The sequence below is a fragment of the Mytilus galloprovincialis genome, chromosome 8 (assembly GCF_965363235.1).
Source record: "Mytilus galloprovincialis chromosome 8, xbMytGall1.hap1.1, whole genome shotgun sequence".
NCBI lineage: Eukaryota > Metazoa > Mollusca > Bivalvia > Mytilida > Mytilidae > Mytilus > Mytilus galloprovincialis.
This window is the reverse complement of record NC_134845.1, coordinates 40616308-40904665: the sequence shown is the minus strand read 5'-3', so window position 1 is coordinate 40904665 and position 288358 is coordinate 40616308. Positions and strand designations below refer to the sequence as shown.

The 288358-nt window shown below is 31.6% G+C and overlaps 5 protein-coding genes and 1 long non-coding RNA gene across 18 annotated transcripts; 2 read left to right on the top strand and 4 right to left on the bottom strand.

The window, feature by feature from the left end:
- Positions 1 to 95119: 95119 nt before the first annotated feature.
- LOC143043285 (uncharacterized) lies at positions 95120 to 101868 on the bottom strand. Of its 2 annotated transcripts, none has more exons than XM_076215668.1 (3): positions 101652 to 101868; positions 96614 to 97344; positions 95120 to 95568 (listed from the first exon to the last, which is right to left on the bottom strand). In XM_076215668.1, the coding sequence occupies exons 2-3, from the start codon at positions 97266 to 97268 to the stop codon at positions 95159 to 95161; spliced, it is 1065 nt and encodes a 354-aa protein (XP_076071783.1). In that variant the 5' UTR covers positions 97269 to 97344; positions 101652 to 101868; the 3' UTR covers positions 95120 to 95158. The 2 variants fall into 2 exon arrangements, with proteins under 2 accessions (XP_076071783.1, XP_076071784.1); XM_076215669.1 differs by lacking the exon at positions 101652 to 101868 and adding an exon at positions 98319 to 98394.
- A 7004-nt stretch (positions 101869 to 108872) lies between these two features.
- Positions 108873 to 179557, bottom strand: LOC143041934 (kelch-like protein 5). Of its 10 annotated transcripts, none has more exons than XM_076214085.1 (11): positions 179495 to 179557; positions 173353 to 173474; positions 138176 to 138498; positions 124175 to 124371; positions 121170 to 121382; positions 117323 to 117512; positions 116438 to 116662; positions 115707 to 115869; positions 114904 to 115116; positions 114182 to 114353; positions 108873 to 112206 (listed from the first exon to the last, which is right to left on the bottom strand). In XM_076214085.1, exons 3-11 carry the CDS (start codon positions 138447 to 138449, stop codon positions 112147 to 112149), a joined length of 1707 nt encoding a protein of 568 aa, XP_076070200.1. In that variant the 5' UTR covers positions 138450 to 138498; positions 173353 to 173474; positions 179495 to 179557; the 3' UTR covers positions 108873 to 112146. The 10 variants fall into 10 exon arrangements, with proteins under 10 accessions (XP_076070200.1, XP_076070201.1, XP_076070195.1 ...); XM_076214086.1 differs by lacking the exon at positions 179495 to 179557 and adding an exon at positions 179455 to 179474; XM_076214080.1 differs by lacking the exons at positions 173353 to 173474; positions 179495 to 179557 and adding an exon at positions 163712 to 164259.
- A 220-nt stretch (positions 179558 to 179777) lies between these two features.
- Positions 179778 to 194792, top strand: LOC143041935 (ER membrane protein complex subunit 6-like). Its single transcript, XM_076214091.1, has 5 exons — positions 179778 to 179930; positions 188128 to 188291; positions 188707 to 188799; positions 189975 to 189994; positions 194328 to 194792. The coding sequence occupies exons 1-5, from the start codon at positions 179879 to 179881 to the stop codon at positions 194356 to 194358; spliced, it is 360 nt and encodes a 119-aa protein (XP_076070206.1). The 5' UTR covers positions 179778 to 179878; the 3' UTR covers positions 194359 to 194792.
- Positions 194793 to 200398: 5606 nt separating this feature from the next.
- On the bottom strand, positions 200399 to 209938 carry LOC143041933 (uncharacterized). 2 transcript variants are annotated; one of them, XM_076214078.1, is made up of 6 exons: positions 209763 to 209938; positions 209431 to 209574; positions 206658 to 206934; positions 205814 to 206142; positions 204470 to 204690; positions 200399 to 202512 (listed from the first exon to the last, which is right to left on the bottom strand). In XM_076214078.1, the coding sequence occupies exons 2-6, from the start codon at positions 209486 to 209488 to the stop codon at positions 202270 to 202272; spliced, it is 1128 nt and encodes a 375-aa protein (XP_076070193.1). In that variant the 5' UTR covers positions 209489 to 209574; positions 209763 to 209938; the 3' UTR covers positions 200399 to 202269. The 2 variants fall into 2 exon arrangements, with proteins under 2 accessions (XP_076070193.1, XP_076070194.1); XM_076214079.1 differs by lacking the exon at positions 209431 to 209574.
- A 2064-nt stretch (positions 209939 to 212002) lies between these two features.
- LOC143041931 (uncharacterized) lies at positions 212003 to 243998 on the top strand. Of its 2 annotated transcripts, XR_012967839.1 has the most exons (22): positions 212003 to 212225; positions 214087 to 214163; positions 214822 to 215048; positions 215756 to 215918; positions 217792 to 218145; positions 218443 to 218676; positions 219292 to 219606; positions 221246 to 221509; positions 222291 to 222449; positions 224711 to 225261; positions 226968 to 227003; positions 227456 to 227512; positions 228136 to 229018; positions 229679 to 230694; positions 231621 to 232031; positions 232459 to 232552; positions 234245 to 234436; positions 235640 to 235956; positions 237010 to 237174; positions 238119 to 238323; positions 239272 to 242141; positions 243771 to 243998. It is a non-coding gene; the product is annotated as an uncharacterized LOC143041931 (long non-coding RNA). The 2 variants fall into 2 exon arrangements; XR_012967840.1 differs by lacking the exon at positions 226968 to 227003.
- A 6603-nt stretch (positions 243999 to 250601) lies between these two features.
- Positions 250602 to 263878, bottom strand: LOC143043284 (uncharacterized). Its single transcript, XM_076215667.1, has 8 exons — positions 263786 to 263878; positions 260310 to 260377; positions 259169 to 259294; positions 258409 to 258521; positions 257014 to 257098; positions 254615 to 254710; positions 252216 to 252340; positions 250602 to 250693 (listed from the first exon to the last, which is right to left on the bottom strand). The coding sequence occupies exons 2-8, from the start codon at positions 260371 to 260373 to the stop codon at positions 250679 to 250681; spliced, it is 624 nt and encodes a 207-aa protein (XP_076071782.1). The 5' UTR covers positions 260374 to 260377; positions 263786 to 263878; the 3' UTR covers positions 250602 to 250678.
- Positions 263879 to 288358: the final 24480 nt, after the last annotated feature.

The window sequence follows — 288358 nt, the reverse complement described above, 5'->3', positions numbered from 1 at the left end:
TACAGTGAGGATATATCTTATTTCCACAACAGCTAATAAAATAATAATTGGTTAAAATCAGATATATGTAAAGTTTATTCATGTGTATATTTATGTATTTGAGAAGACGTTACTGCAGTGTAAGTTGATTCCATTTGTCATTTATGAACAATAAAATATGTTTAACTAAAACTAAAATTTTGAAACTATAAACAAACAACATTCATACAAGGAGGAGGTTTTATCTATCTATAACACCAGGTTTAAACTACATTTATTTTTAAAAATGCCTGTACGAAGTCAAGAATATGCCAGGTTATTTTCATTTGTTCCTTTGGTTGTTTACCTTTGATTTTATCATGGTTATGGTATTTCACCTTTTTGGATTCACCTTGAAGTTTGGTATTTGTGTTATACTATTTGCACAGAACTATCGTGTGTTGATTACAAAGAGTAATTATTTGAAAAAAAATGAACTATTCTCATAATTAAATCATAACGTTTAGAATTGCTTATATATAGAACATTTGACCAGCTGATGTCACTGCATTTCGTTTATTCCATTATTTGTTTTATGTCAGAGTGTATCTGGAATATGTCAGACTTTATGACAACATATATAAGAAGGTGTGATCTGGGTGCTAATGAAACTTAAGGTACAATTTGTACAAGGAATCCAATAAAGGTCAAAGTACGGTCTCCAACACGAAGTCTTAGCTCAAGCGAGCAGTAATTTATAAAGGGCCCCAAAAATTATCAGCGTAAAACCATTTAAACTGGAAAACAAACGATCTTATCTTCATAAAAACCGTTAGATCTGAAATTTTACTAGTTTTTAAATGGACAGTACTGTCAAATTCATTTGAGTCTAGACGCCATCTTATTATTTATCGAGTTGACCTCTATAGTCATCCGATGACCATACAAGCGATGTAAACATAAATATAGATATAAATAGATTAAGCAAGCACGTGCTGTTGAATTATTCTAGGTCTAGTTAATTTCATATTAAAAATAAAAGATAAAATATAAATGTTTATCATCGTTTTAACCTGTATTCGAATGTTAATTTGTGGATCGAATCAGTCAATCAAATGATTTACCTTTGTTTCACTTTCAATGTTGACATTCTCTCCCTGTAAATAACTTTACACATACTATTCACGTGTTATCCATCTCAAGCTAAGGGGTTAAATTAAATTTCATATGAATACGGATTCAATGAGGTCGAATTATTCACTTGCAAGTGAATAAGTCATAGTCAATGTTTTTTTTTGTTGCTTATTCAGACAAAATGAAACCTTATTGGCTACTAAAAAGGAAGTATTATTTCACTATTTGTATATCATTACTGATTGAGCCAAACAAATAATATATTAGGTTTTTCATATATCTCGTAGCTAGTATCCCTTTAATGTTTGAATTACTCGAGAAATATTTCAGAACTTTTAAGTTCTGGTACTGTATAAACAAACAAAAAACACATGCAATTCAAAAATCTTTTTTTAAATGAAATAATTTTTAAGAATATTAGTTTTATAGCTATATATCATAGTATATACAATTATTGGTTTTATAATGTTTTTGCATTACACTTTCCGGAAGCTTTAATAAAAATAATCATTTATTTATTAAAGCTGATTTGTAAGAAAAACAAGGAAGCACGAACAACGAAGCTACGATTATTTTGGTCATAATCAATAAGGATTGTATAACATATGACTCATTATATATAAATATGAAGATCTTATCACCCTCCCTACAATGACAAATATAACGTCTGACGATGTAATCGATACTTCCTAGGCAGGTATTTAAAATATACACATAGTTTTGTTTATTGAGATTATGTTTAGGATGATTTAAAGTGGGTTTTACGAACGACATAAATGTGATAAGGCCTTGGGTATTTAACATTTTTAACTAATAACCGGTGCATTCATGTAGATATCCATTCTGCCATTTTGAATGTTAGATAGTCATTTTGGCGACCATTAACTATTACTGTGTAGACAAACATTAAATAAGGTAAGTCGGTTCATTGTTTTTTTTTTTTTTTTTTTATCTTTGATGATATAAAATATTTAATGGTTTTACGTGTAACTTTACCTGCATATTATTATATTATTCCATCAAAGAGTGGTTTGTACGTAGCTATGTTTTGAAATAATGCATCGGTGTAATTCATCTTCAGAAATAAAAAAAACCATAAATAGAAAAAAACAATACAGTGCACTCAAATGAATGAGTAACATGTATATACAGGATTGATTAGTATTTTCTAGCTTAAATAAAAATAAATGATAAATAAAAACTTCCTTTCGGCGACTTGAATTAATACAACAGTTGTGTACTGTTGTAAATCGTAAATCATTGAGAAGAGGCAGGTTAAAACAAAACCCAGAGGATATTGCATGAACTACAAGAGGAGCAAAATCGGTTACGTCGACAGGGTAATCGTCTTCTGCTATACATTCACCATCTGGCATCCCATTTCACACACGGTTAAAATGTCATAATCAGGAATAGGTGACAATCGAACAAATTACAGATGCATCTAAATACAGTCAAACCTACTATAAAGGTCACCACTTTAACAGAAAACCTGTCTTGTCGGATTACTATCTCCACATCCAAAGAAGTAACAAATATGCCTTCTGGTATTTAATACAAAGAACACCTATCTTATAAGGGTATACACTTTCGGGATGAAGTTCGAAATATTTACGGACGCCATCATAAGTTTGTTGACCGTTATAAAATATTTGTGTCCCAGATAACCGCGGATATAATCCACTTGTCGTCACCGCAATCTCGTCCTCTTTTCATTGATTGTGACAAGGCCAAACGAAAAAGTATGTGTGTTTACTGTACCCCTACCTACCCTTATTTTTATCCCCTACCCTAAAAGTTTTTGAAACCTTTTTTTTGATTAAGGACTTGTAAAGTCACAATTTTGCTCCAATAGACTCAAATGAAAATAAAAATTAAGAATAAAAAAAAAATCCCTAACGACCTACCATATTTTTTTCAGCATATGACAGTTAACAAACATTTTTGTTTGTTTGGCCCGACACTGAATTTGACTAATCACTAGATTTATACTTGCATTAGTAAGATGACATTTGTCACAAGTAGAGCAGGAACTGCGTATCATCCAGAGTAACTAATTAAATTTTTAATGGGTTCGTATTGCTTACTCGTATGTTCTCGATAACCTATATATACTCTATTTTATAGTTGACTGAATCGAATTTAAAGAATCACATCAGTAAACAAATTAAGAAATAATTCTGTCATGCCATGCTCTATGCCCATTTTAACATGGGTAGGCATTATATTTGTTAATATCTTAATACCGAGCGTTAGCGAGATACTAAATGATTACAAATATAATGCCTACCCATGTTAAAATGAGCAAAGAGCATGGCATGATAGAATTATTTCGATTCTAATAGGAATATTTTGAACTTTTGTACTTCGAAGCAGACCTAAAGTAGACGCTCGAAATGTCGTCATTTTGATTTCATGAACAAAAACGTTATGGAAAAATCAATAGTTTATCAATAAAAAAAGAACAGAAACATTTAAACTTACTTTTAGAATCTTTTTATTTAATTTCCTAGCGAGCAACACCAACACAAATGTCCATGTTGATCTCTGGCTTTGTTCAAAATTCATCTGACGTTGCAATTTCAACTGTGACGTCAATTACGTGCAGTCCATGTTCTATTTGAATTAGAACATGGCTTTGTACCCAAAGCTAAAGAAGAACGTCATATTAGAAAATGAAATAATGATTGAAAGATTGTATATGCCCTAATTACTTATTGTTTAGTCATTTGAGATCTATTCAGATTTGTCTTTTCTTCGCGTTCGTATTTTGAAATTGCGTTGTTTGTTTTTCTTCAACTTATGAGTTTTGAATGTCTCATTGGTATCTTTATACATAGGTTTCAATTTATCTCAGACTGCTAAAATATGTGTCGCTATTGAGTTGAGACATCCAATTTGAGATGCAGACCGTAAATAACGTTTGCAGTCGTTCTAAACTGTCTTCATAAATCCATTGGAATAGTTTTAGTGAAAGGACCATACTCATGCTAATGTAGTCTGTGCATCGCGAACAGAAGACAAATAAGAAAATGTAATATGACTGCCAACGAGACAAATATTTATCAAATGTCGTATAAAAACTAACCGACACAGATAAATCTGCTTCATATTTAGACCTTGTTCTCGAAATGACTACTGATGGTAGGTTGAATACCAAAATGTATGACAAACGCGATGATTTTAATGTTCCTATAGTCAACTTTTCATTTCTGTGTAGCAACATCCCAGCGGCACCAGTATATGGAGTTAAGTGTCTCAATCGATACGTTACTCTAGAGCTAGCTCAAAGTACGTTGATTTTGTTGAACGAGGAATACTACTTTCTCAAAAGTTGCTAAGACAGGGATATGAATCAAACAAATTAAGGTCATCACTCAAGAAATTTTACGGTCGCCATCATGAGCTGATTGGCCATTATGACAAAAGTGTGTCAGAAATCATATCTGATATTCTTCCTCAGTCATAATTACCTTCCATCATTACCGAACGGAACAAATAAATAACACGACGGGTGCCGTTTACGGTACAGGAAATGCTTACCAATCTGGAGCACCTGATTTCACTCCCGGATTTTAGTGGAGTTCGTGTTGTTTCTTATTATTATTTATAACTGTTGATGTAAATGTCCTTTGGTTTTGTGAGTCTTTGTTTACTTCTTTGTTTTGATTGTTATTGTCTTATTGATGACAAATTGTTAGTTGTTTTTGAAAAGTCGAAATCAACACGTTTGTCATAAATTTAGTTTGAAGTCATGTCAATATTTAGGAAAAACTCAAGATATGAAGCAGACCTTCTACTTTCGGCAGTAACTATTATCTCACGCAAACTAGGATATATGAAATGTTACCACTCATTGAAATGTAGATGAATGGATGACATGACAACATCAATATCTTTGAGAGTAAAATTCAAGATATCAGCTATATATTTTTTTGTTTATGATTTATCTCTGGATGGTTTCTGTATCAAATATGATTCATATGCTTACAAAAATAAGTCATCTAGTAGTGGGGCACTATAAGTACGTTTTGTAATACTGACTTTCTGCTGAAATATTAATCCACTTAAGGTAGCACAATACAAAGATTTTTCATTCCCAATCAGACATCTTTAAGCTGATGTAATTCCACTCATCTTTCTTTAAATTTTATAAATGAGGTACCAAAAGAAAGAAGACGGATTAATTTTTCAAATTGTGATAATTTCATTATGACATAATTATTACACAATTAATTGTTATGTAATTAGTTGCCATATTGTAATGTCCATACTTGAATGAATTTAGCTTCTTTGTTATTTATAGCATCCCAAAATATTTTATAGATTCTTGCACAACACAGTTTGACCTCCAAAACTGTGTCTCAGATTTTTCCTATTGTATTTCATTCTCTCATAAATCTTAAATGAAGTTTGCAACATCAATTCATAAGAGACCACTAAATTCAATTCGGTATAAAATTTGTTCTATTGATGTTTTTGGAAATCTGAGACCATTTTTGGAGGTCAAGCTGTGTTGTACAAGAATCTATAAAATATTTTGGGATGCTATGAAGAACAAAGACGCTAAATTCATTCAAGTGTGGACATCACAATATAACAACTAATTACATAATAATTATTTATGTAATAATTATGGCATAATGAAATTATCACAATTTGAAAGATTAATCTTTCTTCTTTCTTTTGGTACCTCATCTATAAAATATAAAGAAGGATGAAATGAATTACATCAGTTTAAAGTTGTCTGATTGGGAGTGAAAAAATCTTTGTATTGTGCTACCTTAACTCAAAACGATTTATAAAGCGTCAACCATTTTGATGATATCTTCGTCGGTGTATTTGTTTTGAAAACAAGATTAAGTGTGGGGTCTTTACAAAGTAAAAATTTTTATTACCTAAAACATAGAAATTGTATTCATGCTCCCAATTTTATTGAAAAATGAATTTTTCCGCGTTAAACTATTTATAGCAGTAAAATGTTTGTATTAACGGTTTATAAATAAGGTATTGTCCAATCAGGATTTGTTTGTAATCAAAATTGATTACAGATAAAAGGTATTCATGTAAATGTATCTCACTTTCTAGCCGTCCTTTAAAGCGTACACATCGAAATTACTTTTTTGATAATAGATTAAATATCGCAAAGCTGTGGGCGTAGTGTATATGTTTTATTTTTATTAATGTTCAATTTTGAAGTGTTATACAGATTATAAGTGCATAATTTGATTGGGTATGCAATTTCATTACATGTATCAACACAAGTTGTTCTCGTGTTGTACCTATGGGACCGTCTGTCGAAAGATATTTTTGCTAGAGAACACAGGCTTCCAGAACTGTTATGGCCATCAAATACAATACGGTTTTATCTCCGGTTTTTCCTTTCTTGAGTTAGTTGTAAATAATCAGTTATTAATAAATGTATGGATGTTAACTCAAACAATGTTTATCATATTTATTATATGTTGTATATCTAAAATAAAATTCGGCGTTCAGCGTACTTGACGGGCTAGTCGGCAAAATTAATATTGGTGTAGGTCTGTCAGTATTTAAATGAGTAAACACTGCTTCATTCTAACAGTTGTACTATTTCATCAACTAATTGATATTTGGGTTAGTGAAAAATAATAATCGGAAAGGAAAAGGCGTTCTCACAAAACAACAATGAATGCAGATAATCCAGTATCTACCACAAATGTTCAGACCTGAAATCAAATAAAAAATATATGGTATAATTTCCAATGACACAATCATGACAAAGAGAGCAATGATGTACTTGTATGAAATTATAAGTCACCTTATGGTCTTATAACAATAATTTTACAACGGCCTAATTTGTATACCAAACAATCAACATACATATTAGTGGTGGTAGTTTGTCTAGCAAAATATTGCGTTTATTTTTATCATTATGTTAACATTTTAAACATTCTAATATTTTCATACTAAATATTGTTTTAAAATTAATTACATTAATAGGCAATCTATATACTTATATATATGTGTAGGACTCTAAAGTGCGATGGAACTCTAAAGTGCGATGGTCACGCTAAAGTGCGATGGTCTACGCTAAAGTACGATGGTGTCTCGCGCTAAAGTGCGTTAGTTGTTTGTTCGCTAAAGTACGATGGTATATCACGCTAAAGTGTGATGGTCCAAAGGATAAGATTCAAAGTATTAAAACATCGAGGTTTAAAAAGTCTTTTTGCAAAAGCTATTATGCTGTATTATGCTAAGGTATATCATATGTGATAGGCTTTACAATTTACCGGTAGGCGTAGTAATTGTTTCTAAATTAACAAGTCCGACCAAGTAATAATTTGCTATAAAGGTAATTTATGTTTTGCTAATATTATATTTCATGTAAAATGATTTTTTTTTTAAATTCGGAGCGTATTGAATATTTGAATAATTGGTGTAGATTGCCGTTCACTCTAATGTTACATACAGCCTACCTCCTATTACATTTGTTTGAAAATTAAAAATCCCTAATTAGTTCATTGTCGGAATATGTACATAAGCTTAAATCTAAATACAAGAGAAATTCAATGTTCGCCGAGCTTTCTCCTTTTGCATATTTTTCTACAATATACAGTACGAACTTATGTTTTAGAAGACAATTTATAGTTAACGCATGAAAACATGTATCTCTATTATACCAACGTTACTTTTCATTAAAATCGACGGCATTTTAACGGGGATCACAAAGTAAACTGCCACATAAACAATGATTCGAATGTATCCGTTCGCTTCAAATAGAAGCAGGACAATTATGCGTATACAGTTTTGTATTTATATAGTAAAATGGTCGATTGTAGGATACAAGTCCTTTTTCCAGCACTCGAAAAAAAAACATTGTGATTCAGCCGACAAAGAACGGTTAAATTCAATCAATTACTAGTAAGTCATGAACATATGGTGTAAAAATTGTTAATAAAATATTCCTAATATATTTACCGGTATGCTCATTTTTAGTTTGTCACAGTATAAACAACTGTTAACGTCATTATCGAACTACGTTTTTACGTCTATATTTTCCCGAACCATCGCACTTTAGCGTATGGAACCACGTACTTTAGCGTAGACCATCGCACTTTAGCGTGACCATCGTACTTTAGCGTCCCCATCGCACTTTAGAGTCCTACATATATATATATATATATATATATATAAACGAGTCTAAATTGAAAACTACGTTCAAACCTATGATTGCGTTGTATAAAAACTGCAATTTTTATACGGGTGCATGTAAAACAAATTTCGTTGTAGAAGGGTATAAATACAGCACAAACAACATTTTCCAAAAGACCAAAAAAGTGAAAAAATATGTTTTAACAAAAACGCCTTTGGCTAACAGGTTGAACAACTGATGTTCTTAAACCCTGCTGACTGACATTGACGATTGCCAAATAAATTGATTACAAGGTGCAACCAAATACCAAGTATAAAACTTGCGGCAAAGTACGTAAACTACAACATGAGGTGCTATTTGTTTTACACCACATCCGGATATCGACAATTAATGTCTCTTCGGTGATGTTAGGAATCGAAAAGTATTTGGAAGGCCATTAAATTCATCTCTATTTGGGATAGACGCTTCAAAATAGGATGAATGAATTTAAATAAATAAAATTAAATTCTACGTCCACACTAGTATAAATATGAATAGAATTAAATTTCATAATGGCCGTAAATTCATTTTATTTTGTACATGTTTTCTCCAACCGGTTTAAATTGTGGTAATAGTAAAAATGATATGGAGAACCATATAAATTTGAATCGGAAGAGATTTTAACTATTACGTACTCTTTTACATGCGCATTGTGAAATTTAATTTATGTAATTAAAACAGTAATGGGTGCCAAAAATATTATATTGGCCAAACAGGAAACACATTACGGAGGAGATTTACAATTCACCGTCAACAAATCCGACACCCAGAAACTAGGATGATTAACGTTAGTGAACACCTGGATTTATGAGCTACCATTAAATTACCAAAATTCTATGTTTTCCCATTCTACCAATGTGACGACCAATTCACTGAAGAAATGAGAATAAATAAAGAAAATGAATGTGTTCATCCAAAAGGGTAAACCAAGCTTGAATAGACAAGACGCTACTTTTGTAAAGGTTGCATCCCTTTTGTGTATTGTTACGGACTTATTATCGTGACGTTACGTTACCGTTAGTTGCATTCATGATCATTCATGATTATAACAAAGATGTGAAAACGGTTGGAGAAAAAATGTAGAAAATTAATTTTATTTACATATGTCTATATACATATACTTATCCCTAAGTGCTTATACTATAAATTGAATCCAAATCCAAATCTTAAGATTGTTAAACCATGATTTAATAGTATTTTTTACCCTAGAATATCAATAGGAGTCGAGACTACAGATAGATGTGTGTGTGTTCTTTACAAAAAGTCATTTTCCAATTCCAATACTAATTGAATAAGTCCTATGTATAAAATCATTCAAATTATAAGGACATATTGTTATTCTAAACTGTTTCCCGAAATTGATCGCCCTGAAGATCATAACAAAATATTATATTAAAATCAATAACGTTAATAAAGGTTTTGCTTTTGTAAATATTGTTGAAAATTTAATGATCAAATTCCTGGATATTTCGATAATACCGAACTTCCTCTTATTTGTTATGTTTTCAAAAAATCTATACGATAATATTTGTGTAATTATAGCCAAGTGTAAAGATGTAAATACTTGTGACAATATATTAACGTCATATAATTGCAGTAAATCCGAATACATTTATGGCCCTAGTTCCCATGTTATAATATGAGACAAAGACATCAATTGCGACCGAGAGTTGAAATCCTTCCCAAGTAAAGAACCTATTTATCGTCCCCGTCAATTATTGGAATAAGCGTCGTAATATAATCCACGACTCACTCCTAACTTAATGCTTGAAATTGATAAAACGAGAAAAAGATGACAAGAAATATTTGGACTCTTTTTTTAATTCAGTAATGAACATAATTGATATACGTATACAATATGTTTAAAGAACATTTTACCATAATTACCCTATTTCTTATATCAAAAACAAACTAAATTTTGTTAACTTAGTTAACGCTGGTTGCCTTCGTCCATGTATGCATGGACTAATAGTTATCAGAAGTACCAGGATTATAATTTTATACGCCAGACGCGCGTTTCGTCTACATAAGACTCATCAGTGACGCTCAGATCAAAAGCCTGTTGTGTTAGTCCATGCAAACATGGACTAAGTCTACGTTAGTTGCCTTAGTTCATGCATGCATGGAGTAAGCTTAGCTCCTTAGTTTTCATGTTTACATAACATGAAAAGGTTTAGTCTTACTATCAAGTGTTTGCAATTTATTTTTTAAGGTAAGTAATAATGCACAATATGTCTTTAAATCATAATAAATAGGTTGAATATGAAAAAATCAAAAAAAAAAAAGATAGTTACATCAAATTAAAAAATAATTGAACTAACATCATGAAATAGGTGGTAAAAAGAAATGGAGGTTTTCTAACATGATATTGATTTCCAGTATATTTAATACCTTGTTAATAGTTCAGCATATGCTTAATTGAATTAAGCATACCCTAACAGATCTGTTAATTAATTGTACTGAACTGACAACACTTATTATTTGCATTCGCATGTAACATAGAAAAATTACAGATAAAAAAACAAAATGAACATTTACCGAATGAATAATGTGTAGGACCTTATGCATCTAGGTCTTTACTATAATTGAGGTAGAAATGTTTTACACATATAAAAAAAATAAAAAAAATGGAAAAGCATGTGGTAATGATTTAATTATAAATAAATATATATATGAAGTGTACATATAATATTAAATGCCTGTTGATGCTAAACGTTTCAATGTTATATTTAGTTCTTGAAATGTAACATAATATTTGCATACTGGAAATATAATACCTTTTAATAAGAATTGAGGAGATCAGCTCGATCCACAAAATGTTAAGCCTATCACTATTCCAAGCTGTTTCGGTAAACTTTTCACCTCAGTGCTCAATTGTAGAGTAAATTAATTTTAGAGATTAATATTGCTGAAAGAAAACCAGTTTGAATTTATAATGTTATTCTACTACCAATAGCATTTTTTTTCTTCATTTGTTATTTGAACTGTTCAAAAATAATTTAAAAAAAACCTGTATTGTGCCTTTATGGATTTATTAAAGGCCTTTGACACTGTTTGGCATGCAGGACTTTGGACCAAATTGATCCAATACTCTGAATTGTAAAAGTATAATACTTTTACAAATGTGTATAGTTATATAAAATTTATAATTGTTTTCAGAATGAAATTTCAGATTTTTTGCCATATAATGTTGGTGTTGTGCAAGGGGGAAATTTATCTCCAATACTTTTTCCTTTATTTGTTAATGATTTAGAAGATTTTCTAAGTGACAAGAACATATATGGTTTGAAAACTCCAGATGAATAAGGAACCGAACTTTGATTTTTATCTTAAACGTTTTGTTACATCATATGCGGATGATACAGTTGTGTTATGAAAGTCCCAAGTTGACTTACAAATCAATATTATATATTATTCAATAGAGGAGAAAGTTTTTGAGGCAAAAAAGCACAAGCAAAAAACGTCATATCTGCTATGTACGACGTTATCAAAAAAGGAAGATTGCACCATCTTTCTACTGAATGTCTTATTGAATTATTTAATAAGATTGTTAAAATCATTTTAATTTGCGGTAATGAAGTCTGGAGTTTTGGTAATAATTCGATAATAGAAAGGGTTCAAATGAAATACTGAAAACATTTGCTTAAGGTTGTGATATAATGAGAAATGGTCAGATATCCTTGGAAATTGATATAAAACTTCGTATAATTAACTAGTGGAGGACAACAATAGAAAACAAGAAAACTTCCTTCAATTATATACCAGAACTCATTGTATAAATATAAAAATGATACTAAATGGTTGGAAAATTTTAAATCCATTCTTGGGTGAATCTGGTTTGTTATTTGTTTGGGACTCACAATATTTTGTAAGTGATAAATGATTATATACTATTGTTAAACAAAATCATGTTGATCAATTTGAACAGAAATGGCATACTGACGTGCTTGAATCGCCGAAAGCTTTAAACTTTCGTATTTATAAAGAAAACTGTGATTTTGAATATTATTTTAAACATTTAAATGATATAACAATTATTACATTATGTAGATTGAGAACAGAAAATCATAGATTTCCTATTAAGACTGGAAGATGAGAAGAGAAAAAAGACAAAACTTAATTTGTAACTTAGTTTATAATGAATTTCATTATATTTTTTATATGCTCTGTATTTAATGATAGTCGTAAATAGTTATTGAGAAAAAGATATACAAATCAACCAAAATCGTTGACATTTCATGAACTGATGAATATTAATTCGAGCTCTGTGATCTGAACATGCATTTCTGTTCGGAGGTCTTTTAATATCAATATCAACTTTTCATTGAGCTTGTACTTTTACATAAATCATTTTGTTGAATATATATACATATATACTTAAAATTGAATTCTGTGTCCACACTAGTAGAAATATAAATAAAATTTCAAAATGCTCTTAAAGTCCTTTAATGTTCTACATTTGTTCTCCAACCGGTTTCACATCTTTGTGATAATCATGGATGATAATGAATGTAACTAACGGTAACGTAACGTCACGATAATAAGCCCGTAACAATACATGAAAGAGACGTAACCCTTACAAAAATATCGTCTTATCTGTTTAGGCTTGGTTTGAACTTTTGTATAAACATATTTTCATTATTGATTTTCATTTCTTCGGTGAATTGGTCGTCACATAAAATAAAATGGGAAAACATAGTATCTAGGTGATTTATTGGTAGCGCATAAATCCAGGTGTTCACTGACGTTAATCATCCTACTTTCTTTATGTCGGATTTGTTGACGGTGAACAGTAATTATTTCCGTAAAGTGTTCCTGTTTGTCTTATATAATCTTTTTTGAACCGATTACATTTAATTAGATACATTACATTTCCCGACGCGCATGTAAAAAAGTTCTCAATAGTTAAAATCTTTCCCGATTAAAATTCATATATCTCTCTTTCCATAACATTTTGACAAATACCACAATTTGAACGTCCGCGTTTTTTTACAAAAGTAATTGTATCATCTTTGTTTAATTTCGTGCTGATGAGTAATTTCTTTAAAGATGTTGACTGTTTTTTACTCTTATTAATTTTCTGTGTAGCAAGGGCTACTTTCATTATTTGATTTTTCATCAAAGTTGGTTCATTTTGATAAATAATGGTATACGCTTCTGTATTTCTAGAGTTGTACGATGAGACGTATGGTAAAACTTGATTCGTATTAATTACCGTGTCTTTCGGTCTTCTTAGTTCTTGAATATTTATAGCCTTTGTACGTTCTTTTCCATTATTGATCAAAATATATAATATATTTTGTTTAAATTGTGTCATTGAAATCGTTATTATTCATTTATGAACCACGAAGCTTTTAGTTAACATTTAGAAATTATTGTTTGTGGAATTGTAGATTGCTTTTATTTTATTTTCACATTAATACAGGCATGTATGTATCTATATAAGTACGTCTGAACCAATGACAAATCTACAACAGATTTATCGATTGGATCACCAGCAGTAATGGTGATACATGGCTGTGTTTAAACGAGTTTATATTATATATAAACAAGTCTAAATTGAAACTACGTTCAAACCTATTTTAACAAAACATATTTGACTAGCAGGTCGAACAACTGATGTTCTTAATCCCTGCTGACTGCCATTGACGATTGTCAAATAAATTGATCACAAGGTGTAACAATATGGATCTTAATATTAATTTAATAACAAGTAGAAAACATTGAACTGGCGGCAAAGATGGTCAACCACAACATGAGGTGCTAGATTTTGTACACCATATCTGGATTTCAACAAATAATGTCTTTTCAGTTATGTTATGGATCGAGAAGGCCATTTAATTTACCTCAATTTAGGATAGACTCTTGAATTTTAAAGAGTCAAAATAGGATGAACGGATCATATAAACAGAAGGGAAAATACAAGCTTAACCAAAAAAATACAAACAAATCTAAATTGAAAACTATGTTGAAACCTATGATTGCGTTGGATAAAAACATATATATACAACCTTTGGAAATTCAGCGTTTTGCCATTTCACATCGCAAATAACTATTTTTATTTGGTATATCTTTGTAATCTTTGCACCGTGTTTGGAAATTTTAAAATTGTACCAGCGTCTGTGGTGTTCTCTTAAATTGTATAAATTTCAAGATTTTGATAGTTTGAATATATTGACATGATTCATTTGACATCGTGCTATTATTGAAGAAGGATATCTGTTATCCGAAATATCTAATATTTGTTCATTTTATAGTTATTTAATGGTGATGTTGTACCCTTTCTGACTTGTTATATATTATATTGTGTAGCTTAGAGAATCATATTACATGATCCATCGCCCTGTAAGATTAATCGTTGACTATTTATTCAGTCGTTTTATATATATAGATATATATGTATAAGTACGTCTAAGTCAGTGACAACTCTACAACAGATTTATCCATCGGATCACCAAAAATGATGGTGATACATGGCTTTGTACATTATGTATATACAACTCGTCTAAACATCAACCCAACAATGTTAGATCTGTAAATTTGCTTTCGCAGAGAGCAAATTTACAGATCTAACATTGTTGGGTTGATGTTTAGACGAGTTGTATATATATATACATACAACTCGTCTAAACATCAACCCAACAAGTTGTATATACATAATGTACACAGCCATGTATCACCATCATTGATGGCGATCCGATGGATAAATCTGTTGTAGAGTAGTCACTGACTCAGACGTACTTATACACACACACATATATATATATATAGAGTCTATAAGAATCTACCAACCAGGAAACTTAATAGGTATTGGATCATCAAAATTGACAATACTACACAAACAGGAAAAATTATATGAATCTGAAAGATTGTGTAACAATACCGATAAATAGATGGAAAACAAAACACTAAAAAGTGTTGAATACCATTGCACAAAGATGGAAAAACTGAACAGATGATATAAATTATACAATAATTGCAAATATCTTGGCTCAACAAATGGCCTTCTTCGGTGACAAAAGTTTTAACAATAATGAGATATAATGTATAAGGTGTAAACATTTTTTTTTTTTTTTGCATTTCTAATCATTTATTTATCTTTTTTTTTTTTTTTTCAACTTTAAATATTTTATTTCACTACTGGTTGTGAACAATGTCCCTTAGCGCTACAACAATGACGCTAAGGTTCCTCCCTGTGTTGTTAATTGCTAATGAAACCAGGGGATTTGATTAGCAAAATATATCTTATATCTTGTGTTAGTTGCATTTTACAAAGTATTCATACGAGCACACAATACATATATATTATTCAGTGATCCTATATATAAACAATCATATATAAGAAAGTAATAAAAAGAAGAACACCAGATAACCGGATTTTTGCCCGTCATTTGTTTTGATTATATAAAACCGAAAGTAGAATGATCAAGAATGTGTAAACATAGATCACTAATAATACAGGTAAGTTTTGGTCGATTGATTTTAATCCAAAATCCTGAATATAATAATATAAAGACTAGACTGTAAATTTAATTATTTCTTTCTATTGATTCCATCTGGATGGAGGACACCCAGTGTTTTTATCCAAAACCTCTCCCGATTTTCAAATATTTGCAATTATTGTATGATTTATATCATCTGTTCAGTTTTTCCATCTTTGTGCAATGATATTCAACACTTTTTAGTGTTTTGTTTTCCATCTATTTATCGGTATTGTTACACAATCTTTCAGACTCATATATATATATATATATATTTCTGCTGCTATCTCACGTATTTTTGTTTTGTATATTAAACCATTATCCAAAATTTGAAATCTTCCATTTCGATACACGTAAATAGCATTTATTTGTCATGTGCATGGAAATGTTTCAATATACATTGTTTGACATAGGTCTATCATTGTCACCTTTGGACATACCGTGGAATGGTCCGGACATGGAAAAGTCACGATTAGACAGGTATGTAAAAGAGAGGCGAAAGATACAAGAGGAATAGTCAAACTAATAGATTGAAAATAAACCGACAATGCCATGGCTAAAAAATAAAAAGACAAACAGACAAATAATAGTACAGAAGACACACCGTAGAAAACTAAAGAATAAGCAAGACGAACCCCACCAAAAACTGGGGTTGATATCAGGTGCTCAAGAAGGGCAAGCTTCTAGGTCTAGACTATAAAAACATTTATATTGAAAAAAAAAAATGAATAAAAATGTTTTTTCTTTACCAAAAATCGGTCCTCATTTCTACTTCGTAGCTTGTAACTGTTTTATACTTTATTTGTGATTTCCAAAATAACATAGAATAAAAAACCTTTATGTCAGAGAGTCGAATCAACAGAAATGAAAATAAATTTTAGGATTATGGGTTTCTATTTCTATCAAATCTTATGTTTGTGGACTATTGTGGACTTTGATAAATGAGACGGCTCCATACTTTTGAATGAGGGTTCAACACGCTTATAGAATAATTGCCGCACTTCTCATAATCACAAGTTGGTTTTATTTTCTTTTAAACAAAAACCAAAGTTGTGATTACGTTTTATAAAAATTGGCAACACAAATTCTATTTAATTATCCCACGGCCATACATAGTTAATCATAGCCGTATTATCACAGTCTTTTGAAATTTTAAGTCATCAATGCTCTTTAACTTTTTACTTATTTGGCTTTCTAATTATTTTGATCTGAGCGTCACTGATGAGTCTTATGTAGACGAACAAAGGCAACAGTAGTAAACCGCTAATCAAAATTCATAAATCGATAGAGAAAAAACAAATCCGGGTTACAAACTAAAACTGAGGGAATCGTATCAAATATAAGAGAACTACGACACAACAGAAACACAACACCGAAATGTAAAACACACAGAAACGAACTATAATGTAACAATGGCCATTTTCCTGACTTGGTACAGGGCATTTTATGAAAAAATGGTAGGTTGAACCTGGTTTTGTGGCATGCCAAACCTCCCGTTTTAATGACAACATTACACGATAGGGCTACAATAAATAAACGTGCATCTGGCGTATTAAATTATAAGCCTAGTACCTTCGATAACCATAAAGTATATTTATCAAAACAACGATAATATTGGTGGATTTTTTTATCGAATAGAAAAATGCATACTCGTAAATAGTTGTCTACAAAACGCAACAGCTGCATTATGATAACGATAATCATATCATTAAGGGTTGGGATATAACATGAATAATCTTTTTTTCCATAATACTGCTATTTTTGACTCTACTGCTATGTCAATTTGCTATCTCACTTGGTATACTATAAAACATTGTGATATAGCATTCAGTTACCTATTTATAGTAGTCTTATATTTTGTTATGAAGATAAAATTTGTATACAAGAAAGACATCTTGATACAACATGGATATACCTTTTATACTGATTTGTCATTTTACTCTTCTATTTGTCTCCCATCATTGTTTTGGCCAAAAATGTTGTTTTTTTTTGCAATAAAATTGAGAATGGAAATAGGGAATGTGTCAAATAAACTCATCATAGATCCCAGGATTGAAATTTTATAGTTACGCCAGGCGCGGGTTTCGTCAAAGAGACAACAACCCGACCATAGAGCAGAAAACATATTTATAAATTTACATATTTCTTGAATTACACTGCATGGAGTGTGATACGAAAAAGAGATACGTTAATTTACTTATTCGTTATTTCAATGATGAATTCCAAAGATTAACACAATGTAAATTTCTTCCATGTCAACGGATTTCTTCAATAATATACAAAACACTCATACATTTTACCTGACAATCTTCTTTTTTTCATTATTTTTTACTTTCCAAATACTACAATAGTCTTAAAATGTCTGATGTTAAAGTTTGACACCGGAAAAAGACATATAACGTCATACTAGAATATGCAAAAGACTGGTTCAACATATCGCGGATTTTTTTATTTTTCACATTGAGAGTGTTGACCATAAGAGAAATAGGTATGACAATTTTAGAATATTGGATATTGCTTGATATTAACTCTCTTTATTAAATTTAAATAGAAATATTGAACTCGCTGAAGGCTAGTTTATTATCATATTGAAATCAAATAAGGCGTGTTGATATCAAGCAATATCCAAATCTCACTCGTTATGAAACCTATAATTACTACAAAGACATCTTGATATAATATGGAGCCACCTTTTCATACGCTCTTATCACCTCAATAAGTTATTCTGACAGATTACTTTATCACAATGATACTTCTTCATACTATAAAGACGTATTGATACAACAGTAATGATTACCAATATATATAAAAAGGTGCAATTTTAGTTTGTTTGTTTAAGTAGAATATAATAAATTCGAGGTGAAAATGGCATCTAAAAAGTTGCTTCCTACTTTTTTTTAAATATGAGAACAGTTCATTACTCTGGAAGGACAAAAAAATCAAAATTTCTCCAAAAAGTATATATACTGTACCATAACACTAACATTCACAACAACAGTGTAAAGTTTGAAGTTTATTTTCATAGTGATAAAAAATATATTTTGAATTTGATAGTTTTTGTTATAAAGAGCACTTATTCATGAAATATTCATATAATTTGCCATGTGCTAGAGGGTTTTAATTTTAATTTAACCCTACTTAAAAAAAAAGAAAATTTGCGCTTTTTCATATTCCTTGGTAAGAACTATTGTTGTATCAATACTTATAGTATAAAGAAGTATCATTGTGCTATATTAATCTGTCAAAATAGCATAGCAAGGTTATACGATAGTATAATAAGGTGGCTCCATATTATATCGAAATGATTGTAAAGTATACGAATTTTTCGAAATAAGATTGTAACATGACAAAATAGTACAGTGAGATGACAAAAAGATCATTAATATATTAAGATGTCTTTATAGTATAAAATGTATTTTGATGATATAGCAATATCACAAAATAGTATAGTGAAATAACAAATCAGTATGGAAAGGTATCTCCATGTTTTAGAAAGATATCTTCATAGTATAAAAATTGTATCTTCATAACAACGTAACAGAATCGTATAAAGGTAACTGCATGTCATATCGGAACGTTTTCATAGTATATAAATATATATAAGTGATATGCAAATTGACAGAGTAGTATAGTCAAATGTCGTAAAATATATTTGCTTCATGTTATATCTCAATCCTTAATAATATTAGTATCGTTATCACAAGGTAGCTGTGTCATTCCATAGTAGTGTGTTTGCACAAATATAATCATTTAAACGAAACATGTTTAAAAAAATTCAACATTCAGATACGGTCAATATAGAAAAAAATATATATCAAGCAGTGTCAAATGTTTAGGACATAACTCGATTAAACCTGAATAAAGCAGCCAACATGTGGACCGTTTCTTTGCGAATTACAATCTTTTGTCCATTTAATCAAGAATGAATTTATACGTTACAAACCACAAATATTATTCATATGGGTTCAAAATCAGGAGTTATGGTATAGAAAGCGAACCTTCCGTCTTTATGTAGCAATAGTTAAGACGCATTTGTATATATATTCTTTCTTTTAAAATGATGTATTACAATAGAAGGAGCGGATCTTACGATTTATCGACAATATCAGACGAAGTATATAGCAACGTATGTGATATAAATGGATATGCAGTGATTATCAACAACTTTGAATTCACCGATCAGAAAAACCTCCAAGGTGGTGCTGAAGATACAATAAGACTGCAAGATACATTTCGTCGTTTAAAGTTTGATGTGAAGATATTTGAAAACCAACCGAAAGATGCTATGATTACCATTTTAAAAGATTGTAAGTACATTCTTTATATTTCCACATAAACCTCACAAAAAATGAACCACACATTAATGATGAAAGAATTATTTAAGTATTAAAATTTTGACCACGAGTTTATGCCTTCTTTTTATCGGTCTGTAGGAACATTTGTTATAAATCAAATTAAAGTAACACTTTATAACCGAAACCGTCCCAAGTCAATTTCTGTATTCTACTTCATAATAGACGTTCAAAACCATTGGTAGGAAATGGATATATACTGTTAATGGAAATACTTTACCTTAGTCTCAGTGAAATTATTCACACCATACCAAAAAACGAAAGCTGTTGGATAACTTGTGTGTTACATTCTGGGGACATTCAACATACTCTTGGGAACCGACGGAGTCTTTTGTCTCGTTGACTTTTTTGTTTATTATTCTAAGGGAGGACCTTATTAGGAAGAATCAGGAGAAGCTTATATTTGAATGTTTTATGTAAATAAGGTCAATGAAGTTATTTTCAATTCGGCGGACAGTCATTGTACAAGGGGATATCACAGCCTATTTTTTACGGTTATGTTGTTGACAGTGCTGGTAAATATTTAGTTATGATTGGTGATAAGATCCTTTGAATAAACTAATGATAAAAGGTTTTTAATTTAACACTGTAATATAATATTGATTTTGATACTAATAAACCAACACATAACTAGATATTATAAATATCGACTATGATTGTTTGTGGTCCTACATTCTGTTGGCATTTAACAAGATAATGTTATTCTCTAGCTGTTTATGGCGTCTTTAAACTAAGCACAAAGGATGAGTACTTGATTGACATTTTAGTCATAACTATTATTAGCTTTGTACTTGATTTTAGTAACTGCTAGTAGTATAGTTTCTTTAATTTTGAATGAATTTATAACAGGAATACATATACGTCTATATATAATTGGTCAAAACAATACTGAATTATATCATAATTAAAATAAAGAGATATAGTATGATCGTCATAAACAACCAAAATTCAATACTTGAATTACTAGCTCCAGACTAGGGAATAGCACATAAAGAATGCTATAGGGTAACAAATATTTGTGCACGCTCAGTCATTCCTTAACCTCTCACAGAGATTGTACAATACAAATACGAACACAATGTATAAATAAGTTGCAAATGGCTTGACTCAATAAACCGGTTCGATAATTATAACATACATATAAGGTATTTATGGTAGAAGTGTGATATCTTATACAGTAAATCGTATTTAATCATTTGAAATGCCGTTATAAATCTACTATTTACTGATGATAACATTGATACCACAAACAATTTTGCAATTGTGTTTTAATGTTTTCGTTTGTTCAAAAGACTTATTAATGCAAGTAACCTTACTTTGTTAATACTTTGTTTCTTTCGATTTTGTTTTTGCTCCGCTTATTAATAGTTAAGAACAAGATTATTGTAATCATTATTGTATCTGTCAATCAATTTAGCGTACATTTAGTTTGTGCAAAGCAAAATTAGCTTACTGATGAGGATTGGTTCTACTTTTTGTCCTTTTTGTTTTCATCAGCTCTTCTTCTTTGTCTCTGGTTTTATACCTTTAAATAGTTTGGCCTTATGAAACATTGAATTCAAGAGGAACGAAAGATATCAGAGGGACGGCCAAACTCACAACTCCATAGCCAAAAAGAAAACAAACATGATAAAGACAGTTATAGGACAAACGCCAAATTTCATCCTAAAATTTAGGAGATATCAAATTGCACAATTTATTGATGTTAATTAACCCATTCAACATATTACAACCTGTTATCAGACTCCCTGCTGGTAGAGATTAGAATCTGAGACTACTACCAGACCACTGACCATAGAGACAAATAGATCAAATCAGAAACAAAATATTAGTGTATATTTCAGAATTTGTAGAACACTCTTGTATAGAAACTTATAGCGTGAAATATGTTCCAGGAATACAACATATGTGTATATAGTATAAATATTTTTAAGAGTTCTTTGTATAAATATATTTGAAAGGATTTTTACAGGAATTAATTGCTAAATTAATAAAGGATTTTGAAAAGGGGATACAACAAGGCACCATTAGGAGTACCTACATTTGAATATGACCCTAATAAAGTCTTGAATTAAAATTATTGGAAAACATTTTTATATAAATATCATTACCGTATTTAGAAAATAATTCTAAATTAAGGTTTGAGAAAGGTTATTGATATTTGTTAACTTAAACCATACACTGTATGATCTATCTTAATATTTATTAACAAAAATATTTCTAATCATTAGCAAAGTACAGGCCTTGAAGGCATAAAACTTTGCTCCGTGCTCGGATCACAAAAATTATGCTCGAAAAAAGAAATCCAGCAATTTGATTGGTTGATTTTTGAGTCTGAGTACAGAAATCATGCTCGAAAGTTTTATGACGGCGAGGCCCGAACAGTTCAAATAAAAACTAGACAAAATGATATCACCGCACTTTACTGTGAAGTAACTGTATTATAACAAAGTCAATGTTGGATTTTTTAAAAAAAGATACTATTGTGTCTGGAAAACACAAATGATACCAGCCACCCCCCCCCCCCCCCCGGATGCACAGTGTTATTTTAAAGTACACAAAGTTGAGCATGGGAGTACATAGGTCTATGGTTCACTGTTCATTTTCAATACATCAAATATAGTTGACCTAATACTTATGGTTTCTATGAATCAGACTTAAACAGGAAAACTAAACATTATCAACTGAATCATGAAAATAAAGTCAGATGAACCAGACATGCACACCTTACAATCAATCTGTTCATTAAATATAGTTCACCTATTGCTTATAGTACATGTATCTAAGAAAAAAAACTTAACCATGAAAACTTAACCAATGAACCAAGAACCAAGAAAAACGTATATAAATCCGTTCCCCATAGATTTGGCCACTTTACTTGCAGGCTTGACAAATAGCAAATTTTAAAACTGGAACTATTAAAAATGTCAAAACTTGTGTTGGATTTTTGACACCGTTTATACTAAGCTTAAAAGAGAAAACATTTTCAAAGTGTGCATGTGGTACAAGAACATTTAATTCGATAAGTTCTCAAGTTTCATTCCAGTTTACAAAAAATATTTTGCAAAATCAGTAATATCATATATTTATATTGTAGATTAAGTTATACGCTTAAATATAAAAAATAAAATACTGAATACAAATACTCTGTTTTCAAATGTTTGCATTGCCAAAATTTGTATCATAAAAAGGGGGGTCTTTTATAGATAAAATTCAAAAGTCATAATATTTGCCACTAGCTGATTCTGATAACAATCTATTTATGTGGAATAGTACTTTGACAGTACATAGTACACATGTGGTCATTTCTGGTCAGTCATCTAAAATATTGTGGTAATCAGAAGCTTTCCTGCTGTGACGACAAATAAACAAGTGTTTGAATAAATGATTTATCAATAATCTGTTAATTGGATAATGTTCTGGCTATTTTGCTGAAGAAACTCAAAATCTGGCGTTTGTCCTATAACTGAAGAGCGCTATTTACTGAAATACAGGCTCTTAATTTAGGATATGTAAAAATGAGAATGGAAATAAGGAATGTGTCAAAGAAACAACAACCCAATCAAAGACCAGAAAACAGACGAAGATCACTAATGGGTCTTAAACACAACGAGAAAATCCTGCACCAGGAGGCAGGCTTCAGCTGGCCCCTAAACAAATGTGAATAAGTTCAGTGAAAATGGACCTCAGACTAAACTCCAAAACAAAATGAACTACATTTGTGTTTGTGCGATATCAACCCCCTTTCCTATACTTTAAGACAATGTAAAATACACAAACACACAGCGATACGCACAGTAAAAGAAGTCCGAATCCTATGTCAGAATAGGAAACAAGATAAATTAAGCAAAATCACAATGCTACATACATTAAAAAAGGACTACTAGCAGTAACTGATATGCCAGCTCCAACCCTCAATTAAATTGATTGAAATAATATGTTTTCATCATATGAGAATTAGACACAATCCCACTTGTTAGGGGTTTAGTATCGTACCATCATAACATATACGAGAAAAACATAACCCGCATCATGCCAACAACTGGTATAAGAATAAATGTGTTAATGCAAAGACCCTATGAGTGAATCAATATTAATAACATGATATACCATCTTTAATGACCTTTAATAACAGTATCGTATATAAATTCCTTCTGAATAAATCTATTTAAGGGTTTGGTAAGCTATAATGGAGAGTTCCGATATTTTTTGTGCTTTGAATAGAATATTACTATAAAAGATTGGATGTGAAATATCTGAACGTATATGTTGTCTGCATGTTGATTTATATTTACGAATGATGTCCTTGTACCAATGATAAATTTTAGTAAATAGCTGGAATAGTTTTTGTGATATCGAAAACCTTAGTGTTATAATTTTTCATTAATACAGAGATTTCTCTCGTTAAACGTTAAAATGAAATACGTTGTTACCTACACGAGCGAATCCTCACCATCAAGAAATTGATAATTAGCAATTTATAGGAAATGAAAAATCAGCTCTTTTATCAGCACATTTAGTATTGATGTTCTCGTAAAAGAAAAAGATATTAAAATCCAAGAAAGGGCAGTGTTCTTCGTTAGTATTAACCTTACTTAAAGTAAGTTCAGCAGGATACATACTGAAGCTGTTATTAAAAAAACCCAATATATCATCCAAATATCTAAAAGTGTTATTGAACTTTTTTTATAAGAAGTTGTATCGATTTGTCTTTAACGATTTTAGTCATAAATTGTAACTCATAACAATAGAGAAACAGGTCTCTCCAATAAGTAGTGCAAAGCTAATTACCATTGGAATTCAGACGATTTTCGAATTCTCCATACAGAACAAAAATCTAGTAAAAATTCAAGGACAGTTATCGTATGCGTATTAAAGCAGGTGTAACTGCCATAGTTCATTTGTTTGCTGTTAATAAAAATTTACCTTAAAATGACATGCGAAATATAGCAGTGGGACAGCCAAACTCATAGATAAGAAAAAACTGACAACTTCATGGCAAACTACTAGTACTCAATACACAACATTTAAAACTAAAGACAAAGGAACACAACCCCACCAACAACTAGGGCTGATCTCAGGTGCTCCGGAAGGGTAAGCAGGGTAAACAGAGTTTGGAGTTATATTTTCGCATTCTTACATTTTTATTTGCCCATTTAATAAGGTATGGGATTTTTTACCCCAAATAAGATTATGAGGCAAATGGGTAAGAGGGTAGAAATCAAATTTAAAAGTTATTAATTCCACTTTGTTTAAAGGCCTTAGTTGAACAATTTATCACCTGTTTTTTTATTGTACCAAGTGTAGTAGTAAATAGCATAGACAGATGAGTGGTGGAACAGTGGCTTAAAGACGAAACAAATCTAGATTTGTTAGGCGTTTTGTGCAGCTTTAAAATGCAGTTCATAACTGGAACTTTCATTGTCATTGTTTTGATTCTGCGTGTAAAGAGGTAGCTTAAAGTTGATGTTTGTAACATAAGTCATTTTCCGGAATTGTAGTCAGTTGGAATGTTGGTGAATTTAATTGTGGTTTTCATTTGCAGATCCGTCAAACAAAATGATATCATTAGCAGCCTTGTCAGCCGGGACAAAAACAAATTCCTTGGCGAGTTTTTTAGCTTATGTTTGGTACGAGAAATAGGGCTGTTATGGTGGTAACATGTTCTTTAAAATGTTTAATACGAATATAAACTATGTACATTACTGAATAAAAAAGAGAAAATCTAGGAATTGTTTGTCAGCTTTTTCTCGTTTTATCCATTTGAGGCGGTAAGTAGGGTATGCGTCGTTAATGATGTCATGACACTCATTATAGTAAATAATAGAAGGGAGACGATATCTAGGTCCTTTACTGAGAAATTGTTTTAACTCTCAGTCATGAAAGATGTTAAAGTAATACATATTTCACTTATTGTCACAAAATTCATTATCGCGGACGCCAAACGTCCGTAGTGATAACTAAGGTAATAACGTTCAGTGAATAGGTTGTTATAAATAAATAGAGATGAACTATCTAATCAACAAGAAGGTTCATACTACATCTGCGGTCGCTGCGTATATTTTGCTATAAAAATGCGGATGTTTTGTACGGTTATTTTTACTTGGTTGATTGTTTTGCTAAGCTGCTGTTTACATAAAAGGTTTACATGTGTGTCCTGTTTCATTAAACATTTTGTACTTACTATCTGTTTTATTGTAGTTGGAGCTGAAGATTATACTAAACATAACATGTTTGCATGTGTATTATCAAGTCATGGTTCAGATCAATCGATTTGTGGATCTGATGGCAAACCTGCTAAGTTGGTTGACTTGATGAAAGATATAATAAATTGCAGATCTTTGAAAGGAAAGCCAAAACTGTTTTTTATCGATGTAAGTAAATTGATTAGAATAGAAGAGTAGACACCTATTCCATCTTCATTATTGATGTTATTAATTGTGACCGAAACCAGTTGATCAAAAAGTGTAAACCATTACTGGTGGTTTGAAGTGATAAAGCCTTTTCTTAATAGAAATACAATAATTTTACAAATAGTTTATTTGACTTGCTTACTAAATACTTCCATCTTCCATAGGGATGTTTTTGGAGAGCAAAGTCGCTTTCTAGTAATAGATTATTCACATTTTTCTATTGATTTATATAATCATACAGTTCAAGTACAATTTTTTTTATGGTTCTAAATGTTAAACCCTGTAGCATTGGTCATGTTGTTTATGCAAGGGTTGTCAGTCTGCTGAACTGTGTTGTTGATTTTTGCTTATATCAAAGTAGATCAAATGGCATTTAATCATGTTCTTCTGCCCTTCAACTCCGAATTTAATTCGGCCTTCCAATTGTTGTCACTCCAGCGCATGCATGTTGACAAAACATCCTTCTGGCATATCCGATTATAAGATTTTATCTATGATCAGTTTTTACAACCCCTGTGTCGATGAAACTGCTGGTAGACAATTTGTTAACACTTTTATGTTGAAATCAAAAGTGAATGATCTACTCGTTTTCTGTGAATTGTATGTTAATAAAATGTTGAATAATCGTAACATTAAGATTTTTCTATCCCTTTATAGCGTCATATCTGGTTTGGCCTATCAGACTTTTTTTAATTGAGCGCCACTAATGAGTTTTATGGGCGTAATGTCGTAATGTGCTTCCTAATTATAAGTCTTGTATCTTTTGTGTGCTTTTGCTGTTTTAGAGAGGTAATTGAAAGATTGAAATTAAAAATTCAACACTTACAGTACAATTGCAGTACGTAAGACAAGTATCAATTGGTCTGTTTCTTTATCAGTGCGTATCTTCTGTTCTGTTATTAAAATTTAACATTTAGATATATTTTGATATCACATATTAGCATTATTGAACAATACATTAAAATTGGCCCTTATTTGTTAAATTCAGCATGACTATAATAATATAATGTAATTTAAAAGGTCAACTCATATTAACTATACATTGAATACGTTTGTCCCGGTTAATAAGTTTATCCATACGGACCCCATATATCTACTTCCTGTCATACGGACTGGTCATACAGACTAGCTGTATCTTTTTCTAGTAATACGGACTTGTCATACGGACCAGTTGTCATTCGGACTGTTTATACAGGCCGGCCATATGTACTGTTTTGAATTTTTCAAAAAGTATTACGAAAGATTCTGTATTGGCCCTGTATGATTCAGGGTCTACTGTATTAGTCTCGTGGTGGCCCATAGGTATCATTGAAGAATCAATAAAGGGACAATACATAATCAGGAAGTTAGTAAGCCTATATTACAAAACATCATAAGAAAGGATTGCAATTAAAAAATGGCTTATAAAGTTTTCGTATCAACATAACGAGGATTGTTTTCTTATTTTGTAGGTTTGTCGTACATTGACAAAGAACTTTCACATCACTAAGCCTAAAGAGGAAGGGGATTATATGATTTGTTTCTCAACTTTAGAAGGTTATTCATTTACTTATTTATTAATTATTGTGCTAAGTAATCTATGTATTTCAGCAAATACTTTATTTTTTATATTGCCTGTTATTTTGTATTCTTCGATCTAAGGTCTAGTGATGCATCCATGTGAACTGCTGTCAAAATATCCAGAAAAATATAACGCAAACTAACTACAGTATCCGTTTTTTTATATTTATAAAAGAAAATGTTTTGAGGTTTCTTTTCTTTTTTTAAATGCATTACAATTCATGATGCTTTCATAAACATATATATTCCCAATTTCTGCCCTGAAACATAGTATGGCGTGTATATAATCCAAAACCTAATTCAGTGAAAGAAAAATTTAAATATATAAAGCATTATGTGTCTAATTCATGCCTACCGAATTGACTCAAATTATCGTCTCAAATTTATTTCATACTAAAAACCAAATGCAAAATAAAGAAAGTCTAGAATAAACAATTTACAATGCACAAGCTTGATAATGTGTATCAGCCTTTTGTGTGTACTTTAGTCTAGATGCAATCTTGTTAACCGTTGAGATGACCTCCGAAGTCTGACGACAGTTATTTCATCTAATATTAACATAAATATACATATAGATGGATAGGAAGCTCGTGCAATTAAATTTTCCTAGGTCTGCCGATATAATATTAAAAGTTAAATGTTTTGTTAATCATGGTTATATCTGTACAAGAATGAGTTGTTGGTGGGTTCTATCAGCCAATCAAATAGTTTACCCTTGTCTCACTTTCAATGTTGACATTCTTCTCCTTTTAAAAACTAAACAAGAATGTTATGCGGGAATTTCTCGCTGCATTGAAGACCTGTTGGTGACATTCTACTGTTTTCTGTTCTATGGTCGGGTTGTTGTCTTTTTGACACATTTCCCATTTCCATTCTCAATTTTAACTCATGCGTAACCAATCTCTGGCTAAGAGGTTAAATTGTAAGTCACCTGACTACAGATTTAATGAGGTCGAATTATTAACTTGCAAATGAACAATTCGTCAGCGATTTTTCTAAGCTTATTTGCACAAAATTGAACCAAACTGGCTGCTTAAAGCAAACTAGTATTTAGTTAGTACTGTTTAAACCCGCTGCATTTGTTTGCACAAGTCCTAAGTCAGGAATCGATGTCCAGTTGTTGTCGTTTGTGTATGTTGTTCATAAGTGTTTCTCTTTTCTTGTTTTTATATAGATTAGACCATTGGTTTTCCCGTTTGAATGGGTTTACACATGTCATTTAGAGGGCCCTGGCTCCGTGTTGAACATTGTGCATTGACCTATTATCGCTTACCTGATAAATTGTGACTTTGATGAAAGAGTTGTCTCATTGGCACTCGTACCACATTTTCTTATATATCTATTTTTTTTTACTTCTTCAATGTCATTAGTGATTGAACAAAAACAAATATGCTTTTTTCAGTTCTCGTAGCGAATGCCCCTTTCAAACCATAGTACTCTGAATACCATCCTTTACGTTAGAAAAATATAACTTACCGATATCTTGATTTGAAATTGATTTTTTTCTAGGATGGCACATTATAGTGTATTTGAACAAAACACTTATCCTACTGATTAAATGCATTCAGTATTAATCAGATAATTTAGATAGTTTGATACTTTGTGTTTATCGTCTAGATTAGTAACTTTCCCATTTTGTCAATATAACGGAACTATAAATAGCTTTCACACATGGGAGAGATTACGCTAGCTATGATACAGGTATAACCAACCATTTTCTTTAAAATATAACCTGTCTGAATACAAGAATATGAGAGTTATTTTCCAAGCAATCTGCTGGATGATGTAGTCGAACATTTGCTTTTGCCATATTTTATGGACTTCCCCTTTTTTTAATTTACATTAATATTGTAGTTCGGTATTTTGTTTTTAATCTTTTTCGGTGATCTTGGATGAGAGTTTTTCTTTTTTAAAACGCAAACCCATAATTAAAGCTGATAAGATAACAGGACATTAATAATTTATCTAATAGTTCTATGAAAAACTACCTTAATATATCTTTCCTTTTTTTGTCTTGAGAAGCTAGGTTCGTTATGTCTTTTCCTTCATATGATATTAAACACAAATCTGCCAGTAGTGGTTTGGTATCCATTTAAATATTGACTGCCTTTTGTCATGTCAATCCACCAGAATCAACAAATTTTTTTTATTAAAGTGGCAGTCAGCAGGGTTTAAGCATATCAGTTGTTCGTCCTGTTAGTCAAATGCGTTTTGTTAAAATATACTATTTCACTCTTTTGGTCTTTTTGGAAAATGTTGTTTGTTCTGTATTTAGACCCTTCTACAACGAAATAAGTTTTACATGCACACGTATAAACATTGCGGTTTTCATCCAACGTAGTTTTCAATTTAGACTTGTTTATATATATATATATATATATATAATATTTATATAAACAAAATATAAAAGCAAATTTAAGGATCTAACATTGTTGGGTTGATGTTTAGACAAGTTGTATATACAGAATGTACACAGCCATATATCACCTTCACTGCTGGTGATCTGATGGATAAATAGGTTGAAGAGTTGTCACTGGTTCAGACGTACTTATAAATATAATTATTTCTGGGACTGTATCTTACAATCATTTGTAGAATCCTTTAATATAGATAATTTAGCTGATCTGTAAAAATATTATCTTCATTTCTTAAATATCATGTACTGTAGTACGACGCTAGATTGAAACTGACGTGGGAAGGTAACACCCTGCCACCGATTGATTCATTTTTTATAAAACCCAGGTGGTTGTGTGCCTAGTGCGCCAGTTACACTGCAGGCGATTTAGTGTCACGATATCTCAGTAGCATGGGTTCGAATCCCGGCGAGGGAAGAACAAAAAATTTGCGAAAACAAATTTACAGATCTAACATTGTTGGGTTGATGTTTAGACGAGTTGTATATACAGAATTTACACAGACATGTATCACCATCACTGCTGGTGATCCGATGGATACACCTGTTGTAGAGTTGTCACTGGTTGAGACGTACTTATAAATATAATTATTTCTGTGACTGTATCTTACATTAAATTGTAGGATCCTTTACCATAGATAATTTAGCTGATTTGTAACAAATAAAATCTGCATGCCTTATATATCATGTACTGTAGTACGACGCTAGATTAAAACTTACGTTGAAAGGTAACACCTGGCCACCGAAAGCTTCATTTTTCATGAAGCCTAGGTGGTCGTGTGGTCTAGCGCACCGGTAACAGTGCAGGCGATTTAGTGTCACGATATCTCAGTAGCATTGGTTCGAATCCCGGCGAGGGAAGAACAAAAAATTTGGGAAACATTCTTGGGTTGATATCAATTATTGCCATGCAAATAAATCATAGTTCTCACATATCGTAACACCTTATGTGCCTGCATTAGCTATTTTATTAAATGCAGACAAGCCATAGCCATTAGTTTGATGCATGCACAGAGTCATGTTTGCATATATTTTTTTATAGATGTTTTGTAATATTCTGTAAACCAACTTATTTTCGCGAGCGATTTATTTTCGTGACTTTCGCGAGAAGAAAAATAGCGTGAATATAAATCGCCGCGAATATGTACAACTTGGATCTTTCCTTATTAAACTTCATCATGTTAATCAGAAAATCGTGAAATTTAATAGCAGCGAAGTGTTCAAGAAAGGGGGAAACGCGAAATAAAGTATCCGCGAAAATAAGTTGGTTTACGGTATTATAAATTGGTATAAACACCTAAATAAGAAATTATGTTGCATGTAAAAGTAGGACAATCTGTAGAGTCATGTTCAAATATGCCTAATAGATCTTTAAAACATTGTTTAATATGTGTTTGCCTCCAACATAAATTCGAATTATATGACATGCATACGACACATATTAAGGGGAAAGCTGGCGGACACGGTGTTCGGCCTTTTTAACAAAATCTCCTCCTTACGAGCCCATAATTTAAAATATTAGACCCGTATCTGTGCATTAAAGGTCAGTCTGCAGGGTTTCAAATCTACATAAAGTAATTTAGTCAAAGGCCAATACAGACATGAATGTTTATAAGCGGGTACATTTTTGTAAGATAGTGTAGACGTGAATAAATCATCCATTGAAAGTTGGTCGATACAGTATATATACATACTGCTCTGTTCGTGTTGACAGCGAAACGTGTAACGAATTTTTAATTAAACAATACGGCCTTCTCTACATACAACTTTCATACTCAATCGTGAATGAAATAATTATCGACGATCCTAGTCCGATATGCGGTTTAAATAGAACAAAAGAATTCGACCTCTTGTGTTTAGAAGGTAGAAAAGTGTAATGAACTTTGTATACGGTTGTCAAGATGTCACAAAAGTTACTTTCCGAAAAGTCATTAAAAATATTTGCATTCAGGTTGTTTTATTTTCAAATGTACAATTGTTCACAATGCAACTTGCAAACAATCGTTTTTGAAACGACCATAAGTCAAGCTGTTACGTCATTTAGGGGGTCTCCTTATAAACTGCTACTTTTTTTTGCCCGACATAGAAAAAATCTGGGAAAAATTACAAAAAACGAGAAATGAATTGTCAACCGTTTAAGACCATTCCCAAAGTGGCACACCTAAATTTTACATTCAGACGCAACTTCAAAGTTGGATGTTATATGACGGGGTTTTGTTAATTAATTTACGCATCGAACACACCCGTCCTATATACAGTGGAGATCACTTCTAACCTCTCATTAGAACTGTCAGAATATTCTGTCATAGAACTGTTCTAACCTGTCCTAGAACAGTTCTAGCTAGAACAGTTCTACCCTAGAACTGTTCTAGGTAGAACTGTCAGGATCAGTTCTAGGTAGAACTGACTAAATCAGTTCTAGGTAGAACTGTCAGGATCAGTTCTAGGGTAGAACTGTCTAAAACTGTTCTAGGTAGAACTGACCAAATCAGTTCTAACAGTAGAGAGGGCCCTCATGGGGTTTTTGATTATGTGATTACTTGGCCGTTTTTTTAATGATTATTTGATTATTAAGCCAAATATTTCATGATTATTTGATTACCTAGGACTGTATTTTTAGTTTATGATTATTTGATTACTAAAGATAAGCAAATATTTAATGATTATTTGATTATATTGGCAAAAAAATGGTGATTATGTGATTACTAGGACCCCCCCATGAGGGGCCTCAGTAGAACTGTCAGCAGAACTGACTAAATCAGTCAGGACTGTAGAACAGTTCTAAATGACGTCACTGCAGAAAGGGCTAGAAGAAAAAATCAGTTCCAATTACTTTACTATATATAATAGCAGATGTTTCTATATTTTTTACTGATCAAAAGTTACATGTACAAATATCGAAGTGGATAGGAGGTTATCCAACTCATCGGAGAAATATTTTTATGAGATTGCAAATGAAACATCATTGTTTACGTTTCTTCGTTCCCCGTTTTTAACAGTCTCTTCGTAAATATAACTCTGCATTTAATTCATGGAATTTTAATCGTAATTTACCTTGTTTGCCTTGGATTTACATTCATGATTTAAGATTCTGTTTTGACAAAAGTTCAAACGAAAATTGTACAATGGATGAAATATGGGATATCATAGTAATGAACACAGTGTTGTTAAACGCAAGAAAACTATGTACATTTGCACTGAGGTCTCATATTTGCATTATCTCGTTGCCAAACTTATCCATAACGATAATGAATAATATCTGGGAGTCTGGAACGTCAGAAAAATATACTCGATCTGAACATGAATGAAATATTTGCCACTGGACGTAAGGCTACAAACAAAACCAATCATTTTCCTTCTTCAAATTATATTAACAGTAAAGTCAGTATACCTTTCCAAGAAGAGAACTTCTCATACATGTACTTTTCATTTTAAAATAAAGTATATGAATCAGTGATGTGAGTGTTGGATGATGCCGTTAAATAGTTTTGTTTCAAAAAAAAACATCATGAACTACTGACTTAAAAAGTCACGTTTTGTGACGGTTCATTATTTAATAATTTAAGTTTGGATGTAACGGGTCTTCTGTCGTTATTGTGTTATCAGCGCCCATAGACATAAGTTAGTCATGTGACCGTCACGTCATCAACGTTTTTTCATGGTTTGGCAAGGTTTAAAATGGAATTTAGAATTAAATTATAAGAAATGACTTATCATTTTTTTCTGTCTATTCGAAATAACATAAAAAATGGTGCACACTATTAAAAAACCCGCTTCGCATTTTTTTACATTAAAAAAAGCAAAATGATCTGTTTTGGCTGATGCAGTCATATATGGTCAGATTTGATTGATGCAGACACATATTTTTGTTACATGAGTCAGTCTGAGGTATGAAAACTACTGATGTTTGTTCAATTTCCAATATTGCAGTTATTTATATATACTACAGTAAAAAAAAATATAACTGAAGTACTGTGCAACTATATAGACTCACATAAAAAAAGCAAATATGGTCAGTTTTGGTTGATGCGGTCAAAAGATTTTATTATACAACTCAGTCTGAAGTATGAAAACTACTGATATTTGTTTACGTTTCAATACTTTGAATAAAAAGAGGATATACTGGCACTATAAATTCATGTGAACAAAATTTTTAGGTTATTGTTTTCCAATGTTGCTGTAACTTGTATATTACAGTCCCTCTTGACCTAAAATTATAACTGAATTACTGTACAGATATATAGATTTGCAGAAAGAAAGAGCAAATAAGGTCAGTTTAGATTGATGCGGTCAAAAGATTTTATTACACGACTCAGTCTGAAGTATGAAAACTACTGATATTTGTTTACGATTCAATACTTTGAATAAATAGAGGACATGCTGGCACTATAAATTCATGCGAACAAAATTTTTAGGTCATTGTTTTCCAATATTGCTGTAACTTGTATATTACAGTCCCTCTTGACCTAAAATTATAACTGAATTGCTGTACAGCTATATAGATTTGCAGAAAGAAAGAGCAAATATGGTCAGTTAGGAATGATGCGGTCAAAAGATTTTATTACACGACTCAGTCTGAAGTATGAAAACTACTGATATTTGTTTACGATTCAATACTTTGAATAAAAAGAGGACATGCTGGCACTATAAATTCATGCGAACAAAAGTTTGAGGTCATTGTTTTCCAATATTGCTATAACTTGTATATATTACAGTCCCTCTTGACCTAAAATTATAACTGAATTACTGTACAGCACCCTTTCTATGGACGATCAATGCATTTGAATGAGGACAATAAATTTTAGTTGGACCCCCCCCCCCTTTTTTTTTAAACTGCTGGATCCGTCACTGGTGGTTTGGGCCGGAATAACGTATTACATTAAGGTCAGATAATTTTGTTATGTAAAACGAGTCATCCTGACTCCCCGAATGACAAATGTAAAATAAATGAAATAATAATGCCCCCCCCCCCCCAATATTAACGGCTTAATTTATGTTCAAAAAATGAAAGAAAAACAAATACTTTATGTAACACATCAACAAAAGAAAATCAATGAATAACAGGCTCCTGACTTGGAACAGTCACATACATGCAGAATATGGCGGGGTTAAAACCGGCAAAATAGCAAAACTCTTTATAATATTAATCGCTATTTTGCCGAAGCCTTTATATTTAGACAAGGAGTTCTTAAATTTAAACCAAATCAATTCTAGCCGTAGAATTTATAAATCAATTTTAGCTGTAGGATTTATAAATCAATTCTAGCCGTAGAATTTATAAATCAATTTTAGCTGTAGGATTTATAAATCAATTCTAGCCGTAGAATTTATAAATCAATTCTGGCCGTAGAATTTGTAATCAATTCTAACCGCAGAACTGTTCTAGAAGTAGAACTGACCAAAGATTTGGTCAGTTCTAGGTAGAACTGTCTAAAACTGTTCTAGGGTAGAACTGTCAGGACCAGTTCTAAGTAGAACTGTCCAAATCAGTTCTAGGTAGAACTGACCAAATCAGTTCTAGCTAGAACAGTTCTAACCTAGAACTGACTAAAAGGTGTCAGGCTGACAGTTCTACGTACTGTCCTAGAACAGTTCTCCTGACAGATTCTGACAGATTTAATGAGAGGTTAGAAGTGATCTCCACTGTATGTAACATCACATGACTTTTAAGTGATTAAAACTAAAAATTTTTAAATAATATTTGCATGCTTGACATGTTTTTTTCTTAAACAATTACAATTACACCGACAGTCATAATTTCTGTATTATTTAAAAAAGTTTTGTTGCACATTATTTTACACTTAGTTATACAGTAACCCGGATTGGTTGACCATTGTGAAGTTGATTTTTTGGGGTAGCATAGATTTATATAGTTGTATTCCTTTTGTTTGTGTTAACCAATTGTTGTTCGGAATTATTTTTTATACATCATTTATTGATCTTGCAATTTCTTGTAATTTAGTTTGCGTCTTATTTCTTGAGTGTCATATTTGGCTATGTTTATGTTCGATCATACAGTATAATAAGTCGGTAGTTGCCCGCGAATGGATTTTTTTTAATTTCTTGTGACTCTTTGCGTCTTATTTGTTGATTGCAGTTGGGTTTTATTTTGTGTCTTAAATTACCCCTCACTCTTTTTTGCAATTTAAATGTTAAATTTTCGTTCCCGTATGTAAATAACCAGCACAAAGACTTTCATTATTATATTCTTTATATACATTTGAAGACTTCCATTGATCGCACTGTTCAAACCAATATTCAGTGGCGGATCCAGAATTTTACATTGGGGGGGGGGGGGGGGGGGGGGGGGGCGCTATGTTTAATCAAACAAATTTGTCCGACTAAAGCCCCCTCCCCCCGCTCCGAATCCGCCTATATTCTTGAAAACACTTACAATCAACCAAGCCGTTGCTAAGACGGTGCTTAAAGAGCAGGAGCTTAGGTTAAAATTGTACTAACTAGACAGTCTTTGATAATCTGTTACAGTTTTGTACAAGAGTTAGTCCTTTGTTTTTTTAATTATAATAAAACGGAACTATTATGATGTTATGGAAAATATCGAGTTTGCTTGATATTGACAAATCAAAAAGTCAAGTCAAATGGTAATGTTTGGGATACTTAAACCTTTGACATATTCTGTAAGTTGAAAAATGAATATACTAAAAACCTTTTTGGGGTGTTAACATTTACGGTTGATTGTCATATTTTATGTAGAATGTACAACCTGTTTCATTTAAAAAAAAATGATGATTCTAAAAAAATAACGAAAATTAAGCATATGCTCTTTTATCTGTTCTTGAACAGGACTCCAATTTCAGAGTTCAGATGATCAAGTTCTTTGAAGAAGGAGAAAAGGGAAACCAATGTTACTGCTATATCATCTCAGAAATTATATAAATTATTACCATCAGTATTACAAGGCTATGAAGGATGCATTCACATCTCTTAGATGTTATGGATACGTTTGACAAATTCTGTATATAAAAAAAGAAGTTCCTTTTGTGGCATAACTTTATTCATATAGATTATTTCTCCAACATATTATCTTTATATATTGCTTTCTTTAGTTCAAATTGGAATCTCAGATAAGCATCTGGTACCCTCTCCTCTCAGTTCCATGCCTCTGGTCGACATGTGTACTTCAGAATTATTCCTGACTGTCAGATGTATAGCAGAACTTCCACATAACTTCTTGATAAAACTGCTGTCTTTATCCCTTTTCGACACTGCAAACAAAAAATCGAACAGGCAATTAAAGAGGGGCCGGGTTGCAACCCCATGTTCCCCGTACAAACGGATCGGAACTAAGATCTCTTTCCAGGATCTGGCACTGGATTTATACATCAGATGCGTCACAAAATATAAACATGTTATTAAATATACTAGAATATGAAATAAAAAAAAATATAAAAATCGAAAATGTTGAATTATCATTTATGCCTACGAAACCACAAGATCCTACTTAATTGACCATGTTTTCAAATCATATCAAATATTTTCATTGGTCTACACTTGTTAGAAAAATGTACTGAATTTATTGTTAGCTAAATTATCAATGTTAGGTTATTGCATATTCTTCAGAGCTGTATCTTGAACTAATGAATTGAAATAGAGAGGATGGGTATACGTACTAAACATTTGTCTGTATTTTCAACATATCTAACAAACATGTGAGAAAAACTAGGTTTAGAATACGAAATATCTCTCTCATTCTGTAAACAGATATTGTAGGATTGTTAAGGTATTTGGTGTTTTTAAAAGACCCTCTTTTTTTGTAATATACACCACAAAAACATTTAGTTAGGATAAAGAACTAATAAACGATAGTCCAATAATGTAAGGCTTCAGAGTTTCATATCATTTACATTCAACATGTTTATCGGATTTTTTTTTACTATCAATGTTGAACCATTAATTTTTATCGGATTTTTTAAAACTACTAATATTGAACCGTTGAACCGTTCAACATTGAAAGTAAACAAAAATCGATAAAAAATGTTGAATGTAAATGATATGAACCTCCGGTCTTATATTAAAGGACAATATATAAGACTTCTGAGTTTCATATTTACATTCAACGGTTTTATCGGATTTTTTTTTTACTATGAACCGTTCAATAACAATAGTAAAAAAAATCCAATATAAAAACGTTTAATATTAGTGATATGCATCTCCGAAGTCTTATATAATAGCACTACGGTAAATAGAATAATTGAAATTCAGTTAATTGAGTGTGAGAGGCTATTTTAATCCACTTTATGAGTGTGTATTATATAATGTTACAATGTAACAAACCTATCAAACACACCGTGAAAAATAACATTATCTCCCCTGGAAATGCTTAAGAACACGACACAAAAAACTGCTACCTTTTTTTGCCCTATATCACATAATTATGAAAACACATTACATAGATAGGGATTACTGTGCTTGTCTACACATTTGAATGGGTAGGTGGCACACCCAGAACGATCGTCTCTAGATTTTTTTTTGAAATTCGTCCCTGCCTTTCCGGGTTCACGTAGCAACACGTTTCTTTTCTTCCCAGCTATTCCTGATTATGAATTAATCTAAAACATGCAATTATCCCAATGCAACAACTATTAAACAACTCACCTATACCAATTGTGATCGTCTAATTCCTAGCTGATTCCTTTAAGCGTGTCTTTCTTGATGACACCCATCGTTGTAGCGTCTACCATTGGAGGTAGCGAAATTACATGATTTGACAGGAGAGCGAAATAAACAAGGGGAGCAATTTTATTGAACCGCATTCCAGACTGGATCCTCGGCAATAGAAGGCTGAAAGAATTTAAAACAAACTTACCTCAAAATATAAGCAACACATTTCTAAATTAACGTGCTTTTGTTAGACTGATGACACTGATGTTTATCATATAACATGTTACCCGATCAGCTGTTCGTGACAAGCTCACAATTGATGTCGACGAAACTTTTTAGCCAATCACGTGTCCAATAGTTAAGAAAATGACTTCAGATTAAGATTGCGATAAAACACCAAAAAGTATTGCCATTTTTTTTTAAACTGCATTAACCTGCTTGCACCTGTACCACAGGATGTTTTCAAAACGGGATGACTCTTATCTTATTAAGATAGCCTTGCATTTCTCTAGGTTGTTTTGATATTCTAGAAGTCTTTCAAAAGCTCACCAAAGGTACCAGATTTATAATTTGATACAATAGACAAGTTTTCAGACGAATCATCAGTAGCACTTCATTTAAAAATTATGAAAGGCAAAATCAATTACTAAGTTAAAGAGCATAGAAAATCAACAATTCCCAAATCGTGCAGTAAAATAAAGCAACGTTAGACAAAAGATAGTGTTAATAGTTATCAAAGGTACCAGGATTATAATTTTGTACGCCAGACGCGCGTTTCGTCTACATAAGACTCATCAGTGACGCTCATATCAAAATATTTATAAAGCCAAAAAAGTACTTAGTTGAAGAGCATTGCTTATCAATTCCAGATTTACAAAACAATGACAATTTCGGCTCTATGGGTATTTAGCTAAATATCCTCACATGGCTGTATCCTTTTTTTTTAGATTTTTTATCAATTTGATAAAGGACTTGAAATGTCGTCTTCATGCTATGATAATTCTATGCATATTCTTCACGTCTTCAACAAGAATAAAAAAAAAAATAGTTACAGTAAAGTGTCCGTCCCAAACAATTCGCCGTTCTTCTAGTTTAAATGATCTCATACATGAATGCTTTATCAGCAATAAGTTTAAGGTTTAAACACAGCTGTCGTATCATATAACTTCCATATTAAATTTTCATTTCAGGAAAGGCCGCTTACATGTTACACCCTTCGGATAAATTTGAAGGATCAATATTCTGCAAAGTTTTATGCGATTGTCTCCGACAATACGGCGATGAGAAGGCTCTGCAAGACATACTACCATTTTTAAAAACTGCAATGAAAAACGTTAAAGAAGGAAAGCAAAAAGTGGAAATATTAGATACCTTAACAAAGAAGTTATGGTTCATACCAGAAAGGTTAGTACAATAGGATTTTAATGTAACATGCTTGCCTGAATTTAAGCCATTCCCCAAATTGGAGGAGGAATATAAAAAGAGGTATACTACAACCTCGTTTTATGGAAGAAATGCAATACATAACAACAAATATCTGATTTAAGTTATATTGGGTGTTATTTCCTGGGCATCCCGTCGGGGCATGTTGCAAAAACACTGTGTATCAATAGTTAACTTAGTAGCATTCACCATACAACAAACACATCTTAAACGTAATATTATGTAGATTGAATTTTCCAAAAAGTAAGAGTTGTTATATATAACTAAGTGTGTTAAAAGAAAGAAATCCTTATAAAAACTAGGTCGGATAATAAAAAGTTTAATAAAAAAACTGAACTTTGAGGCAAATTCAAAACGGAAAGTCACTAATAAAATGGCAAAATCAAAAGCTCAAACACATAAAAAAAATGGACAATAACTTTCATATTCCTGACGTTGTACAGGCATTGATATATAACATAAATATTGACTTTGATAGGACAATTTATGTTTTGGAAATTTTTCAAGAAAACTACGCACTTGAACCCCTTTTTCTATTTTAAATTTCGAATATCATTGAAAAGCAATCATCTCACTTGATTGTAACTAATTCTATCGTTTAATGTTTCTTTAATTTGTTTTCCCCCTTAAATTCATAAAAAAATTACTGATTTTGTTCATTTCAATGTACTTTAACGGAAAAATGAAATCCGTGACGAACAGTTTTTATATTGAAATTTGAAAGTACATTAACCCAGAAGTGTTTCACAAAAGTTTTAAAAAGATCTATCGTCGAACATTTAGACAACCCAGCTACCTTAGAAGCAAGTATAATATCAACCTTAAACGAAGTTTGAATGTCTTGCAAAGTGCTTTTCAAAAATGGTGTGGAATCAAATAAATTTAAATTAAAAGTATAAATGCATAAAGAAGATACCCAAATACAATGAAAGATACCAGGACTATAATTAAGTACGCCAGATTAAGGCGGCAATTAAAGTCATGCGCCTGTAGAAAGACTTAAGTCATCATGAACTAATCGATGGAGAAGAAAAGCAAAAGTTCTTTAAAAACTTCATAAAAAAGATGAAAAGAACAAAAAGGAAAGGGTATTGTTAGATAGATCAGATATTGTTTATACACTATTTGATTTCGAACTTTCTATTTGAGACTTTTAAATTTTAAATTTTGATATATTTTATAAACCTGTGATATACAATACATATATATAATATAGTTGATTTGCTGGCTTAAAAGGTTTCCCTTTAATATATGTATCTCATCACTAAGAACACAAACAGTTTAAACCGTAGTTTGCATCGCAGCCGACTTTTAAATGAAATTTATTGTTTTGTGGTTAAAATCCGAAAGCAGATTAACATTATGAATTAATTATTTTAGACTGTAAAACGCATTTGTTAAAGAGTATTGAAATTGTTAAACGTTATTTTTGTTTCGGCAACCAATTACACTATGGATAATATATTCATATACCATCATGACCATTGTCGTCAAGATTTTGAAGGAAGCTGGCTTGTCAAGTTTTAGATTTGTTGTCAGATTTTCGGAATCCTCTGGTTTTATTCATTTGAATGGCTTTAAAAAATATGCCCGGTGACCCCCATTTTTCTTTTTTGTAAAGCTTGTACATGTATAATGATACGCCATCTGTAAAAGTTTACTTTTTAACAGTTTTTGAGAACGTCATCTTGTCAATGATAATGCTATGAAAAGTAAAGAGAGAACATTTTCCCGCAAAAATTTCAAAGGCTTCTTGAAAACAAGCACGGTGACCTATATATTTTTTTGTTCTTTTGGTTCCTTTATTAATCCCCTATCTATATAAACTAGTGATTTGAAAAGTTGATTACTTTGAAACTGAGAAGCGAACTCCCTTAATATAAAAGTTCATTCCACTGCAGTCGTACGAAATCTCCGTTACAGTTCTAAGGAAGATTATTTGGGTAACACATACTGTGCGCGAGGAAATAATATTATGTTCTTGTATTTTGACTTATTAACATGGCAATGGGTGTTAATGACAGAAATCTCAAAGTTTGAGTCTTTCCAACTATTGAGGAATTGGTGTTAATAATAATAGCTTATCTTCCAACTTTTCATTTTAATTTAAATCTACAATCGTTTTGGAAAAATCATGAAACGTGTATGATTGCCTTTGAGACAATAATGCACCACAGTTCAAATGACGATGATAAAACGCATTTATTGATAACGATTCGGCATTCTTCAATGAGAATAACCCATATGGTAATATTTAAAAAAAAAAGTCCAATCGAGAAAACAAAATGGTTAAATTATACAAAAAACGAAAAACATGCTGTGTCATTTTTGTCATTTTTGTCTCTTGTGGAGAGTTGTCTCATTGGCAATCAAACCACATCTTCTTTTTTTAAATGACAGCTATGAATCAACACACAACCGCTGAATTACAACTTCTTGACATATGTCAGACACAAAAAGAATATGACGGGGTTAAACATGTTTGTGAGCCTTTTACCCTCACTTCGCAAGAAAAAGTGGTTTTAAATCTCAACTTAGGAGCAACCGTGAAAATCAGTGGCAAATGGCATTACCAAATAAATCGAAAAAATCATACATAAAAAAATCTATTGTGAAAGTATGATTTTAAATACAAACAAAATGTGTCCATAGTACACAGATGGCCTACTCTAATTATTATAATCTATATTCAGTGGACCATTCAATCGGGTTCCAAAATCTAATTTAGCATACAAAAATACCTTGACCAAAAACTTTAAAATTGAGTTAGACATACGTACGGACGAACCTACGAACGGACGCATCGACAGAAAAACATAAAGGCATTATACATCAATCTTTTGTTACATTTATAAAATTATTTAGTGTTCAAATGTTTCTGTTGGTAAAATATACTTATTTATTTTCCTTTGTTACATTTTCTGACATCGGACTAGGACTTCTCTTGAACTGAATTTTAATGTGCGTATTCTTATGCGTTTACTTTTCTACATTGGCTAGAGGTATAGGGGGAGGGTTAATATGTCATAAATATGTTTAACCCTGCAGCAATTTTACGCCTGTCCTAAGTGAGGAGCCTCTAGCCTTTGTTAGTCTTGTATGATTTTTAATTTTAGTTTCTTGTGTATAATTCGGAGTTTAGTATGACGTCCATTATCACTGTATTAGTATAAATATCTTTTAAGGGGCCAGCTGAAGGATGCCTCTTGGTGCGGGAGTTTCTCGCTACATTGAAGACCCATTGGTAGCCTTCGGCTGTTGTCTGCTCTATGGTCGGGTTGTTGTCGCTTTGACACATTCCCCATTTCCTTTCTCAATTTTATTATTGATACAAGTTACGTCATCTTGTTGCTGTTAAATATATTTGTCTAGTATATTTATTTGTCGCACTTATTCATTATTATAAGAACATGATTATACGTCAGAAAAACTCATAAGGTATAACATTGCAATTGCCTTCATTTATGAACTCTAATCGAGCTGTTTAAAGTAAAACCACTCAGGTGAGAAAACAGCTCACCTGTGTACTATATAAACATGCGTGTCACCTAAATACTCGCTTTCAATTTTAGCTCGCAGTCGAGATGTTCTGTAAGATTTAATGTTGAAAAAAAATAATATGGCGCAAACTCAATTAAACTCGCCAAGTTTTAGAGGGAAACATACTCCTTCTCGAGATTTGTTAGAAGATTTAGACTGCTTGTCTGATGTTCAATCTCAAGATGAAGTTGAACTGTTTGACGATGGTCAGTTTAGTGACCTTTGTGATATTGAACATACCAATGAGGGTGATGTTTCTAATGCCGATGAGGGCAATATTATATGGGCAATTCAAGTGCCACAAAAGACAAACACAATGCCAAAAAGGGCAAACAAAGTGCCAATAAGGGCAAATTGAGTGCCATTTAGGGCAAAACTCATCCACAATCAGACGATGGGGCATCTGGGTTAGATGGTGACAATGACGAGAGGGCCACACGTAACTGGTTGCCAGATAAAAGAAATCCAGTAGAATCATCTTCTTCCGGTAAACGAAAACATGTGGAGGTGAACACAGATTCTGGTGATGAATCGGAACAGGAGACCAAGAATTCCTCCTCGGATAGTGGGGAAAGTTCAGATAATGACAATCTTTTTGATCCGTCTGAAATTTTGAAGAAAGGTATCAAGGTACCGGGTAAAATTTCAAAATACATCGAGAAATATACCAATCAGGGCTCCACAAAGAACGTAAGGTTAGAAGTCACAAAGAACTGTAACATTCTTATAAGTAAAAAGCTCGCTTCCAAAGAAACGGATAGATATATAAAGAAACTGTTTCGTAAGAAATTTAATCAAACTTTGAATGCCAAGAAAGAACGTTCTATTATTAACTCTGAAAACAGAATTTTATATGCTACTGGTCCCTTAGCAATTTTATGGACAGAAGCAGAGAAAGCTAAGAAACGTGATCGTGGCTTGAATCCAGTAGATGTCATTGACATTGTACAGAGAGCATTAGTTCTGATTGGAAACGCTCACTATGTATACTTAACTGATCGTCGTAGGTCTATGCTTGGTAGAGTATTACCAGAATGTTTAGATTTTTTAACGGATAAAGATGGCAAGAAAGCTCTGTTAAAAAGCTCTAATGATTTATTTGGCCGTAAGTTCAGAAAATTGCTCACCGAAGAAAGCAAGGACAACAGGGAATTGTTTAGCGTACTTCAAACTGTACGCCGTTCCAAAAATAAAGCATCTAGATTTGGAAATGGTAACTTCAGTGGTGGTCATGGAAATGGTGGCCGTGGGAATAACCAGTATTTTCGGCTCGAGCCCCCAAACAACCAGAATCAGCAGTTTGGGGGCCGAGGCAGGGGCAGAGGCAGAGGTCAGTCAAGATCGACACCTAGGATCCCAAGGAAGGGGTTCAATCCCAAGAATTAGGCATACAACAGGTAAAGGTTGAAGAATTATATTTTTTCCCCATTTCAACAGACCGTTTTGCTCATTTTCCTGTAGGGGGAGAACAAAACTTTTTGTCCAGAACTGGGGTTATTTGACATCAGATCCTTGGATCTTATACAGTTCAGGGTCTAAAACTAAAATTCTGTCAAATACCGCCAAGAAAAATTCAGTGCCCAAAACTATTTTTCGACAAAGAGTAAACGGCATTGATCAATCAAGAAATTCTATCATTGTTAGGATGATAAAAATAGATCTGACGGATGCATATTTGACCGTCCCAGTGTTAAAACAACATCAAAAATATGTCCAGTTTCAATGGCAGGGGAAGACCTATCAATTTCAGGTACTTCCCTTTGGAATTTCAGTCGCCCCACTAGTATTCACAAAATTAATGAAAGTCCCAGTAAGTTTTCTAAGACGACTGGGTATACGTCTAGTGGTTTACTTGGACGATATCTTAATATTGAACCAATTAAAAGAGAAATGTCAGTTAGAAGCTCAACTTACAGTAAGGCTTCTTCAAAGTTTAGGATTTCTAATAAACGAAAAGAAATCAGTTTTTGTCCCATCTCAACAAATGCTTTTTGTAGGATTTCTAGTCAACTCGGTAGATATGAGTCTGTCCCTTCCAACCCCAAAAATTCCAAAAATACAAACATTATGCAAGGGGGTAAAAAAATCAGTAAAAATAACAGTGAAAAAACTATCAGAATTAATAGGAAATCTGACAGCTTCAAAACAAGCATTTTTGTCCAGCCCCACTGCATTACAGACATTTACAGGTAGAAAAAAATCAAAGGCTCAACCAGACTCTCAGTTACAATTCAGAACTAGTCCTATCTCAAAAAGCTCAAAAAGAATGGGAGGTCTCTAATTTCCATCCAACCATCTGTAATCATCCAAACAGATGCAAGAAATGTGGGATGGGGAGCAGTAATGAACAAAGTGTCAATAGGGGGTCCTTGGTTACAATCAGAAAAAAGTTTCCATATAAATGACCTAGAATTAATAGCAGTGACTCATGCAGTCAAATCTTTCTTAAAAGACAGACACAATTCACAGGTGTTGATTCAGACGGACAACATAACAACAATGACTTATATCAACAAAATGTGAGGAACTGTGTCCAAAGTTTGCAACAAACTAGCCCTAGAGCTTTGGGCATGGTGTCTCCAGAAAGACATAGTGCTAAAAGCAGATTTCATCCCAGGTCGAGAAAATCTAATTGCAGATTGGGAGTTCAGACATCATTCAGACTCCAGCAATTGGAAACTTCATTCAAAGGTTTTCAATTCTTTAATGAGGCAGACAATGACCTGCAACATAGACCTTTTCGCAGATCGGTCCAACAATCAACTTCAAACATACATAAGCTAGCTTCCCGATCCAGGAGCATTAGCGTTCAATGCTCTCCTACATCCTTGGGCAAGTTTCAAGGTTTACGCCTTCCCCCTTTCTGCTTGATAGCTCAATGTCTGAAAAAAATCAAAGCAGAGAAAACAACTGTAGTTCTGATAACTCCTGCTTGGATGGCACAGCCATGGTATGCAATATTGTTGGAAATGTCAATACAACACCCAATTCTGTTGCCGACATTTCCACGTCTGCTACAGTCGTATCAAGGGGAACCTCACCCAATGATTCAAAACAAATCGCTTCAACTAGTCGGGTGGCTTGTCTCAGGAGATCATATCAAACAATGTCAATATTAGAGGAAGTTTAAAAACTTTTGCTCAGCTCCTTGGGGAAAGGAACTCAGAAATCTTACAATTCGGCTTGGAATAAGTGGGTAAGCTGGTGTTTGGAACGGGCAGTTGATCCCTTTTCAGCACCTCTAACTGCTGTTCTAGACTATTTGGCATGGATGTTCCAAAAGGGTTTTCAATACAGAACAGTTAATGTCCATAGATCTGCAATATCCTTTATTCTTCCTCATATTGATGGTCAACCAGTGGGACAGACACAATTAGTTAAGAAATTAATGAAGGGCATTTTGAGGGAAAATCCACCTTTACCTAAATATCAAGAAATGTGGGACATTGATATTGTTCTGAAGTTTCTCCTTTCTCAGTCTGTTAACCCTGATTTGGATCTTAAAACATTAACCAAGAAATTAACAATTCTTTTAGCTATAGCTGCTCCGAAAAGACCTTCTGAAATTGCTAGACTTGATATAAGATTTATGCAAATAAACAATGAAGGGGCTAAATTTCAGCTCCCAGGTTTATCAAAAACTTAAACCTTAAATTATGTGTAGTTGATTGTTTACAAGCTTATTTAAAACGTTCTGTAGATTTTCGAGAGGTGGATATGTCTAAGCCAAATCCATTACTTATAACTTTAGTTAAGCCACACAAAGGTGCCTCGTCTAATACTATAGCTAATTGGATTAAGGATACTATGAAGTTAGCCGGTATTGATATAGCTAAGTTTAAGGCTCATTTAACCAGAGGGTCCTCAACTAGTAAAGCTAAATGTCAAGGAGTTTCTATATCAGAGATTTTGAAAATAGCTGATTGGTCAAATGCTTTAACTTTCAAAAATTCTATTTCAGACCATTACTAAGGGATAGTTCCAATGATCAGTTTTCAAAGAACCATATCCAATGATCCATATATAATTACATGCTACAAATGGCGGTACAGCCAAACACAACGTTTAATAGATTCATAGGGAGAATAATTGTCAAAATATCAGTGCGACAGGTATAAATTTCAGTTCAAGTTGTGTTTTAATGTTGATGTGGGATGGATCGAAGTAGAACTAACAATAAAAATTATGCAATGGATGTTACTAACGTTGGAAAAGAGCAGACTGTTTCTGATGAACAGAACTTATAAAGGGATAACAGACCTTTTCCATTAAGCAGAATTATATTCTGATCCTGATAAAAAATTTGATTTACATGAAATAACAACTGATGCAAATGAAATAGTGATCATGTCGATAGTGTTGCTACGCAACTCCCAGTCACATCAATGCTCCACCAACAACTAGCGAACCTGAATATATAAGTACATATAAATACGACATTGATATTTCCCAGCCAGTATTGAATGGAGAAAAAAGTTTTTAAAAAATCAAAGAAAAGAGAAAAATAACACAAACCCAAATAACTTCATTTGTATCTGAGCAATTGGAATCGGTATCAACTCATTCAAACTAAATACCAACAGAAACATGGAAAGGTTTCCAGTTACCCAAACACATTTTATGCATGATAACAAGGGTGAAACCACAGTCAAACCCTTTGTCAACCTTATCATATTAATTGATACTCAATGATATTCATCAGTACTGTCAATACAAACAGTTTGCAGAAACTCAATATGAAAAAGAACAAAGGTGCTAACTCATTTAATGATAAACTGTAATTAAGTGATAATTATTTTGTATATGAAACTTGTAAAAAAAAACTCATTCACAGCGTAATTGAACAAGGTGCCACTCTATTTAGCTGTGGTTCAACTCGCTGTACACAAGTTGTATCGTTGGTGATTTACATATTTTATTCCAAACTTGTACTGTCCTCACAACAGTTCCAACGAATCCAGATATGCCCCAAAATGATGCCTCTGCTATCACATAACAAATACCAATATTACTTTTCGATACTGTCAACAGATGGGGCAATATGCGCAATTGATTTTCCATAGGCGGTTATGGTAATGTTTCGTTATGTTACTCTGTACATAGCGTTAACTTGGAAATGTATGAAAACTCGTTTCAAAGCTGAGACATTTTCACATATGTGGTTAAAAATAAAGGTACGAGGAGCGATTAATTTTTACGTCAATAATCATACCCCAAAAATCCTTTCCTGATGCGGATCCTTTTGGTAAATTGTTTTCACAGAATACGTTCTATGAAAATCTAATATTTTAAATTCTTGGCCAACCTACGGGTGCGGGATATTCTCGCTGAGATGAGGACCTACTGGTGGCCTTTAGCTGTTATCCTCTTTTTGGTATGGTTTTTGTCTCGTTGACATATTCCTTATTTCTATTCTAAATTTTATTTACAATTGATAACTCCATAGTTTTTACAAATTAATTCGAAGGTCCACTACTTTGCAAATCAACACAAATGGTTAATCTCGGTCACTTGTCAAAAAAGAAATATGTCCAATATCATTACACAGAATTTTTTTCTGTTTACCCACAACTTTTGAGTTCCGCAATTTGAGGCGCATTAGGGATATTGAGCCATATTGAAATCTATATAGCTCTAATTTTAAGTATAAATAAAGTTGTTTCAGCAGCAATGACCTTTATCGCTATTTTTATTAATTCTGAATACTATGTGTAAGTGTAACTGATTTCTTCCAGTATACCTTCACACGTCACACATATAACTATAACCTTCAATTACAATATACACAATACGTTTAATCATAAAAACAAAACAAAAAATACTTAATTATTTTTACCAGTGGAAATGTGGTATTGTCAACTAAAGAAACCACTCTAGAGTACTGTGAATGTCAGATTTATCATATAACTAACGCGCAACGCAGTGTAAAGTTTTGAAACTTGTCCCTTATATACATATTTCAATTTAAAAAAGCTGTTTTTAATGTTTTTCAATGAAAACCCTTTATCAGTAAGAAATGCACATAAGGTTTCTAAGTAAACATAATGACAATACTCATTTTACGATGTCAGTAAATAACGACCAATTAAAATAATGCAAAGTACAGATTGGAGTGTTACATAACTAACAGTTGCATCATGGTTTAACTCGAAATGTTGAGTCGAAAAAATCATTAAGTAAGCAATCTATATAATTTCAAGACCATAGGAACAGTTTACGTATCAGCTTGTTTTCAACATACTGACAGTAATTTCCATTGCATGAATACCAAAAATAATCAATTTAGAGCTAGACTAATAAAACAAAATGCTTACCAGTAATTCAGAACTTATTAAAATATCTAATTTGACATCTCAGGTTAAACTTGAATTATATGACTGTAACTGAATTAAACAAAAAATCGACTAAGGTTGTGGTACCATTTCATTTGAATATCAACTGTTTTTTTGAAAGAGAAGAAAATCAAACTCTAGAAAGTTTTATCTCAAAAAAGATAATTGCTTCTCCCGTGTAGCTTCACAACCTTCATGTAAACCGTTTTAATGAAGGACAATCAGTAATAGCTTAATAGCTGAATAAGTGAAAAGGTTTGACCCTCCCCTTTTTTCACTGAGAAAAGACTGTCTTGCGATTTGTTACAGTGCATTAACAATATGCTTTCACGCTTTTCTTAAATATTTTTGTCTGTTTATTTTCATATTTTATTGACCAGCTGTTAATAAATGGTAATATATTGGTTTTTAAACACTTGTAATACTGTAACAAATTATACTTATAGTATGATAATAATAAGAAGAATACTTTATTTGAAATGGGTAAATTAAGTTAGTACAATACCGATCTTCCCTGACGCCCTCTGAAGGTTGCATTCCTGTAAATATTGACAATGCAATTTCCAATAGGAACTCCTTTTTGCAATATTTCTATGTATGCAGGTACCAGTCTGAGATATAAATTTACTTAAAATGTTATAGAGATGACTGCTTACATCTGATTTTTGCATAACTTCCAAGCATAGTTATTGTTTTCCATATCACAATCATTAAAATCATAAAATTATAGCATTTACAAGTTAAATTATTTGTTTTATGACCCAGGGGGTAGGCAATTTTCTATGTTTTTGCCCCTGGGGCCTCAAATTTCCTAAATCATTCTGCTGTTTCTAGCAATTTGGAATATTAAGTACATATCCAGGATAAAACACACTATTGTAAGTTGTGTTGAGATATTTTTGTTTTTCTAGCTTGTATTTATTATGCCGTGGTGACAAAAAAGCAGATTTAGGTGTTGCGGCTTACTTTTGGGTTATCGAAAAGACACAAGAAACCCATAAATCTTATTCAGGAAGGATCTATGAGTTTCAATGACTTCGAAGAGTTAATATAAGCACTTCTTAACAATTTAATTTACAAATATGCAAATATTATGAATTAATTGTGTATCCAGGACTTTAACTAAACTATGCATACTGTAAACTGTGAATTTATGCTGAGTCATCATATGTAAGGCCCAGGATTCTATCAATCTTCATTAAATATTTTTAAACATCTTATTTGAGTTAATTTCTTTAAATCTGTGAAATAAAGCAAATTTGGTTAAATTCATAAAGTTCCCCTTTTTCACCCTATATAGGTTGCATTTCTGTAAATATTGACAATGCAATTTCCCATAGGAACTCCTTTTACGGCTAATACTTTACCACTTTTACTATGAAGTTTTGAAAAAAATCTTATCCTAGAATTGAAAGTTCATATGCACCACAATTTTTTTCATCCATCCATCCATCCATCCATCCATCTGTCCATCCATCCATCCATCCATCCATCCGTCCATCCGTCCATCCATCCATCCATCCATCCATCCGTCCGTCCGTCCGTCCGTCCGTCCGTCCGTCCGTCCGTCCGTCCGTCCGTCCATCCATCCATCCATCCATCCATCCATCCATCCATCCATCCATCCATCCATCCATCCATCCATCCATCCATCCATCCATCCATCCATCCATCCATCCATCCATCCATCCATCCATCCATCCATCCATACATACATACATACATACATACATCATCTCTAAATTTAAAATATAGCACAGAATGAAATAAATATGCTGTAATTCATCCAACTCTGTACAAAAAAAAAAAACACGCAGGATTTTCATCTTGCCCACATGTTCTTGCTTGAATCTGGTGTATAATGGCATCATCATGATACAATTTAATAAAATCTAAAAAGCTACTACCATTATCTTTGCCTTTATTAACTAATTGTTTCATGGACATAGGGATTTCACTTTACCCGTCACTTTCGTCACTGGAATTTTCTAATATGTATGAGATAACAGATTTATTTATTTTACACAAATTATAAACAAGCTTTTCTATCTCATGTTCGGAAAGTTGTAATCCTTTTGAAGGTGTATAATGCAAAGAATGCGGTTCTACTGGCAAAGAAGATAAAGGGTTATTTCTGATATCTATTTTATTAATTGTCAGTGGTTCTGACAATTTTCTTGCTCGATCCCATAAGTACATGGCACATCAGTACCTACTTTAGTATTTCTGTCTCTGTGTCTACTTTTTCTAATGAGAACATGAGAGCTGTAATATGCTTGCAGGTACCATTATCACTGAAAAAATACAGTACATGTACATTTACAATATTAAATGTAGGATTTTTTCTACTGTAAATTTATAAACTATTGGGTGCATTTATTATTGCGATTGTGTAAATTAAGTTAAAAGTTTTGCGATATTGCGAAAAACCCTGTTTACAAAGGTATATGTATTTTGTATTAATATGAAGAAAGGTAATTAAAGCTGCCTGCCATGGTTTTGTTAATTTCTTAAAGGGGCACTATCTACGAGATATATAAAAAATCTAAAGTTTGATTTTTTTCTGTTCAATCAATAATGAAAGTGAAATAGTGAAATAACAATTCGCTTTTTGCAGCCAAAAAGGTTCAATTTTGTCAAATTACGCTAAGAAACATTGATAATTAGTTATTCACTTGCAAGTGAATGAGTCGACCTCTATAAATCCGTATTCATGTGAACTTCAATTCAACCCCTAGCTAGAGATTGACAACGCATGCATTGTACGTGTACTGGTTGTTTAATGAGAATGTCAACAATGAAAGTGAAACTACGGAAAATCATTTGATTACTAATTCGATGCACATACAATCATTCTTATACGGTTAAAAACAATGAGAAACATCTATTTTTAATCTATAAAATAAAATCAAACAGACCTATAAAAATCCAATTGCACGTGTTGGTTTAATCTATTCATATCTTTATCTATGTTTACATCGCTTATATGGTCATCTGAGGTCAAATCAATAGTTAATTAGATGGCGTCTGGACTAAAATACACACGATACAAACCTATATATTATCTACCGCATGCTCTGTAAACTGTTTATTTTAGACTTTTGATAGTTTGGATAAATGTTTTACATTGTTATAAATCAAATATGAGAATTTGAGTCAAATCGGTGACAATGAATTTGACAGCTAGTGCCCCTTTAAAATTTTATAATGTAATTAAAAAAAATATTGGTAAGTTGAATGCCGTGCCTGATATGATATATGTACTAGCTATTTAAGGAAACGCTAATCAAATTACACAACACAAGCGCATCCACCACTTCTGAAATGGCCTCCTATTCCAACAATAACCCAGGGATTTGTGGGTTTTTTGACTGTCTAGTCTCGGGAACACATGCTGCTCTCACATAAAAATATTCAGTATTGATGAGTCTGTGCAATTTAACATCCTGATTGTGATTGGACGTATATAGATTAAATCCATTATCTCTCCTGTAATTTGATAAACGTGACTCATTTCATTGACCAACTTTCATCAGATAGATCAAAATGTCGTATGGCATATCACACAAATCTGAATTCCTGTTCAACACCGTGGTTATTTCTGGTAAAACATATTTAGCCTCATTCACTTCCACTGTTCTACGAAACGAGTCCATATCTTTGTAGTTGTCCTGTGTTTGCGTAACTTCCAACTTCGATTCAATAGCAATTTCACATAGCCTAACCAACTACTGCTTCCGATAAAGACTACATGTTATTCCTCGTTTTGTAAGGAATGTCTTGAAATCCGGTACGTGCATTCTTTCGAAACATTATTATCCATTACAGCCGATATAATTGACATTGACAACGAAAAACCGGAAGTGACACTGTGGAATTTTTCTACGTCAGCTATGCTAATCGCACCTTCACATACGAGAGGTCGACTAACCCGAATCACTACTATTACGATTGGTCCGAAACTTCTTATTTACACAGTCATTTCTAGTGACTTTTACTAACCTACCTTGGTGCCCTCACTAAGAACAAACAGTACAAATATTACAAAGCTTACAATTTTGAACATAAAATGTAGATGCAATATTCATGCTAACTATAAAATGTCTGTAGAACAAGAGAAAAATAAATTCATATATATATATATATATATAGACATAAAATACAAATTAATATGAATACATGTATATGAGTGAGTTGTTATAAATCATTAACAGTCAAGTCTATTTCGTTGACCGATTCAATCCACAAAAAAAAATAACTCTTGTCTTGGTCAACACAATGCTTAACTTATTGTTTAAACCTATAATATGAAATCAAACAGATCTAGAAAAGTCCAATTGCACGAGGCCGCAATGTAATTTATATTTATGTTTATGTTTATATCTGGTTATGTGACCGTCGGCAGTCATCGGAACATCTCGATGGTTAATTAGATTGCGTTTAAACTAAAATACACTTGAAATGTTGATATATAATATAAGTAAGTAAGTACATGTTTTTGGCTTACATCTCTGAAACTAAAGCATTTAGAGCAAATGTGACTTACTAGTATATAAAAATGTTCATCAAGATAAGATCTGTCTCTCCTGAAATTTTCAGACGAATCAGACAAGCCTTTTTGGGTTTCTGTCCCTTAATTAGTAATTTTTAGTAAATCATGCAGTTTTTGTTATTATCTTGAATATTATTATAGATATAAATAAATTGTAAACAGCTATAATGCTCAGCAAAGTAATATCTACAAATAAGTCAAACATGAACAAAATGGTCAATTGACTCCAAAAGGAGTTATTGCCCTTTAAAGTCAAATTTAACCATTTTTCGTAAATGTTTGCAATCTTTAACAAAAGTCTTATCCTGAAACATCTGAGAAAAAATTAACAAAACTTGGCCACAATCAGTATTAGGGAATCTAGTTTAAAAAAAATGTGTTTTGATGACCCTGCCTGCCAATCAGCATGGCAGACATGGCTAAAAGTAGAACTTATATCTCTGAAACTAAAGCAAAAGTATAGCAGTTTAATTATTTCATGCATAAATTGTAAATAAAATTATCAGGTGAGCAACACAGGTTTCTTTGAGCCTCTAATTTTAATTTGCATTCATTGTTTAAAAGAAATAGACTTAAAACTGTTTTCTTGAGTTACTTGATTAATTCTTCCATGAAATTATGTGATGTTTATGGGGATTGTGATAAACATGTTGTAAGTGTTTAAAATAAATCACAACTTCTGCTTTAGTGTCTTTTCGTGCTAATTCAAATATTGTAACAAAACTGAAATTATGTTTACTACCAACTTTGAATTATTCCGGAGATAATTGGTTTTTTTTAACCAGTAACTTAAAACAACCACCAACAGCTGAGGATAAACACGACTGCGGAACTGCTATACAGATACAGCTCTATATATATCGCTATGCTATATATGTATACTATACAGAGTTGCGTTCCGATATTATAGCGGCTACGTAGTACTACGTATATTTTCGCCTAGGTGCTAACAATATCTACGTAGAAGCTATAGGGTAGCTACACATTCAATAAGCATAAATCTACGTAGCCCTATGTAGCCGCTACGATATTGAACGCAACCCAGTTATCGCCCACTGCCTGACTACGTTTGTGTATTGCTGTTGACAAGTGTTGTATGAACCCGCGTGACCTCAGAAGGTGTATTGCAGTTGCATTTCAATGACGTATTGTTTCATTTTGACCTTATGCGAATTAACGATAAACTTCTATACATTCTGTTTGTTTTCAAAAATTTCTTTAGAGCAATAATAATTAAACCAATTTTCTGATAACAGACAAACATGAACAGCAGTATTTCCTACGACGACAATTATCGATTCCAAGACTTGAATGTGTACATGTGTAACAAACTCAACCATGTCAATTTCAGCATGCATGTTAAGTGAACGTCAAGTTCAGTTCACAATTCTGAAGCGAAGGATAACTCGTACATTTCTGTTTTAAATTGGATAATGTTTTGTTATTTGTTTTAACTGGGTTGAGTCCAATATCGTAGCAGCTACGAAGTGCTACGTAGATTTTGACTATTGAACGTGTAGCCATAGACTAGCTGCTACATATATATTGATAACAGCTACGTAGCCGCTACGTAGCTGCTACGGTATTGAATTCAATCCAGCTACGTAGCCGCTACGTAGCTGCTATGACATTGAACTCAACCCTGTTGAAATTAGTTTTTATGTTAAAATATATAATTATTCACCTTGAGCGATGTATTATTGTTTACCATTCGAGATTCTCTTCAGCTGAATGTGTGATTTTAATATTACTACGCGGGCCTCAATGGATTTCAAATCGAAAATATCAAAACATGTAATATTTTCTGTCTTTCATAGCACAAACAATATACAGAATTAATTGCAGGATAAAGACAATAACTGTTTAGTGTCTTTAAATATTAGCTGTATTTGTACTCTGCTCGAAACAGAATTAATAGCTCGATAAAGCTCACATTACACCTGGGTTGAGTTCAATATCGTTGCAGCAACGTAGCGACTACGTAGCTGCAATTAATATTTATGTAGCAGCTAGTCTATAGCTAAACGTTCAATAGTCAAAATCTACGTAGCACTACGTAGCAGCTACGATATTGAACGCGGCCCTGTTTCTTAGTCTCGTACAAATACATCTGGGTTGCGTTCAATATCGTAGCAGCTATATAGTGCTACGTATTGCTACGTCGATTTATGACTATTGAACGTGTACCTAGCCGAGCTGCTACATAGATATTGATAGTAGCTAGGCAAGCTACTCGTTCAGTAGACAAAAATCTACATAGCATTTTGAAGCACTAAATAGCCTCTACGATATTGAACGCAACCCTGAAATTATCAAAATGGATATACGATGAACAAGATTGGCTTTATTTGAATCATAAGTCAATTATAGGTTTCGTCTCTTATGAAAATTAAGGCCCTTACTTGTGTGTTTTTCAAAATTTTGCTAGATAAGCCATATTTTTTTTTCGATACACTGTTAATATTTTTTTAGTCAGTTTTAAAGGATATAATTGTAGACTTCTTCCAAAGGATATCTAACATGAACAATAAACAATTGAAAATATCTAAAACAATACAAACAACCTACGTTTTCTCCTTTGCAATTGTAACATAACAAATGCCTTCTAGTACTTTGCACAAAAACTACTCTTGTTACCTTTAATCGTGCTAAATATAGGCAAAACATAGTGAAAGATAAATCTGGCCTATTTTTCCGACATAAATATTGTACATTTACATATTTTTATAGCAAGAAGGGACAGAGCTGCATATGTAATGAAACAGTAAAAGAAAACAACTACTGTCATAATAATGCAGGGTCCCATCTGAACATGAACTTTTTAGCAGCATTAACTTATATCACCCCCATTTTTGGTGATGTTTGTGTTGCTTATTTTTTAGTTTTCTTTGTTCGGTTTTGTGTACTATTGTCTGTCTGTTTATATTCCTCCGTTTTATTCATGGCGTTGTCAGTTTATTTTCGATGTATGAGTTTGAATGTCCCTCCGCTTTCATTCCCCCAGCTCTTATACAAAGTATTGATCTTACAAATTGGAAATGTCTGTGCAATACAAAACATACAGTACCGAATGAACAAAAATGCTTATCCTGTAGAGTGGTCACTTACATAGATGTAAACATTGCCGGTTTTGTACTTACGATCCCATTTTCCATTATCTTTTTTTATTTCTTTAAATTTTTATTTCAGATCTACAGTGAACTATACATGGGTAGTTGCAATTGACTTTGGCACAAGTATGTCAGGATTTGCGTACTCAACATGTGATGAATTTTACAACAGTCCCCTATCAATGTTTCATAAGCAGTGCTGGAGCAACGAATATAAAAATCGCGATACAATGAAAACAGCTTCATGCCTACTTCTTGATAACAATAAAGAACATGTGGCTTTCGGGTTTGACGCACAGGCACAATTTGCAAGGCTTCAGATGGAGACCAAACATTGTCGTTATCACTATTTCCACAATTTCAAAATGTCAATTTATAATCAACAGGTAATATAAAATATATCATTTCTTATTTTGGTTTATTTAATTGGAAAAATAAAATGTAACAGTTGAAAATATATCAGAGAACAATTGTTCACAATACAAATATATGCTTGTTTATGCTAACTTAATTTTAATGTTTTCGGCAGTAAACATAATGTTGGAAGATTTTTTCTTAAGATATTCAAGAACTATACTGCTATCATAATAAAAAATCTATCTACAATGAGAAAATATAATAAAAACGTTTTGACAACTAATGTAAAGAATGAAAATGTAGATTTTCAAGGATTTTCGCTCCTCTCATTTTGAATTTTTGTCAGTTATTCGGAATCTTTTGTCTTACTCCTGTGATGCAACAACAAAAAAATGGCCCCGCCAAACCCTACTTTTCTTTTCATAATTTACCAACATAGGGTTAAAAATGCCAAATTTGAAAATTCTATAAAAATCCTTGTTATTTTGAAAAAAAGATGCCAATGATAAATATATGAAAAGTCTAGAAAGAATTAATTTCGGCCAAATTTTCCATGACTTATATCTCAAAAACAAGCACACTTACCCTTCATTTCTGTCTGCTTTTTTAGTTCCATTATTCATATACTAACAATTTATAACAGTCTTTAAAAGACTTGTTATAATATAGAAACGAAGTAGCGAACATCCTTAACTCTCAGAATACCAGGGTTGCGTTCAATATCGTAGCGGCTACATTGGGCTCCGTAGATGTATGACTATTGAACGTGTAGCTAGGCTAGTTTCTACATATATATTGATAGCAGCGAGGCTAGCTACTCGTTCAGGGTTGTGTTCAATATCGTAGCGGCTACGTCGTGCTACGTATATGTTTGTCTACTGAATGAGTGGCTAGCCTAGCTGATATCAATTTATATGTAGCAGCTAGGTTAGCTACACGTCAATAGTCATAAATCTACGTAGCTCTATGAAGCCGCTACGATATTGAACCCTGTTGTTGATAGGATCTTTCCCGATTATTATGAAGGGTTAATGGTATAATTGGTAAAGGTGCAAGTTTGTACAAACTTTCATGTGAATTTAGCATAAAACTCTTATTATGATATGGGTGATGTAGAAATTGTGACACACAAAACTGTAACATCACAATGACAAACAGAAGGATTTTCCTTGCATCGTCTGCCGAAAAAAATGTTTTTTTTCTCGTGCTGGCAAAGGAACATGCATTAACAAAAAATGTAAATGTAAAAGTTCAATTGTAAGTAGAACAAAAACTTGATATTTTGATTTGTTAATCGCTTGTATTTAGCATGTCAGTAATAATGAAATTTAATTATGCTTACTGAAATTTTGAAGTTATCGGAAGTAGATGTAATGTTTGAAGATATTTTTTTTTAGAATATTTAGAAACATTAATAAAAAACCGTCAAAGATACTGGACAGACAATATAATAAAAAAAAAATCTATTGACAATACAATGAGAAAATAAAATAAAACTTTTTGAAAACTAATGTAAAAAATGAAAAATGAAGATTTTCAAGGATTTTCGCTCCTCTTATTTTTGAAAAGTTGTCAGATACTCGGAATCCTTTGGTTTTATCCATGTGATGCCATTAAATAAAATTCCAACTAACCCCTACTTTTATTATCATAATTTCCAATGAACCCCTACTTCTCTTATCATAATTTAGAGTTAAAAATGCCAAATAAGAAAATCATAGAAAACCCTTGTAATTTTGAAAAAGTATGTTAAATGTATGAAAATTCTAGAGGTAATGTTTTCCTGATAAATTTCTAATGGCTTGTCTTGTACAGTCTTTTGCAAAGCTTGTTATTTTGAAACAGAGTAGCGAACATCCTGAAAATATCAGTTGTTGATACATGTAAGATCTTTCCCGATTATTATATAGGGTAAATGATACAATTTGTAGAAATACAAACTATCATGTGAATTTAGCATAATAAACTCTTATTATGATATAGGTGATAAAGAATTTTTGGCAAGCAAAATTTGGTTATTCCAGAAATACCCCCCCCCCCCTCATTAAAGACATCAGTTGTGAAAAAAAAATCCATGGAAATATGTTTCACCTTTGCCAAATTTTTCCGCAATTCCAGCATTTGAAATCAAAATGTTACATACAAATACTGGATTGTTTTCATAATACTGTCTACATGTCTGGAAATTTGAGTGTAAAGGTTAGAAGCAATACCTATGGAAGACATCAGTTTTTGATTTTTTGTCTGGAATTTATCTGGTTCTGTGTAAATGCGCATACAAAATCCTGGAATTTACCGAGTATACATGTATATGCAGCCATAACCAAGAGAATATAAAAAAGAAGATGTGGTTTGATTGCCAATGAGACAACTCTCCAAAAGAGACCAAAAGAAGCATATTTAAAAGTAAGCGCAAACATATTACTGACTAAAAACTACATTTTTGTATATATAAAAAAGAAGATGTGGTATGATCGCCAAATCCAATTATTGTGACATTTGCACCTGATTAACATTCAACAGTTATATATATATATATGTATATGGGAAATCGCATTGTCTAAATATTTGCAGAAGTGCAATCTATATTTTATCTTCAATTCTGCAAATATTTAGACAATGCGATTTCCCATAGGAACAAAAACTGTGCTTCTCTTATTAAGAAATTTGATTATATCCTAAAATGAAAAGTTGTTGATATGTACTACTATTTTATTCAAAGGTCCAAACAAAGGGCTGTGTAGCATATACTTTCAACATTTACATGCATGATCTTCTAAGAGTTTAAACTAATAAATACTACAGGTACTAAATTCTGCACTATCCCTATCCCATTTCCGGGAACCAGTACATACTGATACACTTAAACAAAATATCTACGAACAAATATATATATATCCCCCCAAAAGAGATATTGTCTGTGAAAAAGCTGTATTTACAAAGTGCAACCTTTAAAATTAATAAAACAATATTTTGAATGCTCCTGCTCTCTATTAAAATTTAAACTATCACTGTATCAAAGTTTTGTCCCCTCCCCAATTTTTTTAAGTCTTTTAAGATATGTACATACATAGGGAATTGATCAAAACTCTTGTGTTTTATACCTGGAAGTAATGGGTTGTAAAGTACTTCTGTTCTCGAAATTCTAAACGACTACTTGTAAAAATTATGTAGAAATTACTCTACCTTTTGGAAAATTCATGGTATTTCTTGTTCACCTATAGACATGAAGTTTGGAAATTTTTTGTCGAAATTGAAAATTTGTCTGAAATTTTAGAAATAGTTCTCAAAAAATTTATAGAAAAATACGTGAAAAAAAAATCTGGAATTATAATGTCTTCCCATAGGGGGAATGGATTATTTCTGGAATAACCCATTGAAACATTACATTTAAAAACAGTCGGATTCTCATTGCATCTGTTTCTCTTGCTGGCAAAAGGACATGCATAAACAAAATATGTAAATGTAAAAAATGTGAAGTTTCTTGTGGCAGGAATTATATTGTTATGTATACATTTGTCTATAAAATGGGAGATAATTAACATCTCCCGATTTATAAAAGTTCACATTCAATCTCAAATGATAGGTTTATATATGCATATGTCTATTTAAAAACATATATGGTGTCTTAGTACTTTTCTCATGACAAAAGCGCAAAAAGAAATGCTACCTCCGGTTTACTCAATGTCAACTTCCGGTTGACATTGGTCAAGGTCATATGTTACTGAAGATTGCATTTCTGAACGTATAGACAATAAAATTTCCCATAAAAATTCCATTTACGGCTAGAATTGTCCCACTTTCACTCTGAGGTTTCGTAAAGAAATATATCCTAGAATGGAAAGTTGATTTGACTTCTTTTTTATTCAAAGGTCAAAACATATAACATATTTCCAACTTTTAAATGCGGCGAACTTCTAAGAATTTAAACTTACACTAAACTTATGCACTACCCCTCCCCAGTCACTTCCTAGTTAAACGGCCGCAATCAACTGTCTGATTATTCTGCCACTGTGTGTTGCGCATGAAAGTCCAGAGAAAATTTTATTATATATACATTTTGTGAAATTTAAAATCCTGTATACAGGTGCTCTTTAAAAACAAGTGTTAAAATGTCTATTTTGTTAGCCGAGCCTTGAAGCATTCAAGACTCGGAACGGTGGTAGTGGAAATTGGTAAGGCATTCCATTCCCGTATTGATTTTGGATAGAATGACATTTTCCTTATATCAGTTATACAAGGAGTAACCTGAAAACATCCAGTACGAGATGCTCGGCTTGTTGGAATAATCCTAGATGTTGCATCTATATTAACTAGGCAATTAGTAATTTTGTACATCATGCACATCCTTGTTGTTGATCTCATCTCTTCTAATTGTTGCCACTCGAGTGACATGGCGTCTACTGATGATGTGTTACGGTATTTGTTAATAACATACCTCAATTTTTGTCTTGTTGTTTTGTTGATGGGGTCCCAGACTGCGCTTGCATATTCTAGTGTTGGTCTTACTAATGACTTGTATGCATTTTCTTACAGATGTTTGTTGTTGATGTTTAGATTGCTTTTTAAAAACCCAATAGTTTTATTTGCTTTTGGGCAGATGTAATGTTTAAATCTGAGCTGATGGTAACTCCAAGATATTTTGCATCCGATACTATCTCCAGTACATGGCCATGAAGGATATAATATATTGTGATTGGATTTTTTTTCTTGCTGATGGTCATGACATTGCATTTGTCTGCGTTGAACTTCATGAGCCATCGTTGTTCCCAGTCTGATAATTTGTTCAAGTCCTCTTATAGTGTTGTAGTATCTGCATCTGATGTTATTGTTAGATAAATGATTGACAAACATGTGCAGTTATACTGGAAATATTTCCAGGTTAAGTATCTATGAGATGAACAGAGATCATATCTGGGATCCAGTTCGTAACCAAAACAATGATCAATGAAAAGTATAGATCTCCCTAAAAGAGAATGGTTTATGCAACATCTGTATTTACTAATTGCAACCTGAAGTAATAATCAATTAACTTCCTATAAGATGTCATTGTATTATACAGACCATAACTGCATCATAATAAAGCAAACATTTTGCACTAGTTCTTTTAGATATGTCTTGAAAAGTGGGAGACAAAATGCAAAAGCAAGTAAAAGTCAAAAATAAGAATATAACCTTTACCTATGACCCAAGGACCTAAAATGTAAAGATTTATAAAGTTAAAAAAACTCCAATAAGATTTTTAAAGACAGCTTTGATTCATATCAGCCAAATATTCCTGAGGATGAAAAAAAAATAGAAAAAAACTTTGCCAATATTGTTTTTCTTTATTACGTAGGAGATGCACACATAAGATCAACAGTAATAGCGGAGACAACTCATGAAAGAAAGTTATTCTCCGTAGCAGGATAAAAATGTCAAGGCCATAAACTATTCGATCAATATAAGACTTATCAAAGCGACATATTGCGAAACAAAAATTTAACAAAATATATACAAAAATTGACTGAAGAAAAAAGAAAGAAAGAAAAATGGTAGAAAAATCAAAATCGGGAAATTTTCCAGAATTTTTGCATTCTACTAATGAACTCAAAATTGTTAACTTTTATCTGACTGTTTTAAATCCCCGCATCTGCGCAAAATCGACTTCCCTTTTCCGGTCTTGTTTGCTTGAGACTTTGAATAAAATATATATATTTATTAGTCTAGTTAAATATAGGATTGGAACTCAATACCAATTAATTTTTAATAATTGTTTGATATGAAAAAGCTTTACCTGATGAAAGCGTTTCTTTGTTTACATCGAATATGACGTCATAACTTTAGTAACGTCACAACTAAATCCCTAACAATAGAACCAAAATCGGAAACGGTACGGTATTTCCGTTTCTTTTATAAACATGCTTGAATTAAAAAATAATTTCATACAGACATCGTCCCCATTCAAAGGTAATGCCTGCCTCATATTAACCATTTTTTTCAGAAAACAATTGAAGGTCATTGAACATTTTTTATCTTAATAATTTATAAGGGAACAACGTCCCCTACAGCTACTGAAAGGTACAGTGGAGATCACTTCTAACCTCTCATTAAATCTGTCAGGAGAACTGTTCTAGGACAGTACGTAGAACTGTCAGCCTCACACCTTTTAGTCAGTTCTAGATAGAACAGTTCTAACCTAGAACTGATTTGGTCAGTTCTACCTAGAACTGATTTGGACAGTTCTACCTAGAACTGATCCTGACAGTTCTACCCTAGAACAGTTTTTAAGACAGTTCTAAATCTTTGGTCAGTTCTACTTCTAGAACAGTTCTACGGTTAGAATTGATTACAAATACTACGGCTAGAACTAATTGATTTATAAATTCTACGGCTAGAATTGATTTATTAATTCTACGGCTAAAATTGATTGATAAAATCTACGGCTAGAATTGATTTATAAGTTTTAAGAACTCTTTGTCTAAATATAAAGGCTTCGGCTAAATAGCGATTTATATTATATAAAGTTTTCCTATTTTGCCGGTTTTACTTCAGATTTTTAATCGGCGGGCAAGAGAACATGTTTAACCCCGCCATATTCTGCATGTATGTGCCTGTTCCAAGTCATGTTTGATGTTTATTGGGGTAAATTGGGGTAAAACGTCACGCCGTGTAATTCAGTGATTTTCTTTTGTTGATGCGTTACATAAATTATTTGTTTTTCTTTAATTTTTTGTACATAAGTTAGGCCGTTAGTATTAGGGGGGGGGGGCATTATTATTTGAATTGTTTTACATTTGTCATTCTGGAAGTCAGGATGATTCGTTATCACATAACAAAAATATCTGACCTCATAAACCAAATGTAATAACTTGTTTTCCAATCCACAAATGTGATATCTGTTTACAAGTAATTTTCATACCTAAACCAGAGACATATATACACAAAATGTACATATGTCTCTGCCTAAACTGATATTATTTGCTCTTTCTTTCTGATATAGCTGCACAGTACTTCAGTTATAATTTTAGGTCAAGAGGGACTGTAGTATATATATAACTGCAATATTGGAAATCAATGACCACAATTTTTTTCTCGCATTAATTGAGAGTGCCAGCATTTCTTTTTTTTTCAAAATACCGCATCAGAAACAATATCAGTAGTTTTCATACCTCAGACTGACTCATGTAACAAAATTATTTGTCTGCATCAATCAAAACTGACCATAATTGACAGCATCAACCAAAACTGACCATATTTGACCGCATCAACCAAAAACTGACCATATTTGCTCTTTTTTTATGTAACTCTTATAGTCGCATAGTAAATCTGTAATATTTTTATGTAAGGATGGATTGTATAATCATGATAATACAAATGATAGAAATATTCGAACACAATTCTACCTTATTTCGTTTGAGAGTGCCAGCATGTCCTCTTTTTATTCAAAATATTGCATCATAAACAAATATCAGTAGTTTCATACCTCAGACTGACGGGTATAACAAAATTAGTTGTCCGCATCAACCAAAACTGACCATATTTGCACTTTATTATGTACATGATGTAAATCTTAATAGCCGCAAAGTAAATAACTTATATTTTTATATCAGGATGGATTGTTTAATATAAATGAAAGCAATGTTGGTAAACAAAATTATGCTCGCATCAGTTTATAGTGCCAGCATGTCCTCTTTTTAATCAAAATTTTGAATCGTAAACTAATTTCAGTACTTTTGATATCTCAGACGGACTCATTTATAACAAAATTATTTGTCCGCATCAACCAAAACTGACCATATTTGACTGCATCAACCAAAACTGACCATATGTGACAACATCAACCAAAACTGACCATATTTACACTTTATTATGTAAATCTTAATATATATATATAGCCGCATAGTAAATCACTTATAGTTACATATCACGATGGATTGTATAATTCATATGACAGCAATATTGGAACACATTTGCTACAAAAAAAAATTCCACATCAATTAAGAGTACCAGCAAGTCCTCTTTTTATTCAAAATATTGAATTGTAAACAAATTTCAGTAGTTTCGATATATCAGACTGAGTGGTTTTAACAAAATTATTTGACCGCATCAACCAAAACTGAACATATTTACACTTTATCATGTAAATATATATGGCCTCATTGTAAACCAATAATATTTCTATGTCAGGACGGATGATAAAAATGACACCATCTTTGGAACACAATACACCTTATCGCTAATCCTGGCTGACCCGGCCGCTTGAACTTTTGAAGCATACAACAATCACCTTTCCATTGTGTCGTCAGATATTTTGTTTTATGACGTCAAAATTTTACAGGAACCTGTGTGATATCCAGTAATGGCGGACAAATAGAGATAAGGTGTATTTATACCATATCTAAACATTTAGCGCGCCGTTATTTCCTCTCTGTATTCATAACAATGCACCGTCACTAAAGAGACTTTTTAAGTCAGTAGTTTGTGATGGTTTGTTTTTTTAAACAAAATAATTTTACGGCATCATCCAACACTCACATAAAATTGAGAATGGAAATGGGGAATGTGTCAAAGAGACAACAACCCGCCCAAATAAAAAACAACAGCAGAGGGTCACCAACAGGTCTTCAATGTAGCGAGAAATTCCCGCACCCGGAGGCGTCCTTCAGCTGGCCCCTAAACAAATATATACTAGTCCAGTGATAATGAACGCCATACTAATTTCCAAATTGTACACAAGAAACTAAAATTAAAATAATACAAGACTAACAAAGGCCAGAGGCTCCTGACTTGGGACAGGCGCAAAAATGCGGCGGGGTTAAACATGTTTGTGAGATCTCAACCCTCCCCCTATACCTCTAACCAATGTAGTAAAGTAAACGCATAACAATACGCACATTAAAATTCAGTTCAAGAGAAATCCGAGTCTGATGTCAGAAGATGTAACCAAAGAAAATAAACAAAATGACAATAATACATAAATAACAACAGACTACTAGCAGTTAACTGACATGCCAGCTCCACACTTCAACTAAACTGACTGAAAGATTATGATTTCATCATATGAACATCAGGCACAATCCTTCCCGTTAGGGGTTTAGTATCATACCATCATAAACTGATGACTGATTCATATACTTTATTTCAAAATAAAAAGTACATGTATAGGAAGTTCTTTTCTTGGTATAGTATACTGTAAATATAATTTGAAGGCAAAGCAAAATGCATGATTTTGTTTGTAGTATAACGTCCAGAGGCAAATGTTTCATTCATGTTCAGATGAGTATATTTTTCTGACGTTCCAGACTCCCAGATATCATTGATAATCGTTATGGATAAGTCTGGCTAAATTGACGAGATGGTGCAAATGTATATAGTTTTTTAACGTAATACAACACTTTTTTCATTAATATCCCATAATTTATCCACTGTACAATTTTCGTTTGAACATTTGTCAAAACAGAATCTTAAATCATGAATGTAAATCAAGGCAAACAAGGTAAATTACGATTAAAATTCCATGAATTAAATGCAGAGTTATATTTAGGAAGAGACTGTTAAAAACGGGGAACGAAGAAACGTTAACAATGATGTTTCATATGCAATCTTATAAAAATATTTCTCCGATTAGTTGGATAACCTTCTATCCACTTCGATATTTGTACTTGTATCGTTTGATCAGTAAAAAATATAGAAAATCTGCTATTATATAGCAAAGTAATTGGAAGTGATTTTTCTCCAATCTAAATTATAAAGTGCCCGTACTGCAGTGACGTCATTTAGAACTATTCTACAGTCCTGACTGATTTAGTCAGTTCTGCTGACAGTTCTACGGTTAGAACTGATTTGGACAGTTCTACCTAGAACAGTTTTAGAGAGTTCTACCCTAGAACTGATCCTGACAGTTCTACCCTAGAACTGATCCTGACAGTTCTACCTAGAACTGATTTAGTCAGTTCTACCTAGAACTGGTTCTGACAGTTCAACTTAGAACAGTTTTAGGGTAGAACTGTTCTAGGTAGAACTGTTCTAGGACAGGTTATAACAGTTCTATGAAAGATTATTCTGACAGTTCTAATGAGAGGTTAGAAGTGATCTGCACTCAAAACCAAAATCAACTTATTAAAAAATCATGCATCTGATACTAAATGTCCATTTAAGTTAATAAAAAATAAATGTGTTGCACACTAATCTGAATATAACTGAATTATTTTGAAAATAACAACATATATATGTTTACTTAAAGAAACAAACATATCTTTTAATATGATACAACCTTTTTTCAGGAATCTCTTTACAAACTACAAGTGAGAGATATACAGGAAAATTTGCTTCCGGCCAAAGACGTTTTTTCTGCTTCAATCAAAGCAATTAGACAAGAAGTGGTAATGACACTTGCATCATATTACAAACATTTCAACGAAAAGAAAATACGTTGGGTTTTAACTGTTCCAGCAATATGGCCAGATGATGCCAAACTATTCATGAGAGAATGTGCGCAAGAGGTAAGGATAAGAAATATAGACTTGGTTCAGTTTGCATTTTCATAGTTTCGTGGTCCTTCATCACGTTTTAAGATATACACACATTGTGTATGATATGAAAAACTTGTTTAAATGTTTATCCGTGATAACATATATGTTTTTTATTTAACAAATGAAATTATTATTATTATATTTATATAATTAGAGCAGTATATCATGTGAACATATGAAACAAAAAATCATATTTCTGTCTAAACAAAAACACATAAAAGTTGAACATGTTTATATTGCAGATGCAATTTTGTTTTGTTGATAACAATATTTTTAGATTCAGATATGACACGGGTAATAGAAATCAATAATCGACTGTTATCAAACCCTAGCACATCGACAAATTCGAAGACCTTCGGTCGTATAAATTATGCAAACCTGAAACTTGACCGAATATAAATTTGTTGAAGTTGAAACAAGTTTTTTCTATTACAAAACATAGACCAGATTCACTTTTTTTTTCTCAAGAAATTCAAATTCCTAGCAATCAGGGACGAAGGAAAAGGACTAGGTGTGTTAAAAATGACATGCAATTACATAACCTTAAATTAGTACAAATTAAAAAGAAAAATATGATTAACATTCATGTACTGTCAAGCAATTTAACCCATCATTTTTCGTACAAAATGTTAATCATACATAGGATGAGTCTTTTAGGACTTGTCGATACAGTTTTATCGAAAATGTTGTTGCCGTTGATCGCCATATATTTTTGTCTTCTGTTAAATTTTATATTAGAATTGAAGGGACTGGCACTGTAAATACAACGATTATTTTTTTTTCATGGGAAAAGTATGTACTCCGGTTGTGCGTTTGCTGCTTATGAACCTTGACTCCTTCGCAAATAAAATTTCCAGTTTTTCCTATGTTGTTCTCTTCGTACGTATGATGCAATTCTAATATGACAAATTTTATTACTTGCTTGTCAGGTTTATTTAAAACATTTTGCCGTGTTTACAAGGTTTTATTTTTTCTAGTTCTCACTAATTATAATTGTGTGTACATCAAACTTCAAATTTTAAAACCTCTACATACAGTTACATATAAAATCATATTGTCCGTATCGAATATGGTGTTTGTACGACGGCATTTATATTTGTAGGTTATATTCTGTTGTGGATAAAGGGTTCTATTTACCTATTTTTTTTTTACGAAATTCGCCGGTATAACTCTGTTTTCACATCCTTCATTTAAATTTCTAATTCAATTTTGGGAGATGAGCCATCATTACAGGTGTGCCATGAAAGCAATATAAACGTATGAAGACGAGGTTTATCATTTGTTATAAAATTTCAAAAGGAGATCCAGTTGTCATGAAATCAAGAATTAATAGTTCATTAAATTCTACAACGAATTTAATCCTTTAAAGATATTTTATTTCGAATTTGATACCCTCCAACACTAAAATGCAAGTATTCACCCAAACCTCCATTCATTCGGTCATCGGTCAATCAAATTGGAACTTTAAATTTTTAGGATGAGATGGTATTGGTAAGACGACAAATTTGAAATTAGGAACCATTAAATTTCAATGGAGAATGTTTTATAATGTTAGTTATAGAGATGAAAATAATGGGTGAATATATTTTTTTTTATTACAATGCATTTTTAGAAAAAGAAAGAAAAAAAAATCTGGTTATTGCGTAGAGAAACTAAGTCTGCTAGTTTTATATAACTACCATGACAACACCACAAGGTTTTTGTTATAATAAACCTTTACGTTGTTATTAAACCCATAGAGGCAGACTTAAGTATAGTTTACGATAACCGAAAATTATACCATAGCAAACTATGGTATAATGTAGTTATACTATTGTTAATTTTAGCAACTGTGCTATTAGAAATTGACCTTGATCACATTCATACCATAGTTAAATGATATCCCAACCATTTAGATTCTTTTTGAAATATCTTTTGGCCCTGAAAAGAACATTGTCAGCAGAAGCTGTTTTCTAACTCATCATCGCCTTTTATTTTCTTACTTCTCTACAAATTAAAAAGTTGCGTTCATCGATTCTTGTCAGCTCTCATCTTTCGGCATTACTTTTTTTATTTTCTTATAAAACGTCACGGAAGACCGTTATAATTAGGTAAACTGTCCATGTACAATTATTCTTCCGTTTGATGCACTCCGTGATGATGGAAGATTTTAACGACCTTGACTGGCTATACAGCCCTTGCATAGTCGGGAAAGTCTGAAATCATCTCTTTAAAGAATTTGGTCTTTTCTAAAAACATATTTGAGTCCGGGTAGCGTCTTATTCCTCGCACCGTTATATATGTATAACGATAATCTTACTCTTTCTGTATTATCATATTTCCTTGGAAACGTAGTTTGACGCTCGATTACTGTCGATGAATCTTGTCTAACTGCTTTTCGGGCCTTTTAATAATACGTGATTTCAGAGAGTGGGTGGGGTTTGAATGTTAGGCCCAAACCAAGGGAAAGTATATATCTCATAGAATTTTTTTTTCCTGCAAAACAAAAAACAAAAAAATACATGCAAACTATTTTAAACAGTGAAAATTGCAATATAGATGCAAAACCGATATTTCATATTTTTGGATAGTTTTGCGGTGTTTCGTAAATTATACCATAGTTTTTGTTGAAAACCCCAGCGACCTCACTCGACCTTATCTTGTGCAGTTAAACTTAACAAATATACCACATTTACTACTTTGACATCTACAGAATTTTGATGTATCTCAATATGAAACAACAGAAATATAGAATAAACCAGTGCTTCGAAAAGTAGTTTATAGGGAATAGGCCTTTGCCGTCAAGTACTGTTGTGTATTCACGAATGCGCATGAGTTAGTCATCAGTGTTGTTCGGTAGTAATTCTTTTATGACATTGGCACATTGCTTTTTTTTTTTTATAAAATTAAAGTAGAAAATGTAAGGATTTATATCTGTTCCTACGCATTTCCAATTTTTGATCCGACGTCTTGACAACGCTTATGGTTGTATGACTTCAAAAAGTGAAATAACCACGTTTGTTTCACATATGAAATTATCGCTTTTTATTTCGATGGAAATTCAATGTAATTCATTGCTACCAATGTAATAATATCTTTTAATCTATTGTAATGAATATGATAACCGTCAGGTTGGGTATTGTTTAAACTAGATCCGTATCATTTCTGAAAACCTTTAGAACGATCAATGTAGCATATCTGACAATTGGCTCGATGCCGAAATTAAACTACATTTATTTCTGTTAATAACAGCAATGCAATTACCAATTGGAACACTCTTTGCGGCCAAAACTGTGCCACAATTTCTATGAAGTCTCGCCAAAAAAGGATATCCTAGGATGAAAAGTTTATATGCAGTACTATAAATTTAGATCACAAAAATACTGAACTTCGAGATAAGTTCAAAAAGGAAAAAGGAAAGACTCTTATCAAATGGCTAAAAAAGCTCAACCACATCGAAAGAATTGATAACACACGTAATATTCATGACTTGGTACAGGCATTTTCTTATGTAGAAAATGTAGGATTGTACCTGATTTTATAGCTAGATAAACCTCTCACTTGTATGACAGTCGCATCAAATTCCATTACATTGACAACGATGCGTGAACAAAACAAACAGACACAATAGGTAAAAATATCAAAAATAGTGATACAGCCGTCAACATTGTGTTATCATCTTGATACAAAAAAATGTCCCATTATATTTAGAGGTCAAAACATAGGGCTGTGTGGAATATTTTCAACATTTATATGCTTCCAACATTAAACTTATACTAAAATTCTGTACTAACCTTACCTTTATTTTGTGCCTACTTCAGAAATATTTTATACCGGGTAGTCTCAAGTTATGAGAAGGTGGATGCTAAAAAATTCCAAAGATCTTTTAGAGTACTTACAATCTAAAAGAGGGAAGAAAGATTCCAGAGGGACAGTCAAACTCATAAATTGAAAATAAATTTGACAACGCCATGGCTAAAAATGAAAAAGACAAACAATAGTACACATGACACAACATAGAAAACTTAAGAATAAGCATCACGAACCCCATAAAAAAACTAGGGATGATCTCCGATGCTCCAGAAGGGTAAGCAGATCCTGCTCCACATGTGGCACCCGTCGTGTTGCTCATGTTATAACAAATATGGTAAATAGTCTAATTCGATAGGACACATTTATGAGACTCTCTTATCTTGCAATAGTATTTAAACATTTGTCTTTTCTACACTTTACACAAGTATTCCCAATTCCAAACTAAAAGACGAATTGACAGATTTAGTATTACTCTGTTTTATTAAAAAGAATGGCAAACATAGATACAAGTATCTTGTCTTGTGAAGGGATACATCTTACTTTGTAAAGAATAACTCTGATTCAAACAAAAGATTCTCTGAAACTGACATTATTAATATGCTTGATTTCTTGATTGACAACATATTTGTTACGTTTGGAGGTCGTGTTTTTCAACACACTGTCGGAATTCCAATGGGAACCAATTTTGCCCCTCTTCTTATCGACTTGTTTCTTTATTATTATGAGGCTTATTTCATACAGGAACTTCTTATGAAGAATGATAAGAAGGTAGCAATATCCTTTAACTTTACGTTCCGCAATATAGATGATGTTCTCTCACTAAATTATACAAAATTTGGTGACTACGTTGAAAGAATCTACCCCCATCGAACTAGCGATAAAGGATACTACATATACAGATAAGTCTGCCTCATATCTTGACCTACATATAGAAATTGACAATAAGGGTTGGTTGAAAACAAAACTTAACGACAAAAACTACAATACCCTTCACTTTTCACTAATGTGACTTACCGAATTAGACTATTCACTGGATTTGTAATAACATAAACAACACGACGGGTGCCACATGTGGATCGGGATCTGCTTACCCTTCCGGATCCCCACCAGTTTATGGTGGGTGTCGAGTTGCTTAGTCTTTAGTTTTCTATGTTGAGTCTTCTGTACTATTATTTGTCTGTTTGGGTTTTTTTAGCCATGGCGTTGTCAGTGTATCTTTGAGTTTGACTCTCCCACTGGTATCTTTCGTCCCTCTTTTATGTCTATTTGAGATGAAACAATGAGATCATATCAGGGAACCAGTACGTAAACAAATCAAATCATCTATGAATATTATATATCTAAATAAAAAGAAGCGTGGTTTGAGAAATCGCTGTATCTACAAAGTGTAACATATAGTGAGAGCCTAACGATATTAATGACCTCTTACATTTTTGTCGATTATAAACATGCTAATTTATGGTAGTTTCATTAATAGAGTAGTCAATATAAAAATACTAAACTTTGTTATCATATCAATTTAGTGTCCAATAAGTGCAAATACAAATCAAGGTTACAATTTCTTGCTGCCTTTTCAGCTTCTTGTTGCCAAAATTGCTTTCTGAAAATGTTTAATTTGTTTTCTCATTTAAAATCTGTCATACTAGTAGGTAATTTTTTTAATCATTAAAAGGATTCAATCAGTACACAATTTATGTATAAAACAGGTCTACATTCCAAATACGTTCTAGTCTAATGGACAAATCTATATCTGTGCGTTAATACTTTAATTTAGACAATCGTTTTAACTGACACTTAGGAAATGTGTGTTTTGATAATTTATTACATTTAATCCATGGTATATAGTATGTGTTAGAAGACGTACGCTATCACTTTCTGTTCTAATATTAAGTTCTAAAAAGGTGAACATTCTGAGTTTACAATAGATATAAATATTCTCTATTCGAATCCGTTTTGAACAAATATTGAAAGTTTTTTTTCTAAATTTAAGATTTTGTTGTAGTCGGCTATTAAAAATTTCTATTTTACGTATACAGTATGAGTGATAAAGCCCCTATAGTTTGTTTTCCATTTTAACATGTTATTTTTCGTGGTAATTTGATTTAATGGTTTCTCGATAGTCTATTTTTATATTGCCGACTTCTATATTTTTTCAATAGGTTGCCTTCTATGTGGTAAGACAAACTGGTACTCGGTGAAATATGAGCAACCAAAAGAAGTAAAATAAAAAATAAAAACGGTGCAATTTTGGGGGAGCGTTAACTGCTTTGTGATTATATTTGTATGTATAGAGCGCTTTAAACAGTAAACTTTCCCTAAATAATGTACAAATTAAAGTCTTGAATTTACTTATTTACGTTGCCTTTGCTTGACCAAGTACCAGATTGTCCAACCACAGAGAAGATAACCTGTCGAAAAACTATAAATTCCGGAGTCAAAAGTCGGTAATATGAAAAACGGTATATTAAGTACCATGAAGCCTCTCAAACCGATTCTTTCTTATTTTCGTCATAAAACAGGCTAAAAAACCACAAATTAATATCTATAATTTTAATCGCTACGAAGTCTTTGAGAACACACATCTTTTTGTGTGTCTTTGATATGAATTTGAATATAGCTTTGAATGCGTTGAACATAAATTTCGTTCAAACCAAGAGCATTTATAATAGTGTTTCTCCCAACCATGTTTAGCATGGATAGACGCCATGCCATTTTTAAAGACGCCATGCCCTTTTTCTGTCTTAATAAATGACGCCATGTCCTTTTTTTCACTTCTTGGGATGACGTCGTTGTCTCGAAAATGCCCTATTAAAGAAACCTTTACAAAAATGAAATTTAAAAATTTCATGCCAATCGATTAATTGCAAACATACATTAATAATATCTGATTTAATTATTAGGCTGGATTACCATGGGAACAACTTCTAATCGCATTAGAACCTGAAGCGGCTTCCATTTACTGTCAGTTTCTGGCGATAAACAGAAGAGAAACTATCTCCGAGGGATTTGGGGTGATAGATTCAGGAACAAAATATGTAATTGTAGACGTAGGAGGTGAGTGAGTATTTAAAAACAAATGTTTAAAAATATGGTATTAATCTAAAAATGAACGACATATTTTTTTTAATTCATATTGATAGTTAGTCGCTTTTTATAAAAGGGAATTGATCTTCTATTTCTCATGGTTATCGATTCAAAATTCAAAATTCAAATTTTTCGTTAATCAATAAAGGAATATAAAACAAACCAAAGTTCTAACTATATCAAGCGTTTAAGCGTTCAAATTAAAATGGTACTATCTTAGATCAATTTTATTGTTATTTTTAGTAACCCATGATCATATACTAGTAGCTCGTAATGTGTTTAGATAGTTTATCATCCTTGTCATAATTGTTTTTATAGGACTTAGATACACACAAAACATCCAAGGAAAATTCAAATCGAAAAGTCCATTATCAAATGGCAATAGCTCAACACATTGGCCAAATAGAAAACTGATGTAATTTAAGTTTATGTATTGAACAAACCAGGCTTTTGACTTTTTATATAAACTGTTGAGAAAGAAAACAAGGCAATAATAATGGTCAAAATAAATAAGAGCAATGTGAATAAAGAAAAAAGAAGATATGGTTTTATTGTCAATGAGACAACTCTCCACAAGAGATCAAATGGCACAAAAATTAACAATTACAGGTCACCTTTCGCCTGTCAACAATGAGCAAAGCCCATACCTCATAGTCGGCTTTAAAAGGCCCCAAAATGTAAAACAATTCAAATAAGAAGCTTATGGTCTTACTTACATGCAAAATAATGCAAGGAATACGAACATATTACACAGCAACAAACGAAAACCGCTGAATTACAAACTCCTTACTTTAGAGAGACACATACAGAGGTGGCGGGGTTAAATTTGTTTGAAGGCGCTTACACTACCCTAGCCTGGGACATGGGTGTGAAGTACAACAAAAGAACCAACTAAAGAGATCAGTTAAAAAAGTGAACAATCATCGGATGACTACACAGAGAAAACATCTTACAAAAACACAGAGTGGACGTGAACTGGTACTTATACATCAAAACAACAAAAAGAAACTGAATTTAGATCTGAGAGTACTTGCAGATACTGGTAGCTAGTTCAAAGCCAAAAACAACTATTGAAAAAATAATGCATTTTTAATATCAATTCATTCACGTCCAACATCCAATTAATTTAGTATAAAGACGCCTTAAACAGTCAGAAAAATATGATTGTGTGCATTGGGTCCATATCCTTAATAACTAAAAATAATAATACAGATTTTCAGTCTCTTATGTAAATAACTGTCCCCATTTTCAGTACAATCAAAACAGGATGTAGGTTCATAAATACCTGTTACCATCCACATATTAGCATCACCCATAAATTAAGCTATATTCAAGTTTTAATAATCAAAAACAAAATGATTGTTAGTCTTTACTGTTTATTTGTATCTTGAACAAGCTTTCAGCCACTGTGAAAACTTTTGTGTTAGAGTTTTGTATTTATTGTTTCTATGTTAATTGTTTATTTGGACGTCGTACAGATTTTAGGTAGATATGTGAGCAATTAGCAACACATTTGTTACAGGTTTTCTTATGATTTGCTGTGTTGCCCCAAGTGAGGGGAAGTTTGAGCGCTTAAAACATGATTTACCCCCTGATAGTGTTGTATAAATTAAGCCATATCAGTTTTTTCTCGTTGTTAAATGCTGTTTACTTATTATATTTGCCTCCTATCTTTTTTATATACACTCTGGTGGATAGTGTCTCATTGGCAATCATACTATATCACTTTATTTTTTAACGAGTGTCAATGTTGAAAGTTTTTTGTAATAAAAAGCGCGTCTGGCGTACATTTTGTATTATTATTCTTATGTCTCTGATGAATATATGTAATACCTCTGTCACTGTCGGTTAAAACCTTCTCCCCAAAGGTATAACCAGCCCAATTACTAGCACTTCTGTGTTGATATTGGTTATTATCATTTGTTCACAATTAATTTAATAGTTGTTTAAACAAAATTTGAACAGATCAAAATTTTAAGTTTTTTGTCAGAAATAGAAAACATTGTCTATATTTAACAAAACGCCTCGGAATTTTGAGTCCTCAATGTTTATCAACTTCGTGTTTAGTTATTGGATTTTTTTACTTTTTTATTCGCGCGTCGCTGATGAATATTTTGTAGACGAAACATGCGTTTACTCTACAAGAGTTTAATTATATATGACAACAGGCGTTTAAACATGAGTGAAACATGTGGGTTGTTTGGTTAATCTTAGATCATCTTAGTATATCTTTATCCAAAACATAAACGACATTTACAAAATGCAATACCTGCAGTACCTGGTATCCTTGAAGTGATTTTTGTATATACTCTGCAATGAAAAAAAATCATGATGTGTTTGAAATGAACATATTATAATTACTTATAAAAAGAATTTCTACTCATCACAATGATATTTTCCCCCGATGTAATTAATTTTGTAACATATATGACGAGCTTTCGCTGTTCACTGGTTGTTAGCGGATGGTCGTAACGTACAGTTACGACCATCTGAAAAAGGAAGACAATTCTGGAGGTCAGTTTTTCTTTTCCGTTATGCGGACAGTAAAAATTTAGCCCAACCGCTTTTCTCATACATACTAATCGTCTGTGCGTTGATATTGAAACCAAATTTAATACATAAAAACATTCCAATTTTCGTAAAATATCATTGAAAAATTCGAGCATGATGGTCATGACCAAAACAACTAAAATGTTGAGGATGGTCGTTTTATTATATGAGAATATTATATATATTTTATGATTTTTTTGGCACAACTCAGTTTCAGAATCGACTAAGCTCTCCATCGGGATATTTATATGTAATCCATCAAGATATTTATATTACAAATAAACTCATCATAGATACCAGGACTAAATTTAGTATATACGCCAGATGCGCGTTTCGTCTACAAAAGACTCATCAGTGACGCTCGAATCCAAAAAAGTTAAAAAGGCCAAATAAAGTACGAAGTTGAAGATTACTGAGAACCAAAATTCCTAAAAGTTTTGCCAAATACAGCTAAGGTGATCTATGCCTGACAAATTTGCTTTAAATATGATGGAAAGGTTTAACATATTAGTCGCAACAGGTTTTCTTTTCAGTTCTGTAAACATTTTCGAAAAATTCCATTTGACCAATGCAGACGATTAGCACACCCCTATAATTTGAGAATCGACTAAGCTCTCCGTCTTGACATTAATGCTCCATCGGAGAATCTATATTTTAAAGTACATGCTTTTGTAAAACATATGATTAATTAATTTTATCCTGCAATTTAGTGTCTTACTTTAACTATAAAACAGCCCTACAGATAGCACTATGCTGTATCTGTATACTCAGGGTTGTGTTCAATATCGTAGTGACTACGTTTAGGTATTGACGAGTGTTGCATGAACATGTGTGACCTCAGAATGTGTATTGAAATAGATAATTATTTACCTTGACCGATGTATTATTGTTGACCATTCGAGATTTTATTTTTTCGAACCCGTGTCGTGATTTTAATACTTATTATACTACCGCAAAGAATTGCGGTCGTATATTGGTATCACGTTTACGGCGCCGAAGGCGTCGTCGTCGTCGTCGTCGTCAGCGTCGTCCGAAGACGGATGGTTTCCGGATAATAACTTTAGTATAAGTAAATAGAAATCAATAAAATTTTAACACAATGTTTATATCCACAAAAGGAAGCTCGGGATTGATTTTTGGTGTAATGGTACCTAAGGGTTAGGAATTAGGGGCCCCAAAGGGCCCAAAACAAGAATTTATCTATTGTCAGGACAATAAGTTGTGTATAAGTATTTCAATTGTTCTGAAATTGTACCACAATGTTTGATACAATAAGTAGAAGGTTTATATGAAAGTATATGTTCGTGTCACTTGTCGATGATTTTATGTTGGTTTTGTTTTCAACAGCCTTTAGTTACTTCATGCTCTTTGTTTTAATGTAAAAATATATATCATTTTATCACGAAAACTAGAACGTATATATGCTTTTTTTCATTCAAAGTCATGAATTATGCAAATTATCCTCCCCCTTTTTTTCTTGGTCCTCTACGATTTAAAAATTGAATCCAAATGAGCCTCCGTTTTAATAAGATATGAATTGGTCAATTTAAAAAAAGAAAATAGTACGGAATACTTGGTTATTTTTTTATATTTCTGTATATATGTGTATAACAAAAATTTTGTTATACTCTTAAATATGCCCCCTTGTAACCCCTTTTGGACACTTTTTCAAAAGTATAACACCTCTTAAAATATTATTCAGACATTACTCTTTAGATTTTTACAAAAAACGGTACCCTGGGGTGTAACACAGAACTGAAATGTTACCCTACCAGCTGGTGGACTATACAGGCGGAAACCCGTTTGAAATAGAACAAAAGAATCGAAGCTCTTTGTTAGAGAAGGGGATACATGCTTACTGTAATGTTTACTATAGTAACAAATTTTTTAAAAGTTAATAGAAACAATTAAAATTTTCTGCTCAATTACGATGTATTTTATTTTAAAAACACCATTTGCTTAAGTTTTCAATTGATCTATTACATAGTTAAGCAAAACAATTAGATATCAAGTCAATGACATGGTGTCTATCAAGTTGGATGTAGAAAATGCATAACCTCCGATTAAAAAAAAATACCATGGACGGAGAATATATCAATCAATTAGTTCAATAATTTCGTGTCTGCCAATTCATTACGTGCCTCAAGATAAAATTCACAAAAATGGGTAACAATTGTATCGAGAAGAGAAAATCGAGTACACCTGTTTATGTTAGGGCGTGTTTCAGTTGAACATTTTGTCTTGAAAACTTATAAAGCAAGAGTATTTGATACATCATCTCGCTTCAGATTCTATCATTTTTATATATCAAGGCTACAGGTTGACTTTATAACCTCAAAAGTTCATAGTACTAACAGAATAGCTATTTTTTAATATGAAAAGTACTTAAAGACCGTCATTTTAAGTTGGATCTTAAAAATCATTTTTTGTGTGTGATAATAAGGGTTTATAGTGTTCAACCACTGGAATGTTTTAGTCTACCCTTCGACGAAATATTTAATATATTTTTTTCAATTTTATATGCATTTTCGAAAATTCCACCGATCAGACAATAATTTTAAGTTGACTAAATGCAGACAAGAACATTAACTGATGCTCATTAGCTAGTAGATACATTTGTCTTCAAAATACAACTGACATTTAATGATTCGTAATGGTGGTTTGTGGATAAATTTATCGGTTTTCAAGAGCTAAATTGGCAGCTTCCAATTCTACGATTGTAAAAATGAACTGGCGTAATGGGGAGATAGTTTTGACGAAGTAGAATCTGACTGAGTAGTAACTACTAAACTACTAAGACTACTCGGCCACTGAGCCCCCCCCCCCCCTCGCTTCTTAGAGAATCTGTTTTTTGATGACAGGAAAACTGTTTTTTTCACATTTCTTAAGCATTTCCTAAATGTTTCACTTATTTTAGAAAGTTTAATTGTGATCGAAATGTCCCATAATGTTTGTGCTGTGTCATATTAGCTATCATGCATCGACTCAGATACTGAAATTTTAAAGTAGTATATTCGTGTAAATTGATTCCAAGATATTTTTATCATATAATTTCTCTACTTTATAGGCGGCACAACTGACATAACAGTACACGAGAAAGAAAGAAATGGTCATCTGAAAGAATTGATTAAAGCTTCAGGAAAAAACATTGGAAGCTCATACATCAACGAGAAAATTATGGGAATGTTCGAAGAGATTTTTGGGGAATCTATTATGAATATATTAAAAACAGACAAACCAGACATTTATTTGGATCTCTGTTGGGAAATAGAAGCCGTTAAAAAGACAGTACAACAAACGTCCACAAAGGAAGACAGAATAGCCATTTCCTATCCCGCATTTGATAAGTTATGTGTACAGGAGAGAAATCAAACAATAGATGAGGTTATAGCGTACCACAATAATTCAAAAAATGCATTTAAAGTTCAACTAAAGGATGACAAACTACTTATACAGAAAGGTTATATCTTCAGACATTTTAGTTCCTTAGTCGAACTGATTGTAAAGGAAGTTAAAAAAACAATTAGCGCAAATAACGTTTCTTTAATCATTTTGGTTGGAGGGTTTGCAGAATGCAGATATTTTAAGGAACAGATGGTGCTATATTTTCAACCAAAAAAAGTTATTTCACTAGTAGACGCTAACCTTGCTGTATTAAAGGGGGCAGTTCTATACGGTCACAAACCGACCTTCATTAACCCACGAATAACTAAGTTTACATATGGAGTTCAAGTTTTAGGAAGATTCAATTGTGAAAAACATGATAAGTCAAGAAAAGAAGTTGATGGATGGGGAAATGTGCGATGTCGAAATGCGTTTGATGTAATCATTTTTGAAAATGAAAATGTACATTTGGGAAAAATAATCACAAAATGTTACAATACAACTTGTCCTAATCAGAAAAATATGTCTTTAAAGTTCTTTACATCAAATTTGGAAAACCCGTTATATACTGATGACGGCAGCTGTCGGAAAATTGGAGAGATACATGTCATTATTTCAAATCCATCAAAACGAGAGCGTGCTGTAAATGTTCAATTCATTTTTGGAGACACTGAAGTGAATGTTAAGGCAACTGGAGGTAATGAAGAAATAAAACTAAGCTTAGGTTGACCAACTACTACTCATTTAAAGAAAATAACATTGTCTATACAATATTGGAAGTTCGAATAATGCTTAAGCTTAACTTAAAAGAAATAGATCATTAACATGTCTGCTGAAATTGACATAGTCAAAATCTCTTATCAGTAACTTTGTACTTCGATCTGCAATGAATTTTATATCAAATGTTATTCAGGAACGGACTACCCTTTTGAAATACATGAATTTAACTCCCGTTTATTCTTATAGTCCGTATGTGTCAGGTTTTTATATGTTTCGTTATTATTGTATATCTCGTTTAGTCGTTTTTATACCACCGCAAAAAATTTTGCGGTCGTATATTGGTCGTCGTCGTCGTCGTCCGAAGGCGGATGGTTTCCGGATAATAAATTTAGTATGAGTGAATAGAAATCAACAAAAAAATTTTAACACAATATTTATAACCACAAAAGGAAGGTTGGGATTGATTTTGGGGGTTATGGTCTCATCGGTCTAGGAATTAAGGGACCAAAGGTGCTAGTCTTAGGACAATAAATGTGTATAAGTATTTCAATTACTCTGAAATTGTACCACAATGTTCATACCATTGAGTAGAAGGTTGGGATTTATTTTAAGGGTTATGGGGCAAACAGTCTAGGAATTAAGGGCTAATAGGGGCAAAAAACAAGCATGTTTGAAGTTTCAGGACAATAACTTATGTTTAACTGTATGGATATCTCTGACATTGTACCACAAGGTTCCATTTAATGAAGGGAAGGCTTGGTGTCAGTTTCGGGTTAATATCCCTTAACATGTAGGAATAAGGAGCCATAAAAGGGCCGAAAAAAGCATTTTTCTAGTTTACAGATAATAACTAATGTTTAAGTGTACGGATCTCTCTAAAATTATACTACAAGGTGTTTTTTTACTACAAATGAAAGGCTGGAATACAGGTTTGGGGTTCTTTCATCAAGGGGGTTTCAATAAGTGAGGGACAAAAAAAGGGGCCAAAATAAGCATTTTTGTAGTTTTCAGTCAATTACTTGTGTTTAAGTGTATAAATCTCTCTGAAATTACACAAGTTTCCATACTACAAAGCGATGGTTATAGGGGGTATTGAATCAAATCATTAAGCAATTAGGGACAAAAAAGGGGGGGGACAAGGATTTTTTTCTGGTTAAAGGACAATTAAGACAAGGTAAAAGCAGTGTAAGGGAGGTAATTCAATTCCAATTAAAATTTAAAGAATACTGTCATACATATGTTTGATAACTTGATTACCTTTCTTACACTGTTTGAATATTATGTTAAAGAAAGTGATAATAGTCTTGAGATATGTAGCTGTAAATTAATTTTTAGAAGTTACTGTTGATTAATACTAATTTTAACCATGACTGTAAATTATTTAATATTTTAATACTTTATAATGTATTTAAATGAGTAGTGGGGAGGGGTGGGGGGTAAACATTTTCTCATTTCAGATTTCAGAAATTAAAAAGATTTTTCTTCAAGTATTTTTTTAAGGGGATTTAACAGCAAAATGCATTGCTCAAAAGCAAAAAAAAAATGTTTAAGTTCATTAGACCACATTAATTCTGTGTTAGAAACCTTTGCTGTGTAAACTATTTTAATCACAATCCAAATTCAGGGCTGTGTCAAGCTTGAATGTTGTGTCCATACTTGCCCCAACTGTTCAGGGTTAGACCTCTGCGGTCGTATAAAGCTGCGCCCTGCGGGAGCGTCTGTTTTATTGAACTTGTTTTTCCGTCGTTCAATTTATCAATGTATTCTTTTAATTATATCTCTCTCCTTCATCAGTGTCAACTTCACAAAATAACTGTATGATCCACAGTTAGATATTCTAGGTGATGACATACAGTTTCGTTTTAATCAAATGCAGTCTTCCCTTTTTCGTCAATCTACTATTCATTGCCCTATGTTTGTATTACTTTGTCTGGCCCGCTAAATGTGAATCCACATTTTTGATTATTGGGATTTTCTGATGCACGGAGTTTTCATAGTGTTATATATTCATTTTTATACCCTTGTATGTTTTACTTAATGTGTACTTTATCGTGAAAGTGTGTACTAGTATATTATATCTTAAGTTTTACTAAACTGTAAAACATTTTGTTGACGTCTCAGTTAGATATAAATATGTGCTTCATTGGATGTGCATAGTCAGCTGTGTTATATACTTATACATGTATGTTAACACAACTTTGGCCACCTTAGCCAATTATTTCAATTGCGTTAATCACCCAGATTCGTCAACATAACACGACTAGGTCAAACCCAACATTTATTTCTAAATATGCATGTTCCGAGTCATGTTGTTTTCTAGTTGTTCCGTTGTCGATATTGTAGATTTTTTTAATTTGTTTAATCTACCAATCATTTCAATAGTATTGTTAATCTTTTTACTAAATTGTTTTGGTCCTTTTTGGTAACAAAGCTCCTGATGTTGAAGCGTATACTATGTTTTTATACGTTTTGCTATATATATGAATATAACAAAACCTTATTAATTACAAACAACCTCATATTATATTGGTGGATCTACCAATTGCTCCTCATAGCAATTTTCTTAGTTATTAACATATTTCGTATAAACAAAATTCGGGTTTCACGTTACTGCAATATTTATACTCTTCGGGTGGTGCGAATCGGAGGATTCTATAAAATTCAAATTAACTGTGAAAATTGATACAATATATGTCCATTCTCAATGTAATAAATTGTATATGTAAATATAAATATACTGTTTTAGAAAAGGATACTACATAATTAAAAACAAATCACTTTTATTGCAATTACGTTGTAAGTGTTTGTCAACATACATTTGACATTTTTGTTGAATTGAATAGTATGCTCCTCTACTTGCGGACTCCTCTATTATGTGAGGTCTCTAATATACAGAAGCTGCTGTGAAGTAAAATTATATGCTAGCTTATATTGAAACTCTTTTAACCGTAATACAATTGATGTATTTTTCACTGAAAAAATAAATTATTTTAGCAACTGTTTTTGTTTAACATATAAAAGGATTATACTCAGGTAAAGAGTATAATCCAAAAAATACTACGATGAAAATTCAAAATGAAAGGACCCTACCTTCAAAAACTAGGATGAAATTTTGGCGAATCATAAGTCCTTCACGACTTCAATGAACATTACTTTGAACAGCAAACTGCATTTGAACTTACCTTGTATGAATTGGATACCTAAGCTTCATTAAAAATCAATAAAAACAACGGTACATTTCCGGATCATTTGCATGATCTACAACGGATGTATTCATTACATTGACAAAAAGTCGGTCTGCAGTGAAAGAAGATCTTCAGAAATAATGTGCAGCTATTGGGTCTCGTAAAAGTCTAGTCAAACTAAGTTTGAACCTGAAACTAATTGCAACAGAAAATGTTTAAGTTCTAATCTGTAGCCAAAATATACACAGAAAAAAGTCCCCTAAACTTTAACTTGAGGAAAATTCAAATTTTGCATTTTTAATTTCTCATTAACATTGGACAGGGAGATAACTCTGCAAAAAAAAATCTTTTTTTTGTCAGTTTTTGATTTGACTATATGATATAATATTCTGCTCATGAAATATACAAAACGGAAGTATTATGTTTTTTTGGGGTTTTTTTTGGCACATGTTTCATTAAAGAAATTGCAAATGTATGGCTTTGTAACCATTTAAAAAAAATAATGTGAATATTTGGTATTGTTTATAAATATGATCTGTTAATTATATTTGTGCAGCATCTGTCTCGTTTGAAGAAAATTTGAGCCACACAAAAAAGAATATATGCTTAATTAGTTTTACCCAATTCGAGATTCTTTACCTTGAAATGCTGAAATATCTAATAAATGGTCATCTAAAGAATTATGAAATCTAGGTTTTAGCTTATTTAAAAATATGAAAACACCTTTAGAGTTCTTTATTATACCCTAAAGACAGCTAAAATATCAAGAATCAATACATTGTGTTGAATAAAAGCGTTAATGTTATAATATTGAATCAAATGTTGTTGATATTTCTGCCTTTTTTTCAGAGTTATCTCCCATATCAATGCAAATCTCCATAGGAATTTTAAAACCATGATTTTCTAGTTTTCCTCAAGTTAGATTTTATGGTACTTTTTTCTGTGTATAGTTGGGGTATAATGCTAAAGAATAAAACATAAAACCTTCTGTTGCAATTACTTCAAGGTTAGGGCCAAATTATGCTAGATTGACTGGACTATAATGGTATTATCTATATTTGGAATCCAAACAATATCTTTTGTATAGTTTAATTATTCACCTTTCTCTGAAAGACTATCACAACCTTCATTTTCAACTCTTTGTATCACTATTCAACTTGCGAAATTGAAAAATCGTTTTGACGAAATAATCCGCAATGCTTTCCAATATACAAATATTAGAACACACTATGAGTTCATTGCTTTTGAATACCGTATATCATACTTTTACAGTAAACAAAAAAGGTAAAACATGCTACACTGATTTCAAATTCAAATATACTTTTTAGACTTTTACTCCGAATTTGACATGAGCGTTTATCTGAGTTCTAGAATCTATGAAAAACGAGACAATTTGAATTTTGAAATTATGAATTTCTTCCACCTAAAAATCTATATACCAACATCACCTGTATATGAAATGAACAGTGTCTGAGGAAAAAGTTTATGAACCAGTGTTATGTCAAGGAATATCTCATCCGTTTCCATAACCAGTTCTGTGTAAGATAACAAGACCTTGTTGACAAATATCACCTTCAGGAATAATACATGATGGAATTGGAGTAAACATTATAGGTAGTAACGTTTTTTTTAAATTTAAATAACGGTTGTTAGTGTTCCTTTTTTTGTCGTTGTATATCTGTTAACCTTTACTGTTTAGTCTGGTAATATTCTCTTGACATTCCTCGGTATTAATACATCACGCGATGATGTTTTTATTCTTATCTTTCATTTTTGCTTTTGTGCTTTGTCTATTTAGTAAAAATTGAGAATGGAAATGGGGAATGTGTCAAAGAGACAACAACCAGATCAAAGTGCAGAAAACAGCAGAAAGCCACCAATGAGTATTCAACACAGCGGGAAAATCCAGCACCCGGAGGAGTGCTTCAGCTGGACCACAAACAAAAATGTGTACTTGTTCAGTGATATTAGACATCACACGAACCTCCAGAATATATAAATGAACTCAAATATACCTAAAGCTATTATAGAAAAACCCAACACACAACATACCCACAGTAAAACTCAGTTTAAAAGACGTCCGAGTCCGATGTCAGAATAGGTAACAAAAGAAATTTAGTAAAATTAAAAACCAATTGTTCAGAGAACAATTGAAGGTTTTTCCACCAGTAGAAATCTCTTTTGATAACAACATTTTAGAAATCAGTTTAAAATATCAGTTTCTATGGCTTTATGATGTATTAATATGAATTGAAAGCGAAGGTCAAATCTAGAACGACTTATTAACCTATGACCTTGAACTAAATTTTAAGGTCGCAAACCAAGGACCTTAAATCAAAAGACCCTAGGTCTTGAATATGTTTGGTTAATGAGTAATATCACTTTACGCGTAATTCTAAAATGTAAGATGGGCACAAACTCCCATTTATTGTCTGCGCATCCTTTCAACAAAAATTTACAAGTAACGACATGTCGCAACTAACAATTTATTAAAATTTATTTGTCGTTATGTCATACGGTATTTGAAAATAAGTGAAAATAAGCCAAAATCAAAATTTAGAACATGACCTTGACTTTGACCTTGATCTCATTTTTGGACCAAGGACCTTAAATCAAAAGACCTTAGGTCTTTATCACTTATGGTTTACCAGTTGGAAATGCATATTACTTATATCAAATGCATCAGGGGAAATAACTCTCATACGGAATCTCCGGAAAGCTTCGGTCTAAATGAATATCCTAATCCTGAAGATGTAACGCGCAATTTGGTAAAATAATTTTGTCGTAATCTTTTACGGTTGCGAAGGAGTAGTTGCCAAAAGAAAAACTGTGTTTGGGGAGATAACTTTTACAACGTAAAGTATTTGGTTACACCTTTGTCAATTTTAAAAGCGTATAAACTATACGATATCATATTCCAAATATCTAAGCGACATCTTTTGAAACACCGATACAACGCAAGAAAAAAATTAGGCGGAAGAAAAAAAAATTAAAAACCAATTGTTCAAAGAACAATTGAAGGTCTTTCAACTAGTAAAGATCTATTTTGATATTGAAATATGAAAAATCAGTTTAAAATGTTAGTTCCTATGGCTTTATGATGTATTAATATAAATTTAAAGCAAAGGTCAAAATCTAGAACGAACTATAACCTATGAACTTGACTTCAATTTCAAGGTCACAATCAAAAGACCCTAGGTCTTTAATATGTTTGGTTAATGAATTCTAAATGTAAGATGGGCAAAAACTCCCGTTTATTGTCTGCGCACCCTTTCAATCAAAATATACAAGTAAGAACTTGTCGCAACTAACAATTTATGAAAAATTATTTGTCGATATGTCATACGGTATTTAAAAATAAATAAATAAACCAAAATCAAAATTTAGAATATTACCTTGACATTTGACCTTGACCTATTTTTAATTTTTTTGGACCTAGGACCTCAAATCTGAAGATCCTAGGTCTCTATCATTTATGTTTTACCAGTAAGAAATGAATATCATTTAAATCTATTGAAAAGTGGGCATAACTCTCATATGGAGTCTCCGTATAGCTTCGGTCCAAATGCATAGTCTTATCCTGAAGATGGAACGAGCAATTTGGTAAAATACATTTGTAGTAATCTTTTACGGTTGCGAAGGAGTAGTGGCCACATGGAAAACAGTGTTTGGGAAGATAACTCTTACAACAGAAAGGAATTTGTTACGCCGTTGTAAATTTTTAAAGCGAATAAACTATGTGATATCATATTCCAAATATGTAAGCGACATCTTTTGAAACATCAATATTACGCAAGAAAAAAATCAGGCGGAAGAAAAAAAAATAATAATTAGAACAAAATTTAAAAGTCTTTCCACGGAAAGGTGGAAAGACCTTATTAAATAATAATAATCAAATCAAAATGAAAAGGTCTTTCAACGGAAAGGTGGAAAGACCTAATAATCAGAACAATATCAAAAGGTCTTTCCACGGAAAGGTGGAAAAACTAATAACAATGATACACAAAAGTGAAAATAACAATGATACACAAAAGTGTAATTAACAAACAACTTTCTTGTATGTTCTTTCCGACCGGGCCTGAATTAATGGTTCTATATCTATAACAGCACCAAACTTGTTATATTGACTTCTGCAGGACTTAATTTCCATCCAGGATCTATTTCTAGCATAATAAAACATATAAAGCTTTTGTCTAAACACTATATCCCTAAATTCAAGCTCAAATTGGACTGGTAGTAACATATGCATTAAACTAACAAAACTCCATATGGATACTAATAGTGACAGATTTGACACTTTTTCAGTTTTTGCCAGTTCTGATTTGTTATTATCTACTCAAATAACAGTGTTCTTACCTATATGTCTTATTTTTATCAGAGAATCTTCCTTGAAAAAAAATACAGTAGTCAAAACATAAAAGATAATTGATAATTTTGTCCCCCCTTTTTCTACATGTTGAAAAAGGAGAGTGATTTGGTAAAAACCATACTTTTAGGAATAAACATGGATCAACAAGAGCAATGTATGTATCTCCAAGCTAGACAACTTGCTAAAATGGTTATGAAATGTATTTCAAATGATATTTTAGAATTCTTATATAAGTATACACCAATTTTTCTTGTAATAAATAATTTACTAAGAAACACAATAAAACATGAACACTAACTAGATAATTTGACCAAAAACAATATTTATACTATAACTAAGTCACAATATACAAGTTTCATTGGTTTCAGTGTTAGATAATGCAAAAGGTAAGGTTCAGGTAGAAACTTAACTGTGTAGATGCTAAATGACCAAAAATGGCTAACATACCTTATTGTAGCAATCTGAGAGCTGTAATTTGACACTAACATAATTGTGACATAAAAAAATAAATGTAACATGATTTCTGACAACATATATGACCAATTTTCACTGTAAAGGTTTTGATTTCTAAAAATAGAATTTTACATGCCTGTCAGTAATAGGTACATGTATAAAACCACTGATTCATAGTCCCATTGCTTTCTATGTTAAATTCTGCAATTTCAAGCATTTATGGCTACTTTGTCTTAAGTTCAAATATAGTGGCAGTTATTTCATGTCAAAACTGTACCTTATCCTGACTTGTGCTGAAAGAATCAACATACCTTTAATTGCATATTAGAGCGTACTGGTTCCTCAAAGTTTGATAGTACAAAAATAGGAACTTCTGATCTGAACAACAGGCCAAATGTGCCCTCCTATTAAAATTGCATATACTTCTTTATTATTCAAGTAAAACTTTTAACAAGGGTTCTGCAGTGATCCCAAGTGCCCAAGCTTTCATTTGATACAAAAACTACCAAAATATTCCCACTATTGAAAAAGATACAGCTATGCGTAGGAACTATTTTGTTTAAAATATGTACTACTTTCATGTATGTTCTTTCCAACCTGGCCTGAATTAGTGGTTCTATACCTTTATAACTGAACTTGTGAACTTTTTCTTAAACGTCCGTATTACTTCTGTAAAAGCACATGTTTTATTTTCATTAAAAAAACTAATAAAATATTTGCTTTTTAAATTCTTTCACTTTAAATTTGAGAAATTGATATGTTTACTTGAAAACATGGTTTAAAAGAAAAAGTAAAATCACAAAAATACTGAACTTAGAGGGAAATCTAATCGGAAAATATCACGATTTGATTAATGTTAAAGGTTCATGTTGATGACATTCCGTCCTGAATTAAGGGTATTCTGCCCTGAAAACATAAAATGAACCTGTCTTTTTCCTGTTTGTGTAAATGGTTTGATGTCTTGTTTAAAGGCGCCTTCATGATGTATCTATGGATGTCAACAAAAAGATCATATATACATCGAGCGATGTCCGTAACTCGCTGATCTTCACAAGTGTTTTTCATAGTTTTTCTAGATGTGTATCACATATTATAAATATACTCCGAGGGAAATTCAAAACGGAAAGTCCCTAATCAAATGTCAAAATAAAATGATAAAATAGTTATCAAAGGTACCAGGATTATAATTTAATACGTCAGTTGCGCTTTTCGTCTACATAAGACTCATCAGTGACGCGCAGATCAAAATAGTTATAAAGCCAAACAGGTACAAAGTTGAAAAGCTTTGAGTACCCAAAATTCCTTAAAGATGTGCCAAATACGGCTAAGGTAATCTATTCCTGGGATAAGAAAATCCTCAGTTTTGCGAAAAAAATCAAAGTTTTGTAAACAGGAAATTTATAAAAATGATCATACAATTGGTATTCATGTCAACACCTAAGTTCTGACTACTGGGCTGGTGATACCCTCGGGGACGATACGTCCACCAGCAGTGTCATCGACCCAGTGATGTAAATAGTTATCAAAGGTACCAGGATTATAATTTGATACGCAAGACGCGCATTGAAAACACATCAAACGAATGGACACAACATTTGATAATATAAATCTATGTACTTAGATATGATACATGTCACAGTGATAAGTAAACTGAAAGGCATGTTAAAACTTGTTTTGATTGAGCGTCACTGATGATTCTTTTGAAGACGAAACGCAAGTCTGGCGCAACTACAAAATTTCCATCCTGGTATATATGATGAGTGTATGAACATATACTTGTAACTTATATAAATAAATATCTACATTACGCACATAAGGATTAACATAGTTGAGACAGAAATCCAATGACAAAAAACAAACAAAAAACAAACAAGATGTAAAGGGTTATATATGTTGTTTTTGACAGTTGACATGTGTAAGATACAATTTGCGAATACCGTTTATCTAACAAATCTATACCAGTTTTAATAGATTCAAAGGATTTTAAATTCTAGATAAATTCAAATTACATCCCTTTAAAACACGCAGATTTGTTTTAATTTCGTTCCAAACATTTACAAGCCTGGCACGATACTACATGCATGCATGTACAGAGAATATGAAGATAATTTGATTTCAGAATATTCTTTCAACTGTTGTCAATGGTAAATAAACAAAGAGAACCAAACGAAACCTTTGTCCAGAGACAAATATAGTACTTTACATGTATCTACGTGATTATTATTATTAATATTAAGTACCACAAGCATAACCATTCTCACACTTGCTCAATAGTTAAATCAACTAAGTTGATTTTGGAAAACTTTCTTAAAAAGTTAAGTTTGAATTGTTTTCCTCAGGAAAAATAAATAGTATTTTATTTATATATATATATATATATTTTTTTTTTACATCAAACCATTATATATGACATTATACTTGATAACATAAGTGACCAAAAAATATTTATACACTATTTAATTTACGAAAATATTTATACACTATTTAATTTAGGAAAATATTTATACACTATTTAATTTACGAAAATATTTATACACTATTTAATTTACGAAAATATTTATACACTATTTAATTTACACTTATGTTGTGTCCTGTGAACTATTATTTGTCTGTTTGTCTTTTTTAAGCCATGACTTTGTCAGTTTATTTTCGATCTATCAGTTTGACTGTCCATCTGGTATCATTCGCCCCTCTTTATATTGAATTTGATGCTTGTACATCACTTCAAATCATTTCGAATACCTTGTGAAAGTATCCTTATTTCGTGCCGCTATTTCACCGTTTACAATGCTACAAAGGATCTTAACTAAAGGCAACAGAACATGCGAGTTAACCATGGATCAATATCACCAATTTGCAACGTCGGGAGAAATTCAGAACCTAAAGGGAAAATAAAAAAATAGACAGTCACTTGACGAATTACATTTAATGAGTGAACATTTAAAATATGGTGTATGAATAGTTCCTATTATTCTAAAGACTTTTTTTGTGGTCGCATTTTAGAAGAAAGAAATATGACCTGAGAATGTTCTGTCTCATAGATATTCTTAGACCTATACACGACAGTCAATAAGAGTACGTACGGGACCCTATTTCTTACAGATGTAGCACTAGTACTGTCCGTAGTATTATGAGAGAAGTGTTTGAAACAATACATTTTTATAAAAGTTATTCTTAGATAAGCAACAAAATAAATTGGGACGTGTTTTTCATAATCGTGTATCTCCCACAAATGCAGTGTTATCCTTTACCGAGACTATTGCAGATGACAAAATGTTTAAGAAAATGTTTTTGTAAATTTCCATGATGGTGTGAGGCATGACTCGTTGATGTAAGTACTGTTTCTATCGGAAATAAAGGATGAGATCCTTGGAAACTCTAATTTTACATTTTTAGGAGGGCACTTATCAAAGTCATTGAAGTCATTCCTTCGGAAATGTTATGGACGTCATCACAAATTGGAAGACCGTTATTGAGCATTTCATTTGTCGTAAACACAATCCGTTCACTTTTCCTCGAATACTACATCACCAAACAAGACTTATAACTGATTTTTTTTATATATTTTTTTTTTCGCATTTTATTGATAATGTTATCAATGTTAGTTGGAAACAAAAAATATTTCAAATTGAACATGTAGAATGATCCGTATTGTTAAAAAAAAATGAATAAAAAACATTTTAATCACAGAAATTTGGAATATAGGCAACCGCAAAAAAAAACCCAAAAATATATGTCTTACTTACAGCATTCATTACAGGTCACAAGGATTTTTTTCTGTGGGATTATATTTGTACAATTAACCATATATGAGGAACATAGAGACAGATAAAGAGTGAAACCAAATAACAAACATACATAAAAAAAAAATATATTAACTATATTAAAATATAACATAGATGGTGATGGGGATAAGGTAACGAAATGTTAAGTGAGACTATTTTAGGTATACAAAGTACTTAGTATTTTATAATAGAAATTATTCTAATATGGGGAGCTAGGGGTCCCAGTAGATGTTTGCCATGTGAAATTCTCATGTGAGTTTTTTTGTTGTCCTATAAAATTCACCTGATTTTCAAAAATCTTTCTTCGATAAATTTAGAATTTTGTCAGAAGTATTATTAAGTTTCGATCTTATTATATCGTGTGTTTCCTAAATTTCTAAAATAAAATAATATCCATATTAAATGGAATTATTAACTGTGTTCGGGAAAAAATCCAATCAATAAGTTTAATCTATAAATCTGATATTTTACTGCATGTCACTGAATTTGTTCTTAAATAAACAACACGACAGATCCCACACGTGGAGCCTGATTTGCTCACACTTTCGAAGTTCCTCAGATCACCCCCGTTTGCTGATGGGGTTCATATTGCCCAGTCTATAGTCTTCTATATAGTGTTTTGTTTGTCTTTTGGTTGGATTTCGTTTTTGTCATGGCGTTGTCAGTTTATTTCCGACTTATGAGTTTGAATATTCTTTCGGTATCTTCCACCTGTCTTTAAATTAAGTATTACTACTGAAAACATAAACATATTGAAGATCATATACACACTTAATCGAACTGGTAATTTTGAATTTCTATGCAGATGCAAATGTTAACATCAATTCATTCTGTTAGGGTTTCGCGAAATCAAAATTAGTAACAGTGCAAACGAATACGAGTAATTAAATAAAGACATTTTTGAAATCACGCAAATAGTCCCCTACTATCCAGGAAAAATCTATTTTACCACTTGTCAGATCTTTTAAGGATTCGTTTGTAGCATAAGCTTTTTTCTGAATCTCATTCTGTATAAACCTGTGCTGGTAAGGCGTCAAATTTTTGTCATGATAAACAATGAATAAGATCCCCTTGTTAATGCCAAATTGAAGCTTGCCATCATCAATGTTTAAAGTCTCTGTGATATCATAACCATCCTGAATATATACTGGAACCATTTCTCCAGAGTGCATTTCATAGTTGTATAGTTGATAACATTGAGATTTGTCGCCTCCGATTCCCAAAAAACTTTCATGTTTCCATTTAATTGTTTCCTTTCGTATGTAACTTTTTTTCTTCAGTTTCTTTTTGTCCACTAAAACAACGAATGACAAATTGAATTTGCATCCTTAATGTAAGAATAGTGATACAAAACAAGCTTATAACATGTTCTGGTAACAATTCATTGGTGTCAATCTTAAACAATAAAACAGCATCATCTAAAGGTATGTTTTTGCGAGTAGTTACTAGTATATAGTTCTGTAATATTGTAATAATATCAGCAAAATGAAGGACAACAAAAGCAACGTATACAGCATGGTTAAAAATTAAAAAAAAAGATTTTATTAAAATAGGTAGCTTAATTGCACCAGCCAAGTTGTCAGCACGCCGGTGAATATCAATTTTATGATCATTTTTATAAATTTCCTGTTGAAAAAAACTTTTTTTTAAGGATTTTCTTATTCCAGGCATAGATTACCTTAGGCGTATGTGGCACAACTTTTGGATTTTTTGGTCCTCTATGCTCTTCAACTTTGTACTTGTTTGGCTTTACAACTATTTTGTTCTGAGCGTCACTGATGAGTCTTGTGTAGAAGAAGCGCGCGTATGGCGTACTGAATTATAATTCTGGTACTTTTGATAACTATTGCAAACAGTAAATATCCTTGTTTTTTATGTATTTAATTAAACAATTACCAGAGTTTTGACCATATGTTTACACCACTTTAAATAAATCAATACTAAAATGAACAGACAAACAAACAAATATGATACATAAATAAATAAATGATACACACTTATCAATACTACTAAAATTGTATTGGTGTTTATATTTGTTTCTTTTTATTAAATTATCAATGATTAAAATTCGTCTTATTATTTTGACTTGAGAGTTTTGTATTTCTCTTTTTACTTCATAGTTTGGGAGAGATGGCATAATGCAATGACTTAAAGCTTGGAAATTTTGATAAATCTAAAATCCATATAGAACAGGATTAAATTCAAGGTGTCCTGAAGCGTGAGTAACATTCTCAAAACATGTTGTCTACTCTTTGGTCGAGTTGTTGTTTCTTTGGCATATTTCCCATTTCCATTTTCAATTTTATTATTAAACCAAATGAAATGTCCTGAACACTTACATATTTCAACTTCAAAATCTCTTCGTAGATGGCGAATATCGCTCTGAACATCAGCTACTTCGCCTTTCAGTTGAACTTCTTTACTAATTAATTCCTTCAAGTTATCAAGATAAGTTCGTTCTGTTTCAATATCCATACAACACGTTTCTAGACTTTCTATCTGTGATACAAACTCATCTTTCCGTTTACCGAGATATGTCTCAAGTCTACCAGCTATTTCCTTAAATGTGCACATATAAACTGATAATACGTCTTTATGTACGTCTGCATCTCCGCGATGTAATATTTCATTTCGTAATCGTCTTATGCGTTCTACATCATCACCAACTGTCAATTCAACCGGAGTAGGATCCTTCTTGTCCCATCCTTGTGTTGGTGGAGGAACTAATTTCAAATTTCGGATCAATGTGTACATTAAAGGTATATCAAACCCGTTATATCCATTATTATTGGCAACCTGCTGTATTTTCAACTTATCTCCATCTCTTAATCTTCTTTTGAGATCATCGTTTTGCATCACGTGGCTTTGCAATAAATTTGGAGGTTCTTTGATAAGGAGAAGCTCGCGTAAAATATTTGGAAGTTCATTTTGAGCAGCTTGGCCGATTCTAGCATAATTTGTTTTTCTATAAGCGTGAACTGTAGCTGAAGCCATACCTCTTTGTTATGTAATTTGTATGAGATATCACCGCTGTTTGTTGAATACTCACTGGAGAAACATTTCTTTTTACCTAAAAAAAATTGTTTTTAGTTCATTATTAAAGACTATTCAGTTCAATAAAATTAAAGAAAAAAAGAAAGGTTCTTGGAAGAAAGTGTGAAAGGCTTGGCAAAAAGGGGAAAGGTATGTAGGGGTCATTATCGGGCACATATTGGAAAGTATTTGAATCAGAAAGGGAACATTGATTTGAAAGTTCAATCTTATATGTTGTGCTGATACATCACTGTCCTAGGTCATAGGGGTGGTTGAACGCTCACATACATGTTATTGGCAATTATATACCTATATAGAGTTATTTTCTTTCAGAACGATAGGTCATTCTTTTTCAGAATCAACCAGGACGATACCATGTTTCAATGAAATATGCTCCAAGGCACAAGATAATGACCTGTGTGAGGTCATTATTTTCCTATATAAAAATGCAATCTATAATTTACTTCAAAATTTTATTCGTCTGATAGTTTTTTGTTGCCGATTTGGAAATTTATTTTTTAAAGTTCAATCAATGATAGGTGTAAAAGAAACCGTCATTGCCCGCATTTTAATTTTAGAAACAAATAACGTGAAGTTTTGTTAATTTATCGCTACAATAAAGAAACATTATCATATATGTGAGATGAATTTTAATGTAGACTTTCATAAAAACAAGCCAGATTTAACATAATCGTGTGTAAGATTTTGAAAATCTTATTGAGTCACACTGAATATGTTGATTGATTTTTGGTTGCTTGCTTAACGTCTAGTGGCAAATATTTCAAGCATGTTCAGGACGATACACACTGAATAGGAAATCATACTTTGATAAAAATGTATTGCTATTCAAAAGACAATCTTTCTGAATTTTTCATTCGATTCAATTAAAATTGTAAGAAAAAATAACCACTTTTCCGCGATAGAAATGACATTACAAATAGAAAAAAACCCATTAAAAACATACGCCCTCCCCCTTTTTCCATAATCTAAGTGGTACAATAAATTACTTACAATGTGTCTTGTATTTGTCATACACCGTTATCAGATTGTAACAATACATTTGTGTCTTACTTCATGCAGTTACAGTAATATTTCTATTTTGTATGCATAATAAATTTTAAAAGTTTTATATCTAGATTAATTAGTGAGTTGTATTTCACATTCTACCTGAGCCGTAGGGCGTATTAAAACCTGAACGCATTAGAAAGGAATATCCCACTTTAGTGTTGTCGGTAAAAAAGAATATTAAATTTTGCAAATCTTCATCAAAAATAATATTTTTTTGACGGTATATAAGTCAGATAATGCATATTTTAAGGTTTTTCTTGTCGCAGAACACACCTCGGGGTGTCAGGATTGCTCAAAGAAAGACCTCCCTACGGTCGGTCTTTCATTTGATCAATCCTGTCACCCCTCGGTGTGTTCTACGACAAGAAAAAACTTAAAATATGCATTATGTATAACATAATAATTTCATTTGTGAATAATTATACTAATTAATCAACATTCAAATATATTTTTTTGGCATACTAGTATGTTGTTATTTATAGGCACTTATATTTAAAAGTTTTTATTACGATAAAAACACAATTTTGATTATGTAAAGGCATACAGTTTAATTTGTTCATGGAGAAAATAACAAGGACAGAGGAGAATCAATAAATAAATGAATAATGATAATAAGAAATAAAATTCTTTCTTTAACGAAGAAAAAATATTTGAGAATAACATGTTAATCTTCACGAGGCCTTCAAAGACTATTACAGTGCTTATCCAGTGACCTTTCGTGTATCACAATAGCAATGGCTAAAACAGTTTACCAAATTGCAGTTTGATTTCTTCTCCCACAAACTGATCAACTGGTAAAATATTTTAGCAGACTGCTCAAGTGAAATATAACGGTACCTTTTTAGATACCAAAAAGAAACTTATTGATCAAGCACATAAATCGATGCATTTTATACATAGAATTGTTAAAAACGAAAACATTTCTATAGATTTGCAACTGAAATTATTTGATTCCATGATAGAACCCATTCTTTTATATGGTTCTGAAGTTTGGGGTTTCGAGAATTTGAAAATTATTGAACAGATGCATTTGAAATTTTGCAAAAGAATTTTAAAAGTTCGAAATACTACACCCAATTTTATGGTGTATGGAGAATTGGGAAGATTTCCTCTATATATTCGAGTTAAATGTAGAATGATTTCGTATTGGTGTAAAGTTGTAAACAATAGCAGTAAACTCAGTAGTTCTTTGTACAGGCTGATGTTATCATTGAAGAATCATGGTCATTATGTTTTCAAATGGATTGATTCTGTCGAATCAATATTTAACAACACTGGTCTAGGATATATTTTCATGAACCAAATTTGCTTTTGTGATAAAAATTATCTCGATCGTAAATTGAGTGATCAGTTTATTACCTCATGGTTTGGCGATATAGAAAATTCATCCCGGGGACAATTTTATGGGACATTTAAAAAGGACTTTGGATTAGAAAAATATCTGATCAGACTATCTGAACAGAATAGGGGGTGGATAACTAAATTAAGGACATCGAACTTACGTATTCCAATCGAGACAGGCCGTTGGCAAAATATACCTAGACCAGAGAGAAGATGTACTTTATGTCATAAATTTATAGGTGATGAATTTCACGTTTTATTTGTATGTCAACATGATTCTATTGTTAATTATAGAAACAAATACTTACCTAAATATTATACTATTAATCCGCAATATATTAAAATGGAAGGATTATTGTCCATATGTAATATAGAAGTCTACAAACGATTGTCATTTTTTATTAAGAAAATTGCTTGTTTATTCTAAAATATCTACAATTGTATTTCTATGTGTTTAGATAGTACTGCATGCTCATTTCGTCATTCAATTGTTTATGTATTATACTTTGACTTCATGTTACACATTTATGTGTCTGATCGTTATCAATAAAATTTTGAAAAATCTTGAAATGTTGTTAGTATAAAGTGAGTGCTTTAGAATCAAAAGTAATACTTACCATCAAGATCCAGTTAGTTGATATCTTTGTCATTCTTTTCAAACAAAAAAAAAAATGACTTGCTATAGTATGAGTCACTGAATAAGAAGGTCTAATTTTGACAAGGAAACTTCTATCATAAATAGATTTTATAAATAAATAGTTCAAACCATTGTTTTATAGCTTTGTCTTCTAAGACAAAGTTATTGTGTAATTATGATTCGTATAATATTTTCTATACAAATTACTGATCTGCTGGCATTAAAGGGAAATAATTTTTATTGAGTTATTGTACACTAAAAATTAATCAATGATACCAGGCTTCTAGTTTTGCCTACAAAAGAATCATCAATACGACTTGAATAAAAAAAAAATGGATTGCCAAATTAGGAGGAAGTTGAAGGGCATTTAGGACACAAATTACAAAGGTTTTGCCAAATACTGCTTAAAAGTTATCTTGTGTGCCATGGTAGAGAATCCTTAGTACTTTGAACAATGCAAAGTTTGGCAAAACAGCTGTTAATCTATAATTTTACCATATCAATAAAAATTCATGTCAAAATAAAATTACTGACTACTGGACTGGTGATACTTTCTTAATTTACAGGGGAATTTGTATGATTTATAGAACTTTGAATGTGTTCAATAATAGGTTTTTAACAGTTTTTATTTCAAAATTTTAATCATCTTAAAAATAAATGTCATTGTTCTGTTCAAAACAGAGGATAAAAGTTTAATAATCATAAAAGTAATGTTACAAACAAATTAAATGAGGAAAGTTGATATTTGTCAGACAAAAATTGTGACAACATTTTGCTGATTTTCAGTAAGGTAAATTTTTTCCCTTTAATGGTAGCAGATAAGTAATTGCTTTAGAAAAAAAATTCGAAATTACAATTATGCACTAACCTGTTGTAGGAAAACGGAGCTATAAATTATAGACTTACAAAACAATGTTTTAAACTATTTATTTATTAAATCTATTTATGATAGAAGTTTCCTGTATTACTTTTGAATTTAAAGCACTCACTTCATATTAACAACATTTCACTTGAGCAATCTGCTAAAATATTTTTACCAGTTGACCAGTTAGTTGGAGAAGAAATCTAACTGCAATTTAGTAAACAGTTTGAGCCATTGCTATTGTGATACCCCAAAGGTCACTGGATAAGCACAGTAATACAAATAGAAAACAATCATGACAATAGTAAGCTTTGATTTTCCGTAATGAAATTGTACAACTTACAAATAATGACATATTTACATAATAACAAAACGGTTTACTCTATCTATATATATCATGATTGCAGATTAATATGTTTAAAAACTTACTACTTACGCATGTTATGTTATCATGTCTGTGTTCGCACGGTGACAATCAGCTATTATAGGCATATAGGAACCTCACCTAAAAATATCATCCACGAAAGAATGTATTACATGACAACGTTTAACAGGTCATGAGATAAAAACTAATTGGTCACAGAATCTTTGATACTAGCATATGAACTACTGCACCATGATTTAATAATTTGTTATTCATTTATCATGCTTTTTCAAAGTTTTAATAGCTAAAATACCGGATCCTAAATATTTGAATATTTCCTTTTTCATTAACCTTCGGTTTTAGTTATTTTCATTCAAGAAACTAAAAACACTTATTGGAACGACAAAAAAATGTATTTTCAACCGACAGAAATGTCATCTGACGGTATAACATAATTGACGAAAATATTTACAATTTTTATAATGATCCAGATACATATACCAGAGACATAGTTTACATGTCCCTACATATAGATAAACTCATCATATATACCAGTATTAAATTGTGTATTTACGCCAGACGCGCTTTTCGTCTACAAAAGACTCATCAGTGACGCTCGAAAGTTGAAAAGACCAAATAAAGAAGGGAGTTGAAGAGCATTGAGGACCAAAATTCCTAAAAGTTTTGCCAAATAGATTTCTTAAATATTCCGAGTACTCGTGCATGTATCCTGATTCACCAATATCACCGGCTAGTCATGACATTACTCAGGATCTAAACTAAAAGCAAATGAACAATAATTGATTCTGATTGGCGTAAATCTTATTTGGAGCCCCTTTTTATTAAATTTAACTATGATTGGATATCATCAGGAAATATGTTGGAGAATATACCAGGATATTTGTTCTTTATAGCAAACTTTAATCGGTGTATTAATTTGTCACTTTTATTCACCGATGAAGATGTTGTTATATGTGTGACTTCTTTCATCATTAGTACATAACTATTTTGGCAGATGTGAAATGCTAGTGAACACCCAGGGAATCTGATCGACAACTAAATAACCCGCTAAAGATATTTAGTAAATCTTAGATAATCATAATTCATTTAATTTCTTATCTACGTGAGTGTTCAATACGTGACGAAAACCCAACTGTCTACAAAAGTATAAATTTTTCGAAATACTAAGGATTTCCTTATGCAAGGAATAGATTACCTTAGCAGTATTTGGCACACACAACTATTTTGTTATTTTGTAATTTTGGGTCCTCAATGCTCTTCAACCTTGAACTTGTTTGTCTGTATAACTATTTTGATCTGAGCGTCACTGGTGGGTCTTATGAAGACGAAACGCTGGTCTAGCGTAAAAATTATAAGCCTGGTACCGTTGATAACTATCCATACCAGTAACAGTCATCGTACGACTGTCTTAGTCTGTGGAAGACTGAAAATGACTGTCAAATCATTTCATAATAACTGTAAGGGTTGCGACAGCTTCCTTATTTCGTTGTAACTGTTAATTTATGTCTGTCCCAACACTTTTAGGGGTTGTGAAAAACAAACAAAAAATGCAATCAACAGTCATTTGAGGACTGTTGCAGTGGTTTACGTCGTTGTCAAAGTAAAAATCTATTTATAACAGTCTTTTCAAAAGTTGTTCTAATGACCAACGAAACAGCTATGAATAACAAAGTATAGTCGATCTCTAGGCCTTTACTAAAGCGACCCCACCCAATATGAAAATATATCAACAAAAGTATCTATCATTGTCAAATGTCTACAAAAGTGTTGTGCAACTGCTATCCAAGTAGGAGGATTCTGAAAATCACCTTGTAGCTATCTGGAAACAAGAAATGCAGAAATTGATGAGAAATTATTTGTCTTTTCTACAATTCAAGCAATAAAGACAAAAATGGTTTCAATGACAAAAAAAGGTCAATCAGTGATAAAAAAAAGTGTAGTTTTATTTAACACAACATGATGATAAGATATATTTATATAACATAAAAACTGTTATACCAGAGAACAGTTGTAATATGCTCGAAATTCTAAAGGACGTTATTTTGGAATTTTTGAAATACTAAGGCTTTTCTACCTCAAGCATAGATTACCTTAGCTGTATTTGGCAAAACTTTTTGGAATTTTGGTCCTCAATGCTCTTCAACTTCGTTCTTTATTTGGCCTTTCTAACTTTTTTGGATTCGAGCGTCACTGATGAGTCTTTTGTAGACGAAACGCGCGCCTGGCGTATATACTAAATTTAGTCCTGTTATCTATAGTTAAAACATATTTTATTGTTCCAAAAAGAGACAAATGGATTAGACACAAGTTTTTCAACTTAGTAACGTCTTCTCCAATATATACATAAATATACACATGAATGAACATTACATAAATATGACTTTAACCAATTATTATTTAAGCATGAAGATATAAAAATAAATTACATATAAAGTTTAAGAATCGAATCAATGGATATTTACCACTTAATATAACCAATCGAATGCGCCTATTTTCAGAACAAAAAAATGCAAACACACCCAACTGTGTAAATTAAATATGTTAGTGTACATGACAAGTGACTTAAGTCATGTGTGTATGAATTTGTTTAAATGTAAATTACACATTAATAGTTTATAGTTACGGATTAACAGAAAAACGGAATAAATATACACGTAATTGAAAGTATCAATTTTGTTTTTTACTTAAATCCATTGAAACGTTTCAGAATACAAAAGTCAATCATAAAGATCATTCGATTATCGTACCCAAAAGAGCGTACATACATTGATCATGTTCTAGTAAGATCTGTTACAGAATAAGGTTGTCAAATGTGAGAAAAACGCTTGGTACTTTTTATATACTTTTGTACGGATAGAAAAACAATATCATTTTCTTCAGAACTCAAAGACTCATCACCAGAGAGCAATAACTCAATTGTAATATTGACAGCAAAAACATTGATTTCATTTATCATTAAAAGCCTTTGTGATGAAAAATTGTTACAATATAATAAATAATGTTTAGCATCTTCATTGGTGAAGCCACATAAACAAGATTGAAGTGTGCTACAATGGTTTCGCAGCCTTGCATGTAATACAGATAGTAAGCGGTCTCCAGAGAAAAAAATGCCTCGGAGGTCTTTTATTCTTATAGTATAACATATGCAATTTGCTTTTAAATGATGAAAATGTAGGACTCTGTCTAATAATAATATCTAAAGTGTTCCACAATGTTATGAATGCTGGGAAATAAGAATGTTGATAAACCGACAAACGATTCACTGGAATAGTGATATTGTGTCTGTTTCGTAAATTGTAATTACTAATATCAGACACAAATTCTGGAACCAAGTCATGTAAATAATCTGGAGCCTGATTGTTAATAATTTTATAAAACATGGCTAACTTTTTTACCTCCCGCCTTACGCTTATTTTTCCCCATCCCGTCTCCCTGTAAATAGCGTTTCGGCTAGCATAACTTGGTAATCCAGTAACTATGCGAGCAGCCTCGATTTGAATATTTCTATCCGATCAGAATTTGTGTTCCCACAATTATCATAAACTTCTGATGAATACTCAAGTATCGGACGAATAAAAACCATATAATTTTTTTTGTTATCTATGATGAGTTTAATTATACTGTGTTCGGTTGTATCTCTTAAAAGTAATAGCCATTGCTAAATATACCCTTTGTGTTCCTCTGTTGTATTTTGTTGTTGTTATTCCGTATGAATCAGAGAATTCGTACTTCCTTGAGCATAAGAAAAGAAGTTTGAGGGAACAATAAAAAAACAAGAGGCTCTAAAGAGCCTGTGTCGCTCACCTTGGTATATGTGAATATTAAACAAAAGAAGCATGGATTCAAGACAAAATTGTGTTTTGGTGATGATGATGTGTTTGTACATCTTACTTTACTGAACATTCTTGCTGCTTACAATTATCTCTATCTATAATGACCTTGGCCCAGTAGTTTCAGTGGAAAATGTTAGTAAAAATTTACAAATTTTATGAAAATTGTTAAAAATTGACTATAAAGGACAATAACTCCTTAGGGGGTCAATTGACCATTTTGGTCATATTGACTTATTTTTAGGTCTTACTTTGCTGATTATTATTTCTGTTTACAGTTTATCTCTATCTATAATAATATTCAAAATAATAACAAAAAACGGCAAAATTTCCTTAAAATTACTAATTTAGGGGCAGCAACCCAACAACCGGTTTTTGGGTCAATTTGAAAATTTCAGGGCAGATAGATCTTGACATGGTAAACAATTTAACTTCGTCAGATTTGCTCTAAATGCTTTGCTATTTGAGTTATAAGCCCAAAACTGCATTTTACCCCTATGTTCTATATTTAGCCGTGGCGGCCATCTTGGTTTGATGGCCGGGTCACCGGACACGTTTTTTAAACTACATACCCCAAAGATAATTGTGGCCAAGTTTGGATTAATTTAGCCCAGTCGTTTCAGACTACTAAGATTTACGAAAAATGGTTAAAAATTGACTGTAAAGGGCAATAACTCCTTAAGGGGTCAATTGACCATTTCGGTCATGTTGACTTATTTGTAAATCTTACGTTGCTGAACATTATTGCTGTTTACAGTTTATCTCTATCTATAATAATATTCAAGATAATAACCAAAAACAGCGAAATTTCCATAAAATTACCAATTCAGGGGCAGCAACCCAACAACGGATTGTCCGATTCTGAGGAAAATTACAGGGCAGATAGATCTTGACCTGATAAACAATTTTACCCCCATGTCAGATTTGCTCTAAATACTTTGTTTTTTGAGTTATAAGCCAAAAACTGCATTTACCCCTATGTTCTATTTTTAGCCATGGCGGTCATCTTGGTTGGTTGGCCGGGCCACCGAACACATTCTTTAACAAGATACCCCAATGATGATTGTGACCCGGTTTGATTTAATTTGGCCCAGTAGTTTCAGATGAGAAGATTTTTGTAAAAGTTAACGACGCCGGACGACGACGGACGCCGGACGCAAAGTGATGGGAAAAGCTCACTTGGGCCTTCGGGCCAGGTGAGCTAAAAAGGAGATTTGGTTTGATTGCCAATGAAACCACTATCAACCAAATTTGAATGAGTGGGTGATAGCAATTATAGGCAAAGGCACGGTCTTCAGCAATTTAAAACATATACGGAATGGTCGATTATAGAAGTTGGACCTAATATTATAATAGAGACAAATGATGGCCTAATTTATAACAAAACAATTTACGAAAAACAAATACTATAGACTTGAACCAACATGTTCCTGGCTTGTGATAGATCTGTCCTTAGTCTGATGTAAGTAGATGTCGTCTGTTTATGTAGTTCATACGTGTTTCTCGTTTTTATATAGATTAGACCGTTGGTTTTCCCGTTTGAATGGTTTTACAATAGTAATTTTTGGGTCCCTTTATAGCTTGCTGTTCAGTGTGAGCCAAGGCTCTGTGTTAAAGGCCATACCTTGACCCATAATGGTTTACTTTTATAAATAGCTCACCCAACACCCTGTTGTAGCACCCAATTTCAAGACAGAAAAAAAAAATCAATACTACATAACAAAAGCTGAAAGATAGGCTGCATAATTGCTATAGAGGAATCTAAATTGCTATAGAGGAATCTAATAGAGAGTATATATTTGTTTAGGGGCCAACTGAAGGACGCCTCCGGGTGCGGGAATTTCTCGCTACATTGAAGACCTGTTGGTGACCCTCTGCTGTTGTTTTTTATTTGGTCGGGTTGTTGTCTCTTTGACACATTCCCCATTTCCATTCTCAATTTTATTAATCTATATATGTTCTAAGTGATATGAATTAAGATTGTCACTAAGATCCCAAATTATCATTTAATATGTTGAGCACATGTATGTATTAGTATAAGTTATCTCTGCATTATTTTATTAATTCAATTTATCTCTGTATTCTGTCATATTAGTCATATTTCTAAAAATAAATTGACAGCTAATCACCTCAAGACAATACACCATTCCTTTGTACACTGCTTTTAAATTATGTATTGTATTTAAGTCATTGTCCATTAACCAGAAATCCCTTGTTTTTACCCCTTTTTGCCACTAATTCCTAAACAGTTTGAGTCATAACCCCCAATGCTAATCCTAACCATCCCTTTGTGGTATGGAAACTTGTGGTATAATTTCAGAGAACCATACAGCATTCCACAAGTTATTGTCTGGAAACTTGAAAAATGCTTATTCTGCCCCTTTTTTCTAAACTGTTGAGACCAAAACCCCCAACCTTCCTTTTGTGGTTATAAACCTTGTGTTTAAATTTCATAGATTTCTATTTACTTAAGTTATTGTCCAGAAACCAAATGTCTTCAGACGTCATGATGACATGATACCAAAATATGACCACAAATTTTTGCTGTCGTATAAAAAGTTTAAAAGGCCAAATAAAGCTTGAATTTCAAGTGCATTGAGGACCCAAAGTTCCAAAAGGTTTTGCCTAAAAAAAACCATATCAAATCAAATAAAATCAAATTTGTTTAATCCCCAATTAAAATATAAAATAAAGCTAACGTAATCTATAACTTGGATTGGTAATCCTGAGTATTTAAAAAAAAAATTATCAAAGTTTTATAAACAGTTTATTTATATAGAAGTGCTAACTACTGGGCTGGTGATACTGTTCGTGGAGGAAACCTCTAATGAAATCGGTATTGATGGCAGTAGTCAGCGTTAATTTATTAACTTCTTGTCAGACTTGTTGTGTCTATTGTAGAACTGTATTTTGACCGGTTACATGTATTTAGGTTCTTGTGTTGGTTTTACATAGGCTATGCCTGTTGCCCAATCCAATTCAATTTCTTTGAATAAAATATTGTTTAAACTAAACTGTGTTGGTTTGATATATACTCAACATAGATACCAGGATTAAAATTGTGTACGCCAGGCGAGTGTTACATATACAAAAGATTTAAACCCAATTAATGTATAATTGTAAACCAACTTCTGTTTGCAGGTTCTTTTTGCTTTAGCCTTTTCTGGAAGACTTTATTTTTTGTGATTTTCTTAATTTCTTGATATATTTTATAAGTGAGAAATCCAGTTTTACATATTTGTATTATTGTTCTACTCACAATATAAAACGCCATGAAAAATTAATTAGTTTACAATAAAACCCCATATATTTTAATCATGTGAACTGTTTTTAATTCTGTGATTGAACTCGGAATATTATACATGGCGTATTATGCCTCTTAATTCCAAAATGCATTCTCAATGCACTTAAAATGTTTAAAACTAGAAAATACAACACTCAATAAGTTTTAAAATTTTATTTGACTTTTTATTATAAAGTACAAAACAGGAATGAGATAATATGTACATACATTTATGGAGGGATTGATTAAACAATAATATGGTAACACAATAGGTGTTAGGCTACTTGATGCAAGTAGCTTTTGTAGACTCAATTATTTCCATGATTGAGGAAAACTTGTATTTTCCATGGATATTTGATTCCAGGGTTTTGCCAAATTTTACATATAAACAAACAGAAAACTTATACATCATAAAACATTTCAATTCTTGGTTTATTTTCATCAAGGACATCAACATAAATTGGCATCAAAAGAATAATGAATTTACAGTTAATCAAATTGGTAAAAATATTCGCTGTTGATCATTAAAGATGCAGAATCTATTTGGTAAAATGGAAATTTACTGTATAAAATACAAGAAAGTTTTAAAGAATTGTCTATTTAAAAAAAAACACCATAAAGGAAATAACTATATGATCAAACTTGAATAGCATAAAATGAGCATCACTGTCATTATTAGCTTAATTTACTTTTTTTTGTGTATTTTCAAGAGTTTTTGGAAGATTTTCAAACATAATATTATAGTAAATGTCCTATCAACAAATCAACAATGGTTTTAAACATTTAAATAAAATCATCATAATAATTGATTTCAAATTTGAATATTGTTTTTCACAAAAAAATGGACAGCCAATTAAACAATAGGAAAACAGATTCTTTATGAAAATGTACAACTAGAAAGAAAATGTGTGATTACTTCCCCTTGTAATATCTGAACAGAAAGAGAGAGACTGAGTTGAACACATGAGACAATCTGACAGGTAGCACTTTTAGCACTGTTATTTCACTTTTATATAAGCAAACACTTATACTAACAATCATATGAAATCTATCCTAACCATGCATTTGAAAATATTTATCTTAAGTATGATATTTATTGATTATGATATAAAAATAATTTATTCCTTATTTACATTTTTTACATACTTGTAATTGTAGAGGAAGACGATTTACCAATGGAAGTGATATTTTGGATTAGCTTAACACTCTAACTACAAATGTACCTATTTTCTATTCATTCAAAAATGAAATTAAAATCAAATGAAAATAAATCAATGTTGATTGAAATGCCAAGGATAAAATGCCTATATATGTGGCCTAATTATTTTGAGATTTTTCATTTTTTTAATATTTTCAGTTGCATATTTTAATGAATTTGATAAATGTAAAAGGATCATAGATTTATGAATATGTTAACTTTGAATTGTTGCTTCACTTTGTGATTGATTCAAATTTACAATTGTTTGAAAATTGTTAAAAATTTGATGCAAATAAAGGATTTTACATTGATTTTATTGGTCTTACAAAGTGATCCCAAACTTTCCTAATCATAATACTATTGTCAAATCTTTATACTGAACAACAGAATTATTGACTAAATCATGTTTGTGAAACAAGAATGCGATGACCCTTAATTTTGTTGGTATTGACCATATCATTAGCATTTTTATGATTTTTGAAAATTTCTCTAAAATTACTTAAAACTGATACATATTTTTTTTAACTAGAAAAGTTATTATCATATAATTAATAAGCTGGTATTGCAAATTCATATTATTTTGTGGAGAAACAATTAGGCAAAAACAGGATCCTAAGTATACCAAATAAAAATATCCTACAAAAAATACCAAAAAACAAATTATAACTACTACTTTCAATTTGTGGAAATAATTTTTTATATGATCATTAAACTACTTCATATCAAGAAATCTTATGCTAATTTATTTACATACACACAGTTTTGGTAACTGGATATTTTTAAACCTTCGATGTTGAATGATATGATAAATAGAATTTGAGCGAATGGAAGATAAATATCAGATAGCACCAATATAAACATTTTCATTTATTACTTTTAAAATTTTGAAACAAAATTCTCTTTATTCTTATTAAATGGTGATTTTAAGTATTTTGGAATCAAGGACTCTGATTTTGAAGACTTCAAAGAAATTTTCAAATGAATCGCGATCAACCTTATTACAGATAGCATAAAAATATAAGCTTCATTATCCGTAACTAACATTACAAATAAATATCTGATGAAGGAACTTTAAAATGTCCGACTGAAATCACTGAACATGAACTTTGCAAATTTAAAAATATGTACAACCACTATTGAACTAAGATGATGAAACTTATAATTAGTTCATAATACACATAATGAAAACATGAATATCAACAACAAAACATACAAAAAGTCAAGTTTCTACCATCAAAAAACTTTTTATAACAAATAAATCAGACTTTGGTCCCGACAATGTTGTGAGTTAGTTAAACTCTTGTCTAATTAATGTATAAATTTCTATGAAAGGCACCATTATTTCAAAAGGCACTGTGAAAACACCAAAACTTATTTGATTATATTTCATTATTACCTTTAAAACAACTACTTTCTATCACACACACTAAACAAAATATAGCACTTATATAATAAAAAAAAGATTGCACAATAACATTTGCATTGATACTATAATCATAAAATAACTATGTCATTAGAAATATAATACTGTAAGGAACATGCCCTTTAAAGGTAGTAATTAATTGTAACCCTTTACATGAAACTTTTTACTACTAGAATTGTAAGTTATACTGTATTATTCATGATTTTTTGTTGTAAAAAGGACAACTGATTTAAACAGGATAAAATAAGTTTCGTATAAAACTAAATATAGTCAAATGTTTGACATAGCATTTAATATCAAATAACACTTGGTAAAAAAATCTCAGGTTTCTATCTTTTCCCAAAGGGAGATAACTCTAGAAACGTGTATCAGGTTTGGTATTTTATACTTGATTAACATAGAAAGTACATTAGTCCCAAATCAATTACTAGTAACAATTTGTTACTACTTGTAACTGAACAATCATACCAAACTAAAACTTAGTAAGTATAAGAGGATATGTGTTGGTAATTTATAATGACTATAAATAGAATGCCCTTCTATAAAAAAGTCATGATTGGCAAAATAATTGGTAAATAAAAAACAGGAGGTAAATTTGCCAGATCTGTCTTCATCCATGTTTACAAACAATTTTTTCTTGGTCTGTTTGGATGTGTAACCTTTAGACTGACCATGGTGACAGTTTTATACCAAGACAAGTTACTTCATATAGCATCTGTCTCTTTTAATCTGTTATGAGATTTGTGTTTTCTTCCTTTGAAAAATCCTGATGGCCACTTCTTGAGTGAAGATAATGACCATTTCCGCTCTAGTCATCTGTGAGGGACATGGACAACACAAGCACCTGCTCGTCCTGTACATAGTGGGGCCATCTGAAAAAAAAAGAAAAAAATAAGGTATGTCAATATCAAGTGATGAAGCCTAACTTTGAAGGCTAAAATATTAATAAAGTATATCTTGAATTTTTATGCCTTTGAAAACTTTTCATGTGTTCTTTAGTAAAACATTTTTCTGACATCTTCTTTTTTCAAATGTTTCTCACCTTAAAGAGTGTACTCAAATAAGTAATTAATTAACCTATCTAGTATGTTGTCAATTTTTGCTATTCACTGACCTCTACCAAGGTCTTACAATATATCTACTGTATGTGATGATTCTATTTACTTTTTTTTTTCCTTTAGGATTCTACAAGGCTTAGACTGATAACTAGAGGCTCTCAAGAGCCTGTATCGCTCACCTGACTCTACTTGGGTTTTTGAAATCATATAAAAAAAAGATAAAATTTGGCTACAAAGTAACAACACTTGGCCACCACCTCATTAAGAAAGGAACATATATGCTATGTTTGATTTCATTCAATTAAGTGGTTCTCTAGAAGAAGACTTTTGTATGCATTTCCCATAGGGTCCTATGTTTAACAAAATCACCCCACTGGCGGCCATCTTGGATGTTGGATTGGCTACAAAGTAACAACACTTGGTCAGCACCTCATAAGGAACATTCATACTATGTTTGGTTTCATTCCATTCAGTGGTTCTCTAAAAGAAGTCATTTGTATGAATTTCCCCTAGGATTCTATGTTAAACTAAGTCCCCCGCTGGCGGCCATCTTGGATGATGGGTCGACTACAAAGTAACAACACTTGGTCATCACCTCATAGGGAACATTCATACTATGTTTGGTTTCATTCCATTCAGTGGTTCTCTAAAAGAAGTCATTTGTATGAATTTCCCATAGGGTCCTATGTTAAACTAAGTCCCCCACTGGCGGCCATCTTGGATGATGGATCGGCTACAAAGTAACAACACTTGGTCATAACCTTATAGGGAACATTCATACTATGTTTGGTTTCATTCCATTGAGTGGTTCTCTAAAAGAAGTCATTTGTATGAATTTCCCATAGGGTCCTATGTTAAACTAAGTCCCCCACTGGCGGCCATCTTGGATGATGGATCGGCAACAAAGTAACAACACTTGGTCATCACCTCATAGGGAACATTCATACTATGTTTGGTTTCATTCCATTCAGTGGTTCTCTATAAGAAGTCATTTGTATGAATTTCCCATAGGGTCCTATGTTAAACTAAGTCCCCCGCTGGCGGCCATCTTGGATGACGGATCGGCTACAAAGTAACAACAATTGGTCAGCTCCTCATAAGGAACATTCATGCTATGTTTGGTTTCATTCAATTCAGTGGTTCTCTAAAAGAAGACATTTGTATGTATTTCCCATTGGGTCCTATGTTAAACTAAGTCCCCCACTGGCGGCCATCTTGGATGATGGATCGGCTACAAAGTAACAACACTTGGTCATCACCTCATAGGGAACATTCATACTATGTTTGGTTTCATTCTATTCAGTGGTTCTCTAAAAGAAGTCATTTGTATGCATTTCCCATAGGGTCCTATGTTAAACTAAGTCCCCCGCTGGCGGCCATCTTGGATGATGGATAGGCTACAAAGTAACAACACTTGGTCAGCACCTCATAAGGAACATTCATGCCATGTTTGGTTTCATTCCATTCAGTGGTTCTCTAGAAGTTCAAAATGTAAAATGTTAACGACGACGACGGACGACAGACGACGGACACCAAGTGATGAGAAAAGCTCACTTGGCCCTTCGGGCCAGGTGAGCTAAAAATGATTATACATGTGCATGCCTTTATATGTGTTAGCTATCTTTTTTTGTAAAACATTCTTGTAGTTATCTTATATCAAGAAATGGTAGAGAGTTGACCCATTGTCAATCATACATTGTACTAAATCTTCTTATTTTTTTAAGTATTGTTTTCTTAATATATCAAATGTACTTTATAAATTTATTTAAAGAATAATCATTGATCTAACCTTATCCCATTCATTATTGACAGGGTCATAACATTCTACATCCTGCAGGTATTGCTGTCCATCATAACCTCCCACAGCAAATATCTTATCTCCTAGCACACAAAGTCCTACCGCATCTCGTGGAGAACTAATTGGGGATATCATTGTCCACTGGTCACACGTGGGATCATATCTGTTCAAAGATAAAACAATTTGCTCAACATTCATAATATTTACTGTATGTCTATAGTTCCATGGTAATGATTGAAAAGCTAAAATTGTTACTTGTTTATATTCTTTTTTTTTTTATAAAAAGTAAAATAGAAGCCATACGATGTGTTAACATGCTTGTTTGATTTTATTGCACACAATATGAATATCTGCAAATGAATTCATTTGAAACAGATCTTGTGAATTTTTTTTTTTTAAATTAAATCAATTATTTTTCCCAAAAAAATTCTCCAACCACACAAAAGAAGTTTCTGTTGTTTTTACAAGAAAAATGCATAAGAAAATTTCTGTACCAAGTCAGGAGTAAGCCAGTTGTTTTCCATTTGTTTGATGTGTTTGAGCTTTTGATTTTGCCAAATGATTAGGGACTTTCCTTTGTATTTTCCCTGGAGTTTGGTATTTTTGCAATATTACTTTTATTAAGGATTTCATTGGATAGCATCTGTTTTGTGGTAATATTATCAACTTTAAAGGAGCAGGTTATTACATTCATGAACTATTCTGTCTATTACCTTTCTGCACATTCAAATCTACTACATGTTGGGTTGGTGGCAGGTGCTTCATGTCCACCTACAGCATACAGATAGCCACCACATGTGGCCACACCCACACCACCTCGTCTCTTAGACATAGATGTACAGGGTAACCATTTGTTAGTGTGAGGATCAAAACATTCAACTGTCTTTAGACAAGAACTGCCATCTCTACCACCTACTGCATATAATCTGAAAAAAGAAACAAATTGTTTTAAATTATTATGAACATTTTCTGGAATAAATTTATACTATTTTATATATAGAACTTTTTGTTTACTTTTTATCACTCTTTAAATCACCAAACTTTAATTCTTTAATGCCTTTTCAGGTCTAAAGTGAAATAAAAAAATATTTCATAACATACAACCTTCATGCATCCTTTTGAATATTATTTCAATTTCATGATTTTATTCAAAATGAAATCAACTAAATATATGGATATCATTTGTTAAATCTTTACACCGAGGCATGTTATATAAGGGAGACCACCAAAAAATATCTTATAAAATATGATAATTATCTCCCTTGTGTAAACTAATTCTTCAATTCTTCAGAGTTGATAACTGACAGATGTCATATTTTTCAACATTATCTAAAATTCTAAAAAAAAAAATTTTATTTTGTTAATTTGTATTCTTGAAAATTGTAAATGGACATTTTTCAAAAATAAGAAATAAATCACTTTTAGAATTTTGATGAGTATTGTCTGATACAGCAATAAACAATTTCAATACTTAGATGCAAATAATTTGAGTTTATTGTTTCCATTTGTTTCTTACTTTCCAAATAGTACAGCTACCCCTACAGTACTTCTGGATGTAGACATAGGTGCTACATAGCTCCATTGTCTGGCCTGGGGATCCCATCTCTCTACTGTGTTCAGGTAGGACCATCCATCATGGCCTCCAACAGCATACATTGGGCCCTCTAGTACACCTACACCTGGAAATACATCAATTCGTATGAAAATGTTAAATTTGTAACAATTTTATGATTGTTTTCATGACGGAGAGAAAATTATCTATTTTATTAATCAAAGAAATGTAAATATTCCGCCGTCTTTTATTACAACAGGACAAAAAATGTTCTCACAGTAACCTACTTAATGTGAAAATATGAAATTTATCAAAGAATCAACAAATGATCAATGAAAGAAGTTTCGATCATTCAATTGTTTGGGTTTTTATATTGAAAAAATTTTGCATTAGCAAAAATAACAATATTGATGAAGATAGGGGAGGCCTTCAACATTAGAAAATCCATATTGTATGAAAAGCTATAAAATGCCTCATTATGAAAAAATATGAAACAATTCATTCTCCTTATTTATAACAAAACAATTTATGAAAAACAAATGTGACAGACATGAATCTACAACAACCACTGAACAACAGGCTCCTGACTTTGAACAGGCTTATAAAGAATGTGGAGGGGTTAATTAAGTTTGTTTCATAAGAAATATTCTCTAGAAATTAATTTGTTAAACTTATTATTAAACTTTTGTCTATACCTAGTCCATGTCTGTGAGTTGACATTGGTGGCATCAGTGACCATGATTTATTTTTAGGATTATAACATTCGACTGTATTTAGTGTTTTGAGACCATCCCTCCCTCCAACTATGTACAATTTATCATCTATCACAGCCACACCAAACTGTAGTCTTCTGCCATTCATGTTGGCTACCTGAGTCCATGCATTGGTTCTGAGATCATATTTTTCAATGGTAGTTGCACCTGAAAATAAACAAAAACATCGAAATATTGTTATACTATTCAATTATTAATACTCATTTAAGTAAATGTCAAAAGCTTATGAAAACATTAGGTTGTTAATAACTTAGCAATGAAAAGATATCATTGTAAGAGTTTAATATTAAGAGTGCAAAAAAAGTTGAAACTAAATTAAATTAATTACACATGTAGGATTATGAAAAGTTTTAGTATTGTCATACAGAAAAGTAATTGAAAAACAAGAATGTGTCCATAGTACATGGATGCCCTACTCGCACTATCATTTTCCATGTTCAGTGGACCGTGCAATTGGGGTAAAACTTTAATTTGGCATTTAAATTAGAAAGATCATATCATAGGGAACATGTGTACTAAGTTTCAAGTTTATTGGACTTTAACTTCATTAAAAACTACCTTGACCCAAAATTTTAACCTGAACTTCGCACTATCATTTTCTATGTTCAGTGGACTGTGAAATTGGGGTCAAAACTTTAATTTTGCATTAAAATTAGAAAGATCATATCTCAAAAGTAGTGATAAAGTCCTACAAGAGTTTTGATTGCATAAATGCCCAAAATGGATTATGCAATCTTTACCTCAAATACAAATATTCATACTGAAAGTGCATTGAATATTGAATAATCAAAACAATATTTCACCAACCTTTTGTACAATCTATTCCACCTACAGCATACATAATACCGACAGTAGATTTTCTAGGTTTAGTTCTAGGACTTTGGAATGATGAGCGACGTTCAGGTAATAGATGATATTTTAATGCTTCCATGATCAAAGCCTGACATTCTTTATCCTCATGGAGAACAGAGTTACTCTCCACATGATCAGCAATGAACTGTAATATAAAGTTGTCATGTTTATAGCACAGGTAGTTTTGCATTAACATGTTCTTTTTGGTGCTTTGTCATTCAGTTACTATCTCACTGACATTCTCTTTACACCTGCTTTCATTCATAATTTAGACAGTTGTAACACAGGTTAAACTTACAAAATCATTGACGGAAAAATAAAACTGACAGTCTTCAGTGTAATTATCTTTCCATCTAAAATTACACAACAGTTACACTTGTTTCATTTTCAATTGCCTAAATTAGAATTTGAGGCCAATTGTTGTGGAAGTCATACAAATCATACCAGAAAGCAGCTTTAGGAGCACATCATTGCTGAAATCTTATTATCACAAGAAAAATTATATGAAGAGGGTAGTTTTCAACAACTTGGCTATCAGGATCTTGGAGGGTCAGTATAAATCATAAAAAGTTTTAAATTGACATGTATAGAAATTATTGTGTGCATTCATTATTGCGATTTTATCATTTTAGACTCAAATGCGATTTTAATTTTTGCGATATTGAGAAATTATATCCTGTTTGAATAAAAATCAACTTCCAAAGTTTAAAAATAGTGATTATAACCAGGGCTTCCAAAACGGTCATATATTCCGGACATTTGATTAATGTCCGGTAAAAGTCCGGCTGGGCAAAGCATGAAACGGTCATATACATTTTAGTTTTCAAGGCTTTTTCGGTCATTTTAACATAATTCACGATCTTTTTGACCCAACCTTTTGCCTTTAACATCTACACATTTCCGGTCATAAAAGTGACATGATGATTAATTACTATCAAAACAACCCCTACTTCAATACTTTCTAATTTTAATCAAGGCTAATTAGTTGTTGGACAGGTGATATCTACCTGTTCAGGTGACAGGTAAACTATGTTCAGTACCGGACATCGTATAAATTGATTGGTCTATTCACAATTATTTTCTTACATTTCAGCGGTTTGTAGCTCATTGATTAAGTCCAAAAGATTAAAATTATAAGAAATTAGTTTATCTACATGATTTGATAAAAAAAATTTAAAGGTTTAAATGAAAAATCGTCAGAACTACGTCGAATGAACTAGAACACGTGTGCACATGTGCAAAGGTGGGAAATTTAATTATGCATCCTTTATTTCTTCAAAATGCTAAAATTATCATTGATACCTGTATCTAAACGTTCATTTCAAGCATTTTGTTGAAGAAATAACGTGGAAAGGGCTTCTTCACTCACAGTCATGCTTTGCAAACGTACACGGATTTTACGTATCCGTTTATGGTCCATGTTTGACCATTGTCAAGTCAACATCCGGTTTTAGAAAAACGTGATTTTAAAAACGAAAAGTTTTTGACATGTCGTTTTGCACAAATAAAGAGTCTATGGCAGATATGAGCGCGCTGATGTGCACACTTTGAATGATGCACTGCCAATTTAACAGTTTACATCCAAACATCCAAAACAAAGTAAAGTTTAAAATCGTTTTTTAATCTAATGTCATTATCATTGGAATGGCCTTCTGATTACCATAATTGCCTTTTGTGACTTAGTCTTAAGGGATTAAAATCGGGATCAGATATAAAATGTCCGGCTAGCTCAAATGTTTTTTGGAAGCCCTGATTATAACCCTGTTTTATTTTTTGCAATAATAACCAGATGCTCCGCAGGGCGTAGCTTTATACGACCGCAGAGGTTGAACCCTGAACGGTTAGGGCAAGTATGGACACAACATTCAAGCTGGATTCAGCTCTAAATTTGGATTGTGATTAAATAGTTGACACAGCATAGGTTTCTGACACAGAATGAATGTGTTCTAATGAACTTAAAATTTTTGTTTCTCTTAGAGCAATTCACTATGCTGTTGAATATTAATCCTCTCAAAAAAATGTTTGAAGAAATTTTCTTTTTTATTTATGAAATTTCAAATGAGAAAAATTGAACCCAATTTTTTTAATCACATCCCCCTTTCCCTTATTCCAAAACTAATCTCAATTAAAATTTCTAATGGAGTTTGCAACAATAACTACTCATTTAAATACATCATAAAATATTAAGATGTAAAAAAACTGCTTGTTATCACTGAATGGTAAAGATTATTTTAATTTATCAGTTGGTAGTAAAAAGTGAATATACATTGTATATTGTATATAACAAAGATTTAAGTTGATTCTGGACAAAGAAAGATAACTCTAATTAAAAAAAAATTTGATATTTCACAATATTGTGCAATTAGATATTTCTTGCCATTGCGCAATACTGTGCAATTGAAAAGACTTGCTATTGCACAATACTTAATATAATAATTTTAGATCCTGATTTGGACCAACTTGAAAACTGGGCCCATAATAAAAAATCTAAGTACATTTTTGGATTCAGCATATCAAAGAACTTCAAGATTTCAATTTTTGTTAAAATCAGACTAAGTTTAATTTTGGACCCTTTGGACTTTAGTGTAGACCAATTTGAAAACAGGACCAAAAATGAAGAATCTACATACACAGTTAGATTTGGTATATCAAAGAACCCCATTTATTCAATTTTTGATGAAATCAAACAAAGTTTAATTTTGGACCCCGATTTGGACCAACTTGAAAACTGGGCCAATAATCAAGAATCTAAGTACATTTTTAGATTCAGCATATCAAAGAACCTAACTGATTCATTTTTTGTCAAAATCAAACTAAGTTTAATTTTGGACCCTTTGGACCTTAATGTAGACCAATTTGAAAACGGGACCAAAAGTTAAGAATCTACATACACAGTCATGACAGTTAGATTCAGCATATCAAAGAACCCCAATTATTCAATTTTGATGAAATCAAACAAAAGTTTAATTTTGGACCCTTTGGGCCCCTTATTATGTTGGGACCAAAACTCCCAAAATCAAACCCAACCTTTCTTTTATGGTCATAAACCTTGTGTTTAAATTTCATAGATTTCTATTTACTTATACTAACGTTATGGTGCGAAAACCAAGAAAAATGCTTATTTGGGTCCCTTTTTGGCCCCTAATTCCTAAACTGTTGGGACCTAAACTCCCAAAATCAATACCAACCTTCCTTTTGTAGTCATTAACATTGTGTTTAAATTTCATTGATTTCTATTTACTTAAACTAATGTTATTGTGCGAAAACCAAGAATAATGCTTATTTGGGCCCTTTTTTGGCCCCTAATTCCTAAACTGTTGAGACCAAAACTCCCAAAATCAATCCCAACCGTTCTTTTGTGGTCATAAACCTTGTGTCAAAATTTCATAGATTTCTATTAACTTAAACTAAAGTTATAGTGCGAAAACCAAGAAAATGCTTATTTGGGCCCTTTTTGGCCCCTAATTCCTAAAATGTTGGGACCAAAACTCCCAAAATCAATACCAACCTTCCTTTTGTGGTCATAAACCTTGTGTTAAAATTTCATAGATTTCCATTCACTTTTACTAAAGTTAGAGTGCAAAAACTAAAAGTATTCGGACGCCGGACGACGACGACGACGCCGACGCCAACGTGATAGCAATATACGACGAAAATTTTTTCAAAATTTGCGATCGTATAAAAACTTTGCAATAATTTATGAATTTACAGTACAGAGTGATCTTCCTCCTGTACTGAACTATTTGTTAAGTTGTAAAAAGAAGTATACCCCTTGAATTATTTTTTTTTATTGTTTGCCTACCTGTGGAGACATTAGAGGTAGTTTTATATGTGACAGTAGTTTAGCTAGGTATTTCTTCCTGTTTGTATTGTCATGTTTGGTCCACATCATCAAAGCATGGAATATCGTCTCTTCGTCTGGAACATTCAAGTCATCACTGGCAAGAAGACGACACACTTCATCAGATGGTAACAATAAATATTCCTGATTCTGTATTACTTGTACAAAGTTTTCCTGCAAATAAAGTAATATCATTTGAACAAGACAAGAAAACAAATACATACATATCAGAATTTATGGGTATGAGTGCCAATAAGACAACTCTCTATCCAAGTATCTCAATTCGTACAAGTTAACCCTTATAGGGATTAAATCTAGCCTTCAAAACAGAGCCTTGGCTCACACTGAACAGCAAGCTAAATACATGTACAGTATAAGGTCAACGTCAGAAACAATAACTTCTCTTGTATAAGGCTGAGTAACTGTGGAAGGGCAAGATTTTCCAAGCCCTTAAGCAGTTTCTTGCCAAATAAAAAAGAATATTCCTTTGTTATCATATTTGCTAGATTAAGACAACAGGAAGTGTTTTAGCGTCAGTATACCAGTAATATCAAAATATAGAATGTACATGATGTACATCGAAATTAAATATTTTTTCAATACTAAATTTATTCATTTATTAGAAGGCTGTTGTCAGGCATCATTTTTTTTTGTCACTTAAAGTTACATGTTTGTATTGTTTATTTTGTGATTAAGTAACAATCCTATTGTTTGGATTTTACACAAATAAAATATTATCCTTTTTCAAATTACAGAGGTTTCAGTTCATTTGGGTATCCATGTCTTTTGTGTAATGAGGAAAAAGAGGGTAACAGTAGAATTTTATACACCATGAAAAACATTGATCAATTCTCAATATTACAAAAAAAAAAAATCACTTCTTGATAGGATATCAATTACTTTCCCTGGTTCTTACATTGTGCATTTTTTAATTTAAAAAGAACAACAACAAAAATGCATGTTTCTCTGCAGTATACCATTTAATACCTTTTAAGTATTCTCTATTAATCTAGATTAAATTGCTAAACTGTCACTTAAGAAGAAAATCAATAAAGATTTATTTATTAGATGTTATGTAATCACTAATAAAGCAACATGAGACCAATATAACACCAGAGACAATCATTGCTGTAATTGTAAAACATGGGGATGTTTTAATGATATATACAGAAAATCACCCATTTTATTGCACAAAATTTATTATTTAACTGTATGTGACAAATGACAGAAATTAAATGTCAATGTTACTACTGCTTCACCTGAAGACAAGGAGAAAAGAAAGTGGGCATATGTAATTGAAATCCTATTGGGATATTATGCACTGTTGATGAGTAACGACAAGTCTGAATTTCAAAATTATTAAAATAGATCTAGCAACGTGGGCAATACTTTAAAAATAGGGAAATTCTGATATTTTTTTCATTGAGGATAATATAAAGGGCTTTATAGGTATGGAAAGTCAGTATATATAAACTTGTTACTTATGAATTTGAATCAGCAAGAAAACAACTAGAAAGATACAAAAAGAAATTAACATAAGAAATGAGATGGTCCATGCACAAAATCTTTTTGGTTCTCAGATTGATGAACCTTATAATAATTTGATTTTATATTGGTTTATCAAAAATGAAGGAAATTAATGATTTTTTTTCTTTTTTATTATTTCCTCAATAAATTTTGATCTCTGATATATGCCTAATGCCATATCTGTTCTTTTCTAATTAGTTAGAGAAAGCAAAAATTATAAATGAATCGTACAAAAGTGCACAAAAACTTGCAGATTTTGGCATATGGGAAGTGTCAAAATATAATGCATGCATAAGTGTTGTAAATGTTCTTATAATTAATGAACAGATTTGAAATTAGTGAGACCACACGATGGTGTAATTCAATGAAATACCTCCATTCACAAAACATCCTTAGGAATGGTACTATCTTGTGGAGTTATGAAATTACAAAATTTGCAATATGCACATCATATAAAATGAATATGACATACGAGATAGGAATATGAGATAATGGCTTAATTTCCTGACTGACGTTTCATACACAGAATATTTTCATGTCATTTTTCTGACATTGGCTTTTACTGATAATGAAGTTCATTAGGCTGTCAACAATTAAGGCCTTCAAATGTTGCTTTTTTTCTATGTCAGCAATGCTAGGTTAAATACCTTATTACATAATTCTCAAGTCTAGTACGTCTTTTGTTCAGTAGTAGTTCCATATGGTTAGTATGTGTCACAAAGAAAACAGTAAAAAGACAAAGACTGTCTGTATTTTGAGTTTCAGACACAAACTTCTTTATGTGTCACAAAGCAAATAATATCAAGACAAAGACTTTTTGTATTATGAATTACAGACACAAAGTTCTTCTATATCAAACAGAATAAAAGGGGCTGTTAACTTGTGAGCAAGCAGGTTATAAAACGGAATGAGCATTTGGCACTAGTACAAAGCAGTACATTTTATGTATATTCATATTACAGTAATAACAATAATTATGTCCAAGAAATATATATATTGCATGTTAATCATAACCAACATTACATTTTAATGACATAGAGAAGGCCATCTTTTTATTTCTTTTTATTTTTGGTTATTTATATTGCACCTTATGGTCGGCCACTTAGATAATTGATTAATAAAGTACAATAGTTTTGTCTAAAAGGCAATCCCCACACTGTTATAAGTGGAGAAATATTTTTTTTACAATGGTTGCAAGTGTTTACCCATGTTTCTGTGATAATTTTTGTACGCAAACTTCTTTTACGCTTTTTTTAACTGGTCTTTTTTATGTAAGATGTCTTCATGGAATGGTCATATATACTCAAAAGAGGGAAAAGACAAAAAACAAGACATTATGACAGCACACTTAAATTTTAACTAATGTAAATTGAAATCAAGGAAACAAAAAAGTTGAAATATCAACCATTCTAGGAATCATTAATTGGTATAAAATTTACCATGACATAATTGTTGGCTACTTTGTATAAGTCTGTACATCCCTGAATTTCTGCAAACTGTCTGATACCAATACAGTTTGAGGGGTGAAGTTGTTTCATCAGAAAGCTACAACAGGCTTCCACTACCTCTGACAGCTGAAGCAGGCAGGCTGTGGACAATAGACTTTCTACTGTGTCTTCCTGCAAACCAATCTTTCCTGGTGGAGAAAAAAAACCGATTAAAAGTTAATGTAATGGAGACAGCAACTAAATAATGAACAGATTTTAGATGATGCGGTATGAGTGCCAATGAAACAACTCTCCATCCAATTCACAATTTGTAAAAGTAAATCATTATTGGTCAAAGTACGGTCTTCAACACGGAGCCTTGGCTCACACTGAACAGCAAGCTATAAAGGATCCCAAAAATTACTAGTGTAAAACCATTCAAACAGGAAAACCAGAAACAAGAAACACTTATGAACCACATCAAAACAAAAGACAACTACTGAACATCAGATTGCCAACCAAAAACAAAATCCTTATGTTCACTCTTTTGTCTCAAAGAGTACTGTAGATTTAGACATATCAGCATGTTTCATTAGTGTGTTTGAAGAGCATTGAACTTAAATTTAAATGAGTGATTTACAATTTGAGGGAAATGATTTCAAAATTAATGAATAAGTTTTTTGATTTTTGCCTAACCTTTCATGTTGCAAAAGGTTACAAGAGCGCAATTATTTATTTACGTTTTACCGGCAAGTTTTTTACCCCAAGATGGTACTCAGAATAGAATCATATACGGCTTCTGATTGGTTGATACAGGATTGGAATTACATTTAATCGAAAGCTTATCCAATTAGGTTTAAAAATTGCCGAAAATCATATTCACATCTTACGAAGTATAGAAAATATCGTTCATTTCTGCACGTCGGACCCATTAAAAATATGCCTTTTTCATTAAGCGAAAAAAGTAGACGATCTTTTTCAACTGCATTTTAAGTCAATTTGAGCCGCATGACCCTATATATTTTTTTAGTTGTAATGCAACACTGGCATTTCTAGTAACAGGAACTGCTACCCGTTTTTCCCTAATTTGTGTAGTCTTCGAGAAGAAAAATACGGAACACTAGTGGTACCCTATGGAAAATGCATTACGAATAATTGCGCTCTTGTAACCAAAAATTTCTGAATTTACACAAGTTATCACAGTAATCTGTGTGTGTTTGTCTTGTAATCATTTGTAAGGCATACACATCCTTATACCTTTAAAACATCACTTACAGATAATTGCCCAGATAATCTGTCTAAGTCAGTTACTAAGTGTTATCATTACATAATGTACTTAAAATTTGATTTTCTTGTCCTTGTGCATGACAAACCATCTTGGGATTTTTTGGGTACTTTTTTTTTTTTACATGAAGTAGATTAGGCATTTTAATGTAAAATATTATGAAATGGAGTAGCAATGAATATAAAACTCCTTTATACACACAAAAAACCCTGTAAAATATGTTGTCAGCAAAAAGTACCTATGACACTATGAGGGTCTTGATCAGGCCAGTCTGCACCAAAAACTTTTAAAACTACCAGTGGATCCAGAACTTTTCCTAAGGGGGGCTTGCTGACTGACCTAAGGGTGGGGCACTCCAGTCATGCATCAGTGATTCCCTATATAATCAACCAAATTTTTCCCACGAAAGGGGGGGCCTGGGCCCCCAGGCCCCCTGGATCCGCCTATGACTACTAGTCAGAAGACCAATATTTCACCATTTTTTTATGTCTTAAAATAGTTTTGTAAATACTTGCTAGTTCAAATAAAACTTTACTAGTCTGAGCATCAGACTAGTGGCTTATGGTGCAGACTGTAAGGATTAATGCATTCTTTAGCTCTTATAAATGCCATTTTCGTTTTTCTTTTTAATTGCTTGTCCATTATTCACCATTCCCCATAGCACCCCTTTAGGTCCTATAAGTCCATTCTAGTCCCCATCTAGACCATCCTCATTGTATTTATTGGGTGACAGATGACAGCTGACCTCACTCTTGTGTCACAATTGTTTGGTCCTTTCAATCATTCTGATGCACTGACAGCCAAACTTTGCACTTATGGAGATCCTCCCAATATAATAAACACAAATATTGAGCTAGTTTACATATACATAGGCGGATCCAGGGGGGGCCCTGGGGGGCCCGGGCCCCCCCTTTCGTGGGAAAAATTTGGTTGATTATATAGGAAATCACTGAAGCATGACTGGAACGGGCCCCCCCTTAGGTCAGTCAGCGGCCCCCCCTTAGGAAAAGTTCTGGATCCGCCACTGATATAAATATAAGGAAATGTAGGGTAGACATCAAATCTGACCGTGCAAGCTAGGGCTGTATAGCCAGTCAAGGTCGTTCCATTTGTTGTAGACATCAAATAGACAACAACGCCCAACTGCAAAAACAACGAGGGCACCACATAGTTTTGCATTTAAATTGGGCAATAGTTTCTAACATTTCTAGAACTGATCAATCATGGAAAACAGTTAGTATAAACAAAGATGTATGATTGCCCATAAGACAACTCTCCATTGGAGACTAAATGACATACAAGTCAACAAATGTCCAGTTTAAAATACTAAATTCCATAGTTAGCCTTCTTCATTGTGCAAGTTAGTGCTTCATTTACATGAGAATGTACTTTCATATAAAAAAAAAAATGTTACATAAAATTACAACACATTTATTGATTGATCAATTAGCTTGTAAACACCCTCTTCTTTGCACATTGATATTAGATTGATATACAATATTAGGTCAATGTCAGAAAAAAATAAACTTTTTTGTATGAGGCTGAGAAACTGGGGAAGGTACCTCGCCCTTCCCCAGTTTTGTGCCGAGTACAAAAATGTTTATATTTTTATGACAATTTGACCTAATATTGTTTTTATACTGTAACTTAAATTAATACATTGATAGCTATTTAAATTGAAACACAAATTTCAAACTTAACTTCATATATCCCTTAATGAACCCCTGACTGTGGAAAAAGTGTTCCATGATGAAATTGACATTGCACAAAAAATTGCTGTACGTGTTACTATATTTAGGAAATAAACACAACTAGTTGCAGTATAAAATGAATTGCTTTGCTGAGCACAGCTAGATTCGACCGCAGAGGTCCACCCCTGAACAGTTGGGGCAAAAATGGACACAATATTCGCACTTGATACAGGTATGAATTTGAATTGTAATTAAATATTTGACACATAATAGGTTTCTAGCACAGAATAACTGTAGTCAAAGAACTTAGAATTGGCTATACAATTTGAATTCATATATTTTGTTGCGAATTGACCCCCCAAAAAATCAAGCCCAACCTTCCTTTTGTGGTATTGAACCTTCGTGTAAAATTTTATAGAGATCCATTTGCTTAAACTAAAGTTATTGTCCGGAAACTAAATGTGTCTACGGATGACGACGACATAATAGAAGTCGTATATAAATGTATTTTCTTAAAGGCTCATAGAGTTTATTATCACCTCTTTCATACAGAATTAGTTTTTTGGTCATATGTCTTTGGACACATATATAACATAAACACATTACTAATACTGAATGCTCATAAATGCTGCAAGAAATATACTTTATGAAATATATATTCTACATCAATATCCCAAACAAACAAGCCGACACTTAGGTCCTGACCCACAACAACAGAGAGAGATTTATAAACAAAATATTTTTGTATATGGATTTGATGAACCAGACAGATTTCTGTGTTTATGGTAAAAAGAACATCAAAACTGATGCCAAACTAATCCATTACGAATATGTCAAAACAGTAAAGGGAATGATGAAAAAATCTATGAAAAACAGAAATTAGCTTATTGACCAAGGTCATTTATGAGTTATACTAATATAACAAATTATCTACAATTTTATGTTTTCTCAGATTCTCTCTAATAACATACTGACAACTTAGAAAGCTAAATCAATCAAAATTCCATAAAAAATCCTACATTATTGATAGGTTTCACAATGTAGTGATATATTATGAAATATAATTTGTAAACTTCCTAGAAAACTCAAGTGCTTTTTAGATGAATAATATTCTTGGAAATTATATTTTCAAAATAACATTTTCAAACTTAACTTCTTGCCTTGTGGTTTTGAAACTTTTGAGAAAGAGTATTCGTCTCTATCATAAGTTAGTCTTATTTCTTCTTCTTTTCTAACTCTATATTCATATTAAATGTAAATAAGCTTTCCCTCTGTTTTAAAAGTCACTCTACTAGAAGATGCCAACAAAATCGTGGTACAATTGGGCAAGTGTTGAAAGAAAAAGAAATTTAAATTTTGCTGGCAGTACATGGACTTACAGAGCAAGCATGAAAAATTTAAAAGACATGGATCCATAACCGTGTCTGAATTTGGATATTTTCTCAATTTTAGGGTTTTCTGTGGAAAAAAAATTGTTTTAAAGAAAAATTTAGGAAGTACAAAACACTATATTCTTACATCATATCACAAATATTTCCTACTTTGTATGGTTTTCAGAGGAGTTGCAGCTCAAATAAATTGGTCTCTAAAACAAGAGATTGTACTTCTTATAATTGTACTCAGAATGTTGTGTACCTAACAGTAACAAGAATCATTTATGTCTTTGATTGAACCCACCCACTTTTCTTCATAACAAATATATTCTTAAAGTAATTTTCTTCCCCTTCATCTAATGAAAACTTGTCCTAATGAGCATCTTGGTCCTTGTAATCAGTCAATTACTTTCATAGCCAGCCCATACAATCCTAAAATAATTTTTCACACTCGGTTGCTGAAATCATTCAATCTACAGTCTTGATGAGCTGACCGATATAAACTTGGCAATATCAGGCTTCATGTAAAACAAGCTTAGATTATGGTTCTTCTAATAAAAGTTGATATATTGTGCACTTATAGATTTCTGATGCCCTTATAGAACCATCCCATCAGTGTGAATTTAGTTTCCATTTTTTTTGTTAACTAAAAAACTTTTGCACTGCACATCTTTACTATATAACTTATAGTTTTTGTCAATTATGTCATGTTTTGTTGTTTTCTATCAAATGTTCATGTAAATTTTGACATCAACATGCACATTTTTCAATTAAAACTTGTTCACAAATTTTTCTTATCTATAATTTTGTATATTTTTCCATATTCTATTGTTTTCTTTTGTCATTTTAATATGTGTTGGTGACATGCAAAATTTTCTTTTGAGATTCTTGTCTCATGGCTTTCATGTTATTCAAATTCAAACTACATGTAAGTCTGTCATGTTTGTTTTATCATTTGCAACTATTAATTACTAACAAAACAGTGGAGGATCAAAGTTGGGGCATCGTTCCCTACCCCATTGGTTGAAAAAAACTGTTTTGCATAAAATTGGGGAATTTGGTTTGCTTGACTATTCTCCTCACAATTACCAATAACACTGCACACCCTATTTCCATCAAACCTTGGATTCCCCTCTGTCAAGTTCTTACATACCCAGAAAAATATGCCATAAATAGGTTTTTTTTTAAACTGCCAGTTTTGTGAATTATATGGATGGTAATAAACAAAATTTCTTTCATCTACTGTTCCTTAACCATTGTTAACTGTAATTTCATGCATGCAAACAAATACATGGCTATAAGGGCTGTAAATGATAAGTTAACCTTTGACTCAATATTAAAAGATGAATTTCACTTTGAACTTTAAGTACAGAGTTTGAATATTAGAAAGACACAGAACTATTGATTTCGTAAGACGATTGACCAATCAAATATTCATGGACAATTATAAAAATATATTCTACTTCCACAAGTCTGACTTCATTAAACTCTGTTTCGTGTGTTATTTCTGTTATAATCACAAGAAAGACAAAAGTATTATTAAATAAAACTTTCATAAATCATTAGGGAAAATCATGATTCTTGACTGGTAAAATAATTCTTCATGAGGGTTCAAGAAAGGGGGGTTTCAGTTAATTTTCGAGTGCAAAGGATTAAATTTCTATATCTGTCTCTAGGTATCATTATTCTTGGCTTCACAATTAAATGTGCTTTCACTTTAAGCTAACTATGAATTTTTGCATCACCTCTTCATGTGAAATTTAAAATGATTATGACAATATAACATTTGACCATGAGGTTAAAACAATACCTTTAATGGATATTAAAATTTAAAAATCCAAAATACTTCAAATGTATTTTAAACTTGAAAACTTTAAATCAATAAATTGACAGTTTTCATGTACTTAAATATTGAAATATATATATGATTCATCTTGTAACTTGTTGATGTATTTTTTCACATCTTGATTGGCTGCACTTATTTTCTTTTTCATTTTCTAAGACTAATAATGGTTTAAACAATCTCTAAGAAACCTACAGGCAAAATTTCAAATTGCTTCCTTCTACTCAATCAAAATTTCCAAATGACATAATATTATTCCCATAAAACAGTAATATTTTCCTGTCTTTTAACACCAAACAATCATAATTCTTCTCTGACAGAGAAGTGAATGACTTCCTATTCCCATGTGAACTATTCTAAGAATCTCTAAAAACCATCTTCATTAAAACAAACTTGGTTACACATTGATAGAAATCTGGAGTGAAAAAAATTAGCAATCAACAGGGAATACCAGTGATCAACAATAACAAGTTTAAAAAATATTTTGTTAGAAAATATAGAACAAGAAATCTTAGAAGTAAAGAAATTAAAAGACCCCTTAATCTAATAGTAACAATCATGGCACTACTGAGATACTGTTATAAAATTGTAATTCATGACAAGTTTGGGGAATCTCCATGTCTGATGACTCACACAATCCAATTTGAAAATCCAAGTACTAACTGGACAAAAATCTTGAAGCAAGGAAAGAAAATATTTGATATCGTTTAGTCTAGTTTACTCTTTTGCCCGGGGTCTGACTATAAAATATATTTGAGTTAAGCAACACGCTCTGTTACTTTTGTATATTTTATCTTTTGTATTCAAAAGACATTTTTTCATACATCATTTATACTCATTTATGTTAAGGAACATGTAAGGAATCTATCATAATTCACTGTTCCAGAATCTAATGCATTCTTGAAAATATTCTCAAAAGCTAGTACTTTAAAACTACTAAATGTGACTGGTTAATATGTCCTTAACAATAACTGATTGGTTGATGTTTAACACCATTCATATCCGTAGCCAGGGGGGGTTCAAACGACCCCCACTTGAAAACAAATAAGGACTGTTAAAGTCAACGTTCTGTTCAAATTGTGACTGTTAAAATCGAGTTTTTGAGGCCAAATAACCCCCCCCCCTTTGGAAATTCTGGGCCTGCCATTTTCATGACAATTGGCTATTTTGTGTCTGTCAGTTTTTATTGGCAGATGAAGCTCGGGAGACAACCTGACCAACCTTCACCAGGAAAACTGACATTATAAACATCAAATAACCAAGCAATGACATACATGTAACATCAATTTCATTTTATTGTATTAAGAAAACAAAAATTACTCACACCTCATAAGTTTTATTATGAAAAGTTGAATGGACCACATTAAAAGTTACAAGTGACTACATTGGGTCTCTTACTATTCTCATATCTCCTCAGCCACTTATATGGCCTTAAAAAGATAAAAGATACATTGTATTATATTTTCCATATATTTACAAACAAGAAAAGTCTCTATAAGAATACATATGGCCAATAAGTGCATACAACAACCAAAGTCTAAAAGTAAATAGTTATTACCACCAAATCTTTTAATCTAAAAGATTCTGAAAAAAAAATATTTATCATGTGGTCATTGACAGAAAAGTATTTGCCGATCTCCGGAATTGTCTTGGACATTATTGTTTTTCTAAATGCAAATCAGCAGTAATATACTAATACAGACAAGTTAATGCATTCTTGAAAATATTCTCAAAAGCTAGTACTTTAAAACTACTAAATGTGACTGGTTAATATGTCCTTAACAATAACTGATTGGTTGATGTTTAACACCATTCATATCCGTAGCCAGGGGGGGTTCAAACGACCCCCACTTGAAAACAAATAAGGACTGTTAAAGTCAACGTTCTGTTCAAATTGTGACTGTTAAAATCGAGTTTTTGAGGCCAAATAACCCCCCCCCCTTTGGAAATTCTGGGCCTGCCATTTTCATGACAATTGGCTATTTTGTGTCTGTCAGTTTTTATTGGCAGATGAAGCTCGGGAGACAACCTGACCAACCTTCACCAGGAAAACTGACATTATAAACATCAAATAACCAAGCAATGACATACATGTAACATCAATTTCATTTTATTGTATTAAGAAAACAAAAATTACTCACACCTCATAAGTTTTATTATGAAAAGTTGAATGGACCACATTAAAAGTTACATGTGACTACATTGGGTCTCTTACTATTCTCATATCTCCTCAGCCACTTATATGGCCTTAAAAAGATAAAAGATACATTGTATTATATTTTCCATATATTTACAAACAAGAAAAGTCTCTATAAGAATACATATGGCCAATAAGTGCATACAACAACCAAAGTCTAAAAGTAAATAGTTATTACCACCAAATCTTTTAATCTAAAAGATTCTGAAAAAAAAATATTTATCATGTGGTCATTGACAGAAAAGTATTTGCCGATCTCCGGAATTGTCTTGGACATTATTGTTTTTCTAAATGCAAATCAGCAGTAATATACTAATACAGACAAGTTAATACCCTGTGATAAAGAATAAAATGACACAGAAATTGTTTTCTACCAATTGAAAACTACTGTAGATGGCTTTATATTGAAAATGAATGTTCTGAGTGAGGATAAATGACCAGGAAATTGCTCCAAGTTATTAGAATTGTTCTGAGCAGTGGACACTTGATGAATGATCTGATTTTAAATTGTTCCAAGAAAATGTATATGAATGAGTTCTGTAGTTGTCAAATAAATCACATTATTTATTACATGCTTATATAAACTAATTACATTTTTTGTTTGCTGTTTGTCTTGATGCGATATAAACTACTAGAAAGTCTAGATTTGCATCTGCAATTGCAAATCTCACAACAAGATTTTTTGATTCATTTTAAGCCTGTTATCTAAATGTAGACTTTTTAAGGCATTGCATCCCATGTGCTTCTGGAACCTAATTAATTATCATGATGAAAGCTATCAATATTTATAGAGCTCCAAAAAAATAATACTGCTATTTATGGAATTTTCTCGTTTTAATTTCACTATTTACGAAGACTGGAATTTCCTCTATTTTTTTGTTTAATCATGTAGGTGTTACAGTGTGCAGTCATATGTAGAAGTTCTAATGACGATCTCTAATTTTCCGAAGATAAAATTTGCTGTTCCAATGTATTTTCTCCAAGAATTCAATATTATTGATCAGAAATGTGCATCCATCATTGAAATTGCACACCTCAAAAGCAAACAACTGCATTTAAATGCTTCCACTTCACATTAAAACTTTTTAAAGATGGAAAATTTGAAATATGAATCATGTTTTAATAATGAGTTTCGGAACCATTATAAAACAAAAGTTTCTGTCAGATCATACATTATATCAAAGCATTTATCTGAAATCACCAGACAGAATATTAGATTTTTCTACTGTCTCAATAGAACACTGATGCAATCTACGTCATTTTCATTAATTCTTGATGACAATCTTTTACCTGACAATGTATCAAAAGGTTGTTTGTTCTGGAAGCATTGTTTAAATAGTAATTTGCTAATTGAAGCTTTTCTTTAATGATTCTGTTGAGTTTCAGCTTCAATGAACAAGTCAACAACAGCGAATTTCAATAAAAAAAAATTTCCAAATGTATGTACAGAATATACACAAAGATATTCTGCTGACACAGACAAATGTCTTGCATGTGTGTTATTTCAATATCATAATGCAAATGTTGAATTTTAAACGGAAGCACTCAGATCTGTACTCTGTGTTGGGCTGTACAAGTTCCCCGGCTGCGTTAACTTTGTGTTATTGAATCATTTGTATGAATCTGATGAGTTTAGCCTTTTTCAAGTGATATTGTTCATTTTATGTTGTACTGTTACACCACTCTCCCAGGTTAGGGGGAGGGTTGGAATCCAGCTAACATGTTTTCTCTTCCAAATGCTGGATGTATGGACCTGTCCTAAGTTACAGGAGCCTGTAATTCAGTGGTTTTCGTTTGTTTCTGTATTACATATTTGTTTTTTTAGTTCATTTTTTTGTACATAAATTATAGTCAGTTAGTTTTCTGTTTTGAATTGTTTTACCTTTGTCATTTCCAGACCATTTATAGCTGACTATGTGGTATGGGCTTTGCTCATCGACGAAGGCTGTATGGTGATCTATACCTTTAGTTGTTAATTTCTGTGTCATTTGGTCTCTTATGAAGAGTAGTCTCATTGGCAATCACACCTTTTTTAAATTAATCACTGTACATTAAATATCCAAAGGCTTTATTGCTTGTTTGTTGAAATTTTAATCAAATTAGTAGTAAAATGATCAAATCAGATCAATTATCAAAGGGACACACAAACGATATATATTTGCAGCTTTTTTTCTCATGACTATTATAAATAATTGACGCTGGACATTGTAAAAGCAACAAGCAATCTATCAAGACTATCCCTAACAAGCATTAAAACTTTCATATATCATTCCAGAATATTGGTAATGACTAAGCATCTTATTTCACAATCAACAGATTGACTCACTTTTGTTGACGTTATTTTTTTTTGCAAAATGAGAGTCCAATTCTGTATTTGAATGATAAATGAGCGTTACGTCATCAATCAAACTATTAAATTGTCCCCCCATGACGGAGGATGTACAGATGTGCAACAGACATTTAATTATTGAAGGAACAATTTCCGTTATTTTCTTGAATTATGCAATCCGAGTAATTTCTGTGCAATTTGAGATGAATTAACAATGTAGCAAACTCGTGAGGGCTTTGATAGAAATTGATATCGTTGATCAATATCCTAAATTCAATTGGTTTCAAAATAATTATTGTAATATTAGAACATTAACTTTTTTTTCATGTCTACAATAAATGTAACACCAGGGAAATAATTTCAAATTACATACTTTTAATGAGTTTTCAGGCTTGAAATTTTACTATGTGCAGTATATAACTTACTGAAAAATATCCTAAAATGTTATCCTGGGAATTGTTTTTATTTATCTTATTGCTTTTCTATTTAGCTGTAAAGATATTTAATTTACTGTTGTAGACTATCTATCAAGTTATTGTGTCTATACAATGACCATTTGATAATGTAATGATCAATAAAATGGCAATAAAGATACTGAAGTACAGGGCTCTTGATCATAAAACTTTACACAGCTGATGTAGAGTACAAAATTAATGCTTGAAACACCACATCCTGTATTTCTATAGGTTTAATTCCAAGTCTGAGTAAGATAATAGTATAACTATTCTTACAAAGTTTTATAACCACAAGGTCTGCAGTCTTAAAAACAAACAAGTATGAAATACTGTAAAGAGCTTTATTTTAGAGGACTTGAAATATTGCTGTTTCTAGTGTAAAACCCGTGTTACAGGATTTTATTTCACACATTTTTCTTGTATCTGATTCTATATATTATCAAACTGAAAACCAAAAGTATTCAAGGGACTATTTTCATGATTTTTTCTCAATCAGCAAAAATATAAATTTTGAGAAAACTTTACAGAAAATTCCAAAATGAGTATAAAATTCAGTAAATCTTGTGTCAGATATATCATCAAATTAGTAGTATTATATTTAATTTGAAGCAAAGTGTTTTTTTTCTTCTCAACCAATTCATCATTTTTTATGATAAAAGCACTCATTAAGAATACACAAATCCATAAAATGAACTTGAAATTAATGTTTCCTGTACAAAAATTTTATGTTTTCTTCAACACATGCATAAAAACGGAATTAATTAGTTTCCAAAGAGAAGAAATGGACCATATGTAAATAGAAAAACATATTTTGATATTTGTTTCTTGTAATGAGAAGCCTCATCTCTGTCAGTCTTAAAATAATTACAAGGTCAAAGAACTTTTGAAAGTTTTTTATTTACTGCTGATTTCCTTTATCCACAAACATCTTTCTAATATAAACCTTATTTTTACTTCAATTAAGTCATTCATAAAGATATAACATCTGTCCTACTGAACAGCCTCCAGAGTTATATTGCATGACCAAAACATCTTGAAAATTTTCGGCAATAATTCATAAAACCATTGAATACACCTCTAATTCATAAAATTATGGGAAAATATTTTGCAAAAAGTTTTTGAAGTTAGCACTGTTAATGGGTTCAAAATACTTTAACTTCCTCAAACCTAGCTGAACCCTTTTCTTTGTTATTGATGGCTAGTAATGTAAGAAATACCATTCAAAAATATTCATAAAACAACAAGATCACTTTAAGCTTGGCTCAGTTACTATAAAATGCATTTCTATTTGGTAATGTTGAAATTATAGAAAGAATCCATCTGAAATTCTGTAAACTTCTTTTGAAACTGAAAAATTCCACACCTAACTATATGGTATACGGTGAACTTGGTAGATATCCTTTGGACATTGATATTAAAATAAAAATAGTGTCATATTGGTGTAAGTTATTATCCGCTAAAGAGACTAAGCTATCTTCTATCGCATATAGACTATTAAAAACACTATTTACTGTGAATAATGTATGTACATTTTTTGTGAGTAAAGTTAAAAATATTTTGGATGAATGTGGTTTTTCAAATATTTGGATTTCTCAATGTTTTGGTAATGATATATGGTTAAAAAATGCACTTAAGTTGCGATTACAAGACCATTATAAACAGTTGTGGAATACGCAATTACAAGAGTCTACAAAAGCAGTAAATTATAAAATTTTTAAGTTAGAATTGAAGTTTGAAAAATATTTTGATATCTTGGATATGCACGAAAGTATTATTTTATGTAGATATAGAACCACAAACCACAGACTCCCAATAGAGACAGGGAGGTGGAATAATGTTAATAGAAATGATAGAAAATGTCATCTTTGTAATATTGGTAGTATTGGGGACGAATTACATTATCTGCTAGAATGTCCATTTTTTAACGACAGCAGAAAATTATACCTTGATAAATATTATTTGGCTCGTGTTAATACACTAAAATTTGGAAAACTGATGAGCAAAGTAAACAAAAAGTCAGAGTTAAAAAGATTATGTAAGCTTATAAAGTGTATAAATAAACATGTGGGTCCTCCTGGCTAAAATGTATATTATTTTGAAACCACTGTATTTTATATATGTTTTGTAAATAGATGCACATTCATGTACATATTTTGCACTCTCTCTGTACCTATGTATCTGCAATGGTTATGAGAATAAAGATGATGATGAAAAAGTGTGTTATCCGAACAAATATTATAAAAGAAAGTAATTTGTAAACTGAAATTCATGTTCTCTTTTACAAAAAAAAACCCTAAAGATTACTTTAAGCTTGGCTAAGTAACTATTACATAAATGTATTATATGCATTTCTTTGGAAAAAAGTGAGTTATCTTTATTAGCAAACATTTTAAAAGGAAGATATTTCTAAACTGTCATTCATGTTCACTTTTGCAAAAATTACAAACCCTAAATCAGTGGTTAAAAACACATGAAAAAGATAATCATTATCAAAAATTGATTCCAATCAGTACAATACATCATATTATTTTCGCATCACTTTTTGTTTTAAATTAAGATCTATGTAGAACAACTTTATCTATGCTTTGTTTTTACTTTTTGCTTAACACTACCTTGTACATAATTTATTGAAATGTGCATAAAGGTTTGTGATAAAATATTTATTGCAATATTGAGAAAAATCCTGTGTAATTCATATAAAAAATTAAAAAATATGAGTTTAAATTATTGCGATTCCCTGTCGCATTTTTTGCAATAATTAAAACATCGCAATAATTTCAGTATTAATATTAGTGAAAATATCCTGATCTACAATATATATTCAATAATTAATTAGTTACCTGTATAAGAATAATTAACGATAGCTGCTAGAGATTCTGGATCTACATCCTTCATTACTATTTCTTCCATCTTTGCCTCCCTCACATCATTTGTAAACATAGCCGCAAAATAATCGGAAGCAGCACTCAGTACTAAACGATGAGCCGGGATTCTTTTATTTCCAGCGATGATAACAACATCACACAGTTGCCTCTTCCCAGCATACCCTTCAATCTTCTTCATCATCCTCTCGGCATGATTCATAGACAGGAAATGGTCCGGGATGTCTTCCATCCTGGTATTAGGATGGTGTGTTGCGGCATAAGTCTGCTGAACTAGGTACCTGCAATCACAAAAAAAGTTTCATAAGACAAGCACCTTAATTTATTTCAATTTTATTCACTCCAAGATTTTAGTTCTAACACTGTGGATTCAATATAATTTGCTGGATACCAATTTTTGTAGATAACGTAGTTAAGAGTAATCCACGGATTCAAATCTTCAACAATTTACAGATTTTCAATATAGTCTGTGCATGTAGAGATTGGCAAAACCAAGAAAATCAAATATCCACGAAAATTTATACCCTCAAAAATAAATGAATCCACAGTAAATCCAAAGATGATCAAGTGTTTAGAGCTTTCCTGATGACATGTCCTACAGACCTCTAAAAAAACAACTTTATAGAGAAACTGAAATATTGAACTGGAAATATTTATGTCCCTTTGAGCAAAGGTTATCATTACAATCTTAAAAGAAATCATCCACTTCTTTTCAAGTCTATGTGAACTTACATAACGCAACTTGGTGGACTGTCAGTTTGGCATGTGGAAGAAATGCCTTTTGATTTAACAGGGTAAAAAAGTCACTAAATGATTAATGATATTAGCGGTAAATAATTATTGAATCTTACCCTCGGCAAACAACAAAGGTTTTTTGTGAAGGTGATACTGATTACTCTACAGATTTATTATTAATTATTTATCTCAGAGGAAAACTTGGTTCTAATTTGATGTGTGTTGGATCTTACAAAAAGATTTATCTTTAGTCTATTTTTCGATAATTACTAGGCCTTGAGATTCTGAAGATTACTAATTAACATATATTTATTATACCAATTTTATCTAATGCTTGGATACATTAATAAAAGAGAGAATTTGTAAAATTTGAACAGTAGCCCAAACAGTCAAAGAATTAAGCTTATGTAAGAAGTTTCCTTAAACATTTAATAACCTAAGCACTAAAATTTCGATTTTTAAACTTGTAAAGCAACATTTGAACAAAATTGCAAATTGTAACACTTATACAAAATGACCCTCTATTTACAAATGTGAACATTATACAGAATGATTATCATTAGTAACCATGAAACAGAATGATCCTTTATAACCAAGAAGCAGAATGACCCTTGAAAATCATCAAATTATAATGACTCTTGGTAACCTATAGCCAGAATGACCTTTGTAACCATGGAAGAATGACCCAATCCATATCATAAACCATACTGACCCTTGGTAATTAATAACCAGAATGACCCATCATATAATTGCATGACCAGAATGACCCATCATATAATTGCATGACCAGAATGACCCAATTATTACCATTGAGTCACAATGGCCCATTGTAAGCATTGAGCAGATTGACCCATACATGATTATTCTTTGTAAGGACAAATCAACAGTACCTGTAGTTGATAACACAGAAACAATAAAAATCTAATTAGCAAAACAACCATAATATTGATCAAAGTATTTTTTGTCAAATGAAATTTGAAGCAAAAAGTAACATATTTTAAGCTGCTTTTCCAAACAAACCCTCCAGGGAAATCATATTTTTTTTCTAAAAAAGATGCAAATGAAAGCAGGCAGATTCATGTAATCAATTTTCATATTGTCATTCAAGTTAACATAAACCAATCCCCCCCTTGGGATGTTTAAATATAATGTTACTTGTTATATGCTGTACATGATGAGGATTAGTCTCCATGCTTGTCATCCTCACCACCTTCTATACATCAACAAAACAGGTTTCATATAGATGGTCATGTCAGATAAATCCATATATTAGATTTAATTTCTTAGAATTGTGAAGCGTGACATCAGATAAAGACAATGGATCACTATGGAACCTGTTGCTGTCAAAATTTTCTCATTGGACGAAAAACTGTTTAAGGGAAATCAAAGATAAGGAACAAAGTGGTGTTTAAATATATCTGCTCAACTTATTAAAAATCAAATTTCTGAAGCCTTAAAGTTTTTCTTCTTTATATTGAATACTGAGGGCAGGCCTCATAACTATTTTCTCATATAAGTTATAACATCTTACATAAGTCCTATATTCTTTTTGTTCTAAGAATTCTTGATATGACATAAGAGAGTTGTGTATGAAAAGAAGCAACAACATTACATTTAGGCAATCATGTCACTTTCAAAATAAAAAAAAATATATTTGTCTAAAGGCAAATTCCAATGTAAATTTACATTCTCTGATACAATCTTACTTTAACTCTGTAAGCTTTATATAATATTCTTGTCCTATTGACTTCTACAGTCACTGATCAGAGAAAAACATGATAAGAATTTGAACTACATATTTGGTTACACATTGTAAACTATGGTTTCACCATAACTCATGCATTTTATTTCCTTTTTTATCTTAATTGTGTCAAAGGACAAAACCTGATACCGCAATCAAAGAACTAATGATACTCTTCATCGATTTAATAACAGCAGATTAAACTTAAAGTGCTTTTTCAGGTGAAAATCTCTGGAATTGATCTTATGGAGAATGTGACAATTGGAAAAAAGATGATTCATTCTTTGGGAAAAGCTGTTGCATTAGATGTGAAGATAAACAGGTTATTTTCTTCGCTGTCACCAGGCACAGCTATATTGATCATCTGTTGAATCTTATTTGTAGAATGTTTTTTCATGGCTTGAATAATTTAACCATTTTCACATGCTGTTACCCAAGTATTAGACATACAATAAACATTCAAATTGACATCAGCTGATATTAGAAATTCAATTGTAAATATTTTACAGTAAGGATTATACTAGTAATATAATTGTAATGACTGTACTATCATTTGTTATAATTAGCAAATTGAAATTGCATACATCAGTATTTTTCAATGAGATTTGGAAAATAAATTTTCTGAATTTTTCCATTCTCTGGAATAAATATAATTTTTGTGTAATATGACAAAAGTGATGTATGAGGTTTATCATACAATTCAATTATAGGCAGATCTTTCTTTTTACATTCACACAACTTTGTTGGTCTAAATAAAAAAAAATCAGAGAAACATTATCAGACCTGTAATTTTCACCAACTAAAATATTGTCTCCTACTATTTTTTTTTAACAATGTATAATTTTGCAAACAGTTTCACATTAAAAAAGCACTTTTTCCCTTCAATTTCATTATAACCAACATATTCTGTATTTCTATTAAATATGAATAAAAAGAAATATGAGGTATACATCAATACACATGAATAAATCATTATATTTTCAATGTCTTTGCATAATGCATCTATATCAAATTTTCCAATTAGTCAATTTCATAAATGATTCATTTAAATATTCACAATATAAAGCCAATTTTATTTTGTAATAATTCAAATAATAATAGAGCCACCTTACCTATGATAATATCTAGAAATGGTATATTTATCCATTATTTAAATAAAATCCAATAATTTTTGTCAATTGTGCACTGCATGTTATGTGTAAGCCATTATGATGGTCTAATATGTCATCACAAGAGTCAGACTGTATAGCTGGATGACTTGCCCCATCACTCAGGTGAAGAGAGACTGACATTGAAGTCTTTACACACCAGCTGGTGCTAATAGTAATTCAAGTAGGTAAATTGCATTGATTTTCAATACATCATATGCAATATGGAAAGATATACTGAAACCCGTTTTCCCATAACCCATATTTGCATCTAACTGTATATCTTAAAATATTATTTTTTTAAATTGATTATTATTAAAAAAAATTATACAATTCTGTAATATAAGGGATTGTTTACAATTTTGTAATATAAGGGATTGTTTACAATTTTGTAATAAAGGATTTTTACAATTTTGTAATATTTAGGATTCTAAACTTGAAAAAATAGTTTATACCTTCAAAAAGTAAAAATTAACAGTAGCTTTAGTATTTAAGGTTCATCCTTTAATGTAGTGCTGTGCACTAATAAATACCTCTGGAACGGCAAACTAATTCATTTGTACAAATTAAAAAAATATTTTAGATTTCAGAATAGTCAAAGCAAAACAAAATAATTTTATTCTTTTCAATTTCTCTAATTTTTCAAGTTTATTAAATCAAAAAGGTTAAATTGAAATTAAAACTAGTTTTAATCAAATGGAAACTGTCATACCTGTAATTTTTAGAAGTTCTTGAGAAAATATTTTTTTCCATCACAATTTTGTGTTCACTAAAATCCCACTATAACTAATTTTATTTTCTGACACAGACAAAACAATAATGTTATCACTTCTATGCCATTATTGCTTAATTTGTCAACTGTTGATTACATTGAATCCATACTTTAAGAGACAACTTCTGCATCCAATCACCAACCAGGTGTACCATACAATAATGGCAGATGTTTTACATAATATCAATTTTCAAAACTATTCTGTTCATATTAAAAAAAAATATAATAGAACATTGATTGATTTCAAAAATCAATTATAATTTAAAATTATGTTTTAATGTTGACAAAAGTCAGATGTCCAGATGTAACTTACCTCATTTACCTCATTAAGGGATTTGTGTAACAACTTATTTTAAATTATGTCAAAAACATTAAATTTTTTTTAAGAGAACAAATATTAAATTTTTAGTCAGTGACAAATCAAGAGGTGGGCTGAATATGTCCCAAACAATTAGGCATATATTTATTGATATGAGACCTTCTAACATGTTCTCTTGTAAACTTGACAAAATGTGACCTTTTCTTAATCTTCCTCTGTGAGCCAATAAAAAATAACCAACTAAAAGAGAATTGAGACTACCATGGATATATTTACAACATGTCTAAAAATACCATTTACTGATTGATTGATTCTTGCTACAATGTTCAGTGGCAAATACTACTAATAATGCCTTTTCCAGATCAGAACAAATTTACAACTATTAAAGAAGGAAGGGACATTTGGGTTACCACTTGAAAATGAGGGTATGTTTAAAAGGGTAAAAAGTAGCTCTGTAACAGGCCAGCTATGGAACCATAAAAAATTCAGAGTTTAAACCTTACAAATAAACAAACCAATAAATCAGCTGTAATGAACTTCCCATGAAAATTTTTAATTCATTGCTGTTCAAGCAATATGATTCAGACAATTTCCATTGTACAAGAACATTCAGTCTTCAATGGTTTCACACAATAAATGTCTTTTTGTACAATTCCAACTCTGTGACATCTAAACTTTCATAAAAGTTACACCTATTCTCAGCAAGGTTCCTAATAATGATACACTATCAGTATAAAAATCATTTTAAAAATTCAGAAAAAATTTAAAAACAAACCATTTAACAGTACACTCGGAGTTCAAGAAATTCTCATTTTCTTATCAATGATCAAATTGTAACCATGTGAAGTAAATCATTTTCCCACACAGGAATTTATTTATTTGAAGTAAAGTGGGCAAATAATCGGAAATGAACCAAGACCAAAAGTTACATCATTCTCCGAGTAAACAACATTTTATCACAGCCGGTATATATACAGGGAAGGTAAACTGATAGGTACAAACCCCAGAATGACTGTCAGTACAAAGAAACCTTCAAACAACGTCTGTCAGTATTAGAACCATCTATGTCTGAACTCAAAACTTCAGTGGTGCCAAAAGAACTGAATCTTGTATATATATTTTAAACACATTTATATAATCAAAGCCATGTTTGATGATTTTGATATGTTTTGAAGATTTAGGTAATGTCATGATCCTTTTGATCACAAGACCTCCTCTGTTTTCTGAATTATATAGCATTGTTGTCATTGAGAGACAAATAAGGTTGATATATCCTTAGATTAACTACTTATACATGTACTACAGTGCACTTGCCATTAGTCTGATCCCAAATATCTTTTTTTATGGTCAACAAGATTTTTTTGATGTTATATGCATTAATCAATTCTTGTTTCTTATAATCTTTTGAATTTAGGTACCATCTTCATCATAGTAGGTTGACCTTAGACTAAAAGGAATCAGCTATTCTTTACAGGTCCCATTCTGGTAATGACTAGCTCCTTCAGTATTCAGGCATTATACATCATTGGCATTCAACGTTTTGGGTTTGAGGATTCCTAATGTGGGTAATGATATTCAGAAAAGGGTTTCAGAAGACACACTTAAATTTTTTTTTAAAGCATTATCTCTTCATTTTTTTGCATCAAGTTTGATTGACGTTTGAATTTCATCCCCCAAGTGTATCAGCTCAATAGTCAGTGATTTGGTACTGACAAGATTTATAAGTTTCTTTTTGTAAGTTTTTGAAGTCGTAACAAAAATCCTTTGGACAAAGTTGACTTTAGATTAAAGGGACTTCAAAGACAACTTATTTTATATAAGTATTATTTTAACTCTTTTATAATGATTTTCAATTGCCTCCTTGAATTTGTCTGTGCATCAATTCACTAATAAAATTCGTAAGGGTTCCACGGAACCCAGTGTCTCGCCTACTTTTGCTGTTAATCGCAAACTCAACAAAAACGAGGAAAAACATCAATAAAAATTTCCCTCTCGATACTGTCTTTTGATTGAAAGAAGCTTCCAAGTTTGGTAAAAAAATCCAGGATTAAGTTTATGAATCTAATAAATGTTTTATAAACTTTAACTGCAGACTGTATGTAATGTTAACTGGAAGAAAAACTAAGTCCATTTATAAGTAAAATACGGAAAAAGTGATTTTTTTTTTACAAAATTTACTTCTGAATAATATCTTATGATCAGAAACAAGCTCTTGTCTAAGTTTGGTAGAAATCAAGGATAGTTTAAGAACATTATAAAAATTTTAAAAACGTAAACCACAGAGTGAATGTTTTGTTTCTGGCAAAAAAACTAAGTCCATTTATAACTTCAATATAAGTAAAATACGGAAAAGTGGAAATTTATTTTTACAAAATTTTCTTCTTGATACTATCTTATGATCATAAACAAGCTTCTGTCCAAGTTTGGTACAAATCAAGGATAGTTTATGAAAGTTATTAAAATTTTAAAAACTTTAACCACAGAGTGAATGTAATGTTTCCTCGCAGAAAAACTAAGTTCATTTATAAGTAAAATATGGAAAAGTGGAAATTTATTTTTACAAAATTTTCTTCTTGATACTATCTTATGATCATAAACAAGCTTCTGTTCAAGTTTGGTACAAATCAAGGATAGTTTATGAAAGTTATTAAAATTTTAAAAACTTTAACCACAGAGTGAATGTAATGTTTCCTCGCAGAAAAAACAAAGTCCATTTATAATTAAAATACGGAAAAAATGGAATTTTATTTTTACAAAATTTACTTCTGGATACTTTCTTATGATCATAAACAAGCTTCTGTCCAAGTTTGGTAGAAATTCAGTATAGTTTAAGAAAGTTATTAAAATTTCAAAAACTTTAACCACATAGTGAATATTTGTGGACGCCGCTGCATCTGACGACGACGACGGAATGTAGGATCGCTTAGTCTCGCTTTTTCGACTAAAGTCGAAGGTTCAACAAAAATGCTCTCAGAAAGGTCATTTCGAAAAAAATTTCACTTCTCAGCCCAAAGACAGCTGGACAAAAAATGAAGCCTTTATTTTCAAATTGGTCACAGTGCCCATTCACCAAAATAAATAATCATATTTTGACTTGTAGCTGATATTTTACAATATCAATATGCAGACAACCTTATAATCTGTACTTATTTACATTTTTAAGCTTGTCTATTTATTCATAATTTTATTCTTAGACATAAAACTAGGAATAATTTACTAGAATTACATCAAACAGCAATTTCAATCCTTAACTTATCTTGGTACAATTACCTTCAAGCTCACTAAACAATATAAAAAAATTGCAAAATCAATTGGTTCAGAAATATCAAATACATTGTACTAAATGTATCTATAAATCCTAAAGTTTTAATACAACTAATGTGGTTCTTTAGGTGCTGGCATTGATACAAAAAGCTTAATTAGTATAAAATTTCAAACTGGGCCACAATATTTCAAACTGTTTCAACATATGAGAAATAATTTTCAAATAAATCTTCTCATTTTTACTGACACCCATCAAAATTTTCATCCAAATTGGAGTGCACTTCAAAAGGCCTCCTTCAGAAGTCTGTTTATAGGTTAAAAATCATCAAATTCTCATTAGACTTCTAAAGAAACCTTTTAGAGACACTTATAAACCTATTATACAATTAAGCTACTTCTGCAGTCCAAAATTTAATTATAATAAGACAAGAGAAGTCATAATACAGTAGTAAGTCTTCTCAAGTGGCTAATGAGGGAAGCAAACTAGACAGCTTTGTTGCTATTACTATTAAAGAACAGGTTTAAGATATTTTTGTCTTTTATATATTGGTTTCCATCTGGGAAATGTCACATTTATGACAGAGACTTTTGACAGAGACCACAAATAGGTTATTTTCAGAATTAAGTGTTCTTGAAAAGACAATTTACACTAATCTTACTGTTAAAATCAAATAAAAATCTGTTTATGGAATATTCTAAAAAAATCATGTTTAAAAAGACGGTATTTGCCAAAAAATCCAACAACAAATAACCAACCAAAATAAGGACTATTGTCACAAAAATTGATGATGATCAAGAGTTATCTCCCCATTACTCTAACAAAAACCTCTTTACCACAAGTTTAAATCATATAACAAACATTTGAAATATTTTTTGGAGGAAGAAAATAACCACTTTTGTCACAAATACCTACTGTATTGAAAAGCTAACATTTGTAGACACTTCAGAGGTTTTATGACATCAAATGAACTTCCCTCAGAAAATTACCTTCTTGGCTCTTTATTAAACTGAACTCATCACTAAGATACAACCTGACCGTGCGAGGGCTGAAAAGCCAGTCGAGGTCGTCAAACACTTCCATATATATAAGATACAACAATACAATTTTGTATGCCAGACATGATTATTCGTCTACAAAAGACTTATCAGTAACAATTGATTCAAAAAAGATAAATACGCCAAATAAAGTATGAGTTAGAGGACAATTTCTTGTAACCTTAATTTTGTTCGTATTACAACATATAAAGTAAGTACTATTTTCATGTATCTAAAGAGGTTTAAGATAGCATTTGCTTTGGTTTTTAGTTTATCAGAAGAAAACAATATAAAGTTATTTCCTTATCAATCAAGGCTAATGTTTTCAGCCTTTGACCCTTTTCTAGAATTGTCACCATGAAATATAATATGTTTAAAAAAAATTAACAATTTCATGACACTCTCAATATCAGTGTATCTATCATGACTATATGCACAATATGTATAAAATTGGAAGTTATATGAATTTTTGCCACAATTATAATGCACAAATATTTCTTTATATAATTTATAAATAAGATTCTTACTGTTCGAAGTAGACAATCAATATGGTTTATAAGTATAGGAAGTTTTTTATCCACACTGATTTATAATGTAAACTAAAAATGACAGTCCTAGTAATATAGCTATAACAATGGGTGTTGACACACTTATTTGTACCCTGTAAGTACTATGTTAATTGATTACAAGCGTGTTGACAATATCCTTGTCTGAGCTTAATGGTGACTAACACTCCCGACAAACTTCTTCAAGAAAATCAAGTGTCATCAGTTTACTCACTTAAAATACTACAATATTTATATTATTACAGTATGAAATATACTAGTATTGATACCATGTATGATAAAAACATGAAAAATCCTTAGAGTCAGGACCCAGTAGCTTTGATTTTGTAAGGTTGTGCAAAAACCAGCAAATTAAATGGGTAATAATTTCCAAAATTAGGGAAGTTTTCCAGGTATTATTTTATTTTGATCAGTACTTTAAACTTGATGCAACAATGAAATGATAATTAGTTAAAAATCATTTAAACCCAATAAAAAATTCTAGGAAAACACATTTGTGGTTTAAAACTATGCAAAAATTTCCAAAAAAACTGCTATCTTAAAAGCAATTGCCCCTTCTCAGAAAGTAAGAGTACTTGTACAAAATGGACATCCTGAACAGCAAATGTTACATAAAATTTATTTAATGTTTTTATTTATATTGGATTTTTTAAGAACCTGTTAATTTTTCTTTAGAATTTAACCTTTTGTATATCCTCTATCTTTTATACAGTACAATATGAATGCATCAAACATATGGCCCTAGTCCATATTACCAAAATACAGTATTTAGGCTGATAATAATACACAATTTTAATATTGATAAGTAGAAAGTTGACCTATTAGTATGACTGACTCACCAACTTGTTTACACTTTTCACTAGATTTATAAGTCCTTCACATTAACAATAAAGGACCAGATACTTAGTACTGTGTCGCATTTATAGAATATTTTTATTTAAATCGTATTTAAATGAGAACAAAGACATAGTAAATCTAATACATATACAAAGGTATATATACATATCAAAATACCTTTGAAAGTTTGTCATAAACAAACAGATAAAACAATACATAAACATGTAAACAAACAATTTTTACCTGTTGTTCATATCATGGCTTACGGATCTTGACAATCTCATCAAACGATTTCTGTGAGGTGAAGGAATATTTAAATCATCTCCCATTTTGTTAAAAACTTTCTATTTGATTTCAATAATTCGAACAACTTAAAAAGTTAAATAGGTCCACCATTGTTTTTTACTAGTTTACTTCCCATATTAAGAAACTGGTCGCATACTTGAACGATTTTCACCTTTAATATTGGGTCACGACTGTTTAGTCACATGATCAGACATAACAATAAATTGCCTTGAGGTATAGGTAAATACTTTTGCACCTGCAAGTTTATTGATCTTACTATGTAATACACAAACTGTATTATCTCACCTTGAAAGGGGAGATAACTTATCAATAATCAATACTGTCTACTGCCCTGAAGACACAATGAGATAATATTTATTGATAACTGATTGTTGATAATAACAATCCAATCAACAGATCACTTATAGTTCAATACCCCAATAATTTATAGATATAAAGAAATGATTTTTAAGTAGATTTCTTTAAACATTAAATTGTCTTTAACAAACTTTTTCAGAACTCTTAATGTTTTCTTCCAAATTTTTCCGGTCCCTGTTAAAATCAATGAATTGACATTTGTACTACATTTTCAAAATCCCTTCTCTATTTTTAATCAGATTTAATTATATTTTGTTTAACTTCAATGCAGTGATTATTATTGTTGTTTAATCAGCAGAAATTATTGTACCTGATGATAATTTTTTCATTGGTTGTACTTTTTTACACGAACGACATTCTCAAAAACAAATAAACCTTATACTACATAATTCACTGAATATGCAACAAATGTCTAGCTTGATGATCAAGGGCATATTTGTAGCATTTCTACATGTATATTTCAACCATTTAAAAGCGGTTCAAAAAATTCATATAAAAATGATCATGATAATTTTAATTATGAAATTTTACAAACATGGATTATCTAGAGGTTATAATAAAAAGCCTCAACTGACAGATTTTCAGTTACAATTGATATCCAGAACATCACAAAATCTGCATTTGTCTTCACTCTTCCCCCTGCCCCCCCCTCCCTTAACTCTATCCAAAAATGAGAAACAAAGATGTGTTCTTGAGTCTTGTTTATCTTTCTACTAAAAAAGTAAAGTAAAACAATAGTTATTTTTATATTTATAACTAAATGTCAGGTCATACACAATTGAAAAGTGCTTTGTAATTATAGAATAACTAATCGAAGAATTCAAATAGAGAAAAATATTCAACACGTGACCGAACAACACATTAATTCATGAATGCGCGTAGCGCATGAGTTAATTATCAGTGTTGTTCGGTCACGAGTTGAATATTTTTCGATATTTGAATTCTTTAATTAGTTATTCTTTTTATTACATTGGCAAATGGCTTTTGTGTAAGAAGTTAATGTATAACATGTAAGGAACTATATCTTTTTTTCTACGCATTCACAATTTGTTTTGATCCGCTGTTATCGACGTCTTGACAACGCCTATTGTTGTATGACGTCAGAGAGTGAAATAACCACGTTTATTTCACATGTGAAATTATCGGTTTTTATCTAACTGGGAAATCAATGTAATTCATTGCAACCAATGTAATAATTTCATTTATCTACATCCATAAAAGTATCAATGTAAATAACTGCAGAAAAAAATTGTAGCAAATATGGCTTATACAGAATTACCCTTCATGTACTGTCCAAAGAAACTGAATTTCCCTCATAGCACCTCTTTTCTTGTCCTGCCCTATGGAACTCTTATTTACTAAAGAAAATTTCCTTTTGGAAGACCCAAATCAATTAAGTCAAGTTGAAATAATCATTATTTGCCTATAACACAAAGTGACATAGTGAATAATGAAAAGCATCTGCTAAACAACACTATAAGATTTAATAGACATTGACCATTTATCTGTAGTATCTGTATAACTGTCCAAGAATTGATCTTCCAAAAGTTCAATATGTTAAAGACATACTAATTGGTGCTGATTTGGTATGGGAATTGTAGGATTGTAACATTATAATACAATTCTGACTCTGTACAATTGTATTAGGATTGGTCAAGTATCTGACTTACTTTTCTTAGAGAATTTAGAAAATGGAAAATATGGTAGAAGGGAGATAACTCAAATACACTTTTGTGACCTAAGGAAGGAATCATAGTTTTTACATTTGACAATCTAACTGAGATTAAGCTAATAGAAATAAGGAACAACTATATATGTAGAAAAACCAGACTTTTATTTCTATTTGTAAGGTTAAATGAATGAAACCATGAGTATTTACCTGGACTAAGAATTAGCATTAAATTGAAAGTAAAGTAAGATTGAGATCGAGATAAAATAGAAGTCAGTGGAAGTATACTTAAATTTGAAATAAGTATAATGATTGACTGTTGGTTGCTTAACCTCCACTGGTAAATATTTTATATTTTCATGACCAGAACAAATGAACAATTTAAATACAATAGGCATGATAGGTAGGTTCTGTAATGGATTGCATTGCGGATTAAGGTATGAGAAATTTAGACTGCCATGAGAAATGAGATATATATTTGAAAGGAGCAGTAATTTAGCCTTGCAACAGGATGAGCATTATGGATTGCCACTTTAAAATACTTGAAAGTATTATTGGTAGATTGATCATAATCCTAAAACATGGAATCAAACATCCCTGGTAGGGATAAAAAGGGGATTATTATGGGTAAACATAAAGCATTAAATATAACCATTACAGACATCACTATTTCTAAAACTAAAACTCATACAATATATTCATCCTTAGTTCTTACTTATTTTTTAAGGAATGCCTCAATGAAGATTTGTCTAGATACTAGAGTTGGATTCCACTTAGATAAATAAAAGTATGAATTTAATTGAAAACAAAGACATATTAAACTTTTACAATATTCGCAAAGCACACAGCAAGATGGGTGTGTTTTTATTTGCTGATATCCAGCAAAGCACACATCATTGAAAATTAAATATTAAATGAGTATCTTCAAGGAAATTACAGCTTATCTATGAGCAGCCATGTATATGTCTATCTCAGCATGAAGATGATTTTCTAACACAATCTTATGATCAGGATCACAAAATCATAAATTTACATTTGTAACAAGATTGTAGTTTTATTTATTTATTTAAATTTAGCTCAGTGGTCATTTGACATTTGGTATAATCAGGTCAATATATACAATCTCATCAAGGATTTGGATAAAGTCCAGCATTCATTCTATTCTGTTTATTTTGAAGGAAGTTTTGATTTGTTATCTAAACACAAAATGACTGGTAGCTTAATGGGATATTAAAATATTAAGAATGTATAGGTGGAAACCAATTCTGGAAAGATGTCAATTTACAAAGTAAACTTTACATATCTTTGTATAAAATTATTTTAGCTCTTCAAGGCTCATTTGTCCTGCCAGATTATAATCTATAAAAAAGGCAGACAGTCATGAAAACACAAATAGGTACATGTACTTTTTCCAAAAAGCTTTCTCTAAATCACGACTGAATGTATACAATGTATTAATCATCTTATATTCTTTGTCATTGGTTTTACATGACTTATGCTGTAAGTTGCAACCTGAATTTTCAAAACAATTTTAAGGTAGCCCAATGTAAAAGAGGAACGAAAGATACATTACCAGAGGGACAGTCAAACTCATGTAATATGAGTTTATATGACACAGAAGTGTTATTAAACATAAAATTTCCATAATGACCACATGTCAATGTTTATCACTATTTCCATTGCCACTTGGTATATTTTACTTCCTTATATAGAATCATAATCTTGTTCTATTGACTCAAGTTCAAAAACTTTTTATTTTACACTAATTCCAAACTGTTACCCCTTGCCAAGTGTTGATCAGGGTCACAGTTTGCATTTGACGACCAAACATAAGTTTATACCTGTTTTGCTATACCATTTTCTTTTGAGAAAAGAAAAAGCATTTGTAAATCTATATTGAATTTATAATATTCCAACCAACAAATATCTGCTTAATTAGCAGTCATAAGACTCACTCACCGTTGCCCTGGATTAGTCATTTTAATTCAGAAATGAGTTATAAAACAATCAAAACTCAAAATTTTATTTCTTAATTTGTATAGATAAATGAATATTTTATAAAGAATTAACAACAGCCATGTCCAGTGACTCTTAAATGACTGGCTAGGAAGATACTCGCTAGTGATAGAAATACAAAATGTAGCTCATTTTTTAACAACAGAGACACAAAAGACAGCATTGAAAGGGACAATCAAAAATAAAATCATAAGTTGATAACACACAACACATTATGGCAAAATCAAAAAAAGTTAAAAAGAAAAACAACATTCCACACAACCTCCACCCAAAATTGAGGGTTAAACAAGATTTTAATTATTGAAAGTGTCAGTCTAGACAATTGTCAGTCTTGACTGATAAAAATTTGAAATATCCAAATGTCCCACAAGACCAATTTTTTGTATGATTCAAGAACTCTATTAAATTACAGCACTGTTCATTAGATATTAGTCTTTAAGTATGTGTATTTTGCAATATCAAAATGCATTACAAACAGGCTGTCACAGAATATATTACTTTATGAATTATGAAAAAGCTATCAGAATAATATAAACTACTTAAAATATTTGCATACTACATCAAAGCAATGTTAATTTGGATAATTTCAATGACACCAAATTCTTAAGCCAAAGAAAAAACACATTTTGAAGTTATACACTTACCTACTTCAACAAGCATCCTGATTAAAATTATTTTTAAAGACCAGTTTTTAGTACCAATACAAGGTTAACACATCCATCAAGATGTACTGCTCACAAAACCTCACAAAAACATGATAAAATGCAAACTGTTGCCAAAAGATAAATGTAGCGATTCAGAAGTTTACCGTAGGACTCTATCAACAGAATCACAGGTGTTAGATGGGTAATTAGCTTTCATCAGAAGTACACGTACCTTGACCTACATATAAATTACCAAGAATGCCAGAAAAAATTCCTTATGTCCAGCCAATTTAGGGGAGGTAACTCAAGTTTATTTTCTACACATACGAGCTATTATTTTTCATCAGACGAGAACTGATTCAAGGAATCTTATCAGCTATCATGACAAAAAGTGTTATATCATGTAATGCATGTCGACATGTTACTATTATCGGAAACATTTAGAGATAAAGATGAGAGAATAAATAGAATGTAAAGTAGAGAATGAATAGAAGGGAAATGATTGATTGTTATTTACTTTATGTCAATTGCCAATTATATCAAGACAGGGAATAAAAAATAATAAATAATAAATCAATAAACTAGGTTATAGAAAATGTAGATATTCGTCATAGAGACTGGTTACGTGGAGATTTGACTGCCACAGGAAAATAGATTTCATTGAGAAAAGCCAGAAAGGGTCACTTGAGACCCTAAGTAATTATATTGCAAAGATTTTACTGTAGAGAGCTTAATACATTTGATAAATGCTCATTTTTAGATTTTTTTACTGCTTCAAGAGCATGCCAAGGACAATCATTAGCCAATCCAACTAAAAGGTAAACTCCAAGGGTTCTGATTGCCTGTCCAAATGTTTATTTCACAATTGTTTGAGCCCGTGATTTGTGATTTTAATTCTATCTTTTGAAGGAGTCGTAGATGAAACTGTTGAGTCTAGGGCTAATGTCTAGAAAAGTTCTTTTTAAATTTTGCTGAAAATGTAATAAATAAATGGTGAATGTGCTCATGGGACACAGATGATACCCCTGTTTACACATATAACTTTATAAAGGGACATAACTTAAGTATGGTAGGTGTAATACCACCATTGATTTTCCCCTATAAGTCTTTGTTAAATTTGCACTTTTCAAAAAAATGTGCAGAATTTATCTTTGTTTCAAATAAAGAAATACTTGGCATGAGTAAAGTTTTATCCTGTCCAGTTCTATAGAAAAAAATTCACATAACATTTCATTGCATATAAGAAAATAACCATCATTGGAAGTTAACCAATCAAATTTCTCCCCTTATTTTATCTGTGTGCAAGGTTTAGTCACCATGTAACCTCAAGATTACAAAATTTTCTATAGAAATCCCAAATAAAAAATAATGGTGTTTTGAAATACCCAAAACATATGTTTATGACACAGAAATGGTTTTACTGCAATAAAACGTAGGATTAATTACCTACAACTGTCAAATTCAAGGGAATATTTTTTCGACCTACTTTCGTATACAACCGGATGTGATATACCATGATTTGGTGGTATTACACCTGGTAAAAATGACACTTCCCTAATTTGTACTTGAACTGAAGTTTTTGGTAACAAGCAAAGCATTGTGTTTAAGCTTCATAACTAGAAAAATAAAAATGAGGCCTTTTAACTTGATTTGTGTTTTGTTGTAAAAAAAAAATGCACATAAGTTTCATTACATTTGTTTAAGGCAAACTAAAAATATAGAGAATGGAAATGATAAATTCAGCAATTTTATTAGTAAAGAGGCATAACCCTATAATGGTAAAAGTGATGCCACCAAAATTCACATCTAATTGATGGACATATAGATGGACAAGGGTAAAACTTAATGCTCCATCTGCAAAGGCAGGGGTATAAAAATGTATGTAATGTTTCATATTGTAACATACAATCTTAAATATCAAACAAGAATGTGTCCATAGTACACGGATGCCCCACTCCCACTATCATTTTCTATGTTCAGTGGACCGTGAAATTGGGGTCAAAACTTTAATTTGGAATTAAAATTAGAAAGATCATATCATAGGGAACATGTGTACTAAGTTTCAAGTTGATGTAACTAACTTCATCAAAAACTACCTTGACCAAAAACTTTAACCTGAATTTTGCACTATCATTTTCTATGTTCAGTGGACCATGAAATTGGGGTCAAAACTATAATTTGGCATTAAAATTAGAAAGATCATATCATGGGGAACATGTGTATTAAGTTTCAAGTTGATTGGACTTCAGCTTCATCAAAAACTACCTCGACCAAAAACTTTAACCGGACGGACGAACGGAGGCACAGACCAGAAAACATAATGCCCCTCTACTATCGTAGGTGGGGCATAAATAAAACACTAGTAAGTGTGGGTCTTAGTGCTCATCATTGAAGTTTGCAAAGTTACAGTTAAAAATAATATGAATTAAATCTCTTCTCTTGAGTATGATCTTTAGTGGATTGCTAGTACATTAACAATCATATTAAAAATTCTTGTTCAAATTTTGAAAATAAATGTTAACAAACTATAGTATTATTAGAAAACAAAAATTACCTGTTACAAATTATATGAACTTAGAATAAATAATAATCCCAACCTTATTCTTGTAATACATGTATACTACAACATGAACATTGACATCTGTGATAAAATGTTGGGTCACAATTCTATCAGGGCAAACCTTGACAATGACATGATATTGTCTATGTATGTTAGGGGTCCAAAGAAAGGCAACTTTAATAATGCACTTATAGTCTCATCCAAAACTGAAAAACTAATTTTCTAAATTTCAAAATTCTAAAATTAAAACAAAAATCAAAATGGTCATCCAATAGATTCAAAAGAAATAAGATGGTTAAATAGAATAGAGTGAATTATTTACATAAACATAACCCATTGTCTCCTAACAAAATATATCCTAATTGTTATATGACTATTATCATTATGTTAGTGACATTATATATCAAGTACTTCCAGTGTCTTACTACTTCAACTGAGTGTACTGCACTTTAATTAGTAGCTAAATTATTTTGCAAAGTTTCTAAGCTATTCTTGTATTGTGAATCATATGCTTTCCCTTATATTCTTCTCCAGTTGCAAAGTATCATTATTCTTAAAACTTGTTATCTCATTTGGATCACAATAGTTTAAGGAAATCAGGGGCAGATCTAATAAGTTCAAGCCTCACTCTTAATAGCTGTATTATTTTACATACATTTTCCAGATTTTAGTGTGAAAATTATGGGTCTGTCTAATGGAATAAAACATGGGATTGAAAATAAAAAAACTTATGTAGCAAGTCTAATGCATAATATTTATTGAAAAAAGTAGATGGACAGTAAAGGGAGATAATTATAAAAAAACAAACAAAACCAAACACTATAAGTGCAAGAACTCAAATAGTATAACAGTTATAGTACTGTCAAAACCAAGGATATTCATGAGGTTTTGTTATTGTTATGTTCAAGGGGAGCTAACTCAAGTATATTAATCATAACACCAATGACATTTGGCTGCATATCATTCCTTGCTGGAAGTTATTATGACAGAATAAGCAACTTTTAAGTAATGTGAGCCCAAATAATTTTATTAAAAAAAATAAAAATAAACACACATTGTTTTTCAAAAGTATTTCAAGCTGTTAGCATATCTTTAGAAACACAAAGAAAACTGCCTTTTAAAAATTCCAAAAATTAATATTCTGACTTTTAATATACCATGTATACCTGTACTAGCAATTTTTTTTGAATGGCATAACCTATGTTTATCTATATATAAATGAGGAGATGCAGTATGATAGCCAATGAAACAACTAGCCATTGATGTTGAAATGAAGTAGATGAACGAAATTGTAAGTCATAAATAAACATCTTGAAAAATAATGCAACATTGGATTGCAGAATGCAACTTAAAAAATCTAAACAAGAACAAAGTACAACGTTCTTACAGAAGAATACATTTCAGTTAATTTAATTCAAAGAAAATTGAAGAAAGGGCTATAAATCAGTTCTCTTAATTCTTTGACTAGTTATAAACCTACATTTTCTTTATCAGTTGCCAGTGCCATAAAAATATCTTTTTGAAAATTCAATGTTAAATGTTAAGCCCAATGGTAATGACTCATTGTCTTGAGATGATATTTTTATATACCAAAAAAGGTAATGGACTGGGAAATCAATCTTGAAACAAATTTTTGAGAACAAGGTTGTAAATACTGAAATATTCATTATTGATGCAAAAAAATTATGAAATAACCACATGCCCAAATTCATTAACAGAGGAGACACTATTCTCTCCAATTAGTGAAATAATCCCACTTCAAGTCTTGAGATTCACAGACAAACTGAGTTTTCTGATGCCAAACAAAAAATACTGTTATAGTTCACTCTCAGAATTTATAATCATTGGGATATAAATAAGATAAGCGACTGTAGGTTAGAGCCTAAAAATCACCAGTATACATTAAATGTGTGAGTCACTATACATCTTACAATCTTATATTGATCAAGTAAAAGATTTAGTATGTTTTGATGAACCTCCAACTGATAGTCATTATTACTCATACATTAGTTTCTTACATAAATAGTTTATAAGTTATTTGACTGTAATAATGAGTTTTAGTGATAGTTTATAGCTATCTATCTCTCGGGGGGGCCACTTCAAACTTTTTTTGGTAGGGGTGAGCAGCTGAGACACCAAGTACCCCACCCTTTTCATATATTTTGTTTATCAAAAATATATACCTTGTCATATATTAATGAACAAAAAACAGACCTATAGATATATTTGGATATTTTTCATCTTCTTGTACATTAGTATATGCATAAATTTTGAGGTCCCGCTCATTTCAAGTTCTTGTTAGAGGCAACGCAGTCGCAATAATCACACCTTGCTTTTCCAATAAATTCGTTACATCTTAAACACTTTCCTCTATTTGCCCCTTTTATATCTTTGATTATGAAGAAATTTCAATCTCAAAAGACAATAAAATATGTTATGTCAGATAAATGTAGTAACACTTCAGATAGTATCACTTTTACTGAGTTTAACATTAATTATAAACTGATAAAAAGTTACTTTTGCCGTTCCCTCTTGAAGGACGCTGACACTATGCTATGGAATTTCTTTAAATGTTTCATGTATACAAACCTTTCATGTTAATTAGGTGGAAATGTCAAAATGATTGGATTTATTGCATCTATAACTAACCTCAGTGGAAATACCACATTGAATAAATAAGAGTTTAATTGGTTTGACAAATAGCTGATGCATTTACGACAGTGGTTTAACCGCATCAAAAATAAATACAACATTTGATTAGTTTCAGATACTTATGATATAATCCAGCAAGTGATAATATCAACCTATTGATATATTTAATCTAAATTTCTCACCCTTTTCATATATCATGAAGCATGAAATAGTGACCTATTCCAGCGGCTCATCCCTACCAGTCATTACATAGGAAGTGGCCCCCCCCCCCCCCCCCCCCGAGATCTATCTTATCTAAGACCATCCTGACCAGATAGAGCAATCTTTTTGAAGTGAGTGTTGGAAAATTTCGGCAGGTCAAAATATCCTTAATGTGTTAGATTCCTATGAAGAATTTATTATGCTATTACATGAATTTGCTATGATCGTACACATCAACATGATGCCAGCTGGGAAGATTAAAAGACAATATAAAAGACTTTTTTAAAACCAGTATGAGTATTATTGAAGACTCTACCCACTGACATCTGAACACAAGAAGTTAGACAAGATATTCACCTTTTTCACTGACAATCAAAGTGGGGAATTTAAAGTTTGGTTTGATAATTTGCCATGTTACTGACTATGTATAATGTAATATGTCAAAAATTTCCCACATTGTTTACAATTTACAATGTGTCAAACATTTACCACATTATTTACAATGTACAGTGTGTCAAACATTTATTACATTGTTTATAATGTACAATGTGTCAAACATTTACCACATTATTCACAATGTACAATGTGTCAAACATTTACCACATTATTTACAATGTACAATGTGTCAAACATTTACCACATTGTTTACAATGTACAATGTGTCAAACATTTATCAAATTGTTTGCAATGTATTACTCAATTTATTTCACTTGACTGGGCGGAGTTTAACCGTTTCGCTCATAATAAACCATTCCATCTATAGATAGGTGTTTTAGGATAAACTCATCAATGAAGTGTCCAGTTATTCTTTTGGAAATTCCTTTGAATGCACTGATAGGTGATTAGAAATCAGTAATAATTATAACGGCAATCATCCTAATGACACACAACTTCAAATAGACTGTCCTTATGCAAATTAAAACGTAAGCTCCGCCCGATCAGTTGAAATGACATTGGTAATACAATGTGTCAAACATTTATTACATTGTTTATAATGTACAATGTGTCAAACATTTACCACATTATTCACAATGTACAATGTGTCAAACATTTACCACATTGTTTACAATTTACAATGTGTCAAACATTTACCACATTATTTACAATGTACAATGTGTCAAACATTTATTACATTGTTTATAATGTACAATGTGTCAAACATTTACCACATTATTCACAATGTACAATGTGTCAAACATTTACCACATTATTTACAATGTACAATGTGTCAAACATTTACCACATTGTTTACAATGTGTAAAACATTTACCACATTATTTACAATGAACAGTGTGTCAAACATTTACCACATTGTTTACAATGTACAATGTGTCAAACATTTATCAAATTGTTTGCAATGTACAATGTGTCAAACATTTACCACATTGTCTACAATGTACAATGTGTAAAACATTTACCACATTGTTAACAATGGCTACAATTCAATTTGGCTTTAATTGGATTCAATGAATATTCTTATTCTCAATCTTCTTATTCAATCAAAGTGTCAGTTTTTTGCCTTGATACTAACATCTCTGAAATACAGTGTTGGTCCTTTGTAAGTTACTATTTTTTTCATTTGGCCACTGTGTCTGTGACACCTTTGCCCTTTACTATTTCTGTTAGAAACCAATGACCCTGACCTAAATACTGCTATTCTATGCAACTGACCTCACTTAATAACAGGATAATTAATCCAATTACAGAGTACAGCCAGGTAGATAGTTCTAAGGTGTTTTTCATTAGCTACAGGTTACACTCAGTTTACACCTATACTGGGCATCAATCCAGTAAACCACCCTCATTATCCAGTCTCTTATTTGTTAATCAAAGGTGTTTGTTTCCATTATTTGACAGAAATTTTGGCTCTAATTTAATAGTTACTGCTAACCATGGCTAACAACTAAGAAATGCAAGTTTTGAAACAAAACTTGATAGACATCAACATTCAATTCCTGGACTAATATTTGTAAATTTTATTAGGTACTTCTGCTGTAGAAATAACTGGACCAATATTTGTGACATACACGATCCTCCGACTTTCCCAAAATCTATTGTCCAAAAACCTATTCTTAAACCTGGTAAGACATTCATAAACCCTGCTTCAGGGTCCAATACACTAACATTAGGTTCTACTTTCAAAACAAATAGTCTTACACAGAAATCAAAGTTTACAATTCTTAAGTTCCAGTACAATGCATTTATTTATGTGGGTAAACTCATCATAGATACCAGGACTAAATTTTGTATATACGCCAGACGCACGTTTCGTCTACAAAAGACTCATCAGTGACGCTCGAATCCAAAAAAGTTAAAAAGGTCAAATAAAGGATGAAGTTAAAGAGCATTAAGGACTAAAGTTCCTAAAACTTTTGCCAAATAAAGCTGAGGTAATCTATGCCTGAGGTAGAAAAGCTAATAGTATTTCAAAAATTCTAAATTTTGTAAACAGGTAATTTATAAATATAACTGTTCCGGACCATATGAGTATTTGGACCATACGCATATGGTCATGACCATATACGTATACTCATATGGTCGGACCATATGAGTATAATACTCGTTTGGTCATTAACGGGCTGGACCATATGAGTATTTGGACCATATACATATTTTTTTTTAAATTACATTATGAAAGTTTCAATAATATCAAAACTTTATCTGAAAAACAATGATGGTTACATGACAATGTATTATTTTTATAATTCAAATAATTCGTAAAAATTAAATATTGATGCCATAGCTAGTTTTAATCGCTTATTACATTGTTGCATGTAGGCTTGGGGTGACATTTACTTCCATATGGTATCATAATTTTTTTGCATTTGCAAGTCTTGGTTATGCACGATCCTTTTCATTAACACTTTTTGTTTGCGAGTGAAAAGCCTTTTTGTTGCTGCGTACAGTGATACCGAGGTCTTGGGCCATTCCGATATTTCTACAGTGTTTTTAAGAAGCTCTAGATCTAAAAAATGATTGCAATACCCCATATTCACATGGCAACTTGAATTAACTATGTTACTTTCCAATGACTTCTTGTGTAACAGTTCATTAACATGATTTAGAAATTTTTGGAATTTATTTTTTAAGTCGAAATATTGCCATTCACTCGTAATAACAAATCGGTAATGACCATCGGTATAAAATGTGTTTATTATAGTTTTGACAAGTGAGTAAAATTAACTATGTAAAACTTCTAATTTTTATTTAGCTAATCTTTTTATTACAATATAATAATAAAATTACATATATGATAGGTCTTTTTAATGAATGGTCGTACCATATGAAGAGTTAAGAAGTATTAAAAGTAAACTGAAACAGAATGTTAATTACCCCGACCATACGCGTACAGTCGGACCATACGCATATGGTCATGACCATACGCGTATGGTCCAAATACTCATATGGTCCGGAATATAACCATATCAATGATAATTCATGTCAGCACAAAAAAATAAATTTTGTATATACGCCAGACGCTCGTTTTGTCTACAAAAGACTCATCAGTGACGCTTGAATCCAAAAAAGTTAAAAAGGTCAAATAAAGTACGATAAATATTAATATGACAGTATTAATGTTTTCCTAAATGAACATGATCAACAATGATGAACAACATGTATTTTCCTAAAGACTCAAAAATGAAAAAGTCAACTTAAAACTTTAGTACAAACTCATTGAACCAAATTGCATTGGACTATAATTCCCACCTAATCTGCATTTAATGAACTTTATAAGAATCAAATATGTCAAATGATGCAGACATTGTTTCCAAAGTTTCATGTTTGTGTTTTAGAGATTGTTTTGGTGCCAACAGACTGAGGCAGTTTTCAATGCATTCATCATGACCTGAACTACTTAGCAGTTCTATATAAAAACTTTCTAAATTATTATGATTATAGTTGAAATTAGAATACAATTATAGCTACATCTAAATGATTGTAAGTTAACCTTGTTAACAACTTTTTTACTTTAAGGTTTAAAGAACATTTTGATAAAACTAAAGCAACCGTCTTACATAAGGGTGGAATCCAGGATACTTCATAGAAAGCAACCAGTACAAAGACTTCTGAGATAGGTTAAAGCCCGCACGAAAACCCTTTTTAAACGAAATTTATGTATGTTGATTTCAATATATCTTTTCGTCAAATTGAGAAAATTTTGTACCAGGCATTATATACCATCAAAACATAGTACATCAAATCTAGTTTGATGTTAAAAAAGGGTAAACAAATATTTCACTAACATTTGACTGTTGTTAAGGATGTTAAACCCTGCATATTATTGAAGAATTTGTTTTCTGGGTCATAAATAGATATCTTATTTGTGTTTCAAAGTTCCACTCTTTTTTTAATTTGGTGTCATTATGAAATATTTAAAAAAAAATTGAGTTGACAAGGTTATTCAAGCTTGTAAAAAGGAAAAAAAGGGGGAGTTGATTGGTATACTTCTATCATGATGGCAATTTCTTGTATGTATTGACATGGTGTGAGAAAATTTTAATTTAGTACTGGACAGGAAAAAGCTTTATTCATGTCAAGTTTTTTCTTTATTGGAAACAAGATCATTACCTTTTAAACAAAAAATCAAATTTGACAGATCTACAATAACATTTTTTTTGTTGCAAGCATCAAGCATCCACAAGCAAAACAGCTTTAAGATATCAAAACTTACCATGCTTTTTTATTTACTGACTTTCTAGGTACAGTAGCAAAGTTCATTCTGTTATACAGTGGTACTTTTACAGTGCCCACAGGGTCTTCCCACATCCTTTTATAATCTCCCATGATTCCAAAGGGTTCCAGTATCCTATGTAAAACTTTTTTCACTTTAAAGTACTTCCAAGTTTTTGTGAAACTTCTATTGTTTGTTTTCAAATCACTTTTTCACAGTAGATAAGTTAAGTAAACATTTTTTTTTACACAGAAAGTGTTAAACTTCTCACAGGCAACAAACAATCAAAAACCCCAAAATTAACCTAATAAACTTCCTTCAATCTCTGAGTTTCACAAAATAATATCCCAATAAATATCTAAATATAAAACATGATCACTCCACATCTGAAGATGTCAGACAAAGAAAAAATTACATGTGATACCATCTAACTTATCACTATATCAGATCTGATGAAAAAATTCCACAATGTTGAGAAATTTTTGTGTAATCAGGTTCTAACAGGAGCCTGATACATCAATCATTGTTTGTTTTCCTTCTACATAAGTGTAGCATTTCTCAACAAATATATCTTAATCAATGACAAGTCAATTTGGAGATATGCACACACCACACATGTATAGAAAGGTTGATGTACTGTTCACTAATTATCTGATTCCAGATCACATGCTCCTTGTACTACAACACCTCTAAACACCTCTGCATCGGCTGTTCTGACAGTGGCAGGTGTTGGTCAGAGCTATGAATTTCAAATTCACCTTTTCGCTATGGCTTTATTAGATGATGTAATAATTACAGAATGTTGAAATTTAATCTTTCTCTTAATTAATTTTTCAAATAAATCAAAAAGTACTTTGTTATTTGCACTTTTCTAATGGAAAAATCTATCAACTTGTTAAAAAGTTAACAAGTTTTGCCACTTAAATCCATAAAACTGTTCAAAACTCTAAAACGTTATTGAAACGTGTTCAGTAAAAATGAAAATTGATATTAAAACAATCCTCTAAGTCTCTTCCATCAAATAAATGATCCAAACATTTAGCATTAGTTTATAAAACTGACGTTTACATCTGGCACTTGTTGCATGTAACGCTCATCTAATAATAGCCTCCCTCTCTAATATTCATAAAAGTATATATGAAAATGACTTGCAACTTGTATTTAGTGCCCAAGTTAATTGGTAGCCTCATCAATATTTATCATAGATTTCTGCTATTAATCCTGTGTCAGTTGGCATTCCTTTGTGTCCATTATGAAATCAATTATCTGGAACTAAATCTATTTCATGGTCTTACTAATTGTCCAATTAGCAGAATAATTATTCAAAGTGTTGAAACTAAAAAAATTGGGTATTGTAATATTAGGTTCTAGTTTTACAATTTTCATAATTTTTACAAAGGTGAATGACCCTAAATAAATATTGTTGTCAATGAAATTTCTAGAAATATATCTGCCTGTTTATTTTCATTTATTTCTACAGGCATATTTACAATTTGTCTCTTATCTCATGAGGCACCATAGAGTGGAGCCTTGCGAAGTTTTCTTACAAACTCTATGTAAACAGAATTTGGCATATCAAAGCAATGCCATGGTCAGTTTTTGTTTAATTTGTAAAACAATATCCTATATTACTTTTCAAGTTGGCATATTTTTGGACAGTTAATCAGTATTCTTATCAATAGAACATTCCAAAGACAAGCTATCATTAGTTAATTCTGTAATTTTCTCATTACTCACAAATCTGTATAGATAGTCTTATCTAAAAAACTATCTTGAAAGCATATTTATAAAAACAACTGGAATTTTTGTTTCTTAGGAAATCAACAACTATTTCTTATCAATATATTGTTATCTTCTAACATCCAACATTCAAAAGGAAAAATCAATAAAACTGCCCTAAATACTAAATTTTGTCTGAACTAGTATATCTGCAGTTAAAATTATGGTACAATACTTTAAATTTCCGATGCCTACAGTTTTTCTATAACTGCATGTAAATTCAGAAATGATTACGAGCATTTATTTATTGCCATTTTGTCATTTAGACCAAAAGCAAGATGTGATATTGAGTAATCCTGTTTAATTAAAATTTCAAAAAATTTAAATGCAAGTTGAAATTTTGGGTGATTATAACCCAGTCGATTTTTATGCAATAATTAAAGCATTGCAACAATTTTTGAATTTACAATATTTAATAATATCTGAGCAGTCAGTAATAAATATCTATCTTCATCAGGTAAGCCTAGCCATGAAAAATACTGAAACTAAATTTTAGGTAGGACAATCAAGTCATTCAATAAATATAACATTGAAATTAAAGGTTACAGAATTGTAGTACAAAATAATTTCCCTGCAAATGTCAAACATTGTATTATGAAAGACTGGCAGTCATATAGTCTACAAGTAATAATAGTTCTATTATGTAACTAATTGAAATATCTGATTTAATCTTGAAAACAGGAATCAGATAATAATTGCTCAACAAATGTCTGATTATTCAAAGATGAAGTTTTAGAATTTATACCTCAGAGAAAATCAAACATCTTTTATTGTATTGATTGTGCAATAAAGCTAACTGAAAATCTTCTATCATGTATTGTGAGGGTTTAATGTGCTGAGAGATAAACTGTGTCATCCTACAAAATCTTAATTTGACAGACATATATAGCCAACTAATTATGTTTTTTTCAAATGCAAATTTATTCATCCTGATTCATGAAATTACCAATGGGAACTGACTTTTAACTCTGGCATTTATACATTATATATATAGAATAATACATGGCAAAATCTGTACCGCATGCTGTATCACCACTAGAAACAAATATCAATCATCAGGGCCAAAGGTCCCCAGGGCTGATATTGGTCGAGTGGTGATACAGCATGCGATACAGATTTTGCCATGTATTGATATGTTTATCATATATTTCACCATATAGTAAACAATCAACAAAGAAGCATGGATATTGAGCACGCGTATAACATGTACAATAAGATAATAGTTTATAGTAATTAGTTATAGTTTAACCATAAACTATCCTAAGTAAAGGATTACGTCTCCTGACCTTACCTTAACCCTATCATGCCTATATGAAACCATGATTATTAGCATGATGAACTTGGTAACCTGAAATAAATGTGAAGGCTAAATCTTTTGTTTAGGATAAAGAAATCCCTCCCCTAGAAACATGAAAGTTATACTTTAATGGTTATATTCTCCCTATTTTGGATTACTGTTGTACAATTTTGGGAAACAATATTGACCAAAATAATACAAATAGATTAGATAAATTTCAAAAACGAGCAGCTAGAATTATTCTTGAACTTATGATACCCCATCTAATACAATGTTTAAAAAGTTATCATGGCTTCGATTTACTGATCGTGTAATTTACCACAAGGCCTTATATGTTCATAGATGTTTATATGGATCTGTCCCAGAATATTTGTCTAACAAAATCTTCTATGTTACAAATAAAAATGGAATGCAACTTAGATCAAATACTACCCTATTACTAAATATATACCAAAGGCAAGAACAAACACATTTAAAAGATCTTTTTCATATTCTGGCCCAACTTTATGGAATAAACTACCAGAAGCACTGAGACACATGTCAAACATAAATACTTTTAAAACAAACTGCTTTAAGTTTTTACTTGATAATCCAGGAATTATTTAAATGATTATGTATCAATTTTGATTATGTTTTCTTATGTTTATCATTGTTATGAAAAAATTGAGTGACACATTGTGAGTGGAGTGTGAGGGCCTCAAGGGAGAATAGTGTTTGTACTAATTGAGCATACCCTCTTGAAATAAAGATTATTATTATTATTATTATTATTATTATTATTATTATTATTATTATTATTATTATTATTATTATTATTATTATTATTATTATTATTATTATTATGCCATGAGTTCAGTGCTTTTTCTGGAATGATTTAAATAAGACACTCATCAGTGGCTTAGAATTGTCACAGAATAGAATTTCCTTTATAATATTCTGGAATATCATATCCACTGGATTAAATATTACAGTATATGTTCCTAACGGAATAAATGATATAGAATAGTTTTTCCAACAGGAACAGATATTACGACATTGTTTATAACAAAGTTTCTGGTGGAACATCTGTTAGGCGGAACAAATATACGTTGACAGCTTCCCCCTTTAAAAAAGTTTTCGAAAAATTCTGGATATGCATCATTAACATTTATCTCTCTTTAAGAAAGTGAACCTTCAGTTTTCTTTTTTTCACTGTACTTGTATTCAATGATGACTGTTAAATATTATCTTATTTTCTTATATATTGACTCAGCATTGTTTATAATTAACCATGAAAACATCTCAGCTGGTTATAGTACAAGGTAAAAAATATCTACAGCTGTTTATCATCAATATCCTGGGGTGAATTAGTCATTGGAAAGAAAATTATCCCTCCCCATGATATTGGTGTATAATTATAAAATCAACTGTTGTTTTATTATTAAATTGTTTATCTTTTCAATATTTCTTAAGGTTCTATATGGAGCATGTACTATGTATACCCAATATCCTAAGGTATCTGTTGCAAAAAACTGTGTAAAGTTTAAACATCTGCCTAGCTGTATTTGAGGAGTTATATAAAAAAAGAAGATGTGGTATGATTGCCATTGAGACAACTCTCCACAAGAGACCAAATGACACAGAAATTAACAACTATTAGTCACTGTACAGCCTTCAATAATGAGAAAAGCCCATGCTGCATAGTCAGCTACAAAAGCCCCCAAAATGACAAATGTAAAACAATTCAAACAAGAAAACTAACAGCCTAATTTATGTACAAAAATTGAGCGAAAAACAAAGTGAGTTTACCACATATCGTTATATTGAAGCCAGTGTTTTTGATTATTGGCTTTCCCTACACCTATACCCCCCTGCTCAGTCGCTCTGTAATTCTCATATCACAGCTTTGAGATGTGAGCAGGCATTATCAGCGAAGTCACAAGGTCTGAGGAGAAATTATCAGCGATGTCACAATTTGAGAAGAGATATTATCAAGCGTGCTTTTGTCAAGTGTAAAAGACCAGTAATAGAACAATAAACAGATTTCTTAGAAAAGATATAATGAAATATCAGCCGCTCGACACAATGTGAAGTTTTTTGCTCCATGCTGGAATCACTCACCAAAAAGGTTCACATTGTGGCTTGCAGCTGATATTTTTTATTAAAACACTGAGTAGAAAACCTGATAACCTATAATTATGTCCTTTTACATGTTTAACATTGTATTCTTTTCTGCACATCCTCAACAGTGTAAACTTTCACCTTTTACCCTTGAATTATTTTTATTTATGAATCAGTAGGATGTTAACACATATACATGTATAAAACCACCTCTAACTAATAACTACAGGTTAATTAATGATCACTGAACCAAAAAATGTAGGTCATATCATTCAATTTGCATTCATCATGTACAAATGTATATATTTATACCACAATAAGTTTTAGTGAATGAAGTCTAAAATAGAAAGCAGATGTATTTTAAACAGCCAAATGTCTTTTATGCATTAACCTAATGCTTAATGAAAAAGCTAAAAACATTGAATGCAAAATGATGCATTTTCAAGATGTCATACAAATAATGTTGATAAATTATTAATAAGACTAAATCAAGCGGATAGAGCATTCAGTTAATGCAACTATCTGACACCCAGTTTCAGGAGCCTCTATTACATCATTTTACTTTAACAATGATGAGCTGTGTATCATTAACATCAAAGCTTTTTTAATAGCCATCTAACTTTTAGATCACTTTTAAATCAAAGTATAAGAAGGTGCAACTATACACCCAGCTGTTAAATACATTTATAGGAGTTTGCTCCTGAGAAACACTAAATTTTTGTTAAAATGTTAATTTGTTAAAAGCTCGTCATGTAAGCATTATGTATGACTGTATACTAGTATATGAAGATGTTATTATGCATGCTCAGTAATTTTGACTTACTACACCTTAACATAACATCTACTGGGATTAGATATTTTAAAATTTATTTGCACTGATAAGTTATTTACCCAAGACAGAACAAAATTATATTGATTTTGGTGTTTATATTTTGCTATTATCTAACAAACCTACTTATGGTGGGAAATTGTAAACAGTTACAGGCAAGGTTGTACAAAGTATCCACAATTGGTAAAAATAATGTCAAACAGTTCAGAAAATCACTAACACTCTTCATTATGAAGTTTTCAGACTACATGTCAAATCATTTCATAATACAGATGCTGATTAATATTACAGAAATTATGGACGCTACTTGGAGTACCGGTGTATATGCCAACTAATAAAGGGAGCAGTTTTCAGGTTTAACAAGACCACCAGTCCAGGCATGTAAAAGTCTTCTCTATACCAGCCAACAGAATCAAACTAACATTTTCATAAATTGAGGTTCAGGCTTATGGATTCAAAAGTTTATTTATCAACTTTAAGTTCAAGCAACTGGATAATGCTATCAGTTAGATAGTTGTTATCCTAAATACTTTTGTTTAAAAAAAATTACAATCCCTTAGACAATATACAAAAATTTGATGACTGTTCCTTTTTCTGTCAGTCACTGCAGTGTTTTTTAACATTTTTTAGCTATTGATATATACAAATTTTCACTGTCAAATCATGAATTGGAATGATGTCTCAAGTACAATAACACTAACAAGTTCAATTCATAATGCATTCACATGTAAAACATACATGTGTTATGTTGTAATCACAGAGAATAATGAAATGTAATATTATGGCCTTGACAATACATTGCTGAACTTTGTAAACCATGTAAAAGTTTAAGTATTTGGCAATGAGAATATATCTAACTGAGCTGGTGGTAATGTAAATACCTGACAATCTAGACAAAACATGTCTATACTGAATAATATATTACATACATGTACCAAATTCTCCAACCTGTAGACTATTAAAATGAAAGATACCAACACTCACTTATCATTTATATCACTGACACTGAAATAACCTGTATACACGTACTTCTGAGTTTTATTTACTGTAAATTCAGAAATTATGGCGAGGTTTTTATTAATGCGAATAATGTGACTACATCAGTATTGCAATAATAACTTGCATATTTATATCTGATGCTTATAACTGTATGCAGATTTTCCTGAATTCACAATAATCAATCTCCCATTTAAGTCCATTCTAAACATTCACAAAAATAAAGGCACTCAATAATTTCTGAATTTACAGTTATACTGTTTTAGTAACATACAAAATCTAGAAGGAATCACAAGTTTCAATTTTTCTCTTCATGGTCCTTCACAAAAACCAGCTCTATTTTTAGATCTCTTTGTACAGGTACTATGGATTTATTAATACCAAGTAACCAATTTTTCACAGATTTTGGGAAAACCATGAAATTTAATACTTGAGAGAATATAAAAATAATTTAATAAAGGCTACTTCGATAGAAGCAAACGAGTAAACGTCAGGGAGATGGATTTGATAGAAGCAAACGAGTAAACGTCAGGGAGATGGATTTGATAGAAGCAAACAAGTAAACGTCAGGGAAATGGATTTATATAAGTTTTTCCAAACTTGTTTCCAAATCCCATATTTGAACTTCATGCTCAGACTTCATGTAGCATTCTAATATTTTATCTTGTAATTTTTCATTAAAAAATACTGTATAAACTAAACCAGTAAACCACAAAATTACATACCCTGATATAGCAAATTTTTCTGGCAAAAACCTCAATCCTCAGTGTAAATCTATATGCACGTACAGTTCACTTGTAAAATATTCAGGCTAGAAAAGTTCCTTGTCAACCAATGCCAGTTGAGTGTATTTATTTTTGTGTTTTTTTGCTTAATTTACATTTGCTTTAGCTTTATATAGAACATTACTGTAAGCTATATTTATTGGTCATTAATGAAACCCCCACTACTCATATCTATTAATAAGGAAGTTGATAATTGATTGATATGAAAATACATCAGATGGTATAACATGCTCATATGAAGCTTCATACCAAATTTCAGGAAGTCCTAATTCAGTTTCTCAGTTTACAAAAAAAGGTTAACACTGTAAGGCGATCTATCATGTTTGATTGATAAATTTATCAGTTAAAAATTTATCAGTTAAAAACAAATCTTAAAAACTTTGTACTCATGTTAAAATTATTCCCCAATAAAACTGGTATTATTAAGGAAATCTGTCACATTTACAAGTTATCTCCAAATAGAAAAATGAATGTGTTTGAGGACACAATTGCCCCTGCTAAGATTTTGAAATTTTCCAAGTTATAAAGGGGGCATAACTCTAGAACCTTAAGCAACTCACTACCTTAGTTCCAATTCTGTGAGTTTTGCTTGTAGCATTGTGTACCTAAAAATTTGAATGAGTAAAACTTAAGTTAGAGTGCACAAATGTACAAAATTCCAATTTTCCAAGTTATAATGGGGCATAATAATAAGCAATTACTTCCCTAATTCAAACTCTGTCTGTGAATATAGAATCTTAGCATTGTGTATGAGTTTCATAAAATTTGCATGAGGCAAACTTAATTTAGATTGTAGAAACTAAATGGGACAGAAGGTCAGACAGAAGACATATTGCCAAGGGTCACACTTAATGTCTCTTTTGTAAAGTCAGTTGTGATCAAGTAAGGACTGCTACCAAAACCATCTAGAGAATAGAAGGTGAACTCTATCCAAGTTCAGTTACTCAGGAGAAGCATCAGTTCAAGAGACTCAAACTCAACATTCAACCAATCTTTGGACTTATGGTGATAGCAAAACATGAAGTGGAATTATTTTAATTGAACTTTAACTTTGGACATTTAGAACTTTCAACTTTAACTGTGGATTAGTGACTTATAGATATATAGAACATTTGGATTTTTAAATGTTTGTTTATTGTTTTGGAATTATTATCATCATTTGGATCTGTTATAATATAAAACTGTTAAATTTTCTGCTTGCTTTATAGTTATGCCTGCAATCACTTAAGTCTTTTGAAAGATTGACCCCCTGTCCCATGAGTTGGTGCATGTTCAATAGTCCCCATTTTTGACATGCACTGGCCCCTGGTGACACAAGTCTCAAAGTCTTTGTTAGTGTTTTATATACAACCACAAGGTTTGCACTAATATGAGACTGCTTATAAATCCAGCTCCATTGAAGTGGGAAATTTTGCTGTCTCAGCAATCAAGATAAAACCACAATTGTATCCCCTTGTCTTTAGTTGATTGTGAAGGATAAAAAATGTTACAAGGTTTGGACCTTAAAATCTCAAAAGTTATATCTTACAAAAATATTACTCTTTACATTAGCATCGATTAAGAAAAAAGCAAAGCTAAATTAAGAGGAATTTGTTTTTTCTCTTAAGGTCCCTTTCAATTATATAGCTTCTCAATAATTCAAATATTTACACTTCCTTGGGTTATATGCAGGAGTTTGAGAATTCCTGATGAAGAAACCACTTCTGAGGCACATTATTTATCAAGTGTTTTTTTTCATCTACAGTTTTTATATTTACACATGAACTTATATGTCTTTATGTATATCATCATAAGTGTATGATAGAATTTTCAAAACAATATGACAATTAATACTAAATGTGCAAATACCACTTACCTGGCTAATCTTGAAATAAACACCTATTTTTGTTTGCCTTTATTCTTATTTTGTAAGACAAATAAATATCTTTCTGATTTTCTCATTTTTCATGCCATTAGTCTGACTACCTGCCTCATTACCTGAAAATAAATGTAATGATATGTAATAAAAATTCTTTGATGTCAAAACAAATCATACTACAATGCATATAAACCATGTAGTATAAAACACCTGTGTGCATCCATCAATGGATAACTGTATGAAATGCAAAATAAACTCAAACAAGTGGTTCAGTCTAACTTAAACCAACCAATTCATAATGTAACCAAGAATGAATAAAACAAAATATGCAGTGTTCATTTAGTGTAAAAAATTATAGGTAAACAAGAGTTATCTCCCATATTTTCAATTTTCATTGTTAAGCAAAATTTTTGTGTATGTATGAGATACCTCATCTTGATAACATAAACAATGACATGCTTTACAGAAACACAGTTTAACTTTTCAATGGTTATGTTCTTATGTCATCTTTCCATGAAGTGGAGTAGCTCTGACATTCATAAACAATAATGTGTGCATATAAGGCCATAAAAAAGAGTAGGTTTGTTTGCCCAAACACTACCTACCCAGAAAAAAGCTGCCTACTCAAATTCTTTTATTGTCCTGATTTGAAGAAGTTTTTTTTTAATCAGATAGGCATGAAGACTAATAAACACCCGATACATCAATTTCTCTTTTTGAAAAAAAAAAGAAAATGCCTACCTACCTACCCACTGTCTCAACCTTTGGGTAGGGTTTGGGCAAACCAAAATATTTTTAATTGTGGCCTAAAAAAGAAGATGTGGTAATATTGCCAATGAGACAACTCTCCACAAGAGACCAACATGACACAGAAATTAACAACTATTAGTCACTGTACGGCCTTCAACAATGAGCAAAGCCCATACTGCATAGTAAGCTATAAAAGGCCCCAAAATGACAATGTAAAACAGTTCAAACAAGAACAACTAACGGCCTTATTTAAGTACAAAAAATAAATGAAAAACAAGTGTGTAACACATAAACAAACGACAACCACTGAAAGACAGGCTCCTGACTTGGGACACTGATGCACCACTCACACTATTTCTTTTTCAATTTACAGCAAAACTCTTATTTGGCATTAAAATGAGAAACTAAACATCATTCAAATTTAATTTTGACGAACTACAACTCTGTATTGACTACATTTTCTGTAGATAATGCTAGAAGTAGTCCCATTCAACATCACAGTTTTAAGGAAGTATAAACTCAGGAATATTTTGCTAGACATGAACACTATTAAATTTGATCTTAACTAAACATAGTATTAGTGCTTGTAGCAGGCCGATATTCATCGCTTGGCAATATGAAAACAGTGTTGATATTTCATTCAAAATTTTAATGAGTCTACGGGTACCTTAAAGGGGAATGCTAATTCGCCTGTCCCAAGTCAGTGCCTGAGCCTCTGGCCTTTGTTAGTCTTGTATGATTTTTAATCTTAGTTTCTTGTAAAATTGAGAATGGAAATGGGGAATGTGTCAAAGAGACAACAACCCGACCAAATAAAAAACAACAGCAGAGGGTCACCAACAGGTCTTCAATGTAGCGAGAAATTCCCACAACCCGGAGGCGTCCCTCAGCTGGCCCCTAAACAAATATATACTAGTCCAGTGATAATGAACGCCATACTAATTTCCAAATTGTACACAAGAAACTAAAATTAAAATAATACAAGACTAACAAAGGCCAGAGGCTCCTGACTTGGGACAGTGTATAATTCGGAGTTTAGTATGACGTCCATTACCACTGAACTAGTATACATATATATTTGTTTAGGGGCCAGCTGAAGGATGCAGGAGTTTCTTGCTACATTGAAGACCCATTGGTGGACTTCGGCTGTTGTCTGCTGTATGGTTGGGTTGTTGTCGCTTTGACACATTCCCCATTTCAATTCTCAATTTTTATTTTACATGTATATAGCTAGACTTAAATGATTTGCATACTGATCTAAAAAATAAATTGGACCATTTAATGCAGAAAATATTATTTTTTCAGTCATCATGGTCATAGTAGGGTTAAAAGAAGTGCTACATAGGACTATTCAGAATTCTTTTGACTAGGGCATATCATGGTAAGTTGAAGTTGAACACATAAGTAACACAATTTTGTGAGACAGAATTTACTTAAAATTGTTAAAAATCTGCTCTTCTGGTCTGAGCAGAAACAAACTTCTCCATTACTTTGTCAATATTCACACAGAAATCTTGATGAATATGCGTTAATACTAGCGATGATATCAATTTCTTCTTTATGGTTGATTGTACATATGTTTTTAACCAACGTGGTACACTGAACATTCTCTCCGCGGTAGCATTTGTTATCGACATTGTCATCATAATACTCAAAATAGTATCAACAGTGAACAGAATGATACAGCATTGGGCTTACCAAATTGAATGTCTCACACAGCTAAGTTTGCATCTGGTCATGAGGTGTTATACACCAGCATGTTCGACATCAAGTGACCTCTTGATTGAAATCATCTAAGTTACATGTAAGGTCAGTCTCGTATGTTTCAAACAAATTTTTAATTTTTTCATTGGTCATATTTCCTACATCACCAGGAAGTAGATACTTTGCAAAGAAGCAATTTTTTGATGATATCAAACACAACTTATTTTATCATTTAAAAAAGCAACAAGATATTAACCTTCCCTTCAAATTTTAAACAGTGTATTCATATTTTATTTTGGACCTTTATTTTAGCATGCAGATGTACACACATGTCGGCGTATAGGGAGCTAAGAGCCTGGCTAACTACTACCAAACTGAGTATCAGTGTTCATGGTGTTTCATCTAAGTACATTACTGTATTTCCATAGCTTTATATGAAGTTTTTCATACTCAAAGTCTTTCAATATATATATTAGAAAAAGTCAGTGGTTACTTAGACTTTACAAATAACAAACATATGTTATCACATATTTAGAAAATTTAAGGATTGAAGAGTAGACAACTCATGAAAGTATCTGTAATAATATGTGTATGCAAGTTGTTTTCTGTTATAACCCTGACTGTCCTTTTGTGCATTCTTTAGGCATGCAGAAGGAAGATGCTGCAAATACATGTATTTACACTTGTATTCAAATTTGTCTAACATTATGTAAAATCGCATAGGTTCCTATAAACTTTGACATCACTATTTAATAATTTGATGTCACAATTAAAAAGTGATTGTTGCTTCAATGAAGTCAAAAGGTTATTAGGAGACAAAATTGTATATATACATGTATGTAAACATGAACTGCACATAACTCTTATAAAAAAAGAAGGAGATGTGGTATGTTTTTTTAGCATAAATTTCACTTTTACAAATTGAAGATACATGTATAAACGTTATAATATAATATTCAACTTTCATAGAATAGACATGATAGATCAATGCTGACAACAGATTAACAGGCAATATCAGTATTTCTTGAATCATTTTTAATTCATCATCTTGTCTTGAAAATGAAACCATTTCAGAGCAGGTTTCTTTGAGATCCTCCCCTATCACCAGCCTGTCATCAAACGCTAACTTAAGTGTCATTAAAAAATTTAATTTCACATAGTCTGAAGAAAAATCTGAAATAAGACCGGCAAAGTAGGGGTTGGTCTTTTAAACCCCAAGAGACTACTAACCACTAGCCCTATAGAATTACAGTTATGTTACACAATAAACAAAAAAAATCGATTAAATTAAGTAAAATTTATTCCCATTCTCAAGTTTTTAACATTTTTATGTGCATTTGTAATACAGTTGAAAATCAAAATTATAAAAAAAAAACACTTCCTGATCCAGCAATACCTTTTTCAGGATTTACATTGTCTGTATTTCATTGATATTGTCTACTGAACTTCCGATATTATATTAGGCAAAAAAAAATATAAGTCTGTTAAGGTTACATTATCAAAATAAATAGGGTAGGTAGGTCGGTATTTCCATTTTATTATATTTTCCATTTTATTTTTTGGGCCATGATTTTGAGTTGTGCGGTCCGTCTTGCCGTGGTCCGAGTTGTCCATGCCCGATGGGCTGAGTTTACCCGTATTTTTAATGATTGGATTATTTCCCTTGGTTATCAGACTACATGAAATATGTCGGACCGTCGGACAAATCCGGTGAATAATGGATCGGTCTGGTAAAATTTTGTTGAATTCCGGTCCGAATGTTCGGTGTTTTTTTTTTTCATGGATTTTTCTAACATTCTAGCAAAATTGCCAAACGATCTCAAATTCATTTTCATCTTTATTATTCATCACAGCGATGTTTATTTTGTTCAACCACTAGCTTTATGCCGAACATCGCCAACCAGTAATGTGTAAATCCGGGTAAAAACATATCTGACTGTCAAAAACAACAATGAATGCCATCATTGGCACAACTGGAAATGTAAATAAAACCGGATCAGATTCTGGGAACGGATAAGGATAATTCCGGGTTTGCCGATTAAATACAATAAATAAATAAAAATCCAAGCAGATCACAAAATTTAGCTATGAAATATAAACACTAGAATTGAAAACCAAAAGATATATGAAAAAGAAAAAAGAAACAGGAAATAATATTTTATACAGAAACTCTAAATTATGTTTAGTTCACAAACATTGTCAAAATCCAATAAAATGGGACATTACTCTTCACTGAAATGCATTCAAGCAATTGTGCACAACTTTCATAACAATACAAATGTATACCCTCTTGTTACATCATTTTGTTTTAATTTGTGCATTTTGGGGAGGAGTAGGGCACAACAAAGTCATATGATTGTTGTTTTTTGTCGGATAATATACAATAAGATGTAAAAAAAATTGGTCTGGTAAAATTTCATTCGCTCTGGTAAAGCTAGGATGCTTACCAGACCGAATGTCCTGTAAAAATAAAATTCATTCGTGTAGTCTGGGTTATTGGTTGGAAAAAAAATAGCGGCAAAATTTTTATTTCATTACACAAGTAGCGAGTTTCCTTAAAACAGCTGTCATATTCATGATTGTGAACATTGGGATGTATCAGGCAATTGATTAAATATATTGGCAACCCTTATTTCGCTTCTGACACAAGTTCTATTAATTTTTCACTTTAAGACGGAAATAAAATGGCTTAGGGTCGGCACTCAAATTAGGGTCGGTCGGGTAACCGTACAATTTAAAAAGAAATGTATATTAATTGGCCATATGGTCTTTACTTTCAATAGGGCTCTTCACGATTAGTTCAGTCATATTGGATAAGGGGTAGATTTTTTTGAGAGGTGGAAATCGTATGAAAGTAGGGAAATCCTATGCATGTTTCCAAGCAACTGCTATGTTTTAATGATGTTTTCCAGTATTTTTCACACCATTTTCTATTATGAAAATCTGCCCCTATCCAATATGGCTGAACTAACCATGAAGAGCCCTAGTATTCAAAATAAATTGTTCAAATAAGTCAAAACATTTTATTTAACATGTTTAATGTGAAATTATCACAAGAATTATATTTAAAAAAATCTTAAAGACTTGAATGTGTACTATTCTGACAACAGTCCTGAAAGACTGTTCTTTTGTTATTAATTTGTGTATATGACTTTAAGCATATATATTCAGAATCGTTTAGATAAAGATGAAACAATGTATATTTTGGTGTGTTACATGGTATTTTAATGTATTCAATGGTATTCAGTGGAGTGCGGTGATGTTCAGTGGTGAAAAGACCTACTGGGCAAAATAGCATGACTGTATATAAATCATCATTTTGTCGGGGCTGCATTTAGTGCAATGGAGGCTATTTTGCCAGAGGCAGAGCACATAAAATAGCACCGAAGAGACTATAGTATTTTGCCAGAGCCTTAGAAAATGTATATTCAAGTAAGAAGTTTGGATTGAAAGTAAGAAGTTTGACAGTACGAATTACATAGTTTGACATTTCGAATTACATAATTTGACAGTAAGAAGTTTAGTTTGACAAGTTAGTCTGTTAGTGCCGTGGCCTGTGGCTGTGGGTTGTTACAAACATAAATATGCATAAACTATGCTATTTCAAATATAAATTATTCTTTCTTTTTCACAAGTAACACCTGCCTCATATAGTTAAAATGCCAAATGTAAAAAGAATAGGTACCCGACACCCAACTAGTCCTTTGTCCTTTTGCTTTTCGTCTGCTTATCTTGTCTGGATACTTATCTTCGTTTTAAACTAAAAAAAGTTAAGAGAGAAACAAGGAACCAGAACAAATTTCTTTCGTAACGTGGTGATAAATTTTATCACAATATACTTTTAATCATCCTCTTTACGTGTAACTATCCTAGTTTTTTTAAAACTAAATATCTATGCTTTGTCTTTACATTAATTTTTCAAAAGACCATATTTTTTACCTATTTTCACTAAATGTTTACCCTAAAATATGAAATCAACACATTAAAATAGTATACAGTCTGGTTCCCTGATTGTGATTTTGTCCTCCATGGGTTAAATCTACACAACTGGAATCAGATAATCGAGCTGATGATGGCTTCAGGTGTGGTGGTGAAGACGAAAAGAAAAGGGAAATTTGCTGGTAATTGAGAACATAGTTTAAATTATCAAATCCCTTTGTTTGTTATTAGATACAATACAATACAATACAATATTTTTATTTTCCAAATTAAAGGGCCCATTAAGAGCATAACATTAATTACAACATGACATAAACATTACAGAGTGATTAAAGAAACATAAAATAATAATTGAAATTCAAATGCATGAAGAAAGGATCAGTGGTCAAGGGGAGATAATTTTGATATATTTTAGAGTATCTAACTAATTTTCTGATTTTCTTAGTTGCAGGCCTTTATCCAGGTATGCACATAAAATAGATAGAAATCTGCTATCTTCATTAATCATGATCCATGAAAAAAGATCATTTATATTTAAACTATCTAAACTGGGGTATTTTTTTTATATAATCAGTGATATCTCTTCTGAGGTTATTGTAAATAGGGCATTCCAGAAGAAAGTGCATTTCATTTTCAATACAATTTGTATTGCAATATAAACATATCCTCTCATGTCGAGGTAATATTTCGTATTTACCACATACATTGGTAATTCGTTCATGTCTGCCAGTTTCTATTCTTAAACAGTGATTGCTAAGTCTGTATTTTGTTAACAAATGTTTTTGTGGGTGCTTTAAATCTAAATAATTTTCATAGTCAAATGACTTTTTGAATGAAAAATAAGTGTCCAATTTGCCTTGATTCTGTAAATAAAAATCTCGCATTTTCTCCCAATCATTTTGAAAATTTAATTTGAGCTGTTTTTTCAATAAGTTTTTAAATTTATTTTTTCCTAGATTTTTACATATATTTAGGTCAATACCCAATTTTTCACTGTAGAAAATGATATTAGAGAGCCATGAATTATTGGAACTGGTTTGACCTTTACTTTCTATCGTTTTTAACTCAGCATAAGCATTTTTCAATAAATCAGATGGAGAATTCTCTAGTCTATGCCAATACATAAACATATGTGTTAGCAAATTTATATAAAGAGGATATCTACCCAATTCAGACAGGACTGCTACATTTGTGCACATCTTTGTAACACCAATAATATACTTACAAAATTTTAAATTTAGCTTCTCAAACTCCCAATCTTTAAATATGTCATAAAGGGACAAATTTTTCCTTTTAGAAGTAATGTTAATAACACCCCAATTTTCACAACCATAAGTTACAATTGGCTGTATACAGTGATCAAATAAATGCAAAAGAGTTTTAATAGGAGGATTAGATGATTTCAAATCTTTATAAAGTTTAAAACTGGCCTTTTGACCTTTTTGGAATAATTGTTTCCTGGCTTCATTAAAGTTTCCAGTATTTTGGATGACTATGCCAAGATATTTGTATTGTTTAACACATTCAATAGAATTATTTCCTACATTGAAATTTTCATTAAGGAGTCTACCACTCCTATTGAATATTATAATCTTGGTTTTCTTCACATTTATTTCCATACACCAATCTTTGCAGAATGTGCACAAAGTGTCAAGTCTCTTCTGAAGCCCTTCTTTTGAGTCAGATATTAATACAAGATCATCAGCATAAAGTAGACATGGTATCTTTTCATCATTTAAATTGACATCATCATAATTGTTAGATAATATATCTGGCAAATCATTAATAAACAGTTTAAACAATGTGGGACTCAAAACGTCACCTTGTCGTACACAAACATTATATCTAAAAAAATCAGTTATTTTGTCTTCTACTTTAACACACACTTTGTCGTTACTATACATAGATTTCAAAATGTTATAAAAAATACCATTATTTGTATGCTGTAATAGTTTGTATAATATACCAATATGAATAACCTTGTCAAAGGCCTTGCGAAAATCTACAAAACATATATACAATTTACCTTTGCCTCTTTTAACATATTTTTCTATGAGACATTTTAGTACAAAAATGTGATCCGAAGTGCGAGCTTTCTTAGAAAAACCAATTTGAGTTTTGTTTATGATATTATTATCAGATAAAAATTTATCAAGTCTGTTATACAGAATGGTACTGAAAAGTTTGCCAAGACTATTATTGATGGCAATACCTCTGTAATTTTCAGGGTTCTGCGGGTTATCAGATTTGAATATAGGAGTAATGTAGCTCTCAGACCAATTACTGGGATAAATGCCAGATAGAAGAATGGCATTAAAAAGTTTTAGTAAGCAATCTTACATATAACTCTGTGAAACTTTTAACATTTCATTTGTAATAGTGTCTAGACCTGGACTTTTCCCAGATTTTAATTGCCTCAGGGCTTTTTGGAGTTCACCAGGGGTGATTTTAAAGTCAATCTCACTGAATCCAAAGTTTTTCTTTTCTAATAGTTCAAGTTTACTCTTTATCTCTTTTATCTTGGACTTTATGTGTTCATTTTCAGGAATTGATGACAAGTCAGAGAAATATTTATACCAAATGTCACCATCTATGTTGTTTTTAGTTTCTGAATTATTTTCAAGACGGAGTTGATTGACAAGGTTCCAATAATCCTTTGGATTTTCTGATTCTAGATTGCTTAAACGGTCCAAAATATTTTCTCTAAATTCTCTTTTCTTTTTCCTCCTTAGTTTGGCAAATTGTTTATTAAGTTTAAAAAAAGAGCCACGCATTATCGGATCTTTTGGAAATTTCGACATTAATATAGCTTTATCATTAACATGTTTTTTCAAACTTTTTAAATCTTGGTCAAACCATTTTTTATGATTACATGTTTTTACCCTTTTCTTCTTCTTTTTTAGTGATACTTTGCACACTTTTTCGTATATTGAATGAATACTATATGTGGCATCATTCACATTCTTTTTGTCTAAGATAATTTTGTTATTTAAAAAATATTTTAGCTCATTTTGTATGACAGGATGTGTAAATGATTCCTGGAAATTTTGAATACTTTCTGTGTCCCATTTATACCTCAAAGGAAAGTCTTTCATATGACTTTTATTTTTCTCCAATTGGAAAGATGCTAAAATCTTAAAAGTGATTTTGCAATGGCAATCAGAAAAATTTGCCTTAAAATCTGATACATTAAAATATAAAATTTGCTGGAGTAGGCTTTGAGAAACTAAAGCATAGTCAACTACACTGCATCCATTAGGTTTGAAACATGTAAATTTACCCGTGCTATCACCACACATACGCCCATTCAAGATACGTAACTGATTACCTATACAAAATTCTAGCAAGTTTTTCCTTCTGGAATCAGTTATTAAATCTTTACTGACCCTTTCCTCTGTGAAACAGTCTACATCATAATTTTCATCAAATAAAGGAACATGGGAGGTGCTGTCACCATCAATATAGTCTTTTTCTGACCCAGTTCTGGCATTAAGATCCCCTACTAACAGGATGTCCCCCATAGACCCATAACTATCAGTTATATCCTTTTCTATTATCTCCAGTAGGTCTGTTTGGCTTTTGGGAGCATAGTATATCAAGCACAGATATATATCTTTGTTTAAATTGAAAAATTCTCTCTTCAATTTTAGCCATTGGTATTCTGAGGTCCCGTTATTCAAAAAATTTACACCTTTACGAATTTCTTTACGTATGAGAATCCCTAGACCACCAAAATATCTGTTATTTTTAGATTTTGGTCTGCAGAATGGATAGTACAAAAAGTTTTCAAATTTCAAATGATTTTCATAACCAACATGGGTCTCAGTTAATAGAACTAAATCATTTTGTGCTAATTCTGATAAAAAATTCTTATCATTTGACTTATCATGATGTTCTGACAGCAACCCCCCAACATTCCAGCTGCATATATTTAGACTAGTTTTCATATTGTATCTTATAATAACGTATATATGTATTTGTATATTTATGTGTACACACTACACTAGCCTTTTTTTTTTTTAAATCTCTTATATCTGTATTTGGTTGTACAATATATTTGAATATCTATTACGTTGTATATCTAGATCTATTTTTAGTTGTACACAAAAAATTGAATTTACTCGATATGTTATATAAAAAAAAAAAAAAATAGTACTAAAAAATGTTTATTGAAATAATCTCTCTACCTGAGGATTATTTAGCTGATATAATATTCAAAATAACAACACAGCTCAGTACAATTTGTTTAAAAAGAAGATATCAATGAGGTTTATACTATAGGTAATTTTAACAGTCTATCGGTATCCTCTACGGCCACGTCCATAGCCACGTCTGCCGCCTCTGCCTCCTCTACCTCCTCTACCTCTATAGGGTCGTCCTCTTCCATATCCAGTTCTTCCCTGTGTACTGCGTGGAGGCAAATTAAGGGCTTTATCGATACAGTCACGGATATTTGCAGCTAGTACAGCAGTTCCATCAGGAGTAAGATGAAATTGGTCCTGAGCTATATATCTATTCATCACTTGTCCTTTGTATGCCAAGTTGCTATTGTCGCATAGGATAACAGAGTCATCTCCCCTGAACTTGGTTTTCATTAGAATTGTTATAAGTTGTCCATCTGAGTTATAATCTTCAGAATCGCTTCTCGGTGTTGGCAAGGAGATCACGATCTTGATATTATTGAAACGTGAACGTATATCATCGCATATCCTAGTCATTCTGTCAACACAGTCATTTGGAGTTTTGTTCATTAACTCGTTCGTTAAGGAGTGTAACACAATAACGTTTGGTTCACTCTCAAGCTTTTGGAGTTCTTTTTCTGTTTCATCAAGGGTATATGCTGTAATTTTGTGCACATTGTAGTCTGGTGAGATTCTAGGGTCTATGTTTTCAGTATTTGAGGTGCCCATGAGAATAACTGATGGTTTTGATGGTCTAGATATTGGCACAGTTTGGAATTCTCCGTCGCCACTACTGGCATGTATTTTTAAACTAAGAATCTCTTTTTCTTTGTCTTCAATGTCTTTGCGAAGAGCAGTAAATGATGATTCTAATGATTCTATTTTGTTTTTCCTTACCTGCATCTCCTTATTAATTTCACCAAGATCCAGGTCTAGTTTATTTATTTTGTCACTTTGTGATTTATTTTTCTGTGTAAGCATCTCACATTTAGTTTCCATTTTGGTTTTCAATAGTTCTTTTTCAAGTGTAGTTTCATGATTTATATGCTGAATTTTGCATTTTAGTTCTCCATTTTCTCTTTCTAAATTAGCCTTTTTGTTAATCACAGATTCTACTTTGTCCATCATTTGGGTAAACCTTTCTTCATTTTGTTGAATGGTATGTTTATATGCAATGTCCATTGAAGTCATTTTGGAAACCAGCATGTCAGTTTGTTGTTGACATATTTTATCAAGAGCGTTGGTAAAATGTTTTTCCATACATGTCATAAATTTTTCCATGTTATTATTTTGGTCCACTGTCTGAGACACTACATTTTTTTCGTGTTGTTCCATTGTTTGGTTCTCATTGTTTTTGTTGGATATTTCTTTAGTGCCTGATGGGCTCTTTACGAAGGTGTTATGGTTAATATCTAAGGTAGCCGTATCCGTGATATCTGATTGTAATGTTTGTTTGGCATTTTTAATCTTTGTTGAGTCTTTGTCTTCACTAGTGGACAAATTATGGGCAACAATTTTCTCAACAATTTGGAGTAAGACGGGGAAGTCAATTGTAACGAATGTATCTTTGTGATTTCCTTGTATTTGAATCAGGCCAGTGTTTATGTGTAGTTGTATTTTATACAGTAATGGATTTGGCTGATCTCTCTTTGTTGATAGTTCAATACAGACGGTTTTATTTCCTGTTTTCTCTGACCAGTTGTCAGGTTCATCAAACCAGCTCACTGCATACTGGGTCGATTTACCATAGTGTTCATAATAAACGAGATGTAACGCTTTGATCCAAGGGTACAGTTTATCATGGGGAATGCGAAAGGCGACCATGTGAGCAGCTTCCGCGTATAGATTTTGGTCTATGGTTTCAATTAGATAGCTCATCTAATGAGAGAAACGAGAGAGAAATCCATACTCAGCTTACCAAATAAAGTCGCCACAATTTAGACAGGCACTATACATTTATTTTCTTGTTTATATTTCTTCCTTAGTGTACACACGCCCCTACCACTATGATGACATCTATATGTGAGGGTAGTATTGCCTTTAATGTCCGGCTTCAAACGGCCATTTTTGGCTACCGTTAGTGTCAAATTGATTAAGATTTTACCGTGATTTGACAAAATATCATTATTGTGATTCGTCAGAGGTCTCAAATAATTATCATTACCAATATTTTTGGAAAAAAATTAATGTGATTTGTAAAAATTGTTCAATTTTTTTATCGTCTAGAAGAAAGTGCATATATTTTACTGTCATGCACCAAAAATTTCTGTTAACATCATTTGGCAAGAATTTTTACTGTTATTTGTTATGAAGGTACATGTACCCCCATTTCCACCCTCATATATACTTTAAGGCCATGGAAAATTAATTGTTGGTTTCCCCTAACATGGGAAAATTTTAAAGACATGGCAGGCAGGCTTTTTTTTTTGTAACCATACAAATAAAAATAATTGGATATTTGTGTTAAGGAAATGAATATGCAAACATAAATAGATATTTCATATCCTAGAAAAATATCTAACAAAACAAACTATATATATATTGACAAGCTTTATATGGATTTTAAACAATAAATTTTTGGGAAATAAGTGCGACCTGAACCTGGGTCACAATTCCGAACGCTTTGAAATAGGAAAAATCTGTAGCTCTATCATGTCTATGGTCCGCAAAAAGTCAAAAAATAACATGAGGACCTAAGAGCTACGGTTCCGCAGCTAGCATATTTTCAACACTTTTAGTTGTCTCTTCACTTCACATTTATTTGGGGGAGATTTAAAAATGTTTTGATCTCCATCACCGATGAATCTTAAATAACATGAGTAAAGTGCACTATGTTTTGTCTTAAAAAGGGAATCACCTCCCACCAGCCATTAACAGCTGGAAGGTGTTGACTGCATGGGTATTATGAGCCCTACATGCATTTTCAATGCATGGTTCAACCTGTGCATTGGAATTCAATGAACTTGTGCTCAAAATTAACATCTCCGACACACATCCCTCCTTCAACTTGGAATGGTTGCAACTCAAGTCTCACTTATTTCAAACTGCTTTTAAGGATTTCTTGTAGATTTTATATAATTTAAATTGACTGCATAAGTGTTTAACTGTATTGTATATATTTAAGGGTAAATGCATTAATCAAAATAATTTTTTTTTTTTTTTGACAGAAAAATTAAATGACCAGGTGGTTAAAAAATGACCTGGTCTTGTTAGGGGAAACCATCAATCATTTTTCCATGGCCTATACTTTGATTTTTCTCTTTATGATACACAAATCAGGATATGGATAAAAGAGTTATATCAGTTTTTCATAAAGTCTTGTGTTATATTTTGTTTTTTTATTGAGACTGGTGGGGGTTCCCAGTCTATGCCAAATATTTATTAATTCAAATGTTACCTAGTAACATATGTGAATGAGGACGAAGTCTGTTGTGAAGAAATGAAATTAATATTTTATTTTTATAGTGTGAAAATTTTCCAGAAGGTAATACCTTTTTCAATTATTTTCAAAAATTCATCTGAATGAGTATAAAATTGCACACAAGAGTAAATCTTAAAATTGAATTATTCTAACATTAATGTCAGACAATTTGCAAAGCATAGTTTATTTTGGTTATAGAATATGATTATTTTATTCATACATGAAATATAAGGGGAGATAATTGTTTTGATTGATGAGCATCTACATGTATAATTATATTCTGATATTACAGCATAAGACATTCAATTTTTTCTTCTAATAAAGAGGGTATTTCATTTTTAAACATATTAAATACATGTACATTTAAGTTGGGACTGAGTACACCCCCTTGTATTTTACTGACTTCAGATATGAACAGCCTGGTCCTTTTCTGATCTATCTTGATTCTTAATTTATCAGATTTATTCATATAATTCAATATATTGCAATCCTTAATGGGTGAGCACTTCTTTAAATCTTACAGATTGATTGCCTTAATTTGAATTCTTTTAGATCCACGTTTTTTCAAAACAAAATAGAGTGGCCACCCTGCAATGGTTGAGCTGATTTTATTCATCTAATGAAAAAAGTAGTCAGAAGTTGTTGACTTCTATGTCATTTGATCTCTGGTGAAGAGTTGTATCATTAGCAATCATACCACATCTTATTTTTATATTATGGTAATTATATAAACTGTATTATCTTAAGTTTTCCATTTTTGTTTATTTTTCATTGCAGATAACGCTGTGAGATATAATGAAATGAGTCTTCGTCAAAATGGTGCCATCTTGGATTATTGTAGGACGTCAATGTCATCATTATCAGGTGCTGCAGCAGGAATTCTTGGATTGACAGGAGTACAAGGCTTTGCATTTTATTTTGTAACAGCATTCTTATTGTCGGTTAGTAATATCAAATTTGTTAAAATTTCATGTACTTTGCTCATCAATTTCCTGTTTATCGAATACTGATTGTAAAAATAATTAGGGATAATGTTGATTGAAAGAGGAAATCCCATTTCAATTATTTGAACATCTCATTATTCCAATTAAATTGATTTAAGGCAAAGTTGATAATAGGAAAGTATTGCTTATTAAATATACTTATGAAAAAAGGGATGATTTGCATATTTAATGAGAACAAGACACATTACAGGTTATACAATAAAATAAACTTAACATTTTATAGATACATTATAAATAAGAAGGTATGGTACAAGTGAATATGAGACAACCCTATATTCAAGTCATAATGTATAAAAAATTAAAATGTAAAAAATTATACATGCAGGACATAATATTTTTTTTATATTTCCAGGTGATGTTAATGTTTAAGGCTGGTGGATCATGGAATAAATATTTTGTAACGAGAAGAGATCTTTTTATAAGTGGATTGTTTGGAGGAATATTTGTATCCTTTTATTCAATGAAATTTATTGCATTATTGAAGAAATATAACTATTAAATACTGCATGACTGGAAAAAAAATTGGCCCTTTAAAAGTTCTTATTCTAGAACTACACAAAACACCTGCAAAAAACTAGGATTTATCAATCTTATTATATCTCAAACATATTTGTCTGCATATCGTTTAAACATCATTAGAGAAACAGATTCCACCACCAAATCTTGTGCAGTATGATAATTTACTCTCAACAGTTTATGAGTTAAATTTCAATTTAACTGTCTCGAGCAGATAAATAAAGTATCACACTTGATATATTAGAGGCTAGGATCCATATTTATACATTGTACCTGAATTTTTTTAGCCAGATTTTGATTTTTTTTAACATATACTTTTTTTTTTTTTGATAATAAGGGAACATTTTGAATTGTAAACTTTTTAGAGATAGGAATCAGGTGAATAATTAGTAATGATAAATTTGACATGAATTTACTGAAAAAGGGGAATTAACATCATCTTTCAAGGGGGTACTTGTTATTCATAACTTACAAATTGCGATTTTGTCATTTTAGCGTAAAATGCAATTCTAATTTTTGCAATATTGAGAAAAATCTGGTTCAATTCCTGTAGAGAAAAATAAGAATTCAAGTTTAAATTATTGTGTTTATAATCCTTTCGCACTTTTTGCAATATTATAAACATAGCAATAATTTGTGAATTACAGTATAATCATTGGTATATTGAGAATTGAACATCATGACATAGAATATTTGTTTTGGAATTGATATTCTTGTTTATGCTTAGAACTTAATCAAGCATATGAGCTGCATTGAATAGAAATCAACCTTTTGCAAATGCACATAACTTTGATTGAATTTTGAACATTCATATAGGACATTAAAGATGAATTTTAGACTGTTTTGTATGGTTCTTATATTTACAACAACTCAGTTTTCAATATTTACATACTTTTCATAAACATGTTTTTTAACATAGAATAGGTTAATTGACGTATTGATATTCATTAGCATAAGGTGCCACCTTAATGGTGGATATCTATCTGAAGCACCTCATATGTAATAACACTAAAAAGCTGTAAACATTTGAACTCTTATAAAATTATGTTATTTATACTCATTATATGATTGATATGATTTGTTTTCCTTAACTTCTTTTTTCAGACATATATTTTATTTTGGACGTATCCTTTTGATGACCCAAAACTGTAAATAAGTGTTTAAAGCCAAGTAAATTGTCTGTTCAGCTACAATCAATTCACTGGTGTCTGTTATAATTGAATAATTTGTACAGTGACACTAATTATTCCAGCCCATGGTTTACATTATAGTTTTAAAGTAAAAGTTGGCCATTATTGTTATCCCTTACTTGAATGGGGAGCCTAGACATGGAAATAATGGCTATTGGTCCATCTGATCTTGTCTACTTTCTCATTCCTAAGTCTTTTCAATTATGGATTTGTATCAAAGGGTGTATACCAGCATAATCTATTACCAATTTGAAAATCAGTGCAGATATACTACTTTATCATGATATATTAGCCTTAAATTTTCAATTATATGAAATATTGCATTGTAAAAGCTCTCGCGCCTGCATGCCTTTTTGGAAATAAAAAAAAAAAAAATATACTAGTATATCAAAGGTTTACATTGAAGCAATGACTTGTACAAGTTCAAACATCAGTTCCAATCAAATAATTATATGGGAGTTACATGCCCTTGGAAATATATTTTATGGAAATTTACATTTGTAAGCACTTTTAAGCCTACCCATACTTTTCTTTTTACACATATTTATGATATTAAATATTTTAAGCTTGAGTTAGCTATGTCACAAACAATTTTGAATATCAGTGCAGATAAGTGATTTATGATCCTTAGAAATAAAGATTGTATTGTAAGCACTACAATGTATCATATCTATCAGTGGCAGATCAAGAAATTTTCATAAGGGGAACCTGCTGGCTGACCTAAAAAGGGGGGACTCTAGTCATGAATCAGTGATTCCCTATATAATCAACCATATATTTACCATGAAAGGGAGACCCCTGAATCAGCCTATGTCTACATTGTTTTGCGTTGTTGTTGTCTGTATTGTTGTCGTCCAAAGACACATTTGGTTTCCAGACAATTACTGGAGTTAAAGTAAATGAATCTCTTTGAAATTTTACACGAAGGTTCAATACCACAAAAGGAAGGTTGTGATTGATTTTGAGGGTTATGGTAATATGGTACCAACAGTTGAGAAATAAGGGGCACAAATCAAGCATTTTTAGCTCACCTGGCCCAAAGGCCAAGTGAGCTTTTCTCATCACTTGGCATCCGTTTTCATCTTCATCGTCTTCGGCGTAAACTTTTTACATTTTGATCTTCTTCTAGAGAACCACTGAATAGAATGAAACCAAACATGGCATGAATGTTCCTTATGAGGTGCTGACCAAGTGTTGTTACTTTGTAGTCAATCCATCATCCGAGATGGCTGCCAGCAGGGGACTTAGTTTAACATAGGACCCTACGGGATATGCATACAAATGACTTCTTTTAGAAAACCAATGAATGGAATGAAACCAAACATGGCATGAATGTTCCTTATGAGGTGTTGACCAAGTGTTATTACTTTGTGGCCAATCCATCATCCAAGATGTCCGCCAGCGGGGGACTAAGTTAAACATAGAACCCTAACCCTATGGGAAATGCATATAAATGACTTCTTTTAGAGAACCACTGAATGGAATGAAACCAAACATAGTACATTGTAGTATGAATGTTCCTTATCAGGTGCTGACCAAGTGTTGTTATTTTGTAGCTGATCCATCATCCAAGATGGCCGCCTGTGGGGGACTTAGTTTAACATAGGACCCAATGGGAAATACATATAAATGTCTTCTTTTAAAGAACCACTGAATGGAATGAAATCAAACATAGCATGAATGTTCCTTATGAGATGCTCACCAAGTGTTGTAACTTTGTAGCAGATCCAACATTCAAGATGGCTGTAGTGGGGTGACTTGGTTTAAAATAGGACCCTATTGGAAATATATATACAAATGTCTTCTTTTAGAGAACCACTAAATAAAATGAAACCTTACATACATGTAGCATGAATGTTCCTAAGGAGATGCTTACCAAGTGTTGTTACTTTGTCGCCAATCCAACGTCCAAGATGGCTGCCAGTGGGGGGACTTAGTTCAGTCAAGGGTCTAACTTAAATAAGTTATTAGAGAAAAATAACACACATGTTGTTATTGTGGGCTAAAATATCAAAAAACTGTGATAACATATGTATGTTACATGTTTCAAAGGGAAAATATACAACCTTTATTTTGTTAAATTTTTCTCTATTTCTATTGATATTATAATTCTTTTTATATATATATAATCTTTGCCAAGATATAACAGCTCATAGTTTACCAATCATGCATAGCACACCTATGTTATTACAGAAAATATATTCCTGCAATAACCGAAGGGTGTTATTACAGCTTCTCTATATCTCTTTAAAGGCTTTGCTCTGGCTTGCATAACAATTTATTTCAATTCATTGTAAGAAATGATGATCAGAGCTTGTAATGAGGCACTGAACAAGATTCCAAGTGTCTCATTTACTCTCATATAGTAAGTTACATGCTTGTAATAACTTAGCCTTGTTATTATAGCTTAGTTTGCCCATAAAGGCCTTGTCTGATTGATTTACCATGGTTGGTCAAAATTGTATTAAATGAATTAGAAAATTTGTTATGAAGGTAATATATTAGACTACTGCGTAAAGTTTTAAGAACTCTTAAGTGCCCATTAAAGATAAAATAATTATAATATATTTAACTGATAACAAACATGTTATTACAGATTAAGGAAAAAAGAGTAGACAACTCTTGAAAGTGTCTGTAATAACACATGCATGTTATTTTTCTCTGAAAACTTCTTTAAGTTAGACCCTTGACTGTAGTTTAACATAGGACTCTATGGGAAATACATACAAATGTCTTCTTTTAGAGAACCACTAAATGGAATGAAACCAAACATAGCATGAATGTTCCTCATGAGATGCTGACCAAGTGTTGTTACTTTGTAGCCGATCCATCATCTAAGATGTCCGCCAGCGAGGGGCTTAGTTTAACATAGGACCCTATGGGAAATGCATAAAAAAGTCTTCTTCTAGAGAACCACTGAATTAAATGAAACCAAACATAGCATGAATGCTCCTTTCCTAATCAGGTGCTGGCCAAGTGTTGTTAATTTGTAGCCAAATTTTATCTTTTTTTATATGTTTTCAAAAACCCAAGTAGAGTCAGGTGAGCAATACAGGCTCTTGAGAGCCTCAAATTGTAGTTTCCTAACAATTACCTGTGTGTTAGTGTATGGATCTCTCTGACATTGTACCACAAAGTTCCATACCACAATAAGTAGGCAGGAATTGAGTTGGGGGGTAATTGCCCCAAACATGCAGGAATTAGGGGCAAAAAGGAGCCAAAAACAAGCATTATCTAGTTCAACTTGGCTTACTCCAAAATTGTACTACTAGGTTCCATACTTCAAAGGGATGGCTGGGATTGAGTTTGGGAGTAATTGTTCCTAGAGTGAAGGGGGCCCAACCTCTGGGGTCGTATGAGGCTGAGTTCAACAAAGCATTTTTGGTTTTGTATATTTCTCAGCTCAGCAATAAGGCACATATATTCTGTTAATTGATTGCAATTTGTTCATGTCTGACTTGCAGGTTCCATCTGACCTTGTCTTCATTTTCCTGGTTCATTGATTAATGTTAATTTTTCATGGTAATGTCAGTTATCCGATACTAAAAGCGATATGTCAACTTTATTTGTTGTATAGAATGAATGTACGGTGTAAATATCTGACTTGCAGGTTTCAAATGACTGTTCATGGCTCATTTAACAATATTTAGTTTTTGCGGTTTTGTCTATTTTTTCAGATACATGTACCATATTGGCAATAGGACCTCTATATTTATACTAAGGAATGGTTATAAGGTGTACATTTAGGACTTGTAAGTTCATGTGATCTTGACCTCATTTTTATGGTTCATTGGTCAATGATAAGTTTTTGTGTTTTTTTCCAGTCTATCAGACACTGTAAGCAGTAGATTAACTATGCTTGGTGGTTTGGAATGAATGTATGCATGTCAACTATATTTCATTTATGAAATTAATATAAGATGTGTCTGTCTGGCAGGGTTCATCTGTTTTCATTTTCATAATTCATTGGTTGATGTTAAGTTTTTTGTAGTTTTGGTCTGTTTTCCAGGTATTATATAAGAATAAAAACCACTATATTTGGTGTGTGGAAAGATTGTAAGGTGTACAGCCATTGAGACATTTCATTGTTTAATTTATTTATAACTATTTGTAGACTAAGGGTGAATCAGAGCTTGACATAATATAAACAACTGCCTTTTTTAAGGTTATTTGTATTGTTGTCTCATTCATTTACACATTATATCTCCTTTTATTCAAGGCATAAGAATTTGTAAATTTATTAAAAAAATCCTTAATATTTGTAAAGATTTTTATATGGAATGGTGCATGTGTATTAACATTCATGGGAAAAAAGATTCAAGTATAGTCAGAAACATCATTGATGGAACCAGTTTCATATTTATGGAATCCTAGAAGAGACAAATTGGAAGGAAAATATCAAAGACTACCAGCATCCCTTAATATCACATGTTTATTGTGGATAATGAGATTCTAAGACATTCTTTATTTGATATTTATATATTTTTAACAACTGTGTATTTTTACAAAAGCTAATACAGTTGTTTTCCTGAATTTTAAACATTTCTATCAGGACTGTGAATACACTTATTTAATTCATTGTAATTTTTTCATAATGATAAATGCTTTCAAATTTAAGGCCTTCTAGCCAGGACAATAGAAATTATGTTTCCATATGATCAAATTGTTGTTTGGTCTAAAATTGTTGTAACTATGTTGTTAAATATTTGAAATAAATTTAGTATAAAATGCTGCAGTTCTGTAATTGAAAGAAAATAAATGCCTCGTTCACACGTTCATATAATTCGAATCGAATGCGAATCGAATTCGCTAATCGCGTCCACACACTCTTCTTTTTTTAATTCGAATTGATTCGAATTGGCTAATTCGAATTAACTAATTCACATTAGAAATACGTTTTTGTTAACACCAATGAAAAGTTAACATCGTTAGGACAGTAAAGCGAATTTGACGCGCATTGCAATTCGAATTAGAATTTACGTTAGGACGTTAAACGTTTCGAATGCGAATTAAACTAATTCGAATTAGTTAATTCGAATCGAATTCGAATTACGTGTGAACTCAGCATCAAACTATTGAAATTCAGCCAGGGGAAATATTTTACTATTAAATCTTATAGTTATGCAATGTTTTTTAATGGCAAGAATGGTACAGGCTGAACATCACGATAGGTTTGTGTGCCTAAATAAGTGGTTTAACCTACCCATATTGTGTACTAGAACCAAGTAAGGGAGCTACCATTAGATTGTTAAGGGGGAGGAGCTAGGATGAAATTATTTGAAAAAAGGCACGACAGGAGTTTTGATTTGAAAAAAAGCAGGATGAACAACTTGGCAGAAAAATAAAGGCAGGATGACAATTTGTGTAAAAAATTCAGGATAAACTAATAAAAAAAAAGGCAGGACCAAATAGAGTGGAAACTAAAAATTCAGGACAGCTAACAACTTTAAAAAAAATTCAGGACAACGTTTTTCATCCGAACCAACATGTTTGCAGGCATGTTAACCCTCTCCTAACTTGGGACAGTTGTGTAATAGCACAACACTATAAAAATCAGTTCAAAGGGGTATAACTCTTCAGATCGATACAAGGCAAAAGCACAAAAGACAAAAAGTATATATCCGAGATGGTCTTTTCCAAGTTCAACTTTTTGCAACGTACTTGAGTATTTTATCGGTGATCACCACTTCATGGCTGGTTGTTACAGCTTTCTTATTCATTACAGGCAGTATTCCACAGTTACTAATGTGTAAAGAAATCCTGAACTTTCGGTTTACCGTAAATTAAATCCTGATATTTTTTACACATAATGAATTGGTGTAAAATATTTGCCGGTTTAATCCCAGGATCTACAAATTGGTGCACCCTGCAATGTTATGAGCATGACATTTGTTATACCGTGTGATAGGTCTTTCACATCCATTGCCGTTCAACTTCTTGTCATGTATAGTGAGCAACAGCTACAAGTTACATTTGATTTAGGGTTTTGTGCCTCGCCTGCAACAATTTCGCAGACATAGAGTCAACAATCAGGCATGGTGACAACTATTTGTATGATGCTTTATTTTACGAAGTTTCCGTCTGTCATATGTCCTCTGTCCTTGACCTCATTTTCATGGTTCAGTGACAACTTGAAATTTTATATTTTTTGTCATGTCAAATACTCGCTTATTATGAATAATATTATAGGATAACTATACTTGATGTATGGGATCCTTGCAAATACTGAGTTTGCATATGTTTGTCAGACAGGGTTCACCTGACATCGATCTCATTTCATGGATCAGTGATCAAGGTTAAGTTTTCTTGGCCAATATGAATAAGATGTATTTGGTGTATGGAATGATTGTAATGTGTACATGACCGACTGGCTTGTCTCATCTGAACATGCAAATATTTTTCAGGTTTCATTGGACAATATTATGTTGGCACTAAAATTGGTATATATAATGATTGTAAGGTCTACATATCTGTTTGACAGTTTTCATATGAACTTGAGCTCATTTTCATGGTTTATTTGTCAATTAAAATTTTTCATGGTATGTCGTGTATCCTTTATTTTAAGTCTGATGGGATATTTACGGAGTCAACATAGTCGCCAAACTTTGAATAATTTAATGGGATGGCTAATCGATAATATATGTATATATAGGGGAACACTAAGTTAAACCGCAAGAATGCTAGCTTCTTTTATTCTTTCCTGATAAGCTCCTATATGAAGTCGAAATGTATGTAATATAAAAAAGAAGATGTGGTATGATTGCCAATGAGACAACTATCCACAAAAGACCAAAATGACACAGACATTAACAACTATAGGTCACCGTACGGCCTTCAACAATGAGCAAAGCCCATACCGCATAGTCAGCTATAAAAGGCCCCGATAAGACAATGTAAAACAATTCAAACGAGAACACTAACGGCCTTATTTATGTAAAAAAAATGAACGAAAATCAAATATGTAACACATAAACAAACGACAACCACTGAATTACAGGCTCCTGACTTGGGACAGGCACATACATAAATAATGTGGCGGGGTTAAACATGTTAGCGGGATCCCAACCCTCCCCTAAACTGGGACAGTGGTATAACAGGACATAGGAAAGAACTATAAAAATCAGTTGAAAAAGGCTTAACTCATCAGATGGACAAACATACAAGTGGACGTGGCCCGGTACTTATACATCCTGACACAAAAAGACACAATGAACAGATCTGAGTGTACTCGCAGTTATCTGACAGCTAGTTCAAAGCCATTAACAACTAATAAAAAAATCATGCATCTAAGACTAAACTATCAATCCGTACACATCCAACATCCAATGGATTTAGTGTAAAGACGTCATTAACAGCCAGAGAAAAACATGACCTTGTGCAATGCCAAGTTACAGGTATCGACAGATTGTAGATCCATGAATATGTATATTCATATAACATACTAGTAATATTTAGTTAGCTTTTAATTGACTGATAACAAAATCAATATTTATACCAATAAAAACAATATTCAATGATAAGCATTTCTAAAGAGAATTAGTAGCTAACTAAACATCACTAATGTTGCCACCTTTTTGATTTCCGTGTAGCTACATTTTATCAGTGTCTGCATACATTTGACTTATATATCCAATAATAAACTCATCATAGATACATGTAGTAGGATTGGAATTTTATATAAACGACAATTTAAGGCGTGCGCTTTATATCATGATTTTCGAGACAATGAACAAAATTTATGGGTTCCTAAATACAAGGACGAAGTCACTCCTTTGGAAGTAAACTTAGATATTCGTAGTCCCTTTTCACACGTGAGTGGTATCTTATTTTTGTAACATTATAATCAAGTTCCATTTATTAGCATTATGGCTACCAAAAATCGAAAGAACAAACAAAAAGGAAAATGCCTTACGAACGTCCTCCAGAGTCAATTTTGAAAATAACCGTCCCACAGATAACCACGGACATGTACCGCGTCAGAGGAGGGACGACAGCCTATGTGCCGTGTGCAAAGCTTTTCAGGTTACTAGGTACTATTTCAGATTCCGTTTTGGCAATTTTTAATATTGAAAAAGATCGATTTGTTCATGTTAATAAAATGTACTCTACTGCATTCATAAAAAAATATGGCAAGTTCCCCGATTATTGATGATCGAAAATGACTTTTGCATAAAATGTTTAATGGGTTTTTACTTCTTTTCGGAAATTATATCATTAAAGATTAAGTCCTTTAATGGCGGGAATGAGTATTTGATCTCTATATCTTCAAGGCACACATTTTTGTTAATATTTCGTTAGAACGCATGTAAAATCATTAAAATTTTAAAGCAGTTAAATACTGTTCATACAACCTTGAACATAAAAGTTCTACTTAGGTCTCCATCCGTTGCTGCATAGTAAAATGGCCAAATAGGTTTATCAATTTTGGTCCTGAATAAAAACTGAAAATCAATTAAATGAATTCAATAAACGATTATTCAATTAATTAAGAAATAATTCATGGGGGCTTGAATATATCGTTATTTTACCACGGGTTGTTCCTTTATGACAAATATTTTACCCTGAGCGATATCGTGGTAAAGATATCAAGATATATTCAAGCCCCCATGAATTATTTCGATTCTAATAGGACAAATACGGCAATTGTTTTGGATCGAAGCGCTCTAGGTAAAGGCATTATTTGCCGTTCTCATAAATAAACGTACTATAAAACTGACGTAAAAGAACGGAGCGGCAAACTGAATAAGTGGCAGCTAAAACTATTTACAATAACATATTTAGATGGGTTTGGAGGAATTTATATAAGTATATTATATGTATTTATATGTCTTATGTGTATACAAAACATGGCTTATATAACACATTTTAGCATCGTTTCGTTTGTGTGCGTTTTCTTGTTGTGATGACGTTATCGTTCTATGACGTCGGGTAGCTCATTCATAAAAAAGCATATGACGCGGGAGTACGATCGGAACAGCCCAAACAATATTCATATTTTACCACGGGTGGGTACTCAAAGCATTTGAAGGACGTCATGTTAGAATGATCATTATTAAATGTACATAAAGGCAACAGTAGTATACCGCTGTTCAATAGTCATAATTCGATTAAGCAAAAACAAATCAGATAACAAATTTAACCCGAGAGAAACGCATCTGACAGGGATGATGTAGTTTTTAACTCAAATAATAAATAAATGATGTTTATATGAATTTTGTCAAAACATTTCAAAATACTGTAAATTTGTATACTACTACATCTATAACAATGTCGCAAGTGGAACATTTAATTGATTAAAAAGAATGGTCATTAACGCCGTTGTTCTTTCAGCATCGAACTCTGGAGGGTCAACAGTAAGGAAGTCATCCAGTAAATGTAGAATATGTTTGACTTTGTAATTATGTTCTGCTATAAAACAAATCGCTGTAGAAATATTGTCATATTTTGGACTACTACGGCATCAGAATGACAATCGCAAACACAAATGATCAAGAGATTCCCGTTTAAAACACAAAAAATGGCCATTGATTCGGTAGCACTGGACATATTTTTAAATGCATTTTGAATATCAAACTTACAGAGTTTTGTCCCTTTACCGTATTTAGTAATGAGACAAATTGCGTAATCTATCTTGACATACGACATAGAGCACACATCTTTGTCTACAAGGTGGTTGATGCTTACGTGTTTATCGTTGTGTGGTGCGGACAAGTCTAGAATAAGTCGCTTTTTTAAAGAACATTTACCCTCCATAACTCCCAATGAACTTACTCGATAATCATTAAAAGGTAAATTTTCAAACGTACCATAAACGAAACCGTTACATAGTTCTTTGTGAATAAGATCTGAAACTGAATTTTTCTGTGACCTCTTCTGTGCTTAAAATTTCTTACATTCCGTTGTTTTAATGTTATAATATTTAACCATAGCATCAATAAAATTGAACATGGAAATGGGGAATGTGCCAAAGAGACAACAACCCGACCATAGAGCAGACAACAGCAGAAGGTCACCAACAGGTCTTCAATGCAACGAGAAATTCCCGAACCTGGAGGCGTCCTATAGCTGGCCCCTAAACAAATATATACTAGTTCAGTGATAATGAACGCCACACTAGACTCCAAATTGTACACAAGAAACTAAAAGTTAAAATAATACAAGACTAACAAAGGCCAGAAGCTCCTGACTTGGGACAGGCGCAAAAATGCGGCGGGGTTAAACATGTTTGTGAGATCTCAACCCTCCCCTTATACCTCTAGCCAATGCAGAAAAGTAAATTTTCTGCATTGGCATCAAAGCCATTTTGTAACCCATTACATAAATAGTCAACGAAACGTGTTACGGGGTGATTCATTAATTCACTTTTAAGCTGTTTGACATTGACCTGGGTTGTATCGTGCATGTGAAATTAAGTTAGTCACATTTTGCGAGATGTCTTTGGAGTTTTTAGGTCAAGCAGATGTGTCTGATTGGATAAAAACGTTGCTGATGGGCGTTTCACGCAAAGAGCCTGTGAATGTTCTGGCGAACGGCATTTGGTCCAAACATGTGAGGAAGAACAGGTGCGTTTAGTACACGTGCCTCTAACGCTATTAAAGTTATAACAAGTTTCTTTACCGTTCGGAAAATACTTTGGCCGGCCGTACTTATCGCTACGATCATCATTTCTGAATCTATTAACATCTTGATGATTTACTTTGTTTCTCAGCTGCAGTGGAGAAAATTCTATAGTGTGATCGCTCATGTGTCATAATTTACATACGCTGATTTGAATCCCTGACGCTACGAGGGTGAATAATTCACAGTCACGTTAAAACTTTACTCCAATCTACTTTAACGTGATGTTCTCTAAGTAGTGTCGACGCTTTGGCTGAACACATTTTATAGTAATCATAATATTTAGACTCGTAAAATTAGTTAAAATACTAATATCAATAATGTCTTCTTCATACGCATCTAGTTCGGCGCGTCTTACTGGATAAGCTTTTGATAAACTCCTTAATGGTCAGTGTACGGTTTAATCTATGTCGGGTTTCCCAGGGATATTAATTTCAATGCTGTCAGCGATTACGTTTGGAATAAGTAAGGCAGCAATATTAACATCCCTACCGTCAATAATCTGTCGCTGCAGTGATGAATTGAAATGATCTGATCTGGCTCCCTTGTTGGTGTCTATGGATACACAATTCTTCTGTATTCCGGAATGAGAAATAGTAGCGTTTTCAACGGTACTAGACAAGTTGTACCAATTTTGTAGGGTAAATCCGTCTTTCATTGTGTTTTGCTGCCTTTCTCCGGGATTTCTCAAAAGAAGTTGGGTAACAGTACTTTGTAAACCAGAAAAGCAGTGGGACATTGAGACGAACGCATTACACATGTTACTCATCGAAATAGACCCCGGCTTTGGGTTGAAGACTGGGCGTTGCTCCGGGGTGGATTGTTGGGTTCCGATATCTGGATTAACTTCTGCTTCATTTTTAGTTACGGTTGCCTCCTTTCGTTTTGGATTTAATGTTACTGTTGAATAGTTGTAAGATGATGGACTTATTAAGATCGACAGGAACTTCTATATCAATCCCCTTTTATTCCTGGAATAGTTTTGTCTTATTCCACGTGGATGGGTCCTCGCTAGTGTCTACAGGCTGACGTTCGTAAAGGCATTTTCCTTTTTGTTTGTTCTTTCGATTTCTGGTAGCCATAATGTTAATAAATGGAATTTGATTATAATGTTACAAAAATAAGATACCGCTCACGTGTGAAAAAGTTTACTTAAAATCAAGGATGGAAACTAAAATCAAAGCTTAAAGTTCCAATCTAGATGACGGTTGATATGTAAAATCTCTCAATCGTAGAAAAAAGGAACAATACTGTTATGGTATAGCACAAATAAAGAAAAGATTTGCTCCACAATATAAAATAGCGTCCCTCTTTCCAAACAGAATTATCAAAGATGAATTCTGCCACGTGTATCTCTTCTAAATAAGGAACAACTAATAAGAGTAGCACATGCAGACACAAGCTTCTTTACACGAATAAACCACGCCTAAATTATATGCAAGCTAATATATATACTAAATTTGTAAAACATCAATAATATAAAAAAGAATTGGTGAAAACATTTCCATTCATAGTACTGTTGACAAAAATAAATTGCGAAATAAAACAGCGGAGCAAATACATACATTTTAACTACGCCAATGATCCAATGTTTATCGATCCCTTATTCGAATGATAAATTCATAAATTTCGCATAACGTGTGTATGAAAAGTAGCAAAACCAAACCAATGATTAAGCTTGCGATGAAGATGGCTAGTTTTACTCTACTGTCTACAGCGACAAAAGAGCGAATTCCGTAGTAAAACAAAGACTTGGTGGTAGAGAAAGCTGCCTTCAACATGTTGAACCAATCTTCAAAGTGCATAACTGAATCATTGGGTTCCGGTGTCAATATCTGAAATGATACAGGATTTAAAAACAAAGAAAAGAAATGCTAAAACATTGTGAAAAGACAATTCGAAAAAAAAAAACACTGAGATCCTTATTATTGTCACATTAACGATTACGTGCTTTATCTGTATGCCGTATATTTTTTGTTGTTGTCATATTTGTTTATTTATATAGTGATCAAGATTATATATGACACAATAGTGATTGCTGTACCCCCCCCTTTTTTTTTTTACATTTCTACCTATTTTGTCTAATTGTTTTGTCCACCAATTGTTGTCAAAATGCAATATAGTGGAGTGTTATGCGACTGTCACCTATCTGAGTGTTCAGCCAGCTTTAAAAACGGTTTAACCCACCGTTTTTTTTCTTTTAAAATGTCTTTAACCAAGTCAGGAATATGGCAGTTGTTATAAAAAAGGTCAATTTCTTTGTATGTTGGCGTTTGTTTTGTAGAAGTTCAGTAGTTATGTTGTACCGTTGTTTTCTCTAGTAGTTGACGTGTTTCACTCGGTTTTGGTTTGTGACTGAGATTTATTTTCGCTGAATCGATTAATGACTTTTGAAAAGCGGTATACACAAGCCCAATAGTCAGCACTGTTTGTGCTGACATGAATTATCATTGATATGGTTATATTTATAAATTAACTGTTTACAAAATTTAATAGATTTTTTGAAAAACTAAGGCTTTTCTTCCTCAGGCATAGATTACCTTAGCTATATTTGGCAAAACTTTTAGGAATTTTGGTCCTTAATGCTCTTCAACTTCGTACTGTATTTGGCCTTTTTCACTTCTTTGGATTCGAGCGTCACTGATGAGTCTTTTGTAGACGAAACGCGCGTCTGGCGTATAAACAAAATTTAGTCCTGATATCTATGATGAGTTTATATACTACTGTTTGTTTTTAACCAGTTATGTCTGATTGATCGACTCACCTTATGTTTATATATATCGGTACCGGTAACGGAACTATAAATAACTGTCATACAAGTGTAATGATAAGCTACATATAAAACCCAGCCAGGAATAGGAAAGTTCTTTTCAATTCGTTCCGTTGGTTGAAAAAGTCTATCGTTTGATTTTGTCACGTTTTATGGACTTCATACTGTTTGAATCAACCTGAGAGTTCGGTATCTTTGTCAATACTTTTTTTGTAAAACAGATGACAAAGTTCTCAACGCTCAATAGTAAATTATCTACTTGATCAAAAGAAAACACACACATCACAACACACATACAAAACCATTTAGATCAATACACGTACACAGAGTCACACATACACAAACACACACACACAGACACACACACAAACACACACATACACAAACACACACCCACTCATTATTAATTTAGAATATTTCTTAAACCATGAAGTGTTAATATGTTGATCATGAACAAAAATCTCTCTCTTTTATCTTTTTAATTTGCTTTGTTTAAGATTTTGCGTATTTTGTTTACTTGTTTTGTTTTGTTTTAAGTTTTTGCGAATTTTGTTTACTAGATTTGTTTTGTTTAAGCTATTGCGAATTTTGTTTTGATTTTTTTATGGGATAAGAAGGAAGTTACAGAAAACTAAACTCTCGTTTTCTATTCCGTCATTTTAATAAATATTTGATGTACTTAACGATCAGGATAAAAAAGAATGGTTCTCTCCATACATTAGTGCTTGATTGGGCGTTTTTCTTGGAAAACTTTATCTTACTTTTTTCTTAAGTTGCAGCCTATCATGTGTATGATTAAATATTTGTTGATTAAAAGGTTACATTATACACTATTTCTCCTCATCTGTCATGATTCCTTAACTTCACGAACACCAACATAATACACAACCCCTCGGAATTATTTCGTAACGGGACATGCAATTACAAGATTGAAACACAATTTTGGTTCTTGTATCCTGTGCTTGTAACCGCAATTAAAACACAAACACGGTTGCATTTGAAATTAAATTTTTGGGCAATACCTGTCTCAAAAGTCTCAGAACAGGTACATCAACAGCTGGTAATAGAGTATCCTCAAATGATCGATCAGGATCCACAGCTGAGCAGTAATTAATTACATTTGCCAATCTATTCCCAGGTAAACCAAGGTATTCTCTAAACAGTTTCTCCCTTTCTTGTACTCTGTTACCATATTTTTCTCTACATACATCAGCATGTGTCATTACACCATAAAATGTTACGTCTATAAAATTAAATATACAAACAATCGTTTATTTAGACTGGCTCATTCGAGTGTTATTGTTTATGCAATACTGGAACTCTGTACATTTTTTAACCATTTCCTTTTCTTACTGCTAATAACGATAATTTGATCGAATAGCTAAACGCCAGTAATGAAGACTTTAAAATAAATTCTTGAAATTGCAATGACTATGTTTAATCTTTGTAGCATTTTATATTTAATCCAGTTACATATGCATTATGCAATGTGCCTTGCTGATTGATTAAAACACTTGATTGAAGTAAAATTTAAATATTTCAATGCATTTGCAAAATTATCTCCTGCAATTTATTAATGCATTTTGTATTCCATTGATCAATATCATTAAAATCAAACAGTCAACGGAGTAAATGTTAGAATTAATGGCGATATAGTTCGTGTTGCTTAGTCTTTAGATTTCTATGGTGTGTCTTGTATACCATTAGATGTCTGTTTGTCTTCTTCTTTTTTGCATGGCGTTTTCAGTTTATTTTCGATCTATGAGTTTGACTGTCCCTCTGGTATCTTTCGCCCCTCTTTTATAGTTATAGTAAACCACATCAAATTATAGTAGGCTTCATTTAATTTTGCCAGCTTCTGATGTATCCATCAACTTTGGATTTTAATTCGTAATTCATCAGATCGTAATCAACATTTATCTAAACTCGACCAAGAAGAGAGAAGCAAATCAAGGTTGCAAACAGAAACCGAGGAAATTGCATGAATTTTATAAGAATCGAGAAAAGTTTTTCGTTTTTTTGCACTCATCTTTCACAATGAGAATCCACACTCCGTCAACATTTCACAAAGTTAAAATGTTTCGAGCACAATCGCACATATTAAAGATCAAACGTTTATACTAATATACATATATCTTAGATCTATCTTCAATCAATTGATGATTGCTTTAAAACATTGATAATTATGTACAACGTATATCTTACAGGACTCACCAAATATCTTTTAACCAACTAAAATAAATCAAAGTGATATCTATGTTAATATTACATGAAGCTTTAAATTTTATCATTATATATATAAAAAAAAGTAATATCAATATAATTCACGAATAAGTTTCAAATGTGATATCTAATATCGGTATTACCTAATTCATTGGCAACATTAACCACTGTTTTTAATAGTGCAGTAGGCATGGCAGAATCTGGATTTGACGAACACACAATGATGATCCTATCTATTGGTCTGTATGAAAATAATCTAGTTCTATACATCGTTCTCATTGCTGCAATTCCATTCAATCTTCCGTATGTCACAATGTCATTTAACGCCTCCTTTTCTTTAACTTTTCCACATAAGACAAGATATAAGAGTTCTTCAGTTATCACGGAATCATCATTTTCAAATCCAGTCATATCTATAAATGTAGGTAACATACATTGATCGTTCTGTCTATAATATTCTTCTTTTGTGAAGCTGAAATATTATAGAAAACAAATAGTGAAGGGGACACCAAATTGATTAGCTTTAATCCCTTTAGTGACCTGAGAACAAGAATTGCAATATAAATGTTTTACGAATTAATTCACACCGGCATAGACTAAAAAGAATCATATAAAAAAAAAAGACTAATGTTTTATCGGATTATTATATTAATATTCAGAAAAAAGTTAAAAACATAATAGATAAATCGGATTTTCTCAGGTTCTCTCATGAGAGCAAACATGTAAAAGGATATGGAAAATATTAACCCTATGTAAAATGAAAGTCTATCATTTACTAAAACGTATACCAACAAATAAGTTAATACTGATTCTAATATTAATTACCTATAACAACAAGAAGTTTGATATGCTGACATATTGTTGGCGTAAACTTACAAGAGTCATGGCAGATATAATAAGCTTTTTGTCAAAAACTTTCAATATTTAAAAAAGAGAACATAAATTAATTGATATACAGATCCAAAACCTTTAATTAAAAAAGATTACCTTCTCAGACGTCTTGTAACTTGCATACCCATGACACCTTCATGGTTTCCGAATTTACCACTTTTAGCATATTCGTACCAGCGATCACTGTTTAGACTAGCAAACAGAGTATTAAGGAACGACGATTTACCACATCCTGGTGGTCCAATGACAGCAACGTTCAATGGCTTTTTGGCACTTTCGGTTAAACGCTTGCAGTCATGAAGAAGTTCTTGTTTCCGTCCATAACAAGAATCCTCCTCTTCTTCTGTTAAATCTTGATTTACCTCATTTGCATCTACAAAAAAAAATATCTTCATAATTAGGATTCAATTTATTCCCTCTGGTTGAAAAATTGAAGTTGAGTCAGTTATTCGCTGTCATTGTTGATCACCAATTAATACAAAACATTCTCTCATCATTCATTTGGTTGTCAAATGTGATTACACAGGGTCGAAAAACATATTGTGTAAACATTTCTTAAAATTAAACCTAATATCGGTCAAATTAAGTTTGTTTTAAATAAACCTTCCGTGAGAGAACGATCCCTTAGCGACCATTTAAAAAAAAACCTATATCCTTTGTCAGTCGCTCATTTTTTACTGATGCGGCATTGAGTTCAGAATCGGCATACATTGATTTTATTTTGAAAACCTCCATGAATGGTTAACGTGGAGATGTAACACATTTTGTAATGTATTTAAGCCATATTTTAACATTGACATATAAGCGGGAGGTGTGGCTATCCATAAAACCAGATTCAACCCACCATATTTTCTTAAAATTTTCTGCAACAAGTCAGGAATATGACAGTTATTATCAAATAGTTCGTTTCTATGTATGTTGGTGAGTTTTTGTAGCAGTTCAATAGTTCTGTTGTTCCGTTTTTTCCTCTTATAGTTGATGTGTTTCCCTCGGTTTTGGTTTATAACCCTGATTTTTTTTTTAGTAAAATTGATTTATTTCTATTGAATAGCGGTGTACTACTATTGCCTTTTTCTTTATTTAAACTCGATAAGTTCTATATATGCTATGCCATTACCCTTTTATATATGTTTATAAACTCATCATAAATACCATGATAGAAACTTAAAATTTGCGCCAGACTCGCATTTCGTCTACAAAAGACTCATCAGTGACGCTCGAGTAAAAAAGCGTTAAAGGCCAAAGACAGTATGGAGTTGAGAGGCATTGGGGACCAAAATTTCTTAAACGTTCTCCAAATACACCAAGCATGCAGCTAAGGTAATCTCTTTCTGAGGTAGAAAAGCCTTAGTGTTTCAAAAATTTAAATTTGTAAACAGTTAATTTATAATTATGACCACATCAATGATAATTCATGTCGACATAAATGAACTGACTACTTGGCTGGCGATATGAAAATCATTCGAATCAAATTCTGAAACAGAAAGTGTATATCAATAGAATATGCCAGCCAATTGTGTTTACCAAGGTGCATATTTTGAAAAATAAAGGAAAAATTTGGAGTAAAAGAGGGACGAAAGATACCAAAGGGACAGTCAAACTCATAAATCTAAAATAAACTGACAACGCCATGATCAAAAATGAAAAAGACATACAGACAAACAATAGTACACATGACACAACCTAGAAAACTAAAGAATAAACAACACGAACACGAGTAAAACATAAAATAGAATTTAGAAATTACCAAAATGTACTTATTATATATTGAAAGTTGTATCGAAATATTTATTCAATGATTGAACAACAGTTATGCAGACAGCGTGCATGTAGACAATCTAACACATGCATAGATGAATAAACACATTGATTACCTATCAAACAGTTCATTTCATAACATTTCGTTTTATTTCTATTCTATATTGTATTGTTTATAGATATAGGAAGATGTGGTGTGAGTGCCAATGAGACAACTCTCCATCCAAATAACAATTTATAAAAGTTAACCATTATAGGTCAACGTACGGCCTTTAACACGGAGCCTTGGCTCACACCGAACAACAAGCTATAAAAGGCCCCAAAATTACTAGTGTAGAACCATTCAAACGGGAAAACCAATCCATTTTACAAATGCCAAAATGATAATGACATACACAAAAATGTAAAGACAATTTTAATGAACAGGTTCTCAAATCGTTGTTTAAACTTTGTTTTACTAGAAATAAATTGCTTGTGTACAAGATAAGAGTTTTATGTCTACTTCAGAAAAGGTTCAACCAAATGAAATTGTGTGTGAACAAACTTATTCAATTAGTCAATTCAAAATATTGTTCTTATCAAATGAAAAGGTTGTGGTAATCATCTGAAAATCCTTATTTGTAATAAACACCTACTATAAGTATTTTTTTCAATTCTAAAATCCTTGGTTGGGGGAAAAAGATAATTATAAACCTATATTGGATCTTTTTCTCATTACACATCCTCATTCATTAAACGTATTTCCCCATTTAAGATTTCAAACGGAAGGACATTTAAAATTGTCAAATTCATTATAGTTTAACTACTGATGTATTGATTTAATTATGTTCCTACCAAACCTCTGCAAAAAATGGTATTGACAGAAAATATACCAAAAAGGAATAGTATGTACTAGTATCTGTTTGTGTTTTTTGAAAAAATATTTTCTTATTCAAATTTACATGACAGTGCATTTCAATGATCTCGAATTTATTTTTCAAAAACAGATATTTGTAGCAATACATTCCAATCTTATGTTAAACAAATTAATTTATAAGTTTTTGTAATTACAATACTCCTTCTCACTTGATTTGTGTAAAACCTCTGAATTACATTAATAAGTATAGAGTACCTCGTTCATGAATTAGATCTCCGACGGAGTTTTCTTCATACGATTCATCCTCATCCATGTTTAACTACTCTCTTTCACTAGACGTTCTTGTTAAATTAGCAGACTTTTGTTTTTGGAACGATCCTTTGTTCACACATATACATACTTGTCAAAGAAAACGATACATACGAATTAGTTTATATGAATTTTGAAACATATCTAATTCGAATCAAAGTTTTGGATTCACCTTTATAGAAACTTCTCATAATCATATCTAATTACAAATATTTCATACTCGATTATACACTTGTATTGAAACATCTCATTAAAAAAATAAATTAATTTCTACTTACAATGTAAGTTCTTCCTATGATGTATTTTGTCACAATACCACTCCCATGGTTTCTGTAAACATAGGATCTCACTTCATGCATTAATGACGCTACTTTCACTTTTCATTTTCATTAAATATACGTATTTGGTCAGGCATAGTGAAGTAATCCTATTAAAACATGGTAGTATGCATAATTATAATATCGAGTTACACATGTATAACTGTACTTCAGAGGATCAATCGGGAAGTATTGGAAGCAACTGGAGCATGGAACTGAATAAGAAAATCGAGAAAAACATTTTTTTTTAAAAACTTGTGGGCTTTTCAAGATGTACCTTTCTATATCTTATGAAAAGTGCAATTATATAAAATACAGTAAAAATTTTAGTATATATATTCCTTTGTTGAAACAATATTCAAGAGTTTTCTTTTCCTATTACAATTTGCGTGACAGAAAGTTGCTGCATATATTGGGGTTTATTTATCAAGAGTTTCAAGTGGCTATGGCGAAGTTATAAAGTCATTCATTTGAGAGAGAAAAAATACAGACAGAACCACGAGTTGGTTGAATATTACTAATCTATTTCACAGATAAAGAAGATGATCCAATTGTTACGATAACCGAGTTCTATTGTTTTCGAACGTTTCATTCCAAATTTGACTGATAAAAATTGTGTACTTGTACATGTGCAACACGACGGTGTAGCATGTGAATTAGTATCTCACTTGAACAATATTTTGGTATCTTCCGACTCTCTTTTAGGAATGTTTGGTCCTTAATGCTCTTCAACTTCATACTTTATTTGGCCTTTTAACATTTATTGATTCGGGCGTCACTGATGAGTCTTTTGTAGACGAAACGCACGTCTGGCGTAAATATAAAATTTTAATCCTGGTATCTATGATGAGTTTATTTACGTGTACTGAAAGTATGCTGCCTCAAACTAGTATTTTTATAAATATTCTTCTTCTAAATATTATTGTCGTACTTACCGAAAAAAATGTTTTAGGTATCAAAAATATGTTATATGTGGTTCCTTTAGAATCGACAATTTTATATTTTAATTCGTGTTCTAAAAGTCAAATCTTACTTGCATTGTGTATGTTTGAACGGATGATATGATTCCTACTGTCTTCAAACCATTGCCCTATTTTTGTCATACTGATCGTTTATTCTTATGTTGTACTGTTATATCACTGTCCCAGGTTATGGGAGGTTAAGATCCCGCTAATATGTATGTATGTGCCTGTTCCAAGTCAGGAGCCTGTAATTAAGTGGTAGCCGTTTGTTGATGTGTTACATATTTTTTTTTCGTTCATTGTTGTACATAAATGAGGACATTAGTTTTCTCGTTTGAATGTTTAACATTTGTCATTTCGGGGCCATTTATAGATGCGTATGCGGTATGGGATTTGCTCATTGTTGAAGGCCGTAAAGCATTGTAAATTGACCCATAGTTGTTAATTTCTGTGTCATTTAGGTTTTTGTGGAGATATATATCTCTGACAATCATACCACATCATCTTTTTTTTTTATAGGTATTCAAACTGAGAACGATTTTGCAAAACAATAATTTATCGAACTTAACATTAAACACTAAAGAAAGAGTATCCCGAAGTCAGGCAAAATTCGTGGGCATTTGAGATTATCCGGAATGTTAAGCAGGTCCTGTAGGGAAAACGGTACTATTACATTTTCCTAGCATTAGGTTGGCCTTTTGTGTACCCAAGACAGGGCGAAGGAAGTCAACTTAAGAGCTCTGTGATTGGATGTAAGGGTACAATATATGTTTTATTTATCTATTTATAACTGCAGTGTGTATATTTACAATATAAATTTTAAAACCTATTGAAATATTTCTAGAGAATTATTCGAAAAGGCTTCCAAAATTTCATAAATTTGGTGTAAAATGACGGTGGGCATGGATAACATAAACAAGCTCCGTTGGAAATTGGTCATGATACTATTTGGCTTCAATTTTTAAAATAAAATAATAAAGTACTAACACCACACATAACTGTTTTATCCAGGTTCTTATTATAAAAACTGGTAAATTTAGAAAATGTTAGTATTGTCGCCTATGGCAGAATAAATAGTACCGTTTTCCCTGTAAAGTCCGTGTCGATGGGTAGTATCCATACCTGTCTATTACTCATACATTATGCGGAACTAAATATTGAAAAACCTTTCAAAAAATATACACATACATTTATTTATATCTGACCTCAACTGTTGCATCTGTTTACTTTATAATTTGAATACGTGTTATTTGATATAAATATATCAAAACTTAAAGAAAGAAAAAGATAACCTAGTGATAATGACAATTATTGACCTTGCACTTGTGACGTGGCTAATGATTACAACTAACAGTGTTGTAAATAAAGAAGTGATCGATATTGAAAAAGTTTTAAATTGGTTGTTATCTGAGAAGGATTGGAGATGCTTCGCTTACTGCCCATGCAGAATGAAAAGATGAGCGTAAGTATTTCAAAAAGATTACAATGATTTTCAAATTTCGTTTACACATTGCCGCCTCAGTGATTCATGTAGTCTGAAATGTCTTCCTGTGCGCTGTTACATATGAAGTAGCACGTTAAAAAGCTAGCATCTGGTATAAAGCAGTTTGCATATTCGTATCACAGAAATATGTCCTTTATATGTTCAATGGAGTAAATATTTGAACTCTGCAAATGATATGTATGACTATCCTTTGCAGATATTGATTACATAAGTAGTTATTAATCTTTACACTGAAATGTCTGTGAACTAACAACCTTCAAATCAAATGATAGCCCAAATTTTTTGCATTGTCCTAAAATGTTATGTTCTTTTAATAAAACATTATATTTCTCGTTACGATTTACTTTTGTACATTTACATGGTAGATTTGATTAACAAATCTTTATTACCAAAAACAAAGCTGTGATGAGAAAGGACAGGAAGGAGAAAATACTTTAAATTTATGATATATGTTTTGAGATTAGCATACGTTTGTACAATAGGTAACTTTTTCATGCTTAATTGATGAAAGTGAAAATTTATACTATTATCAAGTAATAATTTAAACCATTCCATTTTCGCTTGTTATTCTCGTTTTCATTTCAGAAATAAAGTATTGGATCAAGTGGTTTATTTTTGATGTGCGGTCTTCTCGTATATTTCTTCCGTATTGTTATAGTTAAACGATTTATTGATATATACATACAGTCAACAAATAAAGTATAATATAATAATTTTATCAATACCTGGAGACAGCTTACTGTTTAAAATGAAGTTAAAATGTTAAATACTGTGTATAAGTTAATAATGTGATAAATCTATTACTGCTTTTGACGCTGATCTAAAATACAAAGTACTAATATGGCATTCAAAACCAGAACAAAAAACACACTCTTCACTGCAACTGTAATATCCTTAAGATGTTTGATATCCAAGTGATCTTTACGTCAGACTATAGAGGTTATACGGTTAATTTCTGGACCCTTTTTTCTTTAAATTAATACAATGACTTGACAATTTAAATTAGCCCATTATAAACTTGTCATTTTCAGTAGTTTACTAGTAATCTGCATCGTCGAATAGCCCTTATATTTGGCAGTTGTGTGCATATTTAAATCATACGTACTTAATCGAAAGTTGGGCACTTTTAACGAAAAACTATAACAGCAATAGAAATTAGTTGATCGAAACGGAAACGCTGTGTCTATGACTCAACTCTATAAAGACATGTTTTGTTGTTTATATCACAAGGAACTGTAAACGTCGTATCTATAAATTTTCCGATTATTTCATACATGTAGTATTCCCTATTATTACATTTGCACTATGTTTGCTTTACAAAGCAGGTGCTGCTTGCATAATTTGAGGGGCTAACCCTAGCGAAATTCATTATCTTACACTTTTGTATTGACATGCTTTATTATTGGTTTTGTCACATTTATGAATGCAGTGTTTACAAAGCTTTGGATTGTTCGAAATGTTAAGGATTTTCTATCTTAGGAGTAAATTATTTTGCAAAACCATTTGTAATTTTGGGTCCCCAAACCACTTCATCCAATACTTTATTTGGCCATTTGACTTTTGGATTTTATCACTGATGAGTATTAGTAGTCTGAAGCATGAACAAATCTTGCAATTCAAAACATACAAACTGTTCTAGCGACAGGTAAGCACATGCATGATGTTGGCTTTTCTTACTTGTTAAGTTCCCCTAAGGTACGATGTCAAAAAGATAACACATTTAAAGCATGTCGATATTACCAGCAAAACTATGACAAATATGACTAACCAGATTCACATAACATTATTTGTTTAACAAATGACATTTTTTCGGTTTCAGATTAGCCTAATTGTTTGTTTATGTGCAGTTCAAATTTTATAGTGAAATGGATAGCTCATATGGACAAGCTTCAATTGGTAAAATATTTTCTTAATTTATAGAATAGAAAATAAGTTAGAAAATATCAAAATAATTTAAAATCCAAATACTTTAATAAACCAATTATCGACCCATCTAGCTCATGATACATATAATGGACAAAAGTAAAAATACAACAATGATAATGAATATGAATATATGGATTTAACTAGAGTAGTTGTTTTCTTAGTAACAAATTAAACTCTTCATGTTCATAAGAAAGAAGCCAAATAAAATCTGTTTTCTGTATTTTGGTTTTTGGAATTTTTTCATTTTTTTAAAACGGAATTGAACATTACTTGTCATTATTGTTCCAATGTAAAATATTGGACCAGAAAAAGAATTTTGTTTCCACTAGAATCTAAATCTAGTAATCTCAAATCTAGTAATATTAGTCTCTGTATTGAAATATCGTTTAATTTGAAATAAGTTCGTTATTTACCTTTTTCACTGTAGCATTATGTATAAATTGCAACCGTACTATATTAAATCGCATTTCATTTCATTAAAATAATGTTTCATGTATGTATGTAAATATGAAAAAAATAATTAGATTGCATATCTACCATGGTATGATGTTATTGCAAAATTTAATGTTAAACCATGATGAATGGATGTTGATCATTGTTTAAAGAATTCATTATATTCAAATTGTAGAAAGCCTGAAACAACAGGCATCTGAAGCAGAGAAAAGGGGAAAACATAAGGAGGCTCTTGATATTTACTCAAATGCTTTAAAAGTTGCGACTCAAAGTAAACTTAACAATAGTGAAATTGCAAACCTGCATTGTTGGAGGTCAAAAGCATATCATAATCTTGGAAAGTACACGAAAAGCATAGAGGAAGCGACTGAATGTATAAAACGGTCTCCAAAATGGGCAATGGTAAGTCATAAGTGGAACTAAATTAATAATGATTAACATAAGGACATCATAAGTGGTGGAAGGTATTTTTATAACTCTGAACTATTTTTAATGAATGCAAGAAAACGACCATTAATATCACCAATTTGTCAAAAACAAAAACAAAAAACAACATTTTTTGGTTTTACATTACTAAGTTATTTTTTTAATAAGTGTACTTCATTGGCATGCATAACATATAAAAAAGAAGATGTGGTATGATTGCCAATGAGACAACTATCCACAAAAGACCAACATGACACAGACATTAACAACTATAGGTCACCGTACGGCCTCCAACAATGAGCAAAGCCCATACCGCATAGTCAGCTATAAAAGGCCCCGATAAAACAATGTAAAACAATTTAAACGAGAAAACTAACGGCCTTATTTATGTAAAAATATATATATATATATATAACACATACACAAACGACAACCACTGAATTACAGGCTCCTGACTTGGGACAGGCACATACATAAATAATGTGGCATGGTTAAATGACGACTTGTCATAGAAGTATACCATGACAATTTTTATAGCATAAAATTACAGTATGATGTTCTATGAATAAAATCAAAGTCGTTGTCAATGTTCTTATTGGTTGCTTAAATTGCAGTGAGTATAATTAATAGTTTTGAATATGTTGTTGGCAATATACTTGATGCTTTTTGTTTTTATTTGACAGGGATATTACAGAGAAGGAATGGCCCAAAAGATGCTAAAGAAATTTGTTACTGCATTACAGTGTTTTATAAAAAGCATAGAAATCTCACAACAAACAGATAAAAGAAGATCTTACCAAGCTTATTTTTATGCAGAAATAATTAATATCGTATGTGAAACGGAAGGTAATAAGTAAACATATGATTTGTATACATCATACAAAATAAATCGTTTCAATATCACGTTATATAAACCAAAAGATAATCGCATATTGGCAAGTTTTAGGAGTATTCGTCTTATAATAGATTATGAGTCGCATTCGTTAAAGTCAAAATCGGAAAGAGGAGAACGAGATTGTCGTTACAATTCTGATGAAGCCGTGGGTATTTGTTACATACGAAAATCATGATAAGATACGTTAAGCCGAGGAATATCATATTAACGGAGATAAATATATTGAATTATTTCAGCATTCTCTCCATTTTAATTGAATTAAAAAAAAAAGAAAAAGCGGAAGTCTATAAAAAATTACAAAATCAAACGCTATCAATCAACAGAATATGTCCGTTATATTGACAAATTGTTTTTTTTTTAGACTGATCAGTTTTGTCAGGGCTAAATTGACTATTGTAATATAGAACTCAGAACACAACTATACTGTTTAATGTAACGTCATATATATATTTTCGAGTGCTTACACTACGTCCCGCACTAACATTGCTACCCTATCATGATTTCCATGATAGAGGGTCACTTCTAACAATAAAGCTCTTAAAACAAGAGTTCCTAATGGTGAAGTTGCTATAATCCCTTTAAAAAATTTACAGACGCCATAACGCGTTAGTTGACTGCTATGGAATATCTGTTTCAAACATAACGACAGATATGAATGAATTGTCGTAATCATAATGCCGTCCTCTTTTCCTCGAATATGACCTACCGAATAAGACTTATTACCGGGATTTTTATTACATGAGGAACACAGCATGTGCCACAGAATCTGCATACCTTTCCAGAGCAACCGTTATCACTCTAGTATTTGGTTGGATTCGTGTTGCTGGGTTTTTAGTTTTCTTTGTTGTGTTTTTCGAACTGATGTTAGTCTCTCGGTAGTTTTTCGTATTTTGTCATGGCATTGTCAGTTCTTTATTTTAGACTGATCAGTTTTGTCGGGGCTGAATTGACTGTTGTAATATAGAACTCAGAACACAACTATACTGTTTAATGTAACGTCATATATATTTTTCGAGTGCTTACACTACATCCCGCACTGACATCACCTCAGATTTAATAGGCAAAACCCGAAGATGTAACTCTCGAGGTATTTTATACAAGTTTGAAATCTCTCACCTATTCTTGGCGTTCAAAAATGACCTATAAAACTGTTCAACAAAGAATTTGAAGCTCTTCATAATTCTAAATGCAGTTATATATGTTTTACTATTGTAATAACGCAATTGACCACATATATTTAAAAAAAAAAGAAGATGTGGTATGATTGCCAATAATACAACTGTCATCAAGAGACCAAAATGACACAGACATTAACAACTATAGGTCACCGTACGGCCTTCAACAATGAGCAAAGCTCATACCGCATAGTCAGCTATAAAAGGCCCCGATATGACAATGTAAAACAATTAAAACGAGAAAACTTAAGTAGGATTCACGAAAGACTTATCCAAAATATTGCTCAAGATCAGAGGTAATTTAACGTTGCTGATGTGCCAATAATTAAATTAAAAGCAGTAAAAACAATAAACTGAAATGACAGTTCAGATCAATATGTGACATGTATCATTGCATTTTTAAAATGTTACCGCAGGATTTTTGTAATCTTAATGATATATGATTTTTTTTACTTTCTAAGAGGTTTTCAGAAACAGAAATAGGGGTCAAAATTATAAACACCCACGTGACTTTTATAAATTCTATTTTTCATGATATACTTATTCTAACAAATGTCAGCAATCAATCACCCAATTTGAATTTCTAGTAACTTTTTTGTTTAAGTGTATCCTGAAGTTGTGTAATAATGGATTTGTTTTGTAATCATAGATTTGGAGGAATCCATTGATATAGATCATTTGGTGCAGAAACCTGAATCTGATAGATTGAAAGAAGCCATAGTACAACAATTATCTACTACACAACATTGGAATGGTGTTTGTTATGCTATCATTGGAAATACGAAAGGAACTGACTCAGAATTTGCCGGTCTTTTCTCAAAATGTTGTTGTCGTAAAGTTAATGTTTGTGATTTACTCAAAAATACATCGACAAGGCAAAAGAAAGAGTGGGGATTGAGATTGTCGATAGAACTATTGAAAAATGGAGCTTTACTTGACAATTTTGAAAGTGAAATGCAACAGAGTCGTATTCATTATGGAATCCAGATATCACTTGAGACAGGTCAGATGTATTCGTTGTTTCATTTGGTTAAATAGGATGAAATCATGAACATATTAATAAAATGAAAATGCAAATGAAATAAAAGAATGGAAATCCCAATTTGCAAATCACTGTTAAATGGTAACGTGAATCAACATAAGTAATCACCGAAATATATGTATCATTAATGGGCAACTTTGAGTGAAAAGTTGATAAATTTAAACTGTTAGACTAAATTATAACAAATTGATTTAGACTAATGCAATGTAAATCATTAGCCGTATTTATGATTCGACGTTTTGCTTTCTTTTTAATCAGGGAAAGTGGAGTTTTTAAAATACCTATTGTCAACTAGTTCAAGCTCCCAGAGAAACAATGTTGACATAAAAGGAGATACAGGATTGCATTTAATAGTGAAAAGCAAGGATATTTTGGTCACTACTCTCGGCGATACTCTCCTTAGATTGCTGGTCAATCATGAATGTGACGTTAATCTAAAAGACAGATCTGGGAAGATTCCAATTGAATATGTGAAGAACACTGATACAGCTTGTAAGTCGGGTAAAAATAAAAGCTATAAAAAAGCATTCAAGGAAAACGAAACGGTAAAAAGCATAGATGCCATGTAGATAGTATAGTGATGTATATAAGATAACTACTCTAAAAGCATTTAGATTATTATATAAAATTAAAATCTGAAATTATAGAATTTCTAAAAGAGGAACGAAAGATACCAGAGGGACAGTCAAACTCATAAATCGAAAATAAACTGACAACGCCATGGCTAAAAATGAAAAAGACAAACAGACAAACAATTGTACACATGACATAACATAGAAAACTAAGAATAAACAACACGAACCCCACCAAAAACTAGAGGTGATCTCAGGTGCTCCTGAAGGGTAAGCAGATCCTGCTCCACATGTGGCACCCATCGTGAGTAATAAACAATAAATAATTAAGATCACTGGAGTCGGAACTATTCATTCTGAAGTATTGAAACATATAATTTAGCGAAATGTTCATTTAGCCGTAAGTGATAGTTATACGAATGCATGTTCTGCAAAGAATACGAAAGTATGTTATACGAATTAGTTTTTGAAAAATGAAAAAAAGAGTTTTGAATGTTTTTCGATAGTATTGTAAAATATCTTTTTTTCGATTTAGATGCTGTTCTTCTGCCAAAGAGTGAAAAAACAGTTATTGTACCTGAAAAATTGAAAACTAAAAATTTCGACGAAAGTGCATCCGTTCCAACTTCAACGGTAGAGGAGAGAGTAACTTTAAACACGTGCAGACAATGCAGAGCTTTGTTTGTAAAATGTAAAACGAAAATCATAACGGATACTGCGAATACCTTTACAGAGTTGGTCAAATTGTGCAAAATTGAAAATCACAATTCAGAAAAACACACGGAAATTGTCGAACAGTGTATGATATTGATATCTAATACAATTACACTAACAGACAGATGTAGCCCTGGTTAGTATGACATAGCTTTTTATAAAATGAAATAAAACTTGATTTTTCCATTCGAAACGCAATATGTTTTAAAATATCCTCTAAGAGTTAAAACATATTTAGAATCATTTTCACAACAGCGTAGACAACCACTATATTTATGTTGGTTATAATACTGAATCATTTACTTTTAACTTGTTCGTCATCGGCTAATAATAACAGAAATTTTACGCTCACTCAGTCTGTCAGATGCCTTCCAATGGGGATTTAAATAGAATAAAAGAGAAAGTACATACAAGTGCACGAGAAGAAAAAAAAGGTTTAAGTATTCAACATTTAAATCAATACACAAGATTAAGTCCTCTGCTAGTTATATATATTCTTATTATTTGATTTCTGCGTTTAGAACCTTTGGTAACCCCATAGTTTAAATGTCTGTATCAGGTACGATATGACAAGTGGGCAATACAAACGAATGCTCATCTAATCTGACCGACTCAAATGATAACCTGAGCACACCAAGAAAGGTCTTGTCCACGCTGTTATGACAATGCTACTTGTAGTCCCCATTAGAAATATATCTTCACACAAAAACACACTTTAAAAATAGGCTTTGGAAACAAGCTGTACCTAGCTTATTCAAATCCGTTTGCTTGAAATATCAACTGCAATAGTCATTTTGGTCTCTTGTGGAGAGTTGTCTCATTGACAATTATACCACATGTTCTTTTTTTATTTTCAAGTAACTATTTGATGAACACAACAAGCAATATTACACCGATATAGAACAAGAATGAATATTAAGTAATTACATGAAATAGGAAAAATGAAAAAAAATCATAATTTGAAAATAATGAAAGAAAATGAAAATACAACAAAAGAAGAAATAAAAAAGAAAAAAATAATAAAAAAAATAAAGAAAAATAAATTACACTCAAATGCTACACAAATGTCAAGTTAAAAAATTCCCTTCTTTTGTAGGTATCATTTTATTGACAGTGTATAAATGAGATAAACATTCTATGCTCTTTTTGTCATATTCATCTTAATGTGTTTACGTATCTTTACATGTCATGGCTTTCTATTGTAATGTTTGATTATTCCTGATAAGGAATTTTCCTTAAAACCAGGTTTTATCCACTATTTTCGTCATAAGGAAATATGTATCATGTCGTGAACGGTGTTTTTGACCTTTCGATTTTGCCATTTAATTAAGGACTTTCTGATTTGATTTTTCTTTGGATTTAGTAGTTTTGTTATTTTACTTTTTCCAATTTTATCACTTTGGACGCCCGAATTTTATATTTAAAGTGTTATTTTTTATTAGATTTATAAATGGCCATTCAATAAGTCATTAAACTATTCTACTAAAATAAGTCATTGCTAATTAAGATCTTATAACTATAAAAAGTTTGGGTACAACCGCAAAATATAATACAACAATCAAATTTTCATTTATGACTTTTATATTTGTATACAATGTTACGATGCAATATGCCAACAGTTTTTTTTTTTAGAACGAATGTAAGTCTGAAGTAAGATCTTTATATTAAAACAATTTGTGTTCTGTTGAACATTTATGGAATGTCAAGGTTCAATAATAATTGCTAGCAATTAACGTTATATTTATGCCATACAAAAGACTATTATCTTTATGCAGAAATTGTAAGAGCTCTGTGTGGCTTACCTAACGAACTGTACAGACGAATTATTGAAGATCTGATAAAACAGAAAAAGTGGTTAAAACTGAACATGATTGTGAATGAACATTGGAAGGAATTTAATGAGTACTGTTTCGCAGATTTTGCCAAACACATTTCTGTTGATTCAGTTATAACACATCTGACGAAGACCAATATTCCGCAAGAAAATATTTTTGAGATTGTCTCAATGTTGATTCATCATGGTTGCATCTTATATAATGGTATTTATTTATTATAATCTTTTATTGAACGAATAGCGAGATAATGTGCGGAGAAACATCACTCGTCAGAATGTCTAATTCATGACTGTCTAGGTGAAGATTTGTTTAAGACATACTTTTATGTTTCACAAATACCTCTTTTTCATGTGACACCGGGGGGCCTCGGTGGCCGACTGGTCTAAGTAGTTATTACTGTAATCACTAGCCAGTCAACACTGAGGTTTTAAGTTCAAATCCCGATCGTGAGGGTGCATTCACTTCCAATCTTAATTGACTAGGATTGTCAGTTTTCCTATCGAGGGTCGTTGGTTTTCTCCGGACACTCCGGCTTCCTCCACCAATAAAAACTGGCAACCACGAAATAGCCTAAATGCGGTGCTAAAAAAAGGCGTTAAAACCCCAAAAATCAATCAATCATGTGACTCGGATATGCTTTCTTAAAATGTGTTGATATCATTTTGTATGTCATTTGAATTTCGGAATACATCACTCTAATGTATAGTTTTAATTCCTTGTACTGGTAGACTTTTATGTTGGTCCGTTTTTTGGTATTGTCAGCTCTCCAATACTTGCATTGTTAAAAGTTCCATTTCAGAAAATGCACCAACAATAAATCGCCTCCCTGACGGGTTGAAAAGTCAATCTTTCAATGGAATTTTCCTTTTGATTTATCAGAAAGTACTTTCCATTAAAGAAAAAAATAATCATTATACTATTGATTTATGGCTTTGGTATAAATGCTAGTCCTCTATTTTTGTCTTTTTTTGCTTGAATTTTATAGATGGTAAATCGTGTATTAAACATGCTATTCGACGAAAACAGTATCTTTTGCTGGAGAAGTTTATTTGTGAACAAAATGCTGATCCTCGTCATGTAAGCCTGTCGATCGGTGATACTCCTATCCATGCAGCTTTAGAAATTGATATGAAAATAGATAAAGGTAAGAGTATTGTGTAGAAAGGAAATGTATCCTGTATTGATCAATTATGTATTTTAAAGATGTTTAATGTGTCTCTAAATGTGATTTTGTTGGCAAATATCAGGGGTCAAAGAATAAAGTTAGGAAATTCTGTACGCACAAACGACGACATTGATTCACCAGTATGATAAAATATAGATTGCAGAACAACTTGGGCTTTCATATTGAGGAAGTCGACAGGTAGGCTTACTGGTGCGGGGATTTGTATCAGAGATTGCTTTGTTTAGGTTCATGATGATTAGTATAGATTTCAAATGCGGAGAGTAGCGACGTGGCATGAAAGTATATACTTATAAGTTTTGATGATTTAATCAATTGGTCTATAGTGAAAACGAATGAAACACTTAAACAAACCAAGGGCAAAATCAGGAGATATATCAATTCAGAAAGATAATTAAAATACCATCATGTTTTCAATATAATGACATATGTTGAGATCAGAGAAAATGTCGATACTTTGAAGTGAACATTACAAGAATAATATCATAAAATGAATGTTTTAGATAAAGTTTAGGGCTCTATAAAAACTTTTTGTAGTCTCTCAATACATATTGGGGGTTTTAAGGCAACTGTTTTGATTATTTCACAAACACAAGTTCTAAAGAGTTGTCAATTCCAAGATCAATGTCGACATTTGTATCCGAGTCTGGTCAGTATCAGGTGATTTGATTATTTTTTTAATTTGTATGTATTAGGAGAATCTTATGAATATGTAAAAGCCTTAGTACAATTAATGATTTGGAAAACAAATCTCACTTAATGATACTTAAACATATAAAATAATAAATATAAAAACATTAAAATGTAGAAGAAGGACGAAAGATACCAAAGGGACAGTCAAACTCATAAATCGAAAATAAACTGACAACGCCATGGCTAAAAATGAAAAAGACAAACAGACAAACAATAGTACACATAACACAACATAGAAAACTAAAGAATAAACAACACGAACCCCACCAAAAACTAGAGGTGATCTCAGGTGCTCCTGAAGGGTAAGCAGATTCTGCTCCACATGTGGCACCCATCGTGTTGCTTATGTGATAACAAATCCGGTAAATAGTCTAATAGTCTAGAAATGATCAGAGTGAGGAGAAAATATATATTCCAGGTATTATTTTTTTTTATTTCATTGCCTAAGATGTACGGCTCGTATTTCGTTTTATTTCAACAAAGTTTAGGAAAAGTATTGGCACAGTAGCCCGTACTTTGGTAATGGAACAAAATTACGCATATTTTTTTTCATTTGCTGAAATAAGATTTCGAAATCATTTCAAATTAAGGAATATGTCCTCCTCATGCAAAGCTCTTATTTCTTGTCATGGTTTGGCTTCCCTATTGGTTCTCTTATGGTTTTATCATCGTTTTAAAGTTTTTATTAGTTTTTGATTTTAAATAGGGCTGGCCTCGACCATCACTGAATAACATTACTTGCATCTGGAGCTACTAGTGTTATTAGTACTATTTGATCGACATTACTGCTAGTAGACTTTTATTTCCCGATTGTATCATTAGCTTAGTATACGAATCTCAATCTTTTCTTAATTGGTTGCAATTAATAACATTTGGCAATCATAAATGAGCATAACTCGCTGCCCTACAAAAGACAACGGATAAAAAGCCCCTTTTAAATCCGGGCTTTGTTGCGTTATTTTACATCTCCAACTTCTAAACAGACACCGCTCTTCAGCATTAGTTAAACTGAAATTCAGTTGACCCGTCAACCCTTTAGATTAAATCAATTTGTATTAAGTGGAAAATGTCATCTGTAATCCAATCGGTGAATTTAGCAAACAAAATTAACCAAACTAATAGATTGTCACATATATTTTTCAACAATACTTCCAATTCATATTGAACGAAAGCAGATAAACCACAGTTGAAAACTTTTGGTCTAGTTGTCTGGTCAGTCGGCTTGCTTCAAAAAGTAATGTTTCTTAGTACTACATGTATTATAATCATAATAAAATCGAATGTACCTTAATCACATTTTTTAAGTTTCCTATTAAAATAGAACATATGAAGCTCAAAAAGTCAATTTGACAACTATCACTGTATCACCCTCTGCATGATTCTTAGATGGAGCCATACTTAACAGTTACAATTGTTTGGTTGTGATTGCGTTTTTTCTTGTGCAGTATATTCGTCGTTTTTCATGTAAATTATCAAAACATCCATTTAAGTGTTATAAAACATTTAAAATCACAAGCGTTATTTTTCAGGTACCCTTACGATATTCAATCAGTGCTTAGAATTATTTGAAATGGAACCTGATGTTTATGTAAAGTTAAACCCTCACCAACTTGATGGAAAAGGAAACACTCTTTTTCACCTGGTAGCTCGACACAAGTTCAATAAAACATCATTAAAGGCGACGGAATTACTTGCCAAAATGCATGTTGAATGCAAAGTACTAAATTTTGAAAACAAATATCCTCCAGATTATTTAAAAAATACTGATCCCCGATGGAAAATCATCCAGCATGCAACGTATGTTGAAAAAGAGAATAAAGACAAATCGAAATTTGCGGAATGTTCCTCAGAAAAAGATATCCCAGTTGATGCCAGAGAACATCTAACAACCAAAGTCGAACAAAATTCAGCACTGCAGTTATCTGAAATTAAAAAAGAAGAAACAAGTAGTGGAAGTATTGAAAATTCAATTGTAAAGGCAACTCTGAAAGACAAAATCACAAAGTTTATAGATGATTTGGAAGATCAATCCGTTGACACTCCATTTAGCCAAGATACACTAGAAAAAGAAAAACCACATGTAAGCTTACGGACTTAAATTGTTGAACATATTTTTTTATAAAAGATAGAGAAAGTACAAAGACATCTAGGAGAATACTTATGTATTTTTACAGAGAAATGATAAAGACCAAACGCAAGAAATGATATAAACCAGATTGTTATTTGTTTAAATCTGAGGGTTTGATAAGAGCTATTTTAGTCATTCTAATTGAAATACTGTTTAAATGTGTATCGTTACGACAAATTCATATAATCTTAAAAGGTTTTAAAACAAAAAGTAGAACTGAAAGCTGTCAGCTACTTGTAAGAGAAGCGGTATTTATATTCTAAATATTGCAAATACTGATTCCATTTCTGGGATGTATAATATAACGTCTTATAGTGGTTCCCGTTGCTAATAGTTATCAAAGGTACCAGGATTATAATTTAATATGCCAGACGCGCGTTTCGTCTACATAATACTAATTAGTGACGCTCCAATCAAAATAGTTATGAAGCCAAACAAGTACAAAGTTGAAGAGTTGAGGACCCAAAACTCCAAAATGTTGTGCCAAATACGGCTAAGGTAATCTATTCCTGGGATAAGAAAGTCTTTAGTATTTCGAAAAAAATCAAAGTTTTGTAACATGAATTTTATAAAGATGACCATATAATAGCTAAGCGTTAAGTGTTCTGTGTATGCAATTTCTTCTCACCTACTAACTGAATTTCAATGACGATTTAGATAAATCTTTTATTTCTTAAGTTAGTCATGATATTGTACTGTTACGGTCATATTTTGAAGGAAGAGGTATTAAAAGATGCATTTGCTTTTTTTTTTAAAGTGTTAAAATGTATAATAAGTCATACCATTTAACCTGATGCCAAATTTATTAAAAGATGTGATTAGCATATGAAGAGACTTACTATAACGCCATAAAAGAAATATAAACGACAAGGTTGTCATATGGTCGTCGACAATTGATGAGTTTTTTTTGTATTTTTCGTCTTACAAAATTGCGAAAATCCGTCTTGTGTTTGCGTTTTTTTTTAACATGAACGTGTTCTCTCACTCAATTATGTAAGTGTATGTGTGTGTTTATCAGTATATGCTTATATACACAAAGAGAACTATTGCGTCAAGGATTCCAAAAATATTTGTTTTAATCATCTTTACGTAAGGTTTACAGGCGGTATTATATTGTGGTTGCCAGTTACATGTAATATCTTGTTACAAATGAGCACGACTAAGTTCCAATTGATATAACCGCAATGCAATGTTGCACTCTTTTCTTCTTCATTTCTGATTTTTACACAGAGTTTTTGAATTAGCAATTTTGAGGCAAAATATCGTTTGAGCACAAAATTTGCTCGTATAAATGACACGACAAAAAGTGAGACTGTTGTTGCATTTTGTCCTACATTAGGATTCATATAGATGGAAAACAAAGTTAAAAAATGAAGTTCAATAATTTTTATTATTCCTGTAATTTTTTTCTATGACAGACTAATATGAAAGTGTTATTTTGTAGATTTTTAATCTTCTTTTATATTCGAATTAAAGGTGCAACTAAGTGACCTTCCGTTCCATTTTCTTTTGACATATATTGTTTATGCGGTCGTCAATTGCATTACATTTGCAGTATGATCTTTATACATATAAATGAACAATATTTAATGTTCAACTTTCGTTAACTTGTACGTTTGGCATTTAATGGCATTATATATAACATTATATATCAACAGGCTGAAATTGTGCAGCAAGGGGAAGATATTGAAGTGGTATGTAACATTACAAAATATTTAAGTAGATTACCACGCCAGGTAGAAATAGGGAAACAAGTGAACATGTATTAAATGATGATGTACATATGACAAGGAGCATCTTGTTTCATTGGGGTTTTCGTTAGAATATAAATCTAACTGAAAAGATTTTAATAACTTTAACAATAGTCATAGCCAAACAAGTTTTTAATTTGAAATTCAAAGCAAACATACGTATACTATAAGATAGATCGATAAGAATCGACCTCAAGTCATTATCGCCAAAAAAAATAATCTACCCCATAAACATATGTGTTTAAACATAAACATAAACACATCATTCGAACATAGTAAAACAATAATAAAAATGGTAGGCACCAACTATGAACAATCATTTCTGTCGTTAAATTGTATAAGAAATTTAGCTGGAAAGCAATGATATTGATGAATATTTTTATTTATGTAAACAGCAAAATGGACAAATGACTTCACACGTTAAGGACTCGACGAAAAATCTTGAACTCGAAGTAAGTAAAATATGTATTTTTGCTTTCCTATCTAATTATTACATTTTTTGTGTACTTTTACTGACACATTTAAGTTGACGAATTTGAGTTAGCATTGCAAATGTAATTTTTTTAAACTGTTTATGACGTCTAAAAGATGTACTGAGGTGAAATTATCAAGATCTAGAATTTAAAATTGATACTGTTAGTCGGAAGAGCATTTGTTAAGGGAACAAAACTAAGCTAAAAATATTGAAAGGTTATGAAGCTCCCTTTCGGGGAACTTTTATGTTGTATTAGCATTGTATAATTTGAGTCTCAAATCGAAAGAAAAGAAATCTTAAATCTGTTAAAATTTTAGTAAATGACTTTTTATGAGCTATTGAAGTTCTTGACTTTAAATTGATACTTGTCGTGTACAAAAATATATATATATCCATTTTTGACATAACTGGTGTAAAAGAATTCAAACAATAGAATATTCACATTAACTGTTTTAGTTTGTGGACGTATCGAAATGACCAAATGAAAAAATGTTATTCGAATCCAGTACTATTTTTAGCATTATTTTTTGCATTGATATATTTTATCATGCCTTTAGTAAATATATGTATACATCTATACATAATACTCAATTATTTCAGATCTTATTGAAGTCAATAGACGACAAGCCATGGGAATTAGAATGCACTTTCGATTTGCGAAAAGCAATGCAACGCAGCGATATTTCTACAGATTTAAGGTGCACTATAGCAGAAAGAATATTACAGTTGGCGTCAGGGGAATATACAAAGGATGTAAAGAAAAGGCTAAAAACAAATTCAGAAAAAGTAAAATTATATGAAGCTAAGATTTCAAAAGGCAGCAGGCTGATTTGGGAAGAGGCAATTTCATTTTCACAACGTCTTTCATCTTTGCCTGAAAACCGATCATTTTCAATATACGCTCAAATTATACGGATCTGGGATATTGTTCTTGATCATAAAAAGGTTCATCGATCTGTGGAGAAAATAATCGACAGAATTGAAAATGCCCATACCAAAGGAAAAACTTGCCTTATTCAGAAAAAGCTTAAACCATACGGAAAACATGGGATTCTCGAAAAGAATACTGAATATAAATATCCTAAACTATATGTTCCATACGAAGATAATGACGATTTGCTACCTAGTGATATAACAGTATTATATCCACTTGCCAATTCAAAGCCAAACGAATATAACACAGAAAAGTTTTATGCCGTTTCGTCAACCCTAGCAGCCAACATTCTGAATTCTATTTCATTCAATACTGATTACCCGTTTCAGGTAACAGAATTAGAATACCAAATGATAAGTCTGCCACAGTCTGCACCAATTATACTGATTGGAAGAAGTGGAACCGGGAAGACCACATGCTGTCTATATAGGCTGTGGAACACCTTTAAACAATACTGGTTACAAACAAGTCTTTACCTTGAACCACTCTTACCTGGTTTTGAATGTATAACTGATTACACAAACGCATGTTCTTACAAGCCAATAAAAGGTAGATTATGATTAACTACTGATGTTTTTCAATGAAAATAACAATTTATAAATTATCTGCATCCAGAATGATATCTGGGTTAATCTTCACCAAGCACGCCTCCAACAAATAACGTATCCGAACCGAAACATGTTAAGAGCTCTAGAATCAAATAGGAATTCATAATAATAATAAAAACATGCAAAGCTGACCTTGTCTGAGGGAATTCGAACCTTACTTTCATAATAATTTCAAATGTGAAAAAAAGTTTTGTGTCAATTAATACCACAATGATATAAAGTGACAGATGTATGATTCCGTAGAAGAATTATTGTTAAATGTAATGACCATATCCGTCATCAATGTCACCGATAGTAAAGATATGATATTTTAAAAAAAAAAATCGGTAAAAATCACAATAGTTGCTAACATACTTCCTGAACTCATTCAAATAGGATTTTCTTTCAAATGGTGATTCTTTAAGTAACAAATGGAAAAAAATTTTGTGATATTTAGTATCTAGTACTAATAAAGAAAGGACGTATACCAATATAAAAATATAACCATTTTACCAGTTACTTTCATATTAACATAAAGGAACGCAAATAGGATCAAAACACTCATTTTTTGCGGTATATATAGTCGAGTGTATTTCATTAACATTATTCTCATTTGTTTCAGATGTCAAAAATGTAGTTAACGACGACAGCCCACAAGATATTTGCCAAAGGGAACAGTCGGCTGAAAATGTACATCATTTACACCAAATATTTGTCACAAAAAATTCTTTCCTTTCTAAAGAAGTTCATAGAACATTCAAAGAGTTTCTAAAGGGCTATAAAACAAATGCAAAACACCTTCAAATGACAAATAAAGATTTGCCATATCGGATGCAAGATGTAAACGATCACCAATTTCCACTTTTCCTCACAGCTCGTCAGCTTTGGCTTATGCTAGATGCAACACTCGGTCCACCATACTACTTTGATAGGAATATTGATGGAAGTCCAAAATCGCACATGGAAGGATGGACAAATGATGACAACGATGTCATAGATATACTACATTTTGATGAAAGCGGCAGTGACGACAGCGGAAGTGAAGATGAAATTGAATTACACAAAATGAATAGAAGATTGAGATTAAACAGAAAAATGGATCCGAGAAGAGAAGTCACTTATGATGTTTTCGTCGAAAAAATATGGCCAAAAATGAAATTGAATTGCAGCGAAAAGAAATATCATCCGTCTCTCATTTGGACAGAGATTTTCTCATTTCTTAAGGGTTCTTTTGAAGCAGTTTCATCCGAAGGTGGATTTTTAAATGAGACAGAGTATTCTAGAATTGGTCGTAAGCGTGCCCCTGCTTACAGCGAAGAAAGGAAACATATATATCAATTGTTTCAACTTTATGAACGTTTTCGGAAAACGAAAGGATATTTCGATCAAACAGATTTTATTTTTAACTTACATAAAAGGTTTCAAAATCAAAAGCACTTTCATTGGATTATACATCAGATATACATTGACGAAACACAAGATTTTACACAGGCTGAACTTTCTCTCTTGATAAAGATGTGCGGGCATCCAAGTGGTATTTTTATGACTGGTGATACAGCTCAAAGTATAATGAAAGGTGTTTCATTTAGATTTGCCGATTTGATAAGCTTATTTCGGGATCTTGCTGACACAGAAAAGGTAAATTAATGTTGAATCGTTTAAAGAAAGATGTTTGGGGTACATTGATTTGAATGTAATTGTATCTTTTCACCTATAGCAGTTCATTATAAATGTCTACTCAATTAGGATACGTGTTTCAAGAATAAAGTCACCTAAGAAAAATACCGAACTTCAATACTGAAAATTCAAATCAGAGAGTCCTTTATCAAATGGCAATATCAAAAGCTCAAACACATCTAATGAATGGAATTCAATTGAAAACTAGCTATTCAACTGTTTAAGGTTCATCATAACAAACGAACAAATATGGCTGTATTTACATGCAAAAACTACTCTGAGTACAGACTTACCTGTCCTGTTGGAAAAGTTTTAATGCCTGGTATCCACTAGATATTATAAAGTTAAATGCATTTTGTGTTTCAGAAAGATAAAATCTCTCTTGGATTTTGATGGGCATTTGTTTTCTTCATGCATAAGTCGTGAAAATTAACTAAGTTGTGGTACAATGATCCCTCAGTTAAAAACTGTTTTGTATTGTTTTCATTGTCCTTAATTGACATGGACAATAGGTATCTACACAACTATAGGTGAGTTAAAGAGTTTATCTGAGTGGACCGTATCAAAGTAATTCAGCTGTTTGTTTATTTTTACACCTTCTGCAGAAATGAAAAAAAAATGTCCATCGAAACCCCAAAAGGATTTTATCTTTCTTAAACACAAAATGCATTTAACTTTTATATATCTAGTGGATGCTAGGCCTTAAAATTTCCAAACGGCATAGGTAAGGCTGTACACAGAGTAGTTTTTGAGGTGAAAATACGGCCATATTTGTCCATTTGTCGATTCACGAATAATATCGTCATTTGAAAAAGAAGGTAGTACTTTTAATTGCAATTGCTATAAGAAAATTATCACTTCTAAAAGTTCTATCATTTTGTTTTCAGAAGAAACAGTCCAACATATCTGCTGTTCCAAAGGATGTATACCAACTGACTCATAATTACAGATCTCACACAGGAATTGTTGCCTTGGGATCTAGTATTCTTTGTTTACTAACTGAAATGTTTCCAGAGTCCTTTGACAAGCTTACAAAAGAACAAAGTCTATTTCCTGGTCCGAAACCAGTTCTTATAGAATCTTGTAGATTTGAGGAATTGGCTGAAATGATACATCAACATAAACGCAAAACATCGCATATCGAATTCGGGGCACATCAAGCTATCTTAGTTGTTGATGATGCATCTAGGAAAAGTATACCACCAGAACTTTCAAATGCTCTCATACTTACAATTTATGAGGCCAAAGGATTAGAGTTTGACGATGTTTTGCTCTATAATGTATTCAAACATTCAAAGGTAGTAAAATTCATAAAAATAACACACAACTTTATCATTAAATTTAAAGAGATTTTTTTTGACTAGAAAATTATTTTTTATGTTTATTCTTTTTCGGAAAGTGCCAAAAATATGAACGGAAAAAATAAAGTGCCAAAATACTGAAATCAACACTTAATATGTTGCATGCGTCCGACCTGCTTTTCTTGGTTTGCCTTTATCAGGAACGCTCAAAGCCGAATTTTCGAGGAAGCCAAGCGTATGGCTGTATAAGAACCGAAACATTCAAAGAGCTACACATGAATATAACTATCAACTAAGATCAATTATGTAATACATGTATCTTAGCATATTCTAATTGATCAATGATTAAGTATAAGCTGTTTATGATTTTGGAAATGGTTACCTTGTAGAGTTCATCCAATATTGCAATGATTTTATTGTTTAGGCGTCAAAGGATTGGAGAGTGGTTACAAGTTTCATTAAAGATGTACGAAAGTCTCAGTCGGTGGCAGTTGGTGGGATTACAAGATTAAGAGACGGTATAGTGTTTTATTCAAATATTGTAGCTGTATTTGACAAAACTTTTAGGATTGTTTTTGTCCTCTGTGCTCTTCAACTCCGTACTTAATTTGGCTTTTTAACTCTCTTTTTAGCTCACCTAGCCCGAAGGGCCAAGTGAGCTTTTCTCATCACCTTGCGTCCGTCGTCCGTCGTCCACCGTCCGCCGTCCATCGTCGTCTGTTAACTTTTACAAATCCTCTCCTCTGAAACTACTGGGTCAAATGTAATCAAACTTTGCCATAATCATCATTGGGGTATCAAGTTTAAAAAATGTGTCCGTTGACCTGGCCAGCCACCCAAGATGGCCGCCATGACTAAAAATAGAACATAGGGGTAAAATGTAGATTTTGGCTTATAACTTTGACACCAAAGCTTTTAGAGCAAATTTGACGGGGTAAAATTATTTATCAAATAAAGATCTATCTGCCCCGAAATTTTAAGATGAATCGGACAACCGGTTGTTGGGTTGCCACCCCTGAATTGGTAATTTTAAGGAAATTTTGCCGTTTTGGTTATTATCTTGAATATTATTAAAGATAGAGATAAACTGTAAACAGCAATAATGTTCAGCAAAGTAAGATCTATAAATAAGGCAAACGACCAAAATGGTCAGTTGACCCCTTAAGGAGTTATTGCCCTTTATAGTCAATTTTACCATTTTTTCTTGAATTTTTGTAATCTTTTACAAAAACATTCTCCTTTGAAACTACTATGACACATGTAACCAACCTTGTCCACAATCATAATAAGAGTATCTGGTTTAAAAAATGTGCTGCCCCTGAGTTAGTAATTTTTCGGAAATTATGCAGTTTTTTACTATTATCTAAGATATTATTATAGTATCTAATAATATCTTATACTATAAATTATCATTTTAACCTTATTTTACAAGATTTCCAAAGCATCAGAAAATACAAGTGAGCGACACAGGCTATTCGAGTGTCATTGATGAGTCTTTTGTTGTAACGGAATTTGATGCGACTGTCATACAAGTGAGAGGTTCAGCCCTATAAAACCAGGTCCAATCCACCATTTTCTACATTTGAAAATGCCTGTACCAAGTCAGGAATATGACAGTTGTTGTCCATTCGTTTGGTGTGTTTTGTCGTTTGATTTTGCCATTTGATTCGGGACTTTTCCGATTAATTTTCCTCGGAGTTCAGTAATTTTATTTTTTTGTAGACGATATGCGTGTCTGGCTCAAATTATTTTTTTTTAAATCCTAGTATCTGTGATGAGTTTATTGTTAAATCCATTAATTTTTTATATGAGTATTTTTTTCATGTTTTCTATTATTATCTGGATAATATGCATTCAAGTATTCAAGTGCAATAACTTCTGGAATAGTGCTGCGTAAAAAAACATACAGTACATTTTGGTGCTCAGTTTACATCAACGTTATCAGTATTTGTGATATCTTGTACGTAGTCAAACTAGATTTTGAATTCATTTTAAATGAAAGAGTGAGTCTCAATCACACATAGCTCCGGATTTGGTTTTACTTTATGTACTTTAAAAAGCTCTTCGACGTTGTTATAAGGTTTTGCACTTTCAAATGGTTTGACCAGAAGCATAAATCATTTGTCGAAATGCTCATAATGTTGAGCAACTTTGATACTGTTCATGCTATTACTGTATTTTTTTTTTTATTATAACACATTTTCTTCCAGACAATATACGTACGAGACACTTGGAATTTGATCCACATCTGCATAAAATTCTTAATTCGGAACTAAAGCAATTGTATACAGCCGTCACACGAGCAAGAGTCAACGTTTGGATATTTGATGAAGACGAAGACATCAGATTACCGATGTTTGAGTTTTTTAATGCTTTACATCTGGTACAAACAGTATCAAACAGTTCGTATTTTGTTTATCTTTCTATTGTAGTAGATTTTATTAAATTTAAAAGGTGTGAAGTAATGTTTAACTCGTAAATGTTTTATTGAATAAAGTTTTGAATTTATCAATAATTAGTAGAGAAGAGACGAATGATACCAAAGGGACATTCATAAGTCGTAAATAAACTGACAACATCAGGAGCCTGTATATTCAGTGGTTGTCGTTTGTTTATGTGTTACATATTTGTTTTTCGTTCATTTTTTTACATAAATAAGGCAGTTAGTTTTCTCGTTTGAATTGTTTTACATTGTCTCATCGGGGCCTTTTATAGCTGACTATGTGGTATGGGCTTTGCTCATTGTTGAAGGCCGTACGGTGACCTATAGTTGTTAATGTCTGTGTCATTTTGGTCTTTTGTGGATAGTTGTCTCATTGGCAATCATACAACATCTTCTTTTTTATAACACCATGTTTAAAAAAGAAAAATGAAATCAGACAAACAACAGTACTCAAAACATAGAAAACTAAAGATTGAACCACACGAACTGGGGGAAAAGGGGGGGGGGGGAGGGCGGTAGATCATATGAGCTCCGGAAAATTAAAGCTGATCCTGTTTCACATGTACAATATGTTTAAAAAGTTATGTGTTCAAATACGCATTCCATGTATCAAAAGAAGTGGACATTCTTTAATAACAAAATACACTTTCATCAATTTTACCGAAAATTATTAAGTGAATATCATTTGTAGCCTTTGTTCCGAAAGCGCTCATTGCAGTTTACAAAAATTATAAATGCATTGATAAATATACAGTGATTGGTGCATTCAACATAAAGTTTTCTATTCCTTATGTCATCCAATGCAAACTTTACATAATGAATGCATTTAGATTTAACTGGGGTATGTTCATTGCTATGTATTATCATATATAAAGAACTCCACATGCACTTCTAAATTAGGAATACAATTTACCACCCCGTAAATTTCTTGCACAACTGACTGTATGTATATAATAAAAGTCTATTATAATGTTAAGGACAACATTTTGAGTACCAGAAAGGTGTTGCCATTTTTAAAATTCGTATTTCATATTTTAGTTTTATCAAAATTTTCAGTCTCAGATATAGAAGTCTTACATGTGTATCTAAGTTTGTTATAACATTTGAATATCAGAAGGGGTTACCATTTATAAAACTCTATTTAATATTTTAAATGTTTCAGTCTCAGAAATCGAATCCTTTGCAAAGCCGTCTTTAGAAGAAGACTGGATTAAACGTGGAGAAGAATTTATGAGAAATCAGCTGTATGGTTTTGCAGCGGATTGTTTCAAAAAAGGAGGAGATGATAAAAAAGAAAAACTTGCGGATGCATTTATATATTACGAGCAAGCAAGACAAAACCCAAAAGAAATGAGAAAAAATTTTTATAAATCAGCGGAGTTATTCCTTGAGTTAGGGAAATATACAAATGCAGGAAAGTGTCTGGAAAATACTAAAGATTTTCGACTAGCAGCAAAATTATACGAAAAACGTCAACAGGTAAACGAGAGGCTAAAGAAAACAAAGGGACATTCTAACTCATAAGTCGACAATAAACTGACTAAAACAACTGGTATTTAGCATATACTATTCTACCATTGGTGTCATCCTGACATAAGATAAGTCCACTTATTGTATTCTTTTATGTCATTGTGTTGTTGCCTCGTTTTATTTAGTTTTTTTTTGGTACTTTTTCTTTTTTATAATGTTTCATGTTTATCGTCAGAACTATATATACTGCTATAAAATTAAATGAATTATTGAAACAATTGGCAAATTTGCTGAACATTTGTACCTTCTTTTTCCTTTTTCGATTTTTCTTTTTATGTTACATTATTGAAATGAGCAGATGTGGTATGATTGCCAATGAGATAACTAAGTTGAAAAAAAGTGAATTTAAGTAACAATAGTCTATCGTACAACCTGCAAAAATCATACCATATAGGTGGACTATATTAGGTCTCGAAATGGAAATAGTGAAACAATTCAAGCGAGAAATTAACGACATAATTTAACAAAATAATTTACGAAAAACAAATATGACAAAAATGAACCAACACGGAAACCAGGACTACATAGATGATAGAGCGATGTTTATTTGTCTTTTTGTTGCATGCGTTCAACATTTTGTCCTAACGGTTGTTAAATTATTTTATGTATCATCTTTTTTTAATTTCTGAATCGGTTCTTCTTCTTCTTCTTATCGTTCGCCTTGACACTGGAATACCAGTCCCCTCAACAAATCTGTTGGGTATTAACTGGTCATTATAGCTTCTCTTTGAGTGGTGTTTATGAATCGGTTGTTATTCTTTCTTTCTTCCACATTTATTTACTTTTCCTTCCATTGCGGATTTTCCCTACCCATGTGAGAGGCGTCATTGTTTAAGGTCACTGCATACTGAAAAGCTTTGGGTGATTTAGAATACGGAAAGACAATTCATTCGCAATAAATTTCAAAAGATTTGGATAAAATAATGAACTCTCTGTTTTTTAAAGTAAATGTATCATGACTTGAGCTCTTAAAGATATTAACATTTTGCATTCTAATTACAGTATCGTAAAGCTGGACATATGTACAGAATTTTAAAAGAAACAGAGAGAAGTGCTAAATGCTTCGAGCGCATTTCTTACTATAATGAGGCAATTGAATGCTATCTTCAACAAAACATGTTTAAAGAAGCAATGTTAGTGATTGAGAGGAACAACTTAACAGATCAGGTAATAGTATAACATTTGTTAAGGATTGTCAGAAGAAATTTATATTTAGGGCGCGGGTGGTATGTAAATGACGGATATTTTAACGTAGTAAAAAGTAAAATCACAAAAATACTTAACTTATAGGAAAATCTAATCGGAAAGTCCATAATCACATGGCAAAATCAAAGAACAAAACACATCAAAAACGAATGGACAAGAACTATCATATTCCTGACTTGGTACAGGCATTTTCAAATGTAGAAAATGGTGGATTAAACCTGGTTTTATAGCGCTAACCCTCTCACTTTGATGACAGTCTAATCAAATTCCGTTATATTTACAATGATGCGTAAACCAAACAGATATAATAAATAAAACAGTCAAAACAAAATATATAAGGATTGTAGCATAACCAGTGCGTCAGGTTTAGACATATAATCAATTATAAAGGAAAATCCTTTTAGTAAAAATAAAGAAGGAATACAATATTTTACATACTGTAACATGTTATACTAGTACTCGGTATATCTTAACCATGCTGAAGTAGTTGGAAAACACTACATGTATGTTCTCCTTTGGCTTTTAGAAAAGGTATTTTGAAGGGGCTTGATTTCAGATATGACAACCTGGTTCAATATGCATATGCAATGCTATGGTGCACTCGGATCAAAGGAACATTTAATAACTAAAATAAGTCATATAGCAAAAGACTCCAAGGGTGTTTGTGACAATTGTTTATATGAAACAAGCTTCGTATTTTGCTCAAATTGGATAGGTAAAAAAAAATTTTCAAAATGAATTCACTTTTTGAGAAATGTTGAAAAAACAAAAACCGATATAATGCCAACAAAGGCATATTTTCAAATTGGTTAAACTCTTTTCGTATCATTCCATTTTTAAAAAGTGCAAAAGTTGTCAATGTCAGTATTATCAGTTTGAAATGCGTTAATTCATTCTTGTTTTAGGAAACATATGGTCCAAGAAGTAATCAGTCATTAAGATCAATAAGCGAAAGCTGGGCTGAATTATATCACAGAAAGAAAGACCAAACGGGAATGATGTTTATTTTGAAGAATCTTCCAGTTTCTGAACAAGTAGAATTCTTAGAAAAGCGTCATACTGAGGCAAATCAATATGTATATCATGCCAAGAATCTATTCATTAAAAATGGTGAGTGATCGCATAGACTTTCGATGTGTGAACCAACTAAAGATAGGAATAAATAATTACCAGTTTTTATGAATATTCAGAAATATGACACAAAGAGTGACCCAACAGTCGAGGGAGAGTACACTGTTGAACATACTTAATGAATGATTGATAATTTCAAGCATCGTCAATGGCTATGGCCCTCAAATCTTACAGTTAAGAATTTCGACAAAAAAGTCAATTACTTCGAACCAGTAGGTAAAAAGTGTTCATTTGAAAAATTAAAGCGGGTGGCCAGATTTTTTATAGATAAGACTGGCCACTAGCTTATTATAGAAATTGAATAAACCATTAATGCTAACTAAGTTAACTTCCTCAAGGTTTGAAAGGAATAGTGAGTTTATTATATCAATTTGGAGAAAAGGTTGATACATAAATCTTATATCGTTTCAAATAAATCCTGGTGGACATTAGATTTGGTATCACAAGCATAGATTGCAATTGTTTAGTCAAGTCATCCAACTTGAACAAAATCTGATATTGAAATGGTCCTATGGCGTAGATACTGCTATATATATATATTTTTTTCGTGCTTTCAATCAAAACCGTCATTTAGCTACACACATTTCGAAACTTTAAACCTAAAATGCAGAAATGGTTGAAAACCGCTACCATGCGTTGACCTTCATGCCTTGTTTCTGTTCATATTATATTAGAGAAATAAAAATAAATCATAAATTCTCAACCTTCCAATATCGTGACCATTTTTCGTCGTCACTGTCGCGTAGTTAATGTCTTACTATAAACCTAATCATCACTAATCACGCTGAGTCTTATGGTTTTGCACTGAACCGATACAAACGTGCCAAAGTTTGCTTAGAGAAACGGTGAATTCAAAGGCCTCTTTGGTCCTGCAGTTTAATATTTTCTGTAATCTGAAATAACTTATGAAAATAACTTATGTTATAGGTTTCAAACAGAATGCCGCAGATTTGTGCCTACGCAATGGACTTTTTACAGATGCTTTCACGATGTACAAGGATATAGGTGACACGGAAATGGCCTGTCAGTGTCTGATTTCTGAAACTCGAGTCAAAATAGCATTAGGTCAGATATCTGAAAACTATTTAGAAGATAAATTACATCAAGTGATAAAACTATGTAGTAATCCTAAAAACAATGGCCTGTTAGGGGATGCTAATTATCTCCTTGGACTTCTTTTGTCTGAAGAAATATACATTCAAGATGCTTTGCGTTTGTTTGATACATGTAAAGGGAAAGAAATTTGTTTTCTGGAGTGTACTGATTGGTTGATGAATTTTTCTACCAGACGTGATACGGATATCCTGAACAATCTAATCAAAGGAATACAACGTTTATTTCAAGTTTTGACACTTTTAACGAAAAGTGCCAATAAAATAAACCAGCGCATTTATGCACAATATGGCGTAACTGTTCAAACGGGCGGTGAAAAGGCATTTTTTAATCCGAAACAAAAGCCTCCGATAATGAAGCTTCTTAGAAAAAATTATCTCAACCCAAGTAAAAACAAACCGCTAAAAGTACAACTTCCGCTGTCAACAATTCGTTATGAGATCATTTCAGATTTACTATCAAAATGTACAGCATGGTACGTTAGAATCAAAGCAATTCTTTATGACGAACAAACAACTTTAAGATTGTGCACAAGATACAAAATTGACCCCAAAAAATGTAGTTGGTCGCATTGCTGTAAGGGTCTACATGAGCCCATGAATATAGTTATCTTTGGTAAACTTATAAAATCTGATATAATTCTCATAGAGATAGAAGACATACTGGATACTGGCATTAAAGATCTATTAAGCATACTCATGGGTACAGAACGAAAACTGCTGTCTAAGCGTGAACTACAACCAGATGTTTTCCTTCCTTGTAAAAGGCTGTTAAATGATTTAGTTCATTTAAGTTCTTCGGTGCGTGATTTCTATAACGAATCTAATGCGTCTTCTATTTGGTTTCTAATTTCTGATATAAATGGTGTAAAACGACAGTTACAAAATTATATCACAGATCAATATGCACAGTTACGCACGAAAAAAGAGAAACATTTGAGTCATTTTTTAGAGATTATGACTTGCATTAAAGTATTTGGCATCCATGTCGATATTAAAATAAACCTTTCGAAATTTCTTGATATCGTTAAGAGAGAATTTGATCGAGACTATCTTTCAAAAAGGCATCTTGAAAAGTGCGGATTTATTTTTGATTCCAACACCGGTAAATTCAAAACGAGTGTAGCTCGACATTTTGTAGATGCATTTTATGGACTTACTGATACAAAAGACCCATTCAAGGCGATCGGAAAATTTTCTATTTTTTTGCTGAACTCTTCAACTGTTGCTAATAAAACTTCACTTTCACAACTTGGATTGAATTTGATGTGGCTAAGATTTTATACTTTCATTAGTCTCTGTCTGCTGTCAAAATATTCCAATGTATCATCATTTTATATCCCTTCGTCCTTTCTATCAATTGTTCAGTTTATCGATATGAGCATAGAACCCTTAACAAAATGTTCCACTGTGGATCTTATTGCCTTGCATGGCGATATGTCGTTTGATGTTGGTAAAAAACTCAGTGTAATTTTTAAGAATTTTATACAGGCAACTATTGGAATGCAAAGTAATACTAATTTTCTGGACACTTTATTCCATAAGCTTTATGACATCAGTGCTAGAAACGGAGACACAAATTCTCCAGATAGGGAACAGTTAAATTCAGAAATTAATATAATTTTATTAGCAGAGGACATTTTGATTATCTGTGCAGTGTATTTGGTGAACATTAAAGGACTGTCACTTTCTTACCTCGAATCAGCTATAGTTGAAAGATTGTTAACAATTAAGTCAGATAATAAATATCCTGCTGGAATGAAAACTTTCTTCGGATCATTTACTAGGACTAGTGACACTAAATGCTTTGGGTTTTGTCTTCGGAACTTCCTGAATCAAAAAGGAGAAAAACTCCTAAAATGTACATGGGACAACAAAACAAGGATGTTAAATGTCACGGAAATCTTCTCAGATTTAATAGACACTTTCAAGAGTGAAAGTAAAAACAGCAAAGTATCGGCACAACAAATATATGCTGACACCGACCAAGCTGATGATAGTGATTTTTCAGATGACGAAGAATTTGGGGATTGTAAATATAGTAAAGAAAAACAGTTAAGGTCAGCACAGATTATATGTACATTCTTGAAAAACCTTGTATTGCGAAGAAAACTGAAAGAAACTAATAGTGTAATAGAACAGCGTGCGATGTGTAATTTGTTATGTGATATGACTATAGTCGATGACACACAGTGTGATATATGTGGTATAACGTTTTACAATTCTAAGAATGTTGATGAGATTGGTCGACTTTTACACACAGAGTTTCATGTTTCTTTGCTATCATTACAACATAAATTGCCCTCGGGTAAAAACAGCCAAAGTGGTAAATCTATCACCAACCTTTCCAATCATAAACAAAGCTCTCGTCATGTAATGAAGGAAGAGGAGTTCGATACTTTCAAGAGTAAGTACAATAGACATATACAACCAGTTGCAGAGAGAGCACAAACAATAATTACAAATTATGACTTGGAGTCTTTAAACTTTTCTGAGTTTCGCGCAACAGATACTTCCCAAATAAGACAATTTGTCAAACTATTTGAATGTTTGAAATCAGAAGTTGAAGACATTGTTAGGGAAACACGATGGCAATGGAAAGGCGGAAGTGGTTTGGTTGAAATAGTTGCAGAACTGGATTCTATGGAACAAGCTGTTAAGACAATTGTCTTGCAAAGAAACATGGTAATTTTTTCATTGGCAAGCATTCACAGATATAAAAATCTTAAAACTAAATGGTATCAAATTTTTTTACCAGTACAAAATGTTCTTTTTTTTATATAATAAAATAATCTCTTTGGGAAGTACACTACACATTATTGGCTCCATTACTCTCTTTGTTAAATTCCTCAAATTCAAGTAAACACTGCTTTCTTGTTTAAAGTTCGAATAAAGTGACAATCATTGCATGTCAAAGCAACACTGAACAAATCAACATACCTTAAATGAAATATAAGACAGAACTGGTTACTGGCACTTCGAATGTACCAAAACAGGTACTTTAGATCTGACAAACAGGCAACATGTTCAATCTTTTTTCAAATTTTATGCAATTGTTTTATTATTAAAACAATTATGTTAAAAAGTGTTCTACTATGATCACCGGTCATTCAACTTTCATTTGATACCAACCTAAATATTCTACGTGTTTTGAAAGTTACGCCCATGCGAAGGAAGTATTTTGTGTACTACTTTCTTGTTTATGCTTTCTGTCTAGGCCTGAATTAGTGGTGTTACACCTTTAGTTCGTTTGACTTAAAGGAGAAGGGGTAATAAGGCCCTTTTTTGGCCCAAATATTACTTCAACTCTGAAAGTTATCATACATATTCTTAAATGTGTTCATACTAGACTAAGGTACAGGGTACTCAGAAAATAAAAACAAATTTCACATTGAACGAGTTTCCATGGCAACAAATTATGATAAAATTTGCATATTTTGTAAAATGTCTTGATATTTCTTGTTTTTCACCAGATTTTAAATATATTTTCGATTGGAAAAGTATGTGTGCACTCAATAAACAACTTTAAATTTGGTGAGATTATGTCGATAGTTATAGAAAAGCTTCGCTTAAATTGTTATGTAGTTTCTTGGCTACGCACGATCTTACCACTATGGATATAATGATGGAAAACTGCGTAAATTCTGTATTATTCATCGTTTTCGAAAAACGGTACATATTATGACGTAATTGTGACGTCATCTGAAAAAGTCTTTATGCTTTTCATTTATATTTCCCGACCCTATGCATTTCCAAACATTATGTGCCTATTTAAAATAGTTGTCAAGCATTTGGTTCTCTTGGGCCAAAACCGGGATTTATCTGGGCAATACAATAAGTTCAATTAATGTCTCTTCTTAATTTCTTTGTCAATGAGGCAATAGAAAGTAAACCATTCCCGCATCTATACACATGTTTATGGCGAAAAACCAAACCAAAATAATAAAATGTTGGGAAGGAAAAATGATAATTATTCTGGACAACAAAACATCTCAACAAATTTTTTTTCTATCTAAATTTCATTAGATTGTTTAATTATTCTTTTCGTTATTTAGGATCGAAGCATGACACTGGTGTATTGTCATTCAAACATATTCACTGTATTCTAAATGCTCTTTCTCGATATAATTTAAAAAAAAAATCATTCACACAGTATTCATTTAAACTAGCAGTATACATGTTAACAGTGAATCTGCACAATTTATATACACAAATATATGTTGGAATATATAAATATATAGGAAGTACATTTAGTCAATTATTTAGGTAAAGTGAATTGATTGTTTGTGACAAAATATGTATCTTACTTTTAAGGATACTGATATGTCAGAAGATATTGAGGAACTCGAGTATAGACCACGGAGCAGTAAAGCAAAGAAAACATTAAGACAGAAGACAAAATGGAACAAATTACAATTACAATGACAATGTCTAAAACTTTTCTTTTTAAATTCATTGATAAACTTTTATAAATAACGATGCCTTCTGTTTTTGAATATTTAATTCAAATGGTGGTTATTCGATTAAATCATTTTATCGCTATTTTGTGCATTTTTCGTTTGATTTTTTTGGTGATCATTTTCATATCATGCTACTCACTTAAGATGGATAAATTATCGCTATAAACTAAGCAGACACGTGGCGTTGCTAACAAAATTGACATGAAATTGACAACGTCGTCATAAGTAAAATAGCGATAAACAGATTATCATTGGTCATCTCAACTTGATTGCCTTTCTCGCTTTCGCCGTCTTGGCTGAAGCGAGAAAATCAATCTCGTTGAGATGATCAACGATAATCTATAATTATATGCAGAGAAAACGAATCTCGACTTCAGCAGTGTTGACAAATTCATAGACAACGGAAAATACTTTCTTCCAGCCTGCGACCACAGTTGCTGAACAGATACATGTTTTGTCTCTGTTTCATCATCAGCTTTAAGATTCAATCTGTTGTGGACAAGTTTTTATAAATCAATATTTTTTTTAACCCTTAATAAAATTTCACTTATCTTAGACAAAAAAATAGTTTTTCATTGTTTTGTATTTTCTTGGTTATTGGTTTATTTCTTTTGTGCAGTTAACAATGTATATTACAATTAATTTGACTTGATGATAAATTTGATATATATTTTTTTCTCTATCCGTTTTAGTGTTTATAATTTTTATTTAGAAATGATGTAAAAATAGTTAATGTTCTTTAAATTAGAAAAAAAACAGTGACACCGATAAACAGTCAATTGACAAGTTTTGTCATTTGATTTATTCTTATATCATATCTGCATGATAACAATTTCTGTTAACCTATTAAATGTTTCAAGATGATGGCAGAAAAAAAATGAAATTGTTAAAAATCGCCATTTAAGGGCTGACAATCCTAGTATAAAGTTTAAAACTGATAGCCTCAGTAATATATTTTGAACATTTTGTATTGTTGATAAATTTTTATTCTAACAATTTCTGTTAATGTCAATTAGTTGAGTTTTGAACCTAATTGGCCATGATGCAAAGTTGATTTTCTTTATTATGTAGTACCCGTAATTACACCTAGGACAGTGTCCCTGGTAAATACCATGTTGTGTGGTTATCAAAATGGCCCTGATCTTTTCTCTTCCTTTGTCTACCTTTGTGAGGTATCGACAGCCTTCATGAGAACACGATTTATAAATACATTGAATCAGGAAAGGTTTGTCAGTTTAGTCTTCGACGATAAATTAATCAAATATGACACAATTGTGACAGTGATCATTTACCTCTGGCAAATCTTATCTCAAACAAAATGTATATAATTTCGTTATTTTTCGATAGTGTATTTTGTTGGGGTTTTATCTTTATTGTTGATGATATATTTCTAATCATATTTTTTTATTGCATGAGTTATCACCCCAAGCACTAGTTTAATTAATGTTTCTTCTCCGTTACCAACAAAAGATAGCGACAACATTCTTTTTCATGCTTCTTTATTAAATCCTCGGAAAGTTTTGACTGATTGGATTGAAGAAATCCGGAGAAATCTTACAGGATTTATCTACCAATACCAAATAAATTTACCGATATATTTTTGTAGCTCATAATCTGTATACACCTAGAATCTTTGTTTGAGGTCAGTGGGACATAATGTTGAAAATGAGGCCAAAGTCAAAGGTCAAGGTCAGGTTCTTGATTTTGACTTTTGCTTGATTTTGCAAATTGTCTGAAATTTAAACATATATTTATGGAAGAACTGGTGCATTTTTTTTGCTTTGTAATAATGAAGATATGATACATTCGGGATGATACAATCCAATAACATCTTGTCGGATTTCTTGCCCCTGAAATGGTTTTTTCAGGCAAATTGGCCATTACTTCAGATTGGTACATGATCATGCCAAAAAATCTAAAGAAAAACCTACCTGGACCAAAAACTTTAACCTGAAGCGGGACAAACGGACGCACAAACGAACTGAGGTACAGACCAGAAAACATAATGCCCATCTACTATCGTAGGTGGGGCATAAAAAGAAGATGTGGTACAAAATGTAGGCTGCCAATGAGACAACTCTCCACAAGAGAAAAATTGACACAGAAATTAACAGCTTTAGGTCACCTTGTGACCTTTAACAATGAGCTAAGCTCATACTGCATGGTCAGCTACATGTATAAAAGGCCTCAAAACTAGTTTAAATTCTTTCAAAAAAATAATTACAGGATCCTAACTCATTCCAGCCAAGCCCAGCCAATCAAGTTGTAATTTTCAATAGACTTGATTTGTTGTGCATTTGTATCCAATAAATTGCTAAGGTTTTTCCTGATTTATATTTTTATAAAACTAGGCTTTAATTTTCATGATTCTATGAAACAAGTAACTGTTTATAAATAAAATTAATTGATTCTTGAACCAATGCATGCATATATCATAAACTTAGTCATCTTTGCATGATTTTATCATTTTTTAGACATCCATTTTGTATTATCGTCAAAAAGATATTTCACTTGGTCGGTGTTGTGAAAATATGAAAGCTAATTAAAAGACGATTTTTCATTTCCTATCGTTAATTATCCATTTTTAGATAGTGACGTTCCCTTGTCACCATCTTACGGTGTTTATATATCTCAACTTGTACGATTCGCTCGTGTATATAACAATGTTTTAGATTTTAACGAGAGAAATTTAAGTATCACTGAAAAATTATTACACCAGGGTTTTCGATATCACAAACTAGTCAAAACATTTACTTAATTTTATCATTGGTATAAGAACATCATTCGTAAATATAGTTCAACATGCAGACTTCTTATACGTTCAGGTATTTCACATCCACTTTTTTATGGAAATATTCTTTATAAAGCACAAAAAAGTCAGTATACACCTCTGAAACCAACAAAACCTTTAAATAGACTTATTAAAAAAGGATATAGTTACGATACTGTTGTCAGGTCATTAAAGATTGCATATTTTGGCGTCAATATTGATTTACTTATAGGGTCTTTGTATCGGAACTAAACACAGTTATTCAAAAACCAGTTGTTGGCATGACACGGGTTATGTTCTTCTCATATATGTCATGATGGTATGATACTAAACCCCTAGCGGGAAGGATTGTGCCTGATATTCATATGATGAAATCATAATCTTTCAATCAGTTTAATTGAAGTCTGGAGCTGGCATGTCAGTTAACTGATAGTAGTCTGTTGTTATTTATGTATTATTGTCATTTTGTTTATTTTCTTTGGTTACATCTTCAGACATCTCAGACTTCTCTTGAACTGAATTTTAATGTGCGTATTGTTATGCGTTTACTTTTCTACATTGGCTAGAGGTATAGGGGGATGGTTGAGATCTCATTAACATGTTTAACCCGGTTTATTATATCTCGTCGTACTGGAGATTGAAAACCACAAAAATGCTATATTCGCACCATTTCTAGACATTTGTCAACTCAATACCAGAATCTATGCCAAAAAAAGTGCATTTCAGTTTTGAATTTTAGATTTTCCTCGACTTAGCATCAATATACCAACGTTACTTGTGTATGGAACAAACGTTTCTAAACTAATCCGGCATTCTAGAGCTTGCAGTTGCTACTCAAACTCGCAACTCAAACCTGTACTTGCAAATCGGTTGTTAAAAATAAATTAATGATCCCTGGTTTTTGTCGACGAACGTTATCTTTTTTCTCAAAAATGTAAATATTCAGTGTCACGTGCTTTAATGTTTCTGTTGGTCGTTCGACTTTTGACTAACCCCAGTCATTTTGCATTCTGCAATAAGGCTTTTGAATTTTGAACTTTTGGTATTACTGGTGCCAGGAAATCACGAGTTGCAATTCGTACATAATTTGGTTTTACAGTGTTGTTTATCCTTTCATTTATTTTAACTTAATTAATTTTACTGTGTGAAATAAGTGCATACTATATACGGTATTTATTATCAACGACAAAAACCTTATTTGTTGAGGTCATTGTCGAATGTACTATCTACTACATCATTTTGGTGACATCTTTGTTAGATTAATTTGTTTATTTGTTTGTTTGAGGTATTTAGTTAGTCGTATTCTATGTCTGATATGTATTTTCACACATTGTTGACTAGTGAAGGATCCCAATAATTTTCACATTAAAAGAGAGGCGAAAGATACCAGAGGAACAGTCAAACACATAAATCGAAAATAAATTGAAAACGCCATGGCTTAATATAAAAAGGCAAATAGACATATACTTGTTATAATAGAAAAACAAAATTTACGGGGTGTCAATTCATGACCCAGACCCAGATCATGCACAACAACAGAGAAAAATACACAAAAAGCTAGTACAGTAACTAAATTGAGACCTTCAACACCGAGCAAAAAACCCTCATCTCACTGCAACTTTAAGACGGCTCCGAGCATCGGCTTGGTCGATTTTTTTGCTTTCACAATTCGGATAAACTATGATAATGTAAGACGTAAAACCACTTAATTATGGAAAGTCAAAAAGAACAAACTGAGATTAATACAAGACCACACAATTTACTCCAAGAATAGATGAGTGTCATATTTTCAAGTTAGATGGTCGTGGTCACAAACCTTATCACCGTTCAGAGCTTCACCACAGATGTGACTACTAATACTCAACTAAATCTATATCATGATTTCGTCAGTCATTGATATTGGGTCATTCTTCTTGATAATCTTTGCAATTAACAACGCTTTCGATTCCATATTACTCACAAATTCTGAAACTTCGTTTTAACCTCTGTACAGATTGTGTGTACTCCCCACCATCACACTAGATGTAGTAACACAGCTCTAATGGTGTGTAAATTTAGTAAGGAAGCTATTAAACCAAGAGTTCCAAATGGTGAAGTTGAAATCATCACTTCGTAAATTTTACGGACGCCATCACGAGTTGGTTGACCGTTATGGAATAACTGTTTCACAAATGATATCGAATATGTTTCTTACTACAATCCCGTTCCCTTTCATGAATGTGACCTACCCCTAGTTTTTGGTGGGGTTCGTGTTACTTATTCTTTAGTTTTCTATGTTGTGTCATGTGTACTATTGTTTGTCTGTTCGTCTTTTTAATTTTTAGCCATGGCGTTGTCGGTTTATTTTCGATTTATGAGTTTGACTGTCCCTCTGATATCTTTCGTCCCTCTTTGACAGTACAATTTGCTATTACTAAAAACGGGATAACAAATTATGACTTTGTCTTGCCCATAAAAAAGATAAAAAATAAAAAAATAAAAAAAGGGCACCCAAGATATTTGCACTGATCTATTTGCAGAAACATTACACGTAGTGGAGATCTGACACGTTCCATTTTTCCCCATAGATCATTCTGGTTTTTTTCGTAAGTGAATTGATTCACATTTGTAATGCCGAGACCAATCCTATCTTTTTATATGGTATCAGTTTTTCCCATTCTCGATTTATGGTGATTTATATTTGTTAACCTCATCATCCTCATGCTGGTCTATGATTGGAAATTGTCGCATTGGCAATCGTACAACATCTAATTATTTTTATATCATTGTATTTTGAAAATCCAGAATGGAGCATAAACCACTGGAGAACTTACTAGACAGTTGTCAACTTCTATTTTATAGAATAGGTTTCTGTCTAAAAACAGCTTCAAATTACAGTGTTTAGTATCAATATTGTGCAATAGCATTGGTACCGTTGATGTAACTAGAATTTAAAAATAATTCTTTGTTATTAACACCACACTTTGTGTATTTAAATAATGTAGTTTCAAATGTTATTTCGTCTCATTGACATATACCCAGTGTACCATTTCATACAAATTTCTAAAAGTTTAGAAAATAAATTTGTATTTTTGTCAGCAAACTAACAGATTCAAACACATCTAATATCAACTAGTGAAACTAATACACTAACCAAGAATCACGAAAATCATGAAATAACTGCGCATATCAATGCAAAAACCAGATAAGTTGCAAATTAAAGAGGATAAATATAAAGGCAACAGTAGTATACCGCTGTCCGAAATTCATTCAATCGATTGTGAAAGAACAAATCCGAGTGTCCTACTAAAACCGAGGGAAACTCATCAAACATAAGATGAGAACAACAACACAACAGAAAAAAAACATGCAACACACATGACTTGGTACAGGACATTTTAAGAAAAAATGGTGGGTTGAACCTGGATTTTGGGGCTAGCCAAAACTCCCGCTTTGTAACACCTATATCCGATAGTAACAGCTTCATAATTTGGTCATCATATAGAGTTTTATGTATTCAACATATTTGAAAAAAGAGATTATTCAAAGGAAACTCTTCTTGGCTTTTTATTGTGTAGCGCTATTCTAGCAACTCTTCTGTTGTGGGTTATAAAGAAATATTAGAACCAAGAGTTGAGTTTAAGTTTATGTCCTATTGCAGTTGCAATCATGTCTTCATTTGTGCTTTTAAAATATCAGTGTCCATGATGACTTCCTCGGTTAAGACCTCACTGATGTACCCAAGAAACACCCATGTTTGCAAGGTTTACAAGAACAAATGCCCATACTGGAACATAAATTGGTCACACTCACAGTTGTTATGTTTAGCTGTGTTTTGACTTTTTTTTGGGGGGAGAGGTTCTAAAGGTTAGCGTCTAACACTGTATGATGCCACCTTGATATAGCATTTCTGTCTTTTTTAAGAAAAGAAAAATCCGCTTTTAATAATTTTATTTTACCATTCATCGACAATTTTTTTCAAATGAAGAACATCGTTGGCAGTGTCAAAATCTCTATGGACAAACTCTCTGAAAAACACAACAATATCAAGTAACAGACACATGAACGTAACGAAAATCGAAATCTAAAATCGACATCACATGGCATATGTATAGGATAGAACAGTTTTGTTAACTATAAGAAACATAAACTAGTATTGTCTGACAATCTGGTCGATTGATTCTCTGATTAAATTAAACTAGAATTTTTTGTTCGCTTTTCACGATCAAAAAGAATAATTGATTCACGTCAAGTCAGCCACATATTTGATATATATCAGAATATAAGATTCCAAGTAGAGCAGCCACACATGATTCCATATTGGCTAATGAATAAAATTTAATTTAATCTGAATTTGAATGTATACATTATCATTAACTTAGAATATCAGATATCACAATACTAGACCAAATATATCTAATAGTCAATTTATGGTTAAATAAAAATAACAAGACATTATTGAACAATACAGTGAATCCATATTATAATTAGGTCAAATTCCTTAAAAAAAGTATTTTAGGGGAAAAATTTGAATATATAAGAAAACGGGATAATAACTTAAAGATAAAAGTGAAGAAAAAAAAAAAGCAGTTACAAAGTTATGTTGACATTTGGAAGTTTTTATTTAATAATCTATTACATCAGCTGGATCGATTATTATATCGATTTATACTGACATTCACAGCATCATCATAAATATATGAATAGTCATTTACATCATACGAAATCAATTATGATTCTGTGAAACCTGGCATTTTAACGTCATCGATAACAAAATGTTGGGATCGTTGGTATATTTTGGCTTTTTGTTTGTCCATAGTGAAGATCTAAATTGAACAGCGTTATTCTCTCAATTTTGACAAGACAATTGAAGGTCAATCGTTAGTTTAAGAGAGTCCAAATTGCCAATTTGTCAGTAATTACATAAATTAATATTTAATATCAATCAATATATTAATTTGCTAAAATGTTATTATAATTATTTTATTTTATTTTATTTTATTTTTCTTATATTGCACATTGCGAGTAAGACAATCAGTTATATAAGCATACACATCTATAAATATAACCATATTATGAATGTGTGTGACTTAAAATTAACAGTTTACATTATATTGAAGAGGAACACAGAGTTTAATCTTAAATAGGAACACATTTTCTTTTATATCAATATTTTAAAGAAAAAAGATGATATCATAAAGCATGACAAGACAAGATAGATATTCTTGAAATTGGTACAAAATCCACGATTAGTGACGTCATTGGTAAATGGCGATATTTTCGCACACATATATTTTAAATCCACTAAACTCAACCTCGACTGTAATACATGTAATCCGATTATATAAAACAGAGTTATTACAATTAGTTTCAAAATATTTGTGCAAATATAAAGCAGTGTTATTTTCAAAGCATGCATCATTTATTGATTGTGAGCAGTCTGTGACCTGTCCTGAAGTCTTCTTCATATATCAGTTGTAGTTAAATATCATCTTTTTTAACGGAAATAGAATATGTCCAACTAAAAGCTAAATGAAGGATTATACTTACTCTGGGATACTCGCATATGTAGTTTGTGATAAAAGTAGTGCAACTGTTTGAATCCCAAATCCAATTATCCAAAGATGTATCAAAATATATGATCAGACATTTATTGGAATTACTCGGAGTGATTGCTGAAATAATTAACCGACTTATTATTATGCATCTTGAATAACACAAGGGGGCCTAACGCAATATAGTACACAGTCTTGATCCACCCTCTTGACTAATTGATAAACCAATTTCAATATACTTAGGGCCTCGGTGGCCGAATGGTCTAAGTAGTTACTATGCCAGTCAACATAGAGATTTCGAATTCGAACCCCGCTCGTGCGGGTGCACTCAACTCAAATTTTGATTGACTAGGATTGTCAGTATTCCTATCGAAGTTCAGTACTTTTCACCGGGCATTCCTGCTTCCTCTACCAATAAAAACTGTGCCAATCCCTTTTGCTCATCAGGATCCGGTCATTAAAAGTATTTATACACTTCATTAAAAAGGGATGTAATATATATTCTAAACTTGAAAGTTGGCCTAACATTTCATAAAAACCCACTCCTGTGCATAGTTTCATTGTTGTTTAAATGTGTATATATTAATATTTATCCCGTTTGCATCTTCTATACTATTAAACGAGAAGACCTCATTTTGTGTGCCGCTTCTCTTCCTTCCACAATGAATTAATCATCATGCCTCTCTGTTCTATAGGTAACATGCATAGTTGCATTTGTCGTCCATTCTTATGATTATTTAAAATGAGTTATTTTGAAAAAAAAACGACAAAATAGGTGTCCGGATATTTATTCCGTCATCAGACTGACTTTTAGTCACAATCACAAGAACCATAAATATTATACCTCCTTAGAAACAATTAATTTTCGCGTTTATCCATATGTAAACTACGATTATACTAATTTAATATAAAGAGACTCTTTGTATTCTGTCTACTATTTTCTTTGAAGTATTTACTATCTAAGGGGTCATTCCAGTTGCATATATTTTGAAATTATTAAGTAAAACATGTGGACACACGAATGTGTCCATAGAATACGGATGCCACATCGGCATTATCCTTTTCTATCTTCAGTGAACCGTGAAATGAGGTAAAATTTCTAATTTGGCATTTAAATTAGAAAGATCATATCATAGATAATATATTTACTAAGTTTCGAGTTGATTGGACTTCTAAAACCACCTCGACAAAAACTTTAACCTGAAGTGAGACAGACGGACGGACCAATGAACAGACAGACGCACAGACAAGAACACATAATGCCCATAAATGGGGCATAACAATTAATCGTTCAAAGTAAAAGTTGTGATTTGGCCAAAATGAAAGCGGCGTAGAGATTAGAGGGAGGCAGGAACTTTTCGGGACGTGGGCATCGGGTGTTTTTAAGCTCGGGTTTCGGGATTGATCCTTTCGGGATCCGGGAATATTTTTTTCGAATTTCGGAATGTTGAAATATGAATTTCGTTAAAATACGCATGTCGGGATTTCATGTTTTTAAGCCCGGAATTTCGGGATCAGGGCCTCACCGACCACCCCTCAAATTAGCCTTAGTCATTTATACAAGATAAAATCCAAAAATTCACATGTTAATAGGACTCTCAAATAGAAAAGCACTCATGGATTGTCCTAGAACCATATTTTATTAGAATAATTATGGTCTATAAGCAGTTTCATTAATTTCATGATTGAAGCGGTGCAAATTTAATTTGATTTGACTTGTGCAAAACAAATGCATTGTAGCAATAGGGGAAGAATAATTGTGGCCAGAAACACGAAAATAATTGAATAACAGAAAGGAAAAAAATAACGGAATTTGGAAAAAGTAAGAGGTCTTTTGATACGCTTATAAGAAATTCTCCAGACACAATATCTTTTACAAAAAATCATTCTAAACAGTTTACAAACTGTATATACCCGCGTGTGTTCTAGTAACATTTTAAACTCATAAATAGATGAAGGTTGTGTTCAATATTTATTCAAGTGCCATTAAAACCAAATGTCTGCTGTGATAGATCTTTCAAACGAATGATTATAAACTTTTATTGACACTATAAGAATATATCGGTGATAATTAAATTTTGAAATTCCACTGAAATTCATATTTATTTACTTATTTTGTTACGTTGTCAATAACTAGTAGTTTTAACAGATTTAGTGAAATAGAATAATTCAAACATAATCAAATATCAAATATAAGTTTGTGAACCACACACAACATGTGTATCGGAAAAAAACCTTGGATATATAGCAGTGACAAAGACTTAATTTTATCTTAGAGACGCTACATATTTCTTTAACAATTGAACGTGATTAAAAATTTTAGACGATTTGTACAGTGGAATCTCACTGTAGTGTTATGTACCAACTTAGTTATGATGAAAAAGTTAAATTTACCTAATCCAAATGGTAAAGGATTGAATGCAAATGAACTATTTTCTGTGTCAAATGTGTATAATTCATCTTGGTCGAAATCATTTGCACCGGTCCACACTGCAAAAAATTTACAAAAATTTACCAAAAAGTAAAATCACAAAAATACTGAACTTAGAGGAAAATCAATTCGGAAAGTCCATAATCACATGGCAAAATCAAATAACAAAACGCATCAAAAACGAATGAACAAGAACTGTCATATTCCTGTACCAATCATTTTCAAATGTAGAAAATGATGGATTAAACCTGGTTTTATAGTGCTAACCCTCTGACTTTGATGACAGTCTCATCAAATTCCGTTATATTTACATTGATGCGTTAACTAAACAGACACAATAAATAAAATAGTCAAAATATGGGTACATCAGTCATCATCGTATAACAATTTTAAAAGGGAACAATTTAACAGAACACAAAAACATCTACTATCTACAAACACATTCATTGATTTGTGTGTCTGACGTCAGAAAATTTTATACGTCACATAGATTTGTCGTTCAATGTGCATACAAACAATTTTAAAATTTAAATAGGCAATGTTAGAATACAGGGTTAAAAAATCAAAAGTATGTAAGAATAAATTTCAGAAATAAACCGGGATTTAAACTAGTCCAAAAGTCATATATAGAATTTATAAAAATCCACAAATTGTTAATTCCACTACGCGATTGAATGATTTTGACGTTTGTGGTACAACGTATATTGTAATTCATAATAGAAATATATCATAATGACATATAATAGAACAATATCATACTGACAAATTAATGAAAATTGTTAAAAATTGACTCTAAAGGGCAATAACTCCTTGACCATAACTGACCATTTCGGTTTTTTAGATCTTACTTTGCTGAACATTATTGCTGTTTACAGTTTATCTCTATCTATTATAGTATTCAAGATAAAAAAAAACAAAACAAAAAAAAAAAACAAATCTTGCATAAACATTTTAAAGTGTCACGTAAAATTATCGAACTGTCTTAATTAGTGTCTTAGATTCAACGATTTCAGACACCTTATTACGTCGGGTCTAAATGACCATATACTTGAACAAGGGAACATAACTTAAACATCTATTGATATCATGGATCTTGATTGACAAAAGACAACGTAAAAATAAGTCTCATGGCAAACATATCAATGAAAATAGCGAATTAAATATCGTATGAAGTATACACTTGATAATCACCTATCTATATTTAAAAACAAATATCAGGCATAAATAATTGTGTAAACTGGGTCAAGTACCAATAAGCAAAATGCATGATAGTTTCAAGGAGTCCTTCGTCAGCTCACTCTATGAATTTACGCGTATAAGTACAGCTCTTTGCTACTGAATATAGTTATCAAAGGTACCAGGATTATAATTTAATACGCCAGACGCGCGTTTCGTCTACCTAAGACTCATCAGTGACGCTCAAATCAAAATATTTATAAAGCCAAAGAAGTAAAAAGTTGAAAAGCATTGAGGATCCAAAATTCCAAAAAGTTGTGCCAAATACGGCTAAAGTAATCTATACCTGGGATAAGAAAATAATTAGTTTTTCGAAAATTCAAAGTTTTGAAGGCGTATCAATTAACCTAAAGATCAAAAACAACACTTTCTAAAAAAAAAATATACTGGTATATTAACAGAGGTATTCTTTTTAACAACTTATTGAGTCTATTTAATGACCTCTACCAATCTGTGGACCTCCCTATTTTGATAACACAGAACCACATATGATTTCGTACACACACACAAAAAAACAGCAGAAGTTTATTTTTCTAATCAAAAGTCAGTCACATAAGATGTCAATGTAAACGTTGCTGTAAACGGTAAAAAACTGATTAAAAATCTCATGATTCTTATTTAGATAAATATATGGATATAAACGATTATCGTATTTTGAAAATATTTCAGAAATAAATAAATAAAAGAATACACAGTACTGGCCGAACGACTAATTTGAATCTTAAAATAACTCTTTTAAAATATCCTATAAATAGTTCACCCATCATTCTCTAGTAGCTACACTACTTGTTAACCATCTTCAGCTTTCAAACGTCTTTGGTAGAGGTTTAATACTGCATCGTAATGCGAAAAATATAATTAAAATTCAAAATCACGAAATGAAAAAAATGTTATCACATATCAAATTAGTCTTCATGAATTTTCGGAACTAGTTATGACTTTTTTTTTATTAAACTTAACGGATAAGATTCGTTATGACATTTTTTGTAATATGTGAAAACGGATTAAGTTTGTTCACACGAGTGTGTAATTTGTTATACATGTAACAGTTTTATTTTTATATTTCGTGATTACTGAATAACTTCATTTAAAAAGAATAAATGTAACATGTACAATCTCAACTTACCACTGCTATCACTAAGAACTGCAAAGGCTTCTTGTTCAGTGTTCGGTCTCCACAGATAAGCACCTGATGTACCGGCACAAATCGCCTGAAATTTATAAGAAAATTAAAGGAAATGCCGTTTAACGTGCTCGGAAATTTAAAAACGATCCTGGTACATGTTATCCTTTAAATAAACGTATTGTAAAAGGTTAACAATGCAACACTGTCAACATTGTTCATGTTGGTATACATATTGATTTTGTTTAGTAAATTAAAAGCAAAATGAATATTATTGTTATTTACATATACACATACATGGATCTACAATCTCTCGATACCTGTTTCTTGCCATAGCACAAGGTCGTGTTTTTTTCTTTGAATGTTGGATGTGTACTGATAAGTAATTTAGTCTTAGATGCGTGATTGGTTTTTATTAGTTATAAGTGGATTTGAACTAGTTGTCAGGTACTGCGAGTATCTCAGAATTATACCTATAGTCTGTTTGTTGTTAAAATATACAAGTACCTAGGTACGTCCATTCTGTATAGTACAAATGTATTTCTATTTGTATCAATATGATGTGTAAAGCCTTTTTTTTATTGATTTATTATAGTTCGTTCTTATGTTGTACTAATACATAACTGTACAGGGTTAGAAAAGGGTTAGAATGCCAACATGATTTATCCCGCAACACTATATATGTATAACCTGTCCCAATTCAGGAGCCTGTAATTCGGGGGTGGTTGTCGTTTGTTGATGTGTTACATATTTGTTTTTCGTTCATTTTTTTGTATATAAATTAGACCGTTAGTGTTCTCGTACGAATTGTTTAACATTTGTCATTTCGGTGGACCTTTAACAGCTCACTATGCGGTATGGACTTTGCTTATTGTCGAAGTTCTACGGTGACCTATAGTTGTTAATTTCTGTGTCATTTGGTCTCTTATGAAGAGTTGTCTCTTCATACCACATCTTCCATTTTATATTGTCTACGTGTTTTCGGTTTTGTTAATTTAAAATTGTCTGCTGTTTTATCTACATTCGTTCAACATCATCAAAAGCGTCAAATGTTTTTTAAATATAAAAGATTGACTCTTTTTTTACCTCAACTTAACCAGCTTTCAACAACGTACTGTGACATAATGATGATCACTTCGCCTTAACTTATACACTAAGAATTGAAAGTTAATATTCTTCGTATACTTATCGGGTGATATAGTCTTTTATAACACTTTTCATGTAATTGGAACGGATAACATTACTTAAGTCAGGGATTAAAAATTCTTTAATGTCATTTGATTAATACATCACACATATCTGTATTGTAAATAATGTATAGGACACGGTTTTTGATTTTTGTTTGTTTTCAAAGTATCGGACTAATTTTAGCAAATACTGGTTAATAAACATACTCACCCGAGCATTAACCCACGATTGTTCTTCACCATAGAAATAACAATTAGTACTAGTTACTTGGCTTGGTAATAACCTGAACCCTGCTGGACAAGTTTCCGAAACACATGGCACTACTAATATTTAAAACGTATGAGTTATTTTTTTTAAACAATCGCAATTAATTATAACATAAAAACATAAAGCTATGTCGTATTTACAATGACCGTCATCAAATGTTGCATAACGTCATCTAAACCTTAGTTCAAATATTGAAGAGTAATTAAGTATGAAAAATTATATAGGCAAATAATCAAATTATACAGAACAATGCCATTTTGTTTTGTGTGTAATAAAGTAAAAGAAGTTTAATGGAAAATTTGTCTTTAATCCAAAACAAAATACTGACTTACATGTACAAAATATTTCAAACGGTATTGTGGATAATGCAAACCGCTTGCTTTCATAATATTCATATATTGTTTGTTAAAAGATATAGAATAGATCTCGAATTGTTAAATAATACTACTAAATATGTTAAATTGTACTGCTGACTTTATGCATTTCATTGTCTAATTTTTTTATTTATATCAATTGTCGTTTTAAATGAAAGAAAGGCGACAAGTATGTATTGAATATAAAACAAATCAAATGTAACACATTGACTTGCTTTCCAAGTGTGAAATATGCAGGCGTAGGGTCAAAACATTAGTGCAGAACAGAAACATTTCTAAAAATTGGAATGATTTGTCTTCAACTGACAAATTGGAAATGTTTTACTTACATTTGCAACAAGGTCTTTCGTTGCAACATTTGCCATACCGTTTCCATCCTTTCCCAAACGTCGCATCACACGAATAACCTCTTTGTCCGCATGTTCCGTTTGTAGATTGACATTGTCCAGATAGAACTAAATAGAACAGTACCAAGATACAATATAGCATGGTTATTTTTTGTAAAAACATTACAAGATAAGAATAAAGATATAAAGTCATCGTTTATTCCTTAAATTTCCCTTATTTACTCTATGCCAAGTATAGGACATTTTTTATTATTGTTATGATAAAAGTTAATATGAAATGACATTGTGGTATGGTTTCTGAGGAATAACGTTTTTTTTTATTTCCTACTTCCTAAATTTCTCAACCAAGGTAGATTTATCTTTTTACACTTATCCTACATAGTTTTAAGCAATACACTTTTGGAAATATAACCATGACGTAATGTGTCCTGATAATGTATGTAAACAACCTTACCAAGATGCATGTTGTAAATTGTCGAGATGTATAAACTAGCAAAGGTCAATTCGAGTAAGACAGAAAAAAAGTGCTATATACCAATAGACATAAAGTCGAAAACGAACTGACAACGTCATGGTAAAAAAAGAAACAGAGAATCAACAGTGCATTAAACACTTTGAACATTCGTGCATATTATGCTACTTGGCAGTTGATGCCATAGCGATCTTTATACTTAAGATTTTCACTGTCCGAGACTCTTTTCCACTCTCTGTCACAAAATCTGTTATCGACACTCTAAGATTCCGGAATCGTTTCATAAGATTTATGGTAATTGAAGGTTTTACATCATCTAGACTATACTTTATTTGTGGTTGTTATCCGGATGTCAATAATTGCTGACTTCCACTTTTATTTGAATTTTTGTAGATAGTTGTCTCATTGGTAATCATACCACATATCCATATTTTTATCTAAGAAATATTCCTCAATATAAATTTTGAAAGTTTGAAAAGATTTATTAGTCGGCCTCTAACAATAAACCATTCAAATAACGAATTAATCGTGTTAGTCTCATCAGTGAACAAGTAAAAACAAAACCTAATGGCAGTCATTACAGCAGTTCAAATGTTTTTAGTCATTGACATGCCGTTATGAAAGCACCAATTTGTATGCCGGAATACTTACTGCCGCCATGAGACACATCAAGTGTGCAAATGATGATAACAATCGAACAACAAAACTTCATCATGATACTGAAATTAAAAATAGTGTTAATCACTTCTATGTTCCGGGTTATTTACACAGTAAGCGAGTATGCATTACATATGATAATTAGATTCGTGATAATATCAAGTTCCAAACATATGTGACAGAGCTTAAACCAAAGTCCGAACTTACAAATGTAAGGGTCTTGGCTTGTGTATAAGGTAGTTCACGAGAAAAAAAAAAAAACAGAATTTTTTTCATACTTTGCCAAAATGAAGATTTTACTATGCTTTTAAAAAAATGATATAAATTCTGGATCACCGCGCTATTTTGAAGGGTACGAGTCGTTTTAAATTGCCATACCTTGCTTAGGTTGTTCATGAAAAAAAAACACATCTGTGTGCATAAAAAGAAAACTATGAAACAAAATTTTGTAAAATGATATGAAAATGTTTTAAAACTGAACCAATACATACTCTGGGTTCTAACATAAAACAATGATTGTCTGAAATAAAATATGAGAAGATAGGTTTTATAATATGTTTTAAGAAAATAAAACTAAAAATGGTGTCACCGTAATTTTTTTCTTGATTCAAGTAGAAAATGAAAATTTCCAATTTGTCCATAATAAATTTTGTACTAAAAGTGGTATCTCCCTTTTAATGGCTTCTTTGAAAAATAAATTATTAAAGCACAAATAATTGGTATTTGTTAAACGATATTCGATAATTCAAATTGAATAAAAAACCAAGGTTTTTTTTTATATAAATAAACATTGTTGCCAATACATTAAAAATCTGTCTCCAAATTTGCAAATTTGGGCAAAGAATTTTTGACCGATTATTCACTGTGATTGTATAATTCAAGATGGCTGTGTACCCTGAACAACCATAATAGAACTTTGAGTTGTAAGCTGAAGTTGAAGCTGTTTAAAGTGTTTGCCTTATAATTATTTTAATCACGAGGATAACTTATCAAGACAACTGTAGTTCATTTTCATTGGTTCAAAGGGGAAGTAGGTAATCGGCAGTTTTAAACTGCAACCGGACTGTCGGAAATAGAAGATATTCAAAGTATTCAGATCTCCTCTAGTTTCGGTTTAAGGAGTTCGAATTTATCTTGTTTCAGTTTAAAATTGTGTTCTTTGTGATTTTCTATTTTGAATGTCAGTGTTGTTTATAACATTTATAGTGCTGTCAGTGAGAAAGGTGCTCGAAATTCATCATTTCATATTCGGTTAAGTTTTAAGAAAATGTCCGAATGTTTACGGTATGTCTTATTGTTAGATAATTATAGATTATCGTTGACCATGTTAACGAGATAAGATTGATTTCACGATTGAGCCAGGATGTCGAAAGCGAGAAAAATAATCGAGGTGAGATAACCAATGATAATCTGTTTATCGCTATTTTACCTATGACATCGTTGTCAACTAATGTCAATTTCATTAGCAAGGCCATGTGCCTCTTAAGTTTCTAGCAATAATTTTCCATCTCAAGCGAGTAGCATGATATGAAAAATTATTACCAAAAAAGACCAAAGGAAAAATGCACAAAATAGCAAACATTTTTTATAAATTTGTCTTAAACGGCCTCTATCATATATCGCAGATTGAAGTAGTTTTTCTCTGTTGTCTTTAAATAAATCGGTCTTTACTCGCTTTTTAATTTTTTAGATTAAAATCCCAACTAGTGTTTTTCCTGAATAACCGTAAAATTAAGGACCAATCTTAAATTCCCGGTATTTTTAATAGAACCTATCTACAGTATTTAATTATTTACATGATGTCGTTTCAATAATGCATGAAATGCATGAAATATTTGGCACTGGTCGTTCGGTCTCTTGTTCGTGTGTCGAAACCTAGAATTTATTAGAAAAAAATGATAACCAGTTTATGATTTAAGAGGTTGTAAAATTCCAGAACTGTTAAAAAAGTCAATTCCGCTGAAAAACCGCATGCAATATTCAGATTCAGTAATATAAAAGGCATCACCCGATTTTTTTAGTACAAGATAATGCACTTAGCAAACGATTAATTCAATTGGATTAACATTAGTTGTTTATTTTCTCTAATTGATCATGAAATACGTGTTACTTGACACCGAGCAAATGTTTTTAAGTTAATCCATAATTCGTTAGATTAGAGTCATATGAAACTTCAAATTAACAAAAATGATGCAATATGTTTTTATACCTAAATGGCTAGTTTTTATTATAAAACTTATGTTCATATAGTTTGTTCTCCAGAAAATTCATTTATTTGTCAAATTTAAAAGAAATTTCCTCTTTTTTTAATTGTTTGCTTCCAGAAATTATAATTCGTCGATATGTTTTCCGTATACAGTGAACTCAGCGTGACCTTTTTCGTAAACATCCAGTGATTGCAATACGCATGTATCTGTCATTGAAATACACTATTATCTTGGCGTTGAAAGTGTTATACACATGCTCAATATCCATGCTTATTCGTTGATTGTTAACTAGTGTGACAATGTAAAACTACGGCTTTAAAACAGGACAATTAATTACACTATATTGATGCGTAAAAATTAATTGAATCGTGTACAGGAGACTAAGTTTATGATATACACATGCATTGAGTAAACAATATTTCCACCAGTCACTCTTTTCATTCGACTTTAAATTTGCAATTAAGATAATCATTAACAACTGGCATTAAACGAACTAATGCTAATAAATGACCACTTCATCTATTGTGTCCCTCACCATAGAGTTACCGTTAACATTATTGATGTCATTTAGAACATACATGTATTAGAACTTTAATACTTGAGACGTTCTGGCGTTTAACAGTGGACACGTTTTGGCGGATAACAATTATCGGACACGTTTGGGGTTTTTGGAATCGGACCCGTATTGGGGTTATAGGATCGGACACGTTTGGGCAATATTAAACAATACGGACACGTTTTGGGAGAATAGACACGTTTGGGGAATCGGACACGTTTGGGAGGATGGACAAGTTTGGGAGTGTTACATTTATTCTAATGTGTTTTAACAAATAACATATACAGAGGGTTTTAAACAACATAGGAACTCATTGGAAGTTAAAACAGTAATGCATCTTCTTCACGGGTATGATAGGAGAGTGTGATGGTGATGATGATAAGGTGGCATTCGACAAAAGACATAAATCCATCAAAACGATGCCAAAGAAATAAAATTTTAAAATAGACAAACAGCAGCTACAAACATTACACAGCATTTTAATGACTGATTACCACTAGGTAAATTGTTGAAGTAAATTAATATCTATGCCTTTCAACTAAAGTTGACATAAACATTGGATATCTTTGTTGTGAGAGTCTACAGCTCCAAGGAAACGAGATGAGTTGACAATTATCTGATACAATACTCTGTTATTACATCTTTAATTATATTAAACAAATTCAAATAACAACTATATCGTTTGTAGAAAATAATTGAAAACTTACCACTATGTTTGATAGCAGACCTGTAGATATATAGATGACAGTGAAACGGCTTATTAAATAGCAAGTTAAATTAATGTACTTGATGAATGTTCTGCCAGGTTTGCAACATCGATTAGTGACATGTGTTGTTTTTCTTTCTTATAATTTACTGAATAAGCAATTAATTTGTCAACGTGTAACTTCTTTTATCTGTAACTAAAAATATTTTCACTTCTTGATCAATACTAAAATTGCATCAGTAAATTCAAACATTAGTAAAAAGAATATGTGGTTTGATTGCCAATAAAAAAACTCTCGACAAGAGACCGAATGGCTTAGAAATTAACAAGCATAGGTAAACGTACGGTCTTCAACAATGAGCAAATGCCATCCCTCAAAATCCTATAAAAGGCCCCGAAATGACAAATGTAAATCAATTCGGACAAGAAAATTTATAGCCTATTTTATGTACAAAATAATGAACCAAATAAATGTGCAGCACAACATCAAACAACAATCACTTATTTAGACTGGAGAAAGGCTCAAACAGAATGTGGCGGCCTTAAACTAAGAATCAGCAACAGAAACAGAGACAGATTCCAAAGGTCCATCAAGAGCAGGTAATGTTGTGTTTCAAACAAAAATTTGCAATATAAACACACAAACCAACATTTAAGACGAAGTAGTAAATATTTCGGAATGTAAAAACAGAAACCTTCTTTATAATCATTATAATGATGTTAGTAATTAGATCAATCAATTTTAATATAATGAAACAATCAAAAAGTAAATGTAACACAAAGAACCCCAGTGCCCAAGACTCGCGTTTCCCCTCTAAGGAGGACACAATCTTTGTGCTCAAAGCAAAGAGATGGAATGGAAAATTTACCAATAAAAATTATTATTAGCAGATTTTAAACCATCTTCATTTTGATCTGATCCACAGTTGTTGTTCAGTAAGATTTGATTTTTTATCATGACGTTTGAAGTTACATCTTACTTTCTAGTGTTTTCTATATACAATAGTAAACGTAGTTTATACAATTTGTGATACTTCTTCTGTTGCTTTTGTTAACTGTTGTTCTTTGAATGATACCAAAATACCAAAGACTTTTGGAGCTGTGTTCCTTACTTTCTTGATAAATACAATAACTTATTCCAACATTGATTATGCCATTCGGTTCATAGAAGTTGTTATTAATCGTTTTATACATTTAATCATTAAAAAATATATGTTTGTATGAGATATCTGTAGAGTGTGGTTAACGAAAACTGTAATATTTCATTTATAAAATTGTATAATACCTGTATATGATACTGGTAAGGTACTTTAAGATATATTAAGATATATTTACTTAAAAGTACTCTGATAATAATTGCAAATTATGCACTAGTGAATAGTGACAGGCTTTGTTTTTCTTTGTTAGTAAAATTAATTATGCAAATTATGCTCTTCTTGATGGTAAACGTGTAACATCCTTCTTGATTGATAATCAATATATGTATTATGACAAAAATATCATTATATTTTAATATGTAATTTTTCGTTACCTGCGCAGTATCTTCTATTCAAAACGACCCGAATCATCTTAAATTTGCTGGTTGGTACTTTTTATAGACTGCTTTATAAATTTATTGTTTATATAATTATAAAGATAAAATAAAAATTGTAAAATATCCAATATTATATATTCTACAGTCGGATTGTTGTCGCTTTGACACATTCCCCATTTTCTTTCCCAATTTTACATAAAATAATAAAATTTCACAAAATTATCAAACACATTTTGACTGTAAATAAACTCATTATAGATATCAGGATTAAAGTTTTTATTTGCGCCATACACGTTCGTTTACAAAAGACTCATCAGTGACTCTCGAATAAAACAAATTTTAAAATGTCAAATTTAGTGTCAAGTTGGAGAGCATTAAGGACCAAACATTCCGAAATGTTCTGTCAGGTTTGCAACATCGATTAGTGACATGTGTTGCTTTTCCTTCTTATAATTTACTGAATAAACAATTAATTTGTCAACGTGTAACTTCCCTTCTGTAACTAAAAATATTTTCACTTCTTGATCGATACTAAATTGCATCAGTAAATTCAAACATCAGTAAAAAGAATATGTGGTTTGATTGTCAATAGAAAACTCTCGACAAGAGACCAAATGACTTAGACATTAACAAGCATAGGTAAACGTACGGCCTTCAACAATGAGCAAAGTCCATCCCTCAAAAACCTTTAAATAGCCCCGAAATGACAAATGTAAATCAATTCAAACAAGGATATCAATAGCCTAATTTATGTACAAAATAATGCACCAAAAAATGTGCAGCATTACATCAAACAACAATCACTTATTTAGACTGTAGAAAGGCTCATACAGAATGTGGCGGGCTTAAACTAAGAATCAGCAACAGAAAAAGAGACAGAATCAAAAGTTCCATCAAGAGCAGGTAATGTTGTGTTTCAAACAAAACATTGCAATATAAACACACAAACCAACATTTAAGACGAAGTAGTAAATATTTAGGAATATATAAACAGAAATCTTTCCTCAGAATGATATTAGTAATAAGATATATCAATTTTAATATAATAAAACAATCAAAAAGTAAATGTAACACAAAGAACCCCAGTGCCCAAGACTCGCGTTTCCCCTCTAAGGAAGATACACTCTTTGTGCTCAAAGCAAAGAGATGGAATGGAAAATTGACCAATAAAAAAGATTAATACAATTGATAACTAACAGATTTTAAACCATCTTCATTTTGATCTGATCCACAGTTGTTGTTCAGTAAGATTTGATTTTTTATCATGACGTTTGAAGTTACTTTCTAGTGTTTTCTATATACAATAGTAAACGTAGTTTATACAATTTGTGATACTTCTTCTGTTGCTTATGTTAAATGTTGTTCTTTGAATGATATAAGTTAAATACCAAAGACTTTTGAAGCTGTGTTCCTTACTTTCTTGATAAATACAATAACTTATTCCAACATTGATATGCCATTCGGTTCAAAGAAGATGTTATTAATCGTTTTATACATTTAATCATTAAAAAATATATGTTTGTATGAGATATGTGTAGAGTGGTTAACAAAAACTGAAATATTTCTGATACTGGTAAGGTACTTTTTGATATATTAAGATATATTTATTTAAAAGTACTTTGATAATAATTGCAAATTATGCACAAGTGAATATTGACAGGCTTTGTTTTTCATTGTTAGTATAATTGATTATGCAAATTATGTTCTTCTTAATGGTTAAAGTGTAACATCCTTCTTTATTGATAATCAACATATGTTTTATGACAAAAATATCATTATATTTCATTATGTAATTTTTCGTTACTTGCGCAGTATCTTCTATTCAAAACGACCCGAATCATCTTAAACTTGTTGGTTGGTCCCTTTTTATAGACTGCTATATAAATTTATTATTTATATGATTATAAAAGAAAAATCAAAATTGAAAAATTTCCAATATTATATATTCTATAGACTGCTTTATAAATTTATTGTTTATATAATTATAAAGATAAAATAAAAATTGTAAAATATCCAATATTATATATTCTACAGTCGGATTGTTGTCGCTTTGACACATTCCCCATTTTCTTTCCCAATTTTACATAAAATAAATAAAATTTCACAAAATTATCAAACAAATTTTGACTGTAAATAAACTCATTATAGATATCAGAATTAAAGTTTTTATTTGCACCATACACGCGGCTCGTTTACAAAAATCATCAATGACTCTCGAATAAAACAAATTTTAAAATGTCAAATTAAGTGTCAAGTTGGAGACCAAACATTCCGAAAGGTTTTGCTAATAATGTAATCTATTCCTGAGATAGAAAGGCCTTAGTATTTTATATGGGCTTCTACAAATCCATAATAGTAGACGTTCATAATTGGGTTTCATATAAATACCTTATTCCTTTATCAAGCAGTATTTAAGGTCATTTACATACCTAAACGATGTTGTTTGTAGCTTTGTCTGCGAGATCAATAAAACATTTGTAATGGAGACTCCTCAGTCATGTTTGAAGTATTGAAAGTTCGATGAGAATCTATATTTATAGACCAAGTTAGTTCTGAATTATATCAACGACCTCACAGCATGAACATATTCTAAGAGTCTATTAGGTCTGCGTTTTCCTTTAGCCCATTGCTTAGCATTAACCTCGACTTATTCTATTGCATTTGTGGTGCTTCAAATTGTTGGATTTCGGACTTCAGATAACACATTTTGAAGAGAAGTTTTAATGACAATGTTTAGTTTACTTTAAATAACAAGGCCAGCTGAATTGTATATGAATAAGGAACAAGCACAACCCGAATATTTACTCTTGAAGTCGTAAATATTGAGATCCTTAAAAACGTGTTTGTAATTGAACATATAACTTCTAATTGGTTTGGTATAGGTATAAGATAAATATTGATATTTTAAGAAGTTTAGTATGTACATGTGAACGGATTTCTGATGGGGATATTGTCTAAGTTGATATTGAGTATACATACTTAAGACTTCTGTGGCTGTTCTCCTTTCTTTTTTGTTTAATACAACAAGTTATTACCATGTTCAATCTACCATTTTCTACATTTGAAAATGCCTGTACCAAGTCAGGAATATGACAGTTGTTGTCTATTTGTTTCATGTGTTTTGGCATTTGATTTTGCCATGTGATTAAGGGCTTTCTGATTGAATTCTTCTCAGAGGCCAGTTTTTTTGTGATTTTTCTTTTTGTTATGCCATTGATAGGACATTCCGTTCACGGAAATAGTCGCAATTCTTTCAATATATATTATCATAAATACAAATATGTTTTGTTGAGTCATATGTAGAGTATGGTTTACAGAAACTGTGAAATTTATATATTTAGTTGTATAATTTTTCATTTAATTCCACCTTATGTAAAAATGCTGTATTTTGATTGGATGAGAAGCATGGTATTTTTCACCGATTTCTATATATTGAGATTTTCTTTTCTCTGCCGGGGTATTTGCCATTGGGGAATTCCATATGCCGGGGTATTTGCTAGCAAATACCATGGCAGATGGGAAATACCCTAACAAATACCATGGCAGATGGGGAATACCTTGTCTAAAAATAACTCAATGATTTATTTCTATTCTAATATGACAAATTCATGGTCATTCTAAATATATGGTTCCAGATGAAATATTTAGGATAAAAAGGATCATTATTGAATTTGGATCGAATGACGTAAAAATTCCGGGAATGACGTCATAAATAAAACTCAACGGAAACGAATTGTCAACCGGTCACATAAAACTGGAATCCACTTGTATTACGCTTCACTGAAACTGATGAACAAAGTACAGTAGTCAACCGAGAACCAGCTTATTATCATAAAAAGGGAGATATATATATATACAGTCAGTGACTGTAAATAAAAAAATGATAAGATATAATTATACGGTCAATGCAATTTGACTGCACAAATAGCACAGCTGCAGTGTATACAAAAATTATACATTCAAGTCGAAATTTCATATGATACCTGATTATAATAAACTTTCTGAAGTGGAACATTCGGTACAATTAAACAATTATATCATGCTTACAAGGGGTATTTGCCAAAAAGACCGGTTTCGAAGTAATCAAATTTCCCTCGCCTGACGGCTCTGGAAATTTGTACCTCTCAACCGGTATTTTTGGCAAATACCCCTTGTAAGCATGATATATTTGTTTAATATTATACGTTATATCTTACTGAATATTGATAGATTCAGATATTAAAGCAAATATATTTGTTAAGTTACTTTGATAAGACTAGATAATTATTCAAACTGAATAGTGACAGACTGCTTTTCTTTGTTAATATAATTGATTTTGCAAATTATGCATTTCTTGATGTTGTATGAGCAACATCTTTCTAACTTCGTTATCAAATTATTGATTGTGATTGCATCAGCGAAATTTTACATGTATCTTTCGAAGTACACTAGCAATGGCAATTTTAAATAATTAATAAAGCGGATTTGTTTAACCCGTGATACTGCAAAAAGACGGCTACAAGATCTTCACGTTCACCAAAAAAATCGGGCTACAGAAACGACATTAATAAAGGTTTCTCTCGTGCTCGCAAACATAAGCCAAGATGAACGTTTAAGATACAAAGATTAAAAGATTAACAAAACAGTGCCGTTTGTGCTGATGACTTATCATCAACAATTGGATAAGTCATCACACTTTATCCGCGAAAATTGAAAAACTATCTAAGATCTTTCCTGAGCCATCTGCACCTGGTTCATGTAGCCATACATACTAGCTGTAGAGAGCTCATGAATGCTCTAAATTAGGCATCTTTGTTTTTTTGCTCTTGTAGGAGATGCCAACACAAACGATGTCTGACTTATTAAATACATAATATCTAGACGGACTACACTATATATTGCATCTTCTACAGTGTAAATCTGGCAACCAGTATAATATTGAGTCAGTGCAGCCATTTTGCAAACGTATAAACGACCATCATAGCGACTATAAACGCAAGCCCGACCTTCCTATAAGTCGATCGATCTCAATCGACTGCTTTTTGTTTGCTTTAAATAACATATAACTACGCAGTAGTCAGAAAAAGACAAACAGGCAATTTATACACAATAATAACTTAACGTCAAACTACACCGTGGTGACGTTACTTAGTTACATATCTGGTATAATTAGTTTTTATGGTGTAGTAAGAAAGTACTAGGATGTTTATTTCTCTATCAATTGAAACATCCCTGGTATAATTGTTTTTATGGTGTAGTAAGATAGTACTATGATGTAAGATGGTCTATATATTGAAACATCCTTGGTATAATTGGTTTTTATAGTGTAGTAAGATAGTACTATAATGTGGGATGGTCTATCTATTGAAACATCCTAAAATTGGTTTTTATGGTGTAGTAAGATTATACTATGATTTTAGATAGTTTATATATTGAAACATCCCTGTTACAATCGGTTTTTATGTCGTTGTAAGATAGTATTATGATGTAAGATAGTCTATCTATTGAAACATCCCTGGTATAATTGGTTTTTATTGTGTAGCAAGATGGTACTATGATGTTTATTTCTCTATCGATTGAACATCCCAGGTATAATTGTTGTAACGGTGAAGTAAGAGAGTACTATGCTGTAAGATTGTCTATCTATTGAATCATTCTTGGTATTATTGGTTTTTATGGTGTAATAAGATAGTACTATAAAATGTATAATGTTTTTTTCTCTATCTATTGAAAAATCCCTGGTATAATTGTTTTAATGGTTTAGTAAGATAGTTCTATGATGTAAGATGGTCTATCTATTGAAACATTCCTGGTATAATGGGTTTGTATTGTGTAGTAAGATAGTACTATTATGTTTATTTCTCTATCTATTGAAACATCCTTGGTATAAGTGTTTTATATGGTTTTAATGGTGTAGTAAGATAGTACGATGATGTAAGATGGTCTATCTATTGAAACATCCCTGGTATAATTGGTTTTTATGGTGTAGTAAGATAGATGTAAGATTGTCTATCTATTGAAACATCCCTGGTGTAATTGATTTTAATGGTGAAGTAAGATAGTACTATGATGTTCATTTCTCTATCTATTGAAATATCATTGGTATAATTGGGTTTTATGATGAAGTAAGATAGTACTATGATGTTAAATGGTCTATCTATTGACACATTCTTGGTATAATTGGTTGTTATGGTGTAGTAAGATAGTTCTATGGTGTAAGATGGTCTATTTATTGAAACATTCCTGGTTTAATTTGTTTTCATTGTGTAGTAAGATAGTACTATGATGTATGATGGTCTATTTATTGAAACATCCCTGATTTAATTTTTTTTATTGTGTAGTATGAAAGTACTATGATGCTTATTTGTCTGCCTATTGAAATATCCTTGGAATAAATGTGTTTATGGTGTACATGTAGTAAAATAGTACTATGATGTTAGATGGTCTTTCTATTGAAACATCCTTGGTATAATTGGTTGTTATGGTGTGGTAAGATAGTACTATAATGTTAGATGGTCTATCTATTGAAAAATCATTGGTATCATTTGTTTTGATGGTGTAGTATGATTATACTAGGATTTAAGAAAGTTTATCTATTGAAATATCCTTGGTAATATTGGTTTTTATGGTGAAGTAAGATAGTACTTTGATGTTAAATGGTCTATCTATTGAAACATTCTTGGTATAATTGGTTGTTATGGTGTAGTAAGATAGTCCCATGATGTTAGATGGTCTATCTATTGAAAAATCCCTGGTATAATTGTTTTTATGGTGTAGTAAGATAGTACTATGATGTAAGATGGTCTATCTATTGAAACAACCTTGGTATAATTGGTTTTAATGGTGTAGTAAGATAGTACTATATTGTGAGATGGTCTATCTATTGAAACATCCTAAAATTGGTTTTTATGGTGTAGTAAGATTATACTATGATTTTAGATAGTTTATATATTGAAACACCCCTGTTATAATTGGTTTTTATGGTGTTGTAAGATAATACTATGATGAAAGATGGTCTATCTATTGAAACATCCCTGGTATAATTAGTTTTTATTGTGTAGCAAGATAGTACTATGATGTTTATTTCTCTATCGATTGAAACATCCCTGGTATAATTGTTGTTATAGTGAAGTAAGAGAGACTATGCTGTATTAAAGATGGTCTATCTATTGAATCATGCTTGCTAGAATTGGTTTTTATGGTGAAGTAAGCTAGTACTATGATGTAAGATGGTCTATCTTTTGAAACATCGCTGGTATAACTGGTTTTTGATGGGTAGTAATATAGTACTATAATGGTTTTTTTTCTCTATCTATTGAAACATCCCTGGTATAATTGTTGTTATGGTGTAGTAAGATAGATGTAAGATGGTATATCTATTGAAACATCCCTGGTATAATTGTTTGTTATGGTGTTGTAAGATAGTCCTTTGGTGAAAGATGGTCTATGTATTGAAACATTCCTAGTTTAATTGGTTTTTATTGTGTAGTAAGATAGTACTATGATATAAGATAGTTTATTTATTGAAACATCCCTGGTATAATTGGTTTCATGGTGTAGTAAGATAGTACTATGATGTAAGATGGTCTATCTATTGAAACATCACTGGTATAATTGGTTTTTATGGTGTAGTAAGATAATACTATGATGTAAGATAGTTTATATATTGAAACATCCCTGGTATAATTGGTTTCATGGTGTAGTAAGATAGTTCTATGATGTTTATTTCTCTATCTTTTTAAACATCCCTGGTATAATTGGTTGTTATGGTGTAGTAAGATAGTACTATGATGGTAGATGGTTTATCTATTGAAACATCCTTGGTATAATTGGTTTTTATTGTGTAGAAAGATAGTACTATGATGTTTATTTCTCTATCTATTTAAACATCCCTGGTATACTGTTTTTATGGTGTAGTAAGATAGTGCTATGATGTAAGATGGTCTATCTATTGAAACATTCTTGGTATAATTGGTTTTTATGGTGTAGTATGATTATACTATGATGTTAGATAGTTTACATATTGAAACATTCCTGATATAATTCGTGTTTATGGTGTTGTAAGATAGTACTATGATGTTAGATGGTCTATATATTGAAACATCCTTGGTATAATTGGTTGTTATGGTGTAGTAAGATAGTACTATGATTTTAGATAGTTTAGATATTGAAACATCCCTGGTATAATTGGTTTTATGGTTTAGTAAGATAGTCCTATAAATCGTTTTGTTCAAAACAGAATGTTAAAAGACATATAAAAAGAAAGTGATGATCAATTTAAGTTTGTTAGCTTTAATAAGTTGAAAAATAAGCTGTAAAAATATAACAAAAATGTATATGTACAGACTGAGTAAATGTGTCAAATTTGATACTCCTTCTGAAGGGCATGAATATGATCATTCGACCCAAAATAAAGAAATCAAAATTAAGATTGAATATATTGATAATAAAATTGTGTTTGTTAATGATAGTGCTAGTGGAATGAGTATCACTAGCACAATAGTCAGAACATCTGTGTTGACGCCATAGTGGAGGCCGGGGCTTAAAGTGTTACCCTAGTCCGTCCGTCCCTAACTTTCCAAAAAAAAAAATGGGTTCCATTCTCCTAACTTAAACACAATATAAAAAAAAAGATGTGGCATGATTGCCAATGAGAACTCTCCACAAAATACCAAATGACACTGAAATTAACAACTATAGGTAACCATAACGACTTTCGACAATGAGCAAAGTCCACATCGCATAAGTCAGCTATAAAATGCACCGAAATGACAATGTAAAACTATTCAAACCAGAAAAACTAACGGCCTAATTCATGTACAAAAAATGCACGAAAAACAAATATGCAACAAACAAACAAACGACAATCGATAAATTACAGGCTCCTGAGTTGGGACAGGCACATACATACAGAATAAGGCGGGTTAAACTTGTTATCGGGATCCCCACCCTCCACCTAATGTGGCATGAGTGCCAATGAGAACTCTTCACAACAGACCAGATGACACATAAATTAACAACTATAGGTCACCATACGGCCTTCAACAATGAGCACAGTCCATACCGCATAGTCAGATATAAAAGGCAACGTAATGACAACGTAAAACAATTCAAACGAGAAAAGAAACGGACTTTATATACAAAAAATGAACGAAAAACAAATATGTAACATATAAACAAACGAAAACCACTGAATTACAGGCTCCTGACTTGCGACAGGCGCATACATACAGAATAAGGCGGAGTTGAACATGTAAGCGGGATCCCCACCATACCCCTAACATGGGACAATGCTAATTACCATACAATACAAAATCAAATTTGAAATTTGGTAGCGTCACTTTTACAGTTCATGAGTTATCATGTCTCTTTAAAAACATAGAAAATGCTGAATTTTTCGTTTCCGTTCTCTTAAATAAGTTTGACTCAATCAAATGTTATAAAACTTATACGCAATGTTTATTACCCCATAAAACATATATATCAAGTTCGATATTGGGTGGCGACACTGTTCATGAGTTATTAGATGTAAGAAGATGTGTTACGAGTTCCAATGATATAAATGTCAACACGGAGCCTTCAGATAGGAAAAATGCTAAATCTGTTGTTTCCGTTCTTTAACTTTTTGCCTCAACCAAATGTTTTGGAACTTAAACACAATGCTTATGATCACAAAACGGTCAAAGTTACGTGAATCCTGCATCTATATGTGGAAGTTTACTCATGGGTTTTTTTCACAAGCAGGGGCATCTGTGGCAAAAAAACATATTCTTCATTTATTTCAGTAAACAGCTTATTTACTTCCATTGAATTCTACTTTTAATAGAATTAACTTGCATATTTTTTTCAGGATCTCGGTGCAGTTTGATACAGACAGTGATGTTTCAAGTTACATGTGACCAGCATAACAAAGTGTTTCACTAGATTGAGCTATCTGTCTAAGTGTACTTTAAAGGTTCTTTGCACTGAGTTCAGTTTGTTGATATGCCTATACCTTCTGTGTGAATTTTTAAGAGGTAAAACAAACCAAGACTATCCATACCTACATGTCCATGAAATAAAATTTAAGGTAAAATGATTGAAACATTTTGCATTATCTATTACAACTGGCAACACATGGTGCTGCTGAAGCAATAAATGTTCTTTTTAATTTTTCACGGAAATTAAAAGATTTAGTTTACATTTGCACCAAACATTCTTAAAAATTGAGAATGGAAATGTGGAAGTGTTAAAGAGACAGTAACAGGACAAAAGTTCAGACAGCAGTCGAATGAAACCAATGGGTCTTCAACAAAGCAAGAAAATCCCTCGCTCGGAGGCGGGCTTCAGATGGACCCTAAACAAAATGTGTACTTGTTCAAACTTCAAAATATGAAAATGAACTTACAATTAAAAACATACAAGACTAACAAAAACAGAGACTCCTGACTTGACGTCAAGGTAATCATACCAAGAGACAGACCCAATATGCATACATGTAGGTCAATAGTAAACAAATCATTGTCTGGTCAAGAGTTAAGGAGTTCCTTGTCAAAAAAGTTTAAACACACAGCAGATTTGGAGGAAATGGTCATCGTGTACACAAAAGTAACAAATATATCTATATATCTGACAAAGATATAAGAAGATGTGGTATGAGTGCCAATCAGACAATTCCCCATTTAATTCAAACAAAATATACAAGTTATACATTGAGGGCAAATGTCAAGCTCACATGAAGTTCCTCGTGCTAATAGACTCACCATCTTACGACAATACGTCTACATGCCACACATTCAGAAGCAATGTCAATTGAAAATTATATTTTGAGGTCAAGGTAATTTACCAAGGAACACACTGTATCATGATGGCACACCCAACGTGCATAGGTCAAGAGTAAACAAAAGTCTTAGTCTGGTCAAGAGTTCCATGTCAAAAATACACACAGAAGTCCTGCACGAAAGTTCATCATGGTAAACGTAACAATGTCTTATGTCATGATGCACTACAGATGCCAAATACATAAAACCTAGGCCAGAGACAGAAACACAAGACATATAACTAGACTCAATTGAACTGTACTTGTATTGCATGTCACTACAACTGCCTTCAACATAGAACATTAACTCTCGCAACACTGCAAAGTTAAAACCGTCCTTCACAAAAGCTTAAGCAGGATTGTTTGAAACGATTATCTTACCACTGTTAATTGAGAATCGAGTCGTTCATGCAGTTATGTCAATAAATTAAAACGGTAAGATTAGAAATTAAAACACTAAAAACTTGGGTTGACCATTAATTTCTAACCTAACCATGTGATAGTACTATGGTAAACTGATGGAAACACATGATATAGTCATGAAATTGAATATTTGCAATAGTACGACTAGAACAATACAAGACGGAGTTGTAAACAAAATATACGAATTTTTAATCACAATCAGGAACCGTATGTATTCATCTAAAATGTACGCTTGTCTTAAACAATGGAAATTAGCACTGTATATTTATATAAACGATCAATCTTGTAAACTAAAAATAGAGAACATCGACTATTTAAACTATGCAAGGACATGAATCATGAAAGTATTCAGGTCAAACTCTGTATATTTTCTATAGGTTTAGGTAAGAAATATACAAATATAGCTGTATTGGGTGAAATGGGAAGATATTTCTTGAAGTAATTTTATATATGTTTAGATATTGAAAATAAATATTAAAGTCTGATAATAACCTTCTCTCTGAAGTCTCTAGATCACTAAATAGCTTAAACAAATTTAATTGGAATAGTCGTATTGTTATTCATATGAAATCTGTTGATATATATCTTAAACTTATTAAACATTCAAAGATGAATTCAAAATCTCTAAATTACCGGAAGTAAGAACAGGAATATTATTGTAATTTGAAATCTGAACTTTACAATGATAGACATAATAAACAGCATGAAAATAATATAAGAACTTATAGACTATTTAAAGAAAATATTTGTATTGAAAAATATTTATTAATTTTAAATGAGGATCAAAGGTGACTGCTCACTTAGTCAGTGCACGTATATATAGGATATTGAAAGAGGCAGATATGCAGGGCTTCGAGTGGAGGATAGAACAAGTAAATTATGCAACACTAAAGTTGAAGATGACATTCATTTTCTTCTTCAGTGTCCTGTTTTACAAAATAAAAGATCTAATAAATAAATAACAATAAGGTTAACAAGAACTTTGAACTAATAAAAAATGATATGATTAATGTCATCTGAGGATAAGGTTATAATTTAAAAAGTCAGTTTATTATTGTGTACTGTATACATGGTATATAAAGAGGGAAATTAAATTCTCTGTAAAATATAGATACAGTTTAGTCACCGGTAGTTTGTCCATCTATATTATATTGTAAAACTATATATTATTGGGCGTCATAATCATAATAATTGACAAAAAATACTTTTTATTGTATTTCTATTGTATTTGTCGCAAGTTACAATTTAGAAAAAAAATTGTTGTCGATATCTTATGCGGTTTTTTGAAAAGAGGTAAAATGAGCCAAAATAAAAATTAAAAATATGAACTTGACCTTTGACGACCTTATTTTCTTTCTTTTTGACCAATGACCTCAAATAAAAAACACTAGCTTTCTATCACTTATGGTTTACCAATTACACGTGCATATTACTTATATCAAATCCATAAGGGGAATTTACTCTCATATGGAGTCTGTGGATGGCTTCGGTCAAAATTATTCTTTAGGATTTGAGGATTTAACGAGAAATTGGTGAAATAATTTTGTCGTAATCCTTTACTGTTGCATAGGAGATGCACACACATTAAAACAATGTTTTGGTTAATAACTCTTACAATAAAAAGTTTTCAGTTGAACAGGATCAGTCTTAAAGGCGCAATAACTGTTCGATATGGGATACAAAATATCTAAGCAACATACTGCGAAACAAAAATTTATAGGAAAAAGTTTGGCGGAAGATAAAAAAAAAGAAGAATTAAATATCAATTGTTCAATGAACATTTTAGAAGGTCTTCCCTCATCAATTTTCAAATTATTGCAAAAAGCTAGATCTGGTTTAATTTTAAAGAAAAATTGGCATCCAATCATAATTTTTTTTTCATACTGAGGCGATGATAAATGGTTTCTATATACTTTTGACTTGCTTCCTACGGTGAAGTTAATGTCATTTCCAGTCTTATATGATAGCTTTCTTCACACAGATTCCAAACATATAATTTCTATATTCGCTTGCCTGTAATAAAGGAGATAATTAGCCACTTCCGGTTTGTTAAAGGTCACTAATGGTCTTTTGTGATTAATTTATGCATTGATATGACAAATTATATGATGTCCGAGTACTTTTGCACGAAAAAAGTGCAAAAATTCCTACTCCCAGTTTTACTACCGCTTGACATTTTTCAGTGACCCAACCTTAATCAAAAGAATCTTTGGCTTTATAATGAATCCAATTTGAATTTATAATCAATTAACCTTATATTAAGACATTCCAGGGGCACTAAATCCTATAAGATGCCATTAGATTGTTTCAGACCAAAGCAATAAAATTTCATTACAATAAAGCAAACATTTTGCACTTATTCTTTTATATATATCTTTAAAAGTGTCAGAGAAAAATGCAAAAAAGGAACAGTTCAAAGTGAGCAGATGACCTGTGACGTTGACCTCATTTTCTTTGTACCGACATAGGGGCCTACAAAAAAGTATCCATGGTTATACGGTTAACGGTTTATGAGTTACAAAAACATACCGACAAATTTATTTTGTAAAGATAAATACTCCTAATAAATTTCATCGATTTGCTTCGATTATATTAGCCAAAATTTTCAGAGGATGCAACAAACAATTTAATTGTGCCGATATCTTTTAATATTGCAAAGGAGATGCAATAAACAGCTGCGCCCTGAGCGCATGATACGCCCGTCGTTTTATGCAATAATCATAAATAGTTTCTGAGATTCTGCGCGACATGTGAAAACACACCTTTTTTTAACAAAAAACTCAATAACTCTTATATAAAATTTTGAATCATCAGCAAGAAGTATACAGATCTTTAGATTATTATAACTAAGAAGTGAGTAAATTTTCAAACAATAATCATATATTGTTTTTGAGATAAAGCGCGACATGTGAAAACACACTTTTTTTTAACAAAAAACTCAATAACTCTTAAATAAAATTTTGAATCATCACAAAAAAGTATACAGATCTTAAGATTGATATAACTAAGAAGTGTGTAAATTTTCAAACAATAATAATAAATTCTTTTTGAGATACGACATAACATGTAAAAAAAACCTCCCCCTTTTTTACAAAATACTCAATAACTCATATACAAAATTTGTAATCATCACCAAAAAGTATACAGATCTTCAGATTAGTATAACTAAGATGGTGTAAAGTTTTAATCAATTATCATAAATCGTTTTTGAAATACAGCGCGACATGGGAAAAACACACCCCGGTTTTAGTTACAAAGTCCCGTCACTCAAAAACTTTTAATTTAATTTTCACCAAAAAAAAAATACAGATCATTTGACCATCATAAGAAACAACAATATTAAGTTTCATGAGATTTGGATAAGTCGTTCTCAAGTTATGGTGCGACATGTGTACGCCGGACAGACGGACGCCGGACATTTGTATACCATAATACGTCCTTTCCAAATTTTGACGGGCGTATAAAAACAGTGAATAGGGAGATAACTGTAACAAACAAAATTGTTCGGCTTAGCAGGGTGAAATTGAAAAGCACATAAACTGTACGATACATTAAATAAGAAATATCTATGCAACATATTGAGAAATAAAAATTTATCGCAAGATCAAAGCTTGGAGAAAGATAAATAAACAAGAATTAAAAACCAATTGTTCAGAGAGCAATTGAAGGTCTTTCCACATCAATTTTCAAAGTTATTGAAAAGAAGCTAGTTCCTGTTTACTACAAGTTAAAATTGGCCTCCAATCATAAGTTTCTTCATACTGATCCGATAAATGAGTGGTTTCTATATATTTTTTAGTGAAATAATCGCTACTTCTTGTGCAGTAATTTTCACTTCTGGTCACATATGATAGCTTCAGTCCTACTGATGCCAATAGTTTTGTATATACTTTTGCCTGTAAACCAGGAGATAATTGGTCACTTCCGGATATCGAAAGGCACTTCCAGGCTTTTGTGAAAAATTAATGTATTTAAAAATTACAAATTAAAAGGATTCCGAGTATTTTTTCATAAAAAAAGTGCAAAAATTGCTTTTTCCGATGTTCTCAAGGTGGTGTGGTCACGTTTCTCCAACATTTGGTAATTAGACTAAAACAACATTAGGGATTATGGGGTCCTCTTAAGGACTGGATCTTGATATCTACCTGTAATTTACCTGATCTTGACCAAAATATTGTTAAAAAGGTATATATTTTTTAAAGATATATATTTTTTAATAGTCTCCCAAAATTGTAAAAGTCTATATAGTCTAACACAGCGATGTAATTTTTTATTTTATATAAAAAAAGATGTGCATGGTTTGATAGACAATGAGACAACTCTCTACAAGAGACCAAATGAAACAGAAGTTAAAACAATTATACATAAAAAAGAAGATGTGGCATGATTGCCAATGAGACAACTATTCACAAGAGACCAAATGACACAGACATTAACAAATATAGATCACCGTACGGCCTTCAACAATGAGCAAAGTCATACCGCATAGCCAGCTGTAAAAGGACCCGAGAAAACAAATGTTTAACAATTCAAACGAGAAAACTAACGGCCTAATTTATGTACAATATAATGAACGAAAAACGAATATATTACACAGCAACGACAACCACCGAATTACAGGCTCCAAAACTCCCCCTTATCTTGAGACATTGGTGCAACAGAACTATAAAAGAACTGTACAAAAACATAAATAAACAAGCAACAAATAATCTAAGACTAAATTATCAATCACTACACATCCAGTATCCGTTACCGTACGGCCGGAAGCAATTTTTTGCTTTTTTTCATAATTTTGTTCTCTATTTTTCATAATAATGTATTATAGATTACAATGTTGCGATCTTGAATAAAAATTAACATTCTATATTTTGAGAGCTATTAAGAATTTATATATCTTGAGTCATTAATCTTATATAAAAGTACAAAACGCAGCTTATTTTCACCGATACAGTTTATTCAAAATTCTTAGTCAACTTGCATTAATTGTCCAAAGCTTAAGTAACAAATCGAAAATACTAGAAATGCACAATATTCACCAAGCCAGTTCCCACAGTTAAACACTATATAGATCGACGCGACGTGATGTACCCTAATTGTATCATCTCCGTTTTCGTGGAAAAAGTGGACAGATATACGACTGACTATTTCATCTGCTAAGACAGCATACCACGAAAACTGGCTTCGGCTCTAGTGATATACAGACAGAACGACAAGGTAGATATATGGTTCTTCGCTCTAGAAGATAATCGCTTTTGGTGACTTTCTACATAAATAAAACTTGACTGTTTTGCATCGGTTTAGATTTTAACATCTACATGTATCACAAATACAAAAATATATCAAGTAATAGAATAAATTACTAAAATGAGGTACAGTCAGTGAACATTTCGATTTTTAATGTTACTTTTAATAAAAAAAATCTTTTAAAAAAAATAATTTCGAGATTATTTCTTCATAATTTTTTATGAGATTTTCAGTTTGATTAGTATTTCCCTTGTTTATTTAAGGAATTTTTTGTTGAATAACCTTTTTTATTTTGTAAATCAAATACGGCGGATGAAAATAATTACGTAACCGTTTCTGGTTATACTCGACCAAAAATATATGATTTGTTAATGTTTTGATATAAATATTTTTTAACAATATCCCTTTTTACAATATTTTAGTTAAGACCTGATATACATGTAGGTGAATTACAGATAATCATCACGATGCCAGTCCTTATGAGGCCCCCCTTATGAGGACCCCTAATCCCTTATGTTGTTTTAGTCTAATTATCAAATGTTGGAGACACGTGACTAAACCCTCAAGGTCACTTCCGGTTTTCATATTTCAAGGTCATATATCTCCCAACCTTTTGGTATAGGTCATATAGACCAATTGTATTATTGTCATTTTATTTATTTCCTTTTGTTACATCTTCTGACATCGGTCTCGGACTTATCTTGAACTGAATTTTAATGTGGGTATTGTTATGCGTTTACTTTTCTACATGGCTAGAGGTATAGGGAGAAGGGTTAAAACCTCATAAACATGTTAAACCCCGCCGCAATTTTGCGCCTGTCCCAAGTCAGGAGCCTCTGGCCTTTTAAGTCTTGTATGATTTTTAATTTTAGTTTCTTGTGTATAATTCGGAGTTTAGTATGACGTCCATTAACGCTGTACTAGTATATATATTTTTTTAAGGGGCCAGCTGAAGGACACCTACTGAGTTTCCATTACATTGAAGACCAATTGGTGGCCTTCGGCTGTTGTCTGCTCTATGGTCGGGTTGTTGTCGCTTTGACACATTCCCCATTTCCGTTTTCAATTTTATCAATTGTAACATATCTTCGTAACAATAAAGCAAACATTTTGCACTTATTTGTTTATGCATATCTTTAAAAATGCAAAAACTTAGGGAAGTCAAAATTGAGACCTTGACCTTGACCTTTGACATTGACTTTTGACCTTGATCTCATTTTCAATGTTAGGACCCCTGGGCCCCTTATAAAAAGGATTCCAGGGAAATACAGTTATCGGTTTATGAGTAAAAAAACATACCGACCTAAAAAATTTCATCGAATCGCTTCAATCCAAACCAAAGATAACTTAAAGAAACAGCTCTACAAAACAGAGAAACCATTAGTGATATAATTACTCTGGAGAAGGGAAAGAAGATTCTGGTCTACTAGTGGTACAACTCGTTCGTGTAAGTACCAACTCAGTTTTCAGTTTATTCAATTCTTCACAACTTTTAACATATATATATATATATATTGTTAAATACCAATTACTGTCCAATAGATGACTCTTGTTTTTAAGTGTTGTTTTTAAGCTGTATCATTGAATTCAATCCCTCATATCTAATATTTCTATTTTCCCATCAAAGGTCAATAACGCCAATAGAAATTGATGTAAAAATTTAAATTGCTTACTAATATCTGAATTGTGTATATACTTTTTCTTAACTATTATAAAAGAAGTAAAATTTACCTATTCCAAATGGGAGAGAATTGTATGAAAATGGACCATTTTCTATGTCAAATTTATAGATCCCATTCTAGTCTAAATCAGTTGCAACTGTCCACATTGCTGCTTTAGCTGTAAGAAAAATTGCATCTAAATAAGTTTCATCCAAAATCAGCAGATTAAGCAAAAATAGTATTAAAAATATACCGAACTCCAATGTAAATTTAAAGTCCTAAAAAACATGATAAACCAGTGTTAAAGCAATGAAACTAATGGAAAAACAACAACTGTCATATTCCTGACTTAATACAGTCATTGTGAGAAAAAGCAAGTTGAATAAATTCTGTCAAGGTTTAAAGAAACAAAAAGGATGATTTACACCGATGGAAACTGTTATAGTTTGTTACCACCTGAGTGAATGGTTTAATAAAACTGTTTCCGAATAGCAATAGTAATCTGGATTTTAGGGCTTGTCAAACATCCAATTTAAAAAAGCAATGTTAAAAAGCATAGAAAATTGACAGAAATACAGCACAAACAAACTCAAGACCGCTATAGAATTATTACGTAAGGGACAGTTAAATGAGACCAAGTCCCCTTTCTTTGTTTATATAATTGCATATCGTATATTCGGTAATTGAATACAGAAATTATCTTATCTTTTAAAACTCTCTTACAAACTTGTATTTTTATTTTGAACTATTAAATGAAAAGTTCACCTATCTCCGACCAGCTGCAACGTTACCTTTTTTTATATTTTGGAATGTCTTTGGGAAGAGGTTAATGCGGAATGATATTACGGACCTAATATAATTTTGATTCCATGTCACGAATTAAAATCCTTATCATGAATTATAAAGTTCGTTATCACAGATTAAATCAGTAATCACGAATTTGTGGAACTAGTTTAAAAAAAAAAGTTTTGTTAATCTTTATAACAGATAAGATTCTTTATCTTATTGTTCATTTGTTTTGAATAGTTTTTTTACAATAATGTGTGTAATTTGTTATCACAGTTTGTTTTGCAATTCGTGATTACTGAATAACTTAATTTTACCAGCTGTTCAATATTATGTATTATTTTCAACTATATATCATCGTTAAAAATCATTGTTGGTCAAAATCTCAATTTTGTAGAAAAATTTGAAACATTTTATGTTTTGACGATCATAGCATTGTATTAGGCTGCTTGCAAACAACATATCAATACCAACACATGGACGGTCCCGATTAAATCCATATAAATTACAATCAAATGTGCTTAAATTATTTTGTTCATTAATTTACAAAAAAACATCTTCTAAAATGTTATCGTATTTTAACTGAAACCTTTTCAGTTTTTTTACACACATATCTCTTATCAATCATTTCATAATCCCCAAATTGTGTTTACACTGCGCTATGTCTTGTGCAAGCTCATAAGGGTATAGGTACCAGTATTATAATTTAATACGCCACAGACTCATCAGTGACGCTCAGATCAACATAGTTATTAGGCTAAACAGGTAAAGAGTTGAAAAGCATTGAGGACCCAAATATCTAAAAAAAAAAATGTGCCAAATTCGGCAAAGGTAATCTTTGACTGGGTTAAGAATATCCTTAGTATTTCGAAAAATTCATACCTTTGTAAACAGGAAATTTATGAAATGACCACAGAACTGATATTCATGTCAACGCCGAAGTGCTGACTACTAAGCTGGTGATACTCTCGGGGAAGAAACTTCCACCAGCAGTGACATCAATCCAGTGGTGTAAATACATGTAGTTAGTATAAGTCCGAGTCAGCCTTTTCCCGCCATATTTTATAAATCAAATATCTCGAAAAGGATCTCCATGACCTATTAATATGCTTAGCTTATTTTTATCATTCACTAATACTCTCCCAGCTTAAAGTATCAATTTTTAATTCTTGATTTATTTAATTTTACCTAACATCACCTAAGTACATCCTTAACATTAAGACTTTTACTCATTTGTAACAAATCTCTACTGACGAAGATTAAACACCTATCAATGTTTCAAATTTATATGTTTTCATTTTAATGTTAATGTTTAACTAGCTATAAAACAAAACTCAATCCACCATTTTCTAGACAAGAAAATGCATGTACAAAGTCAGAAATATGACAGTTGAAATCCATTCCTTTGATGTGTTAGAGCTTTTGATTTTGCCTTTTGATTCGGGATTTTCCGTTTTGAATTTTCCTCGGAGTTCAGTATTTGTGTGATTTTACTTTTTTATGTTCTTCTGTGTTGACATGAATTCTCATTTATATGGTCATCATTAAAAATAATCTGTTAGAAAACTTTTAATTTATGAAATACTAAGGCTTTTCTACATCAGAATAGATTACAGATATACTACCCTAGCTGTATTTGGCAAACTTGTTAGGAATTTGTGGTCCTTTATGCTCTTCATCTTCGTACTTTTTTTTGCCTTTTTAAGCTTTTTATGATTCGCGCGTCACTTATGGGTCTTTAGTAGACAAAACGCGTGCCTGACGTAAATACAAAATTCCAATCCTGGTATCTATGATGGGTCTATTATCGACAGGGTAAGCATTGACTGCTTTGCATGCATGACTCGCAACGCAAATTCGTACTCTGGTAATCGATCGGGAATACGACATAATCTGTACAATTACTGTTGATATAACTATTCTGGTATAAGGTTACCATCCAAACATGTATATAATCGAGTTAAGCACACATAACTCATTGTACGTGTGGAATGCATGTACATTTTTCATCAATTAACTACATGTCTGCTGATTGTTTCAACTCAATCATGTAGGTTAATCTCAGAAGAATTTGATTATTTTTGGTCTCCTTTGATCAATAAGGTACTCACTAATTAATGGATTTATATATCATTGCCTTCAAAATGTTTTTTTTTGTTAAACAGTCACGAAAAAGCTACTTCAGAAAACACTTATTCTGATCTAAATCTGAAAAAACTAAATTCGTTAATAATTTGGATGCACTAAGCATAATTTCAGCAGCAAAACAACTTATCTAAGATTTCCTATGATATGAATTTTATTGTAGCACCATACGCATTTAAGCATTAAAGATTTGAATGAAATTAAGGTCATTCGAAAACTATTCACAATAAATTGCAGGACGTTAATGTATAAACATATGTGTCAACCTACCAACGACATCAATGTAAGCTTATTCACGATATAATTTCCGCATCTTTTTATTCTTCAGGAATTGTCCTGGCTAAACGACAGCAAACATGTAGAAGTTAGTATTGTAAACTATACTTACTAGTTGCAGGAGGGAATAACACTGTAATGATTTGAGGTGGTTCTGGCGTTGGAAGTGGTACGGGTGCAATCGCAGCTGGTACTGGAGCAGTCGAAGCTGGTGTTACAGGTGTTGTCACCGGAAGTAGTAAGGGCACAAGTAGTAAAAGAGATATGAGAGCTTTAAGAGGTGAGAAATCAGCCACCTTGTATACCGGTCCCTGCATTAGCTCCAGGAATATCTTTAGAACAGAAATAATATCGCTATTAAATAGTATATTACGTGTGCGGATGATATTTTGATTTTATTAAACATGAAAAACGTCCAATCAGAAATTTTTGAACGGTTGCAGTCCTGCTTGGTTTTTTTTGTTTGTTTGAAAAAATAAACACCTCACCTATACCCAACAGAAGAGAATTATAATCTTCTAATCACGAGGAATATACTTTTGTTCGTGAAAGAAATAGATGTTGCATTATTTCCTACAGCAGAGATGTGCGAAACAGTATTTGATCGGACGTCTGTTGTCTGCATAAAAGGTATAGATCCTACAAGAGCAATTTTATAATGTAATGGATATGTATATTGTTACATAAATGTATAATATTTAATGTGCATAATCATTTATAAATCTAACATTTAATTACCTTCGTTTCCAAAACCTTTAATAAAGAAAACCGCTGAAGTGTTCGGGTCTGGTATTAATTGTCCATAGCAAGCACTACTAAACAGAATTACCAACATGAAAACAACCAGACATAGCTGTAAATAATAATCTTACGTAGAATATTTGTATTACCACAATTGTATGAAAGTCATTTGTATAATTATTCCAGACTTTGTTTTCTTATCTATTTTTATGATTAGCAAGAATAAGGTCATCATGTCGACATATCAAATCATACCACATCTTCTTTTTTTATATCAACACTTTATTACCACAATATTTTATTGTAAAACATGTATTTGTCGTAGAAGTAAATAAACGTTCAAAAAGTTGTACGAATTCACTATCAAATTATGAACGTGCTATATTCAACATATTTTATTTCAAATCATAGCCTCCTAAATAAGATAATTAGGTAAGTATTGTAAAGCCCAAAATATGAATGTAGATCAATTCACATGCACTATGGATTTTTATTTTTATGAACCACTTCATTTACATATAGTACACTTTTGATCAATTGTTTTTCCAATTGTGTCAGTCTCATGATTTTTTCTTGAATGTATGTATCTTCATTTACACACATTACAGTAAATGCATGTTTAGATACAGGCAACAGTAGTATACCGCTGTTCAAAAGTCATAAACCAATTAGGAAAAAAACAATTTGGATTACCAACTAAAACCGAGGGTGACACATCATCTATAAGAGGAAAACAACGGAACAACCGAAACACTGAGCTGCAACAAAAAAACAAACGCTACCATACATATATAAAAAAGGACTATTTGATAACAACGGCCATATTTTTGACTTGATACAGGATGGTGGGTTGAACCTGGTTTTATGGTAGGTCAAGAGCCTCCCGCCTATACGGCATGGTTAAAAAATATGTTATAGTTATTGACCAAGCAAGTCGGTATATGCCATTTAATCTGCACAGCACGAGATGACCCAATAACCCGAACG

Coding starts and splice junctions, on each gene's coding strand:
- LOC143043285 (XM_076215668.1), bottom strand. CDS start 97,268: ATGGCTTCAGCTACAGTTCACGCTTATAGAAAAACAAATTATGCTAGA. Junction 95,569..96,613: donor AGATTTTGAAGTTGAAATAT/GTAAGTGTTCAG, acceptor TCGTTGTTTTAG/TGGACAAAAAGAAACTGAAG.
- LOC143041934 (XM_076214080.1), bottom strand. CDS start 163,824: ATGGGAGATTATAAAAGGATGTGGGAAGACCCTGTGGGCACTGTAAAA. Junction 116,663..117,322: donor TGGAATAGATTGTACAAAAG/GTTGGTGAAATA, acceptor GTTTATTTTCAG/GTGCAACTACCATTGAAAAA. Junction 115,870..116,437: donor AACTCACAGACATGGACTAG/GTATAGACAAAA, acceptor ATGTATTTCCAG/GTGTAGGTGTACTAGAGGGC.
- LOC143041935 (XM_076214091.1), top strand. CDS start 179,879: ATGATGGCTTCAGGTGTGGTGGTGAAGACGAAAAGAAAAGGGAAATTT. Junction 188,292..188,706: donor TAACAGCATTCTTATTGTCG/GTTAGTAATATC, acceptor TTATATTTCCAG/GTGATGTTAATGTTTAAGGC. Junction 188,800..189,974: donor GATTGTTTGGAGGAATATTT/GTATCCTTTTAT, acceptor TTCTTTTTTCAG/ACATATATTTTATTTTGGAC.
- LOC143041933 (XM_076214078.1), bottom strand. CDS start 209,488: ATGGATGAGGATGAATCGTATGAAGAAAACTCCGTCGGAGATCTAATT. Junction 204,691..205,813: donor TAATGTTGCCAATGAATTAG/GTAATACCGATA, acceptor TTAATTTTATAG/ACGTAACATTTTATGGTGTA. Junction 202,513..204,469: donor TTCTGAGACTTTTGAGACAG/GTATTGCCCAAA, acceptor GTATCATTTCAG/ATATTGACACCGGAACCCAA.
- LOC143043284 (XM_076215667.1), bottom strand. CDS start 260,373: ATGATGAAGTTTTGTTGTTCGATTGTTATCATCATTTGCACACTTGAT. Junction 254,711..257,013: donor AGTTCTTAGTGATAGCAGTG/GTAAGTTGAGAT, acceptor AATTTTTTGCAG/TGTGGACCGGTGCAAATGAT. Junction 252,341..254,614: donor TCCTTTACCATTTGGATTAG/GTAAATTTAACT, acceptor TAATTATTTCAG/CAATCACTCCGAGTAATTCC.